Source organism: Hippopotamus amphibius, chromosome 1 (genome assembly GCF_030028045.1).
Source record: "Hippopotamus amphibius kiboko isolate mHipAmp2 chromosome 1, mHipAmp2.hap2, whole genome shotgun sequence".
Taxonomy (NCBI): Eukaryota; Metazoa; Chordata; class Mammalia; order Artiodactyla; family Hippopotamidae; genus Hippopotamus; species Hippopotamus amphibius.
The window spans coordinates 167,527,726-167,816,083 of NC_080186.1; the positions used below are offsets into that span (position 1 = coordinate 167,527,726).

General features: G+C 39.5%; 10 protein-coding genes, 1 long non-coding RNA gene, 2 other non-coding genes and 3 pseudogenes across 18 annotated transcripts; 10 read left to right on the forward strand and 6 right to left on the reverse strand.

The window, feature by feature from the left end:
- Positions 1 to 3,865: 3,865 nt before the first annotated feature.
- On the reverse strand, positions 3,866 to 61,160 carry HSPA4 (heat shock protein family A (Hsp70) member 4). 2 transcript variants are annotated; one of them, XM_057735170.1, is made up of 19 exons: positions 60,771 to 61,156; positions 50,801 to 50,858; positions 48,775 to 48,915; positions 43,913 to 44,035; positions 30,246 to 30,345; positions 29,453 to 29,586; positions 26,253 to 26,497; positions 20,517 to 20,593; positions 18,880 to 19,031; positions 17,955 to 18,061; positions 17,423 to 17,556; positions 16,060 to 16,241; positions 14,942 to 15,031; positions 11,051 to 11,203; positions 9,897 to 10,022; positions 9,095 to 9,202; positions 7,501 to 7,620; positions 6,246 to 6,407; positions 3,866 to 6,059 (listed from the first exon to the last, which is right to left on the reverse strand). In XM_057735170.1, the coding sequence occupies exons 1-19, from the start codon at positions 60,875 to 60,877 to the stop codon at positions 5,856 to 5,858; spliced, it is 2,523 nt and encodes an 840-aa protein (XP_057591153.1). In that variant the 5' UTR covers positions 60,878 to 61,156; the 3' UTR covers positions 3,866 to 5,855. The 2 variants fall into 2 exon arrangements, with proteins under 2 accessions (XP_057591153.1, XP_057591163.1); XM_057735180.1 differs by lacking the exons at positions 3,866 to 6,059; positions 6,246 to 6,407; positions 7,501 to 7,620 and adding an exon at positions 7,660 to 7,847 and having other exon boundaries at positions 60,771 to 61,160.
- Positions 32,906 to 33,328, forward strand: LOC130853408 (transmembrane protein 203-like; annotated as a pseudogene).
- A 5,835-nt stretch (positions 61,161 to 66,995) lies between the features above and the next one.
- LOC130853415 (uncharacterized) lies at positions 66,996 to 79,480 on the forward strand. The gene is made up of 4 exons (XR_009053751.1): positions 66,996 to 67,127; positions 69,121 to 69,178; positions 73,535 to 73,652; positions 79,327 to 79,480. It is a non-coding gene; the product is annotated as an uncharacterized LOC130853415 (long non-coding RNA).
- A 5,242-nt stretch (positions 79,481 to 84,722) lies between these two features.
- On the forward strand, positions 84,723 to 105,976 carry ZCCHC10 (zinc finger CCHC-type containing 10). The gene is made up of 4 exons (XM_057735208.1): positions 84,723 to 84,828; positions 101,655 to 101,816; positions 104,638 to 104,679; positions 105,321 to 105,976. Exons 1-4 carry the CDS (start codon positions 84,788 to 84,790, stop codon positions 105,586 to 105,588), a joined length of 513 nt encoding a protein of 170 aa, XP_057591191.1. The 5' UTR covers positions 84,723 to 84,787; the 3' UTR covers positions 105,589 to 105,976.
- A 15,805-nt stretch (positions 105,977 to 121,781) lies between these two features.
- Positions 121,782 to 121,854, reverse strand: TRNAW-CCA (transfer RNA tryptophan (anticodon CCA)). The gene has a single exon. It is a non-coding gene; the product is annotated as a tRNA-Trp (tRNA).
- Positions 121,855 to 122,986: 1,132 nt separating this feature from the next.
- LOC130838773 (protein FAM136A-like) lies at positions 122,987 to 123,271 on the forward strand. The gene has a single exon (XM_057712282.1). The coding sequence runs from the start codon at positions 122,987 to 122,989 to the stop codon at positions 123,269 to 123,271; it is 285 nt and encodes a 94-aa protein (XP_057568265.1).
- Positions 123,272 to 127,776: 4,505 nt separating this feature from the next.
- On the forward strand, positions 127,777 to 225,369 carry AFF4 (ALF transcription elongation factor 4). 4 transcript variants are annotated; one of them, XM_057735227.1, is made up of 22 exons: positions 127,778 to 128,259; positions 155,299 to 155,390; positions 155,857 to 155,983; positions 158,160 to 158,954; positions 160,715 to 160,759; positions 164,521 to 164,607; positions 196,641 to 196,677; positions 198,849 to 198,897; positions 200,724 to 200,778; positions 201,562 to 201,599; positions 202,019 to 202,181; positions 202,818 to 203,735; positions 206,886 to 206,974; positions 207,591 to 207,831; positions 211,859 to 211,953; positions 212,571 to 212,634; positions 212,748 to 212,884; positions 213,159 to 213,230; positions 214,620 to 214,713; positions 215,513 to 215,556; positions 216,770 to 216,990; positions 219,559 to 225,369. In XM_057735227.1, the coding sequence occupies exons 3-22, from the start codon at positions 155,861 to 155,863 to the stop codon at positions 219,684 to 219,686; spliced, it is 3,495 nt and encodes a 1,164-aa protein (XP_057591210.1). In that variant the 5' UTR covers positions 127,778 to 128,259; positions 155,299 to 155,390; positions 155,857 to 155,860; the 3' UTR covers positions 219,687 to 225,369. The 4 variants fall into 4 exon arrangements, with proteins under 4 accessions (XP_057591228.1, XP_057591210.1, XP_057591239.1 ...); XM_057735245.1 differs by lacking the exon at positions 155,299 to 155,390 and having other exon boundaries at positions 127,777 to 128,259; positions 211,862 to 211,953; XM_057735237.1 differs by lacking the exon at positions 155,299 to 155,390 and having other exon boundaries at positions 127,780 to 128,259.
- Positions 142,606 to 143,432, forward strand: LOC130853422 (60S ribosomal protein L7-like; annotated as a pseudogene).
- TRNAE-CUC (transfer RNA glutamic acid (anticodon CUC)) lies at positions 172,128 to 172,200 on the forward strand. Its single transcript has one exon. It is a non-coding gene; the product is annotated as a tRNA-Glu (tRNA).
- On the forward strand, positions 189,721 to 193,034 carry LOC130858909 (ubiquitin carboxyl-terminal hydrolase 49-like; annotated as a pseudogene).
- A 597-nt stretch (positions 225,370 to 225,966) lies between the features above and the next one.
- LEAP2 (liver enriched antimicrobial peptide 2) lies at positions 225,967 to 227,009 on the reverse strand. Its single transcript, XM_057700267.1, has 3 exons — positions 226,904 to 227,009; positions 226,594 to 226,733; positions 225,967 to 226,272 (listed from the first exon to the last, which is right to left on the reverse strand). Exons 1-3 carry the CDS (start codon positions 226,958 to 226,960, stop codon positions 226,236 to 226,238), a joined length of 234 nt encoding a protein of 77 aa, XP_057556250.1. The 5' UTR covers positions 226,961 to 227,009; the 3' UTR covers positions 225,967 to 226,235.
- A 4,992-nt stretch (positions 227,010 to 232,001) lies between these two features.
- LOC130853423 (cytochrome b-c1 complex subunit 8) lies at positions 232,002 to 233,263 on the reverse strand. Of its 2 annotated transcripts, none has more exons than XM_057735288.1 (3): positions 233,158 to 233,263; positions 232,824 to 232,991; positions 232,002 to 232,199 (listed from the first exon to the last, which is right to left on the reverse strand). In XM_057735288.1, exons 2-3 carry the CDS (start codon positions 232,975 to 232,977, stop codon positions 232,105 to 232,107), a joined length of 249 nt encoding a protein of 82 aa, XP_057591271.1. In that variant the 5' UTR covers positions 232,978 to 232,991; positions 233,158 to 233,263; the 3' UTR covers positions 232,002 to 232,104. The 2 variants fall into 2 exon arrangements, with proteins under 2 accessions (XP_057591271.1, XP_057591279.1); XM_057735296.1 differs by having other exon boundaries at positions 233,149 to 233,231.
- Positions 233,264 to 234,454: 1,191 nt separating this feature from the next.
- On the forward strand, positions 234,455 to 238,721 carry GDF9 (growth differentiation factor 9). Its single transcript, XM_057735307.1, has 2 exons — positions 234,455 to 236,255; positions 237,374 to 238,721. The coding sequence occupies exons 1-2, from the start codon at positions 235,859 to 235,861 to the stop codon at positions 238,336 to 238,338; spliced, it is 1,362 nt and encodes a 453-aa protein (XP_057591290.1). The 5' UTR covers positions 234,455 to 235,858; the 3' UTR covers positions 238,339 to 238,721.
- A 20,303-nt stretch (positions 238,722 to 259,024) lies between these two features.
- SHROOM1 (shroom family member 1) lies at positions 259,025 to 266,741 on the forward strand. Its single transcript, XM_057748757.1, has 9 exons — positions 259,025 to 259,059; positions 259,487 to 259,651; positions 263,037 to 264,059; positions 264,151 to 264,206; positions 264,433 to 264,642; positions 264,834 to 265,403; positions 265,492 to 265,633; positions 265,718 to 265,990; positions 266,111 to 266,741. The coding sequence occupies exons 3-9, from the start codon at positions 263,079 to 263,081 to the stop codon at positions 266,441 to 266,443; spliced, it is 2,565 nt and encodes an 854-aa protein (XP_057604740.1). The 5' UTR covers positions 259,025 to 259,059; positions 259,487 to 259,651; positions 263,037 to 263,078; the 3' UTR covers positions 266,444 to 266,741.
- A 6,356-nt stretch (positions 266,742 to 273,097) lies between these two features.
- On the reverse strand, positions 273,098 to 274,822 carry SOWAHA (sosondowah ankyrin repeat domain family member A). Its single transcript, XM_057742866.1, has one exon. It carries the CDS (start codon positions 274,820 to 274,822, stop codon positions 273,098 to 273,100), a length of 1,725 nt encoding a protein of 574 aa, XP_057598849.1.
- An 8,116-nt stretch (positions 274,823 to 282,938) lies between these two features.
- On the reverse strand, positions 282,939 to 283,307 carry LOC130860486 (histone H2B type 2-K1-like). Its single transcript, XM_057748784.1, has one exon. It carries the CDS (start codon positions 283,305 to 283,307, stop codon positions 282,939 to 282,941), a length of 369 nt encoding a protein of 122 aa, XP_057604767.1.
- Positions 283,308 to 288,358: the final 5,051 nt, after the last annotated feature.

The window sequence follows — 288,358 nt, forward strand, 5'->3', positions numbered from 1 at the left end:
CTGCTCCAGCCCCTGGCAATGGAGTACCACCGAGGGAAGGAATGCCACGGTCTCCAGGTAACTGGTGGAAACTATCCCCTTTTGCACACAGGACAGTGGGCCTAGGATGCTGCCCAACCTCCTTCCTGCCCAAGTTGATCCTTCATTTCAACTAGGCCAAGATTCCTGACTAGATACTCTCCTCCACCTAAGGCCTCACTGCACACCCACGAAACCCAGCTCCCACCCTTCTAAAGCATCCCCACAGCACCTAACCCCACTGACCACTGCCACCTCTCACTTCTCAAATCTCCCTCTTCCCTAACATGCCTCATGCACGATCATTCCCCTCTGGTAGCTCCTTGTTTCCTTTAAAGCTTCCACTTCCTCTTCCTGACACAGCCAAACACCATCCTTTACCCTCTAAAGCAGGAAGAACGCACTCTGACCGCCAAAGGTTCCTTCCACATCCAACTGTAGCTTCAGGATCTCTCAATTCCATGTTGTACAACTTCCTAATCTTATCCAGTCTCTCGTACATCTGCACTGACTCATGCAGACCAGAAGCTCCGCATGTCTATTATGTCTTTTATTCCAGGTTTGAAACCTTGGAGCCATTCTTTTAAAAATATACTTATTTGTTTAACATTATAAAATTCCAAAATGCTTATTACAAAAATCTTAGAAAATACAAACAAGCAAAAATTTACAAAGAGAAATCACTCACAATCCCACATTGGGAGAAAACCATTTCATTTTGAAACACCTACCCTGTTTATTTTTATGCAAACACAGTCCATGTTCTCTCCAAACATGGGAAGATGTGCCTATTGTTTTATAACCTGTAAATGTACATAAGAAATGATCTGTTGGGCTTCCTAGGTGACGCAGTGATTGAGAATCTGCCTGCAGGGGACATGGGTTTGATCCCTGCTCCAGGAAGATCCCACATGCTGCAGAGCAACTAAGCCCATGCGCCACAACTACTGAGTCTGTGCTTTAGAGCCCGTGAGCCACAACTATTGAGCCCATGTGCTGCAACTACTGAAGCCCATGCACCTAGAGCCCACGCTCCGTAACAAGAGAAGCCACGGCAATGAGGAGCCCGTGCACCACAACGAAGAGTAGCCCCCACTCACCGCAACTAAAAAGAAAGCCCGTGCACAGCAAAAAAGACCCAACACAGCCAATAAAATAAAATAAAAAATAAAAATAAAAAAGATTTTAAAAAATGATCTGTTAAGAACACTCTATGACATACATCAAAGCAACATCCTTTTTGACCCACCTCCTAGAATCATGGAAATAAAATCAAGAAGAAACAAATGGGACCTCATGAAACTTCAAAGCTTTTGCACAGCAAAAGAAACCATAAACAAGACTAAAAGGCAACCCTCAGAACGGGAAAAAATAATTGCCTATGAAACAACGGACAAAGGATTAACCTCCAAAATATACAAGCAGCTCATGCAGCTTCATACCAAAAAAGCAAATAACCCAATCCACAAATGGGCGGAAGACCTAAATAGACATTTCTCCAAAGAAGACACACAGATGGCCAACAAACACATGAAAAGATGCTCAACATCACTCATCATCAGAGAAATGCAAGTCAAAGCCACAATGAGGTATCACCTCACACCAATCAGAATGGCCATCATCGCAAAGTCTGGAAACAACAAATGTTGGAGAGGGTGTGGAGAAAAGGGAACTCTCCTGCACTGTTGGTGGGACTGTAAGTTGGTACAGCCACTATGGAAAACAATTTGGAGGTTCCTTAAAAAACTACAAATAGAACTACCATATGATCCAGTAATCCCACTCCTGGGCATATACCCAAAGAAAACCATAATCCCAAAAGAAACATGTACCATAATGTTTATTGCAGCACTATTTACAATAGCCAGGACATGGAAGCAACCGAAATGCCCATCAACAAATGAATGGATAAAGAAGATGTGGCATATATATACAATGGAATATTACTCAGCTATAAAAAGGGATGAGATGGAGCTATATGTCATGAGGTGGATAGACCTAGAGACTATCATACAGAGTGAAGTAAGTCAGAAAGAGAAAGACAAATATTGTATGCTAACTCATATATATGGAATCTAAAAATGGTACTGATGAACTCAGTGACAAGAACAAGGATGCAGATACAAAGAATGGACTGGAGAACTCGAGGTATGGGAGGGGGCGGGGGGTGAAGGGGAAACTGAGACGAAGCGAGAGAGTAGCACAGACATATATATACTACCAACTATAAAATAGTCAGTGGGAAGTTGTATAACAAAGGGAGTCCAACTCGAGGATGGAAGATGCCTTAGAGGACTGGGGCAGGGAGGGTGGGGGGGACTCGAGGTGGGGGGAGTCAAGGAAGGGAGGGAATACGGGGATATGTGTATAAAAACAGATGATTGAACCTGGTGTACCCCCAAAAAAATTAAAAAAAAAAAAATGATCTGTTAAAGCCACTTAAAGAGTTGAAATCAATCAAGTATACAGAGTGTACTACCAAAAACCAGATCAATATAAAAGGTCAACAGGCCCCTGACGCCTGGCCTGAGTTGCCTTGTCATTACCCCATAAAGGTCAACTAGCTCCTCTGCTTCTAACAGCATGGTTTTGTTTTAAGGTCACTTTTCCATATTCCCTCTTCCTCTAGTACCATGACCTACCATTCCCACTCATCCCCCCAAAACATGGATTATTTTAGAAGTCCCACTGCCTCCAACCTCCCCCAGGCTCAACTCATTCTGCACATATCACATGAGCATCCCTAAAACAGTCAACCCTCAGGCTTAAAAGCCCCAGTGCTCCACACCAGGACTCCAGTCTCTCAGCCCTACCACCTCTGACAGCACCCCTACAAAAACCCCTCAAGATGTTTGGAAAGCACCACAAAGGCCACTGGTCTAAAGCCTCTGTGTGAATCCTCACCAACCCCATGGGAGCTGTGAAAGTTCTTCACATTAAGCTGAAGCTGCCCCCACTGCAAAAATGTCACACCAGCCTGGCTTTGCCTCCAACACCCTCTTCCCCAGTGACATGGGGCGGGGGGGGTGCTGACATTTCTCCTGGGCAAACAGGTATGCTACTATTTCCAGGTGATTCCAACACCCCTATAAAATGGCTACACTCTGGATAATCAACAGCTAGCTGGCTGGGCCCAGGCTTCCCGCTCACGTTACCAGGTGTCCGCTCTTCTCCCAAAGACAGAGGTTCATAAAAAAAAATGACTTCATTCCAGACACCTCTTGAATGTAGCAGGCACAGGCCCTGTTGGTAGGCCTGGCACCGGGACTATTAATTAGCAGGACTACAGGGAGGAAGGCCCCAGACCCCTCCCCATCTAGGCCTCATGCTTTGTACAGTTAGAGTCTCTTCTGGTGGCTTCACCCCCTTTCAACACTCAACACCACCCCACATATACACCAACACACGCATGCACGCACACACTGTTGGAACTGTTGCTGAGACACAATGGTCACCAGCACATTCTGGGCCACGTCCTGTTCTTTGATGGGGCAAGTCATCAGTCCTGGCACTGGCCTTTACAGGGCCATAACCCACCTCCTGCTATTATCAAAACCCTCAAAGTAAGGCCCAGTCACAGGAGCAAGGGAAAGATTCCTAAAGCAGAGAACTGGGCCAAGACTCAACATGGGAGAATAAGTAGGGAAAGAGATCTACTTCTTACCACCCACTGCACTAAGCCGCAAATGTTCTTCAAAATGAAGGCCTCTGAGAAAAGTTAACTGCTTGGAATTTACCTTAGAGGACTCTTACTTCTAAAGTTTTTACTTAAAACACAAAAACATACAAACATACACACATACACACACATACATACCCTTCATTATGAAATTAAGAAAATCATTCCTTTGAGTGTAAGACAGGTTTCTTTTTATTAAGTTTTCCTAAACTTGTCTCATGTTTACTGAATGTTTTTCTTTGTGTAAGAACGTAACCTGGAGCTTTAACAAACCAATTTGGATAATGCAAGCTGGATAAATGCTTGTCTGCACACAAGTCATCAATTACCACTCTCTGGCCTGGCCTCCATGTCAATCCAATTGGTCTTAAAGCCTGTCTAAACAGAGAGCAAGCAGACCACATCATCTTATTTTTAAATTTTAAATCTCAAATTCACCCCCATCCCAAGACCCACACCCTCCCCCACACACAAAAGAAAATTTTTAGAAGAAATGGCCATTAAGGACTGAGTCAGTTGCATAAGAATTGGCTTAATCCTGCAGCCAGCACTCCAAAGTAGCTCTTGGCCTCACAGCAGGCCAGCTGAAACTCTTGAAGCAGGACAGGGAGAGAATGGATAGAAGATGCTCTAACAGGGCCAAGTCCTGGTGCTGTGAGGCTTCCATGCATGCTTACACTCCAACATAAATACACTTCCACCTTCCTCCTCTAAGCAATGTTTCTCTATAGCACTTTAGAGCTTGCGACATTCTAAGTTTTTTAGTGCAGAGATGGACAGAAACTTATTCTAAATATGCAAGGTATGATCTTGTTTCTAACAACACAGGCCAAAGTTAACAGAGAAGCACTCTGTTATACAGATTAACAATTATTACAAAGGTCCAAAAAGTAACCAACAAAGCTTATAACAGTTTCTAGGGCATGTACCAACTCTGGCCTCTAATACTACAGGTTTCCCTTAGTTTCCAAAATGCCTCACTCCTATCAACACTGCCCAAAGGGCAGTCACAGGGAATGCTTTGGTGCTCCTCACATGTGCTGCACGGTAAGAATGAGGTGCTGCTAAAGTCAGGCACCACACTTCTTTAACACTAATTTCAGACTCATCCAGTACAATCCAGTGCATCTTAGTTTTTTGTATGATCTGTCAGCTGTTTAACACACACAAATTGGCAGATTCATAACAGATATTAACACTTAACACGTAAGGGATTGTGAATGAGCAAAAAAGAACTCTTAACTCTTGTCCTAAGACTTCAAGCTATACCTCAAATTTACACAGAACATCTCTCGCCTGAGTAAGCAGGCCAGGATACAAATCTTTACACCATAATTAACTAGAATCAATCTCTCAGTTAAATTTACCATGACTATATGCAACAATCCGTCTACCCAATTCTACTTCTGAAGAGAAAATTATTTAGACTTCAATGCTTGGGATATTAGTGAACATACGTTCAGGAACACACATTCTCAGGAAGAGCCTCCAAGTCTAAAATCCTCAGTTAACAACTTGCTCCAGGTGAAGGGTCTATATTCCCAAGAGCAACACACAGCATTTGTAATGGGAGCTCCTTTAATTGGGGGAAGATGGGAAGATGGGATGGGAGTCCCAGCAGAGTGGAGTGACACGTGAGGAAGCTCAGAGCATGCCTTTGTTGTTCTATGTTAATCCATGCCATGCTCTAGCCCTCAGAAACAGAGGCAGACACTCCCCTATCCCCACACCAGGCAGGGGGCCTTTGAGGCAATCTCCACAGCAGATTTTTGAAGCACAATTAGAGTTCCTGCCATATATGTCATAACAAAAAGTCTGCTTGATAGCTTGGTATAGCTTGTGCTATAGCTCAACTTTCTAAAACAAACTTCTCTTTGTATAAGCATGATTAAACATAAAAGGAGTGAAGCATAAGCTCAGTAAGACTAACTGGGCTTCTAAATAGTACCATTATGAAAAAGATACAATGTACTTCATTTCTGTATCTAACTATTTAGAAGTCAAAATGCTCCATACATTACCTATATCCCCTCCCCCTAAATCCCCTAAAAACTGACTAAGAAATCTCCAGTATTTAATTGCTCTAGTTGATATTTAGAACAAAGTTGACAACTTAAAGCTTTATAATAGTCTGTTTTAATATAAACAATTGTTGGAATCAATCAATGTCCATTTCAGGAAGCTTCTTGTCTGAATCCGAAGGCACAGCTGTGTCTGTACCCTGCTCAGCAGCCTGAGGGCCTGGGCTGTCTCCTTGTCCATCCACTGGTCCATTCTGCTCTGCATTCTTTTGCTCCTCTTTTGGAGGTTCCACTTTGGGTTTTGGCTTTGAAATTATAGGGCTACAGATACTTGTCAGCTCCTAGAACAATAGAAGAGAAAACTGGTTTCTTGTAACAAATTTTACACGGCATACTAAAATCCAAGTCCACCCTCTCCTACCCTATTCCCAAGCCATAAGCAAAGATGCAATAATGAAATTCTCTCCTATTAATAATATATGAGACTGACTAGAAAAGAGTATTGAATCTTTAAAATCATAAATTACTTTAATTTTAGCTTCAATCTCTTTTGCCTTGACAACTGGATCCATGGTCAGACTCTGCTTGTTCTGCAGATTCAGCTTGTTATTCATCCACTCCATGGCCTCATTCGTGCTTTTTTCCACCTTCACCATGTCAGCCGCATCCAAATGGTCATACTGGTCCTCCTGCAACCAGCAGCCAACCAGACATGTGTCAAAGGATGATACTGTCCCTACTCAAATATTGCCTATTCTTCACTCTCTCTCAAAAAGTTAGTCTTTCCCAAAATGAAGCCATCTAGCCTCCCAAGCTACACATTCAATTCCCTAAAAATTCAAAAAAGGAAAGTAACCCCAACTTTTAAAACACTGAGGAAATACATTTAAAGGCCAAAATTACACAAGGGCTTCAGCAGTACAAATTGCACATGCTTTACACAAAATCTTATAAATATAATTTTCACAAGGCAAAAAAATTACGTCATTAGCTATGAGACCAGAGGTTTGTGCATCCTAGTTAAGAACCAAAATAAAAAAGGATACAATTTTTTAATTTCAGAAGCAAAATTTTAAATTAAAAATAATTTTTTAAGAAAGCTCAATTTATCTGTCTTAAAGTTTCTTACGCTGACAATATATCAAGAACCTAGAGTGTAACAGTGGAGTTAACCAAACTATTTACCAAAGTTTGGGAGCAACTCAAACTTTGGAATCAGACTTCAGACCAAATCCCAGCTCCCTCAATAGTAACCCTGGGTGAGGATTAAAGAAGTTAGAAATCATCTATAAATGTTGAGACTACAACTACTTCATAAGGGTACTATGCGGATTTAATGAGATAATATATTTATGGAGTATATAGCATATGGTGCTCAAAAAAATAAGTAGTTTATTGTTGAGACAGTCCTACATTTGCATGACAAACCAAATTCTTCACCTAATGTGTTTTAAGATCAGAATAGAGCAAGTTAAGTCACTGATGAAACATTTCATAACAAGAAAAGGAAACCGAATACTGCTCAATTTCAGAGTCTTTTTTTTTGGGGGGGGGGGGTACACCAGGTTCAATCTCAGAGTCCATTATTAAAGAGAAGCAGCAAACCCCAGGGTTCTTAGTAGGATTATATAAAATATTATACATTACACTAACATCCAAAAAGAAAACAATTTTATTAAACAACAGTTAAAGAGAAGAGAAAAAACTACTAAGTAAATGTCTCAAAACTTAACTCTACCAAAACAATAGCAGGGAAGAGGAGGAGAAAAAAAAAAAAGATACCTTGTTTTTGAAAGAGCTGATTACTTTCATATACTGTTGGATTTGTTTCCCTAGTTCCTCAAATAATTTTGGTCTCTCTTCAGATTCCTGGAATCGTATCTTAATAGGTTGACCTAGATTCTTAACAGAAGACAGAATATACAAATTCTTCACAGGGGAGTTTAAATTATCAGATTAATATCTTCCTATTACTATTGATTATGAATTAAAATACATTTAATCTCCATGTTCTATAGACAAGTTGAATACTTTTCCCCAGCCCACTGAAATATATCCTCAGCCTACATGAGCCTACCTCAATACTGTTCCAACTGGAGCCGCTTCAACTTGTCACCTGAAGCCTAGTTCTAAAAAATACATTAAGGAGACAACCAAAAATTAGGTGCCTCCTGACAGTGATATACACACCATACATGAAGCACAGTTGCCAAAAATTAAAAAAAAAAAAAAAAAATTTCTTTTCAACCTGTATCTAACAAAGCCTCCAGCTCTAACCATCAATTTACCAGATAAAATCGACACCACAGAGGTGAAAAGGAGCAAACTCCAGACCAGGAATAAATCCTCCAGGATGAATGATCAAGTTTTTTCAAAAACTAAGTAAGGGAGAAGAAATGATGGAAGGAGAACTACAGATACATATTTAAGAGACATATCAACAGAATGTATGGACCCTATTTGGATCCTGAGTCCAACAAACTAAAAAATAATTTATGAAACAGCTGGAACCGGAAAACTGACTGAATATACAGTGATACTAATGGTGATGTTAAGGAATTTTTATGCTTGTGATAACGGTACAGCTTAAGAATATATTTCTTTTAAATACACATTGAAATATTTTTGTGTTAAATATAACCTGAGAGACTTGCTTAAAATAACTGGGAGTGGAAAGGAGCAGAAACAAAATAAAACTAGAAATAAGCTGACAACAGTTGATGCTATTATTCTGTCTACTTTCATGTTGGACATCTCCCATAATAAAAAGTAAATCAAAAATCTCAGTGGGAAGGATCTCACTGTTGCCAGAATGATAGTAAGCTGCAAGCATGGCGCTTGAGCAATTCCATTCCAGAGGTTAGTCACAATGGACCAGTCTGACAAGAAACTAAGTAATCCATAGAAATGCAAAAAGTTCCTCTTGTGTATTTACATCTTTTTCCAAACAAAAGGCCTCAACTTTAAATAATTCTTTGTTCTTTTAACTCTAAGTGTAACTATCAGCTTCTTTAAATACAAAACCAGACGCTTGTGCTCTACTGAGAATCAAAGCTATATACACACAGCCCTGCTCCAACTGCACTGCAAATGCTTTAGGACAGGGATACATCTTGCTAGTCTTTCAATCTCTTGACACCAAGAACACACTCAAGCTCCATTTCAGTGAAACGGTTTAAGTCTAAACTCAATTTTCAGAAAAATTCTTTTGTTATGATGCTCTAAAAGAAAGAAAGACAGTAAACCTAAGTGATAAAAAGTACAGCTCTTCAATCACTTTCAACCTGCTTTCAAACTACTTAACATGAGAATTACTCCCAATTCTGATATGCTCTCCATGGAAACTACAGCATTTCTGCTTTCAAGAATCACTTACTTTTAATTCAGCCAATTTATCAACATAAACTTGCTTTGGCTGGTCTTCCCCATCCTCATACAACCAATTTTCAGTATCTTCTAGTTTCAAGGTAAAATTGTTACGGTCCTAAAGATAAAGGAAACGTTGTAAATTAATCAAAACTCAGCTGATTCACAAATGAAGAAACAGGCACAGACTATGATATATCTGGATTTTCTTTAAAATACAGGGGAGTGGACAGATGGGGATATAGGAAACAAGACTGACAAAATGTTATTTTGCTTTATAGGTACCGGGAGTTTATTACACTATTTTCTCCACTATAGAGGACATTTGGATATGTTTGAAAATTTCAGAATTAAAAACTACATTTAAAAATAAGTGGGTTACATAGTTAATAATATTGTAGTGCATATATGAAAGTTACTAAGAGAATAAATCTTAAAAGTTCTCATCATAAAAAAAATTTTTTTAAGTGTAGTGATGGATGTTTAACTAGACTTACTGTAATCTTTTTTTTTTTAAGAAGTGAGTTAAAATAAACATCAGGGAAAAGAGCTAGTTTAAAGAAAACTACTAGGTAAATAATAACAGGCAAATTTATCAAAAAGTGACACACCAAAAAAAAGTGACGCACAAAGACTAACCTTTGAGAAACACTCCACCAATACAAAATAAAAAGATTTACAACTTCTCCCCAAAAAAGTGTGTTTTTAATCATTTTACTCTATACCTACAGATGCAAACTTCCTTTGTAACTACATTTAAGGATCCTCCCAGGAAACACATAATAAGCAGGCACAGTACGGCACATACTTACATCTTCACTCACAAACTTCTCATATTCACCAACAAGCTTGTCTCTCATTTCGTACACATATTCTTCTACTGCATTCTTAGCATCATTCCTCTCCTTCTCTAGTTTATCCTGCATGATCATTTTACCCTGTGAACAGTACAGTTAGACATTCAGAACACTAAGGCAATTTCCCTTAACTATTAAGTAATATAATCATAAAAGTAGAGAAGTCTTCTTCCCCAAATCCTTTTCATTCTGCCAATCATCCAAGAAAAGAGAGCTGGAAGCATCAATCCTCAGTAAATTATGAATATCAAGTAAGAGTTTTTTGGGTATGCTTAGAAAAAAAGGGCAATAGAAGAAATATCAAGAAGCTGAAACGCAAAAGCAAAAATAAGGAAAAGAATTTGAGACAAGAGAACTTTAAGAAACTATTAGCTCAATGTCACAAAGTGGGTATACACTGCTTGTATTACATACCCAGAAAAAATCAAATTATTCAAATAGTACAGATGCTGAAGGTTCTATAAAACAAAACTATTCTAAGATCCAATGTATATATGATAAGAAACCTCACAGACAATAATTAATTGAATAATTGTTCTCCAGGGTCCCAAATCTTGAATCACTCATCATAACTAGAATTATACTGACTAACAACAGGGAAAGGAACTAATAAAATATTAAGGCTAATGTGATTTCTCCCACTGATCAACTTCCCTGACCCTGACTCAAATATCCCAATCTCTAGTGAACAACCAAATCCACACACCCAAACATGAATGATACCTCCCCCCTAAATGTCAAAGATCTCATAATAGAGTTTTTGGCAGTAAAGACGTAATATCACCATAAAACAATTTTGATAGTATGTTTTGGGATCTATTAAACTTGTCCTCCAGGCTTTCTAGGTGGCGCAGTGGTTAAGAATCCGCCTGCCAATGCAGAGGCCATGGGTTCGATCCCAGCTCCAGAAAGATCCCACATGCCGCGGAGCAACTAAGCCCGTGTGCCAAAAGAAAAAAAAAAAACTTGTCCTCCAATACTTCAAAATCTAAAACTGTTCTCAAATCCCATACAACCTAAAATGCATAAAGATCACTAGACACAGAGTTTGAACACTATGGTCACATTAATTTTTTAGCGTATTGTTCTAAAAGACTTAAAATAACCACCTCATTTTCAATGTACAAGTTGAGCATCTCTCTGTCTATCTGCCATAACAGCTGATTCTCAATTGGCAGGTCCACAGTACTGGTCTTCACTTTTGCCTTCTTGGCTTGAGGTGGTTGGTCCATCTTTTTGTCTTTTGATCCAGCTTGAGAGGTCTAAAATAACAGAAATCATTAAGAACACATACAGACTCTTAAACTTCTAAATGGGTCATATTTCAAAGGCTGGTTTTGCTTTTTAACTTTGTTTTCTTACAATATCTAGAAAGTTAAAAATATAAATATTATATGAGTAGTCAAATCCATAGAGATAAAAAGTAATGGTGGTTGCCAGGGGATGGGGAAGAGGGATAGAGGAATGGGGAATTGTTGTTTAATAGGTAGTTTCAGTTTGGCAAGATGAAAAAGACTAACTGTACCACAACGGACTGACTGTGCCACAATGTGATAATACTTAACACTGCTGATCTGTACAAACATACATGCTTATATACATATATATACACATACATACACACAAAAACAACCTCCCGTAATCCCACTATTAACATATAATCACTACTAAATATTCTCTGATTTTCTTCCACTCTTCTCTAAACATACACACATGCGTAGGAAATTACTGGGGAGAGGGTATGAAATTTTTAGGGATCAGAAATCCAGTAGTATTATAACTTCCAGAGTACCTGTACCTATTTACAATTTCACAAGGAGTAGAAGAATCCATTCCACTGTACCCTGGCCACAAATGGGAATTCATTTACCGTGATCTATTATTTTCACTGAGTCAATAACCTTTTTTCATACACTTATAAGGCATACTTATTTCTCCAAATTGCCTGGTCATATTTTACCCACCATTCTCTTGCGATCCCCCCAAAGTGACTGTTTCAGTTTTTTCTAACCTTCTATTATTTGTCTATGCAAGCTTTTATTGTTGAATTTATCCCTCTTTCCCTTTGTGATTACTTTCATTGCTTTTACACTTTGAAAGCTCTTGCTGATTCACAGATTAGAAAAATGTTCATTCCAGTCGTTTTCAACTTTTAACTTTCAAATAATCTGGGATACAATTTTCTCTATGACGTGAGGCAAGATTTCAAAGTCATTTCCCCACCTCCTATCCAAATCTTAAGTCAGGGCTGAAATTTATGTATCATTTGTAATCGGGTAAGTCAAAAATCATTCGCACTCTGGCTGTAGAGTTTACTTTATTTAACTTTTAGAAAAGACAAATACATCATTTTTCAACATATCTCCTCGCTTTTCAATATACTTTGTCCATCTCTCAACAAGCGTTTGTATTCCCTCATTAAAAAATGTTTTAGGCTGAGCTGCGAGCCACGAACGCACCGCCGTCTTCACTTCATCAGAAGTGAATCTTCGTCCTCATGGGGCTGCTTTCAGGGGACCAAACAAGTGAAATTCTGAAGGAGCAAGATCAGGACTATAGGGAGGATGCTTTAACACCTCAAAATGAAGTAATTCACAACAGACATAGGTTTCAAAAAGTTTGCCAGAGATGGGTACTGAAATAACTTATGGAAGAGCATAAACAGAAGCACTTGGATACCTGCAAACAAAATTTGGACCGATACACTAAGGAAGGTGAAAGTTTCTTTAAAGAGAATCATTACTGGTGACAAGACATGGATTCATTACTATGAGCCTCAGAGTAAATGGCACAGTATGGAATAGAAACACCCTTAATCACTGACCAAGAAAAAGTTCAAAAGTCAACCATTAGCTGGAAAATTGATGCTTACGGTTTTCTGGGATTGTCAAGGGCCAGTATTAGAACAGTATTAGGAAAATGGTTCAACAGTCAACAGTACTCGTTCCAGCGAGATGCTTACTGAAGAGCTGAAGCCTAAACCTCGGATTATATGCAGAGGACTGCTATCCAAGGGTGTTGTGATAACTGCATGACAGTGCACATCCACACACAATGTCGACACTCTGCAAAAACTTCATTTTGAGGTGTTAAAGCACCCTCCCTATAGTCCTGATCTTGCTCCTTCGGAATTTCACTTGTTTGGTCCCCTGAAAGCACCCCTACGAGGACAAAGATTCACTTCTGATGAAGTGAAGACGGTGCATTCGTGGCTCACAGCTCAGCCTAAAACATGTGTTAATGAGGGAATACGAAAGCTTGTTGACAAACGGACAAAGTGTACTGAAAAGCAAGGAGATATGTCGAAAAATGATGTATTTGTCTTTTCTAAAAGTTAATGAAAATAAATTCTACAGGAAGAGTAGGGATGATTTTTGACTCACCCTTGTATTTTATTTCCCTTAGAAACAATACTATGAAAGGCGTCAGTTCCCGAGCCACCTCATGGAAGGAACCTAAACAACAAAGCCCATGAAACTTCCCACAGCCCCACAGCACTTGGGGGGGGGGGGGGGGCGGCGGCGCGAGGGCGGGTTCACCTCTCTCCTTTCTCCTCCCCGCCCTTCACAAACACAGGAAAATATGTACTTCTCTTGCCCACTGCTGCCCCCAGCCCAAGGAACAACAGGTCTTTCACCTTGGAAAAGGCCTACAGTACACTGAAGCATCTATGAGCATGATTTCCTCTGTCCATTATTTTCTTTTTTTACAGTTACTTGCACAGTTAAAGGAAGGTAATTAAAATTTGTTAACTGACATGAAAATGGATACCAGACTTAAGCCTCCTAAAGGCTCTGCCAAACTTTTTTAAATGCCACAATCATAAATACTTTAGAAGGTGTGATTATACACTGTAATGTCAAATAATTTGAAAGAAAAGCTGTTTTCAATACTGATGACAAAATTTAAACATGAAAACTTGAAAGTTAAGAGTTAAAAAACAGGTTGCAGGGGAATTCCTAAGTGGCGCAGTGGTTAAGAATCCACCTGCCAATGCAGGGGACACAGGTTCGATCCCTGCTCCAGGATGATCCCACATGCCACAGAGGAACTAAGCCCGTGTGCCACAACTATTGAGCCTGTATGCCGCAACTACTGAGACCCACATGCCTAGAGCCCATGCTCAACAAGCGAAGCCACTGCAACAAGAAGCCCACGCACCACAATGAAGAGTAGCCTAGCCCCCACTTGCTGCAACTAGAGAAAGCCCATTTGCAGCAATGAAGACCCAATGCAGCCAATAAATACATTAAAAAAAAAAGAACAGATTGTAAAGGATCCAAAAAATGCTACATATTCATTCAAATACTTGGGATAAATATCACTAATATTATTTACAAAATATATTTCAATACATTATTATTTAAAAGTGTATTTCAACAGAAAGACAAGTTTCAGAGAGTTGATAACATTTGAAAAAAAACATGTTTCATTGTTTATTAGTAAAGAATAAATTATGGGTAGGATGACTGTTAGTAACAGCCATTCAGAAACCACCCCGTACCAATCACAAGCCTGGTAAAACCAGGGCTTCTAAGTGCCTTCTTCCCACAAGCCATCCAGACTAAAGTTCAAAGAACATCTTGCCAAAGATACTTTTCAAATATACTACAAAATCTTGGTGGCACAGTGGTTAAGAATCCGACTGCCAATGCAGGGGATAAGGGTTCAATCCCGGGGCCAGGAAGATCCCACATGCCGCGGAGCAACTAAGCCTGTGCGCCACAACTACTGAGCTTGTGCTCTAGAGCCCGTGAACCACAACTATTTAGCTCACGTGCCACAACTACTGAAGCCCTTGCACCTAGAGCCTGTGCTCTGCAACAAGAGAAGCCACTGCAATGAGAAGCCTGCACACTGCAACAAAGAGTAGCCCCCACTCTCTGCAACTAGAGAAAGCGCATGTGCAGCAACAAAGACCCAAAGCAGCTAATAAATTAATTTTAAAAAACCACGTATGTGAAAAGACAACAAATCACACTCTGAAACACAATTTATACCTCCATTTCTTCAGATTCTGCCTTATTTTCTGCTGGTGTCTGCTGCTGTTGCTCTTCAACATGTGGTTCTTCCTGGTCCACTTGCATCTTCTGAAAAACAGGTCACATCAAATCCTGAAACTAGGAAATACTGGTGAAAGCAACCTTCATGACACATTAGCAAAATCACATGATGTGGAATTCCTGCTAATTACCAGCAATCAGACAACCCAGACTCAAATTCCAGCTATAACACAAATGTTACACTTAGAGCATGAAAGTTTTCCTCTCTGGATCTCGGTTACTACATCTGTACAATGGAGATAACACTGGCCCTGCCCTTAAATAAATAAGAGTGGCTACAGAACTACATTGTAAAACCACAGCAGTACTCATAAGTACACACTGTGGCAATATTTAACACAATAAAATCTGAAGAAAGCATGAGTTTCTCTTAGCTTCCTCATGAATACATTTCTCTCAAAGGTCTTAACTTCTCTAGCAGTTTTTAAAATCACCCTTTCCATCCTCAAAAGTACAACCATTATGTGCATCAGGGAAGGTGGACATCTTCAAAATTCTGTTAAAGGTGTTAAAAGAACAAAGCCTGACAATAATGACAGAGAGAGAAGTTTGTTGAGACCTTGAATCACACTGGCTTTCAATGCCTGCAGCACATTATAATGACCTTGGAGGCTTTTAAAACTGACACCTGGGCCCTAACCCAGATCAAGTCAAACAAAATCTGTGGGGATGAGATCCAAACATCTGTAGTTTTATAAAGCCTTGATTTTTATACACAATAAGGACAAGGCCCAGTGCATGACTCCAACAAATGATTGTGAATTCTATGCTACCTGTGGAAATAATCAACTGAGGCTCAGCATTCTCCAGTAATCAGAAAGAATCAAGAATACCTCAAATTGAGAAGTGCATGGTCTGAAGGAGGAAGCCAACTATGTCCCATTTCTATACAAATTCTGTATAAAGACCTTGTGCTAATTCACACATGATGGGGTATACATGCAGACCTACTCTCAGCAGCTCTGTCACCCAGTCTATTTGCTAGAATTTCTAGACAAGTGTCACCTCTGAGCCATTATAAATGGCCTAAAATGGTATAAAATTGTCTAGATTACCTCTTCCTCCTTTGCATTCTGATCTGTTTCCATCGGTTCCTCATTTTCCTCAAACTTGTGCACTTCCACTAGAGATGCACTGGACACACTGAAAATGCCATGGACATTTACTCGAACCTTGACTTTCACTTTTGAACTGGAGCCATCAGACTGAGGGGTGACTTTCTGAACTGAAAACTGAGCTAAGGACATATGAAAGACAAAAGAGAACACATAACCTAAGAGGATGAATTCAAACACAAATATATGCCCACACTGCCAGGTTACGTCCGTTTCTCAGTGAAAAGTCAGTAACATGGTACTTCAAATAAGCAAACTGGGCACTCTTAGAATCTTACTAAATCATCAGATTTTTTCCTCCTCTCTCACATATAGTCAAACTCTTACTATATTGTCTCAATTAATGACTCAAGTATCTACTAACTCTTCAAACATGTCCATCCCTCCAGTCCCTTAATCCAATTCATCTTTATATGCTACTGCCAGATATATTCCTAGAAAAGATTTGTCACGCTTTCAGTCTACTGAAAACCTCAATGATTCCATACTGCTTGTCACACTTATCAAGAAACTGCCATCTCTAGATTCAGTTACTATACCAGGGTTTTGCTTATGTTTTTTAATTCACAAAACTCTGTAAAGTATGAATTACCATGCTTATTCCTATTATACAAGTAAGGAAAACAGAGTAGGTTAACTTTCCAAGTGCTATTCAGGATATTCCTAATACTTTACCCATGTATTCTATTCTAGTTCTGTAATTATCACGTAACTCTATAGTTTCTCTCTCAACTGGTAGTATATCAGAGTCAATAAAGACTCAAGCCAACATGGTTCCATAATCTATGATACTGGTATCACAATCTCCTAATGATTTTCTGTGTACACCTAACTGTACGTTAGGGCCAGAATTGAATGTCTTTAACTTCTTTCAGTAACTAGCACCACACTATGCACAAGGTATAACAATAATGTGCATTAACCAACAACTGCAGCCCAGGGAATTCCCTGGGGGTCCAGTGGTTAGGACTCCGTCCTTTCATTGCTGAAGGTGCAGGTTCAATCCCTGGCTGGGGAACTAAGATCCCGCAAGCAACACAGTGTGGCCAAAAACAAAAATGTTTTAATAAATAAATAAATATTAAAAATAAAATTTTCTTTTAATTAAAAAAAAAGAGCTACAGATTCAATTAAATAATGACCATCCTGCTGGTTCTAAACCTGGTAATAAGACTGAAAGTGGTTTTTTGTGTGTGTGTGTGATCTAAAATATCCAAATTTCAGCATATTATACTTGCTTCGCTATTCCAGTTCTCCCAAGTACACATAATTTTTTTTTTTAAATTCCCAACTCTTTACTTACCTATAGCAGGATCTGGATAGGGCAAATCCTGAGGAGAGCTGTAATAGGCCTCAAGAGTGAAAGGTTCCTTTCTATAAAATGTGAGTACTTTAGAGAAAGGAGCAGCATGATTTTTTGAAAAGACTTCACAGTCACTGAGCAGAGGAAAAACACAAAAACACAAATTTAGGATACTGCTAACACTTTTACCCATGTATTCTAGGTTAGTAATTACTGTATAGCTCTAGTTACTCTTCTTAACTAGCATCGTTTCCAAATTATGAGTTCCCAAGAGAAAAAAATGTGTGTGCGTGTGTGTGTGTGGTATCAGTTTTAAACATATATACTTCAACCAGCACATGAAAGTCACCAATTATTTTAGCAGGATCAAATAAAGGAAACTAGTAAGGACACAAAGTTATTCTGATGACTAAAGTAAGCGATCACTTTGCTTCATGCACTACAGCAAAATATTACAGATTTGTGTAACTTGAAATGGAGAGTATTTACTAAGACAACTTTTACGTACAAAGATGATTAAAAACATTATTACCTTGACCCTTCTTCAGCTGGAGAATTCCATCTCAGAGATATTGGATATGGTACTACATCAGTGATAGAAAATTCTCTGACTTTGAAAGCAGGCGATAAGATTGCACACTAGAATAATAATTTTTAAAAATTCCATTTGGCAAGTAGACATACAAACTAATTATTACAAGACCCACAAAGAATGACTTCAGAAGACCATCTATTTACATTAATAATTTAATAGTATCTAAATGAGTGGTTTTTAAATGTCTAGTACATGTCAAATCACCCATATAATCTAGCTATTCCTTATTATTTTTCCATTAACCTCAACCTTTATTTAACTGATGTATAACATTACTTCATGTAACAAGTACGCCAAATTCTAGTGGTATTTCAGGCTTACCTGTGTTTTTAGTAACTTATTTCATCTTATTACATGTTATATAGTACAAACAATTCCATTTATGAATGCTGCTTTTTTTTACATCTTTATTAGAGTATAATTGCTTTACAATGTTGTATTAGTTTCTGCTGTACAACAAAGTGACTCAGCCATATGTATACATATATCCCCGTATCCCCTCCCTCTTGAGCCTAACTCCCGCCCTCCCTATCCCACCCCTCTAAGCCATCACAAAGCACGGAGTTGATCTCCCTGTGCTATGCAGCAGCTTCCCACTAGCTATCTATTTTACATTTGGTAGTGTATATGTCAATGCTACTCTCTCACTACATCCCAGCCTCCCCTTCCCCAAGAGTGTCCTCAAGTACATTCTCTACACCTGTATGAACAGCCACTTCTGCTATCAATTTGGAAATGAAAGTTTCAAAATCTTAGACCTTAAGATCACTGAACTAATCTCAGACTAGCTGGATACATAAAACCACTGCTGTATTGTTACAATGACCTATAAATGGCTACCTGTGAAAGAAAGCAAGCTCACCTGCAATGCACAGCCTCTAGTAACAGCTTCATCAGCATTTAGTGTTGTACTAAGTTCTTTACCAAAAAATTTGCTGATCTTCTCTTTCACTGCAGGGATTCGTGTTGCACCACCAACGATCTCCACGGCATAAACATCTTCTTTCTTTAACTCTATTTAAAAACAATTAGAACAGACATTTAGATTAAAAGAATCTTTTAATTAGTATTTTACAATGAAATAAAAGAGCAATATAACACCTTACCACAACATTCACAAATGTATAACAATATCCCACCACTCCTCATCCCCTCTACAGTAACACGCATGTGTGTGTGCGCACGCACACATACACACAGGTGTGTGCCATCTGGAAACAGGTAGTTATATTTTGATGCTCAAAATAATGAGGGCAGGGTGGCACAACAATACTGGGACTTAAGAGATGAGAGTCAGGAATACCTAATGTCCTATAGTGCACAAGTCCTACAATCTCAGGAACAGTCTCACGCAGATAAATGTTAAAACATCAATCAACAGTTAAGCTAGCTATAAGGAAAATAAAAGGGCCTCAAAATATTGGATTATCCCTAACATGACATGAAAAAAAAAGTATGCAGATGCACACCTAGCCACTCTAGCACTCCAGCCAGAGCATAAGCACAATCCACATTATAACACAAGTACAGTTTCCTCACTCATAAAATACCTCTTAATAACATCTGATTTCCTGGTCACATTTTTTTCAACAAACACTGACAATCTGTTGAGAAGGGCTATTTAAAGAAATGGGGGGCTTTCCTGGTGGCACAGTGGTTAAGAATCCACCTGCCAATGCAGGAGACATGGGTTCAAGCCCTGGTCTGGGAAGATCCCACATGCCGCAGAGCAACTAAGCCCTTGCACCACAACTACTGAGCCTGCGCTTTAGAGACCACGAGCCACAACTACTGAGCCAATGCAGCACAACTACTGAAGCCTGTGCACCTAGAGCCCATGATCTGCAACAAGAGAAGCCACCACAATGAGAAGCCCGCTCACAACAACAAAGAGTAACCCCCACTTGCCTCAACTAGAGAAAGCCCATGCACAACAACGAAGACCCAACACAGCCAAATAAATATATAGGCTGTCCCAGTATGGAAAGAATATGCCCATATGTGATAATCACTCTGATTTAAGAGCTGAGCCTGTGTCAAGATCAGAGTACATCTCAATACCATGAAATCGCAACCAGCACAAGAGTGGACTCTAGGAAAAGGTTTGTCAAAGGTTTGGGGAACACAAGTAATATATTCCTAAATCAAACTTCCACCTTTTAGCCCTAGATAAAATTAAAGCATTCTATTAAATTAAGTATGTGGTTATCATATCCTCCCTTTACTTGTTTTTCAACAAAAGAGTCACTGACAGAAAAAACCTATGAGACCACCATAGCAACAATGCTACAGAAAATTTTTATCACCATGATACCTGAGACATTAAATCCATCTGTGAATCTGAATTACATTTCCTGGGACTCCAGGGGTAAGATATTGATAAAAAGAAGTTTAATATAGCACTGAAGTAGTTCATACAATGAAAATTTGTAAAACTAGAAGAAAAGAAAAATAACATTTTCCAAAGAGCCCAAGATGAACAATCACAATAATACTTACTGGCCTGTTCCAAAACACTACGAAGTGGTGGCTCCACTCTAGCTAACAGATCATCACACATTTCCAGAAATTTGCCTCTATGGAAAAAACAACAATAGGTTAAATCACATTCCATTTTCATGTAAAATAAATATGTATAATCAAAAGACAGATAACAAGTACTGGCAAGGATGGAGAGAAACTGGATCTCACGCACATTCCTGGTGGGAATGTAAAATGGTGTAGCCACTTTGGAAGAGTTTGGCAATTCCTCACTTGTTATACACAGTGTTCCCATATGACCCAGCAATACCACTCTAGGTATCTATCCAAGACAACTGAAAACATGACCACACAAAATTTGCACGTGGGTGTTCATATCAGCATTATTCCTAACAGGCAAAAAAGTGTGAAAAACCCTAATATCCATCAAGTGTATTCAACAAAAAGGAATGAGAACAATAAAAGTGACTGATACATGCTGAAACATGGATGAACTTTGAAAACATTATGCTAGGTGAAATAAGCCAATCACAAAAAACACATTATATGACTGACCCCATTTATATGAAATGTTCAGAACTGCTAACTCCAAAGAGACAGAAGGTAGATTAATCACTGCCTAGGGCTTGGGGGAGGAAGAACAGATGGGGAAAGACAGCTAATGGGTAGATATTTTTTTCTTTTTAATACACTTTATTTTTTAGATTGGTTTTAGGTTTACAGAGAAATAAACAAAAAGTACAGAGAATTGCCATACACCACTTACCCCCTGCCACCCAGTTCCCCTATGAACCTCTATTAGTGAGATACATTTCTAACAACTGATGAGCCAATATTGATACATAATAGTATATATTAGGGTTCTACATGATTTGACAAGTGGTGTAAGTATTCACCATTACAGTATCATACAGAATAGTTTCACTACCCTAAAAATCCTCTGTACTCCACCTATTCATCCCTCCCTTTCAATGAACCCCTAACTAAACACTGATCTTTTTACTGTCTCCATAGTTTTGCCTTTTCGAGAATGTCATCATATAGTTGTCACACAAAATGTCATATAAATGTCATATAGCTCTGGAATGTTATATAGTTGGAATCATACAGCCTCTTCACATTGACTTCTTTTGCTTAGAAATATCTAAGTTTCCTTCATGTCTTTTTGCAGAATAAGTCATTTAGAGTTTCTTTATGAGGTGATGAAAATATTCTAAAATTGGGTTATAGTCTTAATTCAAAAAGTTACATGCACTACAATGTTCATTGCAGCACTATTTACAATAGCCAGGACATGGAAACAACCTAAATGCCCATCAATAGATGAATGGATAAAGAAGATGTGGCACATATATACAATGGAATATTACTCGGCCATAAAAAGGAATGAAATGGAACTATATTTAATGAGGTGGATAGACCTAGAGACTGTCACACAGAGTGAAGTAAGCCAGAAAGAGAAAAACAAATACCATATGCTAACTCATATATATGGAATCTAAAAAAATGGTAGTGATGAACCCAGTGACAGGGAAAGAATAAAGATGCAGACGTAGAGAATGGACTTGAGGACATGGGGTTGGGGGGGGGGGGGGGGGCGAAGGGGAAGTTGGGACGAAGTGAGAGAGTAGCATAGACATAGATACACTACCAAATGTAAAATAGATAGCTGGTGGGAAGTTGCTGTATAACAAAGGGAGATCAACTCGATGACTGGTGATGCTTTAGAGGGCCAGGACAGGGAGGGTGGGAGGGAGTTGGGGGAGGGAGGGGATACGGGGATAGATGTATAAATACAGGTGATTCACTTTGGTGTACCTCAAAAACTGGTACAAGAGTATAAAGCAATTGTATTCCAATAAAGAGCTTAAAAAAAAAAGTCAGAAAGGGAAAAACAAATACTGTATGCTAACACATGTACATGAAATTTTTAAAAAGGTACTGATGAACTTGGTCGCAGGGCAAGAATAAAGACGCAGACATAGAGAAAGTATGTGAGGACACTGCGGGGCCGGGGGGGTTGGGACGAAGTGAGAGAGTAGCACTGACATATGTAGACTACCAAATGTAAAGTGGATGGGTAGTGGGAAGCTGCTGCATAGCACAGGGAGATAAATCAACTCGATGCTTTGTGATGACCTAGAGGGGTGGGATACGTAAGGTGACTCAAGAGGGAGGGAATATGGGGATATACGTATACATATAGCTGATTCACTTTGTTGTACAGCAGAAACTAACACAACATTGTAGAGCAATTATAGTCCAATAAAGATCTGAAAAAATAAAAATAAATAAAATTAGATTGTGGTAATGGCTGCACAATTCTGTGAATATATTAAAACCCACTGAATTATATACTGTAAATGTGACTTTTATGAATTACATTTCAAAAAAGAAGAAAAATAGCAGAGGTATAGAATGCACCCACCAGAATGGCAAAAATTCAAGATCACTAATACCAATATACTTGAGGATGTGTAGCAACCAAAACTGAGTTTAAAATGGCATTTTGGGGACTTCCCTGGTGGTCCAGTGGTTAAGACTCCATGTTCTGGGACTTCCTAGGTGGCGCAGTGGTTAAGAATCTGCCTGCCAATGCAGGGTACACGGGTTCAATCCCTGCTCCAGGAAGATCCCACATGCTGCAGAGCAACTAAGCCCATGTGCCACAACTACTGAGCCTACACTCTAGAGTCCGTGAGCCACAACTATTGAGCCTGTGTGCTGCAACTACTGAAGCCCACACGCCTATAGCCTGTGCTCTGCAACAAGAGAAGTTACTGCAATGAGGAGCCTGTGCACCACAATGAAGAGTAGCCCCCGCTTGCTGCAACTAGAGAAAGCCCATGTGCAGCATCAAAGACCAAATGCAGCCAATAAGTAAATAAATAAATTTACATAAGGGGAAAAAAAAAAAAAAGACTCCATGTTCCCAATGCAGGGGGCCCAGGGTTCGAGCCCTGGTCGGGAACTAGATTCCACATACCACAACTAAAAAAAAAAAAAAAAAAAATCCCACATACCGCAATGAAGATCCCACATGCCACAACTAAGACCCAGCGCAGCCTAAATAAATATTTTTAAAAAAAATAAAATGACGGTTTTGTTTCTAATATCAAAAAAAAACTGGAAAGAGCCAGTTCTCCATCAATAGGGGAAAACAATAAACCTACAATGTCATACTAGGCAGCAATGCACAAGGAACAAATGATACATGAAACAACTAAATGAATCTCAGTTTTATGCTGCCCAAAGAAGCCTTACACAAAAGACTAAACACTGTATGATTCCATTTATAAGAAGTTCTAGAACAGGTAAATGTAATCCATGGCCCCCCAAAAAGAAAAACCTTATCATGGTTGCCCCTGGGGATGAAGGCCTGAGAAAACTTTTCCAAGATGATGATGAAGGCAGTGGTTTCCAGCAGGGGCAGGGGGAGCGGAGGACAGTTCAGGCAGTATGTGAGCGATGGGAAGCAGCAACTGAAGTTTCACTTGCTTGCTGGCTAACTTGCTCACCTCCTGCTGAGGCTCAGTTCCTAACAGGCCGCAGACTGGTACTGGTCCTTGGCCTGGGGGTTGGGGACCCCTGGTTTACAGGATGTATGCAACTGTCAAAACTCAGCAAATGGCACTTAAAACTTGAGCATGTCATTATGTAAAAGTATGCCCAAAATTACAACATTAAACTCTGGTTAATATGCACACTTAAAGTAAACAGATGTCTGTGACTTACTTTAAGATGCATCAAAAAATAAAGTTGATGGGGAGATAGAAGGATGGATAGATCAATAGGTATGTGAAGAAACAAGTACCGTTAATATTATCAGTAGAACCTAAGTGGCAGGATAAGGATGTTCACTGTAAAATTCTTTCAGTTTTGCTGCATATTTGAAAATGTCCCTAATAAAAACCTGAAAAGCAAAGGTACTGAGAGCATTCTAGAAAGATGGCAGCAGCAGTGGTAGAGGTTGTTCCTTTTTTTTTTAAGTTTTATTGGAATTTAATTCACATATCATAGAATTGACACACTGAATGTGTATATTCAGAATTGTGCAAACATCACCGCAGTCAACTTTAAAACACCCTAAACGAGTATTTTCATCACCATTAGCATTATTCTCGGAACTGCCCCATTAAACCTCCAGCCCTAAACAACCACTCATTATTCTGAACATTTCATATAGACAGAATTAGACAAAATGTAGTCCAGTTTAACTTATTTCTTTCATCTAGCATAAAATTTTCAAGGTTCATCCATGCTACAGTGTGCATCTATACAACATCTTTTTAACTGTCAAATAATATTCCATTGTATGGACATATCACATTTTGTTTATCTATTTTATCAGTTGACGAGCATTTGGGCTGTTTCCATTTTGGGGATATTATAAGTAGTGCTACTATGAAAATTCACATATAAATTTTTGTGTAAATGTGTTTTTCATTTCTCTTGGGTATACACCTAGGAGTGGAACTGCTGAATCACACACGGTAACTATATTTTACTCATTTTTATGTGAAATAAGTATTTCTGAGCTTTTAGAGGGAAGTGTGCACTTCCACTAGAGACGCACTGGACACAATGAAAATAGTTCGGTGATTCATCAAAAAGCTAAACATATGATTACCACATGACCCAGCAATTCCACTCCTAGCTTTATACCCAACAGAACTGAAAACAAGACACTCAAACAGCCTGTTCATGAATGTTCACAGAAGCACTCATCACAATAGCTAAAAGGTGGAAAACCAACTGATGAACGGATAAACAGAATGTTATATACCCACAAAAACTGACTATAATTTGCCATAAAAAGCAATGAGGTACTAATACATGAACCTAGAAAACATTAAGTTAAAGAAGCCAAACACATACTGTATGATTCCCCCTAACCCATTATACATACACAAAAAGCTGCTGTTTAATAAAAATGAAAACCATCACTTTCAAGTAGAAGAGAAAGGTGGTTACAAATCTGGTTACTAGGCAAAGTAATCTAATTCTGGCAGATTAGAAGCAATTCTGACTCCATCTCAATTTTCTGAGGATGGCTCAGGCCACACCTCCCCAAACAAGCCATTAGTCTTGCCTGAATTCTATCAGTAGAGTTCACATCCTGAAGAACATCCAAGCAACCTACCCACATAACAGAAACATTCTGGGTATTTCTGAGGATAGCCCTGAAACGTCAATTACCCAGAATTCTTTTAGTATCATACAAAAAGACCTGTTGTCCTCAAGTGATACTGAACTACTCAAAAATACCAATTTCTGCATCAATGACTAAAGCAAATTCAGTATAATTCTGCATTAAAGCACTCTGCCCTGAAAGTGGTAACTTACATGTAATACATGCACATGTAAAGGAACCCAATTTCCTGGAATATTCAGTTAACCAGAGCAAACCTAACAGTTTACATTATTAGACTAACCAAACCCAAGCTTCACATCAAAGGCAAGATGAAGCCTTCCCTGGCGGTCCAGTGGTTAAGACTCCGCGCTTGCAATGTTGGGGGCATGGGTTCAATCCCTGGTCAGGCAACTAAGATTCTACATGCCGTGCAGCCAAAACATAAAAATAATAAAAATCTTTTTAAATGTAATAAAGGCAAGATCCTGAATTGCCTCTAATTTTTACCTACAGAACTGAAGCTATCACATAACCACCATGATGATTTCAATAATGAGCTAATTAAAGCTAATATAGTGGAGATCACAGTTTAGTTTACCATCAAAATATTAATATGTTACCTATTCATAGTTCCAGATACATCAACATCATTCATAAAACATTCAATGCTCAAAGGAAGGTCTGAAGCATTTGCACTCATCAATTTCTTGAGTTTCTCACACTCCTGAGACAGTCGTAATAATGCACGGATTTTGGACTTTATGTCTAGCTTGTATTTCTTCCCAAATTCTTCACAGAAGTGATTTACTAGCACCTCATCAAATTTTCTGCCTCCCAGTGTTGTGTCAAATGCAGTGGCCAGAACCTTTGAAAAAAGATGATAATTAATTCAAAAACTAACCAATTTAAAATTTTATCATGATATACATTTGACTGGTAAATTGTAATAAAAAAGGTGGGAAGGGACATTAAGATTGAAACAAGGCAATGTGCATGTATCATTTAATCATGTTACAATCACTATGAAAAGAGACATTGTAATCCCCAATTTACAGATGATGCTACAGACCTAGATAGATCAGATAATCTGCAGGTCACAAAGATATTAAGTAGTAGAAGTAGAATTCAAAACCCAATCTCAATTCCAAAACCTATGCCTTCTCCATTACACCAATCAGACACCGAACAATTATAATTCAAGGCCCAATACACTAACATGTCACTTACAGTTCTAGTCTTATCACAGAACTGCGTAACTCCAAAGGTTTATTTATTTAGCTCTATGCAGTTTACCACCAGAAAATATGCTAAAAAGCCTTAATTCACAGCAATCTGTTTGTATTCAACATAGAAGACTAATTAGGTTAGGTTATCCTTTTCCAAATCTCTAGCAGATTAGACTAAGCTAACTAGATCTAATCAGATTCAATAACAGAAGACTGGCTAAATAAGTGATGAACCACACCCTTAAAACAATCTCTTCAAAAAAACATTAAATGTCCTCAGGAAGTTTTTCTTAATAAGTGAACTCATGGGAGAAAAAAAAAAACACAGAACTGAAGACACAGAACTGAATTACACAGTTCTGTGTAATTCCAATTCTGTTTTCATAAAAGACTAGAATGAAATATACCAAACTGTATTAAGACCATGAATATCTTTTCTTTATACATTTCCAAATTTGATTTTATAAGTATTTTGATAATTAAATTTTAATTATAATTGGAAAACTGACAAGTGACAGCAGATAATGAAGCAGAAACTAATACACATCAGACTCAAAGCCAAAGTCAAATAATAGCCAATATCTTCTGTCTAAAAAGGTGAGAGTACAAAATAGAATTTATAAATAATCTTATTATGGATAAAAGTAAAGCTTAAACACTGAGAATAACACCTGGTCCATCATTTATATCTGTAAAAATTGCGAACCTCTTATTTCCCAACCATCCCAAAAATTTGCTTCATAGTAAAAAAAAAAAAAAAAAAAAAAACCCACGAACCATGGATACAAATCAGAATATAAAGTAGAGGCAAGTCCAGTTTTCAAAGAAACAAGATTTTAACAAAGAGAAACTCAAAATGCCCTCCAAACCTAACAAATACTTATTTTGGGATAGGTAGTCCTACTCAACCAACCCCCAAATTGGGGGTCAAAAAGCCAATTTAGACCTGGTGAAAAAGAGTGGGGCCCTGTGGGGCTCCCAGGCACTGAAACCGAGTGGGGCCTGGGCAGTGGGGCCTGGGCACAGAGGCTTCCTTCTGTCCATCACTTCTATAGGCAAGATTCCAGTCTCCTGACCTTCCCTGAGCATGACCTTCCCTGAGCCCAAAGGGTAGATGTGAACAGTTGCTAATCAAGGGAGGAACAGCCAAGAAACCACCTGAGGCAAGATTAAAGGGACCAGAGAAATTCACCAAGATTAAGAGATGGCCACCTGAGATAAGATTAAGGGAGGGCAAGCCCTGCTCACACCCTAATCTTGTCAGACCCCACCTTCGAACCACTGTTATAAAACCCTTCACCAGATCCTCTGGGGTTGAGACACAGATTTTCCTGAGGCAGAAGTTGGTGTATCTCCCTTTGCCTGCCAAAGCAACAAAGCTATCCTTTTCTACTTCACCCAAAACTCTGTCTCCAGGATTTGATTTGGCACTTGTGTACAGAGAGGCCAAGCTTTCAGTAACACTGGCACAAAGAACCTTGATACAGAACCCAAATAATTAAAGCAAATACTCAAAATATCCTTGGTTCTTAAGCAAAGTCTAGATAAAATCACCAAACTAGATAACTGATTTTATATCTCACTGAGGAACTAGCAGCAAATTCGACTGTGACTCAGACATAGGAAACAAACTTATGGTTACCAAAGGGGGAGGGGGGAAGGATAAACTAGGAGCATGGGATTAACACTACTATAAATAAAATAGATAACCAACAAGGACCTACTGTATAGCACAGGGAACTATACTCAATATTTTGCAAATACGTATAAGGGGAAAAGAATCTGATTATATATATATATATATATATATATATATATATATATATATATATATATATATATATATATAAACTGAATCACTGCTGCATACCTGAAACTAACACGTTGTAAATCAACTAGACTTTCATTTAAAAAAATTTTAAATAAAAATTAACTGAACACCTAATATCTATACCTTTCATTCTACATAAATTTTACCTTAATAAAGAGACTAATACAGGAAATGTGGATACATATTTTTTAAAAAATTTTTCAACTGTGACCATGATCACCCTCTTGGTCCCTTTCTGCCATTAACACTGCTGGACTTCTCTATATGCAAAACTGCTTTCTCCAGAGCTCTAATGTCTCCAGACATCTAGAATATCCCTCCTAGTCTGGTTTTTTCTAGCCACCCAAGTTCCAGTCACTCCATCCTGTTCCCAGAACACTCAAAACCTTAAACCTTTATCATCTCCTCAATCCTCAGTGTAAGATATCTGAAGGGACTACATGTTAAAGATTCCTCCTAGTAAGCCTGCAAGGCAAGCAATATTTTCCCCACATTATAGATAAGAAAAATAGGCTCAGGAATCTAAGAGCTTTTTTTCCTCAAGGTCTATGCTCTTTGCTTCATACCACATCAACTCTTGATAAACTATTTTGGGCTTAAGACTTCCACCCCACCCCTACATACCTAATTTCTAATTCAGATGGCTCATACCAAGTTTCCACTAGTGAAACAAAATTCTTTAACCAATTATTTTAAGTTGCCTCTCATAAATTCCTAATTACCATACACTTGTAATACAGTCTTCTGGAAAAAATATACTTACTTTAAGTTTTCCTCTATTAAATGCACATACAGAAACTTGATAAGAAGAATGCCCCATGTCTACAAAAACAACATTTCTTGGTTTCTCTTCTAAGGCAGGAAGATCTTGTTTATAGATTCCATATGCAAGAGCAACTACACAATAAGAAAAAAATTCAACATTATGTTATCATTTAAGTAGTAAACTTAAAATTCATTTAACTAGGAAAAAAGAGACTATACAGCTGCATGAAAGACTAAAAATCTTTATAAGCTTTGCATAATTTATTCATGAAGAACACTAACTTCAAAGAGTTAAATGTTGACATTCACTTAGGCTTCCTTATGTTTCCAATTTCCAATTCCAATAACTTTGGCAATTTTTTCCCCAAACTACTTCCCCCCCCTTCCAAACATTTTTTCCCATATTTCTACTATCCTTGTGCCATCTCAACATTCACATATATTCTGCCCCCTAAGATGCTGCTTTACACCCCACCCCTCTGACTCCACCAGTTCACAAGCTGGAGAAAAATCCAGTGTTTAAACCAAAGCAATGTTCCAAACACACAATAAATGCATTTCTTTCCCAAACATGCAATTAAATAAGTGTTATGAAGATACAGACTTTAAGTGCTATGAAGATACAGAAAAAGAATTTGCAAGGTGAATTCTTCATATAATATAACAGAATATCCAAAAATACCATGACACACAGGTGGTAAATGCTCCAAGCTAAACAGGGAACAAGAAACCCTAGGGTTTTAAACCTTCAAGATTGAACAAGCCAAAAATTTCAGTTAATAGTCTCTTACCTGCAGTAGTTTCATTCATTAATCGCAGGCAATTGAGACCGGCAATCTGTGTTGCATCCATCACTGATCGTCTTTCTGCATCAGTATAGAAACAAGGAACCTATAAAAAAAATTTGGAAGTTTACTATATTATGGAGATTCCTCATTTAAAATATACCTGTCAAAAAACAGTAAAATCTGGAAACACTCTCAAATACCTACAGCAATTTATTCTGTATATGATCAAGGAAGTATTTCAAATCAGTAGGGAAAATTTTGACTATTCAGTAGTCTTAGGACAAATGGACAGCCATACAGAAAAAATAATAAAGTTGGACTTCCCTGGTGGCACAGTGGTTAAGAATCTGCCTGCCGACAAAGAGGGCAGACAGCAGTATCAAGCAGTATCAGCAGTATTTCGTCTTGTGGAACTGAAAAACCACAGCCACAGAAAGAAAGAGAAAATGAAAAAGCAGAGGACTTTGTACCAGATGAAGGGACAGGATAAAGCCCCAGAAAAACAACTAAATGAAGAGGAGATAGGCACCCTTATAGAAAAAGAATTCAGAATAATGATAGTGAAGATGATCCAGAACTTTGAAAAAAGACTGGATGCAAAGATCAAAAAGTTTACCAAAGACCTAGAAGAATTAAAGAACAAACAAACAGAGATATGCAACACAATAACTGAAATGAAAAATACACTGGAAGGAACCAACAGCAGATTAACTGAGGCAGAAGGACGAATAAGTGACCTGGAAGACAGAATGGTGATCATCACTGATGCAGAAAAGAATAAAGAAAAAAGAATGAAAAGAACTGAAGACAGCCTAAGAGGCCTCTGGGACAATGTTAAACACACCAACATTCGCATTATAGGGGTCCCAGAAGGAGAAGAGAGAGAGAAAGGACCTGAGAAAATACTGGAAGAGATTATAGTTGAAAACTTCCCTAACATGGGAAAGGAAATAGCTACCCAAGTCCAGGAAGCACAGAGAGTCCCAAGCAGGATAAATCCAAGGAGAAACACGCCAAGACATATAGTAGTCAAGTTGACAAAAATGAAAGACAGAGAAATGTTATTAAAAGCAACAAGGGAAAAACAACAAATAACATACAAGGGAACTCCCATCAGGTTAACAGCTGATTTCTCTGCAGAAACTCTGCAAGCCAGAAGGGAGTGGCAAGATATATTCAAAGTGATGAAAGGGAAGAACCTACAACCAAGAATACTCTACCCAGCAAGGATCTCATTCAGATTCAAGGGAGAAATCAAAAGCTTTACAGACAAGCAACAGCTAAGAGACTTCAGCACCACCAAACCAGCCTTACAACAAATGCTAAAGGAACTTCTCTAAGCGGGAAACATAAGAGAAGAAAAGGACCTACAAAAACAATAACAAAACAATTAAGAAAATGGTAACAGGAACATACATATTGACAATTACCTTGAATGTAAATGGACTAAATGCACCAACCAAAAGACACAGACTGGCTGAATGGATACAAAAACAAGACCCATATATATGCTGTCTACAAGAGACCCACTTCAGACCTAGGGACACATACAGACGGAAAGTGAGGGGATGGAAAAAGATATTCCATGCAAATGAAAATCAAAAGAAAGCTGGAGTAGCAACAGTCATATCAGATAAAACAGACATTAAAATAAAAAATGTTACAAGAGACAAGAAAGGACATTACATAAAGATCAAGGGATCCATCCAAGAAGAGGAGATAACAGTTATAAATATATATGCACCCAATATAGGAGCACCTCAATACATAAGGCAAATGCTAACAACTATGAAAGGGGAACTGCAAGGCAGAAATAGAGACACAGGTGTAGAGAACAAACACATGGGCACCAAGTGGGGAAAGTGGGGAGGGTTGGGGGGGAATGAATTGGGAGATCTGGACACCAAATTGTACACTCTAAATATATGCTGTTCATTGTCTGTTAACTGTATCTCAATAAAAATTCTTAAAAAAAAAAAGAATCTCCCTGCCAATGCAGGGGTCACAGATTCGATCCCTGGTCCAGGAAGATCCCACATGTCGCAGAGTAACTAAGCCCGTGCACCACAACTACTGAGCCTGCGCTACAGAGTCCATGCACCACAACTACTGAGCCCACGCACCACAACCACTGAAGCCCACCTGCCTAGAGCCCCGAGCTCTGCAACCAGAGAAGCCTAAGCACCACAAGAGTACCCCTGCTCACCAAAACTGAAGTCCGTGTGCAGCAATGAAGACCCAACGCAGTCAATAAATACATAAATACATATTTAAAAATAATAAAGTTGCATCTCTACTATACACCGAATAACAAAATATATTTCAAATCAAAAATTTAAATGTTTTTTTAAAAATCATGAGTATCATAATGAAAGGGAATCTTCACTGTCAAAGAAAGACAGGATTTTCTAAATATAACACAAAACCCAAAAGAACCGGCAGGTCAAGGTGGGCATCTGATGGTGGCCAGTCCTGGATCCCAGGCCAGGGCTGGGAGATCAGCAGTATGCCGGGGGCCAAGGGCTGCAGTAGGCAGGGCTGCCCTCTGCCTGTGGCTCGTCTGGTGGCAACAGTGGCAGACATCAGCAAGGCCCATGGGGAGTGGAGGCAGTGCAGCCTTGTGGGTGGGACGCTCGCAGGCCCTGGCTTGCTCAACCTTCACGATGCTTTTATTGCTCTGAAAGCTGTTACAGTGTCTGGGCTTCACTACCTTTAAGATCTTCACGCACCTGGCTGGCCCTGTTGCTGTTCTGTTGGTGCTCTCTCTGTGCTACTGGCCCTGCACGTGGACACCCTGTCTCTCAGACTTTCCTGGTGAGACATGTTTGTGCCTTTCTTCACCACTGATGGGCTTAGCAACTACCCCCCCACTATTGTCTCCATACATCTCTTCCAGGACAGAGAGAAGCAGCTGGCCATGCTCAGCCTTTTCTGAGTCTTCACAGTTCTTAGCCTCAAGTTCATTTTCAAGATGTTGTTGTACCAGAAGCTAGTGGAGCAGATTCGGGAGCTCTGGTTTGGCCTGATTATGTCTCTTCTTCATTCTCCTGCGGCTGCTCACGATCTGCACCTGCTGGGTCAACTAGCCTTGCAGAGGATAAGCTACTGATAGAATGCTGAACCCCAACCTGAGGTCTCACTTCTATCACACCACTTAAGAAGTCTGGGTCTGAAAACCAGCTTGTGCCGTACCATGTACCCACTTTTCTCTATATCAATCATGTCTGAAATAGCTCCCTCAGCAGGGCTACAAAGAGCAACCTTGATCCTTAAAATGTATTCCCTCTTACTTCATGCTTTGAATAGCTAATCCTGAATTGAGATCCTGATAAAGAGCCCCAGGCCAGACACTCCTGAACTCCTCTGACAGTTGGAAACTGCATATAAGTAAAATGTTCTGATGAGCTCTGAATATTTTCATGGATACTGGGAAAGTACCCATTGTGTAAAGGCTGCCAAGCTGAACCTGGGGTTTCCCCTGGTCAGCACCACCAACCTTAGAGCTCACTGCCCCATCCCCTGAGACAAGACTTCCTTAGATGCTTGAGCTCTAAAAACTGTAAAGCAGCTTGTGAATCCTCCCCTGTGCCACTGGGAAGGGTGGTCCTTTCTTCATTCCAGCCCAAGCAGAGGAGAGTATGTTGAATAAGCATGACTGGGACCCTAGCTGGAGACCTGAAAAGAACTTTCTTTGAAGGTGCTGCTTGGCTTCCTATCCCAGCAGACTGCAGTGCCACGACTTTTCAACCACCTTGTGGCCAGCACTGTTAGCACACCTGAGACAGATTTAGGTCTCCCTAAGGGATCAGAGGGAGGAACAGGTGCTCTGATGCTCATAGGCATTGAGACCTACAAATGTTAAGTTTACAAATGGTCTCAGCCCATCTGTAGGACTGAGGTCTTTGATTTGATGTCAGGTACCATATGAGAATATCTGCTGAGATAAAAATTAAAAAAAATGGGGGGAGAAAAAGATGGCGGCGAAGTAGAGAGACGTGGAGTGCATCCCTCTCCACAGATGCATTGGGAATGCACGGAAGGACACAGTCATTCCCACAGAGAACCAGCTGAACACCAGCAGACGGCCTCGGACACCGGAAAGGGCTGCGGAGAACCTGACATAGCCGGTAGGGAGGCATCTACGAGGGCTCAAAGAGGGTGAAGCGGCGGAGCTGTGGCAGACGGGAGGGAGTGAGAAACATACGGAGGGTCCGCAGCGCAGCTCAGCGTTCCCGGACCGAGACATCGATCCGCGGCTGAACGGAGGGTCCAGGAGCGGGAGCGTGGGAACCGGAGAGCTGGTTCGGGGGAGAAACATTGTTGCCGGTAGGGTGACGGACCGAGAGGACAGGAGGGAGGAGGTCCGCGGAGAGGAGTGCCGATCCCTGAGAGCTGCCCGGCCATGATGGCGGCTGGAGGCTGCAGGCTCCCGGGCGGGGGGGAGGAGCCGCGCGCATAGCCTCTCTCTCTCTTTCTGCGCCTCTGCAACAGGCAGCGGAGAGACGCCCTGCGGGGCCACATAAGGCGCTCAGGGATAACAAGCACCCTCAGGCGCTCGGGCGGGGCTAGATTAAAACTCCTTGCAACGCCAGCAGCAGGGAGGCTGCCGAGAGAAAAAAAAAAAAAAAACCAGCATCAAAAAGAAAAAACCCCGAGAGAGGCCCAACTCTAAGACTTTCTGTGTACGCCTGAGCCACCAGCGCCCTCTGCAACAGGCACCTCCAAGCCTGACTGAAGCAACAGTGCGCCACTGCTCACTCCCTCCCAGGAGAAGGAGCCACTATTGCACCCTCTCCCTCCCCACACACCGAGGCTTACAGACGAACAATAAAGGAACCTCTGCTGGTCACAGAATAACGCAAAAAAAAAAACCCAAGGCAAGGAAAAGGACACTTACAGCTGAGACGCTAAGGAAACAGAAATAGTAGTATCAATACCTATTGAACTGGTCCATTCGGGGATCAGTTCTGGATTTTTTTTTTTTTTTTGATTTATTAAATACGATCTTAGCCCTAAGGGATCTACAAGTTTTACAACATAATTTTATAAGGATATTTTTTACTCTTTTTTTTTTTTTTTTTTTTTTTTGCCTTTTAAAATACTTCTATATCTAGCTAAGTTTTTGGTAGTACGGACAAAATATCTGTCATACTTTCCTTTCATCCCTTTCTTTTATACACTTCTATTCCTTTCTTTTTCTTTGCATATTTCCAACCACATTACGCTCTTCTGTTCCCCTTTCTTCCAGCCATTTTAAGTGTATTTTATCTTAACATACTTATAAGCAACACTATCGGTCTGCTCAGACTCCTTGCTCTATTCTCCAGATGATGCACTGCCTTGGTATTAATATTAGGCTTTTGTCTTTATCTTAGTTCTTAGTACAGTTGTCTAATTACATTCTGAGAATCTCCATTCTCTCTGGTGGTACTCCAGCTCATTTCTATATTTGATCCTAGCTTACAAAATCTCCCTGGATTGATGTTTCTATGTGTAGGGTGTTATTTGTTGTTTGTTTGCTTTTGCTTTTGTCTCTGATTTGTTCTGTTTCAGTTGTCAATTTCTGCTGGGTTTCTCTCTGAATATCTGATAGCACACTGGGGTTCTGTCAGGTCTTTCTAGAGCCTTATGTCCTAACGGATTCAATAATTGTGTGTCTTATACATGTATGTGTTTCCTAGACTGAATATTTGTCTACTCCAATACTTGGACATTAGTCTGAGGCTTGGACAGTCTTCTATAAACACCTCTATCACCAGGACAAGCAACCCCAAAAGCTTGGACAACCATGAGGAAACAAAGAAACACCATGCAGGCAAAGGAGCAGGAAAAAAACCCACAAGACCAAATAAATGAGGAGGAAATAGGAAAAATGCCTGAAAAAGAATTTAGAGTCATGATAGTAAAAAGGATACAAAATCTCGATAACAAATTAGAGAAAGTACAAGAAACAGTTCATAAGAACTCAGAAAAACAAACAGCAATGGATAACAAAATAACTGAAATTAAAAATACTCTAGATGCTCTAACCAGCAGAATGACTGAGGCAGAAGAACGAATAAGTGAGTTGGAAGATAGAATGGAAGAAATAAACGCCACAGAGCAGGAAAAAGATAAAAAAATAAAAAGACTAGAAGACAGCCTCAGAGACCTCAGTGATAACCTTAAACGTACCAACATTCGAATTATAGGCATCCCAGAAGAAGAAGAAAACAAGAAAGGGTCTGTGAAAATATTTGAAGAGGTTCTAGTGGAAAACTTCCCCAACATGGGAAAGGAAATAATGAACCAAGTCCAAGAAGCACAGAGAGTCCCATACAGAATAAACCCAAGGAGAAATACACCAAGACACATATTAATCAAACTAACGACAATTCAACACAAAGAAAAAATATTAAAAGCAGCAAGAGAAAAGCAACAAACAACATATAAGGGAAAACCCATCAGGATAACAGCTGACCTTTCTACAGAAACTCTGCAGGCCAGAAGGGAATGGCAGGATATACTGAAAGTCCTGAAAGAGAGAAACCTACAGCCAAGAATACTCTACCCAGCAAGAATCTCATTCAGATTTGAGGGAGAAATCAAAAGCTTTCCAGACAAGCAAAAGTTAAGAGAATTCAGCACCACCAAACCAGCCTTACAACAAGTGCTAAAGGAACTTCTCTAAGTAGGAAACACAAGAAAAGGAAAACACCTACAAATACAAACCCAAAACAATTAAGAAAATGGTAATTGGAACACACATGTCAATAATCACTTTAAATGTCAATGGATTAAATGCTCCAACCAAAAGACACAGACTGGCTGAATGGATACAAAAACAAGACCCTTCTATATGCTGCCTACAAGAAACCCACTTCAGACCAAGGGATACATATAGACTGAAAGTGAAGGGATGGAAAAAGATATTCCATGCAAATGGAAGTCAAAAGAAAGCTGGAGTAGCAATACTCATATCAGACAAATTAGACTTGAAAGTAAAGACTATTAAAAGAGACAAGGAAGGGCACTACATAATGATCAAGGGATCCATCCAAGAAGAACATATCACAATGGTAAATATCTATGCCCCCAATATAGGAGCACCTCAATACATAAGGCAAATGCTAACAGCTATAAAAGGGGACATCAACAGTAACACAATTATAGTGGGAGACTTGAACACCCCACTTACATCAATGGACAGATCATCCAAACAGAAAATAAATAAAGACACACAAGCTTTAAATGACACATTAGACCATCTCGACTTCATTGATATTTATAGGACATTCCATCCAAAAACGACAGACTACACGTTCTTCTCAAGTGCACACGGAACATTTTCCAGGATAGATCACATCTTGGGTCACAAATCAAACCTCAGCAAATTCAAGAAAATTGAAATCATATCAAGCATCTTCTCAGACCACAACGCCATGAGACTAGATATCAATTACAGGAAAAAAACTGCAAAAAATACAAACACATGGAGGCTAAACAATTCACTATTAAACAACCAAGGAATCACTACAGAAATCAAAGAGGAAATCAAAAAGTATCTAGAAACAAATGACAACGAAAACACAACAACCCAAAACCTATGGGACGCAGCAAAAGCAGTTCTAAGAGGGAAGTTTATAGCAATACAGTCCTACCTTAAGAAACAAGAAAATGATCGAATAAACAACCTAACCTTACACCTCAAACAACTAGAGAAAGAAGAACAAAGAAACCCCAAAGTGAGCAGAAGGAAAGAAATCGTAAAGATCAGAGCAGAAATAAATGAAAAAGAAAGGAAAGAAACCATAAGAAAAATAAATAAAACTAAAAGCTGGTTCTTTGAGAAGATTAACAAAATTGATAAACCATTAGCCAGACTCATCAAGAAAAAAAGGGAGAAGATGCAAATCAACAGAATTAGAAATGAAAAAGGAGAAGTCACAACGGACACCTCAGAAATACAAAACATCACGAGAGACTACTACAAGCAACTATATGCCGATCAATTGGATAACCTGGAAGAAATGGATACATTCTTAGAAAAATACAATCTTCCAAGACTGAACCAGGAAGAAATAGAAACCATGAACAGACCAATCACAAGTACAGAAATTGAGGCAGTGATTAAAAATCTCCCAACACACAAAAGCCCAGGACCAGATGGATTCACAGGCGAATTCTATCAAACATTCCGAGAAGAGTTAACACCTATCCTTCTCAAACTCTTCCAAAATATTGCAGAAGGCGGAGCACTCCCAAACTCATTCTATGAGGCTACCATCACCCTGATACCAAAACCAGGCAAAGATGTCACAAAAAAAGAAAACTACAGACCAATATCACTGATGAATATAGATGCAAAAATCCTCAACAAAATACTAGCGAACAGACTGCAACAGCACATTAAAAAAATCATACACCACGATCAAGTGGGGTTTATCCCTGGGATGCAAGGATTCTTCAATATACGCAAATCAATCAACGTGATACATCATATCAACAAATTGAAGGATAAAAACCATATGATCATTTCAATAGATGCAGAAAAAGCTTTTGACAAAGTTCAACATCCATTTATGATAAAAGCTCTCCAGAAAATGGGCATAGAAGGAAATTACCTCAACATCATAAAAGCCATATATGACAAACCAAAAGCCAACATTGTTCTCAATGGAGAAAAACTGGAAGAATTCCCTCTAAGAACAGGAACAAGACAAGGGTGTCCACTCTCACCACTGTTATTCAACATAGTTTTGGAAGTGTTAGCCACAGCAATCAGAGAAGAAAAAGAAATTAAAGGAATCCAAATTGGAAAAGAAGAAGTAAAATTATCACTCTTTGCAGATGACATGATACTATATATAGAAAACCCTAAAGACTCTACCAGAAAACTGCTAGCACTCATTGATGAGTTTAGTAAAGTAGCAGGATACAAAATTAATGCACAGAAATCTCTTGCATTCCTATACACTAACAACGGAAGAGCAGAAAGAGAAATTAAGGAAACTCTCCCATTCACCATTGCAACCAAAAGAATAAAATACCTAGGAATAAACCTGCCTAAGGAGGCAAAAGATCTGTATGCAGAAAACTTTAAGACATTGATGAAAGAAATCAAAGATGACATAAACAGATGGAGGGATATACCATGTTCCTGGATTGGAAGAATCAACATCGTGAAAATGACTGTACTACCCAAAGCAATTTACAGATTTAATGCAATCCCGATCAGATTGCCAATGGCATTTTTCACAGAACTAGAGCAAGAAATCTTACGATTTGTATGGAAACGCAAAAGACCCCGAATAGCCAAAGCAATCTTGAGAAGGAAAAATGGAGTTGGTGGAATCAGGCTTCCTGACTTCAAACTATACTACAAGGCCATAGTGATCAAGACAGTATGGTACTGGCACAAAAATAGAAAGGAAGATCAATGGAACAGAATAGAGAACTCAGAAGTAAGCCCAAACACATATGGGCACCTTATCTTTGACAAAGGAGGCACGAGTATACAATGGAAAAAAGACAGCCTCTTCAATAAGTGGTGCTGGGAAAATTGGACAGCAACATGTAAAAGAATGAAATTAGAACACTTCCTAACACCATACACAAAAATAAACTCCAAATGGATTAAAGACCTACATATAAGGCCAGACACTATCAAACTCCTAGAGGAAAACATAGGCAGAACACTCTTTGACATACATCAAAGCAACATCCTTTTTGACCCACCTCCTAGAATCATGGAAATAAAATCAAGAATAAACGAATGGGACCTCATGAAACTTCAAAGCTTTTGCACAGCAAAGGAAACCATAAACAAGACTAAAAGGCAACCCTCAGAATGGGAAAAAATAATTGCCTATGAAACAACGGACAAAGGATTAACCTCCAAAATATACAAGCAGCTCATGCAGCTTCATACCAAAAAAGCAAATAACCCAATCCACAAATGGGCAGAAGACCTAAATAGACATTTCTCCAAAGAAGACATACAGATGGCCAACAAACACATGAAAAGATGCTCAACATCACTCATCATCAGAGAAATGCAAGTCAAAGCCACAATGAGGTATCACCTCACACCAATCAGAATGGCCATCATCACAAAGTCTGGAAACAACAAATGTTGGAGAGGGTGTGGAGAAAAGGGAACTCTCCTGCACTGTTGGTGGGACTGTAAGTTGGTACAGCCACTATGGAAAACAATTTGGAGGTTCCTTAAAAAACTACAAATAGAACTACCATATGATCCAGTAATCCCACTCCTGGGCATATACCCAAAGAAAACCATAATCCCAAAAGAAACTTGTACCATCATGTTTATTGCAGCACTCTTTACAATAGCCAGGACATGGAAGCAACCTAAATGCCCATCAACAAATGAATGGATACAGAAGATGTGGCATATATATACAATGGAATATTACTCAGCTATAAAAAGGGATGAGATGGAGCTATATGTCATGAGGTGGATAGAACTACAATCTGTCATACAGAGTGAAGTAAGTCAGAAAGAGAAAGACAAATATTGCATGCTAACTCACATATACGGAATCTAAAAATGGTACTGATGAACTCAGTGACAAGAACAGGGAAGCAGATACAGGGAATGGACTGGAGAACTCGAGGTATGGGAGGGGGCGGGGGGTGAAGGGGAAACTGAGAAGAAGCGGGAGAGTAGTACAGACATATATATACTACCAACTGTAAAATAGTCAGTGGGAAGTTGTATAACAAAGGGAGTCCAACTCGAGGATGGAAGATGCCTTAGAGGACTGGGGCAGGGAGGGTGGGGGGGAATCGAGGTGGGGGCGTCAAGGAAGGGAGGGAATATGGGGATATGTGTATAAAAACAGTTGATTGAACCTGGTGTACCCCCCAAAAAAATAAAAAAAAAAAAAAAAAATGCTTTGCTGGGGGGGGGGGGGAGAAAAGAAAAAGGGGGGAGGGGAGTTGATACACTTGACTCATCTAAAAATTCTAATGACCAAATGGGGAAAAATATTTGCAGCTCACATCATAAAATAGCAAAGAGTTAATGTCTCTAATATTCGAAGAACTACAAATCAAACTGAAGACCATAAACTCAAAATGAGGAAAGGATAGGAACATTTCACAAAAAGCGAAATACAAAATGGCTCATAAATCTTAAAATGTTCAAGTTTACCTAAAGAGTAAAATATCAGTATTAAAATCACACACACTTTGCTACCATTATTCACCTATCAGAATTATATACACCAATAAGCTGTGCCAGTGAGGCTGTGGTCAAACAAGCCCTCTCAGGCATTGCTGATATAAGTGTAAATCAGCACAAATTCTCTAAAGGGCAATTAAACAAATAGCTGTTAAAATTTAAAACACACATATCCTTTGTCCCAGCAACTGCACTTCTAGAAATTTAACCTATAACCTACAAACTTATCACCTAAGAGCAAAATGATATTTGTTCAAATTTACTCATCGTAGTATTCTTTGCAATAAAAAAACCCCCAAAATCTGGAAGCAACCTGGATGTCCAGCAAAAAGACACTAGTTAAACAGATTATGGTACACGCATATACTGGGCCACTAAAAGGAACGAAGCACCTCTTTACTGCTATGGAACAAATACAAGGTAAACTGTCCAAATCTTATTAAAAGAAAAATGAAAGTAAAAAAGGTCCTATACATATTTGCTTGGGTACATAAAAACGTATGGAAAGATCTATAACAAAGTGGTAAAACAGGTAAGCTCTGGGAAGGGAAAACTACTTACTAGGTAGAGGTGTTAAAGCTTCGCATACACCCTTTTACACATCTGATTTGATTTGAACATGAAGGCTATTATTACATTCCCCCCAAAATAAAGCTTATATTTTAACAATAGTCAATTTATAAATAAAGCAAAATACATCCAGGCCCTATTTACACAGCAATCAGATATACCATAGTACCAAAAGCTAGAGCAGTGACTGTGCAGAAAAGAGTTCACACAGAAGCCAGAGACCACTATCCTTAGATAGGCCCGATGGCAACGTTGGCCCTTTCCTGCATCTAGGAATTTGAATGATAATTACCTAAATTAACAGAAAAATTTCCCTAAATTATAAGAGTGGCCTGAACTGTTTGTACAATGTAGTTTATGCTTTACACTTAATTTCCTTCTGGTAGTTTGGAATTTTGGTACATGCAAGGCTCAGCATGCCTGCCTATGTGAATGACCTCCAACAGCAGCCCCAGACTCCAAGGCTCAGGCAGAACCTCCCTGGTGTATGACATTTCATATGTACTGTCACAACTTGTTGCTGGAGGAATTAAGCACTTCTGGTCTACTGCAATGGAAGGTGACTCTTGGAAGCTTGTATCTGGTTTCCTCCAGACACTGTCCATGTAACCTTTTCCCTTTATTGATTCTGCTTTGCATCCTTTCACTATAATAAATCCTAACCATGAATATGGCTTTATTCTGAGTCCTGCAAATTCTCCTAGCAAATCACCAAAACTCTTGAGGACCCCAAACACATAACTTAATTCATCACCTTTTAACCTGGCTCCCAAAAGCTGGAAAAGCCACTCAGGCAGTCTTGCCATTTTACATAAATTTTACTTCTACACAGAGCAAAATTCAGGATCAAAGTTAGGGCAGTAGATGGGGGGAAATGGGTACAAATCTCAAAGTCCAACAGAGATTTGGGGAAAGGCAGAAACCATCTAAGAAATACAGTGCCTGTATTGAATCTGAGCTCTTTAAGGGAAGTAGCATTTTTATTCTTTGCATCCCCAAAATGTGGATTATGAGACATAATCCAATTCTTCCTAACAAATGTCAGTACTACTTTACTAGATAGCCAAGAACCAAAGAATCCAGCAGGCAAGAGATTGTGGGGTTAAACAAGCCACCTAACAGTCCTTGCTTTGCCAACCAATGCACCAAATTAAGATAAAAGATGCCAATAAACAACAAGGTTAACTGTACAGCACAGGGAACTATATTCAGTATCCTGTGAAAAACCATAATACAAAAGAATATGGAAAAGAATATATATGTCTGTAACTGAGTTACTTTACAAAAGAAATTAACACAACACTGTAAATCAACTATACTTCAATAAAATTTTTTCAAAATAAATAAAATTAAAGACAAAAGAGGCTAAAGAGCAAAAATATCAGACAACTGCAGAATGAGGAGATTCATTGGAAAAGCCAATACAACCACCCAAATTTCAACAGTCCCTAAGGACTCCACCATACCACAAGCCCAAAGCTACAAACAGCCAGGCTTCCATCTAAACAGGGAAATGGAAAAGATAAGATGAAGTCTACTGCTGCCTTGCCTTTAGCGCTGGATACAGAAACGGCAAACATAGAGATAAAAATTAAGAAAAAGACAGCATTTATAATTGAGAGTATTCAACTAATTCAACAAACAAGTGACTACCATGTTCTAGGCACTATGTTAGGGGCTAGAAGGAATCCAGGAAGAGTTGGGCTCAGAAGTAAGGCTTTAAACAGACAAAATAACAGAAGCATGAGTAAAAACTGGGGGCAGAAAAATATTCAAGAATACGAGAACTAGTTTGATAAATTCTTAAAATAACCATTACCACCTAAGGCAAAAACCAATTTTATTTTCAATTAACAACTTTCTTCTTTCTGCTTCTTCATACAAGCCCCCAATAATGTGTAGGTATCAAACTCACCGAAACAACACAGTCCACGACAGGCTTCTTAAGAACACTTTCTGCTGTCTCCTTCAGTTTGGACAAAAGCATGGCAGTCACCTGCTCCGTGGTAAAATTTCGCTCTTCCTCCATATATTTCACCTGCAATAAAAAAAAAGGGATCTAAACTTGTATTTCTTCATGTCCTAAAAACCTAAAATGAATAATCTCTAAATCATCAATGGAACATTGTCAAAAAGGAATTAAGAAGGCTAGTTCTGGAAACAAGTCACTTTTAGCTTTTTAACATGCTTCTCAAGCATGATACCTGGAGATGAGGACCACTATGTAAATGGTATGTCGTGACCACCAACAAAACTTGAGACAATTACCTGGGCAGAAGCAAATTGATGTAGCTCACTATGACCCACACTGTCCCTCCATAAGGCGTACTGGCAGTAGAAACTATTTTACCATCTGACATTCTACGTGTATTTTACTTTGTTTACTGTGTTGACATTATGATCACTGCCCCAATTAGGTTCTTGTCTAACACAATCGTTTCTATCAGATTTGTTCACTGTCATAGCCCCAACACCAAGGACAAACCTGACGTGATAAATACTGGTTGAATTAAAGAATAAATGACATGGAACCTGGAGGAAGTGGATAAATTCTTAGAAAAGTACAATCTTCCAAGACTGAACCAGGAAGAAATAGAAAATATGAAGAGACCAATCACAAACACTGAAATTGAGACTGTGATTAAAAATCTCCCAACAAAAGCCCAGGACCAGATGGATTCACAGGCAGATTCTATCAAACATTTAGAGAAGAGCTAACACCCACCCTTCTCAAACTCTTTCAAAACACAGCAGAAGAAGGAACACTCTCAAACTCATTATACGAGGCCACCATCACCCTGATACCAAAACCAGAGATGTCACAAAAGAAGAAAATTACAAGCCAATATCACTGATGAATATAGACGCAAAAATCCTCAACAAAATACTAGCTAACAGAATCCAACAACGCATTAAAAAGATCTTACACCATGATCAAGTGGGGTTTATCCCTGGAACACAAGGATTCTTCAATATATGCAAATCAATCAATGTGACACATCATATTAACAAACTGAAGGATAAAAACCACATGATCATCTCAACAGACACAGGAAAAGCTTTTGATAAAATTCAACATCCATTTATGATAAAACCTCTCCAGAAAATGGGCATAGAAGGAAATTACCTCAACATAATAAAAGCCACATATGAGAAACCAACAGCCAAGATCACTCTAAATGGTGAAAAACTGAAAGCATGCCCTCAAAGAACACAAACAAGACAAGGGTGCCCACTCTCACCACTATTATTCAACATAGTTTTGGAAGTTTTAGCCACAGCAATCAGAGAAGAAATAAAAGGAATCCAAATTGGAAAAGAAGTAAAATTGTCACTCTTTGCAGATGACATGATATTATATATAGAAAACCCTAAAGATTCGACCAGGAAACTGCTAGCATTAATCAATAAATTTGGTAAAGTAGCAGGATACAAAATTAATGCACAGAAATCTCTTGTATTCCTATACACTAATAATGAAAGATCAGAAAGAGAAATTAAGGAAACACTCCCATTTACCATTGCAACAGAAAGAATAAAATATCTAGAAATAAATCTGCTTAAGGAGGCAAAAGACCTGAATGCAGAAAACTATAAGACACTGATGAAAGAACTCAAAGACGATATAAACAGATGGAGGGACATACCATGTTCTTGGACTGGAAGAATCAATATTGTGAAAATGACTATACTACCCAAAGCAATGTACAGATTCAACACAATCCCTATCAAACTACCAATTGCATTTTCCACAGAACTAGAACAAGAAATTTTATGATTTGTATTTGCAAAAGACCCCGAATAGCCAAAGCAATCTTGAGAAGGAAAGATGGAGCTGGTGGAATCAGGCTCCCAGACTTCAAACTATACTGCAAGGCTACACTGATCAATCCAGCATGGTACTGACACAAAAACAGACATATAGATCAATGGAACTGAATAGAGAGCCCAGAGATAAACCCACACACATATGGGCACCTTATCTTTGACAAAGGAGGCAAGAATATATGATGGAGAAAAGACAGCCTCTTCAATAAGTGGTGCTGGGAAAATTGGACAGCTACATGTCAAAGAATGAAATTAGAACACTTCCTAACACCATACACAACAATAAACTCAAAATGGATTAAAGACCTAAATGTAAGGCCAAACACTATAAAACTCTTAGAGGAAAACATAGGCAGAACACTCTATGACATACATCAAAGCAAGATCCTTTCTGACCCACCTCCTAGAATCATGGAAATAAAATAAAAAATAAACAAATGGGACCTAATGAAACTTAAAAGCTTTGGCACAGCAAAAGAAACCATAGACAAGACAAGAAGACAACCCTCAGAATGGGAGAAACTATTTGCCAACAAAGCAATGGACAAAGGATTAATCTCCAAAATATACAAGCAGCTCGTGCAGCTTAATACCAAAAAAGCAAATAACCCAATCCACAAATGGGCAGAAGGCCTAAATAGACATTTCTCCAAAGAAGACATGCAGATGGCTAACAAACACATGAAAAGACGCTCAACATCACTAATCATTAGAGAAATGCAAGTCAAAGCCACAATGAGGTATCACCTCACACCAGTCAGAATGGCCATCATCAAAAAATCTAAAAACGATAAATGCTGGAGAGGATGCAGAGAAAAGGGAACCCTCCTGCACTGCTGGTGAGAATGTAAATTGGTACAGCCACTATGGAAAATAGTATGGAGGTTCCTTAAAAAACTAAAAATAGTACTACCATATGACCCAGCAATACCACTACTGAGCATATACCCTGAGAAAACCATAATCCAAAAAGAAACACGTACCACAATGTTCACTGCAGCATTATTTACAATAGCAGGACATGGAGACAACCTAAATGTCCATCTACGCATGAACGGATAAAGAAGATGTGGCACATATATGCAATGGACTATTACTCAGCCATAAAAAGGAATGAAATTGAGTTATTTGTAGTGAGGTGGATGGACCTAGAGTCTGTCATAAGTAAAGTAAGAAAGAGAAAAGTAAGCCAGAAAAAGAAAAACAAATACCGTATGGTAACTCATGTATAGGGAATCTAAAAAAAATGGTAGTGATGAACCCAGTGACAGGGCAAGAATAAAGATGCAGATGTAGAGAACAGACTTGAGGACACAGGATGGGGGGCAAAGGGGACACTGGGATGCAATGAGAGAGTAGCAATGACATATATATACTACCAAATGTAAAACAGATAGCTAGTGGAAAGGTGCTGCATAACACAGGGAGATCAACTCGATAATGGGTGATGACTTAGAGGGCTGGGATAAGGAGGACGGGAGAAAGTCACAGGAGAGAGGGGATATGGGGATATATGTATAAATACAGCTGATTCACTTTGTTAAACAGCAGAAACTCGCACAACAGTGTAAAGCAATTACACTTCAATAAAGAGCTTAAAAAAAAAAAAGAATAAATGACAAACAAAACTTCAAGATAACCTACACCTGGAAAAAGGTATACAACTTTGACAAGAGTTACAAACTTTAAATGTTGAAAAAACTGCCTAAGTAAGGTAAGGTCCTATTCCACATGTCCACACTCCCCAACTACAATCCAGACCAGAAAATGTCACTTTCTTCTTTTAGCTCCTGCTCCAACTCAACTTGAACACCACCTTCTCCTCACCTCCTCACTCCCCAGCCCAACAATAATTTACTCTGGTTTAGAAATAAACAGTTTCTCACTTTATTGCATGATAAAGTGAACCTCCTTTGAAGCTACCTATTCTTTCCTAATTTAAGTCTTCGTCAATTCCTCCAACCTCATACTTGGATCCACTTGTTCCCTAGTCTCTTTCTCCTTTGGCACCTGCAACGCCTCTGACTAAATCTGCCAATTCCCATTCTATTTCTTTCTTAACCGTAAGTATCCCCTATTTCCTCAGCTCCCTTTCCTTTTTTCTTCCTCTGCACTCTGTATTTATCCATTATTAGTCCCATTCAAACTGTTCTAAATTATTGCTGAAAATACCCTAAGTAAGCCCAGTGATCATTTTTCAGTTATCAAAATTCTTTACTTCCAAATTCAACTGAATTTCTCAGCTACAACAACATAACTGACTACCTTTTTCCCACAATTCTCATCATCTCTTGCATTCTGAACCTGTTCCCATGATCCTTATTTCTCCAAATGCAGTGTCTCAAAACACTATATCTCCTCTCTCTAAACTCGGTTGCCTGGAAAGCTCAAACACCCTTCTGGATTCCTCTTACCACTTGAGTGCAAGAGAGACAAATCTGTTCACCATACCTATCCCTCAGCCTCTAATCCTTTTTGTAAGATCAGTTCACTGCATGCTTCACAGAGACTCTCCTAGATGTTTCAGAGATGGCTAAAGACTAAATTCCCTTTTCCCCCAAAGAACAACACCTCTTTCCAATCCTACTGTCAAGAATATGACCACATATCTGGCAGTGACTCTAAAGTGTTGATTTCTTTGCCTGCTCTTCTGGAAGTCATTCACTATAATCACACCAGCAAGACTACTGCATTAGTCAATAAGACAAGCAGCAATGACAGTTATCTTCACATCACTACCACATATCTGTCCAACCCCTATTAACAGTTCCACCTATGGCTCCCAAATAAAATTCAGATCATTCAAAATATGCCACATGGTCTTTACTAGCAAAAGACTTTCCAAAGGATTTGTAACCATTTTCATTACAACTTGAAAGTAGAATGGTATGATATACATTAATCTGATAACTGTATTTCAATCATAAGGCATTATCTTGAGAACCTTACCTTTATACCTGTTAATCCAGTGGGCAATTGCACAATATCATATGCAAGTTTAGATTTTTCTGCCTCCACAAACGGATCAGAGAATGCTCGGCCATGGAATCTTTTAAATCCTTGGACTGTGTTCTTTGCATTGGAAATTACCTAAGAGAAAATATTAGAGTCAAAGAGTGGAAGACTAATAGCAATTAAATTAGGGGAAAAAATTCAACAACAATCTCAGGATTAAATTAGAATCATTTTCACGCCACAAAGTTTCCTTCTGAGTTAGTTTTCTTCAGCACTAAACCTTTCTGAATGATGCCTGCTAGCTTGTGAAGTAAGGAGTGAGGGACTTGTACCAAGTCACATGCAGGGCTAGGACCAGAGCCCACTTTGTCTTACTTTCTCATGAAGAGAGGTTATTACCCTTATAAAAGTATTTTCTGTTCTTAAACTTCTAATAAACAGTTACATAAAATAATTTTTATATTTTAAAAACTGCCCATAGTTTGTGATTCAAACTTTCCAGGCATCAGTCTGGCAGTATGTACCAATTCAGTTATTCTAGTGAATGAAACTTACCATAAAGGAAAAAAAGATGACACTAAGCCCACATGATAAATGCAAATAAACTGATAGAGTATTATTTATCACAGCAGAAAACTGCAGAGAGCCTAGAGGGTCCAATGACAGGGGAATGGGTAAATAAATTATGGCATATCAATGGGTAAGATTATTTTCAAAGTCTGGAGACAAATATCTAAATGATGCCACATTTTTGGGGTGGGGGAGAAAAGCATTTATACGCTTAGAAGGAGCACAAAAGGTGACACCTTAAGACATTAACAGATATTTTTGGATAATGGTAGTATGCTAACTTTCAAATTCCTTATACTTTTATACTTTCTAATTTCTCTAGAATAAACTAGCATAATTTATGGGAAAAAATGCTGGCAAAGACACTCAAAAAAACTAAGAATGAACTTCTGCTTAAGACTTATAGGCTCCTCTTCCCAATGCAAAGTAAGTGCAACAAGTCCCAAGGAAAAACAGCTGAGCTCCTCTGCATCAGCTATGTCAAAAGGCACAAACAGAAGGTCTTTTGTAAAACAATATGGGGCCTCCAAGGTCAGGCCTTGCTTCAGTAAGCTGCCAAGTAGAAACTCAGTATCACGATAACTATGTAACCTAGAACCAGGCAGCCAGTTTAGTACAATAACTATTCTCAATAATAAAAGCAAGTTTAAAAACAGGAAAAAAAGTCACTGGAATTTTAGAAGGAAAGCCATTTCAAAATAGCTCTGCACTTGCTACCTATTGTCTCCTAAAACATCTTGAACTTTCTGAAAATGAGATTATAAAACACTCTAATTAAAAATCAACTGGCCAAGCACCATTTTCTTGGGCTTATAAATCTTAGGCGTGACCTGGTCCAGAAAAAGAGACAGTTATTCATTCTATATGTTGCTCCAGATGAACTACAAAAACACCTAACATGCAACTCAATTTTATAGCAACCTCAAATACTCAGGAAAATAGGACTCTTCAGGTTCTGCTGCTCTGATCACTGAGAAACCAGCAAATGTGTCAGGTTCCTGGTTTAAAAGTAAACTAATGATAAGTGTGCTTCTAAAGTATGCTTTCCTTCCTTGAGAACCTTGATCAACAAGATCAAATCTAGAGACAACACTGACCCTAAATATGAGTAAGATGAAAACTCAACAAGACAGACTTTAAACGAGCATTTAAAGTACCCAGGAAAAAATTTTAAAAATAAAATAAAATACCCAGGAACAAGCAAACCTTGCTTAAACAATATCTGGATAAATACATCCTAGTAGTTTGCATTAAACAGATTATAATGTTCATGCTATTTTAAAAAGCTTTTTGCTTCTCACTCAAGTACATGAGAATAGGAATTAGGTTTGTCTCTTTCAATTGTACACCCTGGGGTGCTGGGCACATAATGGGCACTGAAATAGCTGCTAAATGGGAAGGATGGACAAACCACAGAAATAAGTCACTTTAGGGAAAAACAAAACTCTACCTGGCTTTTAGCTGCTGCTCCAATTGAACGATTCTTAGGACCGAAAGAAATGCAAGCCCTAGAAAACAAAACAAACATTTAAGTATCAAACCTTATTGCAACATTACATTCAAAACCAAAGCAGGCAAGGACTTCCCTGATGGTCCAGTGGTTAAGACTCCAGCTCCCACTGCAGTGGGGGAGGGTTTGACCCCTGGTCAGGGAACTAAGATCCCACCAAAAAAAGAACAAAAACAAAAACAAAAAACCCAAAGCAGGGAAGATTTCTGAGTCTTCGCCAAAAAGCCCTATTTTTAACTGCACACAGTAAATCTATGATTTTGACCTCTCTACTGAGTAAAACTGTCCATGGAATGCACTGCTTCTTAGAATAATGGGAACACTGTCACTTAGATGTTGAAGCACAAGTTTGATATGACCGTCTAAAATACTAGAGAGAGGTGAACTAACCAGTCTCCACTATGCTCTAATTCTTCAAGTCTGGTGTTCAAAATTCCAATATAAAATAATACACCCTTATATCAATACATATATAAAATGTTCTTTGTGTTTAGAAAAGCTCATAATGTCACCAAGAGAATGGTCTATAAACCCTGAAAACAACTCGTGTCCTATTGTAAACACTGAATATGTTAGAAGTTATTTTTCTAGAACTAGTTTCCAAGGATTCAACTTTTCTTTCTTTCTTTCTAAGACTCAATTTCTGACAAGGAACTTCATTCTCACTTCTGAACACATTCTTCCAAATCAATTCATACACTGCCTGCTGGTTTGAGCTACATGCTGCTTATTTTAGAAAGCAAAATTGAAACCTGCTTAAAGGTATAAATACTTTAAAACACTGTTTAAGCTTAAAAAGCCAGTTATATTAGAGTTGATGCTTTTGCTATCTTGGCGTCTATGCTTCCCCGTTTTTCACTCTGGAAACTTGCCCCATGTTTCCTTTACTACTCTCATATATTTGTCACCTCCCTTTCCAGTAGCTGATTTCTCTCAAGCTAAAATAAGATCAAATTCATCCATGCCACCCAAAAAAATCCTAAAAGACAAAGGTCTTCCCAGAGTCCATTTGTCCTCTGGTTAGTAAAGCCATCTCTTTCTCCTACTTTAATAATAATGACTGCATAAATTGCTTATGTGCACTATCTCATTTAATCCTCATAAGCACCCTATCTTATTCCCATTTTATAGGAGAAGAAATTGAGTCCAAAGGTTTTGGTAAGTATATTTAGTGGAATGAGTATGAATAAGAGCTCCAGAGCCATACTGCCTTGGTCCAAATCTGACCACATCAGATGACCTATTAATTAAGTAGAACTGTTTTACAAAGATAACTTACCAGTCCTATAAAAACTGGAAGAATGCTTGGCCTCTCTGTGCCTCAGTGGCCCTTTCCAACCAATGGTGTTAAGAATCCCTGTGAGCCAATCTCCCAAAGCAGTTACAGGCAGCTATGCTCTGTATCAATATGGCACAGCCTGGGATTTCATCAGATTTCCTACAAACCCTAAACTCTATGGGCCTAGAACATGCTGGGGGTAGCCCCTCAAGAAGCACAGGTGTCAAGCTCAGCCTTTCTGTAAATATACCACCTATCACTTAAAAAAAAAACTTCCTGAGGACCAGTTAAATGTCTCTCCTGTCACAGCCCATACAGCTCTTTAGGAAATAGCCCACCGTAATCTTATCCACTCCATTCACCCTCTCCAATCCGTCTAGCCTATGCATGCAAAACTACATCTTTCTCGAGGCAATCCGATGTGAATTTCTAAGATACATCCCACCAATACCTCAAGCCCAACATAACTAAAAGCCAACATTATTTATTTTCCACTGTTTCCTGAAGCCCTGTTTTCAAGCCTTCATCTCCTCAAAACAATACCAGCTCTAAGAATGAAAAAACTAATGTTCCCAACTTTACTGCATGTCCTGTTGAAGGGTTAATTTCCTATTCTACCTCAGTAACTCTGAATATCTTGCTTCTAATTACCTTCCAAACAAAACCAATTGCCAGCAAATAGGGTCCAGATTCCTCAATGTAGAACCTAAGGCCTCTCACAATCCCTACCCCACCCCCATTTTCCAGCTGCATCTCATGCTCAAACACAAGTCAAAGTCTTCCAATGCTCCTGCTTTGCTCTACCGCTTTTGTCACCTGAAATGTCCTCTTCCTTCTAAATTTCACGCATTCTCCACAAATCACACACTTGTGATGCCTTCCAATCCCTCTCAAGTAAAAATTAATCATTTCTACCCCCTTAAAACTTACTATACTTGGCTTAAAACTTACTGGACTTTGGGCAATGCAAATGTGGAACATTTCCATCATCAACATTCTGCTGTATAGAGCTGCCCTAGGTAATATTCTCTTTGAAGTCAGTTAACATTTTTAGTTTTAAAATCTACATGTGCCTTAGCGGTGATAGGAAGTGTTTCATATATCTTGAAAACCTAAATAAAAGTTTGTCTCAATTCAAATTATTCATCCTTTTATTCATCTATGCATGCACACACTATAAACAGTTCCCAACCTCTTACAAAGCAATCAAATGTCACTAAAGGAACATCAATCTGTACCATATAATATAGCAATTACACCTCAAAGAAGGCATAACTCCTATGAAGTATGGGCAGAGTTCACAATTTCCTTATCATATTGCAGAAAATCATTAATATACTACATAATTCTTACATTCTAAAAAAGTTCTGTAACAAGAAGCCAACTATTACACTAAAGAAATCGATCCTTAGCTTTTCCACTTTATCATCAATTTGAGTGGAACACAAGTACAGAAAAGAGAGCTCAGGCTCTAGAATTAGACAGTATGGGTCTGTCTGAATTCCTTCTCTACCTTTCTAGCTGTGTGACATCTCTGCTACTTAACTGCTCTGAAATTCAATGTGCTCATCTCTAAAATGGGGGAAATGACAGCACCTACCTAATATGGTTGCTATAAGGATTAAATTTGTTGATCCACTTTTAAAGGACTTTTATCAGAGACTGGCACATCATAAATAATATTAGCTATTATTAAAGCCCCAATAAAGCTTTGGTCTGAGTTTCATACAAAAAATATACCAACTAGGGAGTTCCCTGGTGGCCTAGTGCTTAGGATTCTGGGTTTTCACTGCCATGGCCTGGGTTTAATGCCTGATCCGCGAATTAAGATCCTGCAAAATGCATGACACGGTCAAAAAAATAAAAACAAAACAAAAATATACCAACTAGTTTGCTATGAAAGTTCTGCTTCACCTTCTCAAATGATCCACTAAAATCTACTCAGCCATCTTTAAACTCATGAGGAATAAAAAGTCCTACCATTTCCTTTTCACAAGGACAACTGAATGAGGGTCAACATGTTAAACAGCACAAATTGAAGGGGTTTTTAAACTAAAAGCTTACACAAAGAAATCTAATATTTAAATGTGAAAAAGGCCCCAAAAGATTAGGTCAGTTATTAGGGCCCACGCTAGAACCTATTCAGTGCTTTCCAGTGCAAGCTCACTGTAGAAAATTAGAAAAGTATAAAGAAGAAAATAAGGATTATCAGTAACTCCACAGCCTACACCTTCTCACCATAGATGGCCACCATTACTATTTAGGTAAACACTCCTATGCAATCCTAATAAAGTAATTCTTTTAAAAAGAGAAGCTAAATACCCCCCTTAAATTTTTCTCCTCAACATACGCTCTCAAACATCTTCAGTGGCTGAATAATTCTGTCAGGATTTTGACGAAGAACAAGATATTTAAAGGACATATGTATTGATACTACTTCCCACTCACCAGGAAATTCCAAAATTTCACACAGCCTGCATGCAAACCCTATCTATGGCAGAAGCCTCTCTTTCATCCAAGCAGGTCAAGCTCCCTTGTCCCACAGCTTTCATTTTTGAGCCTTCATATACCAGGCAGTGTGCTAAGCATTCTACATTTGATTCTCCCAAATACTCTAAAACCTATTACTGACCCAATCTGTAAATGAAGAACTGAATAAAGTCAAGCTAATGTGCCCAGAAACATAACTAGTACTAGAGTTCAGGATTCAAAATCAGGACTATCAAACTCCAAATCCCACATATACATACTTCTGTACTGCCTACCAAACCCTCTAGATTTATTCCTAGTTCTATACCTTCACTCAGACTGTCCCAATCCTTTCCTCACGTATTCTAATCCTGTTTGTTCAAGTCCCACTCCTGCCTTTCCTTGTCACTCCATCCCCCACTGATATAACCTCTCCTCTGAACGTGTACTTAATTAAGGTCTGTATTTAATAACCTTGCCCATAACTGTACTCTCTATTCTGATTTTACTTCCTGTTGCTTTACGTCATTTATATTTCCAATTAGAATGATTACATCTCCACAGCAGAACTCCTTATCTTACACCTCCTCTATACTCCACACAAGGCCAAGTTAATGCTGCTAAAAATGGCATTAAGACACTTGCTACTTGACTGGTATTACCATTCCTCCATTCCAAATTACAGGTTGACATTACACAGTTGATTTAAATCAAGTTCAAGACTTCTCTGTTCTAATCTTTAAGTCCTAGAAATAATAATCTTTTTAAACTAGAGAGAGCTGCATAAGAGATACCACTGACCAAACATTTATGCACATTCTGATAGCATATTATGAACAGCTTGCAACCCGCACAGATTCTTAAAAGTTACAGTTTCATGTGTTTAAGTGTACCTAGAACTGCTCTCAGGATATTAAGACAGCTGTGGCTCTAATTCAATTTCTTAAACAACGTAAGAAAATGAGTTTTTCAGAGAACCTACAATAGTAATAAGAGAAGTTGGCAAAACTGGCATGGAAATGGTTATTACATTAATCAGAGTATCCTGTGGTCACTGCCTTAGCCCTGAACTAGAAAAGTACCCAAAGCAGTTGATATCTAACAGATCCAACAATTCGTACTTTCAAGATATGCAGTTCCTAAAGAACCACAAACTCCTGAGTCAATAAGATCTGCACATACAAATAAGATTTATACATATCTGATAAACTCTAAAGGCAATCTTCCATAGATTTCATTTTACTGTCCCAATATATAGTCTATTACAAGGATTAATAAAAAATACAAAAAGGTAATAATACCAATATTAGCAAATACTTGGGCAGTATTTACTATGTAACAGGCACTATTCTAAAAACTTAATGTAATTTTAACATAATCCTCACAAACTCCAGTGAAGCAGAGAAATCACGTATGTTCCTGGTATAAATTAATCCCTTAAATTTTTGTAAAGTATTCTGGCAGTATGTACTGAAATTCTAAGCATATATATCCCTTGTCCAATTTCACATCTGGAAATCTATCCAACAAAAATAAAAGTATTAACATGTAAATATAAATATAAAAGTCTACTTGTTGAAGACTATTTCTTTTTTCTTTTCCCTTTTTTTTTTAATATTTGTTTATTTATTTATTTGGCTGCAGTGGGTCTTAGCTGTGGCAAGAAGGATCTTCACTGGGGCATGTGGGAGCTTTCACTGTGGCTGCAGCACGTGGCATCTTAGTTCCCCGACAAGGGATCGAACCCGCATTCCCTGCATTGGAAGGCGGATTCTTAACCACTGGACCACCAGGGAAGTCCCAAAGACTATTTCTAATTGCAAAATTTTAGAAACAACCTGAACATTTGAGGAAAGCATCTTAAAGACATAATATGGACTATTACATACTTGAGGTAAATTCATATTTACTGACTCTGAACGATGTCTAAAATATAAGTAAAAGAAATACTTACAAAATATGGTATGATCTTGTTTGTTTATACGGGGCACACATGCCCCCATGTGTATTTGTAGAAGTCTAGAAAAAGTTACGCAAAGATACACAGCGAACAGCAAATAATGAGAGGAAACAATTTTACTTAGCACTTTATTTTTTTTGTTGTTAAAGCAAACATGTATTTTAAGTCAGAAAAAGTTTTAATTTAGGAAACCCAACTGAGAACCTGATGACATAAAGTTCCTGTAGTTTACGCCTACCAATTCTATATACAAGATTGTATTTTAGTTCTTAAATGAGTCTAAGAAACTACTTTGATAACCTCCACAACTAGACATGAGAAGTATAAGCAGTTTCAAAGTTTCAAAGTTTGTTTAGTTAACAAAGCAACTCTCCTATTCAATGAACCCAAAAGATCCAAGTCATCCAGACACTCTACAACGTGTAAATATATTCACTCCATAGAGGAACACTTTTCTTGCACAAATAAGGCATCAGATATTAATCGGCCAGGTAGCCAGAACCCACCTTACTTTCAGCTTTTGCTCTCAAGGGCAGTTAATAGACAATTTCATCTCTTCAAATTCCTAATATATTGTTTTATGAGGAACTAAGTCCATGATAATGATAATATAAACTATTCGAACACAGAACTATTTTCTTAGGTAACTCATCTCTACCCTATAAATTTTGCATAGTACGGCCCAACTAACTCCTGTAATGTCTGACAGTCGTTAACATTTTTATTCCAAAGAAGCTTTAAGGTTGTACTCTTTCTACTGTAATAATCCAACTAAATATAAAAGTAGGCTTTCCATAAAAAGGAACGAAATTGGGTCATTTGTAGAGACATGGATGGACCTAGAAACTGTCATACAGAATGAAGTCAGTCAGAAAGAGAAAAACAAATATTGTATATCAACCCATATACGCGGAATCTAGAAAAATGGTACAGATCAACTGACTTGCAAGGCAGAAATAGAGACACAGATGTAGACAACAAACATATGGACACAAAGAGGGGAAAATGAGGGGTGGGGGTGGGATGAATTGGGAAATTGGGATTGCCATATATACATTAATATGTATAAAATAGATGACTAATAAGAAAAAAAAGCTTTCCATCTTATCCCAAAGCCTATGTCATGAATGTCAATATAACACTCATAATTTAAAACTCCAAAGTTTATCTCTAAGCTGTCCATACTTTTCTCCCATGCTTCCACACCAGTGGAGAGCAACATAAACTCCCATGTGGAGCAACTGACTGCAACAGCCTCGTAAGTATCATCCAGCTTCTTCTCTTGCCCTTCTCAAATAAATCCATTCTCCACAAAAAAAAAAAAAAAAAAAAAAAAAAAAAAAAAAAAAAACCACTCACATTTTTAAAATATCAACTGCATCACCTCCCACAGCACCTAGATAAAAATCTTTAACATGATTTACAAAGCCCTGCCATAATCTAATCCACCCTACCTAACACCTCTGCAGATTCAATTCACAGCATTCTTTCAAGTGGCTATAATCCTCTCAGTCTGTCAAGTGTGCCTCAGGTCCCTCTCTTGCTATTCCTTCTGCCTGGAACAACGCTTCCTCACTCCCACCACAGACCTCCATGGTAAAACCCCGCTCATCCTCTGGGTTTCATCTTAAATGGCACTTCTCTAAGAGCACCTTCCATCACCACCACATATCCAATTTAAATTAGGTTCCCCTGTCATTGTTTTCCATACTTTCTCATCTGGGCCTTTACCATAGTCAGTAATTATATATTTGCTTGGCATCTGGTTTTCTCCACTAGCCCTGTCCATGATGGCAGGATCTCTTTTTCTCCTTGTATCATTCTCATTTTTTAAAAAAATTTTGGCAGGATATTATTTATCAGAGTACCTTCAGTACTCAGCAGAACAGCTGGCATATACAGAAGCACTCATCTGCTAAAATGAAAGGAAACCTAAATTTGGTTTAGCAAAGCAAACCAAAGCAAGGGTCTCTTCTAGGTAAGACTCAACTGGCTCCTCAAAAATGGAATTTAAATCTTGTTACACCCACAATTTGAAATGAGTTACTTTCATCATACCCAACCCTCCAGAACCTGCATCTCATTCCACTCACACTAAAACAAACCTACCTCACAGTCCCTGTGTACCTGAGATATAAATCCATTCTTCCCTAACCATTACTTTATTAAAAAAACAAAAACCTTTCTGCCCCTATGTTCTACTTAGCCAGACTTCAACACAGAAATCTAAGCTAATCAAGATCATAGTTCAAAATTTACCTGAATGTATGGAAACCCTCTAAGTTCCCAAGAAATATAGGAAAAACATAAGAAAAATTATTTTTAAGTATTTAAACAGCTATTCTTACCGCAAATACATGGTTAATCTGGCCCCTATCAAGCAGTCTTTGGGACAAATTTGTGATCTGGAAAGATTAAATTCTTTTCTGAAAGATTAAATTCTTTTCTGAAAGATTAAATTCTTTTCTGAAACAACTCTTTCAGTTCAAAATAATGAGATTCATGGTAAAACTGTTGTAGTAACTACTTGTCTAAAGGAGAAAGGGGGGCATAATAAGAGTCTGAAAGAAAGGACAGGAACACTTCATTCCAATATATGGAATTCTCTTACCTATGGAGCTAAAGTATGATCAATTCTAGGTGGGAAAAGACCAAAAAGTTACATGCCTAACTCAGTGCTCTAGCCCTTTTATTAATTTCTTGAGGAAGACTATCTCTACAGATGAAGCAAACTAGAATCCACAGAGGAAAACAATAATAGGAAATTAATGCTTAAATACTTAAAAACTTCAGTGTACAATACACGTCCCTGGAAATACAAATTAGACCCACTGTTAAAAACTACGAAGATGGGAGGGTGCCGGACTGGGTTGTTACTGCTAGTGAATACAGGGTTTCTCTTGTGGGATGATGAAAATGTTTTAAAATTGTGTTGATGGTTGCACAATTTTGTGTCTTACACTGAAAACAAACTGTACGCTTTAAAAGGGTTAACTGTATGGTATGTGAATTATCTCAATAAAGCTGTTAAAAAGTATAAATAAAACTGAGAAAGGACATCAAACTGGTTTTGGATCTGGGATGGGTCTGGGGGGAAAGCACTTGGGTTAGGTCTAAAATAAGGGGTAGAAATTTGATAACTTTAAGGGAAATGTCAGCCTTTTGGGTAGCAAAGATCAGTCTCGTAGACGAGTTGGCCAGAAATCTATCGCTGATGAAGAGTAACAAAAGTTAGGGTGAAAAACGAGCCTTAGAACAGAGACCCTTAATGAGACACAATGAGAACCTAGCAAATAATACGAAACTTCTTAAAAGATTTTGTCCAAGAGGAAGACAATGGACTGAAAGATATCTCTATGTATAAAAGGCTCTTTCCTAACCAAGGAAAGACCTGGGTGAGTCATGATATTTTAGCGCTGTGTCTATACTGGACCCATAACTTACTATAGGTTCTAAAAGTCAAAGTGAGCCCCTGAGTCATTCATTAACAATTGCAGCCAACACCCTGGTTGGAACGTATTACTGTGAAAGCGGAACACTGTTAGGGGTAGATACGCACAGAATGATAGAGAATGACCCGACATAGCTCAAAATACTGAAGTGACGTGAAAAAACAGTGACTGCAAAAGTATCCAAAAGGCATCGACTTTATTAAATCCTCTTCTGACATCTTTCCGTGCCAACCCTATCTGGAGATCTCCGATGCTCCGACTCCCTCTCTTCCGGGCGCCACCCCACCCCCCACTCACGTGGGACTCTGGCCGCTGTACCGTCTTACCGCCTGCCGCCAGACCCGGTTCAACTAACTTTTATTAAGCGCCAGCTGTGTACAAAGCTCGACCTCTGTGCTGGGCTGAAGAAACATCAGCATGCCCTGGGCCCATGATGTGCCCTCTAAAAAGGAATCTCTGTCCATCCCACATCCCGGGCCTGCCTTTCCTCCAGCTCCTACCCATGGCCTCTGCTGGTCCAAGTACCCACTCACAGCCCTCGCTCGGCCGGCGGACCACAGTAAAAAGGCCTCGCCCCTCGCGCAGACCCACACAAGGGGTCGCGGCCCCCAGTGACCTATCCACCGGAGCCTCAGCTCGGAACGGAGGTGACTTCCCGGCCCGCGTTCCCCAAACCGCGAGGGTCACAAACCGGAGCAAGCGCTACCTCCCCACCCCCCAGTGCACGCGGCTAGCCTGGCCCACACTCACGGCGTGCAGCGGTCGCTGTACTCATTAGCGATCGTTTCGATGCCGCCGGCGCGGGCTACAGCGACGTAGCAGCTCTGGAACCCCAGGTCTATGCCCACCACCGACATGGCGCCGGCTACAGCTCAGGCTCGAGCCCGGGTCCGGCCGGCAAGACAAGACGCGGACCCCGGCGGGGCTGGCGCGCGGAAAGCGGGCCGCGTGGGTCAGAGGACGGGCTAGTGGCGGACGTGCAGAGGTCCACGCGAGCGCCTAGGTTCTTGGAAGAAAGGCCGCAGCGGAAAGCACTGCTCGGGCCGGCTACGGCTCAGCGGCCGCAAACTAGGTGCCGGTAGCGGGGGCGGAGAAGATCTCGAAAGATCTCGTTGCGACGAGAGTAAAGCTGAAGCCCGAGAACTGCGAGGGAACGTTCTCGCGAGACTCCGGCTCAGCGGCTTTTCTTCCTGAGGACCCGCCCCCCAGTTACGTACACGTGTACGTCACTTCCAGGCCCAAGAACCTGGGAAGGGGCAGGGCCGCCGAAAGATAGTCGGGAGGCGTAGCTGGCTATTGAGCACGCGCACAGAACCCGCCACAGGGCTGCCTGCGGCGGCAAAGAGCAGTGGAGCCCCTCCCTTTCCAGAAGAAAGTAGTAGAGCAGGTTTGAGGCAAAATACTGAGGAAGTGCTTTTGCCCTACTTCCGCTTTTTTTCTTTATCTCAAAGGAAGTTCCTGTTGTGGCACCTCCTACGCCGCACCTTGTGTTGAGAAGTGGGAGTACAAACTGATCTTCAAAGTCCAGAGAGATCTCTCGTCTGATCTCCTTGGGGTCGGTTAGTGGGTAGAGGAGAAGGCGGCCGTTGGAACGCGGCCTCAGCAGTCTTAGGTAGGGCTCTGTCAAAGTCAAAGACAGCGCCCTCTGCGGCGGAGGGGAGGACTCCACCCTGCAGTCCCCTGCCTTGTTTTTTTCATTCAGCTTTGTCGCACCGTTTTCTAAACCGCTCCTGTCCTTAGGTCAGATTGAGGGGACTGTTGGCACTTAAGCCTTTCACTCCCCAACCCATTCTAAGCACGTGTTGAGCTGGGTGCAAGAGACACAGAGATAGACGACACGCTCCTAGGTACCTTCAGACCAGGCGGTAAGCGGCAGGATGAAATGAAGCTGGAGAATCTTCAGGGCCCCTCACTCGCATGGGCACCTGGGAGAGCAGGGAGTTGCTGAGAGTCATGGTGGCTTCCAGCTGTGGAGGGGAAGCCGGCTGGCGATCAGGAAACAACTCTGTGTAAGGAGCATATCTGATAAATCCCTTAAAGATGTCTCAGAAGACAGGGAATAAGAATCTCCACGTCTCCAGTAACTTGATGTGATGTCTTATTCTAAGTATTTATTTGTGATTTTTTTTTAAGGGCCCCCGGCATTGTATAAGCTTCAACCCCGCAAAACCTGAATCCACAGTCACAAGAGTAGCTAAGCAAGTAAATGGGATCCCAGTACCTGGTGCCGAGTTCGGTCCACACATAACGGAGGGGGAGGAGGACGGCAGAGAAAATTTTTTATGTTTAAATTTTTCTAATCTTGCCATAAAATATGAATTTTATTTCACACCTGCTACCCAAGAAGGCACCTCAGTTCTAGGAGCAATGCCCAAAGCCCACACTGTATACCTTTAAACTTACTCATCACCACACAGTTCTCACATTTTGGCTAAATCAAACCTGTTTTTGTCTTCAAAAACAAGTACTGAGTGCTTCCTGAGGCTGTAATAGGAGGTGTGGAGGCAGCAAGAAAAAAAGAGCAAGGACAGATGCTTGTACATCCATACTCACAGCGTTATTCACAACAGCCAAAAGGTGGAAACAACCCAAATGTCCACTGCTGCGTGAATGTGTTTTTAACATGTGGTATATACCTATGATGGGATATTATGCAGCCTAAAAAGGAACAAAATTCTGACACACTACAACATGGATAAGTATTGAAAACACCGTGCTGTCAAAGAAGCTAGACACACAAAAATGAATATTGACTAATTCCATTTACACGAGGCACCTAGAATAGGCAAATTCATAGAGACAGGCAATAGAATAGTGGTCGCTAACGGCTGGCTGGTAGGAGGGATTGGGGAGTCAGTGTTTAATGGCTAGAGAGTTTCAGTCTGGGATGATGAAAAAGTTCTGGAGGTGGATAGTGGTGATGGTTGCACAACAATGTGAATGTAGGTAATGCCACTAATTTGTACACTTTAAAATGGTAAGTTTTTTTATGTATATTTTACCACAATTTTGAAAGTAAAAAAAAAAAATTGTACTTGTCCTTCCTTCCTCTATCTCCTATTTTTCTCCCACCTAGGAAGATATCAATAACACCAGTGGTATTACTGGCCTTACTTATCAGAGTCCTGTCTTCATCTGCCAACTCTGGGTTGTTAAGCACTGGACAAACAGAAGCCAGTCTGTAAGCAGGTGGGGTACGGGGGTCCTCGAAGAAAGAGAACCATGTATGGCTTTCTTGACATGAGAAGCCATTTTTGGCTGAAGACATTTTTTGATCAAAGCCTGGCCACCATGCTTGCCTTGGAACAGGTCTCAGTAATTAAAGATCATAAGGGAAGTGAGGGAATGCAGGAACAAGGCAAAAGCAGTCAAGAAACAGCATTCCAGAGATAATACAGAGTCCTAGTTCCTCCTCAAGGGATGTACATAATCTGATACACATCTTTGACTTCTACAGGAACTAAGGCCCCCACCCAGGTGGAGGGTGGAATGATGATGTTGATCTTTTCTGACCCTTGTAGCTTCAACCAACTAAAGCTTTGTCCCAATTCTATGTTAAATTCTCCTCAGCTCAAGCCCGCTCATGAATATGCATATACCACACAAGGCCTTTCATGGATATGCATGTACCCTTAGCTTAAAACTTCCCCAATTTTGCTGTTCAGGGAAACACTGCTTTGGGAAAGATTCCAGGTGTTCTCCTTTCTCACTCTAAGTAATAAATCCTTCCTTCTCCGGATCTTTGGCTTGGTTGTGTCTTTTGGCTCAACACCCACCAAGAGGGTACCCAGTTTTTGGCTAACAAGCCTGACCTAGGCTGAAGTGCCTAAACTACCTAAAAGCTCACTATGTCTGGATTGTAGACTCTCTGCCTTCCATCTTGTGGGAGGCCTCCACAGCCTTTAGCTAAACTGGCAAAAAACACATCCCTATCTTTTTGTGTTCCATTTTCATACCTACCTGCCTTTTTTGCCTTGGCACTGCTTTCAGTTTAAAATACCATTGGTCCTATCAATCTTTTTAACAATTTATTCTTCTCAAAATAAACTAACATCAGTCACAGAGAGTACTCATCCTGCTAAAAATAGTGTCCTTGATCATCAAACTTATAGCTCAAGAGGCTATTCTGGGATATTTAAATAAATGAAGTCAGAAAAAGTTATTTAAGAATTCCAAAGAATCTAAAGGGGCAAGTTTCCAAGAATCAATTGTGAAGCAGTAAAGTTGCCAGAATATTTAATTTTAAAGGCACCATGGGTGTAGCACAAGTTCTTTTTTCATTTAGCAGAGCATCTTCAGTATTTTAAAAGGAGGTTGTTAAATGCTTTTCTCTGTTACAATGATTAAATTTAGTTCTAAGCAATTAGCAAAGTTTTTATTTGTTTGTTTTAAATATATAGTGTTCATAGCCTGTCCACCACGAGACAAAAGTTTCTCAGTCAGTCGGGAATTCATAACCTTCCCTGCCAGGTGTCCAGTGGAATCCTGTCCTATATTCTGGTGCAGCTTCTGGAATTATTTGCTTCACAAGTAAGCTACAAGCTCAGATAATGGTGTTTTCCAGCTTCCCAGATAATCACAGCAAGTGGATCAGTGCCCTTAGTAGAACCAGCAGTCCTTTCTTAAACTCAGAGACTCTAACAACTCAGTAATAATGGTGATTACTTCATCCCCAGCTCCTACAGTGAGTGCCAGACATTGTGCTGAGTGATTTGGCTATCATAATCCATTTAATCTTCATAGCAAACCCATTAGGTAGGTGTTATTTTCCAATTTTAAAGATGAAAAAACAGACCTGGTGAGGTTAAAGAGCTTGTCCAAGGTCACATAACTTTTATTTTATTTATTTATTTATTTATTACTTAATTTATTTTTGTTAGTTGTTGCACTCAGGCTCTTCGTTGAGGCTCCAGGCTTCTCCCTAGTGGTGGTGTGTGGGCTCCAGAGCATGTGGGCTCTGTAGTTGCAGCACACGGCCTCTCTAGTTGAGGCGTGCAAACTCAGTGTTTGTGGCACCTGGGCTTATTTGCCCCGTGGCATGTGGGATCTCAGTTCCCAGACCAAGGATCAAACCTGCATCCCCTGCACTGGAAGGCAGATTCTTTACCACTGGACTACCAGGGAAGTCCCCAAGGTCACATAACTTTTAAAACTCTGATTTCAAAGTGGCCTCCTACAACCATACCACTGCTTTCTTTAAGCTCATGTTCCTTGTAAAGGCTCGTTAGAGTAAATATGGGAGACAAAAGAATAAGATAAATTAATTCAACTAGAGTCATTCACTGTAGACCTTTTGGAATACTTACCTTACTTTAAGTATTTTTGTTATATATATATATATATATACACATATGATGGTTGAATTTGGTTATGCCTTTTTTAATATTAGGTTAAACCAGCCTTTCCCAAACTTGTTCCATGAGATATAATAGGTTAATAATGTCATTTTAAAAGCTCTGAGAGGGCTTCCCTGGTGGCTCAGTGGTTAAGAATCCACCTGCCAATGCAGGGGACATGGGTTCAATCCCCGAGCCGGGAAGATCCCACATGGGAGAGAGCAACTAAGCCCGTGCACCACAACTACTAAGCCCACACACCACAACTACTGAAGCTGGTGAGCCTAGAGCCTGTGCTCCACAACAAGAGAAGCCACCGCAATGAGAAGCCACCGCAATGAGAAACCCACGAAACACAATGAAGAGTAGCCCTCACTGGCCCCAACTAGAGAAAGCCTGTGCACAGCAACAAAGACCCAATGCAGCCAAAAGTAAAGAAATAAATAATAAAATAAATCTTTAAAAAAATAAAGGGTCTGAGAAAGCCTAAGAAAACCTGTTTAAACATTGTTTAATTATAAATACAAGTGTAAATATACCAGTATAAATATAAGGAGTAGTAGAGCACAATTTAGTCTCCTGCTTTTTTCCCTCAAGCATTTGTCTAATCACAACACTCTTCTGATATAGAAACTACCATTACAGTTTGCTTCTCCAAATTGGCTGAAATCCTAGCGTCCTTCCTCACTCTGTCTACCATACTGTCTGCTGATATAGTGGCACTATGATCTCTCCTGAGGTCCTTCCCCAAAGCCTCACTCTTTGCCCTTATTCAGGGTGATTACACTTACGCATACGTCCTACAGTACCATCAGTCCCAACCCCTTCCCTCTTTATAATCTTAAAATGCTGGGTGAACTTTTCACAGATTTCTCCAGACCACACAAGCTGATAGCATCAGGAGATTTTAACCCCTTCATCTAGGTCCCTTGATCACTGATAATTTTCCTGACCTGACTCACTTCTACCTCTAGCAGCTGACATTCCAACTCCACCCCCAGAATGCAGCCTGTTGGTCTGGTCTGCGGAGACCATACGCGTGACTCTGACCTGCTCGGCCCAGTTTTGCTCTGGTTTGTCCTGTTCCTGAGTACAGAGGGACCCACCAGGGAGCTATCCTACCATAGTAGCAGCTGCCATCTCCTGTCTACAAATTACAAAATTCTTTTTACCATCTTTTGTTTAAAGTATCAAATTTATCAGGACTCAGTGTATCCTGTGCTGATTTCCCTTCAGCTAAATACAGCTTCTTTGTCTCAGGACAAAATGCTCTTTGCTTCTTGCTCTAAGACTCAAGGACAATGCTTTTAAAAGGCCCTGTGGCCTCTGATGATAATTAACTTTTCAGGTTTCCTGATTTAAGAGGAATCTGAAGTATGAATATTTGTAATTTGATAAAGACTCAGTGTTACTATGAACAGTGTTACTATGAACAATTTCATGTGGCATTCTGCCCAGGCATGGATTCACAACCAGAGGAGGACCATCTATTTTCTTGTGGACATGTAGTTTATGTTCAACTGAAATGTGAGTTCAAAATCTAAATATATCACAGACGATTACAGTTTGACACTTGAACGCCAGCAGTGCAAGCCCTAACTCAGAGGAGAGTGACTAATATATTTTCCTGGCAGTGACACAGGAATCCATCCCCATGGCCAAAGGCAGCAGCAACAGCAATAGCAGGCTGAAACAAGAGAGGGGATGACTTGAGCTCACTGAAAGCATCAGAGTTTCTCTTCCAGACAAGACGAAGACAAGCCTGAAAAAGGTAACCAGAAGAAACTTCCACTATGGAGATACTGTGAAACAAAAAGCATGATAAGAACTTTATGTATTCTTGAAATGCTTTGAAAGAATAAGGTACTCAGCAAAGAGTACAAATGTGGTTAACAAGTTATTCTTCAGAACTGGATGACTGGCTCTTTAAAAATGCTATTTAGTCTATTAAATATGGCTATATTTTGTGCCATTTCCACTGAAGGCAAAGTTTATTTTTGAAAAAGAGCAATGGACTTAAAGATCCCAGCTGAATATCCTCACTTGGTTCAGTAGTTTGTGCCAGTGAGCAGAGCTTGGGATATCTTTTTTTATTCCAATAGTATTGGCACTTGTTATGAGAAGTCAGGAAGGAGTAGCATATTCATCTTTGGCATGTCATCTTACCCCTAAATAAGATGAGATCCGGGTCCCCAAGAAGGCCCCATCACTAAAAGATCTCTTCCAGTCATTTGGAATGTCAGTGGAGTGACTAAAATGCCTCTATTAGGGCTTCTCTCTAATGTTCTTTCTTAGGGCTTCTTATCTAAAAGTAAAATCCCCTTCCAAAGCAGAGAGGACACAGTGACAATCTAGCATCTCCATGTAAATGAACAGAAAGTAAAATTGCGTGATTGAGAGGGAGTTCATGAATGAGTTCCTCCTCCCCCACCCCCCCCCACCTCTCTCAATCACACGCAATTACCACTCAGCCTTTACTTTCAGATTCCTTAAGTGCACACCTTTCTCTAGAATTTTCCATGGAATTTCCTAAAGCACTGCAGTATTTGAGAGTTGCTGGTACTTATGAAGCAAGGCTGGGCACCTACCCTGCCTCTGCGAGGAGTAGCTCTCTTGACTAAAGGCATGGTTGCTGGTAGCAGAGCCATTCAGTCAGAACTATAAGAGGAAACACAGTGGAATGAAGCAGTAATAATTACAACTGTGATACTGGTACCAGAAAAGACAAGGACAAACAGAAATAAAATTCCAGAAAGAAATCCAAGTATGAGAATTCATTATATGATACATGACATTTCATGCTAGTGAGTGAGGGGTGGTGTTGGAACATTAGCTAACCATTTGGGGGAAATTTTTTTTTAATATTTATTTATTTATTTATTTATTTACTTATATGGCTGCATCAGGTCTTAAGTTGTGGCATGCAGTATCTTTTTGCTGCAGCCTGTGGGCTCTTCACTGAGGTGCAGAGGTTTCTCTAGTTGTAGTGCTTGGGCTTCTCTCTAATTGTGGTGTGCAGGCTCCAGAGCACATGGGCTCAGTAATAGTGGCATGTGGGCTTAGTTCCCCTGTGGTATGTGGGATCTTATTTCCCCGATCAGGGATCGAACCCACATCCCCTGCATTGCAAGGTGGATTCTTAACCACTGGACCACCAGAGAAGTCCTGGGAGAAAAATTTTAGATCCCTACCTCAAACTGTATGCAAGAATATATTCCTGATAAATACTTAAAGGTTTACAAATTGTTTCAAAAATAAAAACATATAATTACCAGAAAATAAAGGTGAATATATATACATATGTATATTTATACACGCAGATAATGAACTTTTTTAAGCACAATAAAAGGCAAAAACAGTAAAAGCAAAGATAGAAAAATGAATGCAAAAAAGATCATAAACAAAATGAAAAGCAATAAATACAAAGTTAGGAAAAATTACCCCAAATTTGGAGATAGGGCAAAAAGATTACTCTTTGTTCTTTCAATATCATACTAAAACACTGTCTAAAAAGCCTACACTTTCTAGGAAAATGTAACTTTTTTTACTTGCTATTTTCTATTGATTAGGGCCCAGACTCTGTAAAATTAAATGTTAACCTATAGAAGATTCATATCGCAAATGCTGTTTGGGAGAGATGCAAATGATTTCTGTCTGGTAGAAAAGATATTCCCAAAGATTATGCTTTTATTCCCCTGTAGAACAATAGCAGGTTTTGTATTTAACTTAGCAATCTAATTTCAGCATTCTTTCTTTCACTTCAGGATCCTGAGTTCTCCATTGAATCAGCTTTACTCTCCTGCTGGTCTCTTCACTAATGAGGTAAGTAAATCACTGACATAGCCCTGACATAGCCTCACTATATATATTTGTATGTTTTTGCTTTTTTTTGTTGTTGGCTCATTTTTTTAAGTATACAATTTGATATTTTTTTTCTTGTTAGTAATGTATATATGACAATCCCAATCTTCCAATTCATCCCACCCCAACCCCCCCACCCACACTTTCCCCCCTTGGTGTCCATATGTTTGTTCTCTACATCTGTTTCTGCCAAGCAAACCCATTGATATGTACCATTTTTCTAGATTCCCCATATATGTGGTGATATACAATATTTGTTTTTCTCTTTCTGACTTACTTCACTCTGTGTGACACTCTCTAGGTCCATCCGTGTCTCTACAACTGACCCAATTTTGTTCCTTTCCATGGCTGAGTAATATTCCATTGTATATATGTACCACATCTTTTTTATCCATTCATCTGTTGATGGACATTTAGGTTGCCTCCATGACCTGGCTATTGTAAATAGTACTGCAATGAACATTGGAGTGCATGTGTCTTTTTGAATCATGATGTCCTCTGGGTATATGCCCAGTAGTGGGATTGCTGGGTCATATGGTAATTCTATTTTTAGTTTTTTAAGGAGCCTCCATACTGTTCTCCATAGTGGCTGTATCAATTTACATTCCCATCAACAGTGCAAGAGCGTTTCCTTTTCTCCACACCCTCTCCAGCATTTATTGTTTGTAGATTTTCTGATGATGCCCATTCTAAATGGTGTGATGTGATACCTCTGTGATATTGAGCAGCTTTTCATGTGCCTCTTGGCCATCTGTATGTCTTCTTTGGAGAAATGCCTATTTAGGTATTCTACCCATTTTTTGATTGGGTTGTTTGTTGTTTTGATATTGAGCTGTATGAACTATTTATATATTTTACAGATTAATCCTCTGTTTGTTTAGTTTAAGTTTCATTAGGTCCCACTTGTGTATTTTTGTTTTTATTTACATGACTCTAGGAGGTGGATCATAAAAGGTCTTGCTGTGATTTATGTCAAAGAGTGTTCTTCCTATGTTTTCCTCTAAGAATTTTATAGTGTCTGGTCTTACGTTTAGGTCTTTAATCCATTTTGAGCTTATTTTTGTGTATGGTGTTAGGGAGTGTTCTAATTTCATTCTTTGACATGTAGCTGTTCAGTTTTCCCAGCATCACTTATTGAAGAGGCTGTCTTTTCTCCACTGTATATCCTTGACTCCCTTGTCATAGATTAGTTGACCATAGGTGCATTGGTTTATCTCTGGGCTTTCTATCCTGTTCCATTGATCTATGTTTCTGTTTTTGTGCCAGTACCATATTGTCTTGATTAATGTAGCTTTATAGTATAGTCTGAAGTCAGAGAGTCCAATTCCTCCAGCTCCATTTCTTTGTTTTTTGTTTTTTTTTTCTTCAGATTGCTTTGACTATTTGGGGTCTTTTGTGTCTCCATACAAATTTTAGGACTTTTTAGTTCTAGTTATGTAAAAAATGCCATTGGTAATTTGATAAGGATTGCATTTAATCTGTAGATTGCTTTGGGTAATATAGTCATTTTCACAGTATTGATTCTTCCAATCCAAGAACATGGTATATCTCCCATCTGTTTGTGTCATCTTTGACTTCTTTCATCAGTGTCTTTTAGTTTTCTGAGTACATGTCTTTTACCTCCATAGGTAGGTTTATTCCTATATTTGTATGTTTTTAACTTTTTAAAAATTATACTTTGTCCTGAAAAAGTTAAACATAGAATTACCATATGATCCAGCAATTCCACTCCTAAGTATAAGCCTAAAAGAATTGTAAACAAAGACTCAAATAGATACACATGCACCAATGTTTACAGCAGCATTATTCACAATAGCCAAAGTGTGGGAACAAGCTAAATGTGCACCAACAGATGAATGGATAAACAAAATGTGGTATACACATACAATGGAATATTATTCAGCCATGAAAAAGGGATGAAATTCTGATACATAATACAATATGAATAAACCTTAAAAACATTATGCTGAGTGAAATAAGCCAGGCACAAAAGGACAAATGTATGATTCCTTATATATGAGGTACCTAGAATAAGCAAATTCATAGAACATAGAATAGGGGTTACAATGGGCTGTGGGAAAGTGTGAATCAGAGTTATTTTTTAATGGATACACAGTTTTGGGGGTTTGGGGAGGTGAGGTAGTTTTTTTGCTGTTGTTGGGTTTTTGTGTTTTGTTTTGTTTTGTTTCTGGCTGTACCTGTGGGGCTTGCAGGATCTTAGTTCCCCAACCAGGGACTGAACCTGTGCCCTTGGCAGGGAAAGTGCTGAGTCCTAACCACTGAACAGCTAGGGAACACAATTTCTATTTGGGATGATAAAAAAAGTTCTGGAAATGGATAGTGGTGATGGTTGCCCAACACTGTGAATATACTTAATGCCATTCAATTGTACACTTAAAAATGGTTAAAATGATGAATTTTATGTTTTGTATACTTCCCCACAATAAAAAATTCATTCTTTGACAACAACTTGGGAAGAAATATCCTTAAGATATGTGACATCAGGGACTTCCCTGGTGGTCCAGTGGGTAATACTCTGCACGCCCAATGCACAGGACCTGGGTTCAATCCCTGGTTGGGGAAATAAGATCCTGCGTGCGTGACATAAGTATGAGCTCGCGTGCCACAACAAAGACCTGGTGCAGCCAAAATAAATAAATAAATAAAAAATTTTTAAAAAGATATGTGACATCAAATATTCTTGATCTATACATACTTGTCACAACTCAATCATAAAAAATGGACCAAAGATTAGAAGACAAAGTTTACTAAAGAATAAGAACTGAGATCCCACAAGTTGTGCAGCAGGGCCAAAAAAATAAAATAATAAAATGGTTTAAAACAAAAGAATAAGTACAAATAGCAAATAAACATAAAATGTTCAACCTCACCTGGGATTTTTAAAAATTTTAACTAAAACAACAATGAAATTCTATTCTTTATAGCATATTGGAAAAACAATATGATATGATATAAAACAAACTGCAATAAACCTTACTGGCAAAGGTATCAGGGAAAATATCATCTGGTTCTGTCTTCCTAGAGAGCATTTTGGGAAAAGTGTGCATACTCTGTGACAATAGTTCTACTTCAAGGAATATATCCTTACAAATGATGGGCAAGCATGCTTCCCCTGTGTGTACAAGAGAGGGAGTAGAGTAGACTACTTAACCCTACAGCCTGGGCTTGAATACCAGTTCCAAATGGTGATAGTCTACAAGCCTCAGTTTCCTCACCTAGAAAATGGGGGAAACAACAGGACCTACCTCATAGGATTGATGTGACACATAAATAAGACAGTTATAAAATGTGCATTGCCTGACACACAGCAAATGCTCAAGAAACCTTAGAGATGATTGTTAATTGTTGTTGTTCTAATAGGATATTACCTGAGATTTTTCCCAGTTGTCCCAGAATTGGTGATTAGAGCGCACAGATGAGAACAAGGTGCAAACGAACCTACACTCTTAAGAAAATTGCCAGTAACTGGAGCCATGCAGCTCTCCAAGAGATTAGACTAAAACAGCCTAGACATTTCTAGCCTCCTCCCTACTCGAACCCACCCCACTCCTCTAGGTCTCTGTAGAAGTGAAGAGGCGTGAAGGGCACTTGGTGATTTGCTTTGTAGGGAGTGCAGAATTATTTCATGATGGGAAGAAATTTTCTCCTCCCAGTAAGAGATGGGCAGAAGGTGCTGCTTCTCCAGGGAAAACAAATGAGAAGGGAGGCCCTTGTAAAGACTGGAAAGAGCTACACAGGGAGGGGAGACCTCCATTTTATGCCTTAGTTGGCCATTTGCTGAGGCAGCACACTAGCCGATTTCCCCCTTTGAACAAAGGAGGGACAGATATGAACAAAAGAAAAGAAAACTGAAGAGAGCGAGCTATGTGAAGGGACCAAGAGAGAAAAGTAGCATGGTGTGACAAGGAAATTAGTATTTCCCCTGGATCTGCTGCACATTAGAATAAGTGGCTGAACTTGGACTGTTTCACCAGACCCTACCCAAGAAAGCTGCTGGCTGGGAGAGAGCCTTGCAATAAGAGGCAGCAGTTGAGAGGGAATGGTCAAGCTGGAGCTGGGATCCCTTTCATCAGGGATCTATGGAGTAGGAGGCCCAGAGGGGCCCTCCAAGGATATCTATACTGGACATGTGCCACACGGTGGGTATTAACACAGAGGCCCATCAGCATAGACTAGAGAAACAGGGACAATTAACAGAGAGCCTTTCAGACACACTCAGGCAAGTATAAAACCTTTTGATTTGAGATTTCTATTATTTGCAGCTAAAAGTATTGTAATATTCTTCTTTCTCTGTAGACCCAGTTTCTCTCTCTTCATGTAGTGGCTGCCTGTCAGCTCTGATGTACATGTTTCAAGTCCAGCCCTAAGCAGGGATAAAAACTGAAGACCTTCAGTTCTATTATAAAATTGCCAGGTAAGAGACCCTAATTGGTCCAGCTTGGATCAGTCACGTTGGTTCAGTCAGGTATACCTGGGAATACAGGGTCACTAATCCCAGTCTCAGAGGACTGTCATCATGAGCAAGAAAGGCACCCCACAAGATGTCTCACAGTGTTGATGTAGTAAAAGAAAATGTTGTGTCCCAGAATCCTAGAGCACTGAGGAATCCAGATAGGCTTTGAAATAAACATTACATATAGGGGAGGGCATTTACTATACTTTACTTTCCAGAGAGCTTCGCAAGGTAATGTGTAGGGATTGTGGGGGTTGGAAGGGTAGAATAAATTGGATCTGAGAGGAAATGAGAGAGGTCATTGATTGCCAGAAAGAGAGAGAGTGGTCATGTCATCTATAATTTCACTACCTGTTACAGCAGCCCATAAATCTTCAGTAAAACTGTGAGCTGCTTGGTGTAATGGGATTTCTGGTGGACACCTGAAAAGGGAATGCAACTTCATATCCAGGTATGACCTGGGGCAGAAACCTAGAGGAATTAAACCACTAAAAGAGTAGAGTAGCTTTGAATTACCCCAGACCCTGGATATTGAAGCCAGGTTTACCCAGTTCTCTAAAGTGCACCGAAGCCTCTAGGTGACAATTGGCTTACAATTGTAATGGCAGAGGAAAAAAAAGAAACCACAAAGATTTTGGCAATAGCAGCCTGATTAAATAGTCTGTGATTAAATTAAATCTAGCTAACTTTCAATACAACTTAGAATCTTAATCCTTCTGTGCTTTATCGGCAGTTGGCCTGGTGAAATGGAGCAGTGAGAAATTTCAAAACTCTGTGATGTTCCTTATACTCTAAGACTTCTAGTCTCTGTTTGCTTTTTTGGAATTAAATTTCCCTGGAACTTTATCACAAGGGGCTGTTTTCTGACCGTACTGATTCATGTACCTTCAAGACTTAAAGCTCTTAGGTGGTGGGAGCAGGGATTTCTGTGACCTCTAGCCCACATTAAGGCAAACTTGGCTTTGAGGTAGAATGGGAGAAGTGGCAAGTACTCTGAAAAAAGTTGTCAAAAGCAGAATGAATAACGAAATATTACTGAAGATTTTTGCTGTTTCACTTCTATACCATTAAGATTGGAAAGAGCAAGGGGCCGTTTTTCTGATGAAGGAAACGGGATATCATCTGAGACTCCTTGGACTGTTTAAAAGTCTAGAAAAAGAATTCATGGTAATTTACCAGTATCATCATTATAGTGCCTCTATTTAATTTTGAACAAAAGGTAGTGTCTTCTTCTGCTTTAAAGAAAAGTTCTCAAATTTAGTTCAATCGGCATTAAGTTGTGACAATTTGCCAACTGTGGAACTGTTTTCTTTACCTGCCTGCTACCCCTTCTCTTCACCACTCTGATAGCAGGAGTGGGCATAACTCAGGCTGAATCATTCACAGCACCTCCTCCCACTGGGCCACAAAGATTGAACCTGAGATAGGCAGATGAGCACATGGCACCATGTGACCGAGCACATGGCAGTCTTCCTAGGGATGTGTCTCTTGCAGCTGGTAAGGAACTTTCTTTCTTGCTTCTTCTTTCTTCCCTTTCTTTTTTTCTTTCTTTCTTCCTTTCTTTCTTTCTTTCTGTCTTGACAATGTTGAACTTTTACCTACGCCCTGTTTTCTTGGAAAATTGAGACGGTTAAGAAATTCCCCCCACCCTTCCTTGTTCCAGCTTACTGCAAAGAATATGTGAGTTAAATAAGACTCACAGATGACCCCCTTGTTTACCTATAATAAGGCCAGACACAGCCTCTCCAAATTCCCATTCATGGTCTCATAAATGATAATTGGAACTATCTGTCCCGCTGAAACGCTAGACACAAACATTTCTGTTCAGATGACTGAGACCCCTTGATTACAAAAACAATTCCAACTGTAAAATCACCCCGCTTATAAGCTGTCTCCCTATAAAAGTCTCCAGACTACCCTGCAGAGACACTGTGATCTTCAGTTCTGAGGTGCTCTCCCTGCTACAGTAGCCTAAATAAAACCAATTTGCTCGTTTGTTTGGTTTTGGTCTCTGTCTTTGACAGGCTATGGAATTGTAAGGATGTGTTCCCCAAGTTCCAGTGGCCATTATCCCAGCCACGGAGAAAGGTCTGAGGGAATAAGGCTACTATTCAGAAGAAAGTGGAAACCAGCTTGTCTTCGCAAAAGGCATCACATCCCTGGTGCCTAGGGCTGCCCTGCTCTGGCATCCCCCAGTATTCATCCCTTAAATCTTTTTCAGAAAGGTTATTTTGATATTGGTTTCTGTCACTTGCAACCTGAGTATCCCTGACTAATAAATCTACAACATTTAAAACCTACCTTCCAAATGCAGTAAGTATATTCATGTAAAAATTCTTGGGATTAAAATTCACTTTGAGGGGATTTCCCTGGTAGCCTAGTGGTTAGGATTTCAGGCTTTCACTGCTGTGGCCTGGATTCAATCCCTGGTCAGGGAACTGAAATCCCGCAAGCCGTGCAGCACAGCCAAAAAGGAAAAAAAATTCACTTTGAAGATTTATCAATGATAAAAAGCCCTTCATATGAATGCTAACCAGACTTATTGGGGTGATCATTTCACAATATATAAAAATATAAATCATTATGTTGTACACCTGAAAGTAATATAATGTTATGTCAGTAATACCTCCAAAAAAAAGCCCTTCATGACATCTATTTTTAAATGGATTCATGAAACTTCACTGAAGAAAATGGAAAAGAAACAAAACAGTTTTTTGTTTGTTTGTTTGTTTGTTTCAGTGAAAGTACCAAATCCTAACCAGTAGACCACCAGGGAACTCCTAATAGTTAGTATTTTTAAAAAGCAGAGACAGAGCATAAATGTTTTGTCACAAAAATAATACTGGTTCAACATGTAATGAATGGAAAGGTATAATACCTAAAATGGACAAGATTTACAAATGCTGGTAATACTTGGAAATTTGAAGCAAATCTTAATGTCTGGAGCTGATTCAAAATTTCCAAATTCTCAAAAGATTGATAAAAACCAGATAGTGCAAAAAGAAAATCTTTATAGCAAATCTACACATAGCCAGTACAAGAAAAAAAATCTGTTGACAACTCCAGAGCCTTTCTTTCTTTTTTTTTATCTACTTTTTTTTTTTGTTTTTTTGTTTTTATTTATTTTTTTTGCTGCTTTGAGTCTTCATTGCTGTGTGCAGGCTTTTTCTAGTTGTGTTTAGTGGGGGCTACTCTTTGTTGTGGTGCCCAGGCTTCTCACTGTGGTAGCTTCTCTTGTAGCAGAGCTTGGGCTCTAGGCTCGCAGGCTTCAGTAGTTGCGGCTCGTGGGCTCTAGGGCACAGGCTCAGTAGCTGTGGCACACGGGCTTTGTTGCTCTGCAGCATGTGGGAATCTTCCTGGACCAGGGATCGAACCTATGTCCCCTGCATTGGCAGGCAGATTCTTAACTACTGCGCCACTAGGGAAGTCCCTCCAGAGCCTCTCTTGAACTTGAACTGGTGCTATACAAAGTGCTTCTCACAAAAAAATGTAAGTGCTTTTAGGATGTATCTGCTTTGTTTGGAGAGAGGCTATCTTGCCACTCTTATTCATAAAACAGTGTAATTACTATTTTCTTTTTTGCTTTACACACCACATAAGCTGAATCTTGATTTAGTGTATTTCTGATCAGCATTCTAATGAAAAATGATTTAGAGGTATTTATTTTTAAGTAGCTTGGCCAGTTTGGGTTTTTTCATTAGTAGCACTGGTAACCTGGAAAAAAATAAACATAGCTTTTTTCAGTTGTTTTATCTATCACAGAAAGGAGTGTTTGGTATGATAAAATATTACTTGCTTCATATTTTTTAAACCTTAAGATATATATTCATAGACAATACTAAATTTTTACAAATATTTAATCTAAATTCACCTAAGGACCTAAAAGCAAATGCTGTGTTTTTCTATATTTTTTACACTTACCAGAAGTAAAACTTCTCTTTAAAAGTCAAAAATTTAAGAAATAATTGTGTCTAGACTGAGTAGAGAAAATGGGTCTATGTGAAATTCAAATTTTCAAAATATATATATTTTATAGGGAAAATGACACCTTTTAATGACAGCTAAAAGGAACTAACAGAATTCTACATTTAGGAGAGCATCCTCCCACTAGGAGTCAAGAAATGGGAGTAGCACTTATGTGGACACTGCGAAATACGAAAAACTGACACTTTCATTCCATTCCAGATGCACTGATGTGATAGTGGAACTCTTACTCCTTATGCCTCTTTTGCATCATTACCTTGTGATTTGTCAAATCATGGAGAGAATATTTTATATCTTGATTGAGGTGGTGGGTGCATCTTTTATGGTTTCATGAGTGTATACATTTGTTAAAATTCATCAAATTATATGGTTTAAATCTGTGCATTTTATTGTAAGTAAATTATACCTCATCTTTTGAAAATACTACATACACAGACCTAGCATAGTGCCTGACACTCAATAAATGTAGTTGCTTAAAAAAATAATAACTAAGAAGCAAAGATCTGCTAGTGCTGTTCAGGTGAATTTAAAATTCTCCAGAAAGGGACTTCCCTGGGGGTCCAGTGGCTAAGACTCCACGCTCCCAATGCAAGTGGACCCAGTTCAATCCCTGGTTAGGGAACTAGATCCCACATATCACAATTAAGAGTTTGCATGCCACAACTAATGATCTCATACACTGCAACTAAGACCCAGTGCAGCTAAATAAATAAATATTAAATAAATAATATATAAAATTCTCCAGAAACAAATTGTCTGTGATGTTTTAAAATGTGTTATAATTAGTTAAGATTCAGTTGTGCCCATATAAGAAATATCTACATTTCTCAAGAGAAAACCTCAAACATTTCTATCTGTAGATAGTGGAAAGTAATATGCATTGTTTTCTCTTCATCTCTATTTTTCCATAATGAAAATTGTTTTAATAAAGGCAGGAGGGGTGCAGTTTCAAGACTTGAGCTCAAACGGGATAAAGTCATGTTTGCCTCAGGACCCACATCGCAGAAAAGGTGCAGTGGGGGGGTGGGCAGCCAGAGAGATTCGATGAATGGGGATATGTCTGGAAGAAATGTTAGATCATCGTTCAGAATTTCACATGAACTTTAATAAATCAGCCATCATATATCTGACCTTGCAATTAAAATGTTTGGATATAGAGCACAGAAGTTTATCATCCTCACCAGAAAAGGGAGACAGAAAGAGAGCTGAGATGGGGATTTTCATTTCAGCTAGTTTCCTTTGTGTTTGGTATGACATTTCTACTTTTTAAAATTATTTATTTATTTATTTATCTATCTATTTAGTCTGCACTGGGTCTTAGTTGTGGCACACGGAATCTTTGTTGCGGCATGTGGACTCTCAGTTGTGGCATGCATGTGGGATCTAGTTCCCCGACCAGGGATTGAACCTGGGCCCCCTGCACTGGAGCGTGGAGTCTTACCCACTGGACCGCCAGGGAAGTCCCTATATGACATTCCACTTGTAGGCCTTTATAAAACACTGTTACCTTTCCCACTGCTATCTACATGTGAAAATTTTATGCGGAAAGATCTTATCAAGAGGACCTGTTATAGGATATAATGTACAGCTTTTGTTTTTTCTGCTCACTATTCCTCTGATCTTCTTCATTCTGGTGACCTGCTAACTGTAGGATCCCACCCATGACCAGAGGGATGGGCACATCTCAGAAAGAAGTCAAGCAAACTCCTACCAGGGAATTTCACTGTTGAGATGAGGCACACAGGTACCACAGAGGGTTGGACCTGATCATCTGCTGGCAATTGCCTAAAGAGGTAGCACACAAGTTCCTGTGACTAAGATCTGGACTTTTCTGGTTCAAGGCCCTCTCAAAACTGGGTGTGTACTTCCTCCTTCTAAATTATGAGCTAGCCAATAAGCTACCAATAAATTCTTTGCTTATTTAGCCAAAGCTTGTTTTGTGTTTCTTGCAATTGAATTCTAAAAGATACAAGGGAATTCATTCTATTTATCTCAAAACAGAGTCATCTCTCAGTATCCTCAGGAGATTGGTTTCAGGACACTTCCCCACCAACCCCGGCCCCTGCCCAAATCTGTGGATGCTCAAGCTCCATATACAAACCAGTGCAGTATTTGCATAAAACCTACACACATCCTCCTGTATACTTTAAATCATTTCTAGATTACTTATAATACCTAATACAATGTAAATGCTATGTAAGTAGTTGTAAATACATGTAACTACTATGTAAACAGTAGTCAGTGCAAATTCAAGTTTTGCTCCTTGGAACTCTCTGGAATTTTTTTTCCCAAATATTTTCGTTCTATGGTTGATTGAATCCATAGATGCCCAACCTGCAGATAAGGAAGGCTGACTATAAACAAAACTTGCTGGAAGGGAAGGAGAGTTGTGTAATGGAAAAAGCTCAGGGCAGTGGGCCTTGGATAAATCACTTAACAAAGACACCTGAGTCTTGGTCCCTTAATTTGTAAAATGGGGATCCTTTGGGGGCAAGACACAGAAAGTTGACTTGAACCATCTTAATCACAAAAGAGATGCACTGAAGGAAGACTGTGATAACCCAAAGAATGAAAGGAAAAGGCAATCAAGGCTAGGTTGCTCTTTTTCTGTCTCTTGTCTCTACTTCTCTCAGCATGTCAACTTCTGTCTCTTCTAAACCAGCAAATGCTGGACTCACAGCACACAGCTTTACATCACACCAAGGCGCTGTATCAAGCCCCAAGGACTCAAGTAACTATGTCTGAAGATAAGAGAATATGATACAATTTTTGAGTATTTAGTTTTCAAGCCCCCTTGGAAAGTGGAAATAATCAAGGAAGGTAGCCCGTAACCCCACTCCAGGAAGCTTTAGGTACCACTCTCACCCCGAAGTCCAGAGGTAGATGGAAGGGCCATCCTGTTTTCATTCGCAGAACCAGAGCCTCATATCCACAGAAGCCCAAATGCCTTTCCACCAGTCCAGCTGCATGGCCACTCCCCTTTATAAAATAAATGGTCTCCCTGCTCTGAACCTCACCCTTACTTAGCCACGTTAGTCAAATTCTCTTATCCTATTGGAAGGAGATGAGCTGGTTTTTTGGTGTGCAAAGGCATATGAAGGAAGAACCCACATTTGATTTTGCACCAGGGTCCAATTTTACAACACAGGTTTCCTGAATAGTTACAATAACTAGTTATAAAACAAAATGAAAGGGCCAAAAATTTGAAAGTGTGTGGATCCATTCTCTCCCCTCTTCTGCCCCTGATGGAGCTAGCTTCCACTGTGGTTAGTCTTACAGACTTGTGAAAACACATTCACCAACTTCTGGTGCAGGGTCAGCTACATAATACATAGGGCCCAGTGAAAAATTAAAATGTGAAACTACCTGTTCAAAAGTTATTAAGAATTTCAAGACAGCAACAGCAGCTCATTAAGCCAAGTGTGGGACTTTTCTAAGCACAGGGCTCTGTGAACTGTACAGTTTGCCTGCTCATGAAGTGGCAAACTATGTTCTGTGCTCAGCTCTCTAACCACAGATGCTCATGAACAGATCAGGGTCAGGGCATCTTATCAAGAGATTCTGTTATAGGATGTAATGTACAGCTTTTGTTTTTTCTGCTCATCATTCATTCCTTAAAGTATTCCTCTGATCTTCATTCTGGTGGCCTGCTAACTGTGGGATCCCACCCCTGACAAGAGGATGGGCACATCTCAGTAAGAAGCCAAGCAAACTCCCAGTTCAGAGAGATGCAAATCTCCCTCCAGCACATGCCTTTTACATCCATCTTTCCTCCAAATCTTACATAACTGGAAGACACTTGGCAGAAGCTTTCCTAGAATAAAAGAATAGTCTGGGCTTCCCTGGTGATGCAGTGGTTAAGAATCCGCCTGCCAACGCAGGCAAAATTGGTTCGATCCCTGGTCCGGGAAGATCCTACATGCCAAGGAGGAACTAAGCCCATGTGCCACAATTACTGAGCCTGCACTCTAGAGCCCGTGAGCCACAACTATTGAGCCCATGTGCCACAACTACTGAAGCCTGCTTACCTAGAGCCCGTGCTCTGCAACAAGAGAAGCCACCGCACTGAGAAGCCCACACACTGCAATGAAGAGTAGGTCCCACTCGCTACAAATAAAGAAAGCCCACACAGCAACGAAGACCCAACACAGCCAATAAATAAAGTAATTAATTAATTAAAAAATAGTCTGCTTACCTCTTAGTAAAGTGTTCATTTTTTTTCCCTTTTTTATTGAAATATAGTTGATATACAATATGTTACAGGTGTACAATATAGTGATTCACAAATTTTAAAGGTTATAGTTCATTTATACTTACTATAAAGTATTTTCTATATTCCTCCTGTTGTACAATATATCCTCGTAGCTTATCTTTTTTTTTTAAGATTTATTTATTTAATTATTTCATTTTTTGGCTGTGTTGCGTCTTAGTTGCAGCACGCAGGATCTTCGTTGTGGCATGCAGGATCTTTCATTGTGGAGCACTGGCTCTGCATTACGGCACATGGGCTTCTCTCTAGTTGCAGCATGCAGGTTTTCTCTCTAGTTATGGTGCACAGGCTCCAGAATGCATGGGCTCTGTAGTTTGTGGCACAGGGGCTTAGTTGCCCTACATCATGTGGAATCTTAGTTCCCGGATGAGGGATCAAACTGGCGTCCCCTGCATTGCAAGGCAAATTCTTTACCACTGGACCACCAGGGAAGTCCCTGTAGTTTATCTTATACCTAGTAGTTTGTACCTCTTAATCCTCTACCTCTATCTTGCCCTTCCCCCCACTTCCCTCCTAAAGTGTTCATTCTTGCCAGCTAGAAATTACTTGCAGCTTTCACAGAGTTTAAATTTTTTTTCAGCTTCTACCCATTAAGGTTTACAATACTTAGTGTCTGAATTTTAGCCTGAGCCCTCTGGACAGGGCTGAGTCCCTCAAGCCCATGGGCCTCAATGGGGAAGAGCTACATTGTCTTGGTCTTGCCATTGAAAAAGCAAGATATTATTGTTTTGTGTGTGTGTGTATCTGGCCCCTATGTCTACATGCTTTCAATTAAATCTTGTAGGTTTTCTAGGTGTACAAACCAAATCATCACAAAAAATGTCATTTGCTTCCTCCTTTCTATTTGTTATATCTTATTCTGTGTCTTGCCATTTCATATTTGCTGTAGTGCAATCTCTCTTTCTTAATGCTCTTCCTGAGCCATTTCTTTATTTTTTTTAAAAATTAATTATTTATTTGAGCTATGCTGGGTCTCGGTTGCAGCGCATGGCCTTCTCTGTAGTAAATGGTGTTTCAAAAACTAAAAATTAGTATTAAATTATTAGTATTAAAAATATAACCATAAGGACTTCCCTGGTGGTCCAGTGGCTAAGACTCTGCACTCCCAATGCAGGGGGCCCAGGTTTGATCCCTGGTTCGGGAACTAGATCCCGCGTGCATGCTGCAACTGCGTTTGCATGCTGCAACTAAAAGATCCCACATGCCGCAACTAAATCCTAGGGCAGCCTACATAAATAAATAAATAAATAAATAAATAAATAAATAAATAAATAAATATTTTTTAAAAAGTGCAATATGCATAATCTATCAAAATTAAAAATACACGTATCCTTTGACCCAGCAGACTTCCTAGAAGTAACATGGGTGAGTGCTTAAAAATCTGTTCATTCCATCTTTTTGGTAAACAACCTAATTGTTCAACAACAGGGTACTGGTTGGGTAAATTGTGGAATATCCATGTAATCCATATAACATCATACATAAAAAGAATGAATTGGATCTGCATGCGCTTATATGGGAAAAGATGTCCATAAAAACAGTGAAGAATGAACAAAGTAAGCTGAAGAACAAAAGAGACAGTGAGATTCCACTTTTTAAGGAACAAGATGTGCACAAAGGTTGCATGATAGCACCTTCTCTAACTCCCAATGCTAAATCACTCTCTACCCCCTTACCCTGATTTATTTTTCTTTAGTTTTTATGCTTGTTCGACATCGTTTATTGTCTGTGGATAGCTATGTGTACAAGGACTTTATTTATTCAATGCTCTGCCTTCAGTTTCTGAAACATTTTAATTGAAAAACATAAATTGAAAAAAAAAAAGGGACTTTCCAGATGGCACAGTGGTTGGGAATCTGCCTGCCAATGCAGGGGACACGGGTTCGATCCCTGGTCACAGAAGATCCCACATGCCTGGCAACAATTAAACCCGTGTGCCACAACTACTAAGCCTGCGCTCCAGAGCCCACAAGCCACAACTATTGAGCCCCATGCCACAAATACTGAAGCCCGCACGCTAAGAGCCAGTGCTCGGCAAAAAGAGAAGCCACTGAAGCAACAAAGAGGAGCCCCTGCTCTCTGCAACTAGAGAAAGCCAGTGTGCAGCAAGGAAGACTCAATGTAGACAATAAATAAATTAATTAACTTAAAAAAAAAGAAAAAAAATGAATGGCAACTCAGAAACATACATACATATTTCAAAAAATTATGTATGTTTCAAATACCGGATTTAAGAGAATAAATTTCCATGGTCTGACACTAAATGCTAAAATATCCTTAAGTAATTAATATTTGTATAATCTTTTTCCAATTAACAAAGCAGCTTTACCTACATAGCCTTATAACATCACTATGAAATACATAAAACTATAAATAACATATATTTGCACTTTTATAGTTTTCTAAAGTCGGTCTTTTTCAATTGATGGTCCCAATTTTGTTCAACTTATTCCTTTTTACTTTGCTATCCAGACTACTTACAGTTTCCTGAACACTACGGTTTTATTCCTTTACATACATAAATTTTCATTTATATATGAAGACGGATGGCTAGATCCCTCATTCGAGAAAGTTCTTCCCTGCCTCTCCACGCAGTATACGGGGACCCATACTTCAAAACCCTGTTCACACCGGACAACCGGCCTCATTCGTCTCACTCAAACTGCGTACGCAAGAAACACAACACACCGGACGCCTGCCCACAACTTGCCCCAAAAGCTGCCCCAGAGGCTCGCCAGGCCCAACTGGCTCCGCCCACGCCTACGGCCTCTGGGGTTCGAAGTCTCCGCCCCCTCCGAGGAGTTTCCCAAAACCCAGCGCGGCAGGCGTCAGCCGTGCTAAGATGGCGACTCCCATGCATCGGCTCATTGCTCGGAGACAAGCGTAAGTTAGGGCCCGAGTCGGGCCGCGGGGCGGGCTGGGGGCGGGGAGAAGCGCGTCAGCTGGCTGGCGAGCTGGCGTCGGGATGCGGGGTCGGTGTCGGATGCTCAGCGTGGCCGGGCGGAGGGTGGCCGTTTTTCTCACACGTCGTCTGCCCGCAGAAGGCTCGGGCCAGGGCGATAAGTTTGATGTCTGTGAACTGGCGATTTCGTGGAAGACGGCTGGCTGCGTAAGGCCGCTGGGCGGGACCTAGGGGTGTCTGAAGAGAGTCTCGCGTTTGGTTCCCGCAAAAAGGGACATCCGAGAGTTGGTCACTAAGTGGTTTATGCCCCTTTGACAACCCAGCTGCCCACCCCACGCGTGACTGGGCGAGGCCTATAACCCTCGTCCAAAACCCCTACTGTCGCAGAGGTAAACCTTTAGCTTCCTGTGCAACCTCCAGCCCAGCTGGCTTTTCCTACCTCATTCCTATCCCTTTCCCGGGGAACAGCCTGACTTTTCTCCCAAGCTGTTTTCTCACTTTCTGTCATTCATTATTCAACAAATATTAATTTATTCATTACCTGTCACTCTATGCCGGTATTTGGGTGTAAATAAAAAGAGGTGTTCAAGACAGAATCCCTGCTTTCAGGAAGCTTACATTCTATTCGTGGAAAAAGTCGATAAACTAAACATTTTAAGTAAATACAATTGATGATGAGCTTTGAAGGAAATAAGTGATGGAAAGAGAGAAAGGTCTAGGTTAGGTTGATTGGACTGGAAAGGCATCTCTGAAGAGGTGGCATTTGAACGGAGATGGGAAGTGTGAGAAAGGAGCCAGTCATGAGAGGATGTGGGGAAAGAACATCCAGACTGGCATAATTGTTTTGAGACAGGAAAGAACTTAGTTTTTAAGAACTGAAAGATGGCCATTGTGGCTAATGACCGAGAGAGAATGGCACAAGAGCTTTGCTGTGAACAGATAATGCAGGAGTTCGTGCCAGATGCCCCTTTCTTGTAAAGCCCCCTTTTTTTCTTCTACCAATCTGCACACCGAAACATCTGCCACTTTTCCACTCTCTCAGCTATTCACACCATCACCAATTGCCCGTTTATAATATATCGCTCACAGTCTGCGCAAATGTGTATATTTATATTTCTTTTCATATTTTTTATTCTAAGAGCCCTGATCTTCCTCTTCTCCCTTTCATCAGACTGTACCTCTCATGCCAGATGAGAAGAGTTCCTGGAACATAAGGATAAAGACTTAGTGAATCACAGTGGAGTAGTAGTGTGCTTGTGGAGGAAGAAGTCTTTGAAGTCAGATGGTTCTGAGATCAAGAATGGAGTAACAGTAATACTTAATAGATGTGCACTAAATACTGTCACCAGGGTCTAATCTCTCTCTTTTGGGTGGTTCCATACTTGGATAGATCACTCCTTTGGTCCTAAGATGGCTGCAGTATCTAGGGTCCTTTATATCCTCTCAGCTTCAAGTTGATAGCATCTCATTGTCTAGATTGGGTTATGTGCCCTACCCTGAACCATGTCTATGGGATTATGAAGCTCTGATTGGCTTGGATCTCATTCTCTTCCCAGCAATGGGTGGGTAGGTTAGAGGAGGTAATGACTGCTAGATTGACGAAACCAACCAGTGTCCACTGAAATATGAAGTGGAAGTAAGACTTTTAGCGTAAGTTTTAGAGTTTCACACAGTTAAACAAATGTTCCATTTCTGCAATATGCTTGTATTTGGTTCATGAGCTACACAGAAGTAAAAGACAGATCTTAGCTTTAGGAGCTTCTGGTCTTACTGGGAAGAAAACATGGTGTGTAATAAAACCTGTCATTGTTTACAGACTGTTGGAGAGGGAGGGCCTTTAGAGACAAGGGGAGTCCAGGAGAATTTTGGGACTATTTGGGGCGGGGGAGCAGAAGAGGAGCCTTTACTTTTCATTTTGTATTGATCAAAAAGATTTAGTTTTATTTATAAAGAACATATAGCACTTTTATAAGAACAAGTTTTAAACTACAAGTTATGAGAAGCGAGAAAGTACTATTGACAGTGTTTTTAAAAGTCTTTGTACTAAAGGAGGAAAGGGGAGAAGTTTGAACTTCCCATTTGGCAGATCTTTCAGGGACTTGACTTTGAATCAAGTTTAACTCAAACACAATTATATGCAGAGTAGAACTGAAGAGTAGAGTAGAACTTACATGAGAAGAGTAGAACTGAAGCCCAAAATACTTGAGGAGTGGGTAATAGAGCCCTAATCCACTCTGAATGTGTTTAAGGCACTTGACCCAGGTGAGTGCTCCCTGACATAACAGAGATTTTCCAGGTGATGCTGAAGGACTGGAAGTAGGCAAATGTTGTTTTGATTTTGAAAGTGAGATGAGTAGATTCCACAGATTGGACCGGTGAACTTGATATCCTTTACAGGCAAAATTCTGGCTGGATTTATTAAATCCATTCAGAAAGAAAAGCCAAGATCATCAGGTATCAAATCATTATAGATTGATACTCTTATTGCTTTTTAGGTATTTGGATTTCAATAAGGCATCTTGTGAACAAAACAGAACAATTAGGTGAATCAGTTGAACATCATGGACGAAGAGTATTGTTTAATGGGTTTATGTAAATATATAGAGGTATTCTGTGGCGGCCTACAGAGTTTGGTCCTCAATTTGGGCTTGTCAACATTTTTATAAATGACTTGAATGAGGACACATGTGCATGTTTATCAAACCTGCAGTTAACACAAAGCTGAGAGGGATAACTAATACAATGGATGACCAAATCCCAGTGCAAAAAGGTCTTGACAGGCTGGAACTCTATGTTGAGTCTAACATGAAGAAATTTAACAAGGGTAAAAGTAAGTATTGTGATAGTATTTTTTTAAATTTCAATTTCCAGTTGTTTGTTGCTAATATACTGACTTTTGTATATTGACCTTGTATCCTGTGACAAGAGTCATGATTTTACATTTTTGCTAATTATCCTTTAATGTTTTTGAATTTATTATTTCTGCGATGGGTATTACAATTGTGTATATATTAAATACGTTAGTGATTCTTTTTGCAACTTAATACTGCAAAAAGTGGGCAACTTAATATTAAGTCCATAGACTTTTAATTATTGATAGCCTTAACAATTTGCTACAGTATTACATATTCAGATAAGTTCTGAAGTTATAGTCATGGTTCTGGCAGTTGTTTACTGAAATTTATGAACTATTACTAGGCAAAAAGCTGACTCTTTATTATCTTTTTTTTTAAGCTCTTTATTGGAATATAATTGCTTTACACTGTTGTGCCAATTTTTGAGGTACACCAAAGTGAATCAGCTGTATTTATACATATATCCCCATATCCCCTCCCTCCTGCGACTCCCTCCCACCCTCTCTATCCTGGTCCTGTAAGTCATCATTGAGTTTATCTCCCTGTGTTATGCAGGAACTTCCCACGAGCTATCTGTTTTACATTTGGTAGTGTATATATGTCAGTGCTACTCTCTCACTTCGTCCCAGCTTCCCCTTTGCGCCCCGCCCCCCCGCCCCATGTCCTCAAGTCCATTCTCTACATCCGCATGTTTATTCTTGCCCTGCCACTGGGTTCATCAGCACCTTTTTGTTTTTTTAATACTACTACTGAGTCTTACTTAGTTCCTTGAAGTTACTTGAAACCTTAGTTCTTCACATAAGATTGGCTTAATTTTTGGACAAGTGCTAAAAAAAATTATTGTCAAAATTACAGAAGCTGGCCCACAATGTATGAATTAATTAATGAAAAGCATACTATAAACAATGTAAGTTCTCTTAAACTCTTGCGTAAACAGTCATTCATTTTACACACATTTACTGAACACCAATGATGTGTTCTCCAGCGATAAAAGGTGACTGCTCTAGGTTGAAATTAAGAATCCAGCATTTCTTCATGCAACCATGTTTTGAGAAAATTTAATTTGTCATGTATCATTAGTCCAGATAATTGATTAGCCTAATGCGTGGATTTATATTCACAGGTCCTAGTTATTTGTGTACTACTTTATGCCAGATTCCTTTCTGCTTGCTCTATAAACATCCCAGTCTGTAGCATTGGGATATTGTTCTCAAACTCATTGGGTTGTCATGGGGATTAGATGTGTTTATATGTAAGTAGTACTTAGCTAAATTCCTGGCACACAGTAAGTATAAACCATGTTATGGTCTTACCTAATTCTCACAATAAACTAGTGAAGTAGATATTATCCCATTTTTTTAGAATAAGAAACTAAAGTTCAAAAACCAGCTTGTTAAAGAGCCTAAAGCTATGTAGTGAAAGAGCCAAGATTTTTTAAAATTTTTATTATTGTGAACTATAACACATCTACAAAAGAGTTCAGACAACATAAATATGTCCTTAATAAATAATTATAAAGAGAACATCCCATGTAACCACTACGCAGATCAAGTAATAAAAAATTGCCAATATACCAGAAGCCACCAAGGCACTTTCCCAATCACAACCTCCTCCCTCCTTCCTAAAGTAACCACTGTCTAACATTTATGCTAATTACTTACTTGCTTCTTTTTTGTGCTTTTACCATGTCACTATGCATTAGAGTTTAATTTTGCCTGTCTTTGACCTTTACACAGAATCAGACAATTTACATTCTTTCAAGTTTAGCTTTTTATAACTAAGCTCCATCTCAGCTTAAATTAAGCTGAGGTGGAGAAGAATCAAGATAGTGGAGTAGGAGGACGTGCACTCACTCCCTCTTGCAAGAGCACCGGAATTACAACTAACTGCTGAACAACCATCGACAGAAAGACACTGGAACTCACCAAAAAAAACCACCCCACATCCAGAGAAAAAGGAGAAGCCGCAATGAGATGGTAGGAGGGGCGCAATCACGTTAAAATCAAATCCCATAAATGCTGGGTGGGTGACTCACAAGCTGGAGAACAATTACACTGCAGAAGTCCTGAGGGTTCTGAGCCCCACGTCAGGCTTCCTAAACTGCAGGTCCAGCAACAGGAGGAGGAATCCCCAGAGAATCAGACTTTGAAAGCCAGTGGGATTTGATTGCAGGACCTCCACAGGACTGGGGGAAACTGAGACTCCACTCTTGGAGGGCACACAAAAAAGTGTGCTCACCAGGACCCAGGGGAAGGAGCAGTGACCCCATAGGAGACTGAACCAGACCTACCTGCTGGTGTTGGAGGGTTGCCTGCAGAGGTGGGGGGCAGCTGTGGCTCACTGAGGAGACAGGGGCACTGGCAGCAGGGGTTCTGAGAAGTGCTCATTGGCGTGAGCCCTCCGAGAGTCCACCATTTGCTCCACCAAAGAGCCTGTAAGCTCCAGTGCTGGGTTGCCTCAGGCCAGGCGACCACCAGGTGGGAACACAGCCCCACCCATTGGCAGACAAGCAGATTAAAGTGTCACTGAGCTCCACCCACCAAATCGGATTAAAGTTTTACTGCGCTCCACCCACCCAGCCCAACCCACCATCAGTCCCTCCCATCAGGAAGCACCCACGAGCCTCCTAGACAGCTTCCTCCACAAGAGGGCAGACAGCAGCATCAAGCAGTATCAGCAGTATTTCAACTTGTGGAATTGAAAATCACAGCCACATAAAGACAGAGAAAATGAAAAGGCAAAAGACTTTGTACCAGATGAAGGGACAAGATAAAACACCAGAAAAACAACTAAATGAAGAGGAGATAGGCACTCTCCTGGAAAAAGAATTCAGAATAATTCAGAGGGGATGGAAAAAGATATTCCATGCAAATGGAAATGATGGTGAAGATGATCCAGGACTTTGAAAAAAGATTGGATGCAAAGATCGAAAAGTTGCAAGAAAAGTTTACCAAAGACCTAGAAGAATTAAAGAACAAACAAACAGAGATATGCAACACAATAACGGAAATGAAAAATACACTAGAAGGAACCAATAGTAGATTAACTGAGGCAGAAGGATGAATAAGTGACCTGGAAGACAGAATGGTGATAATCACTGATGAGGGAAAGAATAAAGAAAAAAGAATGAAAAGAACTGAAGACAGCCTAAGAGACCTCTAGGACAACGTTAAACGCACCAACATTCGCATTATAGGGGCCCCAGAAGGAGGAGAGAGAGAAAGGACCTGAGAAAATATTGGAAGAGATTATAATTAAAAACTTCCCTGGGGGGGACTCGAGGGGCGGGCGTCAAGGAAGGGAGGGAATATGGGGATATGTGTATAAAAACAGTTGATTGAACCTGGTGTACCCTCAAAAAAAATAAACAAATAAAAAAAAAAAAAACTTCCCTAACATGGGAAAGGAAATAGCTACCCAACTGCAGGAAGTGCAGAGAGTCCCAGGTAGGATAAACCCAAGGAGAAACACGCCAAGACCTATAGTAGTCAAACTGACAAAAATGAAAGACAGAGAAAAGTTATTAAAAGCAACAAGGGAAAAACAACAAATAACATACAAGGGAACTCCCATCAGGTTAACAGCTGATTTCTCTGCAGAAACTCTACAAGCCAGAAGGGAGTGGCACAATATATTTAAAGTGATGAAAGGGAAGAACCTACAACCAAGAATACTCTACCCAGCAAGGATCTCATTCAGATTCAATAGAGAAATCAAAAGCTTTACAGACAAGCAACAGCTAAGAGACTTCAGCACCACCAAACCAGCCTTACAACAAATGCTAAAGGAACTTCTCTAAGCAGGAAACATAAGAGAAGAAAAGGACCTACAGAAACAACAACAAAACAATTAAGAAAATGGTAATAGGAACATACATATCGATAATTACCTTGAATGTAAATGGACTAAATGCACCAACCAAAAGACACAGACTGGCTGAATGGATACAAAAACAAGACCCATATATATGCTGTCTCCAAGAGACCCATTTCAGACCTAGGGACACATACAGACGGAAAGTGAGGGGATGGAAAAAGATATTCCATGCAAATGAAAATCAAAAGAAAGCTGGAGTAGCGATACTCATATCAGATAAAATACTTTAAAATAAAAAAATGTTACAAGAGACAAGAAAGGACACTACATAAAGACTGAAGGATCCATCCAAGAGGAGGAGATAACAATTATAAATATATATGCACCCAATATAGGAGCACCTCAATACATAAGGCAAATGCTAACAACTATGAAAGAGGAAATCAACAGTAACACAATCATAGTGGGGGACTTTAACACCCCACTGACACCAATGGGCAGATCATCCAGACAGAAAATTAATAAGGAAACACAAGCTTTAAATGACACAGTAAATCAGCTTGATTTAATAGATATCTATAGGACATTACATCCAAAAACAGCAGATTACACATTCTTCTCCAGTGCACATGGAACATTCTCCAGGATAGATCACATTTTAGGTCATAACTCAAGCCTTGGTAAATTCAAGAAAATTGAAATCATATCAAGCATCTTTTCTGATCACAACGCCATGAGATTAGAAATCAATTACAGGAAAAAAACTGTAAAAAACACAAACACATGGAGGCTAAACAATACACTACTAAATAACCAAGAGATCACTGAAGAAATCAAAGAGGAAATCAAAAAATACCTAGAGACAAATGACAAGGAAAACACAAGGATCCAAAACCTATGGGATGCAGCAAGGGCAGCTCTAAGAGGGAAGTTTATAGCGATACAATCCTACCTCAAGAAACAAGAAAAATCCCAAATAAACAATCTAACCTTACACCTAAAGAAACTAGAGAAAGAAGAGCAAACAAAACCCAAAGTGAGTACACGGAGAGAAATCATAAAGATCAGAGCAGAAATAAATGAAATAGAAACAAAACAATAGCAAAAATCAATAAAACTAAAAGTTGGTTCTTTGAGAAGATAAATAAAATTGATAAACCTCTAGCAAGACTCATCAAGAAAAAGAGGGAGAGGACTCAAATCAATAAAATTAGAAATGAAACAGGAGAAGTTACAACAGACACCGCAGAATTAAAAAGCACCATAAGAGACTACTACAAGCAACTATATGCCAATAAAATGGACAACCTGGATGAAATGGACAGATTCTTAGAAAGGTATAACCTTCCAAGACTGAATCAGGAAGACATAGAAAATATGAACAGACCAATCACAAGTAATGAAATTGAAACTGTGATTAAAAATCTCTCAACAAACAAAAGTCCAGGACCAGATGGATTCACAGGTGAATTTTGTCAAACATTTAGAGAAGAGCTAACACCCATCCTTCTCAAGCTCTTCCAAAACATTGCAGAGGAAGGAGCACTCCCAAACTCATTTTATGAAGCCACCATCACCCTGATACCAAAACGAGACAAAGATACTACAGAAAAAGAAAATTACAGGCCAATATCATTGATGAATTTAGATGCAAAAATCCTCAGCAAAATACTAGCCAACAGAATCCAACAACACATTAAAAGGATCATACATCATGATCAAGTGGGGTTTATCCCTGGAATGCAAGGATTCTTCAATATACGTGAATCAATGTGATACACCATATTAACAAACTGAAGGATAAAAACCACATGATCATCTCAATAGATGCAGAAAAAGCTTTTGACAAAATTCAGCACCCATTTATGATAAAAACTCTCCAGAAGGTGGGCAGAGAGGGAACCTACCTCAACATAATAAAGGCCATATAGGATAAACCCACAGCAAACATCATTCTCAATGGTGAATAACTGGAAGCATTCCCTCTGAGATCAGGAACAAGACAAGGATATCCACTCTCGCCAGTACAATTCAACACAGTTTTGGAAGTCCTTGTCACAGCAATCAGAGAAGAAAAAGAAATAAAAGGAATCCAAATTGGAAAAGAAGTAAAACTGTCACTGTTTGCAGATGACATGATACTATACATAGAAAATCCTAAAGATGCCACCAGAAAACTACTCAAGCTAATCAATGAATTTGGTAAAGTTGCAGGATACAAAATTAACACACAGAAATCTCTTGCATTTCTATACACCAACAGTGAAAGATCAGAAAGAGAAATTAAGGAAACAATCCCACTCCTCATTGCAACAAAAAGAATAACATACCTAGGAACAAACCTAACCAAGGAGGTAAAAGATGTGTACTCAGAAAACTATAAGACACTCATGAAAGAAATCAAAGAAGACGCAAACAGATGGAGGGACATACCATGTTATTGGACTGGAAGAATCAACATAGTGAAAATGACTATATTACCGAAAGCAATTTACAGATTCAATGCAATCCTGATCAAATTACCAATGGCATTTTTCACAGAACTAGAACAAGAAATTTTACGATTTGTATGGAAATGTAAAAGACCCCGAACAGCCAAAGCAATCTTGAGAAGGAAAGATGGAGTTGGTGGAATCAGGCTTCCCGACTTCAGGCTATACTACAAGGCTACAGTGATCAAGACAGTATGGTCCTGGCACAAAAACAGAAATAGAGATCAATGGAACAGGATAGAAAGCCCAGAGATAAACTACGGTCAACTAATCTATGACAAAGGAGGCAAGGATATACAATGGAGAAGAGGCAGCCTCTTCAGTAAGTGGTGCTGGGAGAACTGGACAGCTACATGTCAAAGAATGAAATTAGAACACTTCCTAACACCATACACAAAAATAAACTCAAAATGGATAAAAGACCTAAATGTAAGGCCAGACACTATAAAACTCCTAGAGGAAAACATAGGAAGAACACTCTTTGACGTACATAACAGCAAGATCTTTTCTGATCCACCCCCTAGAATAATGCAAATAAAAACAAAAATAAACAAGTGGGACCTAAACTTCAAAGCTTCTGCACAGCAAAGGAAACTATAAGCAAGACAAAAAGACAACCCTCAGAATGGGAAAAAATATTTGCAAACGAATCAACAGACAAAGGACTAATCTCCAAAATATATAAAGTTTATCCAGCTCAATATTGAAAAAACAAACAACCCAATCCAAAAATGGGCAGAAGACCTAAATAGGCATTTCTCCAAAGACATACGGATGGCCAAGAGGCACATGAAAAGCTGCTCAACATCACTAATTATTAGAGAAATGCAAATCAAAACGACAATGAGGTATCACCTCACACCAGTTAGAATGGGCATCATCAGAAAATCTACAAACAGTAAATGCTGGAGAGGGTGTGGAGAAAAAAGAACGCACTTGCATTGCTGGTGGGAATGTAAATTGATACAGCCACTGTGGAGAAGAGTGTGGAGGTTCCTTGCAAAACTAAAACTAGAACTACCATATGACCGAGCAATCCCACTGCTGGGCATATATCCAGAGAACACCATAATTCAAAAAGCCACATGCACTCCAGTGTTCATGGCAGCACTATTTACAATAGCCAGGACATGGAAGCAACCTAAATGTCCATCAACAGATGAATGGATAAAGATGTTGTACATACATACAATGGAATATTACTCGGCTGTAAAAAGCAATGAAACTGGGACATTTGTAGAGACATGGATGGACCTAGCAACTGTCATGCAGAGTGAAGTGAGCCAGAAAGAGAAAAACAAATATTGTATATTAACACATATATGTGGACTATAGAAAAATGGTACAGATCAACTGGTTTGCAAGGCAGAAATAGAGACATAGATGTAGAGAACAAACATATGGACACCAAGTGGGGAAAGCGGGGAGGGTTGGGGGTGAATGAATTGGGAGTTTGGGATACCAAATTGTACACTCTAAATATGTGCAGTTTATTGTAAAAAATAAAAAGTTAAAAAAATAAAAAATGAGCCAAGGGTAGGAGGGAGTCACGGGAGGGAGGGAATATGGGCATATATGTATAAATACAGCTCATTCACTTTGGTGTACCTCAAAAACTGACACAGCAGTGTAAAGCAATTATAGTCCAATAAAGAGTTTAAAAAAAGTTAAGCTGAGGTTTGTTCATTTTTATTACTGTGATGTATTCCACTGTATTTTATACCACATATCAGCCATTCTGCTTTGATATTATTTCCAATTTTGAGGATTTTACAAATCTTGTTGTTAAGAATATTATGATAGTTCTTTCCCTTCCTCTTCCCTACTTGAACAAGTCAGTGCTAAAGCCATTAAGTGGTGTATAGCAGGGTGAGCATCCATGCAGAGGGCTACCTGGCAGTGGAGTATTAGAGCTGAAGGGGAGTAACTAGGGCAGCCACATAGGGGCATGAACTGGCTTGCAGTGCCAGCAGGGTGCAGAGCGCATCCAGCTGGGGGAAGGTCCAGTGCAGGGTGTCAGATCCCAAGCAGAGTGACAGGGGTTTCCACACAGGGGAGCGATTTACACAAGTTATCACTCTACTGGGGAGAATGACTCCATGGGGGAGGGGAGGTGTAATTTGGTATGGGGTAGCACAGTAGAAAGAGAAATGAGTTCACGTGAGGTGGAGTGGCCTGGCAATGGAAGTCAGAGCCTAAGCAGGTTGAGGAGCCCAAGTGGAGTATCTGTAAGGGGAAGGGCAGCAATGGGCATTTGGTTTCATAAGACAAATTGACCAAATAAGTGAATCTGTTAAGGATGATGGGAGCCAGATTTCTCACTGAAGAAGAAAGTATGGAGGAGAAAATAGATTCTGTGAAGTTGAATTGGAGTTAAAGGTATCAGTATGAATTCATGGTTTTCAAATATATAATTAAATATAGTTGTAAATGTGTGTATTTGATACATGGATAGTAATGTGTGTATTGTTTCCTGGCTCTGCCCACTGAGAGTACCTGGGAGCAGCAACATTCCAATAACAGTGAGCACATGTGTGCCCTGATCTTGACTCTGAATGCCATCAGGGTTCCATCAGGCTGATTTCAGACTGTGACAGGGGGAGTATAAGATAAGCCTGGAATTTTTTGTTGTACCAGAAAGCAAGGAAGTGCTCAAAGAATGAAGGAGCCATTTCAAAAGAACACAGACTCCAACTTGGAAGGATTCCCACTGACAAAATCGAGGACAATCTGAGCATCAAAATAAATCATGGTGATGGAATATAACTCATTGAATAAAATAGAAAAATATGAGTTCATATTGATAGATGAATGAATGAACTAAAAACTTAATGAGCAGGATATTTATGTACTTTCTAATACCAACCCACAAAATACTTATTAATTGCTTTGTTAATTATCAATTATAGTTGTATAACAAATAACCCTAGAATTACTGTCTTCTAACAATAAGCAACTCAGTTCTGTGGTCAGAATTAAGGAGTGACTTAGCCGAGTGGTTCTGACTCAAGTTCTCCCCATATGGTTGTGGTCAGGATGTTGCCAGGGGCTGTAGTTGCCTGAAGACTTGACCATGACTGAAGAATCTGCTTCCAAGATAGCTGTTCACAGGGCTGTTGGCAGGAGGCCTCAGTTCCTCACCCCATGGGCCTCCCTAGAGGCTACTTGAGTGTCTTCGTGATATGGCCGCTACATGAGCTAATCTTTAAAGTCATACTCCATCACCCTGCTTTATTCTGTTAGTTAGAAGCAAGTCACTAAGTCTAAGCCACACTCAAAGGGAGAGGAGTTAGGCTTCAACTCTTGAAGTAAGAATATCATAGAATTTGTGGACATAATTTAAAGCCACCACAATTACAAAAGGACAAAAAATAACTTTATATTGCAGTCTCATAGACCCTCCTTAATGAAGGGATCAAAGTGAACAACATCAGTAACAAGACAAATGGAAGTCTTGTGTCACCTGACAGGAATGCAGTGAGAAGAACATGGCACATTTCTGTTATATTCCTGCCAAAAAAAACATGGCTTGAATCTAAGCATATAGAGATATCAGATGTGGTAGCCAGCCTCCAAGATGATCTCCAGTGATCCCTGCTTCATGTGTACTCTCCTCTCACATTGTACCAGAGCTGGTCTGTATAACCAGTAGAATACAACAAAAGTAATGGTACATCATTTCCAAGACTAGGTAATAAAAAGACTGAATTCTCTCTTGAGTTATCTTGGTCAGTCACTCTGGGTAAAGCCATGTTGTGAGCAGCCCTGTGGAGAGGCCAACAGGCAAGGAATTGAAGCTTCCTGTTAGCCACATGAGTGAACTTGGAAGCAAATCCTCCAACTCAAATTGAAGCACATTCTACGAAATAACTGGCTGTAATCATCAAAAAGTGTCAAGGTCATGTAAAGCAAGACATGACTGAGGAACTCTTCTAGACAGAAGGAGACTAAAGAGACATGACAACAAGTGCAACATTGATGCAAAACTGGACTTTACTATAGAGAACATTATTGGGACATTTGATGAAACTTAAATAGGGTCTGAAGGTATCAACATTAATTTCTTGATTTTGATGGTTACATTGTTGTATATGACAATGTCTTCATCTATAGAAAATATGCAGTAAAGTATTCTGGTTTGATAAGGCATCAGATTGGCAACTTACAAATGGCTTAGGAAAAATAGTTCTTTTAACTGTACTTACAGCTTTTCTGTAAGGTTGTGATTGTTTCAAAACTTTTAAAAGCTACATAAAGGAATGCAACATTCCAATATTCTTATACATGTTATCTGGTATAGTTTTGTCTAGATTTCTATTGTGTAAATACCTGTAAGTGGAATTGCTGGATTGTAGAGTATGCATCTCTTCAACTATAGTGGGTTTTGCTTTTTTTTTTTTTCAAAATGATTGTATCAGTTTGCATTTGTACCAACAGTGAATGAGTATTCCTCTTGCTATGTATCCTTGCTGATGTCTGCTGTTGCCAGTTTGTTTGTTTTTTTGATATTTATGTATTCATTCATTTGGTTGTGCCGGGCCTTAGTTGCAGCTTGTGGGCTCTTTAGTTGTGGCATGTGAACTCTTAGTTGTGGTATGCGTGTGGGATTTAGTTCTCTGACCAGGGATTGAACCTGGGCCCTCTGTATTGGGAGCATGGAGTCGTAACCACTGCACCACCAGGGAAGTCCCAGTTGCCAGTTTTTAATTTTAGTCTTTCTGGTAGGTCTCTGGTGGTATCTTATTGGGGTTTTAATTTGCTTTTATTATATTAGTAATGAGCACCCTTTCGTGTGTTTATTGTTAAAATGTGTTTCCCAATCCCATTTCTGTACAGACTTTCCATTTTCCACTTCATCTTATTTTTCTGTTATCCATCATTTTCTTAATGATTTGCAAGAGTTCTTTGTGTACTTAAGATGAAGCTGTTGGCTATATATGTTACAAAAATCTTCTCCCACTTTTTGGCTTCTCTTTTTTACTCTCTTTATAGTATATTTTGATGAACGGATATTCTTAATTTTAGTATAGTCTAATTTATCAATCTTTTCCTTTATGATTAGTGTTTTGTTTTTGTTTCTTAAGAATTTCTAACTCAAATATGTCACTTTTTTAATACTGTCTTCTAAACCGTGTTATTTGCCCAAGTCTATAATCATTGTTGGCTTATGGTTGTCTTATTTTTACCATATGCATAACCAGTTGTCCCTACACCATTTATAATCTAGCCTTTCCCCCACTGCTGTTTAAGGCCATGGTTGTCATAAATTGTTCGTATATACATTAGTCTATTTCTGAACATTCTGTTCTGTTCCATTGGCTTATTTGTATATCTTTGCTCCAATCTCATATTCTTAATTATATTAGCTGTATCATACATCACTCTTTTATTTTTTTCTTTCAGAGATATAGTTGACATACAGCACTGTATAAGTTTAAGCATAATGATTTGATTTACATACGTCATGAAGTGATTGTTAGAATAAGTTTAGTGAACATCCATCATCTCATATAGATACAAAATTAAAGAAACAGAAAAAAATTTTTTTTCTTGTGATGAGAACTCAGGATTTACCCTCTTAACAATTTTCATATATAACATACAGCACTGTTGATTTCATTAATCATGTTGTATGTTACATCCCTAGTACTTATCTTATAACTAGAAGTTTGTACCTTTTGACTGTCTTTATCTAGTTGCTGCTCCCCCTACCCCCACCTCTGTTAACCACAAATCTGGTCTTTCTTTTTATGATTTTTTTTTTTGTTTACTTTTGAAATGTAATTTACCTACAACACTATGTTATTTCCAGGTGTTCAACACAGAGATTCAATATTTCCGTACGTACAAAATGATCACCACCAGTCAATTTCTTTTAATCCAAGTCTTCCCTACTTGTTCCTTTATAAGGGTATTGTGACTGTTCTTGGCCTTTTGAATTTCCATATACATTTTAAGGAATAAGTTTAAATTCCACACCAAACAAACACCTGTTGAGATTCTGATTGCCATTGCTTTGAACCTATAGATCAGTTTGGGGAGAATGGACATTTTTTATGATATTGAGTCTTTCAGTCTATGAACATGGTAATCCTTTTATTTAGCTGCTTATTTAGATATTTAATTTCCCTCAGTAATGTTTGTTTTCTGAATAGAATTCTTGCACATATTTTCTTTTATTTATTTATGAGTACTTTGTTATTTTTCAGGATGTTATAAATATCAGCTTTTAAAATTTTATTTTTAACTGTTTTTATTAAGTAGAAACACAGTTGATTTTTGTGTGTTGACCTTATACCTAATAGAAAGTTTGGCAAACCATAGTCCACTGAATCCTGCCTGCTGCGTGTTCTTATAGGCTTGCAAACTAAGAATGTTTACATATGTTTGTATATATATGATCAATTTGATGGTAGGGAACACTAACTTTGAACATCAGTTGAGTGAAATGTTATCTTCTAGAAAAAAATTCCATTCTTCTCATAAACCTCTTCAATGTGAAATATTTTCATTAATAAAATATTTGTAGAAATTAGTTTTTTCTCATTATATAAATACCTACGTAATATCTTGTTTTGCCTCTTGATCTGCAAAGCCTAAAATATTGACTCTCTGACACTTTACAAAGTTTACTGACCCCAATATAAGAGCTTTCTAAACTCACTTATGAATTCTAATTATTAAAAAATGTCTTGAGGGGACTTCCTTGGGGGCCCAGTGGTTAAGAATCTGCCTGCCAATGCAGGGGACACAGGTTTAATCCCAGGTCTGGGAAGATCCCACATGCCACTAAGCAGCTAAGCCCATGAGCCACAACTACTAAGCCCATGTTGGTCCCTGATCAAGGGACTTAGAACCCATGTGCTGCATGGCGTGGCCTCCCCTCCCCCCCCCCCAATTTTTTTTTTATCTGTAGACTCTTTTGGATTTGTCATGTACATCATATATCATCAGTAAAGAATGACAGTTTTATTTCGTCCTTTCCAATTCTTTTATCTATTTTTCTTCACTTGCCACATCTTAATTCAATTTCAGGAACTGAGATTTTTCTTAGTCTCCTAAGTCAGCTTCTAGTATGGGCTGTAGTTCATATGCGGTTGCTTTGTTCTTACGGTGAAGCCTTTCAGAGTCCTAACTCTGAATGCATAATTTGCCTCCCTTGCTTGTTATAAGTGATGCTTACTAACCTTCCTGAGTTGGGAAAAACCCCCAGCACAAGAGTTGACTTAAATGTAGAGCTGACCGCTCTGAGTTTCCAGCTTCTTCCATATCTTGGCTTGGTTATTCTTTAACCTCTTGTTAGTTAGTTCTCTCATGCCTTGAGCAGATTGTTAAAAATGTTTTGACTGTCTTTTCTAGTTCTGAGCTGAAGAGTTGGTCTGAGTTACCTAGACTGCCATTACTGGAATGGAATTGAGGAAAGAAGATTTGAACTCAATTCTGTCTAACTCCAAGGTCCATGCTCTTAACCACTTACTATATTGCCTTGTGATTAAATCTAACAAATAATTTAAAGTGTAAAATGATGTTTATTTTTGAATTGTACCTTAAACATAACCATCATTTTATGCTTTTATTGTTTATGCCTATCATGGCAGAAAATGTCAAAAATTTAAGGCCTGTATTCAATTTTTTACTCTGTAGTGAAGCAAACAAGCAACATGTAAGATGTCAGAAATGCTTGGAATTTGGACATTGGACTTATGAATGCACAGGAAAAAGAAAATACCTACATAGGCCTTCAAGAACAGCAGAACTAAAGAAAGCTTTAAAAGAAAAAGAAAACAGATTATTATTACAACAAAGGTAAGGTTACTTATGGTATCCAAAGGAATATTTATTTGTATTTATAAAATTTATTAAGGAACTAAATATCTTATGGTGGTTATCCAGATTTAGATTATAATACTAGCTAATGTTTAATGAGTGTTACTGTGTGCCAGACACCGTACTAAGCTCTTCACAAGTATTAGTTTATTTCAGCATCACATCTATGCCATTAAGGTAAGTACTATTATTATTCCCATTTTATATATGAAGAAGCTGAGGCGTGGAGAGATTCAGTAACTTGCTCAGTGTCACACAACAAGTAAGTGGAAAAGTTAAGTGTTAAACCAACTAGCCTGTCTCTAGATTCCATGCTCTTAATCACTTTGCTTTCTTGCCTCAACTGCCAATGAAATGACAGCAGAATACTATGAGGTAGATTATATGAACTGATACAGAAAAATATCCAAGATGAGTACCCAAGATACTTATACTAAGTATATAAACAAGATAGAGGACAGTATATATAATATACTATCATTTATGTTAAAAAGGAAGAAAAAAGGAATAATAGAGTTGTGGGGTTTTTTTTTTTGAAAATATAAATGGTTAATAATAGTGATTCTTTCCTAGAAGGAGAATTGGATAGAAGTGAAACTGAAAAATTGTTATTTATCCTTTTATGCCCTTTAATAAAGCTTTTAAAATTCCTATGAAATAAGTAAGTATATGTGTTTTAAAGAGACTGAAATAGGAAGGTGTCAGGTCTACTTAGTGCTGCTTATTGGAGGCAGCACCTTCGTGAGGACTGTTAGCAAGATAGTAGTATCTTAAACATCTGAATTTTCCAGGCAGCATTCTTCCAGTTTGTGGACATGAAGGCTCTTCAAGGGTTATACAGGAATAGATAGGTAATCAGTTTCTAGATTATCAATATTCATACATATTTTTTCCAAAAATAAATCTGTACAAGACCTTGCCTACCTTTCTCTAATTTCACGAAAGAAAGGCATACCTCTTGTCTATTTCTAATCTCACCTTGGTATATTGTCTTCATGTATAAAATCCTAGAGATTTTTCAAAATTCTGGTATTTGTAAGAAAGTAGAAGGCCCAAATTATTAGGAGCAAGTTCTTTTGTAATTTTTTTCCCCAGGAAAATTGAAGGAAGATCTAATTGAGTTGTCAGTTTAAAAGTATATTTTAATGTTACATCATTACGTAACTTGCGGATAACTTGTGGAATATAACATCGGAGGAATTCAAAGAACTGACTGACATTGCTACAACAAAACTCTTTCTATTTCCATCTACCTGTTCAGGTTAACAAGCTTTCTCAGGGTTAAATCTGTAAAAATTACATATAGGAATTAAATTGATACTGAACCCTGTCATAGTCGAGCAATAATATCCATGGATACATAAACTAGAAAAAAAAATAGATGTCATTAAGAGATACAGTTCTAGTAAAATTTTTTATGTATAATAGTTACTAAAATTTATAATTTACATTGTTTTAATCAATTTGCATAATATTAATGATAATTATTTGTTAGATTTAATCACAATTCAACTCAGAATTTTTAAACACTTTTAAAACATTATCATTGCAGGTAATAAAAGATACAATTTCAAGTTGTGTCTATATTTTTATTGCAGAGAAATATGTGATCACTAAAATTTTCAGGCATAAAAATATATTAGGATACATTCTGTGGGGAAAGGAGAATAAAAATAGAAGTTCAAAGAGGAAAAGGGACAATGTAAAAGTACCAGTTGTTAAAGATAAGCTTGTTCATTTATTTTTTTTAAGTAATTATGATAGGTATCAAATTATGTGGTATTTACAATTACAGTTACCAAAATGTTGTAACAATATTCTTTTTAAAATATCAATATTTTATATATAACATGCCAGGCATTATACCCTTTGCAAATATTAAAACAGGATAAAAAAATATGAGGGGAAAAACAATTTTTCAAAATTCTTCTGTTAGGAATGTAAGCAAAAAATGTTTGAAGACCTCTGTCCTGAAGAATAAAATAAGTAAAAATAAAAAGTTATGAATAATAATTGTTTTTGTTTTTCTAGTTGTATTACGCAAGTATCTTGGTTGTAAAAATACATAGAACTACATGAGTTTTAGTTTTGGCTCTGTTATGTAACGACTGCTGACTTTTTGGTTCAATGATAAAATTTGGGAAGTGTGTGAATTTCAGTGATCTTGAATTCTTGTGGTATGACTTAACATATGTACTTCTACCACTTATTTTACCATGAAAATGATAATTCCATTGTGCAAAACGTTACATAAATACATATTTATATTTGGAATATAGTTGATTTACAGTGTTTTATTACTCTCAGGTTACAGCAAAGTGAATCAGTTAAGAAGTGATTTTTTAAGTTAAAGGCTGCTTTTCTTTTTGTGTGAAATGGCCATTTATAATGCCATTCTGGAAACCCAAATTATAAATTACAGTTGCTGTGCTATTGTTTGTTTTGTTCTGTTGTTCACCAAGTAGTTGATTTAGCCATGTTAACCTAAGTTCAAAATCAAAAAAGAATCAAATTGGTGCATTTGATCATCTTAACTACTAACTTGCCTGGCTTCTAAAGTACAACTGATAACATCTGTCTTTCTTAAGTGCTGATTAAGTTGACTGCATATATCATATACACCTGCAACAGGAAACTTTCCTCTTGGTTATAACAAGAAACACTGGACTCTCAGCACATGTTATAAAAGACAAAATGTTTCTCCAATGTGAAACAGTTTTGGGGATAGCAGAAGGGTTTGGCTGAGCTATTCATAATCACTGTATTAACAGGAGCTTTTTCTCTCCTTCATGTTTATCAGCATTGGAGAAACTAATGCAGAAAGAAAGACCAAGAAAAAAAGGTATGTGTGGCTTTAGTATTATATACACAATATATAATACTGTTTGGAGGGATGGGGTGTGTGATTTTAAAATAATACCTAAAAGATTTGGATCTGAAGTCTCTTGTTTGTAATTCATGATTAAATATCATCCTGTTTTCTGATATGTTCCTCTGTTTACCTGTCTGGAGTTTCTTCCTTCACTTCTCCTTTTTCTCCAACTTTCCAGAGTCCTTATACCTAGAAATAGTAATTTCTCTTGTCTTAGATTAGGAAATGTTGTGAAAGTGGTAAGAAATTACTGACCTGCTGTATCTGGTATGAAGTGGCTAAGGTTATGAAACATTTCACACTCTATATGAGGTTTAAATAAACCAAGTTTTTAAACTGCAACTTTATCCTAACATCATTCACCCTGGAGCATAATATAATAGGTACACTTATTTCAAACTCCATCCAAGAGAGTTAAATTGCTGAAGTGAAAGACCTTATGGTTGAGGGGAGAGGGTGGGCATGATGGGGTTACTACAGTTAGGCAATCCTCAAAGCATCAAATCTTTGCTAGCAAAGCTTCAGTATATATATATACATAATACTCAAGTGAAATTGCTTTCAAACATTCTATTAAGTGTCAGCTTCTCATGCATGTAATTGTCTAATAGGTCTAAGAGTGTAACCAGTTCCAGTAGCAATAGCAGTGACAGTTCAGCCAGTGATTCTTCATCAGAGAGTGAAGAGACGTCTACCTCATCCTCCTCAGAGGACAGTGACTCTGATGAAAGCTCTTCCAGCTCATCATCTTCAGCCTCCTCCACAAGCTCTTCCTCATCTTCTGATTCAGACTCAGATTCCAGCTCTTCCAGTAGCAGCAGCACCAGCACAGATAGTAGCTCCGAGGATGAACCACCAAAGAAGAAGAAAAAGAAATAGAATTGCTCCATCCATATTGAACTGATGGACTGAAAACATTAATGTGATTCTCAGAAGGGAATTTAGAATGTGTTAAGGCCAAATAGGTTAACTGGTCAAAATTTTTAGAGTTCAAAAGTTTCTAAATGTTTTACATTGTAAGAGCATAAAGAGTATTAGTAATGGATTATATATATAAAGAGTTTTTTATTTTAGGGGTGAATCTTGTTTTTCTTTTTTATCTTTAAAATATATCTTTAAAATTAATCAAAACTGAAATCTGGTAAACCTGTTTTTGTGATGAAACCTATCTTTTCTCTCTGTGAAATAAATGCCATACTTTGTTATATGTTAGTGCTACATATCAGACATGTTTTCAGGATAATGCATCAGAAAACCTGGCAGTGAATTTCTAGTGCTTTTGGCTGTACGGTATATGTAAGATTTAATACGCTGTTACTATAAGCTTAGGAGTTTTCCTACTGTTAATAAATGTGCTCTGTTTTTATGTTTATGTTCATAAAGTTGTTCTGACTTCTTGTTCTAAATGAAAAGTTCAAGGAACCTATTAATAAATTTGTACCTTTTGGATGGTACAAGTTTCAAGTTACTGTGTTGTATCATTCATTTTCTTCTGGTTCTTAGAGTTACCCATTTATGAGGAAAATTATTCTAGAGGAACTTAAAAAAGGAACAAAAATTCTGAAACTACATAGGTGTCTAATCTTGGTGCCTTTTGATAAATTCAGTGTATCAGAAAAGAAAACAGTTATTTAAAAAGCTAACTTAAGTATAAGTGATATAAATACCTTCGTGTGTTAATATGCTATAAAAGGTACCATTCAAAGGGGAAAAGAAGGTAAGAGGGAGGTAATTTTTACATAAAATTAGAGTGAGGTTGGTTGCCTTTTGCTAACTTTTTTTAAGTTTTCATAAAGATTGCCTTTTACCATTTTGCAATTGTGGTATGACGATTTATATGGTAACTGGTCATGTATGACAGTCTCCTGCATAAATATGAATGACTTGGATTAATCTGGTGTGTTTACATAGCATATACACAGTTGAAATCTAGCATGAAAGTTTAGAAAGAAATAATGCATAGTATTTCTTAAAAGTAAAATACTCTGCCATGGTGAAATTATTTGTTTTAACATCACATTATTTTGTGATTTTTTAAAACTTTTTGGAAAGAGGTATCATTTGTAGAAAAATCTTGATTTGGGTTAAATATAGGTTTTTAAAACTACAGATGTCTTTTTATATTTTTATCGAAAAAGCAGTAGAAAATTACTTTTGAAGAAAAGACTTCTATTTAAACGTTTAAATATTTAAACGTTTAAATATGTGTTATGAGTTTAAAGAGCTGCAATTACCTGTTTTACAGAACCGTCTGCTTTCAATGATTGTAAATAAACTCTCAAAACATCATTTTAAGGCTCCATATAGAATATGTCAATTGACAGGCAAATTTAATAAATTACTAATGAAATACAATATACAATGTTAGTAGTCTCTGTAAGGGCAATTTTAGCAGTTAAAAAACTTGGAAGAGAAACAAACGTGTACATAGGTTACATCACTTGTAATTGAATAAAACTCAGTTTGTGCTGACAAGCTTAAACTTCTTTTATCGCTTTACTATTTTACTTAATGCCATCTCTTATCCGTTTAGATGGTAAGAGCATTGAAATTTGAATTATTTTTACTATTACAACTGTTAAAAGATGTACCTGGAAAAGTACAGAGGACAGGAACTTTATTCTGGTCACACAGTTTACTCAAAGAAGCAGAATCAATGGCAAAGTGGAGAGTAACGTCTAAAGAGTTTCACCCCATCCTGCCTAAAAGCAGAACTCGAAGTTGAATCCCTGGTGAATGTATTTTTCAACCAGAACCATATCAAAAGGAATCATAATTATAGGTTTTCATTGTACAAACATTTGTTAGTGTGACTGTACAATATAGTAAATTTGCCTTGGAATCAAAATATGGCATTAGGCCACAAGTTAGCACTGGAAATGGAAAAAAAGTACAGAGAAGGTGTACTTTATAGTCATGGTTTTATTTACTTTTTTAACTTGCTATTTTGAACTGACTGTAGATTTACAGAAAATTTGTAAAAATATTACAATTTCTGTATATATCTCACCTAGCTTCCCCTGTAATGTTAGTATCTTATATAACCACAGTACGGTGATCAGAACCAGGAAATTAATATTTGATAAAATACTGTTAATTAAACCAAAAACCTTACTCATATTTCACCAGCTTTCTCAGTAATGTTCTATTTCTGTTCCATTATATTACCCAGAAAGTGCATTTAGTTACTTCTAAGTCTGCTACTGTCTCTTAAGTTCCTTAGTCTTTCTTTGTCTTTTATGCCCTTGTCACTTTTGAAGAATATTGACCAGTTATTTGTCTAATGTCCCTCAATTTGGGTTTGTCTAGTGTCTTCTTAAATGAGTGAACTGATGTTCAGAAATGAAGAATTCCCAATGTCAATAAGTCATTTATTGTTGGTGATGTTGACCTTGATTACTTGGTTAAGGTGGTTTCATCAGGTTTCTCAACTGCAAAGTTACTGTTTCCCTTTTTAGTTGATATATTGGAGGAGATACTTTGAGATTTTGCAAATTGTTTGTCCTCACAGTCACCCACTACTTTTAGTGGATCATGTCTAGAACAATCGTTACTGTGATGTTTTGCAAATGGTGGTTTTCCATTGCCCTCTTTACTTCTGCACTAACTGGAATTATACTATAAGGAAGAGCTGTCTCTTCTTCCCCATTCATTTAATTGATGGTACTGTGGACTCATAGGTGTTTACTTTGTTCTGTGGGTTAAAATTCAATAATAGCATTACTTTGTTGCTCAAATTGTTCCACCTTTGGCTATTGGAAGAGTTCCTTCAAGTAGGCTCCTTTGTTCTTTCAACAAATCCTCATCTTTTTGTTAGTACTTCCCTGCTTTGTGGGACCACAAGATGTTCTGGGTTCATCTTGTAGACTCCTTGCCCCATCTTTGGAACCAACCACTTCTCCAAGGGGCCTGCCCTGATTTTTAATTGGAGAATGGTATTTAGAATCCATGATCTGGGTGCTGTCTTAGTAAGTTTTTTACACATTTTGAATAACAGTGTTCTAAGGTAGTTAAGACATGGAGACCTGCCATTAGCAGGAAGAAATTAGGTGTCATCACCTTCAACATTTCTCAGCTTAGCTTTCTTTACTTTTACAGGACTCTTCCTCAGCAGCAGAGCACTTTACAACAGATGGAAGAGACAAAGTCTTTAATTAAAAATTGCCATTAGGGACTTCCCTGGCATCCAGTGGTTAAGACTCCACACTTCCAATTCAGAAGACAGAGGATGTGGGGTTGATCCCTGGTTGGGGAAATAAATCCCACAGTGCTGCACTGTGTGGCCAAAAAAAAAAAATTGTCATTACTTCCTCCCTTCCCCTACTCTATAGTATATCTAAATTCAGACATACGCCAAATATATATCCATATTCAGACCTTGGATTATGGTCTCTTAATTGAAAGAAGTTGGCCCAAAGGAATATTTCAAATTGTATTTTTATGTGCTGTCTTGTAGGTTTTCACATTCTGGGAAAATTGTGCCATAAAAAGATGTAGGTTTGGTGCTGGTGGCAGTGGTGTGTGTGTGAAAGAGGGAGAAAGGCAGTATGAAAGAGGAAGACAGAAAGGAAAGCCAGTATGATACCTGGGTTGCAGACATTCTGAGATGAATTTTAGGAGAGGGCACAGATAGAAGTTGAGGACCTGGAAATTGCCAATATCCTTGAAAAGTCTTTTGTATACCCCCAAAGATACTTGTGCATGCTATTCAAGGTAACCAGTAACAGCCACAAACATATAAGTAGAATAACTCTTAATTGGAAGGTACTATACCGTGTTGTAGAAATAACACTTCAATAGTGATTTCCTTGGAGTTCACTATCAGTTGGGATAGACACACACAAAAACATTAAGAGCAATGGAAAGAAGACTTTCATTGAAACATAGCAAATTGAACACGTTATTACCATTTCTCCCGACACCTAACTAAAATGGTAGAAAAGAAACAAACACAAAACCTAAACCCATAAGGCAAAGGGAAAAAGAGAGATGAAACATGAGAAATTGCAACTCTTTTGGAAGCTGAAAAGTTGATAGAATCATGCATGCCAACCTGAACAACCAAACAAGGCCAAATTGTAAGCCTATGGTGACGGAAAGTCAACAGGAAGCAAACCAATTTATGCCACAGAACTCAGCAAAGGCTCCAAACTATACCACCTACACTCGTCAGCCAAGGTGCAGGTAGGACTCGAAGACAGAGCCATGGTAATTTTATGTAAGAAGCTGTGCCCCTGTGTATTCCTCTCCTGTTTGTGCTGTCTCAGTGGGTTTATTTTTATTATTATTATTTTATATTACATGACTGTGACATTTTGTGAGTGAACAGTAGTAAACACATAAGTTCAACCTGCCAGGATTAATGAATACTATGTTAATTTAAAATTAAATAAGACATAGTACAAGTTGCCATATGCTACTGGCCGCTTGGGGTATAGATAATAAATGCTAGTAGACCACGTTGATAAATCCCCAACAGTGGATCTTACTCTCCCCCAAATTCCGAACAAAATCAAGAATGAAAAACCGTGGAACTACTGGGTAACATTTTTACATGGACATTGTGGTATACACTTGATGGAACAATTCCCTTCCTTAAGAAGTCCTGAGGATATTCTGGAAAGATTATTTCTGTACTAGGCAAATCCATAGGATCACTAAACACGTAAGTCAATACAACTAGATACTTGCACAAAGAAAATTATTCCCAACTAGTTCGCTGCCTTGAAGGGAATCCGTGATTATGTGGACAAAGGAGAAAACACTCATTCATGGAAAATTTATCAACTAGTATTAACTACCTGTCTTTGTCCTCCAAGGATTCATAGGCTATTAATAAACACTTATAGACTTGTCTTAAATGGTACAAGCTTAATTTGCCAGAGAGCTTAGAGTCTTAAACAAGTACAGGGAGAGTTTGGTAAAGCCTTCAAGAGAGATTTATTTGGCTGAGAAAGTGTTGTTGAGCCCATGCAAATACATATGTAAGTGTGTGATTAATGCTCAGGTATATAAAATATAGTTAATTAACTGATCAGCTTGCAATCAAAATTTAAATGTCCAAGAAAAATTGTTTTTTCACATTTTACTAGATTTATTGTTTTAATACTTTAGCATTAAGATAAAAGAATGAGAGATATTATTTCAATTTTTCAGAAGAGAAATGAGGGTCACTCCTGGGGATATTGGTCCTCAGAGCCTTGACACAGCAACTCATCCCCATCACTCTCTGCAAGGCCAGAGGGAACATATCCTCTTACAGTAGAGTCTACGTTGTGTGATTTTTGTGCTCTCGTTTGTAATTTATGCAAGCCTAACACAATTATACTAACTTACATTAAAGATGAGGGTGGAAAAGAGGTGACAGATATGAGAGATACTGAGAAGGTAGAAATGACAGAACTTAGTGATCGGTTGATTTCGCTGGTGAGAGAGGTGTACCTAGGAAGGTTTCAAGATCTGTTGTTTGGATGACTGAGTAATAAAAGTATTCATTTCAGTATAATTATAACAATAATAGCAACTACTGCCTTGGCAAATATAAACTGATGCTAGCAAGCGGAGAAAAGTCAAACACATTTTTAACATAATGGAATACTACAGCTTTTGAAAATTTTCAGATACCACTTAATGTGTCTATAGAGTTTGATAGTGACCAAATTGATAATAGTTACCATATGTGGGTGGTAAGATTACAAATTATACTTTTTATTTTCTTACTTTCCAATTTTCTTTCTCTCTTTCTGTCTTTCTGCTTTCTTTCTTTCTCTCTCTCTCTCTCTTTCTTTCTTTCTTTCTTTTTTTTGCCACGTGGCTTGCAGATTTTCAACCAGGGATTGAACTCTGGCCATGGCAGTGAAAGTGCCAAGTCCTAACCACTGGACCTCCAGGGAATTCCCTCCAATTTTCCTTTTAAAACTTTATGAGGTACAGTTGACCTACAATAATCTGCACATATTTAAACTGTATAATTTGATGGGTTTTGAGATATGTATACACTCATAAAATCATCACCACAAGCAAGATAATTAAACTTTGCCCCACAAAGCTTCCATATGCCCTTTTGTAATCCTTCCCACCCGTTCCTCTTTGCTTACCCTATCCCCCCCCAATCCCCAGACAACTACAAATATAGTTTATTTAACTATAGAATGGTTTACATTTTTTGAATTTATATAAATAAAATTATATACTATGTACTTTTTTGGTCTGTGTTCTTTCTCTTAGCATAGTTATTTTGAGAATCATTCTTGTTTTTATGGTTATCAACAGTTCATTCCTTTTTATTGCGAGTAGTATTCCACTGTGTGGATATACCAAATTTGTTTATCCATTCAAATACTGAGGGACATTTAGATTGTTTCCAGTTTTTGGCTATTATAAATAAAGCTGCTATGACCATTCATGTATAAGTCTTTGTGTGGCTATGTGCTTTCATTTCCCTTGGGAAAAGTCCTAGGGGGAATGTTTAAATATACTATGAACCCTATAAACCAGTAAAATAACAAAACAAAGCACTATAGCTAATAACCCAACAAAGGAAATAAATGGAATTCAAAAAATAAAAAAAGAAAGTAAAAAAGGAAAAAGAAAACAAACTCAAATGGGACAAATAGACAATAAATATCAACATGACAGATTTAAATCTAATCATGTCTATAATCTCATTATATGTAAATGATCTAAACACTCCAATTAAAAGTTAGGGATTATCAGGTTGGATAAAAGAGCAAGACATGCTGCCAACCAGAAATGTACCTTAAACATAAACACACATATAGGTATGCTAACAGTAATAACAAGAAAACTAGAGAGGCTATATTAGTATCAGACCAGTGGATTTCAAAAGAAAAATTATTACCAGGGTCAAAGAAAGTCATTGTGTATGATAATGTGGTCCTTTCATCAGGAGGACATAATGATCCTAAACCTTTATACATAATAACAGATTTTTAAAATATGTGAAGTAAAACTGATGGAAATAATAAAATCAGAAATAGGCAAATCCACAATTATAGTCAGAGATTTCAATACCCATACTCAGTAACTGGCAGAACAAGTACACAGAAAATCACTAAGGGTATAGAAGACTTGAACAACACAACCAACCACTTCGACATAATTAACATTTACAGAACTCTCCACCCAACGATAGCAGAATACACATTATTTTAAAAGTGCATCCAGAATATTTACTAAGGTGTATTTACCAAGGTAGCCCATGTTCCAGATTGTAAAACAAGTCTCAATAAAGGTAAAAGGATTCAAGTCAACTGAAAGAAAATTTTTAATTAATTTTTATTAGAGTATAGTTTATTCACAATGTTGCATTAGTTTCCGCTGTACAGCAAAGTGAGTCAGAGCTGTGAGTTTTACTCAAGGTCTCACTGAGGACTATAGCCCAGCAGACAGCTACTCAGTAGCTCTGAGTAAACTGCTCTGAAGAGGTGGGAGAGAAGCCAGTTTATAAGTGATATTTTGGGCAGTTAAATATACATCTTGGTAAAAGATTACTGCTAGTCACAAAGAACAGATATCTCAGGTTAATGATTTTAGTACCTTCCTATGTGTGGGAAGATGCAAGAATCTGAGTTCAAATTCTTCCTGAGATATACATCTAAGGGGCCTCCTTGTCCAAAGCACAGAGCATCCTGATAAAAATCATTTCCTCTGTCTGAAGCACAGAGCACTGTCAGTGAGTGACTGCAGCAGGTTAATCCCTGTGGAATTGGGTGGTGAGCAAAAATGTTCTTTTGTTCTTCTTTGCTTACAGTACATACAAGGTATACCTGACCACAGTGTAATTAAACTAGAAATCAATATCAGAAACATCTGTGGAAAATCCTCAAATGTACGGAAACTGAATAACAACACTTCTATATAACTCATGGATCAAAAGTGGACTCAAAAGGAAAATTACAAAATTTATGTGTGTGTGTATATATGTATACATATATACATATGTGTGTATATATTTGGCTGCACCGCATAGCTTTTAGGATCCTAGTTCCCTGACTAGGGATCAAACCTGGGCCTTCAGCAGTGAAAGCACAGAGTCTTCACCACTGGACCACCAGGGAAGTCCCCAAAATACTTTTTTAACTAACCAAAGACAAAAGCAAAACATTTGTGGGATGCCTCTGACCATCTATGGATACTTAGAGAAAATTAATAGCACTAAATATCAGAGAAAAAGAAAGGTCTCAAATCAATGACTTCAGTTTGCACCTTGAGAAACTAGAAAAAGAAGAGCAAATATATCCTGAAACAAACAGAAGAAAGGAAATAATAAAGATCAAGAGCAGAGATGAATGAAATAGAAAACAGACAAACTATAGAGAAAGTCAATGAATCAAAAAGGTAGTTCTATGGGAATTCCCTGGCAGTCCACTGATTAGGACTCAGCATTCTCACTGCCAAGGGCGTGGCTTCGATCCCTGGTCGGGGAAATAAGATCTCACAGGCCCCATGGCAAGGCCAATAAATAAAATAAGAAAATAAAATAAAGATAAAATAAAATAAAATGTAGTTCTATGAGAAGATTAATAAAATCAATAAATCTCTAGCCAGACTGCTCAGGACAAAAAGAGAGAAGAGACAAATTACCAATATCAGAAATGAGAGAGATGCTATCAATACAGATTCTACATATATTAAAAAGACAGTAAGGGAATAGTAAGAAAACTTTACTCATTTAATAAATTAGGTAAAATGGAAAAATTCCTTGAAATCCAAACTAACAAGTTTCACTCAAGAATAAACAGATGACCTGAATACCTGTATATTTATAAAGGAATTGAATTTTGAGTTAAAAATCTTCCTACAAAGGGAATTCACATTTTCAAAAATGTGATTTTGTACTTTTATAAACATTTAAATTTATAAACTAAAATAGAAATCTAATTTTCCCTTTGGAATTCTTCTTTGACCCATGCATTATACAGAAGTGTATTATTCAGTTTCCATATATTGGGGGATTTTCCAGAGATGTTTCTGTTGTTGATTTCTAGTTGAATTCCACTGTGGTCAGATATAGTACCTGGAAATACCTTATATGACTTGAATCCTTTTACCTTTATTGAGACTTGTTTTACAATCTGGAATATGGACTACCTTAGTAAATACACCTTAGTAAATGTTCTGAGTGCACTTTGAAAAGAATGTACATTCTGCTATTGTTGGGTGGAGTGTTCTATAAGTGTTAATGTACACAGGTTATGCACATGGACTGGAAATGAACCCATATAAAAAAATGTAGACTTTACTGTTCATTAATGGTTTTTTTTCCCTTGTAAATTGCTTGAAATCATATGAAGGAAAAGTATGGTTTAGATTGGTATAATTACCCTTCGAGATGGTTCTCAAAGATACTATTTCCTGTTGTTTATGCCTTGTATAGTACCATCCCACACTGAATAAGGGCTAACATCTGTGACCAGTAGAATAGTACAAAAGTGACAGTTTGTGACTTCAGAGGCTAGGTCATAAAAGACATTACAGTTTCTGCCTTGTCTCTTGAAACATTCACCCTAGGATGAACCAGCCTCTGTGGTATGAGGATACTCAAGCAGCTTTGTAGAGCAACCCCTGTGGAGAGGAACTGAGTCCTCCAACCAACAACCAGCAGCAACCTGCAAGTCACATCAGGGAGCCACCTGGGAAGGAGATCCTCCACCCCCAGTTAAGTCTTCATAAGACCACAACCTCTTAAGAGACCCAAGCCAGAACTGTCTAGCAAAGCCACACCTGAATTCCTGACCCCGCAGAAATTGTGAGCAATAATAAATGGTTATTGTTGTATTAAGCCACTAAACTTTGAGCAATTTGTTATGCAATAATTTTTAAGACCTAATGCTCATATGTTTTAAAGTAAACATTTATGAAAAGACCACATTCAGGCTTCTGCTCTTCTCCTTTGAGAAGTTTTTGCTAGACAACCTAACTGAAATAGTCCCTGAACTCATTCTATCCCTTTGCTCTGCTTTTTCCTCTTTACACTTATACCCAGAAGTTTAGAGTTGTGTATGTGTGTGTATCTTTCTTTCTCCACTAAAATGGAAGCCCTGTGAGAACAAGGACTACTGTCCCTAAGACCTAGAATGCTTAGAATGCTACCTGGTATATCATAGGCACTCTACCAATAAATGTTGAAAAAATGAATAAATTAATAACAACAAAATCATTAATATTCTTATTTGGCTTAATAGTATACTTAGATTTTATTTCAGGGATGCAGGTATGTATAGATACCATGAGCCATGTGTGAATTTGTATTAACTACTTTCTTAATGTTTGCATTAGAATCATTTTTACAGCAGCGTTTTCTGTTGATTCCCTTTTCTTAACAAGGCATTATGATAGGCAGCCTCTAAAATGGCTCCCAGTGACTTCTGAGTCCTTGTATTCATGTCCTTATACAGCCCCTCCCACACTGAATAGGGCTGACTTGTGCAACCAATAGAATATTGCAAAAATGAATGTGACTTCTGAAGCTAGATCATAAAAGACATTGGAAATTTTAAATGGAATATCTCATTACAACTGAATTTCTTCAAATAACTTAAAAAATGAAAAAGAGACTTTAACAAAAATTTCTGAGTGACTCATTATGCAAGCAAGGAAAGTCATTTACTGATGGCAAGTTCATTAAATCGTGTTTGATTGTAGCAGCCAAAGAAATATATCCAGAGAAAATAAAATTGTTTAAGATTATTAGCCTTTCTATGAGAACAGCTGCTCAGAGTTGAAAACATTGAGAGCAACATCAATAGTCAATTGAGATATAAGGTAAGTGATATCGACTGGTTTTCCTTTAATTTTTAATTTTTTTGTAACAGCTTCTTGAGATATAATAAACATGCCATACAATTCACCCATTGAAAGTGTACAATTCAGAGTTGTACAACCAACACCAGAATCAATTTTTGAACATTTTTATCACCCTCAAAAGAAACCTTGTACCCATTAGCAGTTGTTACACATTGCACCCCCACCGCTGTAGGCACCCAGCCATGGGTAACCACTAATCTCTTTCTGTCTCTATAGATTTGCCTATTATGAACATTATATATAAATGGAATCATACTGTGTATTGTCCTTTGTGACTGGCTTCTTTCAGTCCACATAAGGTTTTCAAGGTTCATCTATAGTGTAGCATATATCAGTATTTCATTTCGTTTGATTGCCAAATAATATTCTATTGTATGGACATGCCACATTGTTTATCCATTCATCAGTTGGACATTTATGTTGTTTCCATCTTTTGGCTTTATGAATAATGTTGCTACGGACATTCATGTGCAAGTTTTTGTGAGGATTTTTTTTTTTAATTCTCTTGGGTGTATACTTAGGACTCTGGATTATATGGTAACTTTAACCTTTTGAGAAAAACCAAAAACAAAACAAAAACCTCTGTGCATTTTTAAAAACCTGGGTATTTGTCTTTTGTCTTTTCACTTTCTTGATGCTGTCCTTTGAAGCACAAAACTTTTTCATTTTGATGAAGTCCAGTTTATGTTTTCTTTTCTTGCTTGTACTTTTGGTGTCATATCTAATAAACCATTGCCTAATCCAGATACTGAAGATTTATGCCTATGTTTTCTTTTAAGAGTTTCATAGTTTTAGCTTTTACAATTAGGGCTTGGATTCATTTTGAGCTGATTTTTGTATGTGTTGTGAAGTAGGAGTCCAACATCATTCTTTTGCATATGAATATCCAGTTGTCCCAGCACAATTTGTTGAAAAGACTATTGTTTGCCCATTGAGTTGTCTTAGAACCCTTGTTGAAAATCAACTGACCATAAATATGAGGATTTACTTCTAGACTTTCAAAGCTATTCCATTTATATATATGTGTACTTGACTCTTTTTTTAATAAACTTATTGATTGATTTTATTTTTTGGCTTTATTTGTTGGCTGCGTTGGGTCTTTGTTGCTGCACACAGACTTTGTCTAGTTGTGGCGAGTGGGGGCTACTCTTCATTGTGGTGTGTGGGCTTCTCATTGCAGTGGCTTCTCTTGTTGCAGAGCACAGGCTTCAGTAGCTGTGGCTCATGGGCTCTAGGGCACAGGCTCAGCAGTTGTGGCACGTGGGCTTAGCTGCTCCATGGCATGTGGGATCTTCCTGGAGCAGGGATCGAACCCATGTCCCCTGCATTGGCAGGCAGATTCTTAACCACTGCACCACCTAGGAAGTCCCTATGTACTTGACTCTTGATGAGTATACAGAAGTTACTGAAACCAGTCAGTTGTTTATTCAAGAAATCAATGTTGAGTTTGAAGTGACTGAAGAATTACCACTAAGAGAGTCTGTGTGGGATAACTATACGTGAGAATATTTTCAAAGAAGCTGAGGAAACCCTAATTCAGTACACTCTGAATTGTACTGAATTGTGTTGAATAAGATGTATTACAATTGATGATGGTACCAATATGTGTGGAGGAGGAAAAGCTTAGTTGGACAGATTTACAAAGCTTTTGAAAATGAAAGGTGTCTAAAGCCTTGTTGCAAATATTTGAATTTATCATGTGTCCTTGAACCACCAGTATCAACAGTGAATTTCATTTGCTTTTCTGGATTTAACCACCATGTGTTCCAAGAATTTTTTTAGAAATAACCTGAATATCCTGACTTGCTGTACTACACAGTAGTTTGATGGCTCAGTAATGGTAAAGTATTTTTGTGATTATTTGAGCTCTGGACTGAGATGGAAATTGTTTTAAATTGTAGTAAAATACATATAAAATTTACCGTCTTTTTTTATCATACCAAAGTTTATTGATTACATCAAAATTTCTGTAATGAAAAAGGCAAGTTGCATTCATAAAAGATGGCATTCACATTCATTATAGAAAGCAACAACAATGTAAAAAATTGCTGAAATGAAAAATGTAATATTGCAGTCCCATTTTGCAAGCTGAAAAATGATTTTGTCAACACTTGCATAAAATCTGCATTTATATACTGCATGTTATTAAAAAATTCCATCACTAAATTATTATGGATTTTGCAAATTTAGGCTTATATTTTATACTCTTGCTGGTGTAAATGTGTAGATATGGAGTTTATGTGTTCAGTTTAGTAGGTAACATCCTCAAGTGAAAAATTTACCACCTTAATCAATTTACAGTGTACAGTTCAGTGGGATTAAGTACATGCACATTATTATGCAACCATAACCATTATCCATCTCCAAAACTTGTTTCATCTTGCAAAACTGAAACTCTATACCCATTAAACAATAATTCCCCATTCCCTCCACCCCAGCCCTTGACAACCACATTCTCTTATCTGTCTCTATGAATTTAACTACTCTTGGCATCTCTCATAAGTGGAATTATACAGTATTTGTCTTTTTGTGTCTGGCTTATTTCACTTAGCATAATATCCTCAAGGTTCATTCATCTTGCAGCATGTGCAAATTTTTCTTCCTTTTTAAGTCTGAATAATATTTTGTTAATGAATATACCACATTTTGCTTATCCATTCATCCATCAATGGACATTTAGGTTGCTTCCACCTTTTGACAATTGTGAATAATGTTGTCAGATGGAAGTTTTTGTGAATGAGAAATGCCCTCAACCACTGTTGAACACTAAATGGCTTAGAAATTAGCTTTTACTGAAGACTTGATAATGCTTCTCAACGAGTTCAACCTAAATTACAAGGCAAACTGTTTATATGTGAAAATTTGCTGCAAACAATTCATTTCAGCAACAATAACTTTTTTTGAATCACAGCATCAAGTTGCTTTATATACTTCTTGTGCTGTCCAAAGTCACAAGTAAAATGTCTGTTGCCGTACAGATTTGCAGCATATATCTTTTCTGAGCTCAAACTACAGTGCCTGTGGAGGTTTCTGGACTTCACAGCAGTGAAAGCATGGAGTCCTAACCACTGGACCACCAGGGAATTCCCATCAATGAATATTCTTAACTAATATCACATGCCAGTGGTTTGGTATCAGTATTTGGCAGTACCTATCTGTGTGAAAAAATGTTTTCAAAATGAAATACATAAAACTTTACAACAGATAAACATTGACAGAAGAATATCTGAAATCACATTTGATGATAGGAAATACTAACTTTGAATCCCAAGTAAGTAAAATGTTATCCCCACTCCCTGACAAAAAAGGAAAAATTATTATTCTCATTAGTAGACTTGAATTATAAAGCTTAATTACTACATTTTGAATTTCATGAAAAATTTATGGGAAAAAATTTTAATCTATTATTATGTAACTACACAAAATCCTTGATTTTGCCACTTGGCCTGTAAAGTCTAAAATATTTACTATTTACAGAATAGTACAGAAAAAGTGCCTTTACTGAAAAAAATACCAATCCCGGAAAGAAAGAGAGAGAAAAGAACTAAAGATCAAATCTTGAGACACCTCTATTCAGAAGTCAGGGAATGGTAAAGGATCTCCTGCAGATGCGACTGAAAAGCAGCAGCCAGGAGGGAAACTTCGAGAGCGTGGCATCTCAAAAACCAAGAGAAGAAATTGTGTCAAACCAGAGAAGATGGTTAACTGTGTTCAACACTACTAAGGTAAAGACGAAGACTCTTTGGGGTTTGACAGGGTGGGAATTAACGGTGACGTTAGTGAGTGGTTTCAGTGGTGTGGTGGAAGCAGACAAGACAGAGAGGAAAAGGTAAAAGAAAATTCAATAATGCATCTGAAAACATGTCGCTTTGCGCCGGGCACATAGTATCCACAGTAATTATCACTGAAGCAGGCATTTTTGGTGCCTGCCCATGTCCCTCACCTCTACCATTTCAGGAATATCAGTGTAACTTTCAATTACGCAGATGCTCTTGACTTCATTGACCTGAAAAATATCTCTGGCTGCTGTATTTTGCTCGACTTACATGCAATAGGCTGGAGTTTCTGGAGAGCCCTCAACAGTGATCAACAGGCCTAGTTATACAAATATTCCAGGGCCTTCCCTGGTCGTCCAGTGGCTAAGACTCTGTGCTCCTAACGCAGGGGCCCTGGGTTAGATCCCTGGTCAAAGAACCAGATCCCACATACCACAACTAAGAGCCCTCATGCCACAACTAAAAAAAAAGATCCCGCATGCGGCAACTAAGACCCAGTGCAGCCAAATAAATGAATAAATAAATATTAAAAAAATAAATACTCCAGCTCCCTTGCCCCTCAGATGTGGTAAGTGAGATATGTGTTCTCTAGTTTTCCCCAGAGTTCCCCAGAAGGATTACAAATGGGAAAACCTAGTACTTGTGCAATTTGAAACAACCACCCCCCAGAAATTTGATTTGTAATCATGACACCTATATAACAGGGAATATTTGGATTGATCATGGCTCCAGATGTTAATGTTCTCCAACTCAGGCTGAAAAATGGCTGCAAAGCGTGACACTGAGAATTGAAACTAGTGAGACACTGAGAATTGAAACTGTCTATATCCACATGGATTACTGTCAACATTAACATAATTTTATTATTTCATTATCATCTTCAACATCTGTTCCAGGAACATTTGACCAGGAACAGAAAAATTGCAACTTTTCATTTCAGAAATTTCTCAAAGTCCCATTTAAATGAACAACAAACTACTCAACTTTTCAATAGATGACTTAATTTTATTTATTTGGCCACACCACACAGCTAGCAGAATCTTAGTTCCCCAACCAGGGATGAAACCCCAGGCCCCCTGCAGTGGAAGCACGGAGTCCTAACCACTGTACTGCCAGGGAATTCCCTATTTATTTATTTTTACTGAAGTACAGTTGATTTACAATATTGTGTAGTTTCTTCTATACAGCAAAGTGATTCAGATATATATATGTGTGTGTGTATATATATATATATATATATATATATATATACTCTTTTTTAAAGTGAGAAATCTGTAGATATTCTGAAAGAGGTGAGAACTGAACATTGGTTTGGTTTTTTTTTAAAGCATTTATTTATTTATTTATTTATTTATTTATTGGCTGCCCTGGGTCTTAGTTGCAGCGTGCAGGATCTTTAGTTGTGGCATGCGGACTTCTTAGTTGCAGCAGAAGAACTCTTAGTTGTGGCATGCATGTGGGATCTAGTTCCCTGACTAGGGATCGAACCCAGGCCCCCTGCATTGGAAGCACGGAGTCTTTTCCACTGGACCACCAGGGAAGTCCCCTATATATGTACATTCTTTTTCATATTCTTTTCCAGTATGGTTTATTATACAATATTGAATATAGTTCCCTGTGCTATACAGTAGGACCTTGTTGTTTATCCATTCTTTACACAATAGTTTGCACCTGGTAACCCCAAATTCTCAATTCATCCTTCCCCTATTCAGTAGATGACTTTAAATGATAGTTTACTCTGTGTGGCGGGCAGAATAATAGCCCCTCAAAGTTCTTTATGTAGTAACCCCTGGAACCTTTGAATATGCTATGTTACATGCAAAATGGAATTAAGGTGGCAGATGGAATTAAAGTTACTAATTCAGTGGAGCTTAGAGAGATTATCCTAGATTATCTGAGTTGGCCTGCATTAATCACAAGGGCCCTCAAAAGCAGAAGAGGGAGGCAAAACAGAAGGTCAGAGTGATGTGTTTTAATAAGGACTCAACCCGCCCTTGCTGACTATGAAAACGGATGAAGGGGTCACAAGCCAAGGAATGTGGGCAGCCTCTAGAAGATGGAAAAGGGATTCTCCCCTAGAGCCTCTGGAAAGGTGCAGTGTTGCCTACACTCTGTTCTTAACACAGGGAGACCTGTGTCAGACTTCTGACTTATAAAATTGTAAGATGATAAATTTGTGTTATTTTAAGCCTCTAACTTTGTGGTAATTTGTTAAAGCAGCAATAAAAACTAATACACTCTTAAGATTCTTTAAAACCTTTACCTTGCTGTGTCCACTAATCCTATTATACCATGATTCTTATCCAATCCTAATCAAGCCCCCTAAACTGAAAAACCCCCTTAGACCAGATCCCAAAATCTTATAAATAGCCCAAATTCCCCTTGGAAATGCTACTGAAACCAGCAATGTACTGGTCTCCTTTATTAGTAAGTAATAAACTCAGCTTTGCCTTATCAACACATCATTTTGGTGGTATTTTTTTTGGTGCCAACATTTGACAATTGTTTTATCCTTGTGCCTAGAACAGTACCTGCTATACAGTAGATGTTTAAAAAACGTTTGATACATAATGAATAACTTTTCTGAGTTTCTAAAGTAACACGGGGAGGGGCAGGCCGAGAGCAGGAGTCCATGTGGGCGCCGTTGTGGTAGGGAAATGTGCGGGGTTGCCATGGCGGAGCTGCAGCAGCCCTGGGTGCAGGAGGCGGTGGACTCCGTGGTGAAGAGTCTGGAGAGAGAGAACATCCAGAAGATGCAGGGCTTCATGTTCTGGTGCAGCGCCAGCTGTTATGAGGACAGCCAGGCGTGCATGCAGCAAGTGCACCAGTGCTTTGAGCTCTGCCATGCACCTCTGGCTCAAGCCCAGGCCTGCGTGACCAAGTGTGTGGATGACCACATGAACCTCATCCCTACCATGACCAAGAAGATGAAGTCTCTCTCATCCATTAGGAAATAGATGTCTGCTATTGGCCATCGGGGCTGAGGGCAGGAATCTATTTAAAAAGAGGAATGGGGATTTGGATCTTTTAAGGAAAGTTTATGAAAGCGGAAATTAAGGATGGCAGCAAGTTTAAGGCCTATGTCACTTGCCTCTGGACACTCATTCCTTTATGTTTCAGTTCCAGAAAGTAAAATGGAAAAAACTGGTGCTAAAATTTGGGGCTGATATAGCACAGGAGAGTTTCTGTGAGCTTGAATTTCATGTGGCAAGTGCTTATCCTGGCAATAGGGAGTCTCTCTTGTACCAAAGCAGAGCCCCCCAAGGTACCAGATTCTCTTAGTACACAGATATCAGTAGGCTGGCAGGTTCATTAACCTGCTTATGATCTGGTGGAGTATGAGGAGAGGTGTTTCTATTTGTCACCAACCTCCTGTTTACAGAAGGATCACTACAGCATTTTCCACAAACAAAATTCATGAGGTCACTAATTTAGAAGGGGAAAGGGGGCTTCTGGGGTTTTGTTTTGCTTGGTTTTGTTTTATATGCAAGGGCATGAAGTTAACTTAAAATGTAGAGTTGGGAGAGGTAGTTTGGATAAAAACTTTGAAAGGGTTTTTGCGGATATTCATTTCTGGCCATCAAGATGTGGATGTGCATTTCTTAAAATTCTCACACATGACATCTTTCAGCCTGGAGACCCTGCAAAAAAATAAGAAACACTATCACGCCCATAGGGGAAGCAAACCTTCCCTCTCACTGACAGCCATGATGGGCCCTGAGGCTGTCTATAGCAGAGTCAGCCAAGTGACAAGACAATCTTGCAGTGACACCCTTGAAGGGAAAGGGGATTTTCATTGTGCTATATGCTAGTGTTCAGGAATGAACATTGAAAGAGGAATTGTTAGCTGCTAATTTAAGAGATTTATGAAGTACCGGGTTTGGAAAAATCTAGCTTTCATAAAACAGAATAGAATGAAAGCCTAAACCCAGTGTTGCTTACTTTGCCCCCTGAAATAACAGAGCTCTACTGAGACAATCCCTTGGCAACACAAAGGTCAAGGGAGAAAAAGTAAGCAACTCAGGGGCAAGCTGTGACTCATTTAGAGCAAAACACGGATAGCCTTCTGTTACTAAATAGCACTTCTGCCAGGGCCTTTGCTACATGCGTTGTTCCTGCCCCAGCTCTGGCACCTTATTGTTTTGATAAGGACCTTGTTGTCTTTTTACCAACTTCTTACTTGAAATGAAAATACAGCCTGTCTGTTTGCTGTTTCAAGACTGTGATATATTTTCCTAGTGGTTTGGTTTTAAAAGTAAATAAGACAATCTTTCTTTCAAAATAAAATAAAATAAAATAACATGGAATAATACTTATACAGATATATTTATGACTTAGTAATTCCTATGTCTAGAAGTGACTTTCAGAAAATCATTTTAAAATCTGAGTGAGGACTTCCTAGGTGGCGCAGTGGTTAAGAATCTGCCTGCCAATGCAGGGGAAGCGGGTTCGATCCCTGCTCCAGGAAGATCCCACATGCCGTGGAGCAACTAAGCCTGTGCGCCACAACTACTGAGCCCGTGCTCTAGAGCCCACGAGCCACAACTACTGAGCCTGCATGCCACAACTACTGAAGCCCACATGCCTAGAGCCTGTGTTCCACAGTAAGAGAAGCCATCGCACTGAGAAGCCCTCGCACTGCTAAGAATAGCCCCCACTCATCACAACTAGAGAAAGCCCGCACGCAGCAACAAAGACCCAACACAGCCAAAATAATTAATTAATTAAAAAAACAAAATAAAACCTGAGTGAAACCTTGTACGTGGATGTTTATGTGTTTTATTTATAATCATTAAAAACTGGAAACAACCCAAATGTCCTTCAACTGATGAATGTCTAAACAGGCTATGTTATAGTAATAGATTACTACTCAGCAACAAAACAGAATAAATTGCTAAGACACGCAACAACAATAGATGGATCTCAAAGGCACTATGCTAAGTAAATGAAGCCAGACTTGAAAGGCTGGTACATACTGTATAATTCCATTCATGTGATATTCTGGAAAAGGTAAAAGTATAGGGACAGATAGCACATCAGTGGTTGCCAGGAACTGGGGTTGAGGTGAGGGGTTCATTACAAAGGATGAAGAGGGAATGTTTGAGGGTAAAGGAAATGTTCTATATCTTGACTTGGGTGGTGGTCACATAGCTGTATGCATTAGTCAGTACTCATAGAAACATACATTGAAAAGGATAAATTTTACTGTATGTAAATTTTATTATTCTTAAATTTTTTATTGAACTGTAGTTGATTTACAACTATAGTTAGGTTCTGGTATACAGCAAAGTGATTCAAAAGTGATTCAGTTATATACCTCCACAAAAATCTGACTTAAAAACACCCCAGAACTCTACTGACAATTGCTGCTGTAACAATATATACTGAATACTTTGTTCAAATATTGCCTGTTAATAGTCATATTTTTCTTTGAGATTTTTTTTTTTTCTTTTAAAGTTCTATGGTTGGTATTTTCAGCTATTGCACCAATCTGTGCAGTTGACTTACACTGTTTCAGAACATGAAGTTAGAGAAAATTCACTTTGTTAAAATGGATGCATTTGATTAAATAAAGTGACAGAGTATTAAAATGTTACACATTGAGAAATATATAATTTTAGGAATTTTTTCTCTCATTGCTAAAAGGGAAGGAAATTCTTATTTGCAGAATAATTCCAAAGAAAAGTCTGTTTTCCACCCTAGCCCCCTTTTGGTTTTTAAGTAAGGTCTCATTTATATTGAAAAGTTATCATGATACTTTATGGAACAAAAAGCATATTATCTTTTGGTTAGCCAAATACCATTTACTGCAAAATAAGTAAAGGAACCTTCTTGTAAAGTTTATGACATATATGTTTTAATACTTTAATTATTGTGTAAAATGATAAATAAGCTTTCTGTTGTCAGTCTCCATCTTCACGCCCTTCCTATACAGGCTTGTAAATCTTCCTAGGCAGAACACTAAAGAAAGCAAGTGAAATGGGCACTACATCTATGGAGGACAATTTGGCAATCCAAACTGAAAATACCTGCTGATCTAAAGATTGTGGTCTAATGAGTTATTGGTATAGTTGTCCATTTTACGAGATTATTAGTTGTGGCTTAGTTTGTAATTTAGTAATGGCTTGGCAACAACCTAAATATCCACCTGTAGGGGATTGGTTAAAACAAATTGATAATTGCACACAATGGAATATTACACTCCGCCTAGGAAGAATGAGGCAGTTCTTTATGCAGTGATATGGGAAGATATCCAGGATATTTTAAGTGAGAAAAGGAAGGAACGCAACAGTATATATAGTACGTTATGTTTTGCATAAAGAGAAGTACGTATAAGTGTATTTTAATATATAACACATTTTGGGAAGGATACATCAGAAAATACTAAGTGATTGCCTCCAGAACTGGAGTAGTTGAAGACAGGGATGGGAGTGCCAATTATTTTTCACTCTGTTTTGTCATAGTTCTGAGGTTTGCATGGAATCATTTCCTAATTTATATAGATACATAGATAAAATCTATATAAAGAGTTTAGTTTAAAAGACCATGTGGTCACTTCAGAATTTTAGAAAGAAAAATATACTCCTATTGCTGCTGATGAATTACCAGCTTTTAGGGCTAATAAAAACATTTTCATATGCACATTCCTTACAGTTTATTATAAAGCTCCTCAAAATTCTTGAATTTTATTTTTAAAATGCTTATTTCAAAATCAGCAGAAAGTGAAAAAAAACAGCTTCATGAGGCTCCTTCATGGAAAGAAAACAGATAAGAGGCAGGAAATTATGAAGTGTTTTCCAAATGGTAAATCCAAATTAGCTTCCCTGGACAGTTACCGTACTGGGTTCTATGAGACCCTTTGAAAATCCTGTGTAGTCAATAACTATGACTTTGCTTTCAACTAAATTATAGCTTGCCCTGACTGGCAGGATAAGATCTGAAGGAAAGGATTCGGAATGATATCTTGAAATAAAGTATTAATGGTAGAAGATGTTTAGATGACCAAGAAAAAAGGGCTGGCTTGGCTTCATGGGAGAAGTTCAAGCGAGGTCCTAGGGGGCCTCCTGCAGAGAAATTCCCAGCCGACTTCCTTTTTCGGCCGGACCTGTCGAGGGTCGCGGGACTGGACGGCGGGACTGACTCTGGGCTTCGACATCAGCACCGGACCGAGGGTCTGGGAGGTTCGGCCACACCCCCCAGGAGGGGCGGACGGCCTGCCCTCCTGAGCCCCAGAACCGGTAGATCCGGCTCGGCGCGGCCCCGCCCAGCCGAACCTCGCTAGCGGCTACGCGCTGGAGGGTGTGTGCGCGGGAGTGTACAGGCCCGGTCCTGCCCGGCCCGCCCCGTCAGACGCGGTCACCTGGCTCGGGGGCTCGGACCTAGCCCACCTGTGCCAGTACCCGACCAGCCCGCGATCTTTGGACCCGACGGCCGCGCACGTCACCACCGCCAGCTTCACCTCCCGGCGCTGCTGGCCCCGCAGCCCTCCGCTTTTCTGGCGGGGAGGGGCGCGGCGTCGCCACGTGACGTCTTGTCTCCGCCCGACCCTGGTCACGTGGGTGGCGCGGCCGCTGCGTCAGTCACAGTCCTGGCTGCGGGAGTCGAGCCGCCGTCACCACAGCCGCCAGCGGACGGGGCGGGGATCCCGGTGCCAGGTCCTCGTCAGCCCGCCCCTGGCTCCTCAGCCGGCCGTCCCAGGCTGGGCCCAACAGTCATGGAGCGGGGCGGGACCTCCGCCTGTGCTGTGTGAGGTGCGTCGCCACCGCCGCCGCCTGCGCTTTTCGAGAACTCCCGAAGCCCCGCCGCCGCCCGGAGCTCCTCGCCCTTGGCAGTCTGTCGCCGCCCCCCGAGCGGGCTCGAATGCGCGTCCGGTGAAGGTGCAGGCCCCGCGCCGCCTCTGCCGCAGCCGGGAAATGGTTCGGGCCTAGCGGAGCCGGGACTGGAGGTGAGAAGACCCGACGGACTGACTGAGGGCCGGGCCCGGCCGCGGGGAGGGGTTGGGGGAAGGGGAGGACAGGGTCCGCCTGGGGGCTCAGAGAGACCCTCCGGGCTAGGGCTGCTCAATCTGGCTTCCTTCGTCTTCGCGTTCCACCCCCCAACCTCAAAAAAAGAAATTAATTAAAAAAGCTAACCCAATCCTAACAAAAATTCCCAGAAATCCATCTTTTCACCGTTTCTCCTTTCCCCTTTCGTCCCTTAATCCATTCCTTCCCTCAGAAATTCCATCGACTGATCTGTTACTTTTTAATACCCTCCTCAATTTCAAGTTATTTCTAGTTAAAAAGAAAATAGGCCTAGGTTTTATCATTACCCAACTAGTTCTCGCTTTCCTTCTCGCGATCCTGCGCACGTCCTCCTCCTCCTCCTCCTCCTCCTCCCCGCCCCCACCCCCGCAAAAAAGAAAAAAAAAAAAAAAGGAAAAAAAATTTCCGCCTTCGACAGGCGAAGGGGGTTGACTAAAAATGGGAATGTGGGGGTGTAATACTTGAATACCCCTCCCCCCCATAACTTCTGAATCGGTCTGTTCGCTACTTACCCGGATAGCTTGTATTTGGATATTGATGTGTAGGCCTCTCCTCCAGCTGTCTGTGCCTGGGGTTAATCTCGTAATTGACGTCAGTGCTTTGTTCCTTCCACTTTGCTGTTCCTTCCACTCTTTGAGGATGGATCATGGGATATGAGTTTGAGGAGTATCCTTATTGCCTTTTCTTTCACAAACGATACCATTTATAGGACGTTGAAGGTACAAATCTGAAATGCTTGTGTATGGAGTTCAAACCAAGACGAAGAGTTCGATTTAGGGTCCTCACAGTAACTTGCAGTTCAGAATTGTGCGATTTCTTTCCTGCTGGTCTGTTGGAGATTTTAAACTAAGGCCAGTCCCTTTTCCAGTTACCGGTATTTTTCCTGACAGAATCTAGGCTATAGTTGCTTGTGAATAGGATGTTTGTAAATATGACGTTTAGAATGTGTCTTGTTTTTGAGGGCTCAGATGTTAAAATCGCAAAGCTTTGTTTCCATTTTGATTCTGCAAAGCTTTGTAAAGTGCTCCTTTTATTTAACTGTCCTTTAACTTATAAAAATTGAAATATTTATGAGAACTTTCGTAATTTGGCATTTAATAAAGAGCCTCAATGGCTTGTGAATCTTGCCTAGAATCATCTTTGGTCTTAACGTGCATGAAGAAGTGTTGGCAAGTGGCCATCTGGTTTTTAACAAAGCTGGCTTCTTTAAATTGCTCAGGTTTATTTTACCTATTCACCACTGCCTCCTTCAGTCTCCAAACATTAAAAAAAAAAAAAAACAAACAGAAACAAAAAAAAACAAAACTTAAGAGATTATTTAAAATTATCTTTTGGTGTTAACTTATCTGAAGCAATAAACAAATTTTTTTTTCTTTTTTTTAACACCAGCAGTTTCATTCAGTTTGTGGTGGTTTGCAGGCTGATGACTTTGGTTTTTGTTAGCTCTATAGGAACAGTAGGCAGATTTTGCTTTAAATAAAATTCTGTGTCAAGTGGGGACAAGATAGGATGTTTGTGAAAGACCAGATCTTTACTGTTTTGTTTTTTTAAAAAAAGAGCTTAGCTGTGTTCATTGGAAATGGTCTACAACTTTGAGGTGTAAAGGTGATTCTACAGTAATTAAGAATTCTTAAAGATAGCATATTTTTATTCAGATTCAGTTTCTGCTTGTCAGATAGTGTACAGTCCCTTCTCTGTGGTCTTGAGATATTGTACCCCCTTTGTGACAGTTGATGCATTCTGCTTTGTATTTTAATTTTTTTATAGGTCTGTCATGTCTTTAGAGCAAGAACTGTATTTATACCTTTGTGTCATCCCCAGTATCTAATACAGTTACTAGGTTGAACTTGAATGTGATATCTAACCCAAGATTTCACAAAAAGGTACTCTTAAAAAAAAAACTGTATGAGCAAGTAATCAGTATTTGAAGGAGAAAAAGTAACTATCAGGTATGGAAGATGACAGAAGGTGAAGCCTTCTAAAATTATGTCTTTTACATTTTTTTAAGAGTTAAGGTAAATGTCATGGTTTTATGTGTACCTGAGAGGAACAAAGAAAACAGGTATTTCTTCTTTTGTGGCCATCTACTGGTTTAGAATGGAGTCCAAAATGTATGAGGCCTTCTCTTCATAGCATTTTTCATAAAAATCAAAGAGGTATACTTAAATATTGAAGGCACACCTGAACAATTGACCCAGAAGTTCAGTGTGTATTATAAAAATGGATGACTTCGATTTGATTTTTTAATTTATTTTTTTTATTGAAGTATAGTTGATTTACAATGTTGTCTTAATTTCTGCTGTACAGCAAAGTTACTCAGTTATATACATACGTACATTCTTTTTTATATTCTTTTCAATTATGGTTTATCCCAGCATATTGAATATAGTTCCCTGTGCTATACAGTAGGATCTTGTTGTTTATCCATTCTGTATGTAATAGTTTGCATCCACTAATCCCAAACTCCCAGTCTGCCCTGCAGTCCCCCTCCACACACAAGTCTGTTCTCTATGTCTTTGAGTCTGTTTAAGTTTTGTAGATATGTTCATTTATGCCATGTTTTAGATTCCACATATAAGTGATATCATATGGTATTTGCCTTTCTTTTTCTGACTTACTTCACTTAGAATGATAATCTCTAGTTGCATCCGTGTTGCTGCAAATGGCATTATTTTATTCTTTTTTTTTTTATGACTGAGTAGTATTCCATTGTGTGTATGTGCCACATTTTCTTTATCCATTCATCTGTCAGTGGATATTTAAGTTGTTTCCATTTCTTGGCTATTGTGAATAGTACTGCTATGAACATAGGGATGCATGTACCTTTTTTTTTTTTTTAATTTATTGGCTGCATTTGGTTTCCGTGCGCAGGCTTTCTGTAGTTGCGGAGAGTGGGGCCTACTCTTTGTTGCGGTGCACAGGCTTCTTATTGTGGTGGCTTCTCTTGTTGCAGAGCACGGGCTCTATGTGTGCAGTTTTCAGTAATTGCGGCATGTGGGCTCAGTAGTTGTGGTGCACAGGCTCTGTAGTTGTGGCACACTGGCTTAGTTGCTCCAAGGCTTGTGGAATCTTTCTGGACCAGGGATCGAACCCATGTTCCCTGCATTGGCAGGTGGATTCTTAACCACTGCATCACCAGGAAAGCCCTTTAAAAAAAATTATTTATTTATTGTTTGCATTGGGTCTCCATTGCTGTGCGTGGGCTTTCTCTAGTTGCTGTGAGTGGGGGCGCTACTCTTTCATTGCAGTGCTCAGGCTTATCATTGCAGTGGCTTCTCTTGTTGCAGAGCACTGGCTCTAGATGCACAGGCTTCAGTAGTTGTGGCATGTGGACTCAGTAGTTGTGGCTCACTGGCTTAGTTGCTCTGAGGCGTGTGGGATCTTCCCAGACCAGGGCTCGAACCTGTGTCCCCTGAAATGGCAGGCAGATCCTTAACCACTGTGCCACCAGGGAAGTCCCCATGTATCTTTTTGAATTATAGTTTTGTCTGGGTATATGCCCAGGAGTGGAATGGCTGGATCATATAGTAGATTTTAGTTTTTTATTTCAGCTGTATTCTACAGGTATCTTACTATAAAAACTTTCCTGTATAATGTAAAGGTTTTCCAGCTTTTGAACCCCCAGTCTTCATTATGGTTTTGTCATTTCCTTTTTTATTTCCTCTGATAAGTTGGAACAATTATATTTGATTTCTGGGAGGGTGTTTGCCAGTCTCAGTTATTGTGAAATACGGTGTAGTCAGTGACTAAAAACTGCTTAAAGCTAACCTGACCTGTTACCTTGATACTTTTTCCTTTGGTTTAAGAAAAGCACCCCTACTTGTAGTAACTCCCAACACCCAGAGACTGACATGAGTAGGTTGCTCTGGAAAGCCAGTATGGTTTGGCTACCCAGATCTGTCCTGGGAGTGGGCTTCCTCAGGCTGCTTTGGACTTGAATGGGTCTCCCCATGATTTTGTCAATTTGGAGCTGCCTAGTGGGTTATGACATTTCACTTTGACTTTTCCTTTTCTTGTCATCATTAGTGTAGTTACAGTTTTATGGAAAGTTGTGTACAGTCAGTATTCTTCATAGATAGGCCTTCCCACCTCTTTCCAATTGCTGTCATTTCTTGCATGTGTAATACCACTTTTGCATCTGTAATACCACTTTTCCTCTCTTGTTTCCTACCTCTTAACATTTCACCATCTTTTAAGGCACAATGCAAATACCGTTGCCTTTAAGTTTTACTTGATTCCCCACCCTACTTCAGTTGTGACCTATCTCCTTTGAATCCCTGTATCACTTTGTATTTCCCTTAGTAATTATTTGTTATGCATCTAACTATGGGACTGTAGCATGCTGGATGACATTGAGCACAATCAGGGAAGACTCAGTAATAGAATAAAGACTGTGTTATACTATTTTATTATGTATCTTTAAGAATTAAAACAATAATCCAATTTAAGATTTTACTAAAATAGTTAACATTAATTCCTTAATATCATCACATATTCCAGTCAGTGTTCAGATTTCCCTGATTACAGTTTTTGTTTTAACAGTTTGTCTGAGTTAGGATCCACATAAGGAAGAAACCAGGCTTTTGCCCTATGAGATTTCTCACAGTCTGGAATTTGCTGATTGTATCCCTGTGGTTTCATGTAATATGTTCTTCTGTCCACTGTTTTTTCCTATAAATTGGTAGTTACATCTAGAAGCTTGCTCCAATTCAGGCTTGAATTTTTTTTTTAATGGGACGAATACTTCATAGGTAGAGTTGTGCACTTTCTATGTATTCTTTTTTAAAATTAATTAATTAATTAATTAATTGGCTGCTTTGGGTCTTCATTGCTGTGCATGGGCTTTCCTCTATTTGTGATGAGCAGGGGCTGCTCTTCATTGTGCTGTGCAGGCTTCTCATTGGTGTGGCTTCTGTTGTTGCAGAGCACAGGCTCTTGGCGTGTGGGCTTCAATAGTTGTGGCACGTGGGCTCAGTAGTTGTGGCTCACGGGCTTAATTGCTCCACAGCATGTGGGATCTTCCCAGGCCAGGGATTGAACCCATGTCCCCTGCATTGGCAGGTGGATTCTTAACCACTGTGCCATCAGGGGAGTCTCTCTATTTGTTCCTAAATGCTCAGCCTGGCTTTTCATCCTAGCATGCCAGTGAAGTTACCAAGGCCACCTATGACTTCTACATTGACAGATTGTAGTCATTGCTTACCCTCTACCTCTTTCTATACTTGGTATTGTTAACCATTGTTTCCTTGATACTGTTTTTTTTTTCTCTTGACTTTTTTGACTTTGTCCCTTTCCTGCCTTTCTTACTACTAGCTGCTTCTTTGCAGACTCTTAATTCTCTGCTAATCATATTGATAGCTATGAATTTTCGCCTTGACCTTCTCTTTTCAGTTTTCCATGTGATTTCTTCCATTTGTATTGCTGTAGCTACCATCTTTAAGTATTTTAAACTTACTAGAACTCTTTGATCCAACTGACTATCCCTCTTTAGATTGTCCAACAGGTACTTTGTTTTAGTTAGGAGAGCGGACACATACATAACTTAAGCAAAAAGAAGAATTTATTGGAAACGTGGGTATCCCATGAATTCTGAGAAAGGCTGTCAAGTCATAGGAGGACAGCTAGAACTCAGGAACAGTTGGATCCAGGGGCTTCATATGTGGTTAGGAGTATCTCTTTATATCTCACAAGATACTCTTTTTTTTTTTTTTCCCTGAAGATACTATTTGTGTGTTCATTTAGTTCTCTCTCACTGCAGATCAACTTTAACACTTACTAATATCTTTTGAGTTTTAAATTTTATAGCATCTGCTAGCAGAGAGACTGACCTGATGCTCAATCTCAAATATCAGGAAGGGGACTTGTTAGGTTATATGTCCACCTCTGGATCACAGCTTTGGCTAGCAGGCTACATCCCAGAGAGAACAGGAGTAAAGGACACTCTAAAACACGGTTGTCCAATTCATTCATTCCATGGCTGTTTAGCACACACACACAAAGTCCTACTTTTATATACATTACATATTTCTTTAACATAATCTCACTATTTCTGTATACCAGCAAACACTCTCATCTCTTCTATGGAAATAACCCAAATTCATATCTACTTACCACATCCAGAGGTCATTGTTCTCTGAGTCCAGGTTCTAAAGGTGATACTCTTTGTTAATCAGACCTAGATATGCTTTATCACATGTCTGAAAATTGTGGACTAAATGTTAAATTTAACCATACCTAACATAACTGATACACAGCAGTAGAAAAAAAAAATAACTAAAACATGTATGAGGGGAGGGGAGAGGAAGGTATCATTGTTCCAAAACTTACACTATGTCTTGCTGGACAGGTACAGTATGAGGTGAATGATAGAACCAGCACATTCCATGGCCCTTCATTTGTTGACTTACTTCCTTGCAAGTGGGGTGAGTTCTTTGTCAGCCAAATGAAGATTTTCAATTCTGACCACTTTTCTATTGTCTTAGGTTGAAACTGACACTTAGAGGACGTTTGAAAGAATTTTAGGACGGGGCAGTTCTGTGTTGCCTTAGCACAAGGGTTGATACTCTATGGTTAGTAGGCCCAATGCTGCCTGCTTTTGTATGGCCTGAGGGCTAAGAATGGTTTTTATATTTTTTAAAATGGTGGGAAAAAAATCAAGGTAATATTTTGTGGTGTGTGAGAATTATAGGAAATTCAAAATTCAGTGTCCATGAATAAAGTTTTTATTGGAGCATAGACAACACACCCATTTGTTTATGTATTGTACATAGGTGCTTTTGCTGCTACAATGGCAGAGTTGGGTATTCCTAACTTTGTGACCCATAAAGCCTAGAATTTTTTTTTTTTAATTTTTTGATTTTTTAATTTTTAAGTTTTTTTAAAAATTTTTATAAATGTATTTATTTATTGGCTGCATTGGGTCTTCATTGCTGCACACAGGCTTTCTCTAGTTACTGCGAGCGGGGGCTGCTCTTCATTGTCGTGCGCAGGCTCCTCATTGCAGTGGCTTCTCTTGTTGTGGCACATGGGCTTAGTTGCTCCGTGGCATGTGGAATCTTCCCAGGGCAGGGCTCAAACCCATGTCCCCTGCATTGGCAGGCAGACTGTTTACCACTGCGCCACCTAGGAAGTCCAAGCCTAGAATATTTACTCTGTGGCTTTAAAAAAGTTTGTCAGCGTCATCTTAGCAGATCAAATGGCCTGTAGTGGATGTTTAAGTCTGTGAATTGCCTTAGAGTTGAGCAGTTAGTTACAAGGTCCTATTTATTGTGGTGGTTGTTAGGGTATTTTTTGTTTGATTGTGTGTATATATATCTGTCTGTCTGTATGTATATATGTGGGTGTACATATATGTGTGTATACATTTTTGTGTGTATATATATACATTTACATATACATACAGATATATAAATAAAACAGGTGGGATCTGCACATTGGTCTAGCTTTAGTTAGGGATTGAGGCTTTATCTGTCAGCTGTACCCTGAAGGTAGGATCACACTATAGGTTGCATTGTAACATGGTTGCTCTTAGTACAGCTATGTGAATGGGGGAGAGAATTTTGAGAAAAGCTGGGGGTGAATGAGGTGAGACTAGAAGCTGATCAAATAGTCCCTGTAAGTGTTGATCATATTCAGATTAACTAGTCTACTACTTGTCAATCCCCTCACCCCTAAATTCTGCTATTTTCCTTGCCTTGGAGAATGTACCACTGTCATTGTTTTTTCTAGAAACCTGCAAGTTGTCCTTGATTCCTCTATTTTACATCTCACATCTGTCTGGCTGCAAGACATATTTGAATTCAAACCCTTTATCTACATTATCAACACTCCTACTATTACTGCCTTAATCCAGGCTTTCATTTCTTACCTGGGTTAGTGCAATAGTCTTCTCAATAATTTCCTTATAATCCACTTCATCTTGTACCAGAATGATTTTGTTTTCCCTCTAAATTGCAAACTCACTTCTCTTAGAACTCCTGAGTAGTATTGCATTTTCTGTAGTATTCTTCTGACTGGGAATTCTTGTACATTAATGAGTTTTATGTCATTTCTAAAAGACTGCTTTATAGCCAAGTAATCCCTTTGGGAGTTTGTTGCTATGTTTAGATTTTGTTTATTATTGTGTTTGTGCCAAGTTATAAAGTATTGTACTAATGATGCTCAGACAGGGAAAGATGGCGAGTTAAATTGGATCGTGTCATGGTATGTGTTAGTATAGTCAGGCCAAACCCCGGCTTAGTAGTTAGTATCATATTTTCACTGTGAGATGAATCTGGTAGATCCCATATTGTAATCAATCAGTGTGAAACAGTTTGTTTGCAATATGAGTGTTTTATTCCAAACTTAAGCAATGATTATGCTAGATACACATTTAATGTAGTTTTCATTAAGGTACTAAAGCACAAATGAACAAGAAAGATTGCCAGAGTTAACAAGTGTGGCCTCTTTAAAATTGACGTTTAAGGACTGTTAGCTGGTATGGTAGTCTATATATAAGGTTGTATTTCCCTAAGTTAGCAAATAAACACTTGCAGTTATTAAATCTGTTTAGTTTGACATATTTATAAACAGTAGTGTTTTTGAAGTAAAATTACAGAAGTGTTTTCAAACATAGAGCTATAGCAATTCCCTGGCAGTCCAGTGGTTAGGACTCTGCTCTCTCACTGATGAGGGCCCAAGTTCAGTCCTTGTTCGGGGAGCTAAGATCCCACAAGCCATGCAGCAGAGCCAAAAAGAAAAAAATGTGTGTATGTGTATCTATCCATCTATGTATCTGTCTCTCTGTCTATCTATCTATCTATCTATCATCTATCTATCTAGAGCTGACACTACATATTTCCAGGACTGAATACATCATTGGTTTAGTTTATGTAAAATAGTATAATCTGTTACATTAGCGTGTGTGTATGTTTTCCTTTTTTTGGCTGCACTGCATGGTATGCGGGATCCTAGTTCCCCAACCAGGGATTGAGCCTGTGCCCCCTGCAGTGGAAGCGTGGAGTTCCAACCACTGGATCTCCAGGGAAGTCCCACTTTAGTGTTGTTTAAATTTTTGTTTTGAATTTAATTTTTAAAGTTGTTTTAGTGTTACAGTTGCATAGTTCATAGCTAATTTTTTATCCATACCAAATTCTTAATATTATAATTTTAAAAACATCATCACTCAAGATCTGGGAGGTACTAATTTTCTCTGAAAAGGTATCCTCATGCCTTTCACATTTCAGAAACAAACCCATAGGTCTAGTCTGATCCCATGTATTTCTCCAGTCTTATGTTTCATTTTGTACTCCCCCAATCCTATTTTCCAGCTACTCTTGATCTACTTCTGTTCCCTGGGTGTATGCTATATTCTCTCTTCAGGGTTGTTCCACATGGTGTTCTTTCTGCTCAGAACTAACCTCTCGCCCTCCCTCCTCTTCCTTCCCTTGCTTCCTCCTACCATCCTGCTACCTTTCTGTAGTTGGTCTAGCTGCAACCAAATCTTGGAGATGATGGGTAACTTTTATATTTATATCTTTAGCCTTAGTGCAATGTCTGATGCAACATATGCCCTGGTTAACTACAGTGTTAATGTTGTACCTCATATATAGTATTTGTCTATACTGAAGAGACAGATTTTAAAATCAGAGTTATAAAGCCTTCAGAATTCCTTCTGAGTTCTGTTTAAATATGTTACAAGTCTGAATTAGAAAATATTTTGACAGTAAGTTTACTCTTATCACTTCATAAATTGGCTTTGCAAAGTAAATATTCTCTGTGCCATAATAAATAACTGATTTATAATTTATAAGTTTGTGTTCCAGTGATTAAAAAGCAGAAGCCTTAAATGACCTTAACTACCTTTTAAAGCAGTGTTCTTATTTACATTATAATAGAACCTTATTAACAATAATTTAGGGTAATTAGGATAGGGACTGATTTAAGTTCACAAACCTTGAGTATATGTCTTCTTCATTCAGTGCATTAGCATTTTCTCTCTAACCTTTTTTGTAATATTCAAGGGCATTAAATATATTTTAGGAAATCCAGATACTTTATTACCACCTGTCTTCCACATATGCAAATAAAGATGAAATTAAGCAGAAATAATTCCTTTTTAGTGTAAACTCTGAAGAACCTTTGCTGTGTAATGCTTTTTAACTTTTGTTTAATTTGCTGTATGCATTTTTAAGTAATAAAATTACTTTTATTTTGCTTTTTGGACCTGTGTTATTTTCTCTTGGCTTCCTCAGGTACTATAAATGAAAGCAGTCTTGCAGTACTGTTTTGAGCAGATCATTTCTTTCTGGGTGTTGTTACTGAAACACTTAGTTTTTATACCTTCTCAGTTTGCCAAGTATGATGCTGAAATTTTACAGTTTAGCACTTATATTTGGTGAACATTTGAGAGTACTGGGTTTAAGTAAAAATAGAAATTGATCATTTCTGTATATTTTTTTTTCTTGTACATATGTTGTTTTTTCTTTTAGATAAACTCTTTTAGAGGAATTGCTTTAAAAACAACAGAATTCATTTAGTATCAAAATTAATGCTTTATTGGGTTGGTAATATATTGAATGCAGGAAAAAGAAGACCTCCTCTCTTATTGTTATAAAATGTAACCAAAAGTCTTAGGAAATGGGAGACTATCTGTGGATAGAAAAAGATGGGTGACATCACACCTGAAACACAACTTTTAGTGAGTACTTTCACTGACTGTTTGACTCTTGAGGCAGTAAGACTGTAGTTGTGATCTTTATAAAATTCATTAAGTGTTTTGAGTATATATCTTGTATGCCAGCCATTGGGTTAAGTGCTGGAGTGGAGAGAGGGGAAGTTAAATGATATCTTCAGTTCTTACTCTTTAGAGTCTTATAATATGGAGGTGAGTAGGGAGGGCAGAGAGAAGAATAACAATTAATAATTCTAATGTAAGGCAAGTGTTAAGTGCCAAATGAAATACAAAGAAATGCTTCAAGAAGTAAATGATTTTAGTCCTCAGAGGATTCTTGGAGAGCTTCTTGGAGGAAAGGGGATATGTGATAAACTTTGAAATGGATGTATTTGGAAGTGGGGAGAAGGAAGGACATTATATGTAGAGGGACTACTTTGAGCAAAGACCTGGATCTGAAGATATGTAGATTATTTTCAGACTCAAATCTTGAAGGCTTTATAAATGTAGATGGGTATTGAACTGTGGACAGCTTTGAAACCTGAGATAAGAATTTTGTACTTAGATTTTCCACAGAGTGTGGAGTTATTAATGACTTTTAAATGGAAGAATGTCTTTTTTAAAAATTTAATTTAATTAATTTATTTATTGGCTGTGTTGAGTTTTCGTTGCTGTGTGTGGGCTTTCTCTAGTTGTGCGGAGCGGGTTTCTCATTGCGATGGCTTCTCTTGTTGAGGAACTAAGACTCTAGGCGTGTGGGCTTCAGTAGTTGTGGCATGTGGGCTCAATAGTTGTGGCTCATGGGCTCTAGAGCGCAGGCCTAAGTAGTTGTGGCACAGGGGTTTAGTTGCTCCGAGGCATGTGGGATCTTCCCAGCCCAGGGATCTATCCTGTGTCCCCTGCATTGGCAGGTAGATTCTTAACCACTGTGCCACCAGGGAAGCCTGGAAGAATGTCTTAATTAGCTTTGTCTAATAAAGATGTAAAGGTAATTATTGATTTATACATTACCTAAGTTTCCAATAAGATACCTTTGTGGGTTTTAGGGTATTTGTATATATTCTTCAAAGGAAGAAACCAAGTCAAAAGACTATTTTCTTCTTTATAAAGAGATCTGTAAAATTTGACTTTTAATCATTCTTTCCACCCATTTATTTATCTTTAAAGATGAAGGTAGACTTCTCAGTTTGATTTGGCTGTATGGTTTTAGAGTTTGGTAGCACATTTTTTTGAGATAAGTTTAAACCAGCTAAATTTGATTTAAACATTTCTCAAATATTAATAAATGCCCAAGAAGTATAGTTTTATTTAATTTTGTTTCTGAAACAGGTCCAGGGCATGTAACCATGCAGGACTACTTACTGGGGGAAGAAGGAGCTTTTAGTTTTGTTACTGAGAGAAATATTATCTAAAGAGAGGCAGCTGGTTACAAGTAATATGAATACTCATATTCTTATGCTCACACTTAAGTGTGAGAATACTTGTGTATGTAATATACATTTCTGCTCTTGAATTGAGGTTTTAAATTGTCTTGTATTTTAAAAAGAACAACTCAGTTTATCAATAATCAGTTTGGCAAATAGTGTTTCAAATTAGTTATTGAACAATTGAATATTTGCTTAATGACATGATAAACACTGATTGTGATACTGTTTGGTTTTAAACATGAGGAAATAAAGTTTTGCTTTATCGGAAAAAGCTTCATGGAGGAAGTGAATTAAGTTGTCATTAAAGTGTCAGAGTTTTATAGCTTAACACATTAGTAAAGAAGTACGTTTCAGTTCTGGTCAATCTGAAGTAAATGCAAATATTAAGAGTCTGCTGAATTAAAATTTGTTGCAGGATAGGGTCTGATTTTAGTGTAATATAAAATACTAATTGTTTCAATTTTGAAATATTAGTATTTTGTGATATAAGGTAAAGAATATCAGGACCTCAAGATATTATTTCCTAGTAAAAGAGATAACCATTCCTTTCTAACCAAATTTTGAAGTTCATTAATTTATTCATTTAAGTGATTGTCTACTAGGTTATGTTCTAGGTATGCAATGCTGAAAAACAAACATGTTCCCTGATTATTGTCTAGTGAGAGAGGAAATATTAATGAACATCAAAGTAAGTATGTATTTAATTGTGATCAGGTACTCTGAAGGAAACGGGAATTGTCTACATGAATTTTCTCAAACTGGAAAGACCGCCACAAGTTCAAGAAGCCCAAAGAAGGCCCTTGATGGGAGCTGGGAGGGGGTGGTGGTGAGATATAAAATGAATCTGATGAGATAGGCAGGAGTCACATCAGTAGAAAGTCAAATCCTGGCTTTGTAGGCCATATTAAGTACCTTAAAGTTTATCCTAAGGGAAGTGGAAAGCTTACTAAATTGTTTTAAGCGGGGGTTGAGTGACATGATCTGGTTTGTGTTTTAAAAAGATTACTTTGGCTGCTGTATGAAATATGGATTAGAGAGAGATGAGGGGAATAAGGAGTCCCAGTTACAAGGCTGCAGCATTTGTCCAAGTCAAATATATTTGTTTAAGTCATTTTATGGCTTGTTTTGAACAGTGGCAGTGGAGAAGGAAGTGAACTGATAAATTCAAAACATATTTTGGAGGCTGTGGTTATGGATTGGATGTGGAGAGAGTTGAAGGGAGAGTTCAGCAAGAGCAGTTGGTTGGTAGGATGAGGATAATTGGAGCAGGAGTTGTTGGAGGTAGGGGAAAAGAGATCAAGAAATTAATTTTGGATGTATTAAGATTGATGTTCCTCAGTCAAAGGACATGATCAAACAGGTCCCTGAATCTGTGGTTCTGTATCTCAGAAGAGAAAGGTGTGCTGTGGATCATATTTTGGTATTTGTAGTGTGGGCATATAGATGATATTTTAAGCCATGAGAACGTAGGGAAAGAATGTAGATGTAATCAGAGTCTGAATAAAGACTTAATCTGAGTCTAAATAAGACCCACAGCTGAGTGCAGAGGAGCACCGGTTTTTAAGTCTAGTAGATACAATGTGAGGAGCCAGAGGTGCTAGGAAAACTGAGACGGCTGATGTTATAGAAGCCAAAAGTATATTAAGGAGCCATTAGTGGCTGAATATGCTGAATGTTAGGTCAACTAAAATGATAAAGTATCTGTTGAATTTAGCAACTTGCAAATCACTGTGATCTTGGAAAGGAGTGGAGTGTGGGAAGTTGGAAACAGAATGTTGGAAGGTTGGAAACAGAATGTTGGAAAGTTGGAAACAGAATGTGGAATAGTGATTGGATACATTTTAAAAAGCAATTTGGGTATAGCAATTAAAATTGAAGATGCTCATTCCCTGCAACCTAGCAATTCCACTTGTAGGTGTCTCCACTCCAGGAAAATTCTCACTCATTGGTACAAAAAGAAATGTGTAAAAATGATCATTATAGCATTGTTTGTAATGGCAGAAAAAGGGGAAACTACCTAAATATCCATCATCTGGGGAGTGGATAAGTAAATTGTGTGGATAATAAATGAACTATAGCTGCATGTATCAGGATGGATTAACCTCAGCATAATGCTGAGAATTAAAAAGGCTCAGAGTCTTTAGAGTGTACCCTTTTTAAAGGTTGAGTCCTCTTTCCCGGCTGGAACCATGGAGGGTGCAGAAGAGAAGAGAAAGTTCCTGCTGTGCTAGAAATCCTTAAGAAAAGGCGAAAGAATTTCACAGATCAAGCTCCTGAGAAAGAAGTTTGCCCTTGCTTCAAAAGGCAAGGAGGAAGCTTATCCATGAAAAAGCTAGGCACTATTACAGGGAATACAGGCAGATGTACAGAATTGAAATCCGAATGGCTAGGATGGCAAGAAAAGCTGGCAACTTCTGTCTACCTATGGAACCCAGATTGGCTTTTGTCATCAGGATCAGAGGTATCAATGGTGTGAGCCCAAAGATGCGAAAGGTGCTACAGCTTCTTCGCCTCCGTCAGATCTTCACTGGCACCTTTGTGAAGTTCAACAAGGCTTCAGTTAACTGAGAATCGTGGAACCATGCATTGCATGGGGGTACCCAAACCTGAGGTCAGTAAATGAATTAATTTACAAGCGTGGTTATGGCAAAATCAACAAGAAGCGAATTGCCCTGACAGATAACGCGTTGATTGCTCCATCTCTTGGTAAATTTGGCTTCACCTGTGTGGAAGATTTGATTCATGAGATCTATACTGTTAGAAAACGTTTCAAAGAAGCAAACAACTTCCTGTGGCCCTTCAAATTATCTTCTCTGCGAGGTGGAATGAAGAAAAAGACCACTCATTTTGTAGAAGGTGGAGATACTGACAACAGGGAAGGTTGTTTTGACTGTTCTGGATCCTTTGAATTTCCATGTGAATTTTAGTATCACCTTGTCGATTTCTGTAAAGAAGTCAGCTGGAATATTGATAGGGATTCTGTAGAATTTGTAGGGGGTATTTTAAGGGAGTATTTTCATCTTAATAAATTTTCCAATCCATGAATAGGATTGTTTCCTTTTATTTAGGTGTTCTTTAATTTCTTTCAATAATGTTTTATAGTTTTCAGAGTGTTTTGCTTTTCGTTAAATTTTTCCTAAATATTTTATTCCTTTTGATGATATTGTAAATGGAGTTGTTTTCTTAATTTCATTTTTGGTTTATTTATTGCTACTATATAGAAATACAATTTTTTTTTTTTTGTATATTGATCTTGTATCCTGCAATCTTGTTGAACTTGTTTGTTAACTCTAACAGAATTTTAGTGGATTCTTTATGGTTTTCTATGTACAAAATCATCATTTTACTTTTCTTTTCCAGCTTAGATGCCTTTTATTTCTACTTCTTGCCTAATTGACTTGACTAGAACCTCCATATAGTATTGAATAGAAGTAGTGAAAGGACATCCTTGTCTAGTTCTTGATCTTAGGGGGAAAGCGTTTGGTCTCTCACCATTAAATATGATAGCTGTGTTTTCCTTGTAGATGCACTTTATTAGCTAGAGGAAATTCCCTTCTATTTTATTCCTAGTTTGTTGAGTGTTTTTGTCAAGAAGGGATGTTGCAACTTGTCAGATGCATTTTCTGCATCCGTTGAGATGGTCATTTGGTTTTTGTCCTCTATTCTATTGTCATGGTGTATTACTTTAATTGATTTTTGGATGTTAAGCCAATCTTGCATTCCTCACTTGGTCATGGTGTATAATCCTTTATAATATTGCTGGATTTGGTTTGTTATTATTTGTTGAGTTTATTTATGTATATATGATAAGGTTTTTATTGATCTATAGGGTTTTTTTTCTTGTAATGTCTTTGTCTAGTTTTCATATCAAGGTAATACTGCCCTTACAAAATGAATTGGAAGGAGTTTCCCCCTTTCTGTTTTATGGGACAAGTTTGTGAAGGATTAGTGTTAATTCTTCTTTAGACATTTGTTAGAATTCACCAATGAAGCCATTCAGTTCTGGGCTTTTATTTATAGGCAGTTTTTGGACTACTAATTCAGTCTTTTTACTTGTTATGGGTCTATTCAGGCTTCCTATTACTTCTTGAATAATGTAATTTGGTGTCTTTTTTAGGGATTTTGTCCACTCCATCTAGGTTATCTACTTTGCATACAGTTTTTCATCATATTCCCTTAATAATCCTTTTTATTTCTGTTAGGTTGGTAATATTGTCCCCTCTTCATTACTACTTTTAGTAATTTGAGTTCTTTCTCTTTTTTCTTAATCATTGTAACTAAAGGTTTTTCAATTTTCTAGATCTTTTCAAAGAACCAATTTTTGGTTTTGCTAATTTTCTCTGTTATTTTTGTACTTTATATTTCTTCTCTAATCTTAATTTATTTTCTCCCTTCTGCTTGCATTAGGTTTAGCTGACTTTTTTCTTTTTTAATTAATTAATTAATTTATTTATTGGCTGTATTGGGTCTTCGTTGCTGCATGTGGGCTTTCTCTAGTTGCCGCGAGTGGGGGCTACTTTTTGTTGTGGTGTTTGGGCTCCTCATTGCCGTGGCTTTTCTTGTTGCAGAGCACAGGCTCTAGGCTCATGGGCTTCAGTAGTTGCAGCATATGGGCTCAATAGTTGTGGTGCACAGGCTTAGTTGCTCCGAGGCATGTGGGATCTTCCCTGCCCAGGGATTGAACCCGTGTCCCCTGCATTGGCAGGCGGATTCTTAACCATTGCGCCACCTAGGAAACCTTAGTTGACTTTTTAATTTTTTTTAGTTTCTTAAGATTGGTTTGAGATCTTTCTCCTTGCTTAGTATCAGTGTTAATAGTTATACATTTCCCTTTAAGCACGGCTTTAGCTGCATCTCATAAGTTTTGGTATGGGGGTTTGTTTTTATCATCTCAAAGGGTTTCCTTCTTCTTGTGATTCCTTCATTGAGCAACTGGTTATTTAGGATTGTATTGTTTAATTTCCATATATTTGTGAATTTGTCAATTTTCCTTCTACTCTTGACTTCTAAGTTCATCCCATTGTGATCCAAGAACATACTTTGTATGATTTCATTCCTTTTAGATTTATTTAGACTTGTTTTATGACCTAACATACAATCTATCCTGGAGAACGTTCCGCATGCACTTAGAATACACAGAAGAATGTGTATTCTGCTTTTGTCAAGTGTTCTATACCCATTAGATCTAGTTGAATTATTAAAGTGTTGTTCATTTCAGTGTATCAAAACCTGAGAGACTATACTATTCTACTCATATCCTTTATCTTTTGAATAACACCAGATTATTTTAATGATGTGAGACCTCAGTCGTTTCTGATAGGGAAACAGGCAGTTTGAGCAGAAGGTTGGGAGCCTGAATTATTTACAGGAATGCACTGGCCTGAACCCCATTAATAAGGTCATGAAGATAAAGGGAGAGTTGACAAAGATAAGGTTTCTTTATTCTATTTTCAAAAATAGCTTTATTGAGGAATAATTTGCAATCCATAAAATTCACTTGTGTTTAAGTGCACGATTCAGTGATTTTTAATCAGTTTATGAATGTGCAACTATCACAATTTAATTGCAGAATATTTCCATTACCCTAAAAAGATCTGTTTGTGTCCATTTACAGTCACTCTTCATTCTTTGTTTTACCCTTTATTCGTTTTCTTTTTTGGGAGGTGGGGGAGCACACCACGTGGCACGTGGAATCTTAGTTCCCTGACCAGGGATCCAGCCAGGGGCATCTGCAGTGAAAGCTCCAAGTCCTAACCACTGGACTGCCAGGGAATTCCCTGAGATTGCTATTCTAACCTCTCTCTCATTTCCTTCCTTTTTTTCCCAAGAGGTCCTAAGGATCTTCAGAGAGATATAAATGACTGAGAAATAACCTTTTTCGAATTTGTCCAGTTCCACTATAAATGCAGTTTCACTTGGACAGAGCTGCTAGTAGTGGGTGGATAAGACAGAATAACTGCAGTGGGTAGCAGAAGCTGCCTATCAAAGCCAGCGCTTTCCTTCCTTTAGTACCCCAGTAGTAGTCCATAGTATAATTCACTTTCAGTCTCTTTGGATACTAGGTAACTGAGAAGTAAAGATATATATAGCACATTGTCTGTAGTATAGGTGTTTAAAATTATTTATTTAGATTGATTATAGTTAGTCCACAGAAATAAAGAATGGAAAACTCCAGAGAGGCTGAACAGATGCAGGTCAAGGTGAAAGTCAAAAAGTCAGCCAGAGGGACTTCCCTGATGGTCCAGTGGCTATGACTCCGAGCTCCCAATGCAGGGGTCCCGGGTTCGATCCCTGGTCAGGGAACTAGATCCCACATACCGCAACTAATAGTTTGCATGCCCAACTGAGGATCCTGCATGCAGCAATGAAGATCCCATGTGCCACAGCTAAGACCAGGTGCAGCTAAATGAATTTAAAAAAAAAAGCCATCCAGAAACAAATCAAGAGACTTGGAGAGAGTGTTGACAAATTTTGAAAACCACAGTGTGAGATTTTCATCTTAGATTGAGGAGAGTTTAGGCATGGCCTGCCCTGTAGAGTTTGGGAGTGATCTTGAAAGAAGAGGCAGAAGACTTAAAGGAGGTGGTCAGTAGAGTTAGGATGCAGTTTAGCATAAGACTTAATCCTAATCTTATATTCCTTAGCTAAGATATAGGGCAGGTTGGGAAAGCATAGTTATTACATAATCAAAAGACTATCACTTTTAATAGAAAAATGGGCAAAAGATATAAATAGGCAGTTCACAAAAGAAATACGAATGGCTAAGTAGCACATGGAAAAGATGTGTGGTCTGTTAGAGAAATTGAGTGGAATGCAGTTGACTATGAGCTTTATAAGGTCAAAGACCATCTATGAGTCATTCTCCATTTTATCTCTTACTTCTAGGACAGTGCCTTGAAATAGTAGACAGGCTCATGTATTTGTTGAATAAATGAAATAAATAACGGAATTTTTTTTTTTAAGACTCATAATGTCTGGGATCGAAAATAGCATGGTTAAAGGGCAGTCTCATACTCCATTGGTGGGTTGTCAATTAACACAATCTTTTTAAAAGCAGTATAGTGATATACACTAAAATATACACTAAAATATAGCATATATCCTTTGACTCAGCATGAGCTACTTGTATATTTTGGAGATTAATCCTCTGTCTGTTGCTTCGTTGGCAAGTATTTTCTCCCATTCTGAGGGTTATCTTCTTGTCTCGTTTATGGTTTCTTTCGCTGTACAAAAACTTTTAAGTTTCATTAGCTCTCATTTGTTTAATCTTGATTTTATTTCCAGGCCACTTTTGAAGAATGTTTCTCAGTTTAGGTTTGTCTGCTTACTCATGATTAGATTCCAGTTAAATATTTTTAGCAGGTAGAATACTAAGGTGGTGATATGTCTTTAGTGCATCACATTGGAAGGCACATGATAACAGTTTGTCCCATTATTGATATAAGTCTGATCACTTGATTATGGGTAGTGTTTACTTCTCTAAAGATTTTTTTCTTTGTACTTAATAGCCTGTGGGGTGATACTCAATATCCCATTGCCCCCCCAAGTTTTCACCCAATGGTTTTAGCATTTATTGATGTTTCTTGCCTCAATTATTGCTTTAGTGGCTGTAAAAAAGGAATTTTTTAATTCTTTCATTTCTTCTACATTTATTAGTTGGCATGCTTCTGTGAAGAAGTACATTTGCTCCCTGCTTTGTCTTTTTATTTTATTCTTTGCTATTATTGCTGTGGACTCAGGGATTTTTTTTTTTTTCTTTTAAGGATAGTTGATTTACAATATTGTATTAGTTTCAAATGTATAGCGTAGTGTTTCTGGTTTTTTTGAGGATTATATTCCATTAAAGGTTTTTACAAAACATTGGGTATAATTCTCAGGGATTCTTTTTTTATTCAATTTGTTATATTCCATTGTTTGTTCAATTGATGCTCATGTTTTAAAATTTGACCAGTGAGAGCCCCTTCAAGCTTGTTCTCATGTCATTTTGATATGTCTGTATCTGTTTTTGAGCACTTTCTTACGTTACAACATGATGCTTTAGGCTCACTTTTTACTTTCTTTGCTGTGGTCTGGAATTATCTGTTTCCCCAAGAATTCCTGTTCCATTTTAGCAGGGAATGATATTAGAAAATAAAATTTGGGTGCTGAGGATGCTTCTTTTCTACCAGAGTGTCACTGCTTCTAGAGTCTCAGTGGACAAAGCTAGAGACACAATATGTGTGTGTATGTATGTATGTGTATGTATATATACTTATATATAATTTATTTATTTTTAATAGAAACATGAGTTCATAGTACTACTTTCTAATCTCCAAAGGTTCTCTTTCTCCTTATTCCACTCTGTGTTTGTGTTTCTCTTTTCTCATGGTAGGATCCCTGGTTCCCTAAAGGTTTCAGTATATTTATATTTACTTATTTGTTCAGCCTTGTAACAATGAAATTGCTACACCATTATCTTTACCAGCAACCAACCTAAGTAAAGTTGCAGGTATTTCTTTGCATTTCCTTTTGTCCATAGAATTTCATTTAAAATTGTTTTGAATTTTACTGAATCAGGAAGAAATAGAAAATATGAACAGACCAATCACCAGTAATGAAATTGTATCAATAATTTAAAAAGTCCCAACAAACAAAAGTATAGGACCAGATGGCGTCACAGGAGAATCCTACCAAACATTTAGAGAAGAATTAACACCTATCATTCTCAAACCATTCCAAAAAATTGCAGAGGAAGGAACACTTCTGAACTCATTCTTTGAGGCCAGCGTTACCTTGATACCAAAATCAAACAAAGACAACACAAAAAAAGAAAATTACAGACCAATATCACTGATGAACCTAGATACAAAAATTGTCAACAAAACGTTAGCAAATTGAATTCACTAATACATTAAAAGGCTAATACACCATGATCAAGTGGAGTTTTATGTCAGAGATGCAAGGGTGGTTCCACATCTGAAAATCAACCAGTGTTATACACATTAACAAATTCAAGAGTAAGAGTTATATGATCATTTCAACAGATACAGAAAAAGCATTTGACAAAATTCAATGCCGATTTATGATAAAAAGCTCTCCACAAAGTGGGTATAGAGGGAACATACCTCAACATAATAAAGGTCATATACGATAAACCTGCAGGTAACAACATGATGGTGAAAAGCTGAAAGCATTTCCTCTAAGATCAGGAACAAGGTAAGCATGTCTACTTTTGCCATTTTTATTCACCATAGTATTGGAAGTTCTAGCCACAGCAAACAGAAAAGAAAAAGAAATAAAAGGAATCCAAATTGGAAAGGAAGAAGTAAAACTCTCACTGTTTGCAGGTGACATGATACTATAAATAGAAAATTCTAAAGACATCACCAAAAAACTACTAGAGCTCATTATTGAATTTGGTAAAGATTCAGGATAAAAAATTATTATACAGAGATCTGTTGCATTTCTATACACGAACAACAAACTGTGAAAACAATCCTATTTACCATTGCATCAAAAAGAATAAAATACTAGGAGTAAACCTAACTAAGGAGGTAAAAGATTTGTATTTAGAAAACTATAAGACACTAATGAAAGAAATTGAAGACAATACAGACACAAAGAGATACTGTGTTCATGAATTAAAAGAATTAATGTTGTTAAAATGATTGTACCACCCAAGGCAGTGTACAGATTCAGTGCAGTCTCAAGATACCAGTGGCATTTCTCACAGAATTGGAACAAATAATTTTAAAATTTGTATGGAAATAGAAAAGACCTTAAATGGCCATAACAAAGAAGAAGAGAAAGAAGAACAAAGCTGTAGGTATCATGTGCCCTGATTTCAAACCATACTACAAAGCTACAGCTATCAAAACAGTATGGTACTGGCATGAAAACAGACACATAGATCAATGGAACAGAACAGAGAGCCCAGAAATGAATTCATATGTATATGGTCATTTAACCTATGACAAAGGAGACAAGCATATTCAGTGAGGGAAATACAATCTCTTCAGTAAATGGTGTTGGGAAAATTGGACAGCTATATGCAAAAGAGTCAAACTGGACTACTCTCTAATACCATGTACAAAAGTAAATTCAAAATGAATTAAAGACTTAAATGTAAGACCTGAAACCATAAAACTTCTAGAAGAAAACATAGTATGCTCTTTGACATTGGTCTTAGTAATGTTTTTTGAATATATTCCCTCAGGCAAGGGAAACAAAAGCAAAAATAAATGGGATTATGTTAAACTAAAAAGCTTTTTCACAGTGAAGGAAACTATCAACAAAATGAAAAGGCTGCCTACTGAATGGGAGAAGATATTTGCAAATGCTCTATCAGATTAGGGGTTAATATCCAAAATGTAAAAGAACTCATACAGCTCAATGTAAAAAAACACAAACAGCCCAGTTGAAAAATGGTCAGAGGATCTGTAGACATTTTTCCAAGGAAGACCTATAGATGGCCAAGAGGCACAGGAGAGATGCTCAGCATTGTTAATCATCAGGGAAATGCATATCAGAACCACAATGAGATATCACCTCACACACAATAGCCATTATCAGAGACAACAAATAACAAGTGTTGGCGAGGATGTGGAGAAAAGAGAACCCTTGTGTACTGTTGGTGGCAATAGAGATTGGTGCAGCCACTAAAGAAAACAGTATGGAGAGTCCTCAAAAAATTAAAAATAGAACCACCATATGCTCCAGCAATCGCACTCCTGGGTATTTACATGAGGAAAATGAAAACACTTGAGATACGTGCACCCTTATGTTCACTGTGGCATTATTTGCAATAGCCAAGATATGAAAGGAACTGAAGTTCCCATCAGTTGATGAATGGATAAAGAAGATGTGATATATAAATACATATAATGGAAAATTACTCAGCCATAACAAAGAATGAAGTCTTGCCATTTGCAACAATATGGATGGACCTAGAAGGTATTAATGCTAAGTGAAATAAATCAGACAAAGACAGATACTGTATGATTTCATTTATATATGGAATCTTAAAAAAAAAAAAAAGAACAAACACAACAAAACAGAAACAGAGTTTTACATACAGAGAATAAACAGGTGGTTGCCAGAGAGGAGAGGTTGAGGGGGAAGGAAAGAAACAGGTGAGGTGCTGGGCAAATTGGACAGCTACATGTCAAAGAATGAAATTAGAATACTTCCTGACAGCACACACAAAAATAAACTCAAAATGGATTAAAGACCTAAATGTAAGGCCAGACACTATAAAACTCTTAGAGGAAAACATAGGCAGAACACTCTATGACATACATCAAAGCAAGAACCTTTTTGACCCACCTCCTGGAATCATGGAAATAAAATCAAGAATAAACAAATGGGACCTAATGAAACTTAAAAGCTTTTGCACAGCAAAAGAAAGCATAAACAAGACAAGAAGGCAACCCTCAGAATGGGAGAAAATACTTTCCAACGAAGCAACGGTCAAAGGATTAATCTCCAAATTATACAAGCAGCTCATGCAGCTTAATACCAAAAAAGCAAATAACCCAGTCCACAAATGGGCGGAAGACCTAAATAGACATTTCTTGAAAGAAGACGTGCAGATGGCTAACAAATACATTAAAAGATGCTCAACATCACTAATCATTAGAGACATGCAAGTCAAAGTCACAATGAGGTATCACCTCATACCGATCAGAATGGCCATCATCAAAAAATCTAGAAACAATAAATGCTGGAGAGGGTGTGAAGTAAAGGGAACCCTCCTGCACTGTTGGTGGGAATGTAAGTTGGTACAGCCACTATGGAAAACAGTCTGGAGGTTCCTTAAAAAACTAAAAATGGAACTACCACATGACCCAGCAATCCCACTCCTGGGCATATACCCAGAGAAAACCATAATCCAAAAAGAAACATGTACGACAGTGTTCATTGCAGCACTATTTACAGTAGCCAGGACATGGAAGCAACCTAAATGACGAATGGATAAAGAAGATGTGGCACATATATACAATGGACTATTACTCAGCCATAAAAAGGAATGCTGTTGAGTTATTTCTAGTGAGGTGGTTGGAGCTAGAGACTGTCACACAGAGCGAAGTAAGCCAGAAAGAGAAAAACAAATACCGTACGCTAACTCATATATATGGAATCTAAAAAAATGGTACTTATGAACCCAGTGACAGAGCAAGAATAAAGATGCAGATGTAGAGAATGGATCTGAGGACACGGTGTGGGGGGGGGGGCAAAGAGGAAACTGGGACAAAATGAGAGAGTAGCATTGACATATATACACTACCAAAAGTGAAATAGATAGCTAGTGGGAAATTGCTACATAACATAGGGAGATCAGCTGATGATGGATGATGACTTAGAGGGCTGGGATAGGGAGGGTGGGAGGAAGTCACGGGAGGGAGGGGATATGGGGATAGATGTAGAAATACAACTGATTTACTTTGGTGTATAGCAAAAACTGGCACAACAGTGTAAAGCAATTATATTCCAATAAAGAGCTTAAAAAAGAAACAAACAGGTGAGGGAGATTAAGAGGTACAAACTCCAGTTGCAAAAAAGTAAATGAGTCAGGGGTTTGAAATGTACGGTGTTGGGAGTATGGTCAGTAATTGTGTGATATCTTTGTATGATGACAGATCTTAACTAGATTCATTGTGGTGATAGTTTCAAATGTATAGGAATATCAAATCACTTTGTTGTGTAACAGGAACTAACATAGTGTTATAGGTCAATTATACTTCAAAAACAGCCTCAGGAAAAGAGATCAGATTTTTGGTTACCGGAGATGAGGGGGTCAGGGTTGGGGGAATTGGATAAAGGGAGTCAAAAGGTACAAACTTCCAGTTATAAATAAGTACTAGGGATGTACTATACAACATGATTAATAAAATTAATAGTGCTGTATGTTTTTTTTTTGTTTGTTTGTTTTTTGGGGGTACACCAGGTTCAATCAACTGTTTTTATACACATATCCAGTGCTGTATGTTTTATATGAGTTGAGTAACTCGTAAGAGTTCTCATCATAAGAAAAATAATTTTTTTCTATTTAATTTTGTATCTATATGATATGATGGGTGTTCACTAAACTTACTCTGATAATCACTTCATGATATATATCAAATCATTATGCTGTACACCTTAAACTTGTACAGTGCTGGATATTATATCAATAAAACTGGAAGAAAAAATTTGTAATGTATCAACTTAAGTATGGATGGTACTTAAACAATTTACCTTAAGTAATTAAAAATTTTAGATGGAGAACCTCTTTTCTACTTGCTAATTTTCTTTTAAAAATTATTTTATCTAGTAGTCAGATTTTGTTGTGATATAGCGTTTTGTTATTTTTTACTGAATCCTGTTTCAGTAGAGTAGTTGCAAATGTCCTGAGGAATAGTTTTGCCACTACAATAGAGATATAATTCAAACTGAGTCATATTAAAATTTCATATTAATTTTAGGGCAGCTCAAGTGGAATTACTGGAATTACTGCTTTGGGGAAAACTTTATTTTAGGCAGAGATACTGATGTTGAAAGACAGGAGGAAAAAAATAGAACTGACGTATTAGATGTGAAGATAAGTTAAATAAAAAAAAATTAGAGAATAAAAGCTACAACTGGAATATTAGTTCTTATAAGCAATCATTTAATTTCATTATGAGCTTCTTGGCAGCTTTGTTAAAAGAGGAAATATTCAGTGTGATGACTTTTATTGTTTAAGAAAACTAAGTTTTTTATTATTAAATTATGGGAGGAATTTTATTGTGGGAATCCTCTGTTGTTGCAGTAAATGTTCACGTGTTTCTTGCATGATTATTTTAGTGCTGTTGAATACATAAAATTAAATCATAGTTTAAATAAGGCCTTTCTGTTGTTTTCTGATCTTTTGAGAATTAAATTAAGGAAATGTAAGGAAATCAGTAGTTAACATGGACCCTGACAGATGGAGATACATTCTTATGTTGCAGCACCATAGCTCTAGAGGTCTATTTGAAACTTGATTGTTAGTGATATACAGTTATTAGTTGGTTCAGGTGTGCTGGAGGGTAATAAATGTTCTTTGGTTTTATTCTCTGAATACCAAAGTGTAGATGTTTTATGGTATTTATTAAAGAAAGAATCATAGTTTTTTTGGTTCTGATGGGAGATCAAAGAAAGCACGCACTATTTCCATAACCTCAAAATAGCTTATATTCCTTTATAAGTTTATTAGAAAATTGTGCATATAAGAAAGAACTTGAATACACATTTGAACACTTAGAGCATTTTTTTAAACACTAAATTGCGTTATTTGCATGATATTAAATTGTGCAAATCAGGAAGTTTTATCTTTGTATGTTTATTAGTACTTATAAAAGTCCTCGAGAATATGTTGGTATTGCTGTCCATCCTCAGTTTACAATTATAGTTTCCCCCAGTCCTGATTGACTTTAATTTTCTGATTTGATTTGATTTATGAATCATAAGGCTGGAAATACTCCACAGTATAACCTGGTTTTTTCCCTTTGGCCTCCAACAGGACTTCCAAAACAAAACAAAACCTAACCAGGACAGATGATTAACTCTATCTCCAGGGAAGTGTGTTGTAGAGTCCCTGATGATCCTTTGTCCTAGGGTTTGACAACATTTTTCATTATTATCTATTCAACCAAAATTCTTGCTGCTGTAAATATTTTCCTTGGTTTGTTCTTAGTGAAAATACAACATACTGTCATGATTATAGGAATGATACCCTCATTTACCTGTTCTTCCAAAAGACCTTTTCTTTTTCCATACAGTTTCCACTACTGTTACTAACCCAAGTTAATTTTAGATTCTATTGCTGAAAGCCTCAGTTTTGCCATTTATTGAGGTGCTAATTGAAATATTAATGTATTTAGAGCAGAAATGTCATTTTTTAGGAAATCTAGAGCAACAGCAAAGCTGAGGTCAGACTGCCATAAGGATGGACACCAAGGAAGCTGTGTTTGGGACAAAAAGAAATCAAGATAAGGTAGATTCCAAAGTAGAGAAAAGGATTGTACCCTGGGGGGAGGGGGTGGTAGGTCGCAGTGGGTTGTATGCCTCTAATGGCAAAGAATAGTTAGGTTTCTGAATAGGAAGCCACAGAAGGCTTATAGGAAATATTAAGAATTATGGATTTAACTGTTACTTTCCCTCTGAATATATAAGTTTTAGCTGACTTTTAGCTAGCAGAACACTTAATCATAAGGTTAAATATTTCAATAAGGTGGATCCTAATATTCTGGGCTAGTGTTTCCTGTCTGGATAGTTATGGAAGACACTGTTGGTTTAGTTGATAAAACCATTGTCAAAACCCAACTTCAATACTAATGCCTATTATTACTTGAAAGTTGAAAGGGAATCTCCGATTGAAGCATTAAACTGACAAATTGAGTATAGAACATTTAATTTTTCCTTTTCTTTTTGTGATGTAAAAGTTGTGTTTCTCTTCATAGCAACATGAACCGTGAAGACCGGAATGTGCTGCGTATGAAAGAACGGGAAAGGCGGAATCAAGAAATTCAGCAGGGCGACGACGCCTTCCCACCTAGCTCTCCTCTCTTTGCTGAGCCATACAAAGTTGTAAGTTGTCCTTTGAATGTTTTTACCCCTATAACGTGACATTTTTTGCTTTTAAAATGTTTAAATGTGAGTTTTTATGTTAGAAAGTTATGTTAGACCTTTTAACATTTTTTCCTTTCCTCATAATAGAATGTACTTTTTTGATGTAAACGTTTCATTGCAGTGTAACATACATACAGAAACGTATACAAAATAAATGTTATAGATGAAAGAATTTTCACCACATGAGCAACTTCACATAATTAGTACCCAAATCAAGAAATACAGCATCACCAGTGCCCTAAAGTCATCCTCACTACCCCCCACCCCCACCGCTATCCTGTACTCTTGAAGTATGGTCTGGATCAGCTCAAACATTCATATCTTTTTTCCTGGCTCTGCCACTAACCCTGGGCAGGCATTTCACCTTTCTGAGCCTTGAACTAAATTAAAAGTTTGTGAATCAATACATATCATCTACTGTTTCCTAGACTGTTTGGGTATAACATCAGTCAAAGACAAATATATTTCATAGATTCTTTTGTTTCTCCCTATTTCTTGCCATTTGCTTACTTAGTTTACTAAGTTTCAGTGACTATTAGTAAGTTTGAATAAATGTGTCTTCAGTATCAATCTGGTTCTTTTTCTGTTATCATATACTAAATTCTCTGATTTTCTTTCTATATGTTTAATGCTTAATTAACAATATCAAATTTAGATTAAAGCATGTTTTCAGACATCTTCAATAAATTAAATTGTTTTTGGTTTATTTAAACTATCATTGTACTTGATTTGGGATTACGGAAAACACTGAATCTGATGACGCTAAGGCAGCTGTAGTGGCCACAAATGTCTCTCTAATGTTTGATTTGGCTTTGGATTTCATTGGAAGTATTATAATTTAAAGGCTTATACTGTGTATAATAGCTGTAATACTGTGTATTGCAGCACTAGTGACCATTGTTGGCTTTATAGTATGAGATTGAGAGTGTGTTAGACTTTTTTCTGATGAAATACAAATGTAACAACATATCCTGGGTTTACCCTTATAACATTTGGTATTTGTATAAACCATTTGTGAGATCTATAAAAAGCCATTTATTCAGAACTTTTAAGGATTGTTCAATGAAGGGCAGTTATACTGACATCATTTATGAGTGTAACACAGAACTTTAGGATTAAAGACAAATTTTGAAGAAAAAAAACAGGAGTTTGGTCCAGAATCTTTGAATCATACTACCATTTATTTTGTAATTACGTTGCAATGAATTGCATTTGATTTCTGATCTTAATGTTGTCACTAAATTGCTGTAGATTTACCTCTCAGACTGATTTTCAAATAATCTAAAGTCATCACTGATTCATACCAACCTCAAAATAAATAGTGGTGGTTCAGGCTTTTCTGTTTGTTTATTTTAAAGTCTTAATTTCCTTTTTAATGTAATCAGTTAATTTTTTTTCTTTCATGTATATGAATGTGGAAGAGTCCTAAAGTTTGTAGATATCTTGGACCTTATTATTCAAAAATAAATCTTGAAACTTAAAGTATATACTGTTGACTTCAAAAGTGAGGGTATTTGATGGTCAGAATTAATAGCCAAGATTTAAAACTTTATCAGTGGATTTTCCATGCTTAATTTGTTGCTTAATTTGTTGTTGACTTTCATTAATGTGATGAGTCACAGTAACAGAAAGAACTAAAAAAACAGTCAATTAGGTATAACTTGTTTCACTAAATTTTTATTTCTGCTTCTAACTATAACATTGAATTATAAGGAATATGATGTTTTCCTAGACTGCAAAAATATGAGTATTGGCTAATCTGCTGACTTGGAACTTAATTACATAAAGGCATAATTACTTTTCCTGCTCTTTAAAAGATTTTTACTACTGTTCCAATATATTTATTGGTGAAATTTGTATTTTTAAAAAATCTCTTTCAGTCTATTGTATATATTTATCAGTGTCCTCTAGGATGTTTGTGTTTTAACATGAAGGTTTTTCACTTTCAGTTCATTTTTTTCACCATAAAAAAATATGTATTTGGAATTTGCTTTGAGATTTTAACCTTAAGATATGAGATGAGACCTCCTTTTGAAAAGTGCCTTTCCATTTGAAGTTTGTAAAGGTAGTTTAGAAGCATCCTTTAATTCTAGTTATGCTAATTTTATAATTTAATTTTCATTTTTTTTTGTAGACTAGCAAAGAAGATAAGCTCTCAAGTCGTATTCAGAGTATGCTTGGAAACTACGATGAAATGAAGGATTTCATAGGAGACAGATCTATACCAAAGCTTGTTGCAATTCCCAAGCCTACAGTACCGCCAACAGCAGATGAAAAATCTAACCCAAATTTCTTTGAACAGAGACATGCGAGCTCTCATCAGAGTAGCAAATGGACTCCAGTAGGACCTGCACCCAGCACTTCTCAGTCTCAGAAACGGTCTTCAGGCTTACAGAGTGGACACAGTAGCCAGCGGGCCAGTGCAGGTGCCAGTGGTGGCACTAATAGTAGTGGCCAGAGGCATGACCGTGACTCATACAGCAGTGGTGGGAGCAGTAGCCGGAAAAAAGGCCAGCATGGATCAGAACACTCCAAGTCACGCTCTTCCAGCCCTGGAAAACCCCAGGCTGTTTCTTCATTAAGCTCCAGTCATTCCAGGTCTCATGGGAATGATCACCATAGCAAGGAACATCAGCGTTCCAAATCACCTCGGGACCCTGATGCAAACTGGGATTCTCCTTCCCGTGTACCGTTTTCAAGTGGGCAGCACTCAAATCAGTCTTTCCCACCTTCATTGATGTCAAAGTCCAGCTCAATGTTACAGAAACCCACTGCCTATGTGCGGCCCATGGATGGACAGGAATCCATGGAACCAAAGCTGTCCTCTGAACACTACAGCAGCCAATCTCATGGCAACAGTATGACTGAACTGAAGCCCAGCAGCAAAGCACATCTCACCAAGCTGAAAATACCTTCCCAACCGTTGGATGTAAGTGGCACCTTTAGAGCTTTTTAACGTTGTAACTATATGAAGCAGTTTACCCTGAAATTATGATTGAACTTGAACTCTTTGTCTTAATAGTAAGGAATGTAAAAGTTTAAGGAAAGACTTGTGATTGACTCCCAAGTGAATCAATCCATAGATCTCTTAGCTACCCTTCTTGAGCAGTAGAGAAAATGTTAGTCATTCTCAAATATGAAAATGATAAGTCAGTTATAGAATTAAAATATGGTGTGTCAATACCTTAGATTTCCTCATTTTGATTTTATAGAGTAATACAGCTTCTGCTCTTTTGTTTTAAAAAAAAGTTACTTCTGTTCTCATTGTGATACTCATCAGTGAGATGTGGGCATGCTTCATTGTGGTGAATGTTGGAACTTTTTTGGGTGCATGGAGATGGTAATGTTTTATAGTTTGGATGCCATGATCCTTTTCTGTGATTACACTTAAAGGTTTGAGGCAGCTGCTCCAGGCATAGTGGTGGTTTGAAATTTACAGTATTTATAACTACATACCAAAACATGCTATTCAGAATAACCAAAGAAGTGAGCATTCGTTGTGAAATGGCTGAAATTTTATCTTTCAGTCATTTTTGCAATAAAAAATTTTTTAAGTAATATCAGTAGCTGAAAATCATAGCTCATAGCTTAAAATGGTGAGGGGAAGGATTAGGGATAGGTAAAATGCTTTGAGGACATTTGAAAATCTTTCTTGTGGCCTTGGGAAACTCATTGTTTGTGGCATTTGTCATGTAATTACTCCTCTTTAAGAGAACAGTAAAAGTAAATCTTTCTTCAAACAATATAACATGATGCTTAGAGTTAGACTTCACTGTAGGTCTCCAGTTCCTGTTTGTGCTTCAGAATAAACTTAGCTTTCATGATTTAAGAAATATTATGGAAAATGTTCATCGAGTTCCAGACAAATAATCTTTCAATGATATTAGTTTTATTCTGTTTGTTTATGTGAAATGATGATCTCAGTCCAAGGTATATTTTGTATGTAAATCAACTTTTAAATTTTTGACAAATTGGTCACCTGAAAAAACTGCATTTAAAAAAAATTTATTTTTATTTATTGGCTGCTTTGGGTCTTCATTGCTGTGCGCAGGCTTTCTCTAGTTGCAGAGAACAGGGGCTACTTTTTTTTTGGAGGGGGGGGCTTTGTTTGGTCCTTGTTGCTGTGACCAGACCTTCTCTAGTTGCAGCAAGCGAGGGGCTACTCTTTGTTGTGGTGCACCGGTTTCTCACTGTGGCGGCCTCTTGCTGTGAAGCATGGGCTCTAGGGGCTTAGGCTTCAGTAGTTGTGGCACGAGGGATGCGTAGTTGTGGTTCATGGGCTCTAGAGCACAAGCTCACTAGTTGTGGCACACGGGCTTAGTTGCTCCATGGCATGTGGGATCTTCCAGACCAGGGATTGAACCCGCATCCCCTGCATTGGCAGGCGGATTCTAAACCACTGCGCCACCAGGGAAGTCCCAAGATAAGATTTCCTAAAAAAAATTTTTTTAAGTATAAAGTTCTTCCAGTCATGTATAGTTTGGTAATTAAAGTTTTTTTAGTGCTTGAAAATTTGTATTTAAGGAAATTAGTCCAAAGATTCTAATTAGTGTTCTTAGAGTAGTGGGATACTAAATATGCCTTTAATTTTAATTTCATTTCTAATAATGTTAAATCTGCAACAAATGATAAAAACCTAATACGAAATGACTTCAAATCTAATGTATGTTTCTTTTCCTCTTTCTTTAGGCATCTGCTTCTGGTGATGTGAGCTGTGTGGATGAAATTCTTAAAGTAAGTTTTTTAAAAAATAGTTTGTTTCTTTAATTGTGATGCTTTGCTACCCTCTTACCCTCCTTACCCCTGTATTTCACAAAGTATCTGAAACTGCAGCAGATTGCTTACATGTATAACCTGATTATGTCTATCAAAAATAACTGACTCAGTTCTGCTTATATTCATACTTAAGTTCTGAATCACTTGGTTTGTTTACTGTTTGCCCTCAAAAAGCTGGGGTTTTTTGGTTGTGTTTTGTTTGTAAATAAAAACAAATTCTAGTCTTAACAGTTTGCTTTGAAAAGAGGAAGAAACCAAATATAAACTGTACCTTCTCAGGTTTATCAGTTAATAATTTGAAGTGCTAAAAATCTCAGTAGTTACCAGTCAAACCATTGTGTTGAAATAGCTTGCTTTGTAGTTCATTTGTATATACTGGTCAAATACTACCATGAAAGATCTTCTCTGAATACTACACATTTTGAGTGTTTAATGGATTATGTTTAAATTTGACACATGACCAGAGTACATTCTTCTGTTGGGAAAAGAAAACGTTGTCTGTTGGAAAAAGAGAAAGTCCAGTCAATTGATGAGTGACAGTGACTGCTTTTGGCTCAATAGAGAAAAACCATCAGTCACATATTAATTGTACTTTTTGTATACATTCTTGAATTTTTGTGTCTGTACTTGTATTTCACTATGGATACTTTTAGAAAGACTACTTGCGTTGGCTGCTTCTACTTTATTTTCTCTTTCCTTCCTTTTAGCCTGCTAAAATCTCTCTTTTACCTCTACCATTCTGCTGAACTTGTCCTCTACCATTCTGCTGAACTTGTCCCTCCAGGGTCATTATCTTCCATGTGCTTAGGGGGTTCATTTGAGTTCTTTACTCTCTATGCTGTTTTAAAGAATTTTTATTTTTTTCCTTCAGGAAACATCATTCTTCCTTTCTTGACTGTTATTATGCTTCATTGTTTTTATTTTCCACACACCTTTCTTGTCTCACATTCTCTACCCTTTGGGAACACTTGTGTCTTCTCTTATCTCTTAAATAAGGGTGCACTTTCTAGCTGCTCCTCTTTTCTTTCTCCTCTTTGATGTGATTTTCTTCCATCCTTTGGGCTTTATCTGTTAGACAGCTATTCAGTCTTTCTCTCCTGCCTTGGCCTCCTTTGGGTTTTGGTTTTTGTCTCTTAACTGCTTTTTAGCTGGGTCTCCATTTGGATTTATCCCTGCTTCTTCAGACTCATATCTAAAGCCAAATTTATCAGACTTAACTTCTATTAGTAGTATCACCATTCTCCCTCGCTTATGAGTATAGAATCCTAATTATCTTTCAGTTCTCTCTCATGTTCTGTTTAATCACAAAACTTCAAGTAGACTTTGAAAATTCCTTGAAAATGTTCATTCTTTATTTCCATTTCTGCCGCTTTGAGCTTCAGTAATTGTAACATACAGTCCTCACTCTGCCTTTCTGTCTCCAGAGTCTCTCTGCTCATCTGTCTTCTGTATTGCTACCAGATTCTTTGCTTTAATCCTTTGTGTTTATAGATTTCCTTCTTAGAAGTTTTCAGTGGCTCTCTAAGACGCCTAGAAAGAATAGTGTGCAAATTTAACATTTTAAATGTTAGGCTGTCCACAGGCAAGTTTTAACCTCTTCCACTACTGATTGTCCACTTTTGCCAAACTGGTTTCCCTAAGCCATACACTTTCTTGCTCTTTCATCGTTCTAAAGTAAACTTTAATTTACAAAGGAGAAATGTGTTTCTCCTTCTTCTTCAGTTATATATGGATTCTGTTTTTTCTTAGAATCCCACTGAAATCCTTATTCTCCCTGTATCAGGCCATCAGACCACAGCGATAACTCATATCGCATTAATTTTCCAGTTGCTGCGCACATAAAAAGTTCAAGGGAGCATGTATCTTTACTCCTAAATCCTCAAAAATGCATGGCACTTTAATATCTGGAAGAAATCTTAAATTTTCTTATATTTAATTATCTCTTTGATGTTACTATTTATTCTACATTTTATGTATATGCAGGACTTGTATCATGGCCTTGGGTGTAATAGGTGCTCAGTCTTTTGACAGTAGGGAGTTAAATAGATTTTCTATTGAGAGTATTTTGGCATTTGAGGTGTAAAATGCCAACATTGAAAACCTGGGGCATATGAGTTTCTGTTTCTTTTCCCTTCCCTATGTGCAGCGTGCAAGGAAGTTCAGGTCCACATTCGCTTCGTGTTTTCTTGATATTGTTTTTGGGAACCCCATCACAAACTTAAAGGAAAAAAAGTTTTTTTAATCTAAAAGTAACATGTTTATTATAAAAAACAATTTATTAATTCAGAGCTTACTAATTGAGTACCTGCTGTGTGTTAAGCACAGGTGTATAGTGGTGATAATAGTGATAGTGTTGCACTCTTTGAGCTGACATTCTTGAGCAGGATGTAGGAAATAACCAACTATATACAATTACTTCAGAAAGTGAAATGGTATTAAAAAATAAAGCATTGTAAGAGGATAAAGAGCAAGTTTAGTGCAGGTGGCTGTTTTAAGCGATTCAAGTGATAGAAGCTGTATCAAGTGCTCTTGTTTCTTCTTCCTTCAGTCATTCTGTTGTCCAAAGGTAGCCACAGTTAACTGTCTTCCAGAGATTTTTTCATAGATAAGCATTTATGAGGACATACACTATGATGTGTATTTGCCACTTAACAATAACTGGATATCATTTCATTCCAGTAGGTAACTTTCTCATTTTTCTGTCTGCTCGGTGTTCCATTGTATGCACGTATGGTAATTTAATTAATCCTGTGTTGTTGGATATTTGGGTCGTTTTCATTTTTTAAGTGTGAATCTATTGAACATATATCTTTACATAACTGTGTGGATATAGCTATAGGGTAAATTCCTAAAAGTTATACCACCTTTAAATTATTGTATTTTCTCAGTCTAGTTGATGGCTTACTTTGAACTAAATGCCAGAGATAAAACACTCCCTCCTTATTCTAAGTCTGGTAGCTCTCTGTCTCCTACTTCTGTAACATATACATTGTGATTGTATCCAGACATCCACGTGGACATACTTGGCATATGATTAGACAGAAGGCATTGAATGAAATCAGACCTGTGGCCTTTCTTGTCTGTCTTCCTCCTTGTGTGCTTTTGATAGTTCTCTTCTGATTTCCTCCACCTGACCAAAATTTCCTATCAGTGAATGGGCTCTGTAGCCAGACTACCTAGTATCAAATTCTGTGTCCATTACTTACTAAACGTGTGACCTTGAGTAAATAAATCTCTGTGCTTTAGTTTTGTCCTGCGTAGTCAGGATAATAATGGTGTCTACATCATAATGTCATTATGACTACTAATTGAGTAACAGACTTGTAAAATAGCACAGTATCTGGCCCACTAAAGGTACACAGTAAATGCTGGCTGCGTTTCTTACTGTTATCCCCTTCTTTCCACTGCCATAGCAAGCTCTTCCTCGGTAGCATTTTAGTATGTGCCTTGTATTTGATTACTGGCTCATTTCTATAACTATTCACAGGTCTTATCATCTTAACTCTAAGCTCCTTGAAGCCAGAGAGTGTAAACTCTCTTCCTATTATCTACCCCATAGTGCCTTGCACACATTGTGCTTAATTAATATGTATTGATTAAGTATGTATACTTTTGGAGGAGCAGTTACAAAACCAGCGTTTATAGTACAAATCTGGTTTTTAGCTGTGTAATTTTATCCTTGACCTGCTTGAAAACAAACTGTAATAATTACATTTCAGGAGATGACGCATTCATGGCCTCCCCCTCTAACGGCTATTCATACACCATGCAAAACAGAACCTTCCAAATTTCCTTTTCCAACTAAGGTAAGTAAATAAAGTGTGTCTTTATACTGTAAGAAGACTGTAAATGGCTTGACTGAAATCATGTGAATTCAAAATTATCTTGCCATTCCTCTTCTAGTGGGAGATAGATACTAAATAAGTGAATAAATAGATAAGTTCCAATAGTGATAATTACTATGAAAAATAAAACAAGAACATAGAATCAAGATTGACTTGGATTGAGAGATACTTGGAAAATCTTTGAGCATTGAGACTTAGAAGTCATCAATGTTTGTTGAAAACTATTATGATAGTCTAGACCACTGATGGTAAGGGCTTCCCAAACTGTATGAGGAACACCTTTGCGGAGGACACAGCAACCATATTTACATCATGTGGTAAAGGTTCCTTAGACAGCAGTTCCAAGCTCATCTAAAATCAGCAGATTTGGTTTTTTTTACATTAATTTATACTTATACAAATAATGCAAAAATATGTTCTTGTGAAAGTTTGGGCAGGACCCCTATTTACTCTTTCCTATATTCTGTCTCCTTTATCACCAGAGATGCTTCATACATACCTTTACAAGTCTTTTCATATGCATTTACATACACATGTAATGTAATCATTACATAGAAACCTTTTCTCATTTGTTTAATTTCTGCACAGATACATTATTCTTTATTTTAATCAGTCAGCAATAGGTCTTAGAGACCTTTTTATGTTATTTTATATATATATGTATATATATGGGGGAGAGAATAGATATAGATAATATATTACATGTAGAGGTATTTCAGTTCTTTACTTGCATCCTATCTTACTTTAGCCATTTCCCGTTGGTATTTAACTTGTTGCCAAGTTTTCATTTCTGTAAACGTTGCTATAGTGGATAACTTTGTTCATACCTTCCTGTGTGCATATGAGTTTCTTTTGTGTAAAGAGCAACAAGTATAATTGTTGAATATTGAGAGTATACAGTTAATATGTACTCTCAAATTCCCTCCATAGTGATTGTACTAGTCAGTACTCCCACTTGTATTCCCTATTATTCCTTACATGCACACCACTGTTTGTGTTTAAGCACCAGTCTTTTGAGTAGGAAATGGCATTTCATTTCCTAGATTGCTAGTGAGGTTCATCATCTTTACACATTTGTCATCCATGTAACTTCTATGTAGATGAATTGGCCTATTTCCTCTGCCCTTTGGGCTATATCTTTCACTGAATGAGTTTTAGGAGAATTTCTTTTTTTATTTTGTGTTGTTTTGTTTGAATTCTGGATTTGAATAATTTATTCCACATACTGCAGATGTTTCTTCCAGTTAGAGCCCTTTTAAGTTTTATGGTCTAGAAGATTTTAGTTTTGAGGTATAAATTTATATTTCTTTTCTATAAAGCTTTTGCTTTTTAATGTCTTGTTAAAGAAGGCTTTTCCTTCTCCAGGATCATAAACATAGCTTCTTATTTTTCCTTTAATAGGAAAAATATTATTTTTCCGATTGCAGTTTTGTTTTCTTGTTTATAGTTAGCCTTATTTATTTATTTATTTTAAGTTTATTTATTTATTTATTGGCTGCATTGGGTCTTCATTGCTGCACACGGGCTTTCTCTAGTTGCAGTGAGCAGGGGCTACTGTTCGTTGCGGTGCGTGAACTCCTCATTGCAGTGGCTTCTCTTGCCGCGGAGCACAGGCTTTAAGTGCGTGGGCTTCAGTAATTGTGGCACACGGGCTCAATAGTTGTGGCTCACGGGCTCCAAAGTGCAGGCTCAATAGTTGTGGCACACGGGCTTAGTTGCTTCATGGCATGTGGGATCTTCCTGGAGCAGGGCTAGAACCCGTGTCCCCTGCATTGGCAGGCAGACTCTTAACCACTGCACCACCTAGGAAGCCCAGCCCAATTTATTTTTGTGAGTGATGTGAGGTAGAGATGAAACTTTCTACCTATATGTGTGCCATACCACTCTTTTACCTTTTACGCCAACTTTGTTTACACATTAAAAATGTGCATATATTTAATGTACAGCCTGAGTTTTTGATAGACATATGCATCCATGTAACCATCACATTAATCAAGAATTAGAACCTTTCTGTCACCTCATAAAGTTCCCTCAAGTTTCTTTCCCATCCACCTCACCTGCCGCCCCCCCCCCCCCCCCCCCCCCCGGCCACTGGCCCCACACAATTGCTGATCTCTTTTATGTCACTATAGGTAGGTTTTACTTTTTCTAGAATTTCATATAAACGTAATCCATACAGTGTATACTTTCTTGGCATTTACATTTGTGTTCTTTTGCTCAGTGTGTACTTTTGAAATTCTTCCATGTTCTTGAATGTATCAGTAATTTTTTCCTTTTTATTCATAGTTCATTTTTGTTTCTTTTGTACGAAAATACAAAGATTTATTTATCCATTTACCTGTTGGTGAATATTTGGGTTGTTTCTAGATTTGGGCTATTAAAAATTAAATATTTATGAACATTCACTAACAATTCTTTATGGGTGAATATTGAGTCATAGAAAAAAGTAGAATTGCTGGGTCATGTGTTAAGTGCATGTTAAATTGATTGTATCACACTCCTACCTTATCCCACTCTCATTTCCCAGCAGTGTATGATAGTTTCATTTGTTCTACATCCTTGCCTACATTTGGTATTGTTATTCTGTTTAGTTTTAGCCATTTTACTGGGCATGTAAATGTATCATGTTGGATTTAATTTGTATTTCCCTGACGACTAATAATGTTGAACCTCTTTATGAGCTTATTGACCATTCTTCTTTTTGAATTATTGGTTCAGATTTTTTGCCTTTGCCGTGTGTGTGTGTGTGTGTGTGTGTGTGTGTTGGGGGGTGGGGGTTGTACCAGAGTTGGGTGGGTGAGGGGGGTGGGGGTTGTGCCAGAGTTGAGTAGGTGATGTTTGTAGATTTTTGTTTTTGTTTTCTAATAATGTCTTTGGTTTGGTATCAGGATAGTGCTGGCTTCATAAAAGGAGCAAGGAAATGTTCCCTTCATCTCTTTTTTTAAATAGTTTGTGAAATAGTATTAATTCTTCCTTGTATGTTTAATATAATCCAACAGTGAAGCTGTCTGTACCCCTAGTGTTCTCTATTGGAAAGTTTTGTTTATTTATTTATTTATTGGCTACATTGGATCTTTGTTGCTGCACACAGGCTTTCTCTAGTTGTGGTGAGCAGGGGCTGCTCTTTGTTGTGGTGTTCGGGCTTATTGTAGTGGCTTCTCTTGTTGCGCAGCACAGGTTCTAGGCACACAGGCTTCAGTAGTTGTGGCACATGGACTCAGTAGTTGTAGCACACAAGCTTAGTTGCTCTGTGGCATGTGGGATCTTCCCAGACCAGGGATGAAACTCTTGTGTTCCCTGCATTGGCAGGCAGATTCTCAACCCCTGCGCCACCAGGGAGGTCATATTGGAAAGTTTTAAATTACAAATTAAGTTTCTTTATTAAATATAGAGCTATTCAGATTTTCTTTTTCTTCTTATGTCAGTTTTGGTAATGTTGTTCATTTCAGTCAGATTTATTGGTGCAGGATTATTTATAATCTATGCTTATTCTTTAATGTCAGTAAGATCTATAGTGAAGTCCTTTTTCCCCTGCCATTGTTGATTTGTAGTTTCTTTTTGTTTTCCTTGATTTGCCTAGCTAGACATCTATCAGTTTTATTGGTCATTTCCAAGAACCATATTTTAATTTTTTTCAGGTTTCTATTTCTTTGAGTTTTGCTTTTATTGTGATTATTTTCTTCTTTCTACTTATTTTGGGTTTCATTTGCTTTTCTCTTTTCTTAATTTGGAAGCTTAGATCATAGATTGTAAACATTTCTTGTTTTAAGTATTAAGTATAAGACTATCAGTTTCCCTCTATGCCCTGTTTTAAATGTATCCCACAAATTGTGATATATTGTGCTTTTATCATCATTCAGTGCAGAATATTTCCTAATTTCCTATGTGACTTCTTTGATCCCTGGGTTATTTAGAAATATGTAGTTTTATTTTCAAGTATTTGAGGATTTTCCATATATTATTTTGTTATAGCTTTCTGATTAACTTATATTCTTGTCAAAGAATATATGCTGTATAATTTCAGTCCCTTCAATTATGGCCTATTTTATGATCTCTCTTAGTGACTCTTCCATGTGTACCAGACACAATATGTTCTATACATGTCAATTAGATATGGTCGTCTGAGAGTGGTTAAGTCATTTATATTTTTACTGGCTTTCTATCATCTTGTCCTGTCAGTTACTGAAAGGAGAGTGTTGACATCTGCATCTGTATTCATGGATTTGTATGTTTACTTTCAGTTTTATCCATTTTGGGCTCATGTATTTTGGAGCTTTGTCCTTAGGTACATACATATTTAGGATTTCTATGTCTTTCTGATGAATTGATCCTTTGTTTTCATTATAAGATTTCCCTCTATGTATCTGGTATTAATGCTTTTTCTAAAGTTTATTTTGTTCAATCATATGATAATTCTATTTTTAGTTTTCTGAGGAACGTCTGTACTGTTTTTCATAGTGGCTGCACCAACTCACATTCCCACCAACAGTGTAGGAGGGTTCCCTTTTCTCCACACCCTCTCCAGCATTTGTTTTATTTGTAGACTTTTTAATGATGGCCATTCTGACCAGGGTGAGGTGGTACCTCATTGTAGTTTTGATTTGCATGTCTTTAATAATTAGGGATGTTGAGCATCTTGTCACATGCCTGTTGGCTATCTGTATGTCTTCTTTGGAGAAAAGTCTATTTAGGTCTTCTGTCCATTTTTTGATTCGGTTGTTTGTTTTTTTTGTTGTTGAGTTATATGAGCTGTTTGTATATTTTGGAAATTAAGCCCTTGTTGGTCTCATTATTTGCAATATTTTCTCCCATTCTGTAGGTGGTCTTTTTATTTTGTTCATGGTTTCTTTTGCTGTGCTATTTTGTTTGACAATCAACTCTACTTGTCTGATATTTTTATAAAAGCTGCTCCAGCTTTTTAAGAATTTATGGTTAACGTGGTTTAACATTTTCTTTTTTTTTATTTTTAATCTTTTTGTGCCTTTATATTTAAAGTGAATTTCTTATAGGCAGCATATAGGGTCTTGATTTTTTATTTACTCTGCCCATCTAGTATTTAATTTGGGCACGTTTAAAACATTTCCCTTTTAATGTAATCGTTGATTTTGTAGGGTTCAAATGTTCCATTTTGCTACTTGTTTTCTATTTGTCCCATCAGCTCTCTTTTTTTGTTCCCTTTCTTGAAGTCCTTTTGCATTAAATAATTATTTTTTAAATATTTCTGTCTCTTATGTTATTTAATGTCTATGCCTCATATATATATACACACACACACCCCTTTTTTTTAATTGTAAGTTAAAGCTTGAGTTTATCAGAACACTTTGAACATAAGTTCATAATTCTGGCTAATAGCTGCTTCTCCTTTCTTTCTTTTTTTTGATAACAGTTTTATTGAGATGTATATACCATACAGTTCATCTGTTTTTTTAGACAACTCACTGGTTTTTAGTGTATTCAGAGTTGTGTAACCATCACTGCAGTTATTTTAGAACATTTTTATCTACCAGAAAGAAACCCTGTACCCTTTAGTAGTCACCCTCTTCCAACCCCACTCCCCACCCCCCAGCCTCTAGGCAGCCACTAGTCTTACGTCATATCTCTATATAGATTTGCCTGTTCTGGACATTTCATATAAATGGAATCATATAACATATGGTCTTTTGTGACTAGATCTTTTACTTAACTTGTTTTCAGGGTTCATCTGTATTATAGCATGGATCAGTACTTCATTCGTTTTTGTCGCTTTATATATGTCATTGTATGGATATATCACATTTTGTTTACTTATCAGTTGATTGACATTTGAGTTATTTCCACTTTGGGGCTATTATAAAAATTGCTGCTGTAAACATTAGTGTAGAAGTGTTTGTGTGGACATATGCTTTCAGTTCTCTTGGTTATATATATCTTGGAGTGGAATTGCTGGGTCATATGGAAATTGTGTTTAATCTTTCCAGGAACTGCTTGATCATTTTCAATAATGGCTTCATCATTTACATTCCCACTAGCAATGTATGAGAATTTGGATTTCTCTACATTCTGGCCAACTTCTTATTATCTTTCTTTTTGATCATAGTTATTTTAGTAGATGTGAAGTGGTATGTCGTTGTGGTTTTGACTTTCATTTGCCCGATGGCTAAAGATGTTGAGAAACTTTTCATGGGTATATTGGCCTTTGTATATTTTATTTGGAGAAATACCTTTTCAGATACATTGCTGATTTTTAACTTGGGTTTTTGTTTTTTGTTTTATCATTAAGTTACAGGAGTTCTTTATATATTTTAGAGTGCTGTCCCTTATCAGATATATGATTTGCAGAGAATTTTCTCCCATTCTGTGGGTTGTCTTTTTGCTTTCTTCTTGCGCTTTTAAAGCACAATAATTTTTTTTTTTTGGGGGGGGTACACCAAGTTCAATCATCTGTTTTTATACACATATCCCCGTATTCCCTCCCTTCCTTAAGTCCCCCCCACCCTCCCCGCCCCAGTCCTCTAAGGCATCTTCCATCCTCGAGTTGGACTCCCTTTGTTATACAACAACTTCCCACTGACTATCTATTTTACAGTTGGTAGTATATATATGTCTGTGCTACTCTCTCGCTTCGTCTCAGTTTCCCCTTCACCCCCCGCCCCCTCCCATACCTCGAGTTCTCCAGTCCATTCTCTGTATCTGCATCCTTGTTCTTGTCACTGAGTTCATCAGTACCATTTTTAGATTCCGTATATGTGAGTTAGCATACAATATTTGTCTTTTTCTTTCTGACTTACTTCACTCTGTATGACCGATTGTAGTTCTGTCCACCTCATGACATATAGCTCCATCTCATCCCTTTTTATAGCTGAGTAATATTCCATTGTATATATATGCCACATCTTCTTTATCCATTCATTGATGGGCATTTAGGTTGCTTCCATGTCCTGGCTATTGTAAATAGTGCTGCAATAAACATTATGGTGCATGGTTCTTTTGGGATTATGGTTTTCTTTGGGTATATGCCCAGGAGTGGGATTACTGGATCATATGGTAGTTCTATTTGTAGTTTTTGAGGGAACCTCCAAATTGTTTTCCATAGTGGCTGTACCAACTTACAATCCCACCAACAGTGCAGGAGAGTTCCCTTTTCTCCACACCCTCTCCAACATTTGTTGTTTCCAGATTTTGTGATGATGGCCATTCTGATTGGTGTGAGGTGATACCTCATTGTGGTAAAGCACAATAATTTTAAAGTTTGACAGTCCAATTTTTTGTTGTTTTTTGTGCTTTTGGTGTCATATCTTAGAAACTGCTCCACAGTCCAAGGTAACAAAGATTTACACCCATGTTTTCTTTGTTTTATAGTTTTAACAATTACATTTATGCCATTGATCCATTTTAAAAACTGAAATATAGTTGATTTACAATATTATATTAGCTTCAGGTGTGCAACATAGTTATTTCAATATTTTATAGATTACATTCCATTTAAAGTTATCATAGGGACTTCCCTGGTGGTCCAGTGGCTAAGACTCTGTGCCCTCAATGCAGGGGGCCCAGGTTCGATCCCTGGCCAGGGAACTAGATCCCGCATGCAGCAACAAAGATCCTGCGTGCCGCAACTAAGACCTAGCAGAGCCAAATAAATAAATAAATAAATAAATAAAGTTATTGTAAGAATTGGCTATAGGGACTTCCCCAGCAGTCCAGTGGTTAAGACTTTGCCTTCCAGTGCAAGGGGTGCGAGTTTGATCCCTGGTGGGGAAGCTAAGATCCCACATGCCTCAGGGCCAAAAAACCAAAACATAAAACAAGCAATATTGTAACAAATTCAACAAATTCAATAAAGACTTTAAAAAATGGTCCACATCGGGCTTCCTAGGTGGCACAGTGGTTAAGAATCTGCCTGCCAATGCAGGGGACACGGGTTCGAGCTCTGCTCCAGGAAGATCCCACATGCCACAGAGCAGCTAAGCCTGTGAGCCACAACTATTGAGTCCATGTGCTGCAACTACTGAAGCCCACACGCCTAGAGCCTGTGCTCCACAACAAGAGAAGCCACAGCAATGAGGAGCCTGCACACCACAACGAATAGTAGCCCCCGCTCACCGCAAATAAAGCCCGCGCACAGCAACAAAGACCCAACACAGCCAATAAAATAAATAAATTAATTTAAAAAAAAAGGTCCACATCAAAAAAAATCTTTAAAAAAAATTGGCTATAAGATATATCCTTGTACTGTAAGATATATCCTTGTAGCTTATTTATTTTATACGTAGTAGTTTGAATCTCTTAATCCCCTACTCCTATCTTGTCCCTCCTCCCTCCCTTCCCCACTGGTAACCACTGGTTTGTAAAATATGCAAACTGAGACTGTTTTGTTATATTCGTTTTATTTTTTGGATTCCACATATAAGTGATAATATACAGTGTTTGTCTTTCTGTGTCTTATTTCACTGAGCCAAATACCCTATAGGTCCATCCATGTTGTTGCAAATGGCAAAATTTTATTCTTTTTTTTATGACTGAGTAATATTCCATTGTGTATATGTATATACCACATCTTTATCCATTCCTCTGGTAATGGACACTTAGATCATTTCTGTATTTTGGCTTCTGTAAATAATGTTGCTCCGAATATTGGGGTGCACGTATCTTTCTAGTTAGTGTACATTGATCCATTTTGAGTTAATTTTTGTATTTGGTGTGAGATAGGGGTCCAGCTTCATTCTTTTGTATGTGCTTATCCAGTTGTCTCTGCACTATTGGTTGAAAAGACTATTCTTTTCCTAATGAATTGCTTTGGCACCCTTGTGGAAAATCAGTTGATCATAAATGTGAGGGTGTTTTTGTAGACTCTTAATTCCATTTCACTAATCTACTTGGTTGTTTTTATGCCAGTACCACACTGTCTTGGTTACTGTAGTAAGTTTTGATATCTGGACATGTGAGTCCCCCAGATCTGTTATGTGTTTGTATGGTTGCTCTAGAGTTTATACTATTACATATCATGGTTTTTATATAGCAGAATTAGTTTAAAATAATACATTCTTTCAAGTATAGCTTAATTGCCTTACAACAGTATAGCTTCATTTCCCTCTTTTTATCCCCTCTGCTTTTACTTATATACCTGTGTTATAAACCTCACAATACATTATTATTTCTTAAATTTTAAATAGTCGAGTATCTTCTTTTAAATAGCTTTATTGAAGATTAATTGATATTCAATAAATGGCACATATTTAAAGTATAAAATTTGGTAAATTTTGGTATATGTGTTCACTTGTGAAACCATCACCAAAATCAACATAATTAACATATTAATCATCCCCAAATATATATAATCCTTTATAGTGCCCTCTTCCTTATGCTCTCGGCCCTTCCCATAGCTGGACAACCACTAATCTGATTTCTGGCACTTTGATTTAGTTTGCATTTTGAGAATTTTATATAAATAGAATGATACTTTATGTACTCTTTTGTTGCTGTTGTTCTGATTTATCTTACACCACACAGTAGTTTGAGATTCACCCTGTTGTTGCATGTAAGATCATTCTTTTTTATGGCTAAGTAATATTCAGTTTTATGGTTATGCCACAATTTGTTTATCCATTCATGTATTGATGGATACTTGGGTTGCTTCCATATTTTGGCTATAAGGTTGCTGAGGGCTTCCTAGGTGGCGCAGTGGTTGAGAATCCGCCTGCCAATGCAGGGAACATGGGTTCCATCCCTGCGCCAGGAAGATCCCACATGTTGCGGAGCAGCTGGGCCCGTGCGCCACGACTATTGAGCCTGCACGTTAGAGCCCATGAGCCACAACTATTGAGCCTGTGTGCTGCAGCTGCTGAGGCCCACGTGCCTAGGGGCCCATGCTCAGCAACGGGAGAGGCCACGGCATTGATGAGCCCGTGCACCACAACAAAGAGTAGCCCCCACTCACCGCAACTAAAAAGAAAGCCCGCACACAGCAAAAAAGACCTAACACGGCCAGTTAAGTAAATAAATAAATAAATTTATTTAAAAAAAGATAAAATAAGGTTGCTGTGAATATTGGTGTACAAGTCTTTGTATGAACATATGCTTTTGTTTTTCTTTGGCAAATACCTTTTTTTTTTTTCTGGTAAATACCTTTGAGTGAAGTGGTTGGATGTATGGTAGGTGTATATTTAGCTTTAAAAAAAAAAAACTTACACTATTTTCCAAAGTGGCTGAACCATTTTGTATTTCTACCAGTACTTTCATTTGTTCCACATCCTTACCAATGCTTGGTATGGCCAGTCTTTCTAAATTTTAGCCCTTGCAGCAGTTGTGTAGAGGGTGCCTCATTGTGATTTAGTTTCCATTTCTCTAGTGACTAAGGATGTTGAGCATCTTTTCATGTACTTATTTTCCATGTCTGTTTTTTCTTTGGTGCATTGTCTGTTTGAATCTTTTGCCCATCTTTTATTGGATTGTTATCCTCTTCTTTGAGTTTTGAGAGTTGTTTATATTTTCTGGATTCAAGTCCATTATTAGATATGAAATTTGTGAATGTTTTCACCCAAAGTGGCTTACATTTTCGTTTTTCAAAACATTGTCTCTCAGAAATTAAAGAGCAGAAATTGCTAATAATGGTGAAGTCTAATTAGTTTCTTTCCTTTTACAGATCATGTTTTCAGTGTCTTTACCTAACCCAAATTCTTCTGTTTTTTTCCTAGACTTTTTATAGTTTTGGGTTTTACGTTTAGGTCTATGATCCATTTTAAGTTATTTACTGTATATGGTGACAAGATGTAGATCATAGTTTACTTTTTCTGTATGGCTATCCAGTTCCAGTGTCATTTGTTTAAAAAGCTTGTCTCTCTGCATTGAATTGTTTTAGCAATTGCACTTGACCGTATATGTGTGGTGTGTTTCTGACTGTGTTCTGTTTCATTAATCTCTGTCTATCATGATATCTTGATTATCTGACATCAAGAATTATTATAAAGCTACAGTAATGTAAATTCTCCAATTATAATCTTTTTTTTTTTTTTCAAAATATTTATCTGGCTGCATCGGTTCTTAGTTGTGACACACAGGATCTTTGTCTCAGCATGCAGGCTCTTCGTTGCGGCTCATGGGCTTCTCTCTGTTGTGGTGCTCGGGCTCCAGAGCACAGGCTTTGTAGTTGCAGCTCGTGGGCTCTAGAGAGCTTGGACTTAGTTGCCCCGGGGCATGTGGGATCTTGCTTTAATAATTTGGATTAAATGGGAGGAGGGAGGAAAACGTATGTAAGTAAGGGAAAAATAAGGGAAAAAATCTGTAATTGTAATAATTTTTTTAATCCTGTTATTCATTTTAAAACTTATTATTTATTTATTTATTGGCTGCATCAGGTATTTTTCTTTTTTTTTTTAAGAACTTTTATTGAGATGCAGTTAACATACAATAAACTGCATATATTTAGAGTGCACAATTTGGTATTCCAATCTCCCAATTCATTCCCCCCCCAACCCTCCCTGCTTTCCCCACTTGGTGTCCATATGTTTGTTCTCTACATCTATGTCTCTATTTCTGCCTTGCAAACCAGTTAATCTGTACCATTTTTCTATAGTCCACATATATGTGTTAATATACAATATTTGTTTTTCTCTTTCTGGCTCACTTCACTCTGCATGACAGTCGCTAGGTCCATCCATGTCTCTACAAATGTCCCAGTTTCATTGCTTTTTACAGCTGAGTAATATTCCACTGTATGTATGTACCACATCTTCTTTATCCATTCATCTGTTGATGGACATTTAGGTTGCTTCCATTTCCTGGCTATTGTAAATAGTGCTGCAGTGAACATTGGAGTGCATGTGTCTTTTTGAATTATGGTGTTCTCTGGGTATATGCCCAGTAGTGGGATTGCTGGGTCATATAGTAGTTCTAGTTTTAGTTTTGCAAGGAACCTCCATACTGTTCTCTACAGTGGCTGTATCAATTTACATTCCCACCAGGAATGTAAGAGCGTTCCTTTTTCTCCACACCCTCTCCAGCATTTACTGTTTGTAGATTTTCTGATGATGCCCATTCTAACTGGTGTGAGGTGATACCTCATTGTCGTTTTGATTTGCATTTCTCTAATAATTAGTGATGTTGAGCAGCTTTTCATTTGCATTTCTCTAATAATTAGTGATGTTGAGCAGCTTTTCATGTGCCTCTTGGCCATCTGTATGTCTTCTTTGGAGAAATGCCTATTTAGGTCTTCTGCCCATTTTTGGATTGAATTGCTTGTTTTTTTGATATTGAGCCAGATAAACTGTTTATATATTTTGGGGATTAATTCTTTGTCTGTTGATTCGTTTGCAAATATTTTTTCCCATTCTGAGGGTTGTCTTTTTGTCTTGCTTATAGTTTCCTTTGCTGTGCAGAAGCTTTGAAGTTTCATTAAGTCCCACTTACTTATTTTTGTTTTTATTTCCATTATTCTAGGGGATGGATCAGAAAAGATCTTGCTGTTATGTACGTCAAAGAGTGTTCTTCCTATGTTTTCTTCTAGGAGTTTTATAGTGTCTGGCCTTACATTTAGGTCTTTTATCCATTTTGAGTTTATTTTTGTGTATGGTGTTAGGAAGTGTTCTAATTTCATTCTTTGACATGTAGCTGTCCAGTTTTCCCAGCACCACTTATTGAAGAGGCTGCCTTTTCTCCATTGTACATCCTTGCCTCCTTTGTCATAGATTAGTTGACCGTAGTTTATCTCTGGGCTTTCTATCCTGTTCCATTGATCTCTATTTCTGTTTTTGTGCCAGGACCATACTGTCTTGATCACTGTAGCCTTGTAATATAGCCTGAAGTCAGGAAGCCTGATTGCACCAACTCCATCTTTCCTTCTCAAGATTGCTTTGGCTATTTGGAGTCTTTTATGTTTCCATACAAATCATAAAATTTCTTGTTCTAGTTCTGTGAAAAATGCCATTGGTAATTTGATCAGGATTGCATTGAATCTGTAAATTGCTTTCGGTAATATAGTCATTTTCACTATGTTGATTCTTCCAGTCCAAGAACAGGGTATGTCCCTTCATCTGTTTGTGTCTTCTTTGATTTCTTTCATGAGTGTCTTATAGTTTTCTGAGTACCCGTCTTTTACCTCCTTGGTTAGGTTTATTCCCAGGTATTTTATTCTTTTTGTTGCAATGAGGAGTGGGATTGTTTCCTTAATTTCTCTTTCTGATCTTTCATTGTTAGTGTATAGAAATGCAAGAGATTTCTGTGTGTTAATTTTATATCCTGCAACTTTACCAAATTAATTGATTAGCTCAAATAGTTTTCTGGTGGTATCCTTAGCATTTTTCTATGTATAGTGTCATGTCATCTGCAAACAGTGACAGTTTTACTTCTTCTTTTCCAATTTGGATTCCTTTTATTTCTTTTTCTTCTCTGATTGCTGTGACAAGGACTTCCAAAACTGTGTTGAATTGTAGTGGCAAGAGTGGACATCCTTGTCTTGTTCCTGATCTTAGAGGGAATGCTTCCAGTTTTTCACCATTGAGAATGATGTTTGCTGTGGGTTTATCCTATATGGCCTTTATTATGTTGAGGTAGGTTCCCTCTCTGCCCACCTTCTGGAGAGTTTTTATCATAAATGGGTGCTGAATTTTGTCAGAAGCTTTTTCTGCATCTATTGAGATGATCATGTGGTTTTTAATCTTCAGTTTGTTAATATGGTGTATCACATTGATTCACGTATATTGAAGAATCCTTGCATTCCAGGGATAAACCCCACTTGATCATGATGTATGATCCTTATAATGTGTTGTTGGATTCTGTTGGCTAGTATTTTGTTGAGGATTTTTGCATCTAAATTCATCAGTGATATTGGTGTGTAATTTTCTTTTTTTGTAGTATCTTTGGTTTTGGTATCAGGGTGAGGTGGCCTCATAAAATGAGTTTGGGAGTGTTCCTTCCTCTGCAATGTTTTGGAAGAGTTTGAGAAGGATGGGTGTTAGCTCTTCTCTAAATGTTTGAACAAAATTCACTTGTGAATCCATCTGGTCCTGGACTTTTGTTTGTTGGGAGATTTTTAATCACAGTTTCAATTTCATTACTTGTGATTGGTCTGTTCATATTTTCTATGTCTTCCTGATTCAGTCTTGGAAGGTTATACCTTTCTAAGAATCTGTCCATTTCATCCAGGTTGTCCATTTTATTGGCATATAGTTGCTTGTAGTAATCTTTTATGGTGCTTTTTAATTCTGCGGTGTCCGTTGTAACTTCTCCTGTTTCATTTCTAATTTTATTGATTTGAGTCCTCTCCCTCTTTTTCTTGATGAGTCTTGCTAGAGGTTTATCAATTTTATTTATCTTCTCAAAGAACCAACTTTTAGTTTTATTGATTTTTGCTATTGTTTTCTTTGTTTCTATTTCATTTATTTCTGCTCTGATCTTTATGATTTCTCTCCGTGTACTCACTTTGGGTTTTGTTTGCTCTTCTTTCTCTAGTTTCTTTAGGTGTAAGGTTAGATTGTTTATTTGGGATTTTTCTTGTTTCTTGAGGTAGGATTGTATCGCTATAAACTTCCCTCTTAGAGCTGCCCTTGCTGCATCCCATAGGTTTTGGATCCTTGTGTTTTCCTTGTCATTTGTCTCTAGGTATTTTTTGATTTCCTCTTTGATTTCTTCAGTGATCTCTTGGTTATTTAGTAGCGTATTGTTTAGCCTCCATGTGTTTGTGTTTTTTACAGTTTTTTTCCTGTAATTGATTTCTAATCTCATGGCGTTGTGATCAGAAAAGATGCTTGATACGATTTCAATTTTCTTGAATTTACCAAGGCTTGAGTTATGACCTAAAATGTGATCTATCCTGGAGAATGTTCCATGTGCACTGGAGAGGAATGTGTAATCTGCTGTTTTTGGATGTAATGTCCTATAGATACCTATTAAATCAAGCTGATTTATTGTGTCATTTAAAGCTTGTGTTTCCTTATTAATTTTCTGTCTGGATGATCTGCCCATTGGTGTCAGTGGGGTGTTAAAGTCCCCCACTATGATTGTGTTACTATTGATTTCCTCTTTCATAGTTGTTAGCATTTGCCTTATGTATTGAGGTGCTCCTATATTGGGTGCATATATATTTATAATTATCCCTTCTTCTTGGATGGATCCCTCGATCTTTATGTAGTGTCCTTTCTTGTCTCTTGTAACGTTTTTTATTTTAAAGTCTATTTTATCTGATATGAGTATCACTACTCCAGCTTTCTTTTGATTTCCATTTGCCTGGAATATCTTTTTCCATCCCCTCACTTTCAGTCTGTATGTGTCCCTACGTCTGAAGTGAGTCTCTTTTTTTTTTTTTTTTGGGATTTTTATTTATTTATTTATTTATTTATATTTTTTTGTGTGTGTGGCACACGGGCTTAGTTGCTCCGTGGCATGTGGGCTCTTCCCAGGGCAGGGCTCGAACCCGTGTCCCCTGCATTGGCAGGCGGATTCTTTACCACTGCGCCACCTAGGAAGTCCTGAAGTGAGTCTCTTGTAGACAGCATATATATGGGTCTTGTTTTCCAATTATATTCTTATTATTCAAAATTGTTTTGATTTTTTAGGTCCTTTGCATTTACATATGAGTTTTTCAATCAGCTTGTCAATTTCAGCATAAAACTTTTCTGTATTTTGATATAGATTACATTGAATCTATGGATCAATTTGGGGAGAACTGACATCTCAACAATATTGAGTGCTCTGACCCATGACCACTTATTTATCTTCTCTGTTTATTTAGATTTTCTTTTTCTTTCCTTCTTTTTTTCTTTCTTTCTTTCTTTCTTTCTTTCTTTCTTTCTTTCTTTCTATTTTATACATTATTTATTTATTTTATATACTTTATTTATTTATTTATTTGTGGCTGCTTTGGGTCTTCATTGCTGTTCATGGGCTTTCTCTAGTTGCAGCAAGCGGGAACTACTCTTCGTTGTGGTGTGCCGATTTCTCATTGCAGTGGCCTCTCTTGTTGCTGAGCATAGTAGTTGTGGCTTGCAGGCTCTAGAGCGAAGGCTCAGTAGTTATGGTGCATGGGCTTAGTTGTTCTGCGGCATGTGGGATCTTCCTGGCCCAGCGATTGAACCTGTGTCCCCTGCGTTGGCAGGCAGATTGTTAACCACTGCACCACCAGGGAAGTCCCTTTACATATTATTTAATTTCTCAATTATTGTTTTGTAGTTTTCAATGTCTAGTCTTACATATCTTTGTCAGAATTATCTCTAAATGGTCCGTTTTTTTTTTTCTCTCAGAGTATAAATACTGTCATGTTTATTTTTTAAAAAGCAGATGTTTACAGTTTTGTCTAACTTTATGAAACACCTAATGACATTTTGGAGAACATGAACAAGCTATTTTGAATTTCCACTCTGAGATACAGGAGTGTGGTGCGGCTTTTTTGTTGCAGTCAATAAATGATCCATTTTTAATGCTGTTATAAGTGGTATTTTATTCTAAAATTTCAGTAGCTGATTTTTCTTGCTAGTTTATAAGGATACATTTGTTTTGTAATTTTATCTTTTATCTTCCAACTTGATAAATTCACTTAATTGCAGTAGCATTTTTGTAGCTATAGAATTTTCTAATTTAGACAATTGTGTCATTTGTTGAATAAAGAGTGCTACAACTTTTGTTTCAACCTGAATGCCTCATTTCTTATTTTTGCTTTATTGTACTGGCTAGAACCTCTAATGTAGAGTTGAGTGGAAGTGGCAAGTAGACATTCTTGCCATATTTGTGAACAGGTGAGGGGAAAGTATTCAGTTTTTCACCATTAAGTATGATATTAGCTGTCATTTATTAAGTTGAGAAAGTTCCCTTTTATTTTTATTTACCTGTGAGTTCTTATCAGGAATGAGTTTTGGATTTTCTTGAATTTGTTCTTTGAATTTATTAATATAGTGAGAGGATTTTCCTTTTTTTGGTCTGTAAAATGATGACTACATTGGTTAATTTAATTTATTATTATTTTTTGGCTGCATTGGGTCTTCATTGTTGCACACAGGCTTTTCTCTAGTTGTGGCAAGTGGGAGCTACTCTGTTGCAGTGCATGGGTTTCTCATTGTGATGGCTTCTCTTGTTGCGGAGCACAGGCTCTAGAGTGCACAGACTTCAGTAGTTGTGGCGCATGGGCTTAGTTGTTCTGTAGCATGTGGGATCTTCCTGGACCAGGGATCGAACCCATGTCCCCTGCATTGGCAGGTAAATTCTTAACCACTGCGCCACCAGGAAAGTCCCTACATTGGTTAATTTAAAATTTTAAATCAATATTTCATCCCTTGTAAAACTCCACTTAGTCATTATGTATTATCTGCTTTATATAATGTTGAATTTGATTTTCAAGAAAAATTTTTTTCAGAATTTTAGCATCTGTGTTCCTGAGGGATATTGGTCTGTAATTTTCTTCTTATATTTATCTGGTTTTGGTATGAGAGTAACGCTGACCTCATGGAATGACTTGGTATATAATTCCTTCTTCCTCCATTTTCTGGAATAGTTTGGGTAGAATTGATATTATTTCTTCCTTAAATGTTTGCTAGAATTAACCAGTGAAGCCCTGTGAGTATTGAGCTTTCTTTGTAGGACAGTTTTGTAAAAATTAAATTTATGTAATCATGTTATCTATTTCTCCTTGTGTGTGCTTTGGCAGTTGCGTCTTTCAAGGAATTTGTCCATTTTATCTACTCATTGTCAAAGTTGTCAAATATATTGATGTAAAGTTTTTGATAATTTTGTTTTATTATACCTTAAAAATCTGTTGTGATGCCACTTCTCTTATTCCTGTTATTGGTGATGTGTTTCTTCTCTCTCTTTTTCATCTGGCCAGAGGTTTGTAAGTTTTATTGATCTTCTTTTCAAAAAACTGCTTTTTTCCCTGCATTGTTTTTCAGTTTTGTTGCATTGATTTCTACTTTAATCTTTATTTCTTTTTTGTTCTGGTTGCTTTTGGTTTATTTTACTCTTCTTTTTAAAAAGTTCTTAAACTGAAAGTTAAGGTTGTTGATGTGAGATCTTTCTCGCTTTCTAATACAGGATTTTAGTGGTATAAATTGCCCTTTAAGTATGTTTTCTTTGCATCCCGCAGATTTTGATGTGTTATGTTTTCATTTTTTATTCATTTCAACATAACTTCTTTTTTGTTGTTTTTGTTTTAGCCACGCCACGCAAATCATGCATAATCTTAGTTCCCTTACCAGGGATTGTAGCCGTGTCCCCTGCAGTGGAAGCATGGAGTCCTAACAACTGGACCACCAGGGAATTCCCTCAACATAAACTTCTGATTTCTTTTATGTTCTGTGGGTTATTTTGAAGTGTGTTTTGTTTCCAAATATTTGGAGATTTTTTTCATATGTTTTCGTTACTGATTTGTGGTTTAATTGGTCAGAAAACATAGTTTGTGTGATTTCAGTGTTCTTATATTTGTTAAGACTATTATATGGCCCAGAATATTGTGTCTTTTGGTAAATGTTTTGTGTACCCTTGAAAAGAGTGTACTGTTGTCAAGTGGAGTGTCCTGTAAATGTCAGTTAGATCGACTTGGTTATGGTATTATTCCATTTTCTATGTTTTTATTTTTTTTAATTCTCGTTCTACCAATTATTGATTTAGTTAATCTCCAACTATTAGTTTGAATTTGTCTGTTTGTCCTTGCTTATTCATTACTACTTTTTCAAGTTCTGCTTTTAGATGCTTAAACATTTGGGATTGTTATTAGCTCTAGATGAATTGGCCCCTTATCATTATGAAATGACCTCCTTTAATCCTGATAATATTCTTTGCTACAAAATTTACTTTGCCTGATATTAATATAACCATTTTAGCTTTCTTTTGACTAATGTAAGTTGTGCACCTTTTCCCATCCTTTACTTTTAACCTGTGTTCTTATATTTAAAATGCATTTCTTATAGGTAGCATAATTTTTTTAAGTACTTTTATTGAGATACAGTTAACAGACAATAAACAGCATATATTTAGAGTATACAGTTTGATATCCCAATCTCCCAATTCATTCCCCCCCCAACCCTCCCTGCTTTCCCCACTTGGTGTCCATGTGTTTGTTCTCTACATCTGTGTCTCTATTTCTGCCTTGCATTTCCTCTTTCGTAGTTGTTAGCATTTGCCTTATGTATTGAGGTGCTCCTATATTGGGTGCATGTATATTTATAATTGTTATCTCCTCTTCTTGGATGGATCCCTTGATCTTTATGTAATGTCCTTTCTTGTCTCTTGTAACATTTTTTATTTTAAAGTCTGTTTTATCTGGTATGAGTATCGCTTCTCCAGCTTTCTTTTGATTTCCATTTGCGTGGAATATCTTTTTCCATCCCCTCACTTTCCGTCTGTATGTGTGCCTAGGTCTGAAGTGGGTCTCTTATAGACAGCATATATACGGGTCTTGTTTTTGTATCCATTCAGCCAGTCTGTGTCTTTTGGTTGGTGCTTTTAGTCCATTTACATTCAAGGTGATTATCGATATGTATGTTCCTATTACCATTTTCTTAATTGTTTTGTTGTTGTTTTTGTGGGTCCTTTTCTTCTCTTATGTTTCCCGCTTAGAGAAGTTCCTTTAGCATTTGTTGTAGAACTGGTTTGGTGGTGCTGAATTCTCTTAGCTGTTGCTTGTCTGTAAAGCTTTTGATTTCTCCATCAAATCTGAATGAGATCCTTGCTGGGTGGAGTATTCTTGGTTGTAGGTTCTTCCTTTGCATCACTTTAAATATATCATGCCACTCCCTTCTGGCTTGCAGAGTTTCTGCTGAGAAATCAGCTGTTACCCTTATGGCAGTTCCCTTGTATGTTATTTGTTGTTTTTCCCTTGTTGCTTTTAATAACATTTCTCTGTCTTTAATTTTTGTCAATTTGACTACTATATATCTTGGCATGTTTCTCCTTGGATTTATCCTGCCTGGGACTCTCTGTGCTTCCTGGACTTGGGTAGCTATTCCCTTTCCCATGTTAGGGAAGTTTTCAATTATAATCTCTTCCAGTATTTTCTCAGGTCCTTTCTCTCTCTCTCCTCCTTCTGCGACCCCTATAATGCGAACGTTGGTGCATTTAACATTGTCCTAGAGGTCTCTTAGGCTGTCTTCAGTTCTTTTCATTCTTTTTTCCTTATTCTTTTCTGCATCAGTGATGATCACCATTCGATCTTCGAGGTCACTTATTTGCCCTTCTGCCTCATTTAATCTGCTATTGGTTCCTCCTAGTGTATTTTTCATTTCAGTTATTGTGTTGCATATCTCTGTTTGTTTGCTTTTTAATTCTTCTAGGTCTTTGGTAAACTTTTTGATCTTTGCATCCAGTCTTTTTTCAAAGTCCTGGATCATCTTCGCCATCATTATTCTGAATTCTTTTTCTGGAAGGGTACCTATCTCCTCTTCATTTAGTTGTTTTTCGGGGGTTTCATCCTGTCCCTTCATCTGGTACAAAGTCTTTTGCCTTTTCATTTTCTTTTTTTGTGGCTGTGTTTTTCAGTTCCACAAGACGAAATGCTGCTGATACTGCTTGATACTGCTGTCTGGCCTCTTGTAGGTAGCATAATTTTGTCCTGTTTTTTTGTATTCAGTCTGACATTCTGCTCTTTTTGGAGGGTATTTAGACCACTTATATTTAATGTGATTATTGATAATGGCTGGGTTTATCTCTGTCATCTTGGTTTTGATATCTACCTGCCCTTTCTGATCTTTTTTTTGCCTTCTTTTGGATTGAGTATTTTTTATTATTACATTTCATTTTTGGCTTATTAGCTGTAACTGTTGTGTTATTTAATGTTTGCTTCAGGGTTTGTAGAATGTATCTTTTAACTTACTGAAGTCCATCTCAAGTAATAGTAAGCCATTCTTTTCTATTATGTAAAAATTTCTCAACATTATGCTTGCATTTCTGCCTTCCCCACATCGTTCTGTTGTTGCATACATTTTACTTTCATGTAAGTTATAAACCCCACAAAATGGTTACTATTTTTTATTTTAAAAGTCTTTTATTTTTTAAGGAGATTTAAACAGAAAAAAAAGGCTTTTGTATTTCCCCATATAGTTACCATTTCCTTTGTTCTTTCATCCGTTGTGTTAATCCATATTCCTCTGTGGTGTCATTTTCTTCCTACCTGGAGGACTTCTTTAAAGATTTATTATTATTTATTTATTTATTTGTTTGTTTATTTTTGGCTGTATTGGGTCTTCGTTGCTGCATGCCGACTTTCTCTAATTGTGGCGCGTGAGGGCTACTCTTCATCGTGGTACGTGGGCTTCTCATTGCAAGTGGCTTCTCTTGTTGCAGAGCAGGGCTCTAGGCATGGGCTTCAGTAGTTGTGGCTCGTGAGCTGTAGAGCACAGTCTCAGTAGTTGTGGCGCACGGGCTTAGTTCCTCTGCGGCATGTGGGATCTTCCTGGAGCAGGGCTCGAACCCATGTCCCCTGCATTGGCAGGCATATTCTTAACTACTGTGTCACCAGGGAAGCCCCAACAGTGTATTCTTTATTGCAATGTTTTTTTTCTTTCCAGCTTTTTAAAAAATTTTTTTCAAATTTATTTTATTGTAGTATGGTTGATTTACAATGTTGTATAGTTTCTGCTTTACAGCAAAGTGATTCACCTATACATACGTATACATTCTTTTTATTTAGTTTTTAGTTTTTAAAAAACTGTTTTAAAATTTTTGGCTGCATGTGGACTTTGTCTAGTTGTGGTGAGCAGGGTCTACTCTTTGTTGTGGTGCGCAGGCTTCTCATTTCGGTTGTTTCTCTTGTTGTGGAACATGGGCTTTAGGGCGTGTGGGCTTCAGTAGTTGTAGCACACAGGCTTGGTAGTTGTGGCTCAAGGGTTCTAGAGCACAGGCTCAGTAGTTGTGGCCATGGGCTTAGTTGCTCCAGGGCATGTGGGATCTTCCCTGACCAGGGATCAAACCTGTGTCCTCTGCATTGGCAGGTGGATTCTTAACCACTGCGCCACCAGGGAAGTTCTGCATTCTTTTTCATATTCTTTTCTGTTATGGTTTATCACAAGATATTGAATATAGTTACCTGTGCTATACAGTAGCACCTTGCTCTTTATCCGTTCTGTATATAATAGTTTGCATCTGCTAATCCTAAACTCTCAATCCATCCCTCTCCCACCTCCTCCTGCTCCTTGGCAACCACAAGGCTGTTCTTTATGTCTGAGTCTGTTTCTGTTTCACAGATAAGTTCATTTGTGTCATATTTTAGATTCTACATATAAGTGATATATGGTATTTTACAATGTATTCTTTATTGGTGACACTTTTAGTTAGAAAGGTGAGGGTGAAAGAATGATTACAGTGGGCTCAAAAGGTATTGGAGACAGTGATTATATAAACAGAGATTTTCTTTTGAGGCATTATCTGTAAAAGGGAGCAGAGAAATGTGGTGGTGCCAAAAAGGTTATGGTGATACTGTTGGGGGGTATTCTTTATAAGATGAGGACATCTTATCATATTTATATGCTGATGAAAATGATTTTGTAAAAAAGGAAAAACAAGTGATACACGGGAAAGAAAGAAGGTAATCTTAGGAAATCTCCACAAGAGGGATTGAAATTCATGCCCAAGTAGTGAATATTGGCCTTAGAATAGCGCACAATTAGGTCATTCTTTTTCACAGGAGGGAAAGCAGAGTGAATGGGTGTGGTTAGAGATAGGTTGGTAGATTTTCCAGTGATAGTTTGGAGCAAACTAAAGCTTTTGACTGCCTTTACTCATATTCACTGTACAATTTGAACAATCCGTGGCAGTGTTCTAGGTGCTGTGGCTATAACACTGAACCATTAAGATTATGTCAATGTGTAGAATAATTCCTGGCACATAATAGCTATTCAACATACGTTTGTTGACTGAATTTAGACATATATACTCAGGTAACTTTATTTTCTTTTTAATACTTATTTATTTATTTAGGATGCGCCAGGTCTTAGTTGTGGCACTCAGGATCTTTGTTGCAGTACGTGGGATTTTTAGTTGCAGCACTCAGGATCTTTAGTTGCAGCATGCAGACTTCTTAGTTGCAGCATGCAAACTCAGTTGTGGCACGCACGCGGGATCTAGTTCCCCAACCAGGGATCGAACGCGGGCCCCCTGCATTAGGAGTGCGGAGTCTTACCCACCAGGGAAGTCCCAGGTTACTGCATTTAGATTTTCGGTATTTCTGAAACAGCTCAGTTAGCTGCTTAATGATTATTGCTTTGGTTGGGTTGCTTTTACAGGGTTTTGCTTTTTTATAGCTCGTCTTACCCTCTGAATTTTCAGTGAATACAACTTCATGTGTGATGTAGCTTAAAGCTTTATATGAAGCTTTAATAGGTATTTATTCTCCTTGTGCGCTAACCATATGGACTAGGTCTAACGAGAGGACAGAGAAGGGACAAAGTTTTGATACTTAGGGAGTTTGGAGATGGCATCTCAGAGAAGATGAGAACAAATGGGATTAGAGGAGGAAGTATAGGAATGCCAGAAGCACGTGGAAAGATGAGGAGCACAGCAGAGAGAATTTCATACCTATTAACAGTTCTGAAAGAGCAGTACTCAGTGATGGGTGAGAAGTTGAGTTTAAGAACATATTTGGAGAGCTAGTTTATTACTGAATCACTATCATTTGCTTAACCATTCTTTATCTGTCCCATTTAAAAACAACAGCAGAAAAATCCAGTCTATTCCATGTTGTTCTCCAGCCACTCCTCCACTTCAGAGTTAAACTTATTAAAGAGTGGTTCATATTTGCTGTCTATATACTTTCCTCCACTCAATCCTCGGTCCAATCTTATCTTGCTTTTACTCTCCATGTCTCACCAAAGCCATTAAGATCACCAGTGGCCCATTTTGACAACTCCAATTAACGTTTTCATTTTTTATCTTCCTTGGGCTTCTCATGAACATTGAATATTGTTTCACCTATTTCTTCCTTGTCTCCCACTATACACTTCTCATCCAGATTTCCTTTTTTCTTTGGTTGCTCATTTTTCTCTTCTATCTCTACCTCTACCATTAAAAGTAAGTTTCCCCAGCATTGTGCTGAGTACAGTAAGAGAATACAAAAGAAGAAATGTGTTCTGTCAGTGTGCCAAACATTTGGTTGTGGAAATGAAATAATAAAAAGAAAGAAAAAAGAATTACATGTTAGTGTTTAATTGGATGCACAGTTAAACATGAGTAGAAGTCATGATTCTCCCAACCAAAAAACAAAGAGAAAACAAGCATGGTTCTCTTCTACTGTTCCATATCTTAGTGAAGCTGGAAAATCTTATATGTTATGTTTGGCAGTTCCTTCTTCATCACACCTCATAGACTGTCACCAAATCCTAATGATTTTAACTCCTTTAATGCATTTCAGTTTCATTCTTCTCCATCTTTATTGTTACCACTGTGGTTAAGTCAGTGGTCTCCAGAGTGGAAAACACATACCCCAGTGTTGTGTGCATTGGAGAATGAGGGTTTGGGGATGAAAACTTTATTCTTATTTTTTAGTTCTAAAAATCCCAATTTATTTACTTTTTAATCTTAAAAGAAAAATCAAATAAGTACATTTTGCTATCTCTTGGTCCGAATGGCAGATGGTCACATTTTATGTCTGGTATGTGAGATATCCCAAGAGAAGTTTAGGTCTTTTCAATATGGAAAAGTTGATGGAGTTGTTCTCAATCATTTGTTCTTCCTAGCTGTGTCATATTGCAGTTTTAAGTGTGCTTTGTTAAGATGATTTACAGATTGTATTAACTGTTTTTAATTCAACTAATCTTCACAAATGCATAAATGGCTTAAAAGACATACCTGCAGTGAAACCACTGCATGAAAATAACACTAAAATGCATTTCTGACCAAACAAGAAAATGGCAAAGTTGAGATTGTCCTTCTCCTAGTATGAGGTCTTTATCTGCCACTACAAAGTAGAAACAAAGATGCCGTAAGCAGAAAAAAGAAAAATCCAGATTATCAATAGTAATTTGAATATGCATGTTTATCATAAACTTGCTTTTAGTGTATATAGAATGCACCTGGAGATAGTAACTGATGAAACTGGGAAAGCATCACAATTTGTACTTTGTGATATTTTGAATTATGTCATATTCAGTTCAGTCCTTAACATAAATCTAAAAAATTTTATTAAAAAACCTCTTTTGGCCGGCACTGCACCGCACGCCCACTGTGGCACTGGGCATCACAGGCCTGTGCAACCTGGGCAACACCTGCTACATGAACTCCATCTTCCAGGTGCTCAGCCACCTGTGCAAGTTCCATGAGTGCTTCTTGAACCTTGACCTTTCCAAGATGGAACCGCTGATTCCCAAGGCCTCTAACAGCAAGGCCCCCGCTCACAGGCAGGCCGGCCAGGAGCTCAGGCACCAAGCTCTCGCCTGGGAGCAACGGGGACGAGGCATGCGAGCACAAGGGACTCTGCTTGAATGGTGGGGCCTCCCTCATCAGGAGCCTAGAACTCATCTAGGACGAGGCGCCCAGCTCGAAGCACATCTGCCTCTGCCATGAACTACACACCCTCTTCTGCATCATGTGGTCCGGGAAGTGGGCCCTGGTGTCACTCTTCACCATGCTTCACTAAATGCGGAGCCTGATCCCCGCCTTCCTTGGCTGCAACCACCAGGACGCGCAGGAGTTTCTCTGTGAGCTGTTGTACAAAGTGTAGCAGGAACTCGAGTCCAAGGGCACCACGCACTGGGTCCTCATCCCCTTCTCCCAGAGGAAGCTCACCAAACAGGTCTTAAAGGTGTTGAACACCATATTTCACGGGCAGCTACTCAGCCAGGTCACATGTGTATCATATAGTTACAAATTTAATACCGTCGAGCCCTTTTGGGATCTGTCTCTGAAATTCCCTGAATGCTATCACTGCATAGAAAAGGGGTTTGTCCCTTTGAATCAGACAGAGTGCCTGGTCACTGAGATGCTGGCCAAGTTCACAGAGACAGAAGCCCTGGAAGGAAGAATCTATGCTTGTGACCAGTATAACAGCAAATGACGAAAATCCAATCTGAAACCCCTTGTTCTGAGTGAAGCTGGAGAGCAGTTAATGATCTACAGACTACCTCAGGTCCCCTGACTGCACTTTAAAAGATTCAGGTGGTCTGGCCATAATCACCAAGAGATGATTGGGGTCTGTGTCGTCTTTGACCAGGTTTTTGGGTCCATTGCAGTGACTCAAAGCTGAATGTATGCAGTGTCGAGGAAGTGTGCAAAACTCAAGCCTACATCCTTTTTTACACTCAAAGAACAGTTCAGGGCAATGCCAGAATCTCAGAAACCCAACTCCACACTCAGGTGCAGTCCAGCAACAACGATAAGGTCAGACCAAGGACCTTCCCCTGAATGGGAGGCACTTATCAAGGAATGGCTTGCTTTAAAAAAAAAACAAAAAAACAAAAAAAAAACTTCTTTTGATGTTTCTCCCAGTGTTCTATAACCTTTGTTTAAAAACTTGATCTTTTGGGACTTCCCTGGTGGCGCAGTGGTTAAGAATCTACCTGCCAATGCAGGGGCCATGGGTTCGATCCCCGGGCGGGAAAGATCCCACATGCCGAGGAGCAACTAAGCCCATGTACCACAACTACTTAACCTGCACTCTACAGCCCATGAGCCACAACTACTGAGCCCACGTGCCACAAATACTGAAGCCCACGCACCTGGAGCCCATGCTCCACAACAAGAGAAGCTACTACAATAAGAAGCCTGCGCACCACAACTACAGAAAGCCCACATGCAGCGACGAAGACCCAACACAGCCAATAAATAAATTAATTAATTAAAAAAAAACAAAACAAAACAAAAAAAAACTTGATCTTTTTACTCCAATGAAAATGACTGAAATCCAGCACAGAGAGAACACAGAGAAAACATACAAAAATACATTTTTTTTGGTCAGGAAATACTATTGAAACAGGTTTAGAAAGCAAAGCTAAAGATTCAAGAAACAAATATTAGAATAAATCATGCAGTGTACAAAGTTTATATATAGGTGGGTGAAAGTGCAGGTGCTTCTGGTAGTATCAATTTAAGATATTGTTAGCTTTTTCAATTATAAAATACTTGAAAAGCTATTTTTTTGTGTGTGTACCACTCAAAGAAAGAACCTAGAGAAGTTAAATCCTAAAGTATAAATAATTTCTCCTCCTCCTTCCTTCATGGAGAACCTGTGTGGCACTCCCATATACCTTTTATACTAACCCAGAAGCTCAGTGATTATTTGCTTAATGACATGAGTTAGCTCACTTAAAAATGAATTACAGGGGCTTCCTAGGTGGCACAGTGGTTGAGAATCCGCCTGCCAATGCAGGGGAAACGGGTTCGATCCCTGCTCCAGGAAGATCCCACATGCTGAGGAGCAACTAAGCCTGTGCGCCACAGCTGTTGAGCCTGTGCTTTAGAGCCCGTGAGCCACAACTACTGAGCCCATGTGCTGCAACTACTGAAGCCACGTGCCTAGAGCCCGTGCTCCGCAACAAGAGAAGCCACAGCAATGAGCAGCCTGCGCACCACAACAAAGAGGAGCCCCCACTCACTGCAACTAAAGAAAGCCCGTGCACAGCAAAAAAGATCCAACACAGCCAATAAAATAAATAAATAAATAAATTTTTTTTAAAAATGAATTACATGCCTCCTTCCCTTCCTTTCTCTCCCTCCTTCTCTCCTCCTCCCTCCCCACTCCTTTCTCCCTCTCCCCGTCACTCTTCACACACAAGTCTGAAATACATTAGATCTTTTCATAGCATATTTAAAATAGTAATAATAAATTAAACCCTCTTCTGAGTAAAAGTGATGTCTTAACAATGAATGAGAAAGTAACTGCCTCAAGCTAGGAAAACAACAAAAACAACATTTTAAAAATAATGTCATCACTGTGTTTTTGTTTTTGTTTTTTAACTATGTATTTTTTATTGTTGTTGACAGAAACTATGATGCTTGTCATATGTGCAAACTGTAAAGACTTGGAAACAGAATTTTCTAACTTCAGTGGGTTTTGAACCTATTTCCTAAAAATATTAAACCACAACCTATTAATTTTATTTTCTTGAAAACCTGTTTTGTATCAGTTAACATTGAAAATCTATTAGCTCACTTTCAGCAGAAACCTTTGCATAATTAAGGTATAAGATTGAAATTTTGGTATCATGATTTAGTAAGTTTAGCACTTATATTTGTATAGCTGTGTCTTTGTGATGTCCAGTCCAACCAAATATCAAGCCAGATTTAGTGTCAAACCTTTGAAGCACTGTATGTATTTTTCTGTGTGTAAGAAAAGCATTGCCATTGATAAATATAATTTTAAAATTATTCTAGAATATTATTCATTTTATCTGAGCCCTTTAAAATTTCAGTATTTTGGTCTTATGTAATATGCGTTAGTTAAATAATAATGCATACAATATACATATTTGGGAAATACAAGTGCAAAAATTTCTTAGTGATGGAGAGTACATGTTCAAAAAAGCTTGGGGACCAGTTTGTTTAAGCCGTAGCCATCTCCTGTTTGTACCACTGCAGTTATCTCCTAACAAATATCTTCACTTCCGTTCTAGATTTCTCAAAGCTGTTCTCTACTTAATAGCCAAGGTAATCATCATAATACGCAGATGTGCTTGTGTAATTCTTCTGTTTAGTAAACTGCATACACACAAATCTTTAATATGGTCTATAAAGTCTATAAGCTATGTGATCTAGCCTCTCTGGTCTGAGTCTAATTTCTTAACCCTCTTCCTTCTGTACTTTTTCCTCCCATGGGCTGCCTTCAGGTTCTTTATACTAGCTGGGCTCCTGTTTCTTGCCTTTACACATGTTTTTCCCTCTACGCTGAACACTTACCTTTCCCTTCCTTTCCCACTTTACTTCCTATGTATCCTTCCAGTTTCATCCTGAACAATGCCTAATCAGGCGAGCTTTTGTTCGTTTTCCTGGTCAGGGTGTGTGTGTGTATGTATGTGTATATGTCTGTTTCTCAAGCACACATGCATGCACACACACACAATTGTAAGCTCTTTTATAATGCTGTGTAAGCATTTGCCCTTCATTGTACTTAACCCAATCGCTATTTTACCTTGATTTGCATGAGTAGTTGCAAAGATATTCATTGACATTAAGCTCCATGAGGGCAAGGCCTGTCAGTTTTTGCTTATTCTGTTTTTCCAGTACTTTTTTTTTTCCCCTAGTACTTAGGTATGTGAGTGAATGTTGGATCAAGCAGTTTGGGTTTCATCCCTAGGCAAAACAAAGAGCCATTGGGGGCTATGTGAAAAGTAGGAGTAGTGATGACACATACTAAGATGTGGGCTTTAGAAAGGTCAACTAGAGGCTGTAGTTGAGTGAAAGAGAGAGAGACTAGAGCCAGGAAGATCCATTAGATGGCCATTGTAGATGAAGGAAGGTGAGGACCTAAAGTCTTTGCAGTGTAGATGGAGAGGAGAAGGTATTGCATGTAGTAGATGGTCTGGTGACAGAATCCAGTCACATTTGGTGACTAGCTGACTGACTGTTGTCAGAGGTGAGGGGAAGGAGTCAGAGATTACTTCTAAGCTTGGGCTATTAAACTTTTAGGCCATTTACTGGATAAATGAGTATGAGACCATAAATGAGTATAAGCCATTTCAAGGGGGTGGAGAATTCTTTTCATTTTTAATAAGATTCACAGGAGTGACCTCTTGGTCACTGCTGTATTTAAAGACTTCTTAGAATACCTTTATTGAGATATAATTCACATACCATACAAATCACCCATTCAGAGTTTACAATTAATTTGTAGTTTTTAGTATATTTATAGACGTGTGCAACCATTACCTCTATTTTAGAACATTTTGGGAAATCCATGGTGGTCCAGTGGTTAGGACTGCTCTTTCACTGCCTAGGGGCTGGGTTCAATCCCTGATCGAGGATCTAAGCCATGTGGCATAGCCAAAAAAATAAATAAAGATAAATAAAAATTTTGGGACATTTTTATCACCTCAAAAGGAAACTCCCTACTGTTTAGCTATTAACCTTTTCCCTCTGTTCCCCTCCCAGTCCTACCCAACCACTAATCTGTTCTCTCTATAGATTTCCGTTTTTTGGACATTTCATGTAAATGGAATCATATCATATATGGTCTTTTGCAACTGGATTCTTTCACTTAGTATAAGTTTCTTCCAAGTTGTAGCATATTTCAGTTCCTTCATTCCACTGTATAGATGTATATCATTTTGTTTATACATTCATCAGGCTGATGGACATTTGTGTTGTTTTGAGCTTTCGGCTACTATGAATAGTACTTCTGTAAACTTTTGTGCACAAGTTTTTGTGTGGGCATATGTTTTTGTTTCACTCAGTTATATACCTGGAGCAGAATTGCTGGATCATATGGTAACTCTATGTTTAATCATCTGAGGAACTGCCAGAATGCTTTCCAAAGCAACTAGCTGCACCATTTTGTATTTCTCATTAGGCTTTCAGTTTCTCCACATTTCTTGTCAACACTTGTGATTATCTGTCTTTTTAATTCTACTCATCCTAGTAAGTGTAAAGTGGTATCTCATTGTGGGTTTGATTTGTATTTTCCCCCAGTGACAAATGATGTATAACATCTTTTCATGTGCTTTCTGGCCATTTGTATATCTTTCTTGGAGAAATGTATGGTTAAATCCTTTGCCCAGTTTTTCATTGGATTACTTGACTTTTATCACTGAGTTGTAAGAGCTCTTTATATATTGTAGATACCAGTCTCTTATCAGATATATGATTTGCAGATATTTTCTCCCAATTTGTATGTTGTCTTTTTGCTTTCTTTTTTTTCCTTAGAATATTTTTTGTTTTTATTGGCATTGTTATTATTTTATGGTAGTGTCTTTTCGCTTTCTTGATGGTGTCCTTTGAAGACAAAAGTTCTTAATTTTGATGAAGTCCAGTTTATCTATTTGTTTCTTTTGTGTCTTGGGGCTTTTGGTATCATATGTAAGAATTCTTTGCCAAATCCAAAGTAATTAAGATTTAGCACTACATTTTCTTCTAAGAGTTTTGTGGCTTTATCTCTTACATTTAAGTCTTTGATCCATTTCAAGTTAATTTTTTTAATATTGTCTCTGGTAAGCATCCAACTTCATTCTTTTGCATATGGCTATTCACTTGTCCCAGAACCTTTTGTTGAAAAGAGAATTCTTTCCCTGTTGGATGTTGAAAATCAGTTGACAATTGATATATGTTTACAGTTTTTTTTTTAATGGCAAAGCTATATCTTAGCTTTGATACTGTTTGGATTTCTTTCACAGATAATTCTGTCGTTAAAGGAAGATTGTGCTTATTTTTAACTAAGCCTTTAAGGATGTTAGGGATGATTGTGTAATCTTAGTACTACATTGTGTACCACAGACTTAACCTAGAAAAATGCACAGTTTGCACTTGTGAAACAGCTGTTCTGATCTTGAAAGTTGAGTTTGGAAAGTCATGTTTCTTTCATGGATGGTGACATTTTGGCTTTCTTTTTACAGATGCTTCCTGAGTGCCAGGCAATGTGCTAGTATAGGGCTTACAAAGAAGTATATAAAATGAGTATGGCAAATCTCTTCCTCAGTTTGCTAATTGTAAGATATTGGGAGCAGGGAGGGGAAGTAAAATGACATGGGAATAACCATGTAGGGGTTGCTAGTCCATAAAAGTGGTATATTTTGAGTCTGTATAGTTTGTATAACTATTTTCACTCTAGTATATGGTTATTAGTGTTACTTTTTTAAAAATAGCATTTTCTTAAGACCAAGAATTAAATTAGGATATGAGTACCATGAATGCTGCTGAAAAGAAGTGAATGATAAAGACTTACACAGCTTGATGCTTTTTGTATTAAGCTCTAGGAAACTCTGTTATTGACCACAAAATTGCTGAGGCTGATCAGATGGGATCATTAAGTTCTTTCAGTGTTTTTTTCTTTTATGCATTCTTAGGAACTTAACAGGATCTTTCATTGAATTAGCTGGAACTGAATAGTTTAACTTGAAGCATTTTTCTCTAATGAAACTTTTTCTCTTAATGTCACTATATAATTATATGTCCCTTTTTCTTAGGAGTCTCAGCAGTCCAGTTTTGGCCCTGGAGAACAAAGTAAGTATTACTTTTCCTCTTGGTTTTTAAATTAAGCTGTTTATTTCACATTCATTTCTCATGGTCACATCATACATTTTTTTTTCCCTCAAGATTTATTTATTTATTTTTGGCCGTGTTGGGTCTTCATTGCTCTGCGTGGGCTTTCTCTAGTTGTGGTGAGCAGGGGCTATTCTTCATTGCAGTGTGCGGGCTTCTCATTGCGGTAGTTTTTTTGTGGAGCACAGGCTCTAGGTGAGCAGGCTTCAGTAGTTGTGGCACGAGGGCTCAGTAGTTGTGGCATGTGGGCTCAGTAGTTGTGGCACGCGGGCTTAGTTGCTCCACAGCATGTGGAATCTTCCTGGACCAGGGATCGAACCTGTGTCCTCATATATTTCTTTAATAATTCTTTTGTATGTCTTAGCCCAATTTTTTTGTTTGTTTGTTTGTTTCCCTGACCAGGGATCAAACCCGTGCCCCCTACAGTGAGAGCAAGGAGTCTAATCACTGGAACACCAGGGAAGTCCCTTATCCCAGTGTTTATGATCCGATGATCAGTAATGGGTTGAACTAAATCTTGGTTTGAAAAATGAAGAATTATAGATCATTGGAGATCAAAATTAACTATTTTTATTAAGTATTTGAACTAATAGTTCAGAGTCCATGAATTCAATTTGATGGGCACTTCATAACCCCAAGAGCCATTCTTGTGTCTTTCCATCTCCTTCATGAATATACTTAGAACTATGATGCTGAACTCCAGGCAAGAAGGGGTCATTGTAGCTTACCGTGGCTCTTCTCTTCCTGTATTATATTTATCTACTCTTCTTGGGTTTTTTTGGTTGGGAAGAAAGTCTGCTGTCTGCTATAGGACCCCCCTCCATCTCCACTCTCTTGGCCTCTCAAAAGAACTTGAGGGAAAGATAGCCTTGGGGAATTCAAGTGTGATTAGAGTTGATGGCTGTGTGAATTGGTATGGTAAGGTCAAGAATCTTTCAACTGTCTGAGCTTCACTATATAACTTTCCAACAAATGTTCTTTTGTCAAGAGCAGTAACTTTTCAGGTAGCTTTACTCTGGTAATAAGCTATTTTGGGAGATTAATATGTGGAGCTTTTTGTTTTTTAAAAGTTATTTATTTATTTATTGGCTGTGTTGGGTCTTCGTTGCTGTGCGGGCTTTCTCTAGTTGTGGCAAGTGGGGGCTACTCCTCGTTGTGGTGCGCGGACTTCTCAGTGCAGTGGCTTCTCTTGTTGTGGAGCATGGGCTCTAGGCACATGGGCTTCAGTAGTTGTGGCTCAAGGGCTCAATAGTTGCAGCTCGCAGACTCTAGAGCGCAGGCTCAGTAGTTGTGGCGCAGGGGCTTAGTTGCTCCGAGGCATGTGGGATCGTCCCAGACCAGGGATCAAACCCGTGTCCCCTGCATTGACAGGCAGACTCTTAACCACTGCGCCACCAGGGAAGCCCCGTGGAACTTCTTTAATCAGTTTTTTGTCTTTAGTGATCTTAAAGCATAGACAGAACTAGAAGAATATCCATTTTAAGGTTAACAAACTTTATGTATCTATTTCTTCGTTCTGCCTTAAAGCTGCAGTTATAGGAAAAAAGGATCCAACAAGTTTACATTTTCTCTTAAAATCTTTTAAGAATGTCTCATCCTTACTTCTCCCTTTCCCCCATTCTCTCTCCCCAAAGCTAGCTTTTGGCAAATGGGATCATAAGCTGCACCTACTCTTTATTACCTGTATTTTTCACTTAATTTATTTTACAACTGTTTTTATAACAGTATAAAGCTCTAGTTCATTATTTTTAAAAACACAGTTGTGTTATATTGTTGAAAACATCATAATTTGTTTATCTAGTCCCTTTGTAGATGGACACTGGTTTCCAGTTTTTGCTGTTGCAAACCATACTGTAATAAACTGTGTGTGTGTGTGTATTCCTCCAGATAATACCTGTATGGTAAATTCCTTTCCTTATAATTGCTAGGTCAGTGGATATGTGCATTTACAGTATTGGTAAGATAATATTATCAGATTGCCCTCCAGAAAGATTGTATGAGTTTATAGTCCTACCAATAACATAGGAACGTGCCTATTTGATTTATATTTCTTTGAGGTTATATTGACAGATATTTTAAAATATAAATAGCCATACTATAGTTGCTAACTTCTGTATTCTTTTTTGTTCCAGAAAGATATAATCCTCCTTCTAAAACTTCAAATGGGCACCAGTCTAAATCGTAAGTTTGTTGCTTAGAAAGTTTAATGTTTGTCTTTTTTGCTAAAAGTCTAACTGTAGTGTCTGGATATTTAGAACAACACTTAGTAATATGTACTTAATCTTTTAAGGCAAACTTCATGTAAAGGCCAGATAGTGAAATAGTTTAGGCTTTAGGGCCCAGATGGTCTCTGTCTCAACTACTCAGCATGAAAGCAGCCATAGACTGTGGGTGTGGCTGTGTTCCAATAAAACTTTCTTTACCAAATAGGTCTAGATTTGGCTTATGGGCCATAGTTTGCCTACCCCTGCTCTGCAGTTACACTTTTTTCTCATCTTTCAGAAGTGTGTTTGTGTGTTTCTCATCTTTCAGAAGATAGTTTGTTTTTAATAAAAAAACACATGAAAAAAATGCAGGATTCTTCTTAGCCCTCCATTTGACCACTAAATATAGAATATTAAAGCAACATAGTTCATACTATCTTTGTAAGTTTTCCTACTTTTATTTTGTAGGTAGACCAGGAATATATATCAAAATGTAATAGGATAATATATTGGATGATAATAAATTCCAGCTTAAAGAATTAACTAACTACTGAATTCCTGAGACAAGTTTACCCAGTGATTAAAACAAAATTCTGAAGAAACTGGTCACACTGCTAGCTTCTCTATGCCACAACCATAATCTATACTGATAACCTCAGCTTCTTCAGCTTAACATAGTGGGAGCTGAGAATGAAAATATATGAATGCAAGAAGTTTAGCCTCACTGCTGAAGAATTCAAATTATGTAAATTCCTGTTTATCATATTTATTCATGTGCATAAAACTGATGGGAGCTTACCATATATGTGCATATCACTTTGGTTGCTAAGGGAACAAAAGCATACAAGACCTTGAGCAGTCTGGTAAAAGCTTTGACATATTCACATGTGTAAACAGGTTCATTGAGCTGCCATTATTAAATCATAAGGGCTGAGAGAATTCAGAGTAAGTACATTTCTTTATAGGAAATCAGTCTTAGAGATGCACTAAGCCCTTGTCCAAAAGAAAACTCTTTTTATTTGTCCCACTTTAATTGGTTATCCTTAGAACACTTTTCATAATTCTGTAATTATCTGGTTACTTTGTTCTATGTGATACTCTGAATTTGGGATCAGATTTAGAAACTCAGGTTAAGCTTTGTGGGGAGAGTATAAGTAGTTGTTGGAGTGAAAGAAGATTTCCTTTTCACTGATTGGAGACTGTCATGAAATTTTAAGAAGAAAGGTAATGGTACTATTGGTAATTAGAAATTAAACATTTTCTAGTTGTAGTTCTCCCTAATCTTTGTATTAATTTTTCCTTTCCTGTAAAAAGGCAAGGAGTGTTTTGTGGTTCATTACTCAGTTTTTAATTTTGATTTTGATTTTATGGCCTTAAGGAAAATTTAAATCTGTAATTTTACTTTCAAATATTAATTCCAGAAACTATCAACTTGTAGTACTTATTTCTGTTTTCTTAATAATGAATGAGTTTGTGTGTATGCAATTAGAGAAAAATTAGAGATAACAGAAGTGAGTATAAGAGTTTGTGGAAGGTAGCTTTTGTTTAATTAGAAAAGATGAATCTTGTACTTATGGAAAAGTTAGAGCTTTCAGAATTGTTAAATTCCACCTTTCTCAACTTTTTCCTCTGGATGTGAACCAAACCAGGCAGATTAAGACTTACTGGTTCTTTTCTTTGTTTTTCAGTTAAATCTTTGGCTACCACAGTGATTATTTCTAGAATTATTGGTAAATATTTAATACTCTGGTATGCCATGATGAAGTTCCAAAAATAATAATCCTTTCTGCCTTTTCCTTCTAGTATGTTAAAAGATGACTTAAAACTAAGCAGCAGTGAAGACAGTGATGGGGAACAGGTGTGTCTACTACTATATGATTTTGCTGGTTTCATACAGTATTTGTTTTCATTGTATTTTATAAGAATTATAATTGAATAATACATTTATGATCCAGTTATTTAAAATAAGTTCCTTCCTGTGTTCTGACACTGAAATGTTATAGTTTTCTGCTGCCTTTAAATCTCCACTTTTTTCTTATTTAAAAAAATTGGCTTTTCCTTAATACTTATCATGTATCAGAACATACTCATGAATCATGAGATGGTTGGCAAAAAGAACTATTAACACAGCTTTTAATCTTTTTTTTTTTTTTTTTTAATTTTATTTGTTGGCTGTGTTGGGTCTTTGTTGCTACACACAGACTTTCTCTAGTTGATGCCAGCGGGGGCTACTCTTCATTGTGGTGCGCAGGCTCCTCATTGTAGTGGCTTCTCTTGTTGTGGAGCACAGGCTCTAGGCACGTGGGCTTCAATAGCTGCAGCACGTGGGCTCAATAGTTGTGGCTCACGGGCTTAGTTGCTTTGCAGCACATGGAATCTTCCTAGAGCAGGGCTCAAACCCGTGTCCCCAGCATTGGCAGGCGGATTCCTAACCACTGCGCCACCTAGGAAGTCCAACACAGCTTTTAATCTTATCCTGGCAGTTATTCTTTAAATAAAAACAGTATTTTGTATAAGTGTTAAGTGACCATTAATGCATACATTAGAGAGTTTTCCTGTTAAGATTTCAGATGTTGTTCACATTAAGCAGATAGAGTGCTATTTATTCATTCACAGATTTCCTCTCATGTTTTAATTTTAGGATTGTGATAAGACAATGCCAAGGAGTACACCAGGAAGGTAGGCATCTTTTTATTTCTTGTTTTATTTAGAGTGGAGGGATCAATCTGATAACAGTGTAGTGATAAAGTAATTGACCTTATAAAGTAAATATTATCGATTGTGATGGTGGTTTTACAACTCTGTGAATTAACTAAAAATCATTGAATTGCATATTTTAAATAGGTGAATTTTATGGTATGTAATTTATACATCAGTAAAACTTTTTTTTAAAGGTAAGTACTAATGGCTGAGCCGCATTTCAGGAATTTTTTAAGGAAGTATTTATTTCATTTATAATGAAGTTCTAGATTCATAGAATTGTAAGAGCTTAACAAATAGTAAACATTTTAATTAAAGTTCATTGTCAGATTTGAATGCTTACCTGTTGTCACTCTAAAAAAAAACTTATGGTCATTTATATGTTTTATCTCTTTTAGTAACTCTGAACCTTCACACCACAATAGTGAAGGGGCAGATAACTCCAGGGATGATTCTAGCAGCCACAGTGGATCTGAAAGCAGCTCTGGATCTGACTCAGAGAGTGAAAGTAGTTCCAGTGACAGTGAGGCAAATGAGCCATCCCAGAGTGCGTCTCCTGAGGTGAGGAGGAGGCAGGGGGTCCCTTCCATAGGCCCTCTGCAGGCCCCTGGTGATGGCCAGTTAAGACTAGATTCAAATGGAAAGGTGAAGAAAAGAAGATTACATATTCTGACAAAAAGAAAACTGAACTGTGTATCTTGGAGGAAACTTAGACACTTCAGTTTCCTTGTTATGTGAACTATTTGCAGTTGTATTTCAGGTCACTAAAATATTTGATTTATTTACTTTGGGCTTTATTTTTGTTTCAAGCTAGTAATTCATGTTATTTAGTTATGGTGAAAAAATGTCCTAAATAGTATAATTTCACTGTAGGTTGATAAAATGTAGTTAAAAATCTCTATTGGTACCTACATCATGTGTTTACATCCTGGAATTAAATGTACTGTATGGTCATTTGGATTCCTGATGGGGATGTTTAATATTTAAAGGCTATATATAAGATTAAGCTTATCTTCTCATTCAAGTGATTAGAGCTATTAGTCAGTATTTTTAGCCTTTTGCTTTGGTTTAGTCAGAACTATGAAAAACAGATGCCTTTGTGGCATTAGGCGTTATGTTTTTTCCTCTTTTTTGAGGTTATAAAGGAAGGAGAAAGTTTCAGTACCAAAAAAGCATACTTCTTTCTCTGTTTTTCAGCCTGAACCACCACCCACAAACAAATGGCAACTTGATAATTGGCTGAATAAAGTGAACCCACATAAAGTGTCACCAGCTTCTTCTGTGGACAGTAATATCCCATCATCTCAAGGCTATAAAAAGGAAAGCCGAGAACAGGGCACAGGGAATAGCTATACTGATCCAGGTGGTCCTAAAGAAACGAGTTCTGCTACTCCTGGACGAGACTCCAAAACTGTCCAAAAGGGATCAGAAAGTGGGCGTGGGAGGCAGAAGTCTCCTGCACAGAGTGACAGCACAGCACAGAGGAGAACTGTAGGCAAAAAACAACCCAAAAAGACTGAGAAGCCAGCTGCTGAAGAGCCCCGCGGAGGCCTGAAGATAGAGAGTGAAACCCCTGTAGACATAGCTACCAGCATGCCCTCCAGCAGACACAAAGCAGCCACCAAAGGCTCAAGGAAACCCAATATAAAAAAGGAGTCTAAATCTTCCCCTCGACCTTCAGCAGAGAAAAAGAAATACAAGTCAACAAGTAAATCTTCCCAGAAATCAAGAGAAATCATAGAAACAGATACCTCATCCTCAGATTCAGATGAAAGCGAGAGCCTTCCTCCTTCCTCACAAACTCCTAAGTACCCTGAGAGTAATAGGACTCCCGTTAAGCCCTCCTCAGTGGAGGAAGAAGATAGCTTTTTTCGCCAACGAATGTTCTCTCCTATGGAAGAGAAGGAACTTCTTTCACCCCTCAGTGAGCCTGATGACAGATATCCACTTATTGTGAAGATTGACCTGAATCTCTTGACTAGAATACCAGGAAAGCCTTACAAAGAAACAGAGCCACCCAAGGGGGAAAAGAAAAATGTGCCAGAAAAGCACACAAGAGAGGCTCAGAAACAAGCCTCAGAAAAAGTTTCCAACAAAGGCAAAAGGAAACATAAGGTTTGTAAAGGGTTTTTGTTGTTGTTGTTGTTTGAACATCAGCATCTAAAATGCAATGGATTGAACTTGGTGTACCCCCCCCCCCAAAAATAATAAATAAATAAAATTTAAAAAAAATTAAATTTAATTAAATTTAAAAATAAAATAAAATAAAATGCAGTGGAAATCTCAGTAAGCCAAAAAACAGCTAGTTGAGTCATAGCTGTGAGAGAAAATAGAGGTGAGCATAAAGCACCGATGAGGCTACAGACACGAGTTTCTTGAGGACCATAGTGCCTCTGCCTGTCTCCTTAGCAAAGAATTATAGTTTCTAATCAAATAAGAAATGAGCCAGTGCTTCTGTTCATGATGTGTGCTGGCCAGTATAGAGGTGAGAGTGAAGCAGAGATTGTAAACTGGCCTTCACAACATTCTTAAAATTTTGGTTTTAAGTGTCTTTAGTTGGGATTGTGTACTCTGTCACAGTCCCTAACACTTTCTTCTCTGTTATTCCCAGACCAAGTCACACTTTTTAAATTACTATTCCAGCTAGTAAATTGACTCATCAATTTTAACATGTCCTTAAGAATTTCACCAGTCTATTGTACATAGCTATGCTGTTTTTTACCTTTTCAAATGCCCCCATACCTGCAAGTTCAGAACTAAAAACATCTGCTTGCATATAGCCAGCTCTCATCCCTAAATACTTCCAAGATAGTTTAGATTTAGAGACAAAGTTTGGTATATATTTTAAGGTCAGCTTTTTTTAGGCCCAGGAAATGTGAAAACTCATCGATAGCTGTGATTGGTGTATAACAGATATATAATGAAAAGAGCTGAAGAACTTAAATATATAGACAGAGATTCTTTGGAAAAAACGACTTGATCTTTCAGCTCTAGTGAAACATCTTTACAGGAGAGTACATTTTAATAATCTGTATTGAAGAGTAGTATAATTTCCCCTGATATTTATGTGTCAATATGATTGTAAAAGACTGAAAACATGAGCAGGTAAAAAGAAAAGATAACCAGAATGGCTGTACCAGGTGAACTCAAAACAAAATCCCAATCCCAGTTGACCTTGAGAATCTCATGTAGGTGGATAGGAAGAATATAGCATTTTTTTAAAATGAAGTGAGCCAGGGATTTTTCCTCTCTCTTTTTTCTTAAAATCACAGTACTGTGTGCTGTTGCTAATGTGTATTTGGATAAACGAGAATAATACTACTTCTTTTTCTTCTTCGTCATCGTCTTTTTTTTTTTTTTTTTTGCCTCTTCAAAAGTTGCACATTTTTTAAAACTTGAATTTCTAGGAAATTGAAGCTTACTACTTCAATTTCTATAGCTATAGCTAATGAGCTTCCATTATTTTAGTAAAGGGATGTTTTATTCAGCTAGTAAGCCTTTTAGGACTGCTGACCCCTAAAGCCCACAGCCTCAGATTGCTGGACTTGGTTATGGGATTTAATTCATAGAATTACATGAAATGAGAGCTTGTATATGATAGGTTCTGCTCTTTAAAAAACTAAGGTGTTTCTTATGGAATAAAAAAATGGTCCTTTGGTCTTTAAAAGGTATTACACGTTCTTTGTAAAATTTTCAAACATTTAAAATATAATATAGAAAGTTTTTTACTCTTTTGTTTAAAATTTTACAATATGTATAACTTATAATAAAAAATCCCCTTTCTCTAAAAGAAGGGTCACATATCTCTTTCCCTCCCCCACATCTCACTGGTATATATTCCTCACAGGTTTTTTATATTAATACCTGTAAGTCAAATTTTGATTTTATAAAATGTGTGTGTATATATATATCCAGGAAACTTGGTGATGATTTTTTTTCCTCCGTGTTGTGCAGTTTTCAGGGATCGAACCCAGGCCCCGGCAGTGAAAGCACCGAGTCCTAACCACTGGACATCCAGGGAATTCCCAGTGATGATTTTTGAGAATTGTTGCTTTGGTCAAATTAAGTGTCAGGGGCAATACCTGAAGATAAAGCAGATAGTACTGAGAAGAGCCCCAGCCAAGGATAAAGAAGGATATGAATTCCTTTTTCTCATGTTTTCACATGTCCAGCTTTATCTGTTGGGAACAAATTCTTTTGTTATGGCAGAATGTTTGTTCTATTTGTGCCCTGATATTTAAATCAATAGGAAAACTTGAATTCATCAAGTATAGTAGCTTGGTGATTACAGATGGGCCCATAGCTTTTGTTTCAGCAAAAAGGTTTTTCAAAAATCATTAGGGTTGGCTATAAGCAAAAAGATGGACAGTAGCAAGTGTTGGTGAAGATATGGAGAACGACAGTGCTGGTGGGAATGTAAAGTGATGTAGCCACTTTGGAATATAGTTTAACAGTTCCTCAAAAAGTAAATATGTAGAATTACCTTATGACCCAGCAGTTCCACTTCTAGGTATATACATGGGTGATGAAAACATGTCCACACAAAAATCTATACTTGAAAAGTAGAAACAACTCAATTGATGAGTGGATAAATAAAATCTGGTATATCCATACAATAGAATATATTCACCCATAAAAGAAAGTACTGACAAATAAATTTTACAACATAGATGAACCTTAAAAGTATCATGCTAAGTGAAGGGAGCCAGACACAAAGGCCACACATATTGTATGATTACACTTTATGAAATGTGTAGAATAGGCAAGTCCATAAAGACAAAATGTATAAATTAGTGATTGCCAGATCTAGGGGTGGAGGGAATGGGGAGTGACTGCTAATGGAGAACAGGGTGCTTTTTGAGATAATGAAAATATTCTAAAATTGATTATGGTGATGGTTGTACAACTCCATGAATATGCTAAAAGTCATTGAATTGTGTAGTTTCAAAGAGGGAATTTTATGGTATGTAAGGTATCTCTTAATTATAATCTCATCCCACCCCCCCCACCCCCCAAATCATTAGGTTGAAAAGATGCCATCTAAAAGACTGTTTCAGCATTTCAGCTCTTATCTAAAATAGGAGGCTTCTTCTCAGACTTAAAACCTAATTTACTGAACATTGTTTAAATGAATTCTTTCACTTCACATTTGTCTTCTTTCTGAAGTTTATCAGAGATAAACTGTTTGAGGGTGACTAATACTGGAAGCTGAAGTTAGATGAATAAAAATCAAACCTAGCTGCTTTTTTTCCATTTTTCAACCAGAATGAGGATGATAACCGAGCCAATGAGAACAAGAAACCCAAAACAGAAGACAAGAATTCGGCAGGCCACAAGCCATCCAGCAACAAAGAGTATGTCCGCAAAACATGTTACATGTGTGTTAATCTATGTATGTTATTTGCTATTGGGTACTTTCTAACATGCTCTTAGAATGTTCCTTTTAGTAAGTGTATGTCATACACATCTATACATAGTCATATACCAAATCGTGGGAGGTTTTACTTTTAGCTAATTGGGATGAAAAGCAATTAAAATTTAGTCGCAGCTTCCTTTCTTCTTTTTTTTAGTGGAATAGGAGGTATTTATTGGATAAGAATTAAAGTAAAGCTTTACCACTTTCAGGCTCAATGACAAGCTTATGTATAACTTGCAGGAGACTTATAAACATTAATATCATCATTTACCATTCATCTTTTTGTTAATTTATTCAACCACTATTTATTGAATACTTGTGTGCCAGGCCAAGGTTTAGGCACTGGGTATACAACCATGATGGGGGGAAACACCAGACAAGATGTCTGCCCTCATGAAATTTACAGTTTTATTTTGTTTTACAGAAATCATGTGTTCTGGTAATTAAATAGGGAAAAACAAATTTGTGTTGAAAGCAGACAAAGTTGAATGGAAAAATTCCATCACTCCTATATGACTGTGTTGAGAAATGAGGGCATTTGTTTGGTTTGGCAGGTCATCTAAACAGAGTGCTGCTAAGGAAAAAGATTTGTTGCCTTCTCCTGCTGGGCCTGTTCCTTCAAAAGATCCAAAAACAGAGCATGGCTCTCGGAAGAGGACTATTAGTCAGTCTTCTTCCTTAAAGTCAAGTAATAACAGTAATAAGGAAAATAGCGGCAGCAGCAAAAACAGTTCCTCCACATCAAAGCAGAAGAGGACTGAAGGGAAGACTTCCAGTAGCTCTAAGGAGGTCAAGGTAAGGCACTGGGGGCCTGAGCCTTTTGAAAAACAATCTCCTTGCCATGTGACTTCTCCAAGGTGACACTGTGCTTTGAAAATTTTGTAAACATCTTATTAATTTTATAGACGTGTGCATTTTTATTCCCCAGATGTCATAATCTTGATAATAAACTTGTGCAGTAATCTGAGACCATGAAAGGAATGAAGTCATCAGGCCATGTGCATATTAGTTAGCATAGAAACCCATAATTGGAAAAGTTGGTTATGGAAAAGTAGTTGATTATGATCAAATTTATAAATAGTTCCAGGTGTTCTGATTGGGTTCTTGTCTTTGGTTTTAAATTAGCTTTGAATTTTTTAGAATTACATTTTACAGGCAAGTTATACTACGTGAAGTGATAAAGCAACCATTTGGCTTCATGAAGAAGAAAAAATTTCTTTAGCTGAGCCAGCACTAGAATTATTCCTAGACCATGATCATAATGTAGGGAAATACTCTTAATGTTTGTGGGTGTGTTGTTAGATCAGAGAAGCTTTTTCAAGGCTATACTTTAAGCTCTCACCCTGAATTTGTTTACCAGGTTATTTGCATTGCTTTCTAAAGTGTTCTGATCAGGAGCAAACTCCCTGACAAAATTAATAAAATACCTAGATTTTTAAGTATATAATTTACTGAATTATTATTTGTGACTTGAATAAGCAAAGATTTAAGAGTTGAAAAAATTGACTGTTAAAGGCAGTTAGTTGTGCTTATTAAATCTGGTAATTAGATCTTTTAAATTTTTAGGTAATTTAAATTGTGAGTAACGTCTCAAATTGAGATATTCAGAAGACTTTTTCTCCAGCTGGACCCCCTTCCATAGTATTTTAGAGAGTTAGTCCTAGTGTCCTTGAGGAACCTGTTCTCTTGGCCTGTTTTCACCGTCCCAGTTCTCTGTCTACCTGCTGACTGGCTCTTTCTCCATTTCCCATCCTGGAACTGTAGGATTTGAGGCCTGTGTGCTTCTTCTTTAAACCTCTTCTCTCTCTCTCTCTGTCTCTCTCTCTTTTTTTAAATGCACTCATTAAGTGAGCTTACCTGCTCATTTGGCTTCTCTTATCTCATAGGTAAAATTTAATGTCTATGTCTCTTCCTTATAGGTGTGTCAGCTTCTTGAAAGCAGGGATTTGTATCTTACTTGTTTTGTGTTTTATCCAGTGTTTAACTTACTGGATAATGAGGAAACATTTGAATCAAATATAGTTATTTGGCACTTTGTTGTTATCAACAAAATATAAAATGTATTGGCCCTGACCCCTTTGATTTCAAGATCTTATGGCACTTACCAGTTGTTACAATTGTTAATGTTAGTCTTGGCAGTTTCCAATTTAGGCAATTATATATGGGTTTATTAAAGAAAAATCTATAATTAAAAATCTAGAATTAGAAAATATTCTCTTTCTCATAATCAACTAAAGAAAAACTAGATAATTTGAAAACCCAAAATTACATATAATTTTTATTTTCTGTTTTTCTTGGTATTTGCTGATATCAGCTTTGAAATATGTTGGTGTAAATTTTGTTCATTATGGTCTCTTATGTTTTTGGTACCTGTAATATTGCTACTTGTGATCCTCTTTTTATATTTAATATTGGTTTTCTGTGCCATCTTTCTTTTTTTCTTGATCACTGTTATAAGAAGCTTATCACTTTTACTTGTCTTTTCAAAAAAACAGGCTTTGTCTTTATTCTCTGTAGTTTTTGTTTTCTGTTTCATTAACTTATATTCTTTATAATTTCATTTATTTCTTTGTTTTGCTGTTCTGTATATTAACTTTTAAAGATGGATACCTAGCTCAAGTTCTTTAAAATTAATTTTAAGCCCTTTTCTCTAATATTCTAATATAAGCAATGAGACTATATTTTTTCCTCTAAATACAGCTTTAGCTGCATCTTCAGGATTTGGTATATAATATTTTTATAACTCAGTTTAAAATGTCTTTTAATTTGCTTTGTGATTTCATCTTTGATCCAAGAGTTATTTAAAAGTGTGTTACTCAGTTTCCAAACATACAGAGATTTTCTAGTTGTCTTTTGGTTAGTACTTCTACCTTGGTTGCAGTGGGGCTGGAAAGTGATCAGTGTGTAGCAATCTTTTGACATTTGTTGAGAGTTGTTTTATGAAAGAGCATAGTACATGGTGGATTTTTGTAATGTTCTATATTTATTTGAAAAGACTGTGTCTTCTGCATGAATTGAGAACGGGGAACTATATAATTCAATTAGATTAATCATGTTTTCACACCTTCTATATGCTGACTGATATTTTGTCAGTTTGTCCTGTTGTTCACTGAGAGTTCTTCCTGTTTTTTTTTTAATTGAGATATAGTTGATATATAACATTATAATAGTTTCAGGGGTACAACATAATGATTGCGTATATGTATATATTGCAGAATGATCACCACAGTAAGTCTAGTTAGCATCTCTTACCACACAGAGTAATGTTTCTTTATTTTCAGAAACTTCAGTTTTTCTCCAATAAATTTAAACTTAGGCACTTGTAGATCTGTTTGTAAAACATACAGGGAAAGTTGTCCAAGTAGTGTTAGATTGCAGCAGTATTTAAGAATCCATTTCATAAATGTGCAGACTTTACCATAAAGGTCTTAGTGTTTTCTCAAATCTCAGGGCTTTTATTTTCATTCTTGAAGGAAGCTGTAATGGGTGGAACTGAAAGACTCTTTTACAAGAAAAGAAAAAAATATTGGTTACATGGTTTCTTTTAAATAGATTTTAAGCAGAAGTAATAAAATACACATCATTGGGTTTTCTAATGTTGAGACATTCATGAATTTGTAGGATAAATTCTACTTATTTATGGTGTTTTATTATGGAAAAAAATGTGTGTTCAGTTTATTGAAGATAGGGCTGGATGGGGAAGCAGTTGGGAGGACAGGGTCATATCGCTTGCATAAAGGTCTGTGTTGATAGGAGACAGGTGGACATGTCGATAGGAGGCAGAATAAAATTTAAGAAGGTGTCCAGGCTTTTTTTGGGGGGGGTGGGGGGGCTGCACTGAGTCTTCATTGTGGTGCGTGGGCTTCGTTGCGGTATGTGGGATCTTAGTTCCCTGACCAGGGATCAAACCCAGGCCCCCTGCATTGGGAGCATGGAGTCTTAACCACTGGACCACCAAGGAAGTCCCTCTCAAGGCTTTTGAAGTTTGACAGATGTGGACTTAAAGCCCAAATTCCAGGAATACCACTTAAAAGCTGTTTGAACTTGGGCAAGTTACTCCACCTCCTTGAGACTACTTTTCATTCTATCCTCATAGCAGTACATATTTCATAGGGTTGTTGAAGGTTTAATGACTGTGCTAAGTACTTCATTAACTTAGTGCCTAGTAAGTAGTAAGCACATAGTAAATGTTAGATATTATTGTTGTTTTCATCGACCAGTTATTACCAGTAAATTTTGTCTTAACTGGTACTGCTGTGTTAATATTAGGTTTGTGTCTTCCTTACGGGTGTTTTTTGTTTGTTTTGTTTTGTTTTTTTAATTTTTGGTTGAGTCAGGTCTTAGTTGAGGCATGCAGGATCTTTCATTGCGGCGAGCAAGCTTCTCTCTAGTTGTGGTGTGTGGGCTCTGTAGTTTGCGGTATGCAGGCTCTCTAGTTGAGGCACGGGCTTAGTTGCCCCGAGGCATGTGGAATCTTAGTTCCCTGACCAGGGATTGAACCCACTTACCCCGCATTGGAAGGCAGGTTTTTTACCACCGGACCACCAGGGAAGTCCCTTCCTTATGTTTTCACAAGTGCCAATGTCAGTGCCTGACACATAGTAGACCCCTAATATTATAAAGAATATTTTTGGTTGTATAAAACAGGCTCATTCCATAAAAAGGACATTTACATTCTGAAATGTTAATATTTTATAACAAGGAAATTAATTACCAAAGGCAATGGAATTTTGTTTGCTTTTTAACCACTGGCTCATTATACTTTTAGTTTAATTTTAATCTCATAATTTCCCACATAGTTATATATATATTTTTTGGTCAGGAGAAGGCTCCAAATAGCTCTTCTAACTGTCCTCCATCTACACCAACTCTGGATGCTTCTAAGCCTCGGAGAACGAAGCTTGCCTTTGATGACAGGTGAGATAAATATGATTTTTTATGCATTCAAGAAATCATTCCAGTCAGCATATAAGAAACTCATTTTAATTTCTGTCAGTGACCAGAAGAATTGATTGTGTTATGATCACAGAATATTCAGATTTTAATTTGAAAGGCACCTACTAGTCCACGTATTGCTCCTTTAACTTATTAACTCCATGATTCTCATGGGGAACGTGAATAATGTACCTTCCAGTAGAATCTTACTGCTGCTGACTTTACTGTTTAAAATAAGGGCTTTCTTAAATAAGTAAGAGCAGTGTTGGTTATTTTTCCTCCATTTTGATAAAAGGTTATTTTTCCTACACACATTTTTTTTACTCTATCTTTTGAACAAGTTGGGTCAGTTAGCATTTAATACTAGGGTGTTTGATTTCTGTTTTCCTAAGCAGAAAATTTGCCAAGTTGGCCAAAATGATTTATGCTCTTAATCCAGTATAAACAGTTGTCAGAAAAAACTGAATTGAGTGTTTAGTAATAGCTCATTTTCTTTACTTGAGGACATGAAAAGTGAGGGATATTAGAGACTAAAACGAACTAGTATTATCTTATGAAAATATTTACCATTTTATTTACAATAAAAATTTACATTGCAGAAATTATTCAGCAGACCATTATTTACAAGAAGCAAAAAAGCTAAAGCACAATGCAGATGCATTGGTATGTAAATATTCTCCTCACATTTATTTATTTAATCAAATTAATTTAAATCTTCATTTGTTGTTATAGTACATCAGTGCTGCTCTCATTTACCTTTATTTTCCTTTCTTCAGTCTGATAGGTTTGAAAAAGCTGTATACTATCTTGATGCTGTGGTATCTTTCATTGAATGTGGGAATGCATTAGAGAAAAATGCTCAGGAATCCAAATCCCCATTCCTCATGTATTCAGAGACTGTGGAGCTCATCAAGTAAGTGGGAAAACTTGCCACATCATTAGCAATAATATTTCTCTGGTCCTTCTAGGAAAGGACTAATGTCGTTATATACAGTAAAGCTAAAGAGGATCCTTAGTCCTTTATTGTCCTTAAATAAGGAGAACTAAACACTTTAACGAGTATTTTTGTGTTTATTTATAGGTTTGATTCTAATGTTTACTGATTCTAATGTTTAGAGGGCTAAGGAGGTCGTAAGACAGATGAAGTATTATATTTTGTGTCATTTATTTCTTATATTATCCCACAGATATACCATGAAGCTAAAGAATTACTTGGCACCAGATGCTACAGCTGCAGATAAAAGACTCACAGTACTTTGGTAAGTGTTGTGTGTTTTAGCCTCTGCTAGATGACAAAGCAGTTTCATAACGAAATGTGTTGTCCATGTTCTTCTGAACGTTATCGTTGAATCAGCCTTCTATAACTCAGTCATAAATCTAATCTTGATAGGTAAAGTAGAAAATAACTCAAAATTCCTACTGAAAGATTTTAGTTGTTGTGAGTCTCTGATCCATTGCCCTCTTGACAAAAGCCTTGGTAGAGTGGGACTGATATTAGAACCTCTGTTGTCTTAAGTGGTCACTTTTTCAGGCTCTTTTTTTTATTTAACTGTAGCTTATTTTTATTACTCTCAGGCTTATGTTGTGTATTGAAGTAAAGATGGACACTGTTTAAAAAATCCAGGCTCTTCTTTTGGTGGCCTCTGTCTCTATTTACATATACGTATACCTTACCTTAAAGAGCAAACATCTAGCTTGCTCAGAATAAAGAATATGGCTTGTTTGCTTATTCCCAGAGAGATAGTTTATTTGTTGTGGGTATTTACTTTACCTGGCACTGTGTTTTAACAACTGGGTGTGCAGCTGTGGAAAAAACTGACATGGTCCTATCTGTAATGGAGTTTAGTGTCTAGTATGAAGAAACAGAAATTAATCAAATAACCACACAAGCATATGAATTAAATACTTTGAAGGAAAAGTTTATGTAACTGTAAGGGTAAAATGTAGGCATACTTAGTCCTTAGGTAGAGGAAACATGTACAAGGACTGGATAGTGGAAAGAAACTGGAAACTTTCTGTCAAGGAAGTAAAAGACCAGGGAGAAGTAAGTGAAAGTAAGTGGAGAGGTAGACAGTGATGATCATGTTGTAAGTCGTGTTGGGTTTATGTATGTTACATCAGAATTGTAATATTCATAATTGAGTTCCAAGTTTTTTTGGTTTAGATTATTTATATTGTAATTTGATGTAGAGATTCTGCCCTGCAGTGATTTTTTTTTTATCTTTTTTTGGCCACGCCATGTGGCTTGCGGGATCTTGGCTTCCTGACCAGGGACTGAACCCAGACCATGGCAGTGAAAGCACTGAGGCCTAACCACTGGACTGCCAGAGAATTCCCCCACAGTGATTTTTATAGTCCATATGTTATAATGACATGTTGGTGTCCTGTGGGTGAGGTTTTGAGCTTTGAATATCATCAAATAAAGAGGCTAGTCCTAGGTCTCTTCCCCTTCCTTGCCCTCCCCTAGGGTGTGTACCATAATAAGATCACATCATTTGGTTTTGCGTAAGAGTTAGTGTCGTTGTCCTTATGCCATGGTCTGCTCACGTGAGCCAGTTGTGTACTCTAGCACAATGCAAAGGTTGTCTATGCAGATGTGGCCAGAGTCTGTTGTCCTGGTAAATAAGCTGCCCTTTTCCATTGGCTAGCCTGCGATGCCAGTCTTTGCTGTACCTGAGGCTATTCAAACTGAAGAAAGAAACTGCTCTGAAGTATTCAAAGACACTAACAGAACACCTGAAGGTAAGTGTGCAAAAGAGGAGTATCCATTTCCCAGGAGGCAAAATTTGTAAAGCTTCTATCCCCACCCCCGAAGTGCCCTCATGTTTTCCCTGCCAGAGCAGGGAAGGGGCTTCTATTTGGGAACGTTCAAATAGTTTGAGGTTTAGAATGCACACATATCTGCTTGTAGAACCTGTGTACCCATATGCAGTGGCTCTTAATAATATTTCAGTAGATGTAGCCTATTTTTATCATAGAACTTAATTTATACTTTTTGAATGATCTTTTGTTTTCACTACGATCCTTCCTTAGACTATTTTCTTAGTTTCTTAAAATGTCTTATGTTTTTTCATGATAGCACTACATAAGTCTTCCTAAATTTCTGCCCCGATTAGGACTTGGAACCCTTTAGTAGCTTACCATTGCCTGCAGGGTTAGGTCAAAGATTCTTACCCTGACCTACAAGGCCCTCAAGATATCTCTCTCTCTGTCTCTCTCTGTCTCTCTCTCTCTCTCTCTCTCATTCCTTTTCTAAACCTTTGCTGCAGATAAACTATATGGGTCATACACATTCTCTTTTATGCAGCCTTTGTACATAGTATGACTTACCTCTCTATGCCTTTTCCCGTCTTCTTTATTCACCTGAATGTTACTCATTCTTTGTTTCTCCCTTTTAATCTTCCAGAACACCCCTGCTGTCATCTAAATAACTTCCTTCTGAAGATCAATACTGGTCCAGTGCTTTTGAATGTATTTAGTACTTCATAAGTAGTGGGGGTTTTTTGTTTTTTTAATTAAGTACGTTCTCTTTTCTCCACAGAATTCTTATAATAATTCTCAAGCACCATCACCAGGCTTGGGAAGGTGGGTAAATTTTATTCTATAAAATATTATGTGACAAGTTTATTTTTATGTAAAAGTGGAATAGGTTTGGTCACTTTCCAAAAATGGAAAGATTACAACTTTTTAAAAAATTAAGGCCATGTCTAATAAAGTATTTTTTAGTTTTTTTTTTCTGTTTTTGTTTTTAAGTTGAAAATATCATGAACATGATCTTAGAAAGATTAGAGAGGGAGCATTTCATCTGCAGAAGTCTGAGTTTTTTACAGCACCTCAAGCTTTCTCACAGTTTAACTTCTGTGGCTAGTTGGGTTTTTATTACTTTGAGCTTATCATTACTCATATCTTGACACGAATTTAATAACAGTGGCATGATTATGGTTTCTCCTCCACTCCCACATCACTCCCATCCCACCCACCCACAAAAAGGAGGAAAAACACCAAGAAATCTTTTTTTTTGTAAGTTTATTTGTTCATTTATTTTGTTTATGTTAATTGACAGTCTGTCTTTGCCTTTACGTATTTTCTTAACCACCTTTCTAGTGCTAAAAGTGCCGATAAAAATACTCTTAACAGATAGCTTTTCTCCCCTCAACTATTATTTGATTTTCCTTTTTTTATGGTCTTGGGCCTTTTCAGAATTTTTAGTACTGCTGAAATGAACCTGCCAGATTTCAACATGTGTTTTCTAAGAAATGCTTAATTGACAGGAAGCTTGAGATGATTGCAGTTGATTGAGAAAGCTGTTCCTCTTTGTCAGCTCTGAATAAGTTGGTTAAACTAGGAAAGTACCAGAAATTATGGAGTTCAAAATAAGATGTTTCCATCTACTACCACAATTTTTTGTGTTAATTGTTAATCCACCCAACTTTCTATAAAAAAGTTGGAAAGTACCTAATTATATGCCCGAATAGGGGGAAAGTGTGTTGAGCTGGGAGTGAGATGATCTGGCTTCTAAGTCTTGGAACCGCTACTACCAAGGTGTATGACTTCCTTACTTCTTTCCCATCTTTTGTTCTGTTGCCATTTGTCAAAGCAGAGTCTAGATAAAATGATAATTCACAGTGGTCTTCAGTGAGCTATTTATTTAAAAGAAATTGTACTGCTCTGGAAACCCTTCTAGTTTAAAAGAATCTTTAAATTTTAAAAGCCTTCATGTAGGAAGAGCCAGTAGTACATTGATTTCCTAACATTCACCATATTCCTATGAATAAACTTCCTCTTTCTCCGTGTGTAGCAAAGCTGTTGGGATGCCTTCCCCTGTTTCTCCAAAGCTGTCACCAGGCAATTCAGGAAATTATTCTTCTGGGGCCAGTAGTGCTTCAGCAAGTGGTTCTTCAGTGACCATTCCGCAGAGAATCCACCACATGGCAGCCAGCTATGTTCAGGTTACATCCAACTTCCTCTATGCCACCGAAATTTGGGACCAAGCTGAACAGCTTTCCAAAGAGCAAAAAGGTAGGGAGGTCTCTGGAGAGACTCTGAATGATGAAATTGTTAAAAAGAGCTTTTATGATATAGTTAAGTAAGTGTCTGATAATATATGGTTTTTGGTCTAAGACAAATATGCCTTTGTTCAGGCAATTTAATTGTAGCTTATACTATAAAAGTAATAAAATGTATATTCTACTCTGGGATGGTTAACAGTAAATTTGGCTATGGGCATAGGATTACTCCAGATATCTTGTACATATGAGATGTTTAACATATAAGAAAACATGTTCATATTGGATTTTTAGGTATATTGGAAGAAACTTATGTGATAAAAGAGACTACAAAATGAATAGACTTATAGCATTCTTTAATATTAGGTCATTTGAGGCCTTGCACCTTGTTTATCTCTCAAACTAAGAACATTGAGAATTGAAAAGTATTAAAGATCTTTGGAAAAGTGCAAAATAAACACTATCTTCTTTTAGTAGATGTTTTTAGCAAATATGTGTGTGTAGCATCTATTCAGGTAGCTCCTTTGTAGAGAAACACTTAAAGTAGCCAATCAATCAAGTGTCCTTTTGTCAGAGTATATTGAAATACTTACAGCATGAAAAGGTAATCAGATGAAAAGGAAAAATTCCTACCCCTAGAGAGGGATAATGGTAGGAGAAAGATAGAAGGGGAACCCCAGCGAGTAATATAAAGTTGTGTTTTTAAAAACCTAATTTCTTTCTAAAGTTTTAAGTATTGTCAGTACTACTCAGGAAAGGTTACAAAGCTGAAATTCTTAAATTATCCCTACTTTACATTCTTCTCCATCATGCCAGTTTTCTAGCATCATTTTTACTTTCCTTTCCCTCCCTCCCTCCCTTCTTTTGTTCCCTTCCCCACTCCCTGCTTACATGCTTACTTGCCTTCCTGCCTACCTACCTATTGTACAGCAAGTTTCAAACATTGACTAAAGGAAAGGGAATGGTATAATGAACCCCATGTACCTTTTACTCAACTTCAGCTTCAAGAACACAGCATTTTGCTAATCTTGTTTTTATCTCCTCCTATCACCATGCCCCTTTCACTGGTCATACTTTTCTTTACCTTGGTATATTTTAAAGCATGTATCAGATATAATGTTTCACCTGAACACACTTTGGTATGCATCCTTAGGTGATAAGGAGTTTTCACAAACATGTCTGCCATGCCTTTATTACAGCCACCAAAATTAACAATAACTCCTTTATGTCTTCTGACATAGTTTCCCGTCAGATTTCCCTATTGTCTCAAATACTCCTTTTTTTTTTTTTTTTTTTTTAACAGCTGGGTTTGTTTCAAGTAAGATCCAAACATTCATTGATCAGTCTCTTAAGTATCTCCCTCTCCTCCACTTTTTTTTTTTTTTGGAGGAGGGTGGGGCATGCCATTGATGTCAAGGAGAAACTGCACCGTAGAATGTGTCATATTCTAGATTTGGCTGATTACTTCCTCATGGTACATTTAGCTTGCTCTTCTGTCCCCCTCATTTCCTTCATGATGATACTTATATCTTGAGACTTGATTAAGTTCAGGTTCATTATCTTAGATAAAAACTTTTCATAGGTGGTACTCTATATTTCCTATTACATCATATTATGGGGCATGTAATGATTATCCCTTTTTTAGTGTCAGTAAGATTTGACCATTGATTCATTCAAATGGTGTCAGCCTGACTCAGTTTGATGTAAGATTCCCTATTAAACTTTAACTTATGCTTTTAGCATCCATTGATGATCATCACCTACATGTGTTATTCCATTAGGAAACAGAAAATTCATCAGGAATTTATTAGCTGGAATTCTGTAGAGAAGATCCTTTTCTCCTCAGCTGTTTGATTAGTTATTATCTTGTTTAAGTATACGAGGTCTTTGTCATCCCTGCACATGTGTAAACTCTCCTGAGTCCTATATCCCTCTGTCTTCTCCCAAAATTGCATTGGGATCAAATGTTAGGATACTATCATTCCTTCCTCCTCTCTGTACCTTGCCTTACATGCACATCAGTCTATATGTTCACCTAGGAAGAATCCTTTTATTTCTGTCTCTTAATGTTTTTAAATTACTGTCTAAAACATGAGATTTAATTTATCAAAGTTGCATGGCACATGATTACAGCAGAAAGGTTGGACACAGGCTATCATAAGTACTAACCTCACAGGGGCTTTTATGGGGAAGCATGCAAATAACATCCACCTTTTTTGTACCACTTGCTTCCTATACAAAAACAGTACACAGAGAATGTTTTGAGTAATAGCACATTGTAGCATTAGGTCTCCATTTTAATAATGTTTGCTGCATGCTAACAGTTTCCATCAGTGACATTTTGTTTATTTGTATGTCTTAATTTCTGACCGTATAGTCTTTTTAAAATGTTTCATGACTTAGGGATAAAATATAACTTGAGAGACTGGGATGATTTGTTCTAAAACATGAACAGTTATTTTAGTGCAGGAGGGAGTGTTTTTTACTTTATATGAATAGTGTTTTATAGTCTAGACTAAAAACTTTAAAGCACTGATTCAAAAGAGTGTGCATAATTTAATGAGTGTTTTTGGTTTTCTAGAATTCTTTGCTGAACTGGATAAAGTAATGGGCCCTCTCATCTTTAACGCAAGCATCATGACAGACCTGGTTCGTTATACCCGGCAGGGACTGCACTGGCTTCGCCAGGATGCCAAGTTGATATCCTGAACTGAACACATTCTCGTTGCCTCTGATTTCTCCACGACACTGTGTCACATCACAAAGGAAAACTGCCATAACACACCACCTAGTCGACACTAAGAATGAGGAATGGTTTTCTCTTCTCTGGTTCATGTGTTGTGTTTTATAACCCAAAGCCATCATGTCATTTGACCCCTTCAATATTCCCAATATGAAAAATGATTTAAATGCTTTTAAATCTGCAGCACGTTGATGAGATGGTTTCAATGATCTTTAATAAGGCTGAAATTTCTGTTGCAATTCATAACTAATCAGTTGAAATTCTATTTATTTTAATTTTTTTAAGTGCCCAGATTGGGGCTAGTTTAAAACTTAGTTATTTCTGCCTATAAATTTACTCTGTTGAATATTTTGTGTAAACTTAATGTAGGCATTTTTATTTATATACTTTGGGAGCTTTGTTACCTAAAAATAATGTCTTTTTGTGGTAGCTCTTCTAAGAGTAAGAGTTGGTTCATCTCGAATATGGACATGTTCTTTCTACACCTACTACCTGATATCACTTCAAATCTTAAGTACAATTTTATTATTGCAAAATTTATACTTAGTATTAAGGATATTCTTCTACACATGAAAAATCACTTAAATATGAGAAGATGGCATTCTACGTGGATGTAAAATGAAATATGTCTGATTAGTATGCATTATTTCAAGAACTGTGAACATGTGTTAATAACACTATAGCAATCACAAGGTGACTGTAACTTGCATTTAATGCATTACAAAAGAGGGCAGGCAAACTTTCTAGGAGAAGCATATCATGTGAAGGGTTTCATAAAAGGACAATCTTGAACCTTATGGGTTTTATTAAAACCGTGGTTTGTTTTTGTTTTTGGTTGGTTTTGTTTTGTTTTGGTTTTGTTACTAATAATTTGACACTTAACTGAAACAGAATAAGTTATGGTTGAACAAAGGGTCATCCAACTCCTGAGGGTTGCTGCCTATATATATCTCTTTCATTGATGATGTTCGTAGGGTAAAATCTCTCTTCAGAATTCTAATTTAAAAATTTTTCCCCACACTAGATGTGATGCTCCGATAGGAGACTGCATTGACTAATGTAGGAATGGACTGGAGCTTTGGTGTGTGAGCTTTTGCTGTACAACTTAGAGTTCTAATGCCTGATGTAGAGATGATGAATTTCTCCTTTTAAACCTGTCTTATGTTTACTACCTTTGTATTATGAAGGCCCTCATCAATGATGTATGTTTCTGATGGGATCAGAAAATTCACACTAGAAAAGTACCTAACTTGGTTCAATGTGAGCCCTCTTGGGAAGGGGAGGGAAGCAGGGGTAGAGCTTAAGAAGCCAGCTCTGTAAGAGTTGTATATCAAAGTACCTCTCCCTGTAAGGTGCAGATAGGAGTCAAAAGTGAGAAATGTACCTTTTATCTTTTGTTTTTAGTGCCCCTATCATGTCTGGTGTGCCTTAAATCTTACCTTTAAATGAAGAGTCTATGGATTGTTTACAGGTAAAGTTTTACACTAGGAGCAGATCACCCATATGGTTGGTCTTCTGTACTAGTAATGTTAAATTCTCTTTCTTTTTCATTTGTCCTTTAGGGTCACATAAAGATTAATTCTTTCAGAAAAGCTAATGCTTTGGTACATGACTTAGTCTAACCTATTGGGTAACGCTGCTTCAAAAAATAGTTTGTCCTTCTCCCAATTCCAAAAATGAATCCATCCAATCAGAAGAAAGGATTGCCCTGCTATTTATAGATGATTGCTAAGGCTTGAAATGGGAAAGAAGGGATAGAAAAATCTCCAAGCCTAGTGGTGTAGTGACTGCTGTGTGTCTGAGTCTACACTTACTTAGCAAGCTAGTGAACTTTCATTGTCCTGTGGCCTCATATAGAGTTTCTTAACGGTTTTGTACCTTAAGTTGTTTCTGCATATCACTGAAGATTCAGATCTGCAAATTATGCTAAATTTAACAATTTTCCTTTGGAGAAATTGCCTCTGATATCTTGCTGACTTAATCTTAGTGTGTTTTAGGAACAGTTTTCCTTAAGAGGACAGCTTCTCAGTGATTATGGTAGTTATTCAGTAAGAAACTTGCCACAGTTAATCAAGTAGATGTTTGTCCTGTTCTTCTCAAATTTCTCTGACTCTGATTCCTTAATGTTCCATAATATCTTAGAAATGGAAAAGGTATCTTCTGAGCTTTTGAACTTCCAGCAACAGCAGACAGTGGGGCACTTCTGAGTTCCAGTGTGTTCTAGTCTCTTGTGGGTCCTAAGTGGTAGCAGGAGCATTTCCCAGATCACACTGATAATTTGTTAAAGCAGAACTTCCTGCATGTTTTATGGTGCTGTGCTAAAATACTCTCTCTCTAAAACTGTGTTAATTCTTGGAAAATGAATTTTTCAAGCTTTTCACTGTGGAGGGTTTTTCCTACCAGGTGGTGATGGGCAATGGATCAAAATCCTTTTCTAAATAATTGAATTTTCAGTGCAATAGTCTGTGGAAACATCATTCCCTCTCCTCTGTGTGCACCTCCTCAGAAGTTCTGTCTGTCTTCATCTGTTCCAGCACATATTTTGGACTCCTTCACAGGCGACCATTCCTCCTTCCTCAATAGGTGTCTTCAGTGTTTTCTAACTACCTGTGAACAACTGATTTTGACAAATGACTAAAAACTTACTTAGTCTGAGACTTGTATTTAATATAGTTAATTATAAAAATGGCAACTATTTAAAAAGTTACTCTATTGAGTGCTCTAAGACCACAGTTGTATGCCAGGAGGCAGCAGCCTACACCACTGGACTCTTTACAGGCAACGAATAAACATATTACGGTGGATAAAGTTGTCACATGGAATAGTCTTGTCCAGCCCAGGTCCAGTCTGGCTGGGGAGCATTCAGCCCATTTCTTGCCTCAGTGCCACCTTTTTCTGGGCAAGTAGTTAAGAACTGACTTTATAAGCAATGAGTACTTAAGATAAATTTACAGCTGTAGTTGCTGAAGAGTAGAGAAGGTTGACCATCACTAGTTTAATTTTCCAATGTAAAAGCTATCTAGAGTAACGTGTGCACGTACCCATACGTGCCTGTGCTCTGGGGGGCTCTCACACTGGTGGATCCACAGGCATCTGGGTTGCACTTTGAATGACACACTTGTGGCTTTATTAGATTCGCTGTTGTTATTTTTTTAGTTGTTGTATGTTTCTTTTCATTAAAGAAAGGTTTAATCAGCTAGATCAGACAGCATCATTTTTGTATTTAATGACAGTAACTTTGAGAATTTACCTTATTGAATAAGCTTGCATTGTGAAGCAAGAGCCTACAAAACACACCTGTGCTAAATGAAAGTTCTGGCTCTGGAGGCCAGCAGCACTCTGTGGAGTTTCAGAACGGCCCATGGTCGCTCCAGTCAGTGATGCCTAGTTGTGTAGAGGAGAGGTACGCTGTGCCCTCCTCTAAGTGTGAGGGTATGCAACTTTGGATTTTAAAATTATGTACACATACACACTTTATATATATGTATGTATGTATGTATGTATGAAAACATGAAATTAGTTTGTCAAAAATGTGTGTGTTTAGTATTTTAGCTTAGTGCAACTATTTCCACATTATTTATTAAATTGATCTAAGACACTTTCTTGTTGACACCTTGAATATTAATGTTCAAGGGTGCAATGTGTATTCCTTTTAGATTGTTAAAGCTTAATTACTATGATTTGTAGTAAATTAACTTTTAAAATATATTTGAGCCCTTCTGTAGTATAATAGGGCTCTTACAGGGTGGGAAGGATTTTAATTTTCCAGTTGCTAATTGAACAAAAGGGCCTCATTGTGTATTTTGAATTATAGAAGTTTGCCTCTGGGTCCCAGGAACATCTACTGGGAATGATGTTTTAGGCAGATTGTGATAATTTTTTTTTAATCCTGAATAAATTGGGAAGCAAAACATTTCAAATCCATATAGATTCCTATAATTCATATCCCCTGATTATGTGGAACACAGATTTCACTTCAATGTCATGTATCTTTGTGTTGGAGAGGCAAACTTTTTCCCAATAAATTGCACATCCAAGGTTGCTATTCAGTAAAAAGAAGAGAGAAGTATTGAATGACTTAGAATATGTAGTGACAAGAGGCCAAATTGTTCATGTTTGTGAGCATATCTTTCACATATTCACTAATAGAGAAATTCATTTTAGACCCCTAGACCCTATAACTAAGCTGGCAAATGATAGGAAGTGAGTTATTAATAGTTGGTAAAACAGGTACAGATTCTATTCACTTGAACCATATGGTTAATTAAAAAGAACTTAAAATCTCCAGAAAAGCAAATGGGAAGAATATCTCAATCTCTTCTTTTGGATTGAATTTGATTACAGAATAAAGCATTAGAGTTAAATCTAAACCAAGTCTTATAATCTTTAAGCAACCCAAAATAGCAACCTAAGTAATCATCATATAATGAAGTTGACTTTCAGGAATGTCAGCTTTGACCTCTCCTTGCCACCGTTGCTCAGCTAAGGCATAAATTCCCATTTTTGAAAAGAAACAGCTAAAAAGCTCTCTAAATGAGCATGGGGAAAAGAGCTCTCACCCAGAAATTCTAGTAATACTCAGTTTTCACCTCTTACAACTACCACATGGGGTTTCTTCTCAGCTTTTAACCATTGGAATTTTCTACCTGCTATGTTCCTCTCCAGAAAATATCTGTTTGGAAATGCAGCCTTTCAGATCAATGCCATGATTATCCATACTGTTGAGTTTGTTGTTGCTATTTTAGAAGTGTCCCCATTTTACAATTTTACGCACACACCTGGGAAATCATTGACATGAGCATTCAACAGTACTGGAGTTGGGGTCGGGTGGAGTGAGGAGGGGCAGGGCTCACCAACAGAGCTGGCCCAGGTGGTAGTGCCTGAAAAGGCATCACTTTGAGGACCAGATGTGGGGTTGGTAAGCACAGTTATGAAAATTTCTATCTAGCCTCCGTTTTGAATGGTTTTAAGAAATTTTGTATATGGAGGGTGGAAATGCTTATATATTTATTGAAAATCCTTTTATTTGAAATTAAAATTATTTGGTGAATAATGGTTTGATATTTGGGGAGGGTTTTGGAGGGGAGATAATGCCGCTGATAAAAGCCTTGTTGATTCTGCAGAAAGGTACTGTTAGTGTCTGATAGGATGCCTTTGTTTTGTACGTGATCCAGATCTTTGTTTTACGTTTCTTTTATCCAAAATATTTAGGCATCTGACATTTTCAACCAAAATTTCAATTATATACTGTGATTTTTATTTGTTGCAATACATTAAAATTTCAGAGGTACTTTGGGGCTCAAAAGCTAGGATTTCTAAGTCAATATGTGCATTTCACATAATAAAGCTGTTAATGGTGAGCAAAGTATTATATACTAACTAGATTTTTCCACATCTGTATAGTATATTATATGTATTTTGTGGTATTGAGATTATAGAAAGTTTAGAGTGTCAAACATGCGTTTAATGTGTATTTTTAAACAAATTTATGGCAATTAAAATATTTGGAGACAAGGGTATCACATTTCAATTTGTAAAGATCTTTTTAACTCTACTGTGTCATTAAGATGCTTTGTATAATGCCAAACCATAGCTGGAGAAACTAAGTTTAATAAATATCAAATAGATTTTCTGTATTAAAGTTTATGAACACTGTGCTCTCTACACTCCTTCAACTCTTACTTTGCCCTTTTTGTGTATTTTCTGTTTTGTATTTTAGGGTCCAGTGCTACTCTTCTTTAAAAGTCTGGTCCCACCAGTCCAGGTCTTAATTTCTGATTATAGAAATTCTGAATTGGCTGGCCATGGGTCCTTCTGCATAGATCAGAATTCACCCTGCTCCAGTAGAAATCTCATACACATCCTTTTTGTTATTCTTGGTGGCTTGGGCTTTTATTGTTTCATTTAACTAGGTTTTTCTTCCAGTTCTGTCTCTGTTCATAGATAAACTAGGGCACATCCGTCAGGTAGAGAATGCCAGTATTGCCTATCTTTGTCACCTCACTGAAATGTTCTTTACATGGAGTGAAGGGTTATAGGATCCAGGGTCATAGTTTATGAGCTTGCCAAGGTTAATCACTAGCTGTTACTAAACTTTTGCCTTTAGCCTGCCATTGTGTTCTTTATTTCTTGAAGAAATGTTAGCTTTCACTGCACTTTCCAGATCGAGAAGTTAACACATTATTAGGCAGTGCTGGGTTTTCTATAGTATACAAAATGAATCCTTCTTCCCCTCAAAAGCGTGAATTCCAGGGTGCCAAAATTTCAGTTTGAGACATTTAATAGTATACATAGAAAAATAAACTCTTAAGTTGACAAGTTTAGTTATGCATATCTACATATCAACATTGTAAGAAGAAACGGAGACCAATTTAAAGCATATATCTGTCTTTAAACATTTAAAAACACAAGATGGCTTCACTTAAGTGTCTCCAGCCAAATGCAGTTAATCAATATTCCATAGAACGGAGCATTGTGGTAGGTAAGTGCAGTCCTGTTTTCCCCTGGTGTATACATCATTCCTGGGCCACACTTAGAGAACAGCGTCTTTTTCTAAGGGAAAAGAAAAGGTGATTTTTACGGCAGAGATCTAGCAGTGCCCAGAGCCATTTCTACTGCATTTCCTTCCTCTGCTTGATATCCAGTCTCAGGGTAGAGCGAAGAGAGGAAAGGCATTACTCTTTCATGGTACCTGTGTGGAACTGTTCTTGGCTCTTAACCCTTGAGGGTTTCTCCTCCATGGAGCTCCCAGCCTCAGCCCAGGCAGTCCTCCACCCCAATTTTTATTTTTAGGTCTGCGTATGTATTGATCTCTCCTTTGCCCAGCTTCCCAGGCCTCTTGGGCCCAGCCCTGCTCCCAGGTTTGTGGAGTACCTGCATAGCCTTGTGATACATTCAGAATCATCCCGACAGGAGGCTCCAATGGGCCTGAGGGAAACCCCTCTCCAAAATGGGGTCATTCTCCTCAGCCTTCTCTTTGCTGAACTCAGTTCTGGTATTGGGGAGCCATCTACCTGTAGGACAAAGACAGATTCATCTCAGGTATGGAAGCATTGAAACCTTACTATACACCTTGGAATGAAGATCACCCCCCCAGATGCTGTAGACTCACAGAGCAGAGGGTCCATTCCTCTGCTTACAATTCTATCCCCACACACCCACATATGTATCCTCCTTTCCTTACCTGGCCTAACAGCAACAGGCAGATCATGAGTACTGCAAAGAGTTTGAGGTGCCACATCTTGATAGAGGGGATATTGGTGCCTGAAGGCCAGGGACAGTTCCCACTTCCTTTTATAGACAGATCCGCCTCTTCTATGGTTGGCAGGTGAGATGGGGGCAAAGTTTATATTTGCAGTCAGTGTCACTTTAATAAGTTAATGTCTACCAGAGAGGAATGTGCTCAAGGCCTGCCTATCAGGCACGTATTTACTGATCCCTCATTGGACTTTGAGTGATCGTGTTGCTGGCTTGGACCTTTTCACCCATTTTACCAAAAGTCAGCACTACCTCCTCTCCTTTGAAAAACCATGTGAAGCCACTGAGGGAGACCGGGCACTTTTGATTCCAAAATAGCTCAGTGAGATCACTCTAGTCAAAATAGAATTCTAATAATGAGGTCTTCAGAAATAGTATTGACCCCTTTCAGCCTTGTCTAGGAAAGAAGCACTGATCTATTTTGTTACAGGCAATTGAATAAAGCCTTTATCTCCCTTTTGTGGGATAATGCTTCAGCAAGCATGGTCTGTGGTGCCACAGATCCCCGTTTGTATAGATGGACTCTCACCCTAATTATTTGTTACACATCATCTCTCTGGAAGAATGGAAACCCAGCTGCAGAAAGTTCAAAGTCTGGCCTACCTGCCATTTCCCAGCAGAAGGGCAATCAGGACTGACTGGTGTTGTTTCAATCATGGGTGAATTGAATGAATAAGTATAGGTTGACTGTTTCTTTTCTTAAAATTTGAATGAAGAGATAGCAGGGGCTCCTAAATCAGTGAGAGAGCTTGATGGTCATGATAAACATTGCAAACCTTTAATTATTAGCTTTCCTGCCAGTAGTTTACTGGGCATTTTACAGAGCACATCCTTCCAGCAGCCTCAGGGAAGCAGGCATAGGGCTGAGATCTCTCCAAAGCCCAAAACATTTGCCATCTTAAGTAGGACCCACTGCAAGTTTCTAGACCAAGAAAGAGCATGTACCTAAACCATGAGTAGTTACAACTACTCATAAAATGACATAGACATGTTAATAACTTAGTAGGGAAAGGTGTGAATTCTGAGTAAGGAGATATATAGGACTTTAGATCTTCCTGTGACCTGGAAGGAAAAGCCAAGAAGACAAATGCAACAAGATGTTTTTTCTGCCTTGTGTTTCTCTGAACACCCAGCTGATACCTCTTCCCAAAGCCCTTCTCATTTTCACAGGTTGGATACATGGTAGAAGCCTGCCCATTCCCCAAGGAAAAGTAGAGAAGAGGTGGCACAGCTGAAGGTGGAACAGGACAGTCACCAGTCCTTTTGCCAAGGGAGAAGAAGGTAGTATGGTGGACCTCAGAGCTAGGATTGGGTGGGGCGTGACTCTACAGATCTGTCTGCCTGGTTCCAGTCCTCTCAGGACCAGGCCAGACCTGGTGGGATATACCACTGCTTGCTCTTAAGAAACATTAAGAAGCAGAACAATGACAAACTCACCTAACCAATCCTGCAAGTTTGAGACTAGTTAGCTGTTCCCTCCATTTACTCCTGAGCTTCGATACAGAATGACCCCAAGTAGGGGCTTAACTAGAACTTTTGTGGAGCAGGGAAGAGGCTGTGTGGTGACCTAGTGAACACTGGGTAAGAACACAAATCTGATTAAGTAAGCAAAAGGCTGAACAGCCTGATATCCGAGAACCAGTTGGGTCTGTGGACTGAGTGCCAGCCTCCCCTTAAGGAGCCTAGAGTGAAGTGCCAAATGGGACTTGGCAAGTGCTTATTCCAAAGATGGATACTTTCTCCTAATCCTCCATTTCTGCCTTCCTATATTTCAAGCAAAATCAAAGTAGCCTTTTGTGTTAACTTACAAAGCCAATACAACAGACAAGGGAAGGGCCTGAGGCTCTGGGCCCGCTCTGTGTACGGGAAAAAAGGAGTATCATCATCATGGCTGTGACAACACTGCCCAAGCCTTTGTTGCTCCAGCCTCTATCTTTTTGGGGGGTGGGCCTCACCGCAAGGCATGCGGGATCGTAGTTCCACGACTAGGGATGGAACCACGCCACCTGATGTGGAAGTGTGGATTCTTAACCACTGGACCGCCAAGGAAGTCCCTTAAGCTTCTATCTTGTATGCCATCCCTCCTCCCAAAAGAAAAGATCCATTAGTTACTGACTGTGGAAGGAATCACTGTGAGGGAGAGTATTTCAACATGTGTCTACACAAATTCTGTAGCTGTTTTACTTAAATTTGGAGCAAAATCAAACTTTTAAAAGCAAAGCAGCATCCAGACAGCATTAAGCGGAAGTGACAGATGTTGTCCACAGCTATCCCACATCCTTCGAGTAGCTGTGAAGTCCTATTCCTGAAATTAAAAAATAAAAATTGTAAAAGGCCAGGGGCTGTCTGTAATCAAGTATTTTGCTGACTGAATCAACACAAAAGTACATGTTCCTTCCTCCAGCAGAAAGGTCTAGAGAGCCATAAGAAGAAATGCTTGGCTGGGAGGCAGGAGCCAGGGGCCTAGGTAGGGTAGCTGATAAGAGGCCAGCCCTGCCCCTATGTGGGCTTTAGTCTCTTGTTCTGTCAATGAGATGGGAGCGCATCTCTGAGGCCTCTCAGGTACTGACATTTGGGGGCTCAAATGATTGTAAGAAGAGAGACTGAAGCACGTTTGATAGCTTATAGCTTGGTAACTCTAAATACAACTCTGAGGGGTTTTCTGTTTCTGAGGTTAAGTGCCTAGGATGAAATGGGAGACAGAGTGTAGCTACATGAGCAGCTGTTTGAAACACATTCCAGGTGGAGGGGAGATCATGAAGGGCTTGATAGTAATTGGAAACTTTTTTGCTGTCCCTGAGCAGGAGATGCCTAATGAAAACTGAAAGGCTCTGAAATGGAAAAACGTTTTCAGGTAAAACTTCAACAAACGGTCAAAGTATATTTGCTCAATTGCTGGCTAGAACTGGCATGGATTTCTGGGCCTTCTGCAGACCAGTGATAAAAGCCCTTGTGGGAGCAGGAGAATTGCTGGGGAAAAGAAGGGCTAAATGAACACATGATTGTGCCCCAGTAGCAGATGAAGGAGCCACACCCTGACTGGAGGCTCCAGGTGGATGGGTTATAGGTATAAAGGCCCACAACAGTGGTCCCTCTTTCTTAAGAGACTTCACCCATTTTCCTTTTCTTTATGGATTTCTACAGATGGAATAATCCATAAAATGATCCCAGATCCTATATCAGGTGCAGGAGCACTGAGCTATAACTCACATTCTACACTGCCCAGCCCTGCCCCCACCCCCACGACTCTGTTCCACAGAGTTCTGACCTCTGTGTCTCCAAGCGTAGAGAGGGAAGCCCTTTGGTGAGGGACAGGCTTAAAGCAGCCTTTAACAATTTTATCCAAAAGCAGATGCTTAGCACATGAAAGGGCTTATAGGACAGTCTTCTCAGTAGAGTACTCCTGGGATAAAGGGTTTCAGACCAAAAGGTTCAGTGCCAGGTCTGGGCTAAGAAAGGGTAAGTTTCATTTTGAGCTGGTATCTCCAAAGGACTCAAAGAACCAAGAATAAAAGTCTAAGGGTAAAATGAAGCCAAGATAGGACACGGTAGCCATGGCCCCTAGGAAGCTTGGGGCTAAACCTGAAGGGAAAAAAGAAAGAGATCAATAGCCTGTTAAGGCAGTGATCGATCCTGCCCTGGCCGGTGAACCTGTTCAAACTATGCAAGGTTAAGGATGGGTAACTTTACACCTTCTTCAGGTCCACAGCTTTCACCAGGTTCTCAGAGTCTGTGACCCAAATACGTAGATCAGGCAGCAAGCCCTGGGAACAAACTTTGAAAAAGCCAAATAGGAAAATAAGAGCATGTTTGGTGAGGCAAGAGTTTTCATCACACCACTGTCCTTTGTCAAGCCTGGAGCACCTTGCCAGACTCTTACATGTCACTCATTTCTCTGTTACCTCAGGCTTATGGCTTTCTTAATCTATTTTATGGGTGAGAAGCTCATAGCTGAGGAATGAAGGTTTCTTGCCTTCATTACACATTGAGGAAGCAACAGCTAAAGGAAATGGGCCCGTCTGTCAGGCTCAGCTGTACCTCCTTACCCTGCCTCACAATCAGTGCAATCTATCTTACTGATTTTTGTTCTGTTTTGAGATATTCTGGTTCCTGACGGGCAGGAAAAATCGTTAGAACAAGAGGGAGAGACACAGCTTGGGCCAGAAGCTGAGCTACCCTGTGAAAGTTGCTGCTCTGGACCAGCAGGAAGTCTCCTTAGAAGAGAGGAAGTTTTTAGAAATGGAGCAGAGGAACCAGAAGCATAAAACTGCCAACACCTACCCCCACCATCTCCTGGTGAAGGGAAAAGGGTATCTTTTCCACTAGAAAGATAATTCAAAGGCTCTAAGACAGGGGTAAACATTTTCCATAAAAGGTCAGAGAGTAAATATTTTAGGTTTTATGGGCCATACATGGCTAAAAAGCACTGTTAGCAATCCAGTACAAACACAGCCAGTTTGCTGACCCTAGCTCTAGAGGCAAAGGGGTCACCTCACCCCTTCCTTTCATAGCTGACTTCCTATCACGTGGTACAGCATAGCTTTAAGAGCACAAACTTCAGTGCCAGACTACCATTCACTAGCTGTATACTTTGAGGGAAATTACTTAGTCTCTCTGTGCCCGTGTCCTCATCTGCAAAATGAGTGTAATAGTGATACTTCAAAGGTAGTTGTGAAGGAAAAAAAAAAAGAAAACCAAAGGTAGTTGTGAGGTTTAAGAGAACTTATTTGTGTAAAGGGCTAAGAAGAGTACGTGACACACAGTAATTACTAGATTTTATTGTCAATATGGAAGCAGTGGGCAGGGAGCCACACAGTCGATGCCATCCACAGCTGTTCAGCTGCAGGAGTAGCTGCAGCTACATTCTTATAGGTTATAGAACAAGGGTGAACTACAATCCTTCACCAAACTCAGACTCACCAAAAAAGTTCAGAACTCATGCTGGGGAGGGGAATTCATGAATTTGAAAATTGGCAGTCACATCCAAGGGTTCTGCTCACACAAAACTCAAAATCACAACAATGCAGCCTATAATAAGTTTATTGTGTCTTCAAGACACTACAATGTAGACATCTCTCCCAGAGAAGGGTCTTTCAGAGACAAGGAACCATTATCCAGATGAGTTGCTCATTTGTCATTTTCATAGGCAGCTGGATTCTTCCTCTTGGATTTCTCAAACTCTTGTGTTCCCCATGTGTAGACAAGATAAAACACTACAAATGCTATAAAAATAATAAATGAGAGTAAGCAGTGAGCACATACAAGACACATGGATCTCAGTCCTCTTTTCTGACTCACAACATAGTCTGCCTTCCTGTTTCTAGTTTTTAAGAAACCACTCTTAAACCAGATGATCAAGAAAGGTTACATTACACACCCATTTTTCAGGTGTGTAAAAGAAAGGGGTTTACCTAGGACAATCTGTGACCAAATCTTCCCTACTGCTCGCCTGCTGTACATTTTAAAATACTCTGAGAGCAAGTTCACATAACATAAATTTCATCATTTAACCATTCTGAAACGTACACTTCTGCGGGTTTTAGCAACTATCATCACTATCTGCTGTACCTTTAACACAAAACAGTTCACCACTAAGAAAGAAGTGAGTAAAGATGACCTCAGAGGGAGACGCTGGAGTCACACAAGTGACCTTGGGCCAGTCATTTAAGTTCTCTGTGACTCATCTCCCTCATCTGTAAGATGAGAAGGATGTGACCAGTTCAACGGCATTCAGCACTACTCAGTGAGAAAACGTGTGTATGGAGAGCGGCAGTGTGCTCAGTGGGGTGACCCTCTGCGCCCACTGTGGATGGGAGTCCAGCCCCCCGCCCCGCCAGGGCACTCACGCGGCGCGACGCGAAGGATGCACGCCCGAGTGCGGCGCAGCATGTTGGGGATGCCCTTGCTGAAGTAGTGCGGAAAGGCGCGCTGCTCGAACGGCGACAAGCTGTAGGTGATCACATGCCGCACCCTCATCAGATTCCCAAACGCGCGGCCCATGGTTGCGGCGGCGCCTGCAGGACGGAGGGTAGAGAGGGGCTGGGTTCAGGCCCCGGACAGACCGCTCCCAACCCGAGGCTCTCCCGGGCGCTCCTCATCCCTCCCAGCCTAGACGGCGGCCCCACCCTCCCGGGGCCACCAAGACCGCGCGGCTGGACCCCACTCCCGCACCGAGGTCACCTCGCCCTCCGCAGCGCGTAATCCACGGGCCTCCGCCCGCTACTTCCGGTAGGATAGGGCTCCGCGCTAGGAGGCAGTGAGGTCACTTCCGGGAGGACCAGTTCCCGGCTCTCTCCAGGGGAAGGCGCAGTCGTACCCAGTGCCGGAGAGGCTCGCCCCTGCCGAGTGACGTGAGGTGGGAGGTGCCTGCTCGGGGGTGGGGCCAAGCGCGACTGAGGGGGCGCAGGGGCCCGCCTCCCCTCCCCCGCAGCCCCTCAAGGTTCTCCTCGGTTCCCGCCTTTCCAGGGAGCCGCAGGAAGTCCGGAACCGAACGGACAGTGTTGAAGAGCGAGGGGCTCGGCAGCTTCGAGGGCCGCGCTGGCCGCGCGCTTAGGGCGTCTTCCCGCGGTGGAGAGCGACCCTGACTGAGGCCGCCGCCCGGCAGCCGAAGCAAGGTTTTGTATGGTCTTGTCCAGTAGCTGGAACCGGAATCAGTTCTGTTCAGACCCAGGACCCGAATCAGGGACACAGATCTGGGACTTCTCTTGGCAGCCACCAGATTAGAATCCACTGGCAGGGTGTAGACTTTCCCAAGAGAGAATAAAAATGTTTCCTTAAATTTAGCCACAGGAGGGACTTCCCTGGTGACCCAGCGGTAAAAGAATCCCCCTTCCAATATAGGGGACCTGGGTTCGATCCCTGGTCCCTAGTCAGGGAGTTAATATCCCAGATGCCGTGGGGCAACTAAGCCCATGCTACGACTACTGAGCCAGCCTGCCACAAAGTACAGAGACCACACACCACAACTAGAGAGAGAAAACCCACTGGTCACAACTAGAGAGAAGTCTGCACCCAGCAGAAGAGTCCATGGGCTACAGTGAAAGATCCCTCCTACTTGCGGCAACTAAGACTCAACGCAGCCAAAAAGAAAATAAATAAATAAAATCCAACTCAAAAAAAAAAAAATAGCCACAAGAGTCCTCAAGTAATAGTTCAGCAATTGATGGAGGACCTAGAGACTGTCATACAGAGTGAAGTCAGAAAGAGAAAAACAAGTATCATATATTAACGCATATATGTGGAATCTAGACAAATGGTACAGATTAACTGGTTTGCAAGGCAGAAATAGAGACACATGTGGGGGGCAGGGGTGGTGGGATAAATTGGGAGATTGGGATTGACATATATACACTAATATGTCTAAAATAGATAACTAATGAGAAAAATAAGTAAATATAGATTAGTAAGTTCCAAAAAAAAAAAAAAAAAGTCCAGCAACTGATGAACAGCTGTTAGTGGTGGCAGGAGGGAAGAAAGAGGCAACCTCCACAGCAGCAGACTTGCCACTGACAGGGTTGTGCCTGGGGCAGGATGTCACAGTTGCCCACAATTCACTCCACTTCCCAGGAGGGAGGCAGGAACGTTGGGTGTGAGGCAATTCCATTTTTTGGAAAGTGCTTTCTACTTAAGGATGCTGCTGTCCTGTACACTGTACAGTGTACAGCTGACTAACTTCCACTTGATGCAGTATGTCTGTAAATGTCTTATTCATGGAATTGTTGGCCATATGTAATCTAGGACTAAGTTCTCATTCAGTAGTTTGGGTGTATTTTAGAACCCTGCTTACCAGGCCAGGGCCAGAGAGGCTTGGCAGGCAATGGACTTAAAATTTACAAATATACCTCAGTTTTGTCAGGCTGGGTACTGCACAGACTGGTTCTGTATCTTATACTATGAGTATATTCAGCTCTTCATAGTGCACCCATGTCTCATTTTTCTAAAATGTAATCTCTAACCTGATCTTAGCTCAGAGGCAAGAACATAAATACTTATAACAGTTAAGAACAAAAATTCCCTAGCAAATTCTACCACCATTTGAGTGATTAATAAAAAGTAAATAAAACTTTCATTTATTTTCTAGCATCTGAAAACATCTCTAAACCTTTAAACTAAAGTATGTATAGATGAATGTGCAGACCAAAGTAAAGACATCAAGATATTATATTTAAAAATGAGTCAAGATCAAAGGTGATGCCCTCCTTTTTAAGGCATATCGCAGTATTCCAAGTACACATCCTTACTAAGCTACTGAGAGAACTAGGCAACTTAACAGTTCTCTGGTCTCTGGAAATTCAATGCCAATTGTGACTTTCTCTCACCCTCCAAATCAACTTCCAGTAAATAAATATTCTAAGCACCTGGAAGTGGGAGAGATAGTGAGGATGGAGAAGAGTAAACCGAATATCATAAGTTGCATACCAGCAGATCTGAGTATCATCATGAATAAGTAGTTAGCTTTTCCATGTGCCTTGGAAGTTTCAGCAAGCACCTAAGGAGCATTTTAAGAATATTAGTCTCTCTCTAAAAATGGGGGATTTTGTTTTAAGGTCATTCCTCAATTCCTTTTAGCCTTTCAGCTACATAGGTAGTCCATTAATTTAAGAGATTTTAAATAAATGCCAGGGAAAAGGGAAAGGAAAACTACACAACCAAGTAAATCTGTATCTAATTAGGACAAATTGGATAAATAGGGTGTGATCAGCTCTTTGACATACAGCTGATAAAAATTATCTTCAGCTAGGCATCCTTGAGGCCTGATTACAGAAGTGAACCTAGCCCACCCACACACCTAAAATTTATTTAAGAGACCAACCGAGGCTCTTCCTGGCTTTTAGGGAGAAGACTGGTATGGGGACGTGTTCCTTGCTAATTCTTCCAAGCCATGGCGCTTCCCAGCAACTTCTTGCTTTGGTTTTGCTGCTTTGCCTGGCTCTGTTTTCCTATTAGCTTTGGTTTTCAGGCTTCTAGGGGAGAAGCTCAGATTGCAGCTAGTGCTACACTGGAATCTGAGGCTGAGCCTTGGTCCATGCTGCAGCCTCTAAATGGGAGACACAGATCTGGCCTCCTTTCCCCTCTCTTCAATGTTCTGTATGATGGGCAAGGGGGGGCCCCCAGGCTGCAGCCAGATGACAGAGCTTTGCGCTACATGAAGAGGCTCTATAAGGCATATGCTACCAAGGAGGGGATCCCTAAATCCAACAGAAGTCACCTCTACAACACTGTTCGGCTCTTCACCCCCTGTGCCCAGCACAAGCGGGCTCCTGGGGACCAGGTGACAGGTGTGTAGGAGCAGATTGGTTAATGGGTGGAGGGAAAAGACCTTCTGGATTTCAGTTACAGAAAGGAGCTGGGCCTTGCTCCTTGACTTGCATTTCACTTTGCATGATACTTAGTATCAAATTCCAAACAAATCTGGTACTTGATCTTATTGTTTCTTTCTAACCCCCTCATGGGTTAAGGAGGGCTAATTTGATAGAAGAGACTTATTGGCCCTAAAGCCTGGGGAAAGTGCTGCTGGAGTTTAGTCTTGTCCAAGGTCACAAAATCAAGACTGGAAAAGAGGTATTTTGACTTCCCATTGCATATTCTTCCCATTCTACCAATTTTGGCCTGGAAATGTGCCTAAAGTATCTCTTTCAGCTGTTGGTGTGTTTTATTAAACAGGATATTTTCCCCATGTTTGTTCCTTTCTGTGAGAGGAAAGCTTAAGTGCCTGTGTGAAACAGTAGATCCTTATAAGAACAAATCGTTGGTCAGCAGTCGTGTGTGTGTGAGAGAAGGGAGCAGCGCTATTAAAAAACAAAATCTATATTCACTAGCTCATGACTTACAGAAAACCGTTCTAATTCAGCAGGTCATTTGTGGCTATTTAAAACCCTTCCTCCTTCTTTGATGTCCTGTTTTGTTATAGTGGGTTTAGAGCCTCCATTTGCTGTCAGTCTCAAGTGTTCCAAATTAACGTAGACAATTACGTTTTCTTTATTGATTCTGTCCATAAGGACTTAGCATATTTTCTTAACAAGCCTGGCAAGTGTCTTTATTATAGTTTTCCCCTTAGAGACTCTTCAAGAGTAAAATACTGCTTTCCTTCTTAGCTTCCTCTGTGTTTGGAGCAAATTATTAAGATTCTGAAACTTCGGAATGTAATGATTCCCTGTTTTAATTGGCCACCAAAGCTGTTCTGAATTTCTGGTGATTCAGTATCCAGCTGTAAGTGCTGGGACTTTGTTATGGTACTGGTTACCTGCTTTTTCTTTATAACCCCCATCCCACCCTGACTTTTGTTTTGAGGCTTGAGAAAGTGGGAAAAAGAGGGGTAGAAGCACATTCCTTGATTTGACTTTGTGTTACGTTCAATTTGTACTGAGCATTACTAGTGGCTTGTTTTTCTTCTCAGGTACCCTTCCATCAGTGGACCTGCTGTTTAACCTGGATCGTGTTACTGCTGTTGAACGTTTGCTCAAGTCAGTCTTGCTATACACTTTCAACAACTCCGTTTCTTTTCCCTCTCCTGTTAAATGTGTGTGTAACCTAGTGATAAAAGAGCCAGAGTTTTTTAGCAAGACTCTCCCTAGAGCTCCATACTCATTTACCTTTAACTCACAGTTTGAATTTAGAAAGAAATACAAATGGATTGAGATTGATGTGACGGCTCTCCTTCAGCCTCTAGTGGCCTCCAACAAAAGGAGCATTCACATGTCTGGAAATTTTACGTGTGTGAAAGACCAGCTGCAGCATCCTTCAGTATGGGACAGTCCATTTAACATGACTCTTCTGGTAGCCCCCTCACTGCTTTTATATCTGAATGACACAAGCACTCGGGCTTATCACAGGTGGTATTCCTTCCACTATAAGAGGAGGCCTTCAGAGGGTCCTGACCAGAAGAGAGGGCTGTCTGCCTATCCCATGGGAGAAGAGGCTGCTGAGGGTGTAAGATCTTCCCGTCACCGGCGAGATCAGGAAACTGTCGGCTCTGAATTGAAGAAGCCTCTGGTTCCAGCTTCATTCAATCTGAGTGAATACTTCAAACAGTTTCTTTTTCCCCAAAATGAGTGTGAGCTCCATGACTTTAGACTTAGCTTTAGTCAGCTGAAGTGGGACAACTGGATTGTGGCCCCACACAAATACAACCCTCGCTACTGTAAAGGGGACTGTCCCAGGGCAGTCGGACATCGGTACGGCTCTCCGGTTCACACCATGGTGCAGAACATCATCCATGAGAAGCTCGACTCCTCAGTGCCGAGACCATCCTGTGTACCTGCCACGTACAGCCCTTTGAGTGTTTTGGCCATTGAGCCTGATGGCTCAATCGCTTATAAAGAATATGAAGATATGATAGCCACTAAGTGCACCTGTCGTTAACATAGGCTCCTCTCAAGTAAAACCGTGAGTCTCCTGACCAAAGAAAATGCCGTGCGCCTGTCTGTCCCTTTGGGAGAAAGTTTCATGTGTCAAATCTAAATGTAATGCAATGTGTTGCGTAAGGAGGAGCCTGTGTACATTAGCACGTTCTGTGGCATCTATCAGTGCAAAGGGATAACAGCTGCCTTTCTCATTTCCAAATGTAAATGAAATGTATTTCTTTCGGAAAGCTTTATTTTTCCCCTGAGTGATTTTTCTTTCTTTTTGTAGGTGTCTTGTTTTTGATGTAAGAAAAAAAAATTAGCATGAATCTTGGGTGAAATTCCAGCTCTAAATAGATAATTCAGCTTATTTAATGGAAGAATAAATTCCTGTGAGTGGCATAAATTTTCTGTGTGTGGGGTTTTAATTAAAGATTTGCTTTTAAATGGTCATTTGAGAGGGAGAGGAAGTGTGTCTAAAAGCTAGTTTCAGCTCAACTTACTATCCCTTTTTCGGAGTGAGAGAGACTAACTTTTCCATCTAAATCCTGATGAAGTAAGAGTCATTACACTAGAGGATATGCAACATAACCCGTTTCTGTTGTATTAGTGATTGGTACTAACTCTGTTCCTTAGATGTCTTGTATAAATTGGTTGACTCACATCAAACAGTAACATTTGTCCCATTTATTTAAAGGAAATAGCCTTGCAAATTTTCCCAAGAAAATGCAGAGTTCAAGGTTTTTAAAACGTATTTTCTCCTTTATATATTTTAAAACTCTGACCCTTTGGGAAGGAGGTCAAGAAGCATTTTTTCCTGGCTGGTTTGTTTTTGCTGCTTTTTCTCAGCTCCCATCACTCCACCACCACAGGTTTTTTTTCCAGGTGGATTGGATATAGCGCTGTTAGCACTAAATTAAGCTGGCAGCGACTAGGTTATATTACAGAGCAGGCCTTGTTTGGATATGAGGGCTTTTATGTGGGTTGAGAGCCTACCTTAAGAGAGCCCTGGAGGGGCAGAGTCCGGGGCTGATGCAGTGATTTCTGTTTCAGAGTTTGTTAAACCCTCATCTACAAACTAAAAGTAACTCTGAGATGCAAGTATTTCTCATTCTTGTAATTGATCTTTGCTTGGTGCTTAGTGTCTAAAGTCAGCTGAGATTTTGATAGGGATTGTGTTGAATCTTTAGATTAGTTTGGGGTGTATTGCCATCTTTGTCTTCCAATCCACGGGTGTGAGATGTTTTTCCATTTTAGATCTTTCTTTAAAAAATATTTTGTAGTTTTCAAGTATGTTTTGAACTTTACATTGTGAAATTTATTTCCTAAGTATTCTTTTTTTTTAATAAATTTAATTTTATTGGCTGTGTTGGGTCCTTTGCTGCACACAGGCTTTCTTTTAGTTGCAGTGAGTGGGGGCTACTCTTCGTTGTGGTGCGTGGGCTCCTCATTGCCATGGCTTCTCTTGTTGCAGAGCACAGGCTCTAGGTGCATGGGTTCCAGTAGTTGCAGCATATGGGCTCAATGTGCTCAATAGTTGTGGCTCACAGGCTCTAAAGCTCAGGCTCAACAGTTGTGGCGCACGGGCTTAGTTGCTCTGCAGCATGTGGGATCTTCCCGGAGCAGGTACCGAACCCATGTCCCCTGCATTGGCAGGCGGATTCTTAACCACTGCGCCACCTAGGAAGCACCCTAAGTATTCTTTTTTGATGCTATTGGGAATGAAATTGTTTTCTTAGCTTTATTTTTGAATTGTTTCCTGGTGCTATCTTGCATACACTTTACAAACCTGCACACTCATAAATGCTCTGTTATCTGCTCATGATTTTTTTCCCTCTAAAAAATATTTTCAAGAAAATGGGACTGAAAAGTTTTAGGTGGCCTAGTTTCCAAGTAACTTTTCCATCTTGTGTAACTTGGAGTCATTACTCATGGGTAAATGAAGCTGCAAGTGTAAGAGATAAATGATGTTTCAGGGTTTTGTATCATTCTGTCGTTCTTAGGAGTAAAAAAATATTTGGAATGGCCAGGGCATGAGTGACGGTGGCAAGATACAACTGAGCTTATTTAAAGATATATCTCCCTTTAAATTAGGCTGTTTTCAAATGGACCACATGAAATCTATATCAACTTTAAGGATTCCTCAAAATTCCCCAAATGCCCTAAACTGACATTTTTTTCCCTTAAACAGGGGAATTTGTTTTGCTTTATTGTTTGTTTTGGGGTTTTTTTCATGGCCTAGTTCTGTGGCTGAGTATGGAATATGGTCTGCAATCAGAAGGTTTTAAAAAGAAGAAAATGGCGAGGTAGTTTTGATGGAAGTTAAGTGTTATGGTCAATGCCAAAATTAGGAGTAGATAAATTGTTCATCCATATAGGTAAGTCCTAAAATTGACTGACTTAAAACACTTCTGCATAGTGGATTTTTTAAAGTTAATTTATTTACTTATAATTCTGTTTATTTTTGGCTGCATTGGGTCTTAGTTGCTGTGCATGGGCTTTCTCTAGTTGCAGAGAGTGGGGGCTGCTCTTTGGTGTGCGGGCTTCTCATTGTGGTGGCTCCTCTTTTTGTAGAGCACGGGCTCCAAGTACACAGGCTTCCAGTAGTTGTGGTGCATGGGCTTAGTTGCTCTGAGGCACTGCATAGTGTTTTGATGCTATAGCCAAGTAATGTTAGCCTGAAGAACTGTAGGCTTGGCTTCCCCCATCCGCTTATGCTTTATTTGTAAATCTAGTCTCTTTCATTCATAAGACAGTGTTAATATTCAGGGCTTATATATCTGCTAAATTTAAACTTCAAAGATTCTCTCCTACACAACTGAGGAGGATATACTAGTCTCCCAACTGCCTCCTCCAAATGAAACCTGTTTTTCTTCAGTTACTCTTATAAAAGCTGCCAATTATAAATGAGAAGGACAACAGTGATTTAGATCTGGAAATTCAAGGATGAGGCTACATCTGCCTTAAATAGATGCATTCAGCTTTGGTATTTAGTCCAGATGAGATACGAGGTCACCTAATGTGATGAGTGCCTTAGTGTGCTAAGGAACAATGGGGCATGTCAGGAGCTGGCTTCACCTTCAGCTCTGAATTTCCTGCTTTTTATCGGTTTAAATCAGCTCCTGTGTTACGCTGAATACTTTGTGTTTTACTACTCAGCTTCAAGGGCAACAGCCGCTCAAGTTGGTTTAGAACTCAGTTTAAACAGTCTGTGGGAAAAATTAAGTTGCTCTTTTATGAGGTAAAGGAGAAGGTATTCATGACTATACAGGTGATAAAAAGAAAAATGCTCAAACAGAGGAACCTGGTTTATGTCAAAATTTTAAATAGTTGATTTTAGTTTGCAACTTTGGAGAGTTTGTAACTTATAAAATGATAATTGAAGTGAAATTAAAACACTTAAAATACTTTTTAGAATATTTAGAGGATGTAATTCCCCAAAACATTTCTTTTTTTAAAAAAAAAGGTTTTGTTAATTTTTTTTCAGATCTTTATTGGAGTATAATTGCTTTACAATGTTGTGTTAATTTCCGCTGTACAACAAAGTGCATCAGCTATATGTATACATATATCCCCATATTCCCTCCCTCTTGAGCCTCCCTCCCACCCTCCCTATCGCATCCCTCTAGGTCGTCACCAAGCATCAAGTCAATCTCCCTATGTTACGCAGCTATGCAGCAGCTTCCCACTAGCCATCCATTTTACATTTGGTAGTGTGTATATGTCAATGTTACGCTCTCACTTCGTCCCAGTTTCCCCTCAACCCCCCCCCCCCATGTCCTCAAGTCCATTCTCTACATCTGCGTCTTTATTCTTGCCCTGCCACTAGTTCATCGGTACCACCCAAAATATTTCTTAAGTATAAGTATTGGCTGAATGGATTGACAGAGTAGAAAAGTATGCTGTTTTATACATTAACTGTTCTCTAAATCAAAGGGGAAAAAAATCCTGGAGATTTAGACACTTCATCCTTTACCAGAATTGACAAGCCAAGCACGTTCTCTTCATGTGGTTAACTACTTCCTGAAGGAGATGTCCTTCCCAAACCCCGTTTATACTATAGACAAGTTTTGGAAAGGGCCTTGATTTGTCAGTGAGACTAGGACTATTTCAATATCCATTTAAAGAACAGGATGTTATAGATGGCCTGACAGTATTTCTTTGTCCTACCTTACTACGTAATACAACTTGTATGGAAGAATTGAGTAATTAGGTAAATGTGGATAAGAGTCAACTGTACATTTTGGACATCTTATTAAGAATAAGTGCTTTGTGAACAATTCGGAGTCATTTATAGACCTGTCTTTGGTGCTAGTGTCTTTCCAGATTGGAGTGCTGTGACAGGCAGTGTTAGGAGTTCACAGCCTGTACCTGGATGTCATTTTGGCATTCTCAGAAATAACTAGCTCATTGAATAAATATTTATTGAACACCAACTGTGAGCAGGTGCTCTGTGTGCTTAAGAGCAGAGTCTGATGTCCTCAGCTCCAGGAAAAATATATCACCTACCAGAAATGGAGACTTCCCTTATTACCCTAAGTTCCATCAGTGAGTGTTCATCACCACAGAATATTCCGTGGAGGAATATGTTTTGGGATGGCACTACATAAGCAGGCTGAATGAATACTAAATTATCTTACCTTTAGAATTTTTAATTAAACTTTTAAAAGACAATTATAGATTCACATGTGAATCTAAGAAATAGATCAAATGTATCCTTTATCTAGTTCCTTCAATAACATCTTGCAAAACTACAGCATACTGTCACAACTAGGATATTCACATTGATACACTAGTTTAGAATTTTTCGCACATTGAAACCTACTTGGGTCAAGGAAAATGTTGGCCCTAACATCAATAGAGTTTTGATATCTCTGAATGGAATTAATGGTTCGATATTTTTTCATCTTACATCTCTACCTTTGAAACTTTGAGCTTTTTTAATTGAAGTATAGTTGATGTTCAATATTATGTAAGTTACAGGTATACAATATAGTAGGTTACAATTTTCATTATACTCCGTTTCTAGTTTTATAAAATATTGGCTTTATCTTTTTTGTGTTGTACAGTACATACTTATAGCTTATTTTATACATAATTGTTTGTGCCTCTTAATCACTTACCCCATATTTCCCCTCCCCCTTCCCTCTCCCACTGGTAACCACTAGTTTGTTCTCTGTATCTGTCTTTTGTTTTTTTATATTCACTAGTTTGTTGCATTTTTTAATTCCACATATGAATGATACACAGTATTTGTCTTTGTCTGACTTATTCACTTAGCATAATACCCTCCAAGTTCACCCATGTTGTTGCCAATGGCAAATTTTCATTTTTTATGACTGAATAGTATTCCACTGTGTGCACGTGCGTGTGTGCGTATGCCACATTTTCTTTATCCACTCATCTGTTGATACTTTACTTTCTTGGCAATTGTAAATAATGCTGCTATGAACATTGGGTGCCTTTATCTTTTCAAATTTGTGTTTTTATTTCTTGTGGATATATATCCAAGAGCAGAATCACTGGATCTTGTGGTAGTTTTATGTTTAGTTTTTTAAAAAAACTTCCATACTGTTTTCCACAGTGGCTGCACAAATTTACATTCCCGCCAGCAGTGTATGAGAGTTCTCTTTTCTCCACATCCTCAACATTTGTTATTTGTGTTCTTTTTGATTATAGCCATTCTGACAGGTGTGAAGTGATACCTCTTTGTGGTTTTCATTTGCGTTTCCCTGATGATTAGCGATGTTGAGCATCTGTTCATGTACTAGTTGGCCATCTGCATGTCCTCTTTGGAAAAATGTCTAGTCAGATCTTCTGCACATTTTTTAATTGAGTTGTTTGTTTCTTTGAGTTATATGAGCTGTTTATATATTTTGGATATTAACCCCTTATTGGTCATATCATTTACAAATATTTTCTCTGATTCTATAGATCATCTTTTTATTTTGTCAATGACCGTAAGTGTATGGGTTCATTTATGGGCTCTCTGTTCTTTTCCATTGATCTATATGTATCTGTTTTTGTGCCAGTACCATACTGTTTTGGTTACTACAGCTTTTCCTTTGCTGTGCAGAAAATTTTAAGTTTAATTAGGTCCCATTTGTTTATTTCTGCTTTTATTTCCTTTGCTTAGGAGACAGATCCAAAAAATATATATTGCAATGATTTATGGCAAAGAGTGGCTTGCCTATGTTCTCCTCTAAGAATTTTATGGTGACTGGTCTTAAATTTAGGTCTTTAGTCCACTTTGTGTTTATTTTTGTATATGGTGTTAGAGAATGTTCTAATTTCATTCTTTTACATGTAGCTGTCCAGTTTTCCCAGCACCACTTTTTGAAGACTTTTCTCCATTGTGTATTCTTGCCTTCTTTTTCATGGGTTAATTAACCATAAGTATCTATTATAGTGGGAAGAGCCAGACAAAAACAAACAACACAAGCAGCCATATACAGGAACTTCTAGGCAGAACAAATGGATGTGAGAAGAAACTTGTGTTCGAAGAACAGAAAGAACTGGGTGTGATTGCAAGTGGGAAAGGAGAAAGAATGGGTGGAAGCCACTGAGAATTTTGTATCTTGTGAAATTATCCTTTAAACATGAACAAGAAATAAAGGCTTTCTCAGACCAAAAAAAAAAAGAATGAGTGGAAGGGCAAGTAGAGTGGGAGGAGGTGAGACTGAAGAAGTACACAAACCAGATGATACAAGACCATGTTGGCCAGCACAAGAGGATTGAATTTTTATGCTAAGTTCAATAGGATGCCCTTGAGAGTGTTTAATTGGGGGCCTGAAATGGTTAGATTCATTTCTTTAAAGATCATCTCAGCATTCTATGTAGAGTTGTTTGGCAGAGATGAGCCTGAAGCAGAGAGAACTTTTGGATTTTAGGGGGCTATTTTCATGGTCCAGGTGAGGGATTATGCTGGCTTGTGGTATGGCAGTGGAGATGGGGATGCAGAGACGTGAAGAAACTTGGAATTTATTTTTGTGGCTTCTCTGTTTGTTACTTGGCCCATCTCTCTGAGGTTGTAGGATGGCAAGCTTTTACTAAGAGAAGAAACTTAGGCTCTTATGGTGGAAGGAGAGGATAAAACTCATCCCATTCCTTGGCTTTATATTCCCATCCACATGAGCTGCCTCTTAATTATAATTTTTCTATATTCTGTTTGTTTTCTTTTTTGCATTATTTGAGTTTTGTTTCAGTCTTTGCCTTTCATGTTGGAGGCTTTTCTCAAATGTCTTTTGTTGTCCATTTATAAGTGTAAGGCTCTAGAAAACTGTTGGAAGCTCTGTATGAGAGGGTGGGATGTGTTAATCAACGGGCTCTTTCGTTTGAGGCTCCTCTGTTTCTTTAAGTTTTTCCACAAAAGAATTATCCAATCTTCTTTTAGGAGGAAGATGGGGCAAAGATATACACTTAGCTGCTGGTGTTCTTAGAGCCCAGCACTGCAAAGGGCTATAAGCTTTTATCTAATCCCTTTTTATCCCATTGTTGTATCTCTTCCCCCAACCTCCACCATGCTTCTTTGTTTCTCTTTGATTCAACTCTTCCACAAAGTCAACCCCTAGTCTCCTGCTGGGTTGGGTGGTGGGTGACCCCTAGCTGCTTGGGATGAGGGAGTATACACTGGGTTCAGCTGTTCCATCTACAGACTTGGGCAATACCCACTTAGTCATAGCTGGCACTGCTGCCTTCCATGGCACATGGCATCTTAATTTCCTGAGCTTCCCAGGATTCTGTGCTGTAACTCACCTAGCTTCTCTTTGACATCCCCACCCCCTGAAGCTTTAGGTTTCCTTTTTAATTAGCTCTGCTCACTCTTCCAGACAATTTCCAGTCTAAAACTTTGTTCACACACCTGCTGTGCTCTCCTCACCTGTTCTTTGCCCTGTGGGTATATTTGATAATCACTTCTAATGTTAGTGGGAGGGACTAGAGACAAGCGCATGTGCTCAGCTCTCCAAAGCAAAAAGGGATACATCTTTAAGCAGCATGTAAAGTCCTTGTTCAAACCTCTGCTTAGAGAAAGTGGGCAAGAAAAAGTCTATTGCAAATTATAATCCCTTTGTGACCTGAAAAGAACTTTCCACATGTTCTCTATTTGATGGCTTCCTGGTTCTCGTAAACTTCTCCATCCAATCCTTGTCCAGTCAGTTTTGGTTAAGGAAAGTGGAAGAGTGTCTAAAACAGGAGAACATCCAATATTTGGAATGCATACCATATTTAACATTAAAAAGTACTTCATTAGACAGTATTGACTAGCAGGACTAGTACTGACTACCTGCCAATAAATAACCTGAAGTTTTGTCTAAATATAGTAAAACTGAGTTCAATTATACCTGTAGAAAAAGGAAAAACAAGCTTAAGAGTTTATTAAAGTCAAAATAAAGGTGAATGTGCCTAGCTTCCATTGCATCATTTGCCGGGAAAATCTGTACTACAAACTTTGCAAATCACTGCATGATCGGAGAAGAAAGTAATCAGGATCCTAGGTTTTCGTTGTGTTCATGCCCTTGACCATTACCAGTTTGTGAAATATTTGTGAAGGGCTAAGGCAGGCTTGTGGAGATTGAGGAATCTCGGGGATTTTCTGAGTTGATGTCACACATTGAGCATTTCCTGGAACTGAAGTGTTCATGGCTTCATCTTATCCAGCTGCTTCTCCACCAAAACTCTAGGCAGATGAGGTAAAAGTCCCCAACAGAGCAGTACTTGGTTTATTACTACTCATCAGATCATGCTCGAGAGAGGATGGTAGGCACGCCGCAGGGAATAGAGTAACTAAAAGCAAGAGTACTGGAACCACCCTGGCTATAACTTCTGGCAAGTAAGTAAACCTCTGTGAACCCAGTTTCCTCACCTACAAAAATGGGGGGAAAATAGTACCTATCTCATAGGGTTGTCATGTGGGTTAACTAAGTTAATACACCTAAAAAGCTTAGAACAATGTCAGGCAAATAGATTCTTACTTAGTGCTACTTTTAGTAATACCACGATAACTAAGATGCTCCAAAGCTGTGCTGTCCAATACAGTAGTCACTTGCTACATGTGGCCGTTGAGCATTTAAAATGTTTATCAAAGTTGAGGTGAGCTGTGAATGTTAAATACACATCAGCTCTCAAAGACTTAATATGAAAAAATGTGAAACACCTAATTTTATTACATTGGTTACATGTTGAATATATTTGTATATATTAAATATGTATATATATTAACATTTATTTCACCTGTTTCTTTTATTTTTTATTGTGGCTATTAGATAACTTAAGACTACACTTGTGGCTCATGTTCTTTTTCTCTTGGACGGCACAACAGTCTCTTCCTCATGTGATTTCACTCTAAACTCCACCCTGATATTGCCCCCCCTCCATCCCAAGGTAGAGTTCCTGACACTTATAAAGTACACATATTATACTGTCAGCCCTCAGTATGGACTGGGTTCTGCACCTGGATTCAACCCACCTCAGGACATGTAAACCGCAGATAGGGAGGGCTGACTGTACTACACCACGTTATATAAGGGACTTGAGCATCGTGGATTTTGGTATCCACAGGGGCTCCTGGAACCAATCTTCCTGATACCCAGGGACAACTCTATATTTATCACTTATTCTGAAATACTTCCCTCCTCCTAGCTCTCTTTTGAATAATGATACTCGAATGTACTTCTTTCCCACTATGGAACTGCCCAAGCCTGATAGGATCACTGTTGGTAAAAGATGAGTTAAAGCGCTCACTGGTGAGAACAGTGACAACAATTTGAGGAGAGAGGTACAGATTGATATGTACGTGAAGCTTGCGTTAATTTCTGTAGCTACATTTAGAGTATAGTTCTCAGGCTGTCTGATTATCTGCCCCATCCAAGTCAGAGGAACTGATAGAACTCTGTCCACCCAAAAGACCCTGGACTTAGTTCTGCCAAAGTTCTTTCTCCTTGATGAAACTGCACATGTGAAGCTGAGAACTACCGTGTAGATACACATATGGTGTCAAAATTGGAATATGCCTTTACTTAATAGGTACTGACAATAATTTAGGTATTCTGATTATATTTTCAAGTCAGATCAAAATTTGTTAACAGGTAGCACTAAGCTATATACTTTTTTTTTAAGCTCTTTATTGGAATATAATTGCTTTATACTCTTGTGCCAGTTTTTGAGGTACACCAAAGTGAACCAGCTGTATTTATACACATAGCCCCATATTTCCTCCCTCCTGTGACTCCCGCCCACCATCCCCATCCCAGCCCTCTAAGGCATCACCCATCATCGAGTTGATCCCCCTTTGTTGTACAGCAACTTCCCACTAGCTATCTATTTTACAGTTGGCAGTGTAAATATGTCTATGCTACGCTCTCATTTCGTCCCAGCTTCCCCTTCGCCGCCCCCCCAACCTTGTGTCCTCCAGTCCATTCTCTGCATCCTTATTCTTGTCTTGTCACTGGGTTTATCAGTACCATTTTTTTTTTTTTAGATTCAGTATATATGAGTTAACATATGGTATTTGTTTTTCTCTTTCTGGCTTACTTCACTCTGTGTGACAGACTCTAGGTCTATCCACCTCATTACATGTAGCTCCATTTCATCCCTTTTTATAGCTGAGTAATATTCCATTGTATATATGTGCCACATCATCTTTATCCATTCATCTGCTGATGGGCATTTAGGTTGCTTCCATGTCCTGGCTATTGTAAATAGTGCTGCAATAAACATCATGGTACATGTTTCTTTTTGGATTATGGTTTTCTCTGGGTATATGCCCAGTAGTGGGATTACTGGATCATATGGTAGTCCTATTTTTAGTTTTTGAAGGAACCTCCAAATTGTTTTCCATAGTGGCTGTACCAACTTACATTCCCACCAACAGTGTAGGAGAGTTCCCTTTCCTCCATACGCTCTCCAGCATTTGTTTCTAGATTTTTTGATGATGGCCATTCTGACTGGTGTGAGGTGATACCTCATTGTGGCTTTGACTTGCATTTCTCTGATGATCAGTGATGTTGAGCATCTTTTCATGTGTTTGTTGGCCATCTGTATGTCTTCTTTGGATAAATGTCTATTTAGGTCTTCTGCCCATTTGTGGATTGGGTTATTTGCTTTTTTGGTATTAAGCTGCATGAGCTGCTTGTATATTTTAGAGATTAATCCTTTGTCCATTGCTTTCATTGGCAAGTATTTTCTCACATTCTGAGGGTTGCCTTCTTGTCTTGTTTATGGTTTCTTTTGCTGTGCAAAAGCTTTTAAGTTTCATTAGGTCCCATTTGTTCTTGATTTTATTTCCATCATTCTAGGAAGTGGGTCAAAAAGGATCTTGCTTTGATGTATGTCATAGAGTGTTCTGCCTATATTTTCCTCTAGGAGTTTTATAGTGTCTGGCCTTCCATGTAGGTCTTTAATCCATTTGGAGTTTATTGTTGTGTATGGTGTTAGGAAGTGTTCTAATTTCATTCATTTACATGTTGCTGTCCAACTTTCCCAGCACCACTTATCGAAGAGGCTGTCTTTTTTCCATTGTATATTCTTGCCTCCTTTGTCAAAGACAAGGTGCCCATAAGTGCTTGGCCTTACCTCTGAGTTCTCTATTCTGTTCCATTGATCTTCCTTTCTATTTTTGTGCCAGTACCATACTGTCTTGATCACTATGGCCTTGTAGTATAGTTTGAAGTCAGGAAGCCTAATTCCACCAACTCCATCTTTCCTTCTCAAGATTGCTTTGGCTATTCGGGGTCTTTTGCGTTTCCATACAAATCGTAAGATTTCTTGTTCTAGTTCTGTGAAAAATTAGGCTATATACTTTTTTTTTTTGGGGGGGGGCACACGGGCTTAGTTGCTCCACGGCATGTGGGATCTTCCTGGAGCTGGGATCGAACCCGTGACCTCTGCATTGGCAGGCGGATTCTTAACCACTGCGCCACCTAGGAAGCCCCAGGCTATATACTTTTGATCAGAGTCCTTTCGTATTACTGCTAAAGAATCTTTTCAAAAATAATTAGTAGATTTTAATTCATCCTCAATGGTAATTTAAAAGTCATGTGTCCTCCACTCATATGAATATTGAGACTTGTGACTCACAGATAAACCTGAGATCTCCTGGCATGCAAGATGCTTTTACGTCTGTGAGCAGGTGGTGCTCTAAGCTACTGGGTAAATTAGTGCAAGAATACACAAACTGTCTTTTTGTATTTATTTTTTAAGTATTTACTTGTTTATTTATTGGCTGCTTTGAGTCTGTTGCAGCGCACAGGCTTTCTCTAGTTGCGGTGAGCGGGGGCTACTCTTTGTCGTGGTGCGCAGGCTTCTCATTGTGGTGGCTTCTCGTTGCAGAGCATAGGCTCTAGGCAGGTGGGCTTCAGTAGTCATGGCATGTGGGCTCAATAGTTGTGGCTCACGGGCTCTGGAGCACAGGCTCAGTAGTTGTGGCGCACGGGCTTAGTTGCTTTGCAGCATGTGGGATCTTCCCAGCCCAGGGATCGAACCCATGTGCCCTGCATTGGCAGGCAGATTCTTAACCACTGTGCCACCAGGGAAGCCCTCTTTCTCATTTAGAGACACACACTTAGAATGTCAGAATGGTTACAGCCTTTAGTAAAGACCACTTCTTGCTTATATATGAAGATCTTGAGCAAGAATGGGCCAATGTCAGCAGCAACTGCTAACTCTATGTGAATATGTGTGCATCTGTAGTACATACATGTACAGAGAGAAAAATTCACCACTTCAAAGTGTACAATTCAGAGATTTTTAGTATACTCACAAGGTGACGCAACCATCACTGATATCTATAACAATTCCAGAATATTTCCATGGTCCCAAAACAGAACTTCATACCAATTAATATGCACTCTCCACACCCGTTTCTCCCAGCCTCTTGCAGCCACCAATCTGTTTTCTGTCTCTATGGATCTGCCTCTCCTAGACACTTCATTTAAGTAGAATCATACAATATGTGGGGTGTTTTTTTGTTTTTGGCTGTGCCAGGTCTTAGTTGTGGCATGTAGAATCTTTAGTTGTAGCATGTGGGATCTTTATTTGCAACATATGAACTCTTAGTTGCGGCAGGTGGGATCTAGTTCCTCGACCAGGGATCGAATCTGGGCCCCCTGCATTGGGAGCACAGAGTCTTACCCACTGGACCACCAGGGAAGTCCCAATACATGGTCATTTTGTCTGGTTTCTTCTACTTAGCATAATGTTTTCAAGGTCCAGGCTTTTTGTAGCATGCATCAGTACTTAATTTCTTTTTTTTAATTAATTAATTTATTTATTGGCTGCGTTAGGTCTTTGTTGCTGCACAGGGGCTTTCTCTAGTTGCGGTGAACAGGGGCTATGTGGGCTTCTCAGTGCAGTAACTTCTCTTGTTGTGGAGCACAGGCTCTAGGTACATGGGCTTCAGTAGTTGTGGCACGTGGGCTCAATAGTTGTGGCTTGTGGGCTCTAGAGAGCAGTCTCAATAGTTGTGGCGCACGGGCTTAGCTGCTCCACGGCATGTGGGATCTTCGCGGACCAGGGCTCAAACCCATGTCCCATGCATTGGCAGGCATATTCTTAACAGTGGGATTCGCCACCAAGGAAGCCCTTTAATTTCTTTTTATGGCTAAAGAATAAGCCATAATGTGGATATGCAACATTCTGTTTATCCATTAATCTGTTGCTGGCCATTTGGGTCGTTACCACTTTCTAGCTATTAGAATAATGCTGCCGTAAACATTTACGTACATGTTTTTTGCATGAAACATATATTTTCAGTCCTCTTGGTTATATACCTGAGTGGAATTACTGGCTCATATGGTAGCTATGTTTAATTGTTTGATGAACTGACAAATTGTTTTCAAAGCAGCTGCACCATTGTACAGTCCCAGCAGCAGCGCATGAAATTTCTGATTTCTCTACACCCTTGCCAACACTTAATGTCTGTCTTTTTGATATTAGCCATTCTAGTGGATGTGAAGTGATACCTTGTGGTTTTGATTTGCATTTGTTGTTGAGCATCTTTTCGTGTGCTTATTGGCCATTTGTATATCTTCCTGGGAGATATGTCTTTTCAAATCCTTTGCCCACTAAAAAAAAAACTGGATTATTTGTCTTTTTATTGTTGAATTGTAAGCTGTTAAACATGCTGAGGTGAATCTAATTTAGATAAAGCACTCACTGTTCCAGGAGGACAAGAGGGTTGCAGTTTGGCTTTTTCATTCTTTTCGGGCACTTACTGCATTTTTCAAAAGAACCTCTGTTCACAGACTATCTGTGAACTAGGACCTATTGCCATCACTAATAAAGATTATTAATCTACTTCTAAGAACCAATGCAAAGGATTTGAAAACCCAAATGAACTCTTAGAAACACTTGCTTCCATCCATGGCAGCAGCTCCCAGACCTCTGTTTGCTGTGCCCAAGTAAGTGATTGAAGCAGTGTACTCTGAAAAGAAAGTAGCTCCTTCTGGTATGGTAAGTGATATCTTTTTGTTAAAACCACCAATAGGAGAAAGTGAAACAAGAACCATAGGTGAACTTTAAAGTGTGCACACACATGCTAATCGCTGAGTCCTGGGGACCAAGGCCATCCTTAGGATGTTGCTACCAGCTGTGAATTCACAGAATGGCGGAGTGATCCAGCTGTTCATCTGGGGTCAGGTCTCCCACTTGCATTCACTCAGCAATCACTGATAGTACTTCTGAGCCTGGTATTGCCAGGCATGGTCCTTTCCTTCAGGAGTTCACAATCTATTTTATGGGCCAGACACAAATAAATGAGTGTATATTCTACAATATAATGTTAGGTGCAGCAGGGAACAATGAATTTTGCCTAGGGAGAGCAAGGATGTTTCACTGAGGAGGTGGTATTTGGCTCAGGGGATGTGTAACTCAGCATCACGATGGGTCCTTCCCACGGACATTTGGAGAGGGAAGAAAAGAGTAAACTTCAGCATATGCCCAACCCTCTGTGTGTGGGGAGGCAGCTATGGGGTGGGAGCCTTTGCTTCTGGGTCTCCAGGCAGACTCACCTTGGCCTGACATCAGCTTAGTCTTTTGGTCCATGCTGGTGTTCAAAACAAAACAAAACAAAACAAAAAAAACAGTAGAATCTGAGTTAACCCTCTTTAGTGCAGGACTAGGAAACAGCAACCAACCTCCAAATTTTCTTGTCTTTGATTTTATGTTTATCAGGGGAAATCTTGTTTTCATTTTCATAGCAAACGTTTATGACTTTGAACCAGGAACTTACCTACCTTGTATTTCTCCTGTGCTGCTTTATCCTGTTTCCTGAGTTGCCAGTTTTGAGCTTGTGTAGCCTTGTTAGAGGATCTCCAGCCACATCAAAGGGCAGGGACTGCATCCCCTTAGCCTCAAGGCAGCTGTGGAAGATCTCTCTTGCCCTCTTGCCTAGTGGTTGCTTCTTCCAGGGAAGGGAGTACCTCTGAACACCCAAATCTGGCCAGATTTTCCTCCAATCTAACAGTGGCATCCCAGTATTAAAAGTTGTCTTGATTCTATATCAGAAACTTCTTAGATTCAGGCAGCAGCAACCAGCTCTTGCAACTCAAAAAAGGAATGCATTGGAAGGAGGTCTGGTGGCTCACAGAATTGACTAAAAGGCAAGAGGACCAGGCTATGAAAATAGACTAGAACCAAAGGAGGCTGGATAGCAAGAGCAGGAGACAGGTTAGGACCACCACCATACACCCCCCACTCCTGATAGTTTCTCACCTGTCCCTACATCTTTATGTCACTCTCACAAGAGTCCCAGTCCCTGGTAGGACCTAAGTATGAATGCCAGGAGCATCACATTGGTCAAGCCAGGTCTCAAGGCTTGCACTGTGGCAAGCTGGCTTTCAAAGTGGGAGGAGGGGCTCTGTCTCCCCAGGACCTACACAATATGGATTCCCCCAGGAAGGAAGTGTTCAGATGTCCACAATGGCCCTGTTTGGGGGTGGGGGGTAGTAAACAAAGCTTAAGAGAGGAGCAACAGTCATTGGAGACCTCTGGTGTATAAATCAATCCATAAAGATAAAATTGAGGCTGAGATTTAGTCAAGATTGCCTTCCCTACAAGAGAGGCTGAAGTGAGGAATAATAACTAACACCCCCTGTTGATGGTCTCCTGTGAGCCCACTGCAGAGTATATTTGATGAAATCTCATTTAATCTTAACCTGGCAAATATGTAGTAGTATCCATTTTACAGATGAGGAATGGAAGGTTCAGGAAGGTTGGAACATCTCCAGGATCATACTGGCATTCATACTTAGGTCTGTCAGGCCGTGGACTCATGCTTGCTTTCTCACTGCTGGTTTTCTTGTACCTGGAGTACAGTGAATTGGAGAACAGCTCTCTGTCCTCTTTTTTTAAACTTCTCTTGATGCTTCCCTTGAAGTACAAAAAGCTGCCAACTAGACTCTCTCCTCTCTTTGTGTGTGTGTGTGTGTGTGTGGTCACAGTCACTCCTGGCAGAGTTCCCAAAACTCATGAACCATGACGGATGCCAAACATACACACCCTCAGGTTTTAGAACAGTCTCCTCCACGTGAGTAACTAAGCAGACACGTCAGCAAACATCAAGAATTTCTCCGTGAATGTTAAGAACATGCATTATCTGCTTCCATAGCTAATGACCAAAATCCATCCCACGTGCACATGGCATGTTGTGAGCCAGTCCTGCACCAAGGCTTCCATGTGCAGCGCTAGGCTCAGAGCTCTAGAGTTGGAGCATCCTCCCATTGAAAATGCTGATCAGATGACTCCTTGGCGATCAGAGAACTGGCGGATATAGCTCAAACAGAAAGCAGCTTTAGGAGATGGGTTTTTGAAGACTGTCTCATCCCTTTGTTAGGGCCTGAACACAGAAGGGGCAGTTTGGCCATTCTTGGGCTTGAGCCAGCTGTTGTCCTCCCTGGCTTTGCTGCAGGGGTCTTGTTCAGAGTTTGAGTTTACTTCTATTCTTAGGGACCAAAATGAAGCACAATAGACATTTTTCATCTGGGTCCTGGGAGGCCAGCAAAGCAGAGTGGAAAAGTTCACTTGGCCACCACTTATTTGTCTTGGGTCCACTGGAGTAGGTAAAAGGGGAGAGAGGCCTGTATCCAGCTATCTCCTTTAATGTCTCTTGGTCAGGGATGTGTGGATAACATCTGTATGAGGGCACACCAGGAAGATGGAATGGTCCCAGGCCTGGGGCTTGGGGCCAGGCTAGAGAAGAAAAGCTGAGTTATTATGGCCAAATCAAACAGGCTGAGGAGTCACGCAGTGTCTGCAGGGAAAAGGTGATATATGTGTACTCAATAGGAATGTGACAGCCCAGCATTCCTTCCTGGGAACTGCTGATCTCAAAGGGAACTTTGATTCAATCCCTGGGACAACCAGTCTCTACCCAGCCTCACCCAGAGGCCTTCCTGCCAGACACCCCCATAGGAGAGGTGTAGCTCCATTCTCCCTGCACTTTTCTTGTGGCTGCCTTCCTATTTATAGGAACAAGTGTGGTGAATTCAATGCATAATTAACAAGCAAAAAAACTTGCTCTAAGGGAACACTTACAACTTAAGTAGACACTTGTGTAAAAACAATGATTCATGCTTTGTTGGATTTCCAAAAATAGACATGATTCATTGAAAGATTTCTGGCCTTTAGTGTATTTTAAGCAATACATGACAGTCTCTGAATTAAGACAGCTATGTAGTTGCTGTCTACAAGAAAGAAACATCTTTTGCCTCAGCCATGGATTATAAATTCACTGCTACCACAAAGTCAGAAGATACAAACTTGGGAAAATATTTGCTACATGTTAAAAAAAAAAAAGTTAATTGCCTTAATATTATAAAGAGATCTTATAAGTCAATAAAAAAGACCAATAATCCAATAGAAAAATGGGCAAAGGAAGTTGACAGATCACAGAAGTTAATATAAATGGCTTTTAAATGTACAAAATATGCAATTTTATATATAAAAAAGAAACGTAAATTAAAACATTATTTTCACCTTTCATATTTCAGAGATCAAAAGGCTGATAAGGTACTGTGTTAACGAGGATGTAAGAAAATGGGCACTCATATATACTAATGGGAATACAAATTGGTACATCTTTGTAAGAAATTTGAGAAGATTAACCAAATTTGAGAATTGATATGTCAAATATGTCAAACCCTGTTACAGTTATCTATTACTATTTAACAAAATACCCCCAAACTTAGTAGCTTTCCCATTTACAATTATTTTGCTTGTGAAATTGAGGAAGGGCTAAGTTGGGTCTTCTCTGACCCATATGGTGTCATCCTAACTCTCCCAGGCCTGGGAAAGTACTGAGATACTGAGGGCCACAGGCATGTCATTTTATGTAGTAGAAAAACATGATTAATATGTGCATGTATTCATCTTCTCTATGGCCCCTGCTCCCCAACCACTGCCACTAAAGGAGATTCCAACTTTGCAGTAGCTTCTTCCCCTTCCTCCCCTCTAAGATTCTTTGGCCTTTTACAATAAAGAGATGACCTCCAGTCAAAGACCACACCTGTAGTTGAAAAAAAATGGAGTGTATCACTTGTTTTAGTGAGGGGAACACACAGGATGGGGAACCATGGAGCATCTTGATAAGAGGGCATTAGAAAGGACTTACAGGATTTAGGCTTGTGGTAATGATTTTGGAGAGAGTTAAAGAAGCAGGACTTTTCTCAGTGTTTCGTGCTGTTAGGAAGCAGAAGTAATTCTATGACTGGGTGCCTTATATCTTATCTAGAAAGAGGAATGACTAAAGCAAAGCTAAAGCTGCAATTGGTAAGGAAACAGCAGTTTTGTATATTATCCAGGACAGAAAGACATTTTATTATTTTTGTGACTTGAACAACATTCATGGTTTGTCTGTGTTTGGATATGATTACAGAACAGTCTTGTTTCGTCTTGATCCATCATGATTACAGATGGCCTTGTCTGGTGTTGATGTCATGTGAAATTGTTTCTGTGTAACAGGAGAACTCCAAGGCCCTGGCTATGAATGTCAGATCAACTCCTACAACACCAAGGTCTAGCTGATAGTTCCAGGCCAATGTCAGATGTTAGGGGCTGCCTTCTCTTTTTCAGACGAGAAGAAGAGGAAAGTAGAGAAGTGGGTGGGCAGGATTTCAGTTTTGGAGGAGTTAGGCAGAGAGTTTCTGCAGTGTGTGAAAAAGAAACAAAGGGATGGGACAAGGAGGGGTTAACAAGAATTGCTGTGGACATTGTGTCCACTTCACGGTTGTCAAAAAATATACCTTTAAAAAATATAAATTAAAATCTTGAACAGTGTTGAATTGGCTTTTGGTTCCTGGGTTGTGTTCCCTCCATTGTGATACTGCTCTGACATTAACCATGTGGATCAGAATCTTAAAAGGGCAGGTGTCCAAAGCCAAGAAGTTCTGAGCCATTGTCTTAGAGTCCAGAGCTCCAGCTCCAGCTGAAGCTGATGCCTGGGTCAGGATGGTGTTTGAAGAAGAATCAGAGCCAGGAGGGCGCCAATCAGAAGCCGGGCTCAGGTGCCTGCTGCCTCCATCCCCTAGAAGACCAAAGTATTCAGGGTTCCCCAGGCTCTCAGTGCCCCTAGAAAGTGGCACCCTTGACCCCCAGTCTGAGTTCTGGGTCCTGGTTATAACCACCAACAAGCCTTGTCAGCCAAGGAGGCCAAGATAGGGGGATATGGTCCCTGCCCCCAGGCATGCTGATTCTGTGGGAGAGTGAGGGCAGCCACAGCAATAACAGAGAGACTTGAGCACTGAAGGGATTCAGCAAAAGGCCCCCAGCCCCTTCCAGGGATGGAGCATTTCTCGGCAGAGCCAGTATTTATAGGATAGAGGTTTGGAGAGTGGCGGCAAGGAAGGCTGAGGACAGAGCAGTGAGGACTGCACAGTGGCAGATGAATTTAGATCATTCTTTGGAGCCTGGAGATCCCCAAAGGTGAACCACTTGAGAGCCAGACTCCATGGCTGGAGTAAACCCCATCCAGGCCACAGGGGATATGCATAATCCAGCACCTAAAGGACTCACTGAGGACAGTCGGAGTGAACACACAAGTTAGCAGAGCTCCACCCTGCCTTTCCCTCCGTCTCCATCCCCTTTTAGGTGGCTGGCCAGAAGGGCCCAGATTGTGTGGGGTAGTGCGAGAAATGAAAAGATAGGGGGCTAAAAGGGGGGGGGAGGAAAGAGCCCACAGTGGGAATCAAAGAACTGGAAGAGTTTTGGAAATAGAGGCTCTGGAGGGACAGTTGTTCAAGGGATGATGCATTAGCACCTGAACTCAGAGGGACAGGGATAGTGACGGGTCTGTTTACTTAGCCAAACTTGAAAGGAATGGGGTGGCCGTCTGGAGCTCTTGGGACCCCACCTGGGTTTCCCCACAGAAGGGGTGGTCTGGACCCGCGGGGCTCGGGCCCGCGCCCTACCGGCGGTGAGAACGCGCCTGGCGGAGGCAGGCGGCGAGCACCTCGGTCGCCCTTCCCCTACTTTCCCGCTTCTTCAGCCGGAGCAAGAGGCCTGTGCCCAGCGGGGGAACGAGTGTCCAACCCCCGGACTCAGGTCTACGCCGGCGAGCGGACACTACGAAGGGGGCGGGTGGCTCCCGGGGCAGCGCCGTAGCTCTGCGCCCCCGCCCCCGGGAGCCGGACGTGGCGCCTCCCCCCGCGGCGGCCGGAGCCTGGAGGTGGGGTCGGGAGCCCGAGGCCGGGGCTCTGATGTCACCGCGCGGCCGCGGGCGCCCAGGAGCGCGTCTCGAGCTGGAGCTCAGGTACGCGGTGAAGCCGGTGGCCAGACGGCCGGGGGTGGGAGGCGGAATCGCTCTTCCCCGGGGGCGGCAGGGTAAGCCCGGCGCCTAGGAGCGGGTGGGAGTGGCTGGGGCTCCGCGGAGCAGCCCGCGTGTCGATGGGTCTGGAGGGGACGGGCTCCGCGCGGAGTCTGGTCTGCGCGAGTCGGGTCGAGGCCCTGCGCGCCTGTCCCCTTCGCAGAGGGCTTGGGGGCGCAGAGCCGGCAGCGGCGGGAGCTGCTGGGGATTGTGCCGGGGGTGGGTGGGGGGCAAGCACGCAGTGGGGTCTTACCCTGCGACCCCCGGCTCCCGCCCTTCGACCGCGGAGCCACTGGGGCATCCGGGCCCCTCTCGTACACCGTCGCGCGGTCCCCTGAGCGCGTTCTAAACCCTCCCTTCCCCGACTGTGAAGCCAACAGGAAAGGCCGAGAAATGCGAAGGCCAGGGGCCATCCGCTCTCCCAGCGTCCCCGAGGCCCCACTGTCCTGCCGCATCGCGTGACTTTGTCGCCCCTTGTGGCCGCCAGGCCTGAGCCGCCTTCCTCTCTGGCGTGCCTCGACCCAGCTTGAAGCCCCAGGTATGTGGTCCGACCTAGACCTCGGCCTCCTCTCCCCAAGTGCGGCCGGGCATCCCGCGTTTCCTGCCCGCCGCACAGAGAGACTCTACGTGTGGGCGGGAGCGAGCGGATAGCAGATGCTTCGTGGGGTGCGCTGTGGGACTGACAGGCCGGGAGAATGGGGGACTGGAGGGGACTGGGAGAGCCATGGAACTTCCCCAAATGCCTGTCCTTCTAGACCTAGTCTGGCGTGCTAGGATTCAAGACGGCCCAGGACCTAGAAACTCAGTCTGGCAGGGAGACTGCCGCACAGGCAGCGCCCCACAGTGAGCCTAGCCCTGAGGAAGACCATCAGGGAGGGGTGGCCTAAACAGCCTCTCCACAAGAGAGGTCAGGTGTGAAGTGGCTTTACGAAAGATATGATTTAATTCCTGATCATTGTTGATCATGTGAGGTTGTCTGCCTTTCTGGTCACCTTACCTGGATCTGCTTTTGTTGGCTTTGTATGATTTTTACCCACTGGAAGCTGTTTTCATCGATTCCCCGAGAACCTCTAAGTAAAAACCTGAGTCCACCTGCTTGCCTGGTCCAACCCCTCTCCTGAGGTCCAGACACACATCTCAACTTCCCAACTGCTTGCCAGACTTGCCACAAACACTGCAAAGCCCACAGGCCCCAGACTGAGCACTGAATCCCTTGGCCGGTTGCCATCTCAGCTTCCTCATTCCTGACACCTCCACCTGCCCAGCCCCTAGCTCTAAACACTGAAGTCATCCATGTCTCCTTTTACTCGCTTGCTCTTTGATTCAGGTGATAAGTTTATCGCAGATGACCGCAATACCACATGACCCCCATCTGGTGGTTTTCTACCAGGGATTCCATGCTGCTCCCCTTGTTCTGACAGGGCTTGGCAAAAGGTTCTTTGAGCTCTAGCCTCTGGACAGTGCAGGCACTAGCTCTGAGCCCAGCCCACAGCTAACACTAATGCTGATGCTAGGGTTCCTGAGGTGTGGCCAGTCCCAGCCACAGGGCCTGGCTGGACTGCAAGAGGCTCCCTGCAGCCAGACAAGTGTGGAAACTCTTTGCTCTTTGGGCTGAGGCCCTAAAACACACTGAAGGAGCTGGACCCTTTTGGCATACCAGATTCAGCAAACGGCACAGTGTGAGCATCCTGCATGGGTATCACGTGCTTGGGTAACAAGTCCTTGAGACAAGTTAAGGTTGATAAGAAAATGTACGCACATTTTTATTATCCATTTGAGCTTTTTTTATTTGGTGAACTCAGAATCCTTAGTAACTCACAAATAAGATAGAATTTTCAAGGCTTTTTTTGAGGAGACATATTTGTATTTGAACAGTTACCCATGCCTATAGATGCAGTGAAAGTCAACATGGGCAGACATGCGTGGCATGAGCCTGGGGAAACAGTGCTCCCCAGCTGGGCTCAGAAGGATAGGAAGAGAAAGGGCTAGTGTCTGGGTGGCTAGGGAGAGTTACCTAGAGGAAGTGACTATCCTCCCAGGGGCTTTTTGTTTTTCTGAAGTCTAGAGAGTATAAACTACTTTGCAAAAGTGATCCCCACACCTGAGTGAGGCCCAACCTGCAGGGCTGGGCTTAGTGGGCACAAAGATGCCTCCAGGTGGGTGATGTCAATATGTTCTGGTACAAGGTCAGCTGAGAGCCCCTCCTGGGAATGTTGGAGGTACTGCTTTTCCCTTTCAGGAAACACCATATCATCCCATTACTAACCTGTCTACCTGCCCTAACCAGCAATCTGTAGCACCTGGGGTCTCAGGGAGTGGGGTAGAAGGTGATCCTGAGCTCCAGAGAGTGTCTAGGAGGCTCACATAAGTCTGTATTTCAGTTTCCACCCAGCCGTGGGCCACTGTCCTCTGCAGTCTGAACCATGCAGCTCGGGGAAGGCCAGCCCACTCCCCCTCCCCCTCAAAGTCCCTATAGCCAATGGGGAGCCCTCAGTTCCCAAGACTCAAAGCTGCTTTCACCCTTGACCCAGGCACACCGCCCAGCTCCTCCCCTTGCTTCCCCTCCTGGCACTGGGGAAGTATTGATTTTTGGCCATTCCTGTTACAAGCTGTGCTTGCCTGCTCTTTTGGTTCCTAATAACCTAAATAACCTGGTCAGTGTCCATGGGTGGCAACTGCCTCACACATTCTGTTCCCTTCCTCAAAAAGACTAATAGGGAGAGAAGAGTGGGTAGAAGCAAAGAAGCCCTCATCTTTCTCCACCAAAGCCACCCCCATCTACTCCCTGCCAGGCTGCTCCTTTCCTTGTCATTCAACAGATACTTAACATCGACTACATGCCAGGCACTGAGGTTACAGAGATGAGTAACTGCAGGGCCTGTCCTCAGGAAGCTCAGGGGTGGGAATGGGGAGAGGGAATCACAAGCAAGCCAACAATTACAATGCAGGGTGATGAGTGCTGTGATGAGGGAAGCTCAAGACACTGTAGGGATCCCAAAGGGTCAGGAGACCTCTAAGCTGAGCCCTGTAGGAACAGCAAGAGTGGCAGGATAAAGAGTGGGGGAGCCTTTCATTCCTAGACAAAAGGCAGAGCCTCCAAAGCAGGGGCCATAATATCCTGGAATCTGCCAGTATTTTGAAAGGCTGAGGGTGATTTTTTCCCACAGTGGAGTCTGGGCTTTGTTGGAGGCTCAGGCATCTGGGGGGTGGGGGTAAACTGGCTTTCAGCAAGGTTTGCTTCTAGGAAATTGATTCTGGCCACCGTAAGCTTGGAGGCAGGCCCAGATTCCAGGCAGGGCTCTGCCTCTTACCAGCTGTGTGCCTCTGAGCAAATCATTCCCCATTCAGAATCTCAGTGTTCTCATCTGTAAAATGCAGACAGCTGTTGTGAGGTTCAAGATAAATATTTATTCAAAGCACCTGGAACATAACTGTCCCAGAGGGAGGGAGGAAGGCTGTGAAGCTGCCCTTGCCACCTGACCTGGGTCTTTCCCCCTCCTTTCTCGTCTCCCCTGTGATCTCAGACCCGTTCTTGACCATTGTTTATCAGGGAAAGATCACATGGAGAAGCTAACAAAGCAGCCAGGAAGCAGCCAGGGTGGGACAGGGTTGGAGAGGGAAGGAGCATGGGTACATTCTCAGTGCTCCAAGAGGTGCCAGGGTAGAGGCCAGGGCTGCCGGCCAGAAGAGTCCTAGGGGAAATGGGCTAGTCGCTAGTTCCTTTCCCTGAGCTAAGGCCCTCAACCTTCAGAGTTGCTCCCGTCCCGTGCCGTCTCAGACTAGGGAGGTGGGGGATGCCAGTGCAAAGGGTCGTGTGACCAGGGAGGTGACGTGTGAGCATGTCCGTATTGGAGGGCCAGCAGGCTGTCCTAACCCTATCCCGGAGCACCTCACCCACCACGCCGCCGTCTATGATTTTCCAGGCCTCACGGAGCTGGCCAGCCTCCGCCCTCATCCGCGCAGCCATGAAAGCCCTGGGTCCTGGAGGCGACCGCGCCTCCCCGGCCTCGTCTACTCGCAGCCTGGACCTGCGGCGGCTGTCCGCGCGCGCCGACTCGGCCTACAGCTCTTTCTCCGCCGCCTCTGGCGGTCCTGAGCCGCGCACGCCGTCGCCGGGGACCCACCAACTTCCCTACCTGGACTGGGACTACGTGCGCGTGGTGTGGGGCGGCCCGGCCCCCGCCGCGCCCGCCGCCGGGCTTCGCACCTCCCCGCAGCCCCGGCCCGCGGCCGCCGCACGCAGTGGGCTTCGTCCCCCGGAGATCCAGGGGACCACGGGGCCGCTCAGCCGCCAGACCACCCCGCTGCTGTACGCGCTGGCAGCCGAGGCGGAGGCCGCGGCGCGAGCCGCCGAGCCGCCCAGCCCGCCCGCCTCGCGGGCCGCCTACCGCCAGCGGCTTCAGGGCGCTCAGCGGCGAGTGCTCCGGGAGACGTCCTTCCAGCGCAAGGAGCTCCGCATGAGTCTGCCCGCCCGCCTGCGGCCCGCGGCCCCCGCGCGGCCCTCCGCCGCGCACCCGCGCTCCGCCTCGCTCAGCCACCCGGGCGGGGAGATGGAGCCGGCGTGTCCTGGGGTTCCCGCGTCGGGAACCGCCGGCCTGGGACGCCTCGCCAACCAGCAGCGAAAGTGGTGCTTCTCAGAGCCGGGGAAGCTGGATCGCGTGGGTTGGGGCCGTGGGTTGGCGGGGGAATGCTCGGGGGAGGCCTGCTCCAGCCCTAGCCTTGCCAGGCCGGAGCCCTGGGAATGGCAGCAGCGGATGCTGGCGGAGTTCGAAGGTCACCAGATCCGATGGCTGCCTGCGTCCCAGCCCCAAAACATAGAGGACCCGAAGCACAGAGCATCCCTGAAGCTCGGCAGTGCCTACAGACCTAGAAGTAGGAGCCGGAGCGCTTCGGGCGAAGTCTTGTCCCCCAGGGGAAGTCCAGAAGGGGTCATACCCATTGCCCAGGTATGGAAGATAGGGGCTGCAAGCTTGGGGTGGGGGCATCTAGAAGATTGAAAACCTGATCAACGTTTCATCCAACTGCTTGCCTTTCCAGGCTGTTCCCCAAGGAGCAGAAACCCCCAGACCATTGTTTCACACCAAACTTTCCAGGTGAGAGACATGGACCACCCTGGGGACTGAAAGTTGAGGGGAGGCAGCTTTCATAGCTCTTGCTCAAGAAAGAAGAGGGCCTCCCACCCACGCTTAGTTTGAGCCTTCTGACTGTCTTGCAAACCACATCCCCTAATTCCACCCCCAACACACTACAGCCTCTCTGGTGCAGAACCAGAATCTTCCCTCCTGATCACTGTGGTCCGTGTGGGATCCCTGCCTCCAGGCTCCTGACTCAGAAGGAAGCCGCAGTGGTGTATCCTGCAGAGGGCCCTGAGAGCAGTCCCTCCGACTGTGAGCAGAGGGTCTCAGAGAACTGCATCGTGTCTGCCCGGCTCCCATCCCTTCCTGATGATGAAGTTTTCCTGGAAGAAGCCCCGCTGGTCAGAATGAGGTCACCTGCAGACTCCCATGCTCCCCTGAGGCTCCCAACCAGGTAAATTCCCTCAGGCTTTCAAGCAGAGTGAGCTAACCCCTTCCTACACACATCTACAAAATGCTGGAGGGGCAGGGAACTCTCTCCTGACTGAGGCTGGGAGCCAGGGTCATGGGGGTGGGTGGGCCTTGGAGGCCACCACTTATCTTTGGCCAGAGCTTTTTCTGATTCAATGTCTCTTCCACTTCCAGTGTCCATGCCTCTGACCAGCAGTACGGAGCTGGCTTGGGTCAAAGGGCTGACCAGGCTATAATCCCCCCAGAGCAGCCCCTCCATGAGCATCCAGAGACTGCAGGGGCAGATGACTGCTGGCAGGGGTTAAACAGTTCAGTGAGTGTCTCCAGGCCTACATGCTGTAGCCCCCCTGGGACTGCCAATGGTGACATCCCAACCTTTGACCCCACTGGACTGCTGACCACTGATCCCCCCACAGCTGCAGAGACTGACCCCCTCAAACCTCTCCCAGGTGATGCCCTGGGACCTCCAGGCAATGATACCCCAGAGCCTCCTGACCACACTGCCCTGGCTTGCACTGGCCAGCCTGGTTCCAGGTCAAAATGGCCCAGTCCACGACTTGAGGAGCTGGTTCAAGAGCTGGCCAGGTTGGATCCCTCTCTGAGTGACACTCTTACCTCCTATCCCAGCCCAGAGCCATCCCTGGGCTTGCTGGATGGGCTGATTCCTTTAGCCGAGGTCTGGGCTGCAATGAGGCCAGCCTGTGGGGAGGCTGCAGAGGAGGCTGCTGGTACTTCTGAGTCAGGGTGAGTGAGGGGCACCAGGGATTCAGGGGATTCTAAGCCCCTGCAGCCTGGGGCAGGACAACCCAAGGAGCTCTGGTTTTGTCCCCAGGTTCTATCTACTTAATTCCACCCAGTGCCTGCCAACATTTCAGGAGGAGACAAGGCCTGAAAACCTTACCACTCACGCTGTGCCTGACGAGCAATGTGACCAGGGTCTCCCGGAGCCAAGTAACTGCATCCAAGCCAAGAAAGTGAGTGTGGAGGGGGCTGTTGGAGGTTGGGCTGAGGAGTCAGGGGCGTGGCCCCAGACTTAAGTACCCACGCCCTCCCTGCAGGTGGAGCTGGCGGACCTCCTCCAAAAGATGCTAAGGGACCTTCAGGCAGAGCAGGAGCAACTGCAGGGAGAGGCCCAGGCTTGGGCCAGGCGTGGGGCTGCCCTGGAGGCCGCAGTCGGCCAGGCTTGTGCACCCCACGAGCTCGAGAGGTTCAGCCGGTTCATGGCCGACCTAGAGCGCGTGCTTGGCCTCCTGCTGCTGCTGGGCAGTCGCCTAGCTCGCGTGCACCGCGCCCTGGGCCGGGTGGGCGCAGACGGAGACCCTGACGAGCAGGTAACGGGTTCGGGCTGGGGGAAAGCAGGGCGGTGAGGGGCCTGCGCGCTTCGGCTGGAAGCATCCCGGGAGCGGCGGCACCCTTGCCCCGCTCACGGCGCCCTTGCCCCGCGGCTCCAGGCCTCTCTGCTGCAGCGATTGGGGCTCCTGCAGCGGCAGCAGGAAGATGCCAAAGAGCTGAAGCAGCACGTGGCGCGTCGCGAGCGGGCCCTGCGCGAGGTGCTGGCGCGCGCACTGCCCGCCGAGGAGCTCCGCGCCTATTGTGCCTTGTTGGCCGGCAAGACCGCTGTGCTGGCCCAGCAGCGCAGCCTGGATGAGCGGGTCCGCCTCCTTCAGGACCAACTGGACGCACTCAGGACAGACCTTGGCCGTTCGCCCCCGCCTCCCAGGCCGTCCTGGCCCCCAGGGACCCGTCCTCCGGATAAAGCGCCCTTCCCCCCTCCCCTCATCTAGTTACGGGGGTGGGGTGGGGGAGCACTGCCCCTGCCTCTCACCCACGTGATTCGGGTTGACGCTCGTTTATTCGTGGCTTTTCCCTTCGGGTGGGGAACACCTAGGTCCTGCCTTCCTTGGGTTCTTCTTCCAAGCGTTCTCATGTGGCCTTACCCAAGTCTTGTGGATTATTTGTTAATTAATTTAAGACTTTTAAAATCTGCAGTATTCCCGCATTTCGTGATGATAAAGAGGCTCGGTCAGGGTTGATTGGAGGGAGAGGAGACAAGTCAGAGGAGCACTTCAACTTCAGATGCAAAATGGCCATTTTTTCCCTCAATAAAAAATTGATGTGAGAAGTGTGTGTATCCCCTGGAGCCCGGCTTGGAGAAAGGATCTTGTTTGGAAACTACAGACACCTGCCTGACTAGAGCAGAAAAGAGATTTGTTGGAGGGCATCACTCAGGTCTGGGGATCCCTAGGAAGACTGAAGGAACAGGCTTGAAAATAGGGGCCAGGCAGATGCTGCCACGAGCAGTCCTTAACTGTTCTGGTGACTGCATTATTACCACAAAAGCCTGGGCCTGATTGGCTGAGGTCAGGTCTCTTTCTGGTTTTTACCCACTCACCCCCACCCTCACCTCAGTAGTATAGTGGAAGTGGGGGATTGCCTCTCTTCAAGACTCAAGGGATAGGGAACTTCCCCAAATGGAAAATGGGTTCAGGTGCTTTGCCTCCTAAAAATCCTGATGAATGTCAAGCACACTTGGACATTTGGGGACATTCATTCCAAGACCTTGAAAGAACTTTCTTCTTCCAATTCTGTTGGATAATTGGATAAATTGAATGTATTCACCTCTCTTTTGGAGTCCTCACTGGGTCAGCCAGGCTTGAGGAGGGCAGTTGGGAGGATGGGAGCTGAAGGTGAATCATGGGGGACCTGGAGACCTATGGGGGGTGGGGGGGAGTGGGCTGAGGTCCTGCAGAGGCAGCTTCACTTGTATTCTGGAGGTGCCAGTTTGGGGGTGGGCTAGGGTTGGGAGAGGGGAGTTAAGGGCTAGACTGGTATGAAACAGGACATACACTCCCCTCTGTGTCAGCCCTGTGTACACAGAATCAACATTAAGTTCTCAAATATACGTTGAAAGATTTGCCTTAGTATTTGTCGCTGCAAAGGCCAGGGACAAGAACGTTGTTCATGTAAATGTTCAGTGTATTTTTGGAAGCTGGGCACATTAATAGGCATGTGTATGTGTATTTAAAGCCAACGGACCTCAAAGTGAGAAATCGCTACTTCTGGGCTCATTTTCTGATGCATATTGTCACTGAGTGCAACTGGTTGGGAATTTTAAATGGTCGTATTCATACCAAAAGCATTAGTTATAACAGTCGCGCTATTGAGCACAGAACAATGCTCACATTGTGCCTTTTTATAAAAAACATATGGGGCTCCTGCTGAGGCGGTTACGGGGTTCTAACATTATGCTTTGCTTCTCTCCTTTGAACGCTGTGGGCGGAGCCTCCGCTCCAAGATCCTCTGCCTAGCGGGGCAGCTAGCTTCGAGAAGTATTCTGGATGGAATCTACTTATTTCTGCCTTTGGGCCTGTACAGTCCCGATTGCATTCTCCCATTGTGATATTCTTAGAAACACACTTCACGTCGTCCGTTAAGCCAGTGGAAATTGTGTATTTCAGACAAAACGCTCCCAACCCGGGATGGGCATGAGAAGCAGCGTCTGGCATTGTCAGGTTAAACTGCACTTTGGTTCTTTGCTGGGTTTTGTCGTGGGAAAATATAAGGCTTCTGTGCTTGTCTCTACCAGCTCGAGAGAGCCCACAAAAGTAGGGCCACAACTCCTGTGCCCGTCCTTCCATTTTGACTCCGCCTCCTTCCTGCCCCAGCTTATCTCCCTTCCATAGCCTGTTATTCCTTTGGAGGGCAAGAATGAGCCCAGCATAGGTGTTCGATGTTGGCACCACAGGCTAAGACTGGGGGTGGGGGGGTGCAGTACCAGAAGCCCGGTGAATTCCACCCTCCTGGACACTGCCAGCAGGGGGCACTGTTCTCCTTATGATGAAAGCTTTTAGTTACACTCTACCACCCACAGCCTCCCCAGCTACCAGGGCCCTCTGCCTTGTCCTGAGCAGTGTCCCTGTTGGGCCTGAAGACTGGGGCTAAGCCTTTGCTTCTGTTGAAAAGAAATTCTGGTCTGCCAGCTATGGGAAGGTTGGCTCCCTTTCCTTGCCATTAGGACGTCGTTGGAAAGTTGTTGGTTAATGAGGAGTGGGGAGGGGGAAGCTGGGGGTGTTGATCTCGAGGATCAGTATCAAAAAGAGCCTTAGTTCCCCACGGTGGAAAAGAGGGTTTCTGGGGCCTCTGTTGGGGTTTCTGTCGGCACTTCCCAAGCCGCCCGCCCGCCCCCGCCCCCGCCCCCGCCCCGCCTCCGCCCCGCCTCCGCCTGCTGGTCCCGCCCCCGGCCGCTGGTCCCGCCCGCTGGTGCCGCCCCTAGTCCGGCGGCCCGCACCACCCTGCGCGGGGGCTCAGCGCGCAGTTGTTGCTAGGCAACTGGCAGCTGCAGGGGCTGCTCTCGCGCTCGCCTCATCCCGCCCCCGCCGTTCCTCCTAATATGGATTTAATTAGTGTACTTTTAACCTTCTGACTGTAAATTGGAAAGGGAGTAGGGAAGCAATGTTCCGCTGTGCCCCAAACTGGCGCGCAGTCTGGCTGGAACAGCCTGCTCCGCACACCTTGTACCTCAGCGAGCGGCTGGCGTGAACCTCGGGAATCCTCACGGGAATAAACTACCTTGTTGTTCGGTCACGTGTAATTCAGAAACTTATGAGGACATTCAGGTCAAATGTGGTTGAGGACCGCAGAGAGAAGAGGTGAAAAGGGAATGTGGGGGGCGCAGGCAAATGCTGTAAAGCAATCCTCCCAACGACCCCGTAGCGTTACTGCAGCCTAGCTACAGTTTAGACTGACAGTCACGATAGGTGTTTACCTGTTGTCTTTGAAATTTAAGTCAGCACTAACTTCTCACTAGGAGGACTTTCTTCCCCTTCTGGAGGAGAGGTCCAGACAGCGCGCGCGCCTGCTCGCGCGCACTCTCTCTCTCTCTGTCACACACACACACACACACACACACACACACACACACACACACACACACACACACCTCCTCCTCCTACCCTCTCTCCTTCCCTCTCCCTCTCTCACTATCTCTTCCTTCTTTCCTCTTCCCTGCAGTAATATCTGAGGCCACCTTTGCTCCACAGGTTCAAGTCCAGGGGTGTGGCTGTTCTGGAAGGGTGACACCAGCCACAGAAATTCAAGGCAAAAAGCAATCTAGAGAACAACAGAGAGTCTATTTATTAAGCCATTTTGAAAGGTCAGTTTCTTCCAGGATAAGACAAAGAAAAGGGGGAGAATATGGGTCCTGGGAAGGCCCAGCTTTAAAACCATGTATGTGGAGGGGTGCTTTCAGTCCAGAAGGCTGAATGACTGCTTGTTTAGGACTGGAAGGTGGGAGTAGGGATGCTAGAGGAATGTGTATTAAGAAAGGCATTGTGAGATTTTAACTAAAGTGATATCACTTACAGAATATAGGATAATTTCCCCTTTGTGGGAATGCATTTTTCCTAGTAGAGTCAGTGTCGTTGTTTATATATACAAATACTAGCATGGTAAAAGAATGGTGATCATGTAGAGCAAAGCCACAAATCAGAGCTATTTGGTTTTGGAATACAGCCAGATATCCCTTTGGGGCCAAGTCGGTACTCCTGGTAATATTTCAGGATGGTATTGTAGTTCACAGACCTCTCTACCTACTCATTCCCTGTGCTCCTCCCTCCCCACAGCCTTTAGGATAGGTATTGCCAGTTCCACAGAGAGGGAGAGGGAGCCTGAAGAATTGGGTGACTTGCCTAAGGTCACTAAATGAATAAAGAGCTGAGACCACCTTGCTTTTCTGGACTAGGACACTGTAATCGAAAAGAGCACCAGGATGCCATCCTGGCTATGACAGTTACTAGCTGTGAGGCCTGTACAGGTTACTTACAGTTTCTCTAGGCTTCAGTTTCCTCACTTTAAAAATCAAGATACTAACAGTACATATCTTTTAAGGTGATGGTTAATACCTGTAAAGTGTTTAGAACTGTGCCTGGCACTTAGTAAACACAGCACATACATATGTTACCCATACCTCAGTCTCCATTAGCTAAATAACACATGCTCAAGAACAGCCTCCATCCTCCTTAGAGGAAATGTACAATTGCACATTTCCAAAGCTTGCTATGGATATGACTCACACATCTACATCAGCAATTAACTTGTCCCACATTAAGAGCAGTGATTCTCTTCCCTGTGATAATTTTAACCAGGTAAATTGCCTTAACCGATGAACAATTATTTATTTGTCAGTTGTTGGAAATACCCTCCCACAGGTGTACCTCCTGTTAGGCAGATAATTGTTCTTGAAAACTTACCATATCAAACTGTAATTTCCTACTGACTTACCTCATAGTTTCAGAAAGTCTTAGCCTGCAAGGAAAAAGCAGTGGTTTTTTAACACCTGAATTTTAGGCTTATTGATCCTATACTCTTGGAAAATGTTTTTACTTCACTCGGAAGGCTTGCAGCACACCCTTCTGAACACAGAGATTCTTCTGGCGGTTCAAGAATCCTCCTCTGATTTAAGTGTGCCATAGATGTTAGTTACTGTTATTACTACTTTGCTGGTTTACGTTTTGTCTTTCTCAAAGCTGGTCATACCTGTGTGTGTGACCTTTGTTACCTGTCTCAGTCAAGCCTCTCTTTTACCATGAAAAATCTCTAACATTTTATTGTCGTAGAACTTCAGCTATGCAGATTGCCTTGATTATTGCCTCCCATCATTTTTTTTCCAGAGGCAGTTTTAATTTGCATTTGAAAATAATTTATGCAGTTTAGCTAGAGTTCCAGGCAAGGAAGGTGGGGGAGGTCAGATCAGAGCTTACATTTACCTACAGTTTTGGGCTACCATATCCATGTTTGGTTGACTCCTTTATTTTGCAGAGAAATCCAAATTCTTTCAATAACAGAATGCTTGAAAGAGGCAGAAGGATGAGGAATAAAGAAAAGCAAAGTGCAGTAGCAAGTGCAGTAGAATGTTTAAGGGAAGTACATCATCACAAAGCAGGAACAAAATGGGAGACTGTTTATTTCATTGCTTAAGTCACAACATTCCTTGAAAGACTGCCTTAAATAATTTCAGAGGCTTCACTGATACATATGTGGGAGGGAAGCCCCACTACCCTGTGCCACAAAAACTATTTGGTATAACTAATAACATGCAAACCCAATTTGCAAAAGCAGAGCATTATTACAATATGGTATAAAAAAGGTTGACTGAGCAAATAGATTCCACATCTTTAAAATGGGAAAAGAGCCATTAAAATTATACTGTGTTGAACCTGAGAAATCTTGGCAATACTTAAAACCTTCTCAATTACAAATAGGAGCAAAGATACAGATGAATTAAGCCACCCCTCTCTAAGGTCACTGAACAAGGAGATTCTGCATTTGCTAGTTTGGATTAAGTTGTTTGCTTTCAGATAGCTTTTGAAAATGGATATCACATACCTTTTGCTTGTACAAAACTTTCATATAAAATAGTTGCTCCTTAATTGTATCTGTTACTGTTTAACCAGTTATTGTTCTGGTGTTATGCTATGGTATTTTGTCTTTGAATGTTCACCTACTGCACTGAAAGGCTCAGCCGGATTTGAAAGCCATGGATTCAGAAACATGGCACAATGGTGCAATTCACAAATAAATCATACTTTAAAAAATTAAATATTCATGCCATATCAAAGTAGCCAGCCACCAGTGCCAAAGATACACATTTATATTTCACCATAAAGACAACCACAAATTAAGAGTATTTGCCAAAATGTCTCTTTTCTCTCATTGTTAAATCTTTTACGCCCATGATGCACTTGTTTTCTAATATTTCGCATTCACAGTACAACTGAAATTAATTACATTCACAATGGTCACATTCTGTGTTCAAGACTCTCTGGAATCTTGAGTGCCTAAAAAGAGGTAGATAACCATCCAAGGGTTTTGTTGGTTGGGACTAATTTCCTTTAGATCTTGATCATTTTTTTAATAGAATTCCAAAATATTTAGCAAAAGATTGAAAATGTCTGAGCATTTTGGAAAAATATAATTTCAAAAGGTTATTTTATGAAAGTTGCTTTACCTCATTTCAATTTAAAAACAGGATAAAAGCATCAAATTACAAAAGCACTACATATCTTACAGCTGACAATCCATCATCACACAAAGCTCTAATTCTGGCTTGGGAGTATATGGATGCAGAGGCAGCGGGTTAAATCATTCAGGGGCCAGACCAGCTGCTGCCCCATAACCTTTGATCTTAAATCTCAAGTCTCCTCCAAAGTTCAAGCCTGACTTCTGGAATTCTTCATAGGAGGCTCTCACTGCGATCTTGAATCCCATCTCTGGAGAAAGATCAAGCTTCAGACAGAAGCTGGAGGCGTAGGCCCACCTGGGTAAAACAGGCTAAAGTGGACAAAGTTGGAAACAAGATGGAGCCAAAGGTGTTGGACCGCCGTCTTGGGTAGGCTTAGACTGTGCAGATTAGAGCAACCAAGCCGTAGCCTCGGGAACCGTCAGGTTGCTGGGGGTAGGCTGGGCACGAGACCAGCCAAGGGCCCCGGAGTGGGCCGACGGGAGATTTCTGAAAAGGCTGGAAGGCTACCGCGTGTCTTTGTCTTTTTACGAGGAGGCATGGGAGAGGCACCCAAGAATTTGATTAAGGAGCCCGACTTCCTCATGCCTCGAGCCAGATCCTGGAGCATCAGGTCGTCGGCCAGGACGCCCAGAAACGCGCTGGTAGTGGAACTGAGGATGGTGGCAGCCACCTGCACCGGGCGCCGGGCCGCAAAACTGCCACTACCACCACCGGTCGCATCGGTCTCGGTAGGTCCTCGCAGGCCGGGGTCGCCAAGTAGGCGGCGCAGCGCGTACGAGGCGCCGGATGGCAGGTACTGGTAAGCGCGCCGCCCACTGTGGTCACGCACGTGCACCTGCGCACCCAGGCGGACCACCAGCAGCACCGCTGCATCCTCGCGGCCGTGCAGAGCAGCCAGGTGCAGTGGCGTGTAGCCGCCGTGTGAACGCGCGTTCACGTCGACCCGCGCGCCCCCACGCCGCGCGACCTCCACCAGCTGCTGCACCATCTCTAGGTCGCCGCTCTTGGCGGCCCAATGCAGGGCCGTGAAACCAGACATGAAGTCGCGTTTGGCCGCCAGGCCGAGGTCGCGCAGTAGCAGCCCGTGCAGCTGGTGGGTCCAGCGGCCCCCGGCCGCCCGCACTAGCCACTCGTGTTCGGCCGGCTCCAGCGGCACGGCGGACGGCGGCGGTGCGGCGGGCACCTCCTCGGTGTCGGGGCTTAGCAGGCGCGGGCCAGCGCGCGACAGGCGCCTCAGGTGAGGGGAGCGGCCCGGGCCCAGGCTGAGACCCAGGCCGAGACCCAGGCCGGACTCTTCTACCGAGAGCCTCCGCAGCAGCAGCGGGGAGCTCCGCGGGCTGGGCTCCTCCGACAGCTGCCGGCGAAGGCCCTGCTCCTCCGCGCGGATCCGGAGCGCAGCGGGGCCCGGGACGCAGCGCACCGGCAGCATGCAGGGCTTTTGAGGCGGCGCGCGAGGAGGAGGGGGTGGTGGCGGCCCTTTCGTCAACCTCGGCCCAGGTTCCGGGTCTGGAGGCTCTGCACGGGGCAAGGCTGCCTCCCACGGTGCCCCGGACGGTGGGGCCACGTCTGCAGAGCGTCCCTCGGAGGGCTGGGCTAGCTCAAAGGCTGGAATCTGGGGGTCCGAGGCGCCCGCGGGCTGCCGGGCCGGGCCTAACAGCAGCCCCTTAGTCAGCTGCGTGGGCTCAGAGGCCGGAGCCCCAGGGGTGTCCTGCGGCTCTGATGGAGGAGTCGGGTCCTCAGGTGGTTCCACGGCCTTCTGCGCCGAGACCAAGGGTGGAGCCCCCGAGGCAGCGGTTTCCCCCTGTGAGACGGAAGTGATCTTCGACGGCGGGGCTCGTGCCCCCGGGGCGCTCGGGAAGCCGGAGGGCGGCGGCTCTGGTCCCTCCCGGGGCCGCGGCTTCTTCCTCAGCACCACGAATTTGACGCCGTCGAGCTCCTTCACCACCGCCACGTCGTTGACAAATTGCTTGAAACGGTCCCTGCGGGCGGCACGGCCGCCTGGGTCGCCAGCATCCAGCAGCGGCTTGAAGCGGCTCAGCAGCTCAGAGTTGCGCACCTTCCCGCCGTTCTCCTGCAGAAAGCCCAGCACCGCCGCCTGGCTCACCCCGGCGGCCGCGGCGGCCGCGGCCGCGACCAGCGCCATGGTCGGTCCGGCCCCGCAGGGGAGCCGCGGCTCCCGGTTGCTGGGCAGGTGGACGTCGCGGCGCCAGCTGGGACGCGCTAGAGCTGGGGTTCCGGGAGTCACGTCTGCCTCGGCCAGGCTCACCCGATCCTTTTCACCTAGGCGTAACGGGCGTGTCCCCGAAGCCGGACCTCGGTCATGCCTGCGCCGTGGGGCCCGAGAGTCTCCCGGCAAAAGGAGCTGGGGGCCGCGGAGCGCGCCCCCCGCCGCCGCCCCGCGGTCTTCGGGGTAGGTTTCTGCCTTTGTATTCTGTCCAATGGGCGCCGGGCTCCATCCCCCGTGCGCGGCGCTCGCCTTACAGGTGACAGCTGCCACCAGGGCCGCGGTGGGAGTAGGGGAGCGGAAATTCTCCACCGCCCCTCCCAACTCGGGAATTAAAGGCGCAGCGCCAGGCTTCAGCTCGGCTCCCGGTTGCTAGGTGGGTGTGTTCACCAGGGATGCCGCGGTCCACTGGCGAGGCAAGGATTTTTATTCCTTTCAGAAATATTTAACCACCACAAAATTTAAATAAATTATGCTTAAAAGCAATAATTTATTTAAAGACCACCAATACCTCGAATTGTTGATTGCCTTTCACACAGGAAAACGGCTTCATGCAACTTGCAGTGAAGACAATTTGCTGTGCATGGCAATGTATGTTACCCGAGATTTAGAAGAGACGTTTTCTCATGATAAAATAATACATTTTCATATCGAGTCTGGGGACTAAAACCACAGGAAAACATAAAGAAGGAAAAATATCACTCGAAATCACCATTAACATTTTGACTATTTTCTTTTCCCTCCCCCATACACATGTGTATACATATTTATGCTTTTAAATAAGAAAGTAAAATTGAAATCATGCTATGTTTTTTTAAAATTCACTTACTCCACAAGTATTTGTTGCGCACCTAATTTGTGCCAGTACCTTTTCAGACTGTGATACACGGATTAGCAAGACAGATAAAACTCCCTGACCTAGAGGAGCTCCCATAGAGGGGTGGAGGGGGGGAGGTGGGAAGGGACAAAGAGAAGTGATACAGTGAATCTGAAATTTGTATAATATGCTAGAGAAATACTATGGAAAAAAATAAAGCAGAATAAAATAGAGAGACAGGTTGCAAGTTTGAACCCTGTGTTCAGGGTAGGACTCACTGTGAAGGCCACAATTAAACAAGGACTTGAAGAGATCACGGATTTATGTAGCTAGGTAGAAGAAGCTTTTTCAGCAGAGGGACCAGCCAGGGCAAAGGTGGGATCAATTTTGTAACTTACAAACACAATACTACAAATATATAACCAGAGGCACTGTGGTAGTTAAAGAGAGCAAGATTCTGGAGTCAAAATGCCACACTTCTTTTTTTTTAATTATTTTTTTTAGAGTATAGTTACTTTACCATGTTGTGTTAATTTCTGCTGTACAGAAAAGTGAATCAGCTATATGTATACATATATCCCCTCTTTTTTGGATTTCCTTCCCATTTAGGTCATCACAGAGCATTGAGTACAGTCCCCTGTGCTATACAGTAGGTTCTCATTAGTTATCTATTTTATACATAGTATCAATAGTGTATATATGTCAATCCCAACTTTCCAATTCATTTCATCCAAAATTCCACACTCGAGTCCTAGCTCTACCTTGAGCTACTTTCTTGACCTCTCTGTGCCTCAATTTTCTTATGTGTGAAGAGGGAGAATCACAATAATGACACTTACCTCATCAAGTTGTTGTGAGGATTCTGTGAGAAAGTAAACATAAAGCATTCAGAACAATGCTTGGCCCACAGTAAACATTCAAATTGTTAGTAGCAGTATAGCCACTACTATTATTCTTACTCATTGAAAAAAAAAAAAGAGAGAACATGTGAAAGGTCCCCCTTTCCCCAATCCCATTCCCCAGAGGCAATTTCTGTCTTCAGTTCTGTTTCCAGAATGCATTCAATTTAATCTTCTTTGTAACCTCATTTTATATTATATTGTGAGCATTTCCCCTAATGACAGTATTGTTTTAAAAATATATGATTTTTAAATGATAGCATCACATAAATATAGTATTATACCTTAATTGTTTTCTTACAGTTAATAGTCTACATTGTTTCTGGCTTTTAATTCTTATGGATGGCGTTGCTTATATATAAAACTTTGTGCACATTTCTGATTAATTCTTTAGGATAGAATCCTACAAGTAGAATTACTAGGTCAAAGGGAATTAATTATTTTTAAAACTCTTGGGTACTCTTTCTAAGTTGTTTTCCAGAAAAGTTACAGCCCCATGAAATTCCTTTGTCTTTCCCTCACTGACATTGAGGAGTATCTTTTAGTTTGTCATTTTGAAAGGCAAAAAAAAAAAATTGTATCTCATTCTAATTTTCATTTATTTTATTACTAATGGAGTTAAACTTTCCTCTTGTATTTATTGTCTTTGATTTGTTCTTTTGTGACTTGCCCTTTTCCCCATTTACCCATATTTTCTTGTCTAAATGTAGTTGTAAATATTTTCCCACTTTGTTGTTTGTCCTTGAATTTTGTTTCCTGATGGCATTTTCATTTTTAGGTAACTAGTTTTTAATTACAAATATTGTATCCTTTTAGCTTAAGAATATAAGTGAAAAATGAGAAGGTACATTTCCCTTTTAAAGAAGAACTTTTAGCATCAATTTACCCTGTAGCATCAAGCAGTCTGCAACAGAATGACAACAGTGCCCTTGGGAAAAGTCCTTGTGTTTTTACCATAGAATTATAACTGTAATCAGTCATCATTTCTCTTTAAATATTACCCTTCTTTATTTTTATTTTTTTATTTAATTTTTATTTTTTTGGCTGCATCGGTTCTTAGTTGTGGCTCAGGGGAACTTCATTGAGGCATGCGGGATCTTTTGTGGTGGCACACGGGCTGGTCTCTAGCTGTGGCTTGTGGGTTTTCTCTTCTCTAGTTGTAGCGTGCAGGATCCAAGGCCCATGGGCTCTGTAGTTTTCGGTTCACAGGCTTTCTAGTTGAGGCACTCGAGCTCAGTAGTTGTGGCACACAGGCTTAGTTGCACTGTGGCATGTGGGATCTTAGTTCCCCAACTAGGGATGGAACCCATGTCCCCTGCATTGCAAGGTGGATTCTTTACTACTGGACCATCAAGAAAGTCCCTACCCCATCTTTAAACCCAGCTCAAATCCCACCCTTGTCAAATCTTCTGCAACTGCCCCGGGTGTATCATCCTCTACACTCTTCTGTAATTTATTTCAATGAACATTTATTGGCTATCTTTGGGTGCAAGGTAGTGAGCCAGTTCTTTTGGGAAGAAGACACAACTTGCCTTTGAAGAGCTTACTACTTAGTGGAGAGAAAAGCATAATTAATTGTATTACATGTCCAAATGAAATGAATGCTCTATGTGCTTTCTAGCAGGTAGATTCTAAGGGAGGCACCTGAGAAAATCTTCAAGAAGCAGCCTGTGAGAACGGGATAGAGGAGGGCTTGAAAGTTGGACTGTGAAGGCTGAATTCAGGGTAAAAACTGTCTAGTGTGTTTTCCATTTAGGGTTTGTGTGAGAGATACAAAAGAAGATAATGTTCGAAAAGCAATCTGGGGTCCTGGATGGAGGACTTCATATGCTAGTTTGGACTTTATCCTGTTTGCAGTAGAATGCCATGGAAAACTTTTTTCTTTTTTCTTTTTAAAAGATAGCTTTAGGGCTTCCTAGGTGGCGCAGTGGTTAAGAATCCGCCTGCCAATGCAGAGGTCACGGGTTCGATCCCAGCTCCAGGAAGATCCCACATGCCGCGGAGCAACTAAGCCCGTGTGCCAAAACAAACAAACAAATAAAAAAAAAGATAGCTTTAATTATTTACTGATTATAACATTAATAGTTATGTTTTCCTAATTCTCAGTAGTTTCCAAAATATATAAAGAACAGGCCACATGTTAGAGAACCACTCTTAATAATTTTTGGTTTATTCTCTGAGGTTTTCTATTTACACCCATAGATATATAAACAGCCGTATAGACTGTTCTACACAGAGAGAATAAGACCACCAGTTGTTCCCTAACCAATTCTCCCTTACTGCCTGTTGTAACCAGTGTTGATGTGGTGAATAGGTGGAGGAGGGGGCTCTGGAGAGGTGATAGCATCGTCCCTGTGAGAGATGGTGAGGGTCATCTAGCTACTGCAGAAAGACAGGAATGGGTGACAAAGATATTTCAGAAGGAGAACTTGCATTATATTGCCTGTTTTCATTTTTAAAGTCACATTGACTTCGTTGCAATTTTCGTTTCAATAGCTACTTTTTATATTTTATTTTCTTAACCCTTTCAGGACAAATTTTTGGGTCCCTTGCAAAAATCATTTCCATGATCTCATAGGTAGTGGAGCCTCAGTCAACTTGGAATTTTCTTACTGTCCCCTCTGCAAGGGGAGGAGGGAGAAGATCCCCTGTTAAAGATCATTATTGATTTATGTGGTTTGAACTCATTCTGACTATGATCACTAAGAATAGACAAGGGATTAAATACTTTGCTTGTACTGAATTGCTGGTACAAGCAAAGCTTATTGACAGTGCTTAACAGGCTTCAGGCTCTGAGCTATACAAAGAGATGTGCCCAAGGTCACAGTTAATAATTGGCTGAACCCACTGTAAAAATGAGTGAAACTGGGACTTTTGTAGAGACATGGATGGACCTAGAGACTCTCATACAGAGTGAAGTGAGTCAGGAAGAGAAAAACAAATATATTAACACATATGTGCAGAATATAGAAAAATGGTACAAATCAACCGGTTTGCAAGGCAGAAAAAGAGACACAGATGTAGAGAACAAACATATGGACACCAAGTGGGGAAAGAGGGAGGGAGGTTGGGGGGGAAGGAATTGGGAGATTGGGATTGCCATATATACATTACTACTAAGAAAAAATATACCAAATTGTACACTCTAAATATATGCAATGTATGTAACTGTATCTCAATAAAAGTTCTTTAAAAAAAAGTAATAATAATTGGCTGAGCCCAAACTTGAACCTCAGGCTGTCTGATTCCAAAACTTGTGCTCATTCACTGTGCAAAATTGGATCAACAGTACTTAAAAATTGATGTTCTGTATGTTTAATAAATAAAGTAGGTAAGAAGTCATCAAATAAAAACCTAGCTTAAACCTTTATACTTGTGCATTTGAACATACTCTGCTTTAATACTTTAAGTAATTAGTTTATAGTTTGAGGAGACGTTAGGATAAGGATGCCAATGACATCCAGTTCCCCAGGCTGCTTTTAAATTTTGGTGCCCTGCTGCCAGTGAGGCCATTGAATCAATTCTTCCAGTGACCCAGCAGTTTGCCAGTAAGCATTAGGAAAATCAAATATAAAATGTATATTGATAGCAAGGGTAAAATCCTGTAATGTGGTTTGAACATGGGAGATAGCAATAATAAGGACATTTTGTTCCTATCTCAGTATCTTAAATTTGGAGGAGGTCAGGGCAGATGGCCCTTTGCATTTTTAAAGGCAATTTATTAAATAAATATGAAATTAAAACCCTTCATAACTGTATTATATGTTACATTGTTATGTTATGTTACGTTGCCTATTCCAGCCCACACTGTGCTTTGAACTCCATGCCTGAGCCCCAAAGAGAGCCATCGTAGAGGCTTTATGTTTGCAACTGTCTTCTCCCTGTCATGGTGGTGTGAATAGGCCTCTTCCATTAGGCTTAGTCCACCATAGCATGTCTCCTGTGCCCCCTGCAGTCTCACCAAGGCCTCATCATCTGTAAGGAAGAGGAGTATCGGGGCTCCAGTAGGCAGGAGCACCAGGGACAGTGCGGGGATGGGCTACCCAGAATGGCTGTAAAGGGACTTTGTCCAGATATCAAGCTTTTGCAGTGCTGACTTCGGGAACAAATCCTGTTTTGTTCTTGCTTACCAGCCCAGGGGAAGCAAGAGGGGCCTCTTTTTTTCTCATGCCCGTGACTTGTTAAGCCAGTCCTCTCTGAGGTCAAAGGGACTTTCTTTATTTCTAAATCTTGAGGACAAATGTCAGATCCTTTGCCTCTGTTATAAACTGAGCTTTTGTATCTGTGATTCATTTTTCAGGCTGCTTATCTGACTCCTCAGACTGTTGCTTGGTTGCTTAATAGGAAACAGGAGACTTGGTCCATAGAAACTTGGAGAGTTGTGTCCTGGCCAGGTGTAGCATGAGAGGATGCCCTTTGCTGCCTTTAGTCATCCCTTCTTGACCTGTTTTAGTCTCATAGGCAAGTTTTGACTTAAAAGATGCTTTTTTGGGACTTCCCTGGAGACGCAGTGGTTAAGAATATGCCTGCCAATGCAGGGGACACGGGTTTGATCCCTGGTCTGGGAAGATCCCACATGCCGCGGAGCAACAAAGCCCATGTGCCACAACTACTGAGCCTGCATGCCTCAACTACTGAAGCCTGTGCACCCTAGAGCCCATGCTCTGCAACAAAGAGCAGCTCCTGCTCGCTGCAACTAGAGAAAACTTGCGTGCAGCAACGAAGACCCAATGCAGCCAAAAAAAAAAAAAAAGGTTTTTTTTTTAAACCCGTGGAGAGACCTTTTGGAGCTTTCACCTGGGTCATTGTCTAAATTAGGAGGGCTTAGTTTGAGAGGCCTGCAAAAGTGTTTTAACCATTTCTTCAGCTGTAAAGTTGAGTCCCTGCTTGGGTTAAGGTGGAAAAATCAGCAACCCAGAGGCTGGGCTTCCATTCCCTTATGGTTACCCATTCAGATGGGCTTGGAGATGATAGCACCAAATGTATGGAAATGTGAAATCTGCCAACAGCATCGGGCTTTATAGATGGACAGGTAGAAAGAGCTCAACTCTTCCCTAAACTCTTTTTTTTTTTTCATCTTTATTGGAGTATAATTGCTTTACAGTATTGTGTTAGTTTTTTTTTAAGCTCTTTATTGGAATATAATTGCTTTACACTGTTGTGCCAGTTTTTGCTATACAACAAAGTGAATCAGCTGTATTTATACATATATCCCCATATCCCCTCCCTCCCGGGACTTCCTCCCACCCTCCCTATCCCGACCCTCTAAGTCATCACCCATCATTGAGTTGATCTCGGTGTGTTATGCAGCAGCTTCCCACTAGCTATCTGTTTTACATTTGGTAGTGTGTATATGTCAATGCTACTCTCTCACTGCTTCCCAGGTTCCTCTTTGCCACCTCCCCAATGTCCTCAAGTCCATTCTCTACATCTGCATCTTTACTCTTGCCCTGTCACTGGGTTCATCGGTACCATTTTTTTAGATTCCATATATATGTTAGCATACGGTATTTGTTTTTCTCTTTCTGGCTTACTTTACTCTGTATGACAGACTCTGTGTCCATCTACCTCACTACAAGTAACTCAACTTCATTCCTTTTTATGGCTGAGTAATATTCCATTCTATATATGTGCCATATCTTCTTTATCCATTCATCTGTTGATGGACATTTAGGTTGCTTCCATGTCCTGGCTATTGTAAATAGTGCTGCAATGAACATTGTGGCACATGTTTCTTTTCGGATTATGGTTTTCTCAGGGTATATGCCCAGTAGTGGGATTACTGGATCATATGGTAGTTCCATTTTTAGTTTTTCAAGGAACCTCCAAACTGTTTTCCATAGTGGCTGTACCAATTTACACTCCCACCAACAGTGCAGGAGGGTTCCCTTTTCTCTGCACCCTCTCCAGCATTTATTCTTCCTAGATTTTTTGATGATGGCCATTCTGACCGGTGTGAGGTGATACCTCATTGTGGCTTTGACTTGCATGTCTCTAATGATTAGTGATGCTGAGCATCTTTTCATGTGTTTGTTAGCCATCTGTATGTCTTCTTTGGATAAATGTCTATTTAGGTCTTCTGCCCATTTTTGGATTGGATTATTTGCTTTTTTGATACTGAGCTGCATGAACTGCTTGTATATTTAGGAGATTAATCCTTTGTCTTTTGCTTCGTTGGCAAGTATTTTCTCCCATTCTGAGGGTTTTCTTTTTGTCTTGTGTATGGTTTCTTTGGCTGTGCAAAACCTTTTAAGTTTCACTAGGTCCCATTTGTTTTTTTGTTTTTGCAGTTCACCCTTTATTAACGTTAGGCCCCCGGTCACTTGGAGCTGGTGTACTTGGTGACGGCCTTGGTGCCCTTGGACACAGCGTGCTTGGCCAGCTCCCCTGGAAGCAGCAGGCGCATGGCCGTCTGGACTTCCCCGGACGTCAGTGTGGTTCGGCCCGAGTACTGGGCCAGCCGGGCAGCTTCGCCAGCCAGCCGCTCAAACACATCGTTCACGAACGAGTTCATGATGCTCATGGCCTTGGAAGAGATGCCGATGTCGGGGTGCACCTGCTTCAGCACCTTATAGATATACGCTGAGTAGGTTTCTTTGCGCCAGCTACGCTTTTTGGACTTCTTGTCCCAGGAACTCCGGCCCCTCCGGCCCCCAGACGGCTGCGGCTGCTCATGCTCAGCACTCATCCTCCTGCTGGCCTCCCATTTGTTTATTTTTGATTTTATTTCCATTATTCTAGGAGGTGGGTCAAAAAGGATCTTGCTTTGATGTATGTCATAGAGTGTTCTGCCTATGTTTTCCTCTAGGAGTTTTATAGTGTCTGGCCTTACATGTAGGTCTTTAATCCATTTTGAGTTTATTTTTGTGTATAGTGTTAGGAAGTGTTCTAATTTCATTCTTTGACATGTAGCTGTCCAATTTTCCCAGCACCACTTATTGAAGAGGCTGTCTTTTTTTCCATTGTATATTCTTTCCTCCTTTGTCAAAGATAAGGTGCCCATATGTGCGTTGGTTTATCTCTGGGGTCTCTATTCTGTTCCATTGATCTATATTTCTGTTTTTGTGCCAGTACCATACTGGATTGATCAGTGTAGCCTTGTAGTATAGTTTGAAGTCAGGGAGCCTGATTCCTCTAGCTCCATCTTTCCTTCTCAAGATTGCTTTAGCTATTCGGGGTCTTTGCATTTCCATACAGATCATAAAATCTCTTTTTCTAGTTCTGTGAAAAATGCCATTGGTAATTTGATAGGGATTGTGTTGAATTTGTAGATTGCTTTGGGTGGGTAGTATAGTCATTTTCACAATGTTGATTCTTCCAGTCCAAGAACTTCCCTAAACTCTTATTGTACAAACATATTATGTTTATCTTGCCTTCCATGTGGCAACTTGAGTAAAGGTAGAAAGAATCCTTAGATATCAACTCATCCAGCTACTATTCAATGTTTCTAAGAGCTCGTTAGCAGAGATCTCAAAATACAATAATTTGAAGTAAGTTATATGAAAAGACTGAAAGTTATATGTTGATGGAGACCCTCCCTTCTAGAGGGAAAGTGTTGGGGGAAGAGTCTAGCTGAGGCCTGTGTAACAGAGGGAGCGGCAAGAGGTGGGAGGTGATGTGGGCAGGCAGCCAAAGGGCTAGTTCCGGGTCCTCAGAAGATCTGCTTGCTTGCCGCTTTGAGACTATCAGCTAAGTAAATACTGAGCAGTTTTATTAACAGCTCTCAGAGTAATAACTGGTGACATTGAACAACGAGCAAGAAACAGGAAGATGAACTGTACCTCTGAGGCTGTGTGGTCTGTGGAAGAAGTCATTAACAGTACTGGTTTTACTTATCTGATTAGCGTCAATAAAACACTAGCAGCACTAACTGAAAATGATATCGGTCTCTTTTCATCTCCCTATTCCCACAGTGACTCAAGCTTCCAGGAGCAGGATGCTGTGTCCTCATCAGTTGGGATATAGCTCTATGTTCAATTAATATTGATATTGATAAAATGGCAACAGTTTGTCACATAATAGTGACTTTCATTGCTTTGCTTTTTCTTTTTCAGAATGGGGCTAGAGGGCACTGTCTGCAGTAACTATTCAGTAGTTATTCAATATATTCAATAACTATTGACAATGACAAAACAGTAACAATTTGTCATATGGTGGTGACTCTCATCACTTTGACTGTTGCTTTTAAAAAATGAAGTCAGAGGTGTCTGTCTACATACCTGACTTTCACCTTGGGGTGAGAGTCAGTAAACAACTTGGATAGGTTACAATAGGTTACCATGGTTCAATAACCCCATAATTTCAGGAGCTAGGAGTGAGGCCACGGAGAGGGTTGCCTTCTTGGACTTTTCTAAGTGTAAACTTCTGTTTACCTCCTCAGATGTTGATCAAATGGAGGTGAGCACAGCATAGTAAGCAACACAGATATCTATGCTGACCCTGCAGGACTTCAGTTCCAGACAGAACGGCGGGAGCAAGAACAAGGAACAAAAATACAGAGGAGCTTGGGGCACTTGGCCAGAGGAAAGGTTCTGCTTTCTCATCCAATCGCTGAAACACAAACTATTGAGGATTTCTCTCTCAGTGGAAAAAGGCTGGAGTCTGCAACTTGGCTTTTCATGCACGGTGCCGTGTTCCTTCCTCTCTTCTTCCTCCTCCATCTCCTCTTCTTTGGCAGTGATGGTAGAATTTCCTGGGCAAAATAATCCTTTCTTTTTTAACCAGAAAATTTTGGCAGAATGTCACAGTGTCCTAATGTCCTTGGAGCTCAACATACTGGGCCTTAGAAAGTTTCCAGGGGAGAGACAATAAGACCACAGTCTGCACAGAGCCTTCTGTGTGGCTGTGACAGTGAAGACAAGAACAATAATGTTAATGTTGTTGTTTAGGATTGAGCTTTTTTTTTTTTTTGCTGCTGCTGCTTCTTTGCGGTATTTTTTCACTATTCAGTCTAAATTTTTAAAGAACATTGTATATATCTCCATTAACACAAATTGTTTTCATCTCAAAGTTAACAAATTCTATGTCCTTTGTTATTTTCCATTCAGAAGATGCAGTGGGTTGAAGAGCGGACCCCCCCACCCCCCAAAGATATGTCTACATCCCAGAACCTGTAATTGTGACTGTAATTGGAAAAAGCATCTTCGCAGATGTAATTACATTAAGGATCCCAAGATGAGAACATTCTGGATTATCCATGTGGGTGCTAAATCCAATGACACATGTCCTTATAAGAGACAGAAATCACAGAAGAGGAGAAGGCTATGTGAAGACCGAGGCAAGGATTGCAGTGATGCATCCAAGGAAGACAAGGAATGCCTGCAGCCCCCAGAAGCTGGAAGAGTCAAGGAAGGATTCTCCCCTAGAGCTTTTGGGGGGCTACAGCCTGATGACACGTTCATTTTATTTTATTATTTTATTTTATTTTATTTTATTCTATTTTATTTTTGGCCATGCCATGCTGCTTGCAGGATCTTAGTTCCTCAACCAGGGATTGAATCCGGCCCTCAGGAGTGAAAGCACGGAATCCTAATCAATGGACCACCAGGGAATTTGTGACACCTTAATTTTAGACTTCTGGTCTCCAGAACTGTGAGAGAACAAATTTCTGCAGTTTTAAGCTACCCAGTTCGTGGTAATTTGTTATGGCAGCTCCAGAAAACTAATATAGAAGGATAGGAGGACATGGGGGATTTATCCAAATATTGCTGGAATGGAAGATTCCATCCTGAAGTAGCATTCCTCAGGTTCCTAGGTCTCTAATAACCCACGATTATAACAAGATCTGGCCCAGGCACATCTCAGCTAAAACCCACAGCTATAGCTACACCTCAGATAGTCCTGATGTGTACATCAAATTTTGGGAGCAAAAATTCCTTGACAGTGTGAAGGTATCTAGACCTGGAGGAAGGCTCCTCATTCTGTGAGGTATTTTATGTGGCAAGATGGTAGACCAGCAGGGTATTTTCACTCTGCTGGGGAGGGGTGTTTCTTGTTAGTTCATTCACTGAACTCCTGGTTCCTGTCTCCTCTACCCATGACAGACTTTCACTTTCCCAGAACCCGCCACCACCTTGCCGTGGTGCGTCCCTTTGGAGTCATCTGCAATGTGGCATTCCATGTCATCATCACCAAGCTGAGAGTGCTGGCAAACAAGATGAAATATCTTCATACTTCTTGTTTAAGAGATAAAAATATAAAGGATAATAAGTGACAGTTCCTCTATACTATAAACCGTAGCCTGGTGAGGAAGATAGACATATAAATGGAGATCTGTGGGAGAATGCTTAGGGCCAGACAGAGATCTGCTACCCTCCTGGGGCGCCCAGGGGAGGGAGCACTTCTCCTTGGGAGAAGCTAGAAGCTTTCGGAGAAGACAAGATATTTGAGCTAGACCAGGAACTCTGCAGGCTGAGAATGGAGAGGAGAGCATTCTCAGAAGAGGCATCAGCATAAGCAAAGGCATATAGTGTTTATTGAATAGCTGGAAGTTCAGGGTGGCTAGAGAGTACGGTGAGGATGGGGGTGAGTGAGTGCAGGAACAGATTGGAGAAGGCCAGACTATTAAGGGCCCCACACATTCCCCATAACTCAAACCAATGTGTCTAAGTGGAACTGGTTATCTTCTTCCCTAACCCTCCTGTCCCTCCCCCATGAAAGGGACCATCAACCCCCCAGCCAGGCATCCAGCATGATTCTTCCTCACCCTCTTTAGTACTTCTTGAATCCATCCAGCTCTCTCCATTTCTATGCCAGTCTGCCATCATCTCCAGCCTAGACATCTGTAGTGGTCCTCTTGCCCCCTTGTACTCAGTCTCCATTGCTCCCAGTCTGCCTCATCTCCATTGCATTCTCTATCTGCAGCCAGAGCAATCCATGTAGAACACTGATCTAATCACATCACTTGGCTCTCTTTGTAAAACTCTGAACTATTTTAAGTGGCTCACATACCTTCTATGATACAGCTTCTGATCAAAGCAACACATGCACAGAGGAGCTAGTGTCCTGGTATGGCATTCCCCATCCCCAGGCCTTCTCTCTACAGAAACTCTTTGGCTAGTTCTGGGTTTTGGTACTTCTGGTGGTTACATCCACATCCCAAGTATTATGCTTGTACTGAAGTCTCCTGATTTATCAATTTGAATGTCTTAATATAATAAATAAGGCTTTAACTGACTTCTCTTACCTTTTGTCTCCCTTCTCCATCCCCAGATTATTCCGAGTTCCTCCTCAGGTCTGTTCTGAAACCTCAAAAAATATACTTAAGCCTTAATTTCTTTCTTTATCCATCTAGGACAGATTTACCCCTCACTTACCACTTGGTAAAATGGGAGCATTAGAGTTCGCACCCTACCATCCACCTTCCAAGTCCCAACCATTCCTTGTCTTTACCTTGACTTATACATTTGCACTTTGATGACACTTATATTCTGTTTAATAATAGTAAAATCTTCCGTAAGTTCTTTTTAAGTTGATTATAAAAGGCAAAATAATTTTTATTTTATAATAACCATGAAAACCCATTCACTGCAGCTCACCTCTGTGCAGTGTTTTATTTTGCTTCATATTTGAGTCCTGCCTTTCTTGTCTATTTTTGTTTGTTTGTTTGTTTGTTTTCCTGGGAGTATAATTGCCTTTATTCTTCCTCTTCTCCTTCTTTTTTTTCATTCTGTGGGTTTCCCAGGACATCAGTCATACTCTCTATCCTGTTGGATCCCTTCCCCAATCCCCCTCCTCTCT

Coding starts and splice junctions, on each gene's coding strand:
- LOC130860486 (XM_057748784.1), bottom strand. CDS start 283,307: ATGAGTGCTGAGCATGAGCAGCCGCAGCCGTCTGGGGGCCGGAGGGGC.
- GDF9 (XM_057735307.1), top strand. CDS start 235,859: ATGGCGCTTCCCAGCAACTTCTTGCTTTGGTTTTGCTGCTTTGCCTGG. Junction 236,256..237,373: donor TCCTGGGGACCAGGTGACAG/GTGTGTAGGAGC, acceptor TTTTCTTCTCAG/GTACCCTTCCATCAGTGGAC.
- ZCCHC10 (XM_057735208.1), top strand. CDS start 84,788: ATGGCGACTCCCATGCATCGGCTCATTGCTCGGAGACAAGC. Junction 84,829..101,654: donor CTCATTGCTCGGAGACAAGC/GTAAGTTAGGGC, acceptor TTTACTCTGTAG/TGAAGCAAACAAGCAACATG. Junction 101,817..104,637: donor AGATTATTATTACAACAAAG/GTAAGGTTACTT, acceptor CATGTTTATCAG/CATTGGAGAAACTAATGCAG.
- LOC130853423 (XM_057735288.1), bottom strand. CDS start 232,977: ATGGGCCGCGCGTTTGGGAATCTGATGAGGGTGCGGCATGTGATCACC. Junction 232,200..232,823: donor CATCCTTCGCGTCGCGCCGC/GTGAGTGCCCTG, acceptor TTATTTTTATAG/CATTTGTAGTGTTTTATCTT.
- SOWAHA (XM_057742866.1), bottom strand. CDS start 274,822: ATGGCGCTGGTCGCGGCCGCGGCCGCCGCGGCCGCCGGGGTGAGCCAG.
- SHROOM1 (XM_057748757.1), top strand. CDS start 263,079: ATGAAAGCCCTGGGTCCTGGAGGCGACCGCGCCTCCCCGGCCTCGTCT. Junction 264,060..264,150: donor GGGTCATACCCATTGCCCAG/GTATGGAAGATA, acceptor TTGCCTTTCCAG/GCTGTTCCCCAAGGAGCAGA. Junction 265,404..265,491: donor GCTGGTACTTCTGAGTCAGG/GTGAGTGAGGGG, acceptor TTTTGTCCCCAG/GTTCTATCTACTTAATTCCA.
- LEAP2 (XM_057700267.1), bottom strand. CDS start 226,960: ATGTGGCACCTCAAACTCTTTGCAGTACTCATGATCTGCCTGTTGCTG. Junction 226,734..226,903: donor GCCTGTTGCTGTTAGGCCAG/GTAAGGAAAGGA, acceptor TTTGTCCTACAG/GTAGATGGCTCCCCAATACC. Junction 226,273..226,593: donor TGTATCACAAGGCTATGCAG/GTACTCCACAAA, acceptor CTTTTCCCTTAG/AAAAAGACGCTGTTCTCTAA.
- HSPA4 (XM_057735170.1), bottom strand. CDS start 60,877: ATGTCGGTGGTGGGCATAGACCTGGGGTTCCAGAGCTGCTACGTCGCT. Junction 7,621..9,094: donor ATAAATTGGCTGAATTAAAA/GTAAGTGATTCT, acceptor TCTTCTGTTAAG/AATCTAGGTCAACCTATTAA. Junction 6,060..6,245: donor AGATTGAAGCTAAAATTAAA/GTAATTTATGAT, acceptor CTATTGTTCTAG/GAGCTGACAAGTATCTGTAG.
- AFF4 (XM_057735227.1), top strand. CDS start 155,861: ATGAACCGTGAAGACCGGAATGTGCTGCGTATGAAAGAACGGGAAAGG. Junction 206,975..207,590: donor AAGCCATCCAGCAACAAAGA/GTATGTCCGCAA, acceptor TTGGTTTGGCAG/GTCATCTAAACAGAGTGCTG. Junction 207,832..211,858: donor GTAGCTCTAAGGAGGTCAAG/GTAAGGCACTGG, acceptor TTTTTTGGTCAG/GAGAAGGCTCCAAATAGCTC.
- LOC130838773 (XM_057712282.1), top strand. CDS start 122,987: ATGGCGGAGCTGCAGCAGCCCTGGGTGCAGGAGGCGGTGGACTCCGTG.